At 38.5% G+C, this 273,170-nt stretch overlaps 4 protein-coding genes, 1 long non-coding RNA gene and 3 pseudogenes across 14 annotated transcripts in view; 5 read left to right on the forward strand and 3 right to left on the reverse strand.

Moving 5' to 3' along the window:
- The first annotated feature begins 4,590 nt into the window (after positions 1 to 4,590).
- SLC39A14 (solute carrier family 39 member 14) lies at positions 4,591 to 56,579 on the forward strand. 3 transcript variants are annotated; one of them, XM_074209139.1, is made up of 9 exons: positions 4,591 to 4,627; positions 40,603 to 40,875; positions 43,550 to 43,736; positions 44,684 to 44,853; positions 49,202 to 49,324; positions 50,381 to 50,569; positions 50,736 to 50,943; positions 52,217 to 52,401; positions 53,260 to 56,579. In XM_074209139.1, exons 2-9 carry the CDS (start codon positions 40,618 to 40,620, stop codon positions 53,404 to 53,406), a joined length of 1,467 nt encoding a protein of 488 aa, XP_074065240.1. In that variant the 5' UTR covers positions 4,591 to 4,627; positions 40,603 to 40,617; the 3' UTR covers positions 53,407 to 56,579. The 3 variants fall into 3 exon arrangements, with proteins under 3 accessions (XP_074065240.1, XP_074065242.1, XP_074065241.1); XM_074209141.1 differs by lacking the exon at positions 44,684 to 44,853 and adding an exon at positions 47,371 to 47,540; XM_074209140.1 differs by lacking the exon at positions 4,591 to 4,627 and adding an exon at positions 35,001 to 37,160.
- A 19,519-nt stretch (positions 56,580 to 76,098) lies between these two features.
- LOC141504248 (small ribosomal subunit protein eS1-like) lies at positions 76,099 to 76,585 on the reverse strand (annotated as a pseudogene).
- A 372-nt stretch (positions 76,586 to 76,957) lies between these two features.
- Positions 76,958 to 80,517, reverse strand: LOC141504249 (small ribosomal subunit protein eS1-like; annotated as a pseudogene).
- Positions 80,518 to 80,796: 279 nt separating this feature from the next.
- PPP3CC (protein phosphatase 3 catalytic subunit gamma) lies at positions 80,797 to 210,342 on the forward strand. Of its 2 annotated transcripts, XM_074209151.1 has the most exons (14): positions 80,797 to 81,086; positions 134,479 to 134,676; positions 135,021 to 135,145; positions 160,821 to 160,932; positions 175,983 to 176,128; positions 181,302 to 181,441; positions 190,409 to 190,486; positions 190,571 to 190,665; positions 198,305 to 198,430; positions 200,865 to 200,942; positions 203,004 to 203,085; positions 203,979 to 204,076; positions 207,065 to 207,094; positions 208,262 to 210,342. In XM_074209151.1, the coding sequence occupies exons 1-14, from the start codon at positions 81,035 to 81,037 to the stop codon at positions 208,444 to 208,446; spliced, it is 1,545 nt and encodes a 514-aa protein (XP_074065252.1). In that variant the 5' UTR covers positions 80,797 to 81,034; the 3' UTR covers positions 208,447 to 210,342. The 2 variants fall into 2 exon arrangements, with proteins under 2 accessions (XP_074065252.1, XP_074065253.1); XM_074209152.1 differs by lacking the exon at positions 207,065 to 207,094 and having other exon boundaries at positions 80,800 to 81,086.
- On the forward strand, positions 151,217 to 160,811 carry LOC141504258 (NEDD8-conjugating enzyme UBE2F pseudogene; annotated as a pseudogene).
- Positions 210,343 to 219,046: 8,704 nt separating the features above from the next.
- Positions 219,047 to 224,634, reverse strand: LOC141504259 (uncharacterized). Its single transcript, XR_012473252.1, has 4 exons — positions 224,020 to 224,634; positions 222,325 to 222,420; positions 220,455 to 220,579; positions 219,047 to 219,862 (listed from the first exon to the last, which is right to left on the reverse strand). It is a non-coding gene; the product is annotated as an uncharacterized LOC141504259 (long non-coding RNA).
- Positions 221,516 to 258,935, forward strand: SORBS3 (sorbin and SH3 domain containing 3). 6 transcript variants are annotated; one of them, XM_074209146.1, is made up of 22 exons: positions 221,516 to 221,881; positions 224,686 to 224,818; positions 224,922 to 225,065; positions 225,263 to 225,371; positions 226,822 to 227,015; positions 228,420 to 228,483; positions 231,841 to 231,879; positions 232,011 to 232,179; positions 234,999 to 235,086; positions 235,336 to 235,422; positions 235,586 to 235,639; positions 237,956 to 238,042; positions 238,682 to 238,728; positions 239,489 to 239,622; positions 239,803 to 239,855; positions 240,006 to 240,049; positions 241,470 to 241,584; positions 246,610 to 246,735; positions 247,781 to 248,143; positions 249,307 to 249,407; positions 250,274 to 250,380; positions 258,037 to 258,935. In XM_074209146.1, the coding sequence occupies exons 2-22, from the start codon at positions 224,768 to 224,770 to the stop codon at positions 258,195 to 258,197; spliced, it is 2,337 nt and encodes a 778-aa protein (XP_074065247.1). In that variant the 5' UTR covers positions 221,516 to 221,881; positions 224,686 to 224,767; the 3' UTR covers positions 258,198 to 258,935. The 6 variants fall into 6 exon arrangements, with proteins under 6 accessions (XP_074065247.1, XP_074065246.1, XP_074065248.1 ...); XM_074209145.1 differs by having other exon boundaries at positions 221,525 to 221,881; positions 240,003 to 240,049; XM_074209148.1 differs by having other exon boundaries at positions 221,533 to 221,881; positions 232,113 to 232,179; positions 240,003 to 240,049; positions 258,037 to 258,934.
- Positions 258,936 to 268,840: 9,905 nt separating this feature from the next.
- PDLIM2 (PDZ and LIM domain 2) overlaps positions 268,841 to 273,170 on the forward strand; it is a 32,772-nt gene continuing 28,442 nt past the window's right edge. Inside the window, exons 1-3 of one of the 2 annotated variants that reach the window (XM_074209154.1) lie at positions 268,841 to 268,920; positions 271,265 to 271,359; positions 272,135 to 272,286. In XM_074209154.1, the coding sequence (XP_074065255.1) occupies positions 271,267 to 271,359; positions 272,135 to 272,286 (245 nt within the window). In that variant the 5' untranslated portion in view covers positions 268,841 to 268,920; positions 271,265 to 271,266. Of the gene's footprint in view, positions 268,921 to 269,152; positions 269,234 to 271,264; positions 271,360 to 272,134; positions 272,287 to 273,170 lie in introns of those variants that run through there. The other variant, XM_074209153.1, reaches the window with a different exon arrangement.

Below are 273,170 nucleotides of genomic sequence, written 5' to 3' on the forward strand. Positions count from 1 at the left end.
CTTTGGAGAACTCAGATACTTGTTAATTAAACTAACTTATTTACTTATTGCCCTGCTTACCAGAACAGGACATAAGCACTACCTAGCTGCCAGATTTTCTCTAAGCATACTAATGGGTTTCCTGGGGAAGCAAAGAAGTATATTCCTCATCTCAGTCCTCATCACAAAATTGTTTTCACTGTTCTTTGGAAAAGAGAAATAGGAAAATATTTTCAAAATGTTCTGAATTCTAACGAGAAAACTCATTCCTTTAATGGCCACTCACCTTTCCTAAATAGATAATGTGTCAGCAGTTTCTGTTAATCTATCTAAGCCAATTGGGGAAATAAATAGTGCTCCCTGGATGCCACTGACAAAGGCATAGATGGGCATAAGGAAAAGAGGGGAAGGAAGAAAGAAGATTGAGAGATAAAAGGAGGAATGATAGTAGTATGTGGTTTCCATGGCTGAGGAATTCCTCCCCTGGCAGCCAATCTACTGTGGCTTCCTTTGCCTGAGCAGGTTGATCTTCAGAACAAGTCTGCCAAAGCCTTTCCAGCTTGGAACGGCTTGGAAGAGTTTTTGCACTGGTGCCACAGACTTTGAGAACCCGGGTGACTCAAGTGAGGCCCTAGAGGGGACTTTGTTAGCAGTTTTCAGTTGTAGAAGTACTGACAAAAAGAAGCCAGAAGGTGCCTGAGCCCCCTTCCAAGCTTGCTCTGCTTGTGATTGAAAACCAAAACATTCCGCTTTTATTTCCTCCAAATCTTCTCACACTGATTTACATGAGGTGACACCAGAACCAAACTGGGATGAAGAAGAAAGAGCTTCCTTTCCTAGAAGACCCCTGTCTATTCAATTGGTACCTGGGATGATGATGATTGCTGCTATACCCAGGTCAACTTTGAGGTAGAACCTTCACCAGAAAAGCTTTCTGCCTCATGCTGTTTATGAATGGCAAAGGGAACACTGCTCTTTTGCCATTGAAGACAAAGGCAAAGGAGAGGTCCTTGATATCCAAAGTCAGCCCCTCCCTGCTTGCATCTAGACCAACTTCTCCCTCCTCTCTCCCAAGGGACTCCTCAGCTTCCTTCCTCACTGGCCCTTGACCCTGTTGGGCTAACTTGATGAAAACCCTTATAGAAGCTGAGGGAAACAGCAGCAACTCACATTTCAAACTTGTCTAGATATTACATAAGCCTGAACTTTGGAGGCATGATGGTAGAACCAGAGGTGAGTGGACAGACATTGCTTAGTGGGAGTAAGAACATGCTCACAACAAAAGTTAACAGCCTCTAGAGATAGAGAAGTAGTTTAAACACTGGAGATCCTCGCCAAAGGGGGAACGGTGAGTTGTCTCTCCTTGGAAGTCTTCAGGCAGAGGCTAGACTAGTAGAAGTTGGGTTTTTATAATACAGGTCCTCTTCCCATTGGGGTTGAGTTCACCTTCCCTCTCTGCAGCTCTGTGGTTCTGCGTCTTGTTAATGAGTAACTGTATTCCCCTAATGGGTGACTGATAGGAGCTTATCTGCTTTTATTGGCTAGTGGTACACTGCCCATGTGGACTTTGGCAATTACAACCTGGGTCGGCTTGCAAACAACAAAGGAGCAAACATTGAACGGTGATAGGCCCATACAGAAATCATGGGGCCATGCCCTGCCTGTCCACCCTATCTTTTTACTGGTATACATTGAGTTGCCATGTTGGCTGAGAAGACCAGAAGGCCATTCTTGCATTTTGGTTTTAAAGAATAAAGATTAATACTGCCCTGGAATAGAGACATTTTCTGGTCTCATGGTAACTCATGAGAGTTATACAGGATCTGTACTGGATCCAGGTGTAAAGCATCCTCTTCTTCACCTTCCTAGCTCCTTGTTTCTAGTCTTGGCCTTGATGTAGATAGCTCCTAGTTAAAAAAAAAAAAAAAGAAACAACTACCTAAACCTATACAGTTCCCTATATGTCCTAGTTCTTTGGGACACTGAGAAGGTAAGTAACCTATTTGACTAGGGTCACATCAACCAGTATATGTCAGAGGGAGAGCTGACCCATCAGGTTGACACCCAGTCCAACTCTATCCACTTGACAAACCTGCCCTTTCCTGTACTGGGAGACTCTCTTGTCTTGCCTCTCTCCTGTCTCTCTCCCTTTCTGACTGACAAAGGGATATGATACTGTTGCCCTGCTTCAGTTTCCCTTCTGTAAGGAGAGACATGAATCTCTGTGCTTGTACTTTTTCTTAAGATACTCTGAGACTAAATAAAACATAAATTGTTCTGCATTCCAAAGACAAAAGGAGTCAGCTAGAAAGAGCTATTATAAAGATGAAAGGGGCCTCCCCAAGGGGAATTTGGGTGGGTGACCCTGTTACTTTGAAATTATCTGGAAAGCAGAAGGAATATAATCTTCCTCATCCCTGGCACACCTTAATTACAGGGTAGGAGGAAAGTTGGAACTCTGAAAAACAAAGTCTGCCCATCCCAAGAGCAAATAATAGTGAGAATGGTCCCTTTGCCCTTTTCCCTCTAGAATTAAACCATTCCAGTTGCTGAGCAGAACCAGAGCTACCTCATCTTGCCTGGGGGGTGGGCTAGGGTAGAAGACTGTGAAGGAGCAGAATCCAAGACTCCAGAAAGATCAGGCCAGTAGACTTGGTTAGAGGCAAGTTTGGTTTCTAATTGCATTTAAGAAAGGAGCTGTACCTTCTCTGATTGACCAGGAAGGCCCTCAATCCCATTCCAGTTGACCTCCCTTGATCCACCTTCTCCCATCAGTTAAGGTTAGATTTGAGCAGATTCCCCTAGTTTTTGTTTTTGTGTCTGATAACTTTGGACCCTCCTTTCATATTAGGGAGTGGGAGAGGGGAAAGAGTTCTTCTAGTTGGAAATTTAAAAGCCATTTTCATGGGTTTTAGAATTAAAAATCTGGGGGGGGTAAGCTGCCTTTTTATTATATAAGCATTTTATAAGTATTTTTTTATTCACAGAAATTGAGGGGAACACAGGGCCACTGTGTAGCAAGATGGGGGGGGTACAGTTTCTCTAAATGAATATAATCCTGGCAGATTTATATTTGGTGGATCCCTTAATTTTAAATATCCCGTGGCACAAAATTAGAAGGAAAACAAGGTACTCAAAAATTTTTTGCATTGTTTCACTGATAAAGACCTTATTTCTCAAAAAATAGGGAACTGAGCCAAACTGATAAAAATAAGCCATTTCCCAGTTGATGGCTGGTCAAAGGATATGAGCAAGCAGTTTAAAGAAGACAAAATCAAAACTATCAACAGTCACGTGAAGAATGCTCTAAATCGCTACTGATTAGAAAAATGTGAAACAACTCTTGAGATACTTCCTGGCATCTATCAGATTGGCCAACGTGGCAGAAAAGGAAAATGACGTGCTAGAAGGGATGTGGAAAAATTGGGACAGAACATTAATGCAACTGTTAGATGTGTGAGCTAATTCAGCCACTCTGGGAAAAAATGTGGGAAAACACCTAAAGCACCCATAAAACCTTGTTATGCCCCTTTGGTCCAGCAATACCACTAATTGGTCTGTATCCCAAAGAGATTAAAGGAAAAGGACTTGTTTATACACAGATCTTTATAGCAACTCTTTTTATGTTACCAAAGAAGTAGAAATTGAGGGGATGCTTCTCCAGTTGGAGAATAGGTGAACGAGTGGGATACAGTTACTTTGGTTGGTAAGAAATAGTGAGCAGGGTAGTTTCAGAAAAACCTGGAATGAACTCGTGCAAAGCGCAGTGAGCGGAGCCAGGAGATCGTTGCAGACAATAATGGCAACATTGTAAGAATGACGGACTAGGGAAGACTTGGCTAGTCCGGACCGTGATGGAAAATGCTGGCGGCTTCTGGAGGGAGAATGCATGAGCTCTGGGTGCAGACTGAAGCATCCTTTTTTAAACTTGATTTGCTTTATTTGTGTGTGTGTGTGGGGGGGGTTTGAACCTTGGCAGCTATGCGTGGCCCCACGCGGATAATGTTGATCAAACTGCTTTCTCAAGGAAAGGAGAGAAGCTGCAACTTAAAAGCTTTAAAAGATGATGGCGAATTTTTTTCCCATGTGATTGGGCGATGCTCAGTGAGCAAAGAGGTTCAAGACCCACTGGGGCCCGAGCCCGGGAGTCCACGGCTCCTGTGGCAGAAAGGAGCCTCAGGGGAAAGAGGGGCCCGAAACCTGACCGGGCTGCCCCAAACGGAGCGGGCTCGGGCGCATCATCTCCCGCCCGGCCGGCCGGGGCTGGAAGAAGGCGGGCGGAGCGCGGCGCCGGGCGCAGCTGGGCCCGGCCCGGCCCGGGACTGGGGCGGCTCCGTCCCCGGCCGCCCGGGAGGCCACACGCGCGCGGCCCCTCCCGCGCCGGGCGGCCGCGGCCCGGGGCTGACACGCAGCCCGGGGGGCGGGGCCGGGCGCTCCGCGGGGGGCGGCGCCTCGCCGCTGACGGGCGGCTTATATGGCCGGGCATGCGCGCGCCGGCGGGGGGCGGGCGAGGGGGCCGGGGGCGGGGAAGGGGCGCGTGCTGCCAGGCCGCCGGTCCGAGTGCGCAGAGCCGCCGCCGCCGCCGCCTGTCATCGCCCGCGCCCCAGGGCCCCGGGAGCCGGGCCGCCGCCGCCGCCGCGGAGCGCAGGTGAGCAGCATCCCGGGGCCGCCGCCGCCCCGGCGGGATGGGGGGATGGGGGTGCCGGAGCGGCGGCGGCCCGGGCAGCGGCGGGGGGCTCCTCCGGGCGGCTTCCCGGGCGCCCCGCGCCGCGGCCGCCGCCTTTGTGCCGGGCCGGCCCCCCGCCGGGTGCGGGCGCCGCTGCCCCTGCCCTGCCCCGGGGCCCGAACGCGGCTGGGGGGCGGGGGGCTTCCCTGCAGCGCCCCCGGGGGGCCCGACGCCCTTGGCAGGTTTGGGCTGTCGGGGCGGCGGCGCCCTCCAGAGCCCTTCGGCCCGGGCGCTGCCCCCGCCGCCCCCTCCCCCTGCTCCGCCAGCTTCTCGGGTGTTCTGCCACGGCGGCCCCCGGCCCCCCCCCCCCAGCCCGGGGGGCTTGGGATCTTCCGTGGAATCTAAGCTCATTCCGAGGTGCTTGGCAGGTGCCCGGCACACGATGCGGGCCTGGCGACTGAGCACCCGCACTGGCACGGCCCGGCCTTTATGGCCCCAGGACTTGGGCCTTAAAAATCTGTTGGTGAATTGAATGAAGGAAAGTCTCTCATCCTCCCCCAGAGCTGCAGGGGGGGAACTTGCCAAGGAGGCGAGAGGTCCCGGGCCAGCCGCTGCCAGCTGATAGAGTTGCCTAGGTGACTTCGGTAACTGGCTGCATGGTCTGGAGTGGGACTGGGGGCCTGGGAGACCTCTTCTCCGGCCTGGGGCGGGGGGCGGGATGGGGGCCGCAGGACCAACGCTGGTCTGTGGAATACGGATTATACGTGGCAAAACCCTCCTTAGGAGGACTAATTCTTTCCCCCCTCAAACAAGTACTCTTTGTTGCTTCCTGGGCTGTCAGGTTAGGGAAGGGAATGCATTCCTAGTCTGTGGAAAGCAAAAGCCCAGAGGCACCAGCAGTGTGACCTGCAGTGGAAAGAGCGCTAGAGCCCAAGAAAGGGAACCAGTCAGGTGATCTCCTGGGCCTCAGTTTCCTCCTCTGTACAAATCCTGGTTTGGACAAGGTGACCTCTGAAAAAATCTTTGTCAGTTCTAAATCTACAAATCTTTTTCAGCTCTAAATATGCAAATCTATGATCTATATGATACCTCTGTGAACCTCAGGTTCTCTTCATCTGAAAAAAAAAGGAAGGAGTTACAATGAGATGGTCTCAGGGCCTAGTATAAGGCAATGGCATTTTATCAACATATATTGAATGGACTGGTTGTTACATATCGAAGGTCCTTCAAAGGATAAATTTTATTATTTATGATCATTCGAACTCAGAACAATCCCTTGAAATAAGGCATGGGGGGTTAGACTTCGAGGAATAGGTTTCTTTTGAGTCAAGAAAGAAGAGATAGCCCAGAGTCATATGACAGTTAGTAACTAGAGCCAGGTATTCTGACTCCCCCCTGGATGACCAGTTTCTTTGTCTAATGATTTTGCCTTTGGAAATAAAACCTCTAAACTGTGCTGGATGGTTGGTTTTTGCTGTGAGAGATTTATGTCAAGGCTTCGCTTATGGGAAAGGGATAAGAAAAGAGATTGCCAGCCCTTTCCTTTAGTCAAAAGTAATGGGGACAGAAGGTGCAGGATTTCACTGGTGGAGGTTTTTTCCTTCTTCCTCAGCTCAGCATGTTTTGGTCCTCTTTCCCTGTTCCAGAGTGTGTCAAGGTAAACAGAGGGGAACATAGAGCTTCCTCAGGCAGGCAGCTGGAAGTGATAGGAGTGCACGTCTGTTTGGGAGAGGTCAGGAGAAGAGCTCCCTCAACTGAGGCCTTGAAGACAGAGAAGTGGTTTTGATTATTTGAAACCTAGAGGCACCAGATCCTAAGCCATTTGCCCATATTCACCCAGCTAGGGTTGGAGATAGGACTTGAACCCAGATCTTCCCTTCCTCAAGCCCACTGGTTTTTTTTGCTGCACCACAATGCCAGAAAAATCTATCACCCTGTAGCCAACCCAAGGATGATTGTCTCTGAATTGATCTGTGTTCTTAAGTTTTCCCAAATTATTTGTCTTTACAATATTTTTTATAATATCAGTTATTCTCCTAGTTCTGCTCACTTCATTCTTTATAAAAGTCTTCCCAAGCTTCTCTGAAACCCTCCCTTATGTCATTTCTTACAGCACAGTAATGTTCCATGACATTCAAATGCCATCATCTGTTCAGCCGATCTCCACTGGATGAGCATCCCTTTTGTTTCTAGTTCTTTTCCAACTTAAAGGGCTGCTTTCAGTAGTTTGTCTCCAGGTTCATTTCCTTTCTTTGATCTCTTGGAGATAACCTTTCCAACTCATTAGGGCCTGTTGGAGCTTGCTTTTTGCTGGCATGGTGGTCCCAGGTCACCCTCACAACAGGCTGAGGTGCACATACTTTTCATATAGAGTAAAAACTAAAAACCCAGATTGGGCAGAATGAGGGCAGTACCGTTCAGATGCCAATGAGAGCTCCAGGCAGTGGTTAAGTGTCTGAATGATTCAGAGGAGTTGGTGTGGGCTGGGCCTTCAGGGAAGACTTCCAGGGGAATTAGGGCTTGAATTTAGCCAGAAAGGTTAGGTAGGATGTGGATAGTCTGAGAGGGGTGGGTGAGGGCTGTCTCAGAAGTAGAATTTTCTCATTTATGTGGAAGGGTAGGCTGCCTCCCCCGATTGATGACTTGGCCTCTTCCTCTCTTATGTTCTCTTAAGGCCACTGGCTGACCTTCCTCCTTGAGGATGTTGGTCAACCTTTCTCACTTGGGCAGCTGAGTCAGTGGTGACCCAGGGTAAATCACCTCTGGTTTTAAAAACTGTCTCCCTGACCTCTACCATAGCCCAGTGTCTCAGAAGCATCTGCCACAGAGCTCTTGCCACCTGCTGATAAAGGAACTATCAAGAAATAGATTCTAGCACATCCCCATCTCCCATAGGAAGCTGGTTGGGTGTAGACTCTACTCTATTACCTGAAATTCTACCCACACCTTTCTTTATCTCATCCTCCTCACTTTGGAAGGATCAGTCAGCATAAGCAGTTTTATGGTGAAAGTAGAATTTAGGCCCAGGCCTTGACAAATGAACAGGATTTAAATAGGAAGAGGACAGAAAAGGGGAGGAGGGAGGATATTTCTGGTGGATCAAGGGACAAGCTGAGATATAGTCAAAAGAATTCCAGGAGAATGGACATTGGGGCATGGGTTTTTTGTCCTGGTATCCTCAACATCTCACCAAGGACCTTACACATAATAGATATTTAACAAAACACTTGATGAATTGAATTGAACATAATGTTCAGGGAATGGTGAATTAGTCCAGTTGGTCTAGAGCACAGAGGTTGTGTAGGGGATTTGTAAGTAGTACATCAAGAAAGGTAGGGTGGGTTGGGTTAGCCTTGGGTTAGGTAGGGTTAGAGAGAGTTAGCTTAGAGAGGGTTAGAGTTAGATGCATAGGGTTAAATATTGACTGCCTCAAAAGTTGATAGCCTAGAGTTCAGAAACAGCTTCCAGTTTGACTGTGTTTGATTTACAATCTTTGGTTGTCTGAATCCTCATGCAGCTTATCAGTGAGTGAATGTTACTGGAGAAAATGATGATTCTGGCTGTTCTGACTTTTCCTAAAAACAGGTTTACTTTTACCAAAACAAATACCAATCAGCCTTTCTTTTATGGAAGAAAAACATCTTTTTCCTTGGAAGGAATGACTGAGTGACCAGATTCTGCCTAGAAAGCTGCCTGATAAAAAGGCAAGAGAATTTGAGCTAAAAGCCGTGCCACTTACTTCCTGACCTCTGCTCTGAAGCCTGCTCTGGGAGAGATGGTAGTCTTTTTCTGTTAGCAGTAGGCTGCCTATGCAGTCTTTATGGAGGAGTTCGGGTTTTTTGGTTTTTGAGTTTATTTAAATATCTCCTAAAGATTCTGTGGAGCCTCAGGATTTTGGGACTGAAAGATTTGGAACTAAGGAACAATAAATGTCAATAAATTGTAAATAGAAGCACCCAAAGAATCTCAAAAATGGAGAGGGGAACCTCTAAAGATTGCTAGATCAGGGGCAGCTAGGTGGGGTAGTGGATAAAGCACAGGCCTTAGAATCAGGAGTACCTGGGTTCAAATTCACTTAATAATTACCTAGCAAGCCACTTAACCCCATTTGCCTTGCAAAAAAAAAGAAATAAAGACTACTAGATCTCCTTCCACCCCACCTCTGATAAATGAAGGTCTCAACCCTTGCCTGGAAGTCCTTCCAGGAGGGAGGAAATAACATTGTTCCCACTCCCCCTGAGGCAGTTCTATGGTCTTTCAGATTTTGAACTAATCTACTCTGGAAAGTTTCTTTTGAGCTGAGTGTGGTCTGCCTGTTGTTCCACCCTCCTGATCAAGTGAGACAAAAATATTTTATGGGCGTTCTCAGGTTCTTTGGGCTGTGTGGAGGCTGCCCATTGTGGTCCTCTTCTCTGCACCTCCTTTAGTATCCCACCTCAAAGCCTGGAAGATTGTGATTTCTTTGGTGGTACTGGAATGTGTCCACTAGTGGGACTGGGCTGCCTGCCCGTGGTGAGTTCCCCTTCTTGGAAGAACTTCAATGAAAGACTAGATGACTACTTGCTACAGAAGGAATTCTTAGTCTAGTTGAGGATGAACCAGATGAGGTCCCTTTCAAATCAGAGATCCTGGGATTCCCTGCAGTCTAAACCCTCTTCCACATAATCATTGCTAGAGTTTGTTAAATCACCAAGAACTTTACAAAGATTATCTCTTCTGTTTCTCACAACCACCTGGGTCCAGTGGCCAGATGTGAATCAAGAGGATTGGAGACAGCACTTTGAAACAATCAGGGTTAAATGATTTAGCCCAAGGTCACAAAGCTAATAAGTGTCTGGAACTGGATTTAAACTCAGGTCCTTCTTCCTTTAGAGCTTGTGCTCTATTGCAGAAGTCACACACACACACACTCTCACTCTCACTTGATTTAGAGAACTGTGCACTAAGGTAGATTTTGAACTCAGACCATACTGACTTCAAGTTCAGGACTCCTTAGCTAACTCCAAAGTGTCAGTTGAAAAGAATCAGTTGAAAAATAGCACAGTATGATGACATGGAAAGCTAGCTGGTGCAGTAGATAGAGCTCTAGGCCTGGAGTCTAGAAGACTTGAGTTCAGTGTGATCTCAGTCACTTACTAGCCTAAATTCTACCTTCACCATAAAACAGCTTATGCTGACTCTGATCCTTTCTCCAGTAACATTCACTCACTGATAAGCTGCTTGAGGATTCAGACAACCAAAGATTGTAAATCAAACCTTGGGGGACAGACACAGTCAAGCTGGAAGCTGTTTCTGAACTCTAGGCTATCAACTTTTGAGGCAAAGTTAACATTTAACCCTATGCATCTAACCCTAACCCTCTCTAAGCTAACTCTCTCTAACCCTACCTAACCCAAGGCTAACCCAACCCACCCTGGTCTCCTTATCTATAGAAGAATTTCCTCATCTATTAAAAAAAAATGTGCTGGAAAAGGAAATCATGCCTGACACAAAATAGACCCTCCCTTAGTGACTACACCTCTCTTTCCACATCATATACCAATTCTGTGCTTCCAAAACTTTACACCATCTGGACTAGCTCTGCAATCTCCCCCCCCCCCCCCCTCATTCTTTACAACTTCTTCGATTTGAAGGACTAGCCTCGTTGGTCCTTTCCACCCAACTGCCTCCCTTTCCAACTCCTTCATTTCTTCAAGGAAGTCTCCTTATATTAACTCCAGAGATGTAATCACCTGATAATCTGTTGTCTGATTACATAAATGCTTTTTTCTTGGCACCCCCCCCCCACCCAGACTGAGATCTTTGAGGGTACAGTTGAAGACTGATTCCAGCATCAGTGCACTATAATATAGCTCTCATCAATAGTGTTTGATGACTGGGCACCATGATGTTTGTATATTCCTTCTCTCTTCTCTTCCTTTTCCCCACCAACTATATATATTTTTTTCATTGCTGAACTCTTTTTTTTAATTATAAAGATTTTATTTATTTTGAGTATTACAACTTCTCCACTAATCTTACTTCACTACCCCCACCACCTACAGAAGGCAATTTGCCAGTCTTTACCTTGTTTCCATGGTATATATTGATCCAAATTAAATGTGATGAGAGAGAAATCATATCCTTAAGGAAGAAACATAAAGTATAAGAGATAGCAAGATCAGACAATAATATATCAGGGTTTTTTTTTTCTAAATTAAAGGTAATAGTCCTTGGTCTTTGTTCAAACTCCACAGTTCTTTCTCTGGATAGAGATGGTATTCTTCATTGCAGAGAGCTCCAAATTGTCCCTGATTGGTCAACTATATATATTAAGGTTTTTTGCAAGGCAAATGGGGTTAAGTGACTTGCCCAAGGCCACACAGCTAGTGTCTGGGGCCGGATTTGAATTCAGGTACTCCTAACTCCAGGGTCAGTGCTCTATCCACTGTGCCACCTAGCCGCCCCCCAACTATATTTTTTTAAAACAACATTCCAACCCCTACTTGGCTTCAGAATTCTTGAGTTCAGAGGGTAGGTAAAAGTAATCTTGAAATTAATTATATAGATATCAAGAACAGCTAATCTGCCTCTCAGCCTACCCTTTGATAGACTTCTAAGGTCATAATTATGCTGTTGTGAAAAGTGGCCCTGAACTTGGGAACTTAGACACTTTGTCGTTCCCTCTTCCTAACTTCCCTATTGCTGTGGAGATTATTACCCCGTTTGCCCACTCACCAAAACCAAGGTGTCATCCTTGATCCCTCAATCTCACCTCCCATATCTAATCATTTACCAAGTTCAGTCAATTATATCTTTGTATCATCTCTCCAACAAGCCCCTTTTCTTCTCTTGCACTGTCTGCCGCCACTATGGTATAGGCTCTAATCACCTCATTGCTGCATTATTACCCTGTATGCTTGGAGGGTCTCCATACCCCAAATCTCTCCCACTCTGGTCTGTCCTTCACTAGCAAAGTGGTCTACCCAAAGCACAGCTCCCACCACATTTCTCTCTACTCAGTAAACTTCAATGACTCCCTATTACCCTCAGGATCAGATATAAAACATTCTGTGTATCTTTTAGAGCTCCTCATCACCTGACCTATGCATTCTTACCCCCTCCTCATACTTGATGGTCCAGCTCCACCATCCTCTTTGCTGTCCCTTGCCCAAGACCCTTCCTCAATCTTCTGACCAACCATTTCCCATCACTGGATCCTTGTCTCCATCTTCTGGCTTCAATCAGGTCGCAATTAATACCCCACTTTCTACAGGAAGACTTCCTAAGCCTCCTTCTGTGATTATCTCCAATCTATTTATCCTGTTTGAATTTGTTCCTTGAGGGCAGAGATCACCAGCACTCAGTACAGTTCCTGGTTTTGTGTTTAATAATCACAATAACAATGAACTGTGAATATATGACAATAAATATGAATTATAACTAATACAAAGGCACCCTCAAGGACATTATAGAATAAATATATTTAAATTATGTTAAGTAGCATTAAATTATTGATCAATTATTAAATACCACGCTAATGAATCTTACTCTGTATTTATAAGTTTATTTTTTATTTATTATTTTAATTTAATCATTTAAAATAATAGAATATAATTTAAGATTCATTAGCGTGATATTTAATAATTGATCAATAATATGTCAGTTAATGATGATATGATAATAATTTATTGTTATTATTGTAGTAACTAAGATGTGTATGCCGTTTACTCTTTGCTAGACACTATACTAAACACTATACTAAACACTTGACAATTATTTCTCTTTTGGATTTTTTGTTTTGTGGGTTTTTTTGGAGAAGCAATGGGGGTTAAGTGATTTGTTCTCAGTCACACAGCTAATGAGTGTAATGTGTCTCAGACTGGGTTCAAACTCAGGTCTTCTGGTCTTCAATACCAGTGCTCTATCACAAGCTGCCCTGACAATTATTATCTCATTGGCACCTCAAAACTGCCCTCGGAGATAGTGATTTGGCTGCAGTGATTTGGTTTCTCACCATTGATAGGACTCTACCTTCCTTGGGGCCATTTTGAATACTATGTGAAATAGTGCCTCATTTAAAATTTAAACCCAGAAAGGAAATTATATCTCAATTTACAGATGAAGAGACTGATCCCCAGGGTCCTCGAGATAATAAGGAGGAGCACTTTCTTAGGTCTCCTCAAACTCCAAATCTCTTTACTTTTTTCCCAGCCCCTGCTGGAAGCCTGGGAAGGAGAGGGCTCACTTCCCTGCCTCTCTCAGACCAATGTTTAAAAGTGCTTTGACAGAGAAGGTCCCTGCTATCCCAGTAAAACTTGTGGTTGTTGTTACTTCATAAAGAGCTCACATCTGCTTACTTCAGTTGGGGTTTCCCCAACTGTCTCCTCTTCAGAGAAGTTCTTGAAGGTGGGACTATTTTCACTTTTGTCTTCCTATGGCTTCTTATCTTTATTCTCTTCCACCTCTGTGCAGTCCACCCATGTTTTGTCTTGCTAGCCATGCCTAGTAACTGGTTTTGGTTTATGCTCTAAGAAGGAGCAAAGGCAGCAGAGATTCATTGAACACCTATCATGTGCAGAGCATGCCTTAAGTATGAGATCTTGTTGGTCAAACCTAGTGTTTTGGCTTCTTGGCTGCAGCTGTTAGGATACTTTTTGGTCCACTGTTCACACACACACACACACACGCACACACACACACACACACACACACACACACACACACACACACAGAATTTTATTGATAGCTTTTGTTGTTATATCACCTTCCTTTTCCAAATTTATCTTTCCCCTCCCTAAAGATTCATCTGTAAAAAAGAGGATAAAAAATTATTCAACAGCATATGAGCTGAATATGACAGGGTTGATACTCCTTCCTCACCCTCTCCCTAAAAAATAAAGGGAGGTACATTTTCTCCTTTCTTCAAGGTCAGATTTGATCATTATAATTAGGTATCTTGTCATTCATTTATTTATTTTTCTAGCTATTTAGTTTTTTCTATTTATATTTCTATTTATAATTTTCTATTTCTACTTTATATATATTTCTCTATATATTTCCATTTATATTTTTCTATATTGTATTTATTCCTATTTATATTTATATGATTATTTACTTAAATTTGCATAAAGTTTATTTCCCTAAGTCTTCCCATGTTTTTCCACCTTCTTAGACTTGTTTTTTCCTACCCATTACCTCTCTGAACCACAATTTGGTTAGTCAGTTGATGACATATTTGCTTGGCTACTACACTGATATAAACATTTTGGCATCTTTGTTCTCTTTTAGTAGTGGGCTCTGTAGGCCAAAGGACATGGATGTTTTAGTTACTTTCTTTGCATTTGTTTAGTCATTTCTGTTAGTCCAATTCTTCATGACCCCATTTAGGGTTCTCTTGGCAGAGATATAGGAGGGTTTTGCCTTTTCCTTCTCTAGCTCATTTTATACATGAGGAAACCAGGGCCAACAAGGTCAAGTGACGTGCCCAGTGTCAATGCCCAGCGAGTTAATGTCTGAGTCCACACTTGAACTCAGTTCTTCCTGACTCCAGACCCTTGGGCTTCTAGTCACTGTTACCAACTCACCACTCCTCTTTGTTTGCCTCCTTCCAGATTTTGCATACCTTGCCTTTCCATAATGACAACCAATTTTCATCCCCATTAACAATGTATTAGGGTATCTTTTGTTATCTATAGTTTACTGAATGTGAGGTGAAATCTCAAAGCTGTTTTGATTATTATTTAATCTGAATGTTATTTCTCAGTATTTTTCATGGCCTTTTAACAGCCTACTTAGTTAATGAATTATTCTTCTGCTATGCCTTGCCTTTTTGTGATTCTGTTCATCCTTTCTTGCTTTGCCCTGTGATTTCTGGGTTCCCTGTGACTACTACTCATTGCCAGTCTTCAAATTCAGCCCTGCCCTCTGCCCTGTAACTGCTTCCCTGGTGGTCCAGGGGTGACACATAGAATCATAGACCATTGAATATTGGGGGTTTTTTTGCAAAGCAATTGGGTTAAGTGACTTGCCTAAGGTCACACAGTTAGATAATTATTGTGTCTGAGTTCATATTTGAACTCAGGTCCTGTTGAGTCCAAGGCTAGTGCTTTATCCACTGTGCCACCTAGCTGCCCCATTTGAATATTGAAGCTAAAAAGGACTTGAAAAGTCAACTAATTTCACCTTTGCATTTATAAAGGGGGAAATTGAGGCCCAGAGATCATCTAGTTCAAACCTTTTATGTTTTTTTTTTATGTTTTTTTTTTTGCAAGGCAATGGGGTTAAGTGGCTTGCCCAAGGTCACACAGCTAGGTGTGTAGCTAGCCGCCACCCCAAACCTTTTATTTTACAGATGTGGGATCTGAGGTCTCAAGTTAAGTGACTTGCCCAGAATCATGGAAGAAGTAAGTGACTTGGGCGGCTAGGTGGGACAGTGAATAGAGCACCTGCCCTGGAGTCAGGAGTACCTAAGTTTAAATCCTGCCTCAGACACTTAATAATTACCTAGCTGTGTGGCCTTGGGCAAGCCACTTAACCCCATTGCCTTACAAAAAAAAAAAACCTAAAAAAAAATGACGCAACTGAGATTCAGATTCATGTGCTCTGCCTCCATAAACAGTATTCTTCTCACTGCATCAAGTGAGATAATATTCATAGAGTGCTTAGCTGACAGCAGGTGCCTAATAAAAACTGTTCTCTTCCCCTCTATCCTAGTACTCTACTAGTACTAGTACACCTTGTCATTATCTTGTCATTCTGGCATCAGGGATCAGTCACATGGTTGACTATTCTGTTCCTTCTAATTTGACCAAAACTCAGGTGTGCCCTCCATTATTCAGGGCTCTGGTTGCCAAGGTCACCCTGCTCTTGACATTATCCTTCCCATATAGCAAGTTGCTGCTATTTGGGAAGGTGAAAAGAGTTGGAGAAAAACCATGGAATTTTGTAAGCAGACCTAGAAAAAAAGATTGTCAGAAAAGAGATAAAAACGATTCCTTGGCTCCAGCTGCAGGGATCACTGTCAGAATCTAGTGTTTCCCCCTCCCCACTATCACACAGTGGCTAGTACATTGAAGGTGTTGGAGATTAATATTGCTTTAGTTCTTCCACAATTAGAAAACTGACTTCCATGCATATTCCCTCAGACTATTCCTTTTCTCCTAGTCAAATATATAGCCAATATTACCCCACCCTACACAGTGCTGATAATTCCTTGGTCCCTTATGGGAAGGGAGAGCCTTATTGACTACTGTGAAGGTTTTATTGATCCTTTTTGTTTGAACAAAGCAGTCATTTCCAGATATATCCCTCCCCCTTGGCTTTTCTTCTCCAACCCAGTGAACTTTCTTTTGGATCAAAGACCAAGGAAAACATAAAACCAGTTAAACAAAACCAACCATATTTTGATGTTATATATGACATTACACACCCATTGTTCCCCACCTCTCCAACAAAAGAGGCTAGTACATTTCCTTTATCCTTTCCTAATCCAGGACTGGCCATAGATAGCATTCAACTTTGGGATTTTTTGGGGGGGGGGTTGCAAAGCAATGGGGTTAAGTGACTTGCCCCAAGGCCACACAGCTAGGTAATTATTAAGTGTTTGAGGCTGCATTTGAACTCAGGTACTCCTGACTCCAGGGTTGGTGCTCTATCCACTGCGCCACCTAGCTGCCCTGGGATTTTTTTTAGTCCTTCCTATCTACATTGTTGCTGTCATTGTGAAGCATATTAAAAATCTTTTTTCCTTTCTTTTGAAATATTAAGAAATATTTTCCTTTAAAGTCCTTTCTCAAGTTCTGGGAAAATTACTTGAAAAGGTAGGTGATAAGTTATTGTTTTGTTGTTTCTGACTTCATTTTGTCATTTGTGACTTCATTTGGGATTTTCTTGGCAAAGATACTGGAGGTTCTCCAACTCATTTTACAGATAAGTAAACTGAGACTTGCCCAGGATCACTTTTTTTAAAAGTGTCTTATGTACTACATAATTTTGCTATCTCTAATATTTTATTTTCTCCTCAAGGTTATGATTTCTTTCCCAACACATTCTGATTAATGTATAGGATGAAGACAATGGAAAGGTTATCAGACTGCCTTCTGTGGGGGGATGGGGGAGAGAAGGGAGAGTAGAGGAAAATTTGTAAAATTCAAAACCTTACAGAAAATTATAGGTAGAAACTACTACTGTGTATATAATTGGAAAACAAATGAAATATTAATAAAAAATGAAAGAGGTAAGTGTTCAAGTCCTTCAGGACAGTCAAAGAATGGAGTCGCTTATTTGTAGAATAGCCAGGAGGCCAGTGCACTGAATGGGTCATTTTGAAAAGTATAGGAAAACTGGAAAGATAGGAGGGGGTTAGGTTGTGAATTTGAATGCCAAACAGTATTTTGTATTTGCTCTTGGAAGCAATAGGGAGCCACTGGAGTTTATTGAGTAAGGGAGTGACATGGTTGGATCTGAGCTTTAGGAAAATCACTTCACTGCCTGAATAGAGGATGGTTTGAAGTGGGGAGAGACTTGAAGCTGATTCACCAGCAGTGTATTGAAATAGTCCTAATGTGAGATGATGAGGACCTGTATCAAAGTGATGGCAATATCAGAGGAGAGAAGTGGGCATATTTGAGAGATGTTGCAAAACTGAAATCTAGGGGTGGCTAGGTGGCGCAGTGGAAAGAGCACTGGCCTTGGAGTCAGGAGTACCTGAGTTCAAATCCGGCCTCAGACACTTAATAATTACCTAGCTTTGTGGCCTTGGGCAAGCCACTTAACCCCATTGCCTTGCAAAAACCTAAAAAAACCAAAAACAAAACTGAAATCTATAGGCCTTAGAAATAGCTTCAATATAGAGAATGAGAGTTAGTAAGGAATACAGGATGACTCCTAAGTTGTGAACCTGAGGTACTGGAATGATGGAGTTACCCTTTACAGCAATAGGGAAAGTAGGAATGGGGAAAGGTTAGGGAGAGAGAGAGAGAGAGAGAGAGAGAGAGAGAGAGTTAGTTCTGTTTTAGTTTCCTACTAGAATTTCACTTCAAAATGTCTGAAAGGTAGTTGGAGATAGGAGATTGGAGATCAGTAGAAAGACTGGGGCAGATAGGTAGATTAGAGAACCATCTGCATAAAGATAGTAATTAAATCTGTGAGAGCTGATGAAAGATAAGTAGTAGACTGGGAGAAGAGAAAAGAGCCCAGGGCAGACTCCAAAGGAATGATCTAGAGGAGGATCCAGCATAGGAGACAGAAAAGAAACAGATAAGAGAAGAAACAAAAGAGAGTGGTGTCCCAAAAACCTACTGAGAAGAGAGAGTCAAGGAGAATAAAATGATCAACAGTGTCAAGCTGCAGAGAGGTTAAGAAAGATAAGGATAGGATCAAAAAGGCCTGGAGAAAAGGACTTTGGATTTGGCAAGTAGGGGATCATTAATAACTTTGGACAGAGCAGTTTCAGTGTAATGATAAGTATCAGTTGGTTTATTCCTTGATCAGTTGTTGAGAGTTGAACTGAAAGATGACAATGAAATCACAAAATGAAATAATAGAGGAAAAGGCACAGAACAGAGCCTTTGGAGAACACCTACAAATAGTGACCTGGTTGAAGGTCCAGTAAAAGAGACTGAGAAGAAGCAGTCAGATAGGTAGGAGAACCACCAAGAGAGAGAGCAGAAGTTGATCTGACAATGTCAAAGGCTGCAGAGAGTTGAAAAAAGATGAGAATTTTTGTTAATAGATCATTATTTGTAATAAGAATTCTAGCTACCTCCCTCCCCATCCCTGCTATGGGGTAGGAAAGATAAAAACAAGAAAAAAAGTGGTTGATAATTGGATGAAAAAAAAGATCATTTGTAGAGAACAATTTCAGTTGAATAATGAGGTTAGAAGCCAGATTGCAGAAAGTTATAAGAAAGTGAGCAGTTAGGAAGTAGTGGCATTAAGTGTTAATCTCTTTCTCAAGGAGTATAATTAAGAAAGGTAAGAGAGAGATAGGACAATAATAATGAAAGGAAGTTGAGCTCAGGAATCAAGTGATTGGTTGTAAAAGACATAGAAATGTTTCTGGCACCAAGAAAAAAGCTATTTGATAGAATTAGGGCTACGGCCCTGACCCCATCTAATATTTAAGAGAATAATATGTGCAGGTCACATTGAATTTGCTGGTTAGTCTCTCTGCTTCAAGTGTTTCATCACTCTAGTTCATCCTTCACTCAGTTTTCAAATTATCTTCATAAATCGCATGTTTCCCTCCTCTTCATAGCCTGACCTCTACCTGCCTTTCCAGCCGTCCTATAGCTTATTCTCATTCACATATTTTATAGACTTCGTGATCCTGGCCTCCTTGTTAAGTCCTATCACTATCAGTCCATTCAGACTGGCTAACCAAGCCTGGAATTCTCTCCCTCTTCATCTCCTCACCTCTCCCCAGCTTCCTTGGAGTCTCACTATCAATAGAAAACTTTCCCCAGACCTAGTGTCTCTGTGATTATCTCCATTCCATTCTGCTATTATCTTGTTGGTACGTAGTTATTTGGATGCTTACTTTCCCCATTAGAATCTGAGCTCTTGAAAGAAATGGACTGGTTTTGCCTTTCTTTGTATCTCAAGTACTCAGTCCAGTCACTGACACATTTTATTGTTATTCAGTCGTGTCTGAATCTTCATGACCCCATTTAGAGTTTTTCTTGGCAGAGATACTGGAGCAGTTTGCAGTTCCTTCAACTCATTTTATAGATGAGGAAATTGAGACAGTCAGGGTTAAGTCACTTGCCCAGAGTCACACAACTAGGAATGGTCTGAAGCCAGTTTGATCTCAGGGAGATGAGTCTTCTTGACTACAGGCCTAGCACTGTGCCACCTAGCTGACCTCCCTGACACATAGTAGGCCCATAATAAGAGTTCGTTGATTGATTGATTGATACATAGACCAAATAAATAAAAGTTTCTACCTTCAAAGAGGGACAGAAAGGTTTGGTCAGCTAGTGGCTATTTTTCAATTTGAAATCTGAAAATGATCATTTAGTTTCTTGAGTACAGGGACTGTTTTTCCTCCCATCTGTGTATACCCATCTATCCATGCATAGTAGGTTCCTAGTAGATACTTGTTGGCTTTTACTGAGGGGAGCCAACAAAGCTGCTCACTGGTGAATAACCTGATGCTTTACTGAGATCATGATCAGTTGGGTGGGAATGGGCTGCCTAGCCCACCATGCTTGATCTTCCTGGAGGGGATATTTCAGCTCTGAATCTTGGGTTGTTGGGAATCTTATATTGCTCTTCTTGGCCCTGGCTTGGTCTTGAAACAACAAAGGAAAAGATGAGTATCTCTTCTTTCACTGCTTCCCCTCTCCTGGCTTCTTTTAGTGCTTAGCGTCTTTTGATGACTTTTTATGTTGCTAAGATGCTTGGCAGAATTTCCTGGAGCAATGGTTCTTTCTTTCCACCCTTAGGGCCCATCTCTCTTTTCTCCTTTTCCCTGTCCCTCTATTTAAATTGTTTGTATACCTACAAGGATAGTTCTTCCCAACTCCTCATCTTCCTAACCTTGAAAAGCCCTTGAGCTGGTTAACAGCCCTGCCTGGCCAAAACCTAACTTCAGGTTGGGTCTCTGCACTGCTATATCTTCACCCTTTCTCTCCCTGCCCCTCCCCCCCTCCCCACCAGCACTACTTGTGTGTACTTAGCAGGTAAAGGGCTGTTAACTTTTGAGTAGCAGGGAGGGAAACTCATAGTTTTTGTGAACAGTGAAGATTTCCAGAAACTGCTTGTATGTCTGGAGTTTTTCACTTTTATCTTCAGCAACCAGGACAGTGAAAGCACCATTTTAAGCAAGAATATGAACAACTAAAAATACCCTATACTCCAAGGTCAGAAAATGGGCCATCAACTCTAGCATCCCCCTCCCTTTGAGCTTTCTCCCTTTGGATCATTTCCTTCTCCCATCTCTCACCCACTGACTTGTTCTACATTCTAATCTAGGGCCTTCAGAAGCAATTGCATTTTCCCCCACCTCCACTGAATTTCATAACTTGGGTTCTGAGAGGCAGGCTCAGTATATTTTCCTATTACTAGACAAGGAACACCCAGGAGTCAGAGAATGAATGGGCTAGAATCCAGATTTTTTTTAACTCCTTCTTTCCCAAGCATCTCCCCAGAGGTCTCCTCTATATCATTTAACCAAATAACTAAATACCAAATACAACTAAATACCATCTTATTAGACAAATGAAAATAAACTCCACTTCCCAGAAAATTATTCAAGGGAACATAAACTGGTATGTGATGACTTACTGTGTAATGTAATACTGGGGGGAAAATTAAAGGAAGGATACTCTTATTCATGTAAGCTTAAAAATCTTCTAGTCTCCTTAAAGAATAATAATAGCCATAACTGGTTAGAATGCTTACTATTATGTATTGCATCTGCCCCTTTTCACTACTCTGGTTTGCATCCTGATTATCCCTTGCCTCGACTAAATGGTTTCTCTGCATCCCATCTCTCCCCATCTTCCACTATAAGTCAGTTCTGTGTACATCCTTCCCCTGCTTAAAAGCAGGTAAAAATAAGGGAAAAAAATAGTTGATAATTGGGTGAAAAAAGATCATTGTATTAGCTCCCCTCAGCCTGTAGGATCCCAGCTTTCTGTCCACTGCAGATCTGATAAACACTCCATTTATGCCTTTATACAAATAATTTTTTAAAATAGTCAACCACACAAGAATTATGGAGCATTCCACTTTCTTCCAAGCTGATATTAAATCTTTAATTGATTTCTAACATTTAAACAATTCTGAATTCTTCTAATTGTTCTTTTGTCTGGCCCCCATTTCTCCATTCTTTCCACAAGAATAGTATGAGATACTTTATCAGGTACATTCCTAAAACCTAGATTAACTATATCTGTGGCAATCCCTGGGATCGTTTTGTTTAGTAATCTTATATGCACAAAAGAAAATGGTTAGTCCAGAATAACCAATGAAAAAGCCATGCTAGATATTTGCTATTACTTTTTTATGTTCATTAGTTATCTTTTTAATGATGTGCTCTATAATTTTGCCAGGATTTGAAGTCCATGTCTTTCCTCTAGTACTCACTGCATTTATAAAATAATTTTTGACACTTAAAAAACCCTCTTGATTTCTTCCAGGGATTCTAGTTTAATTGAGTTTTTCTCAGAAGCTTTGCTCGCACATGATTTAGGGTCACTCTCTTCTTTAGGGTTTCTGACCTAAGCCTCTAAGTCCTCATAAGATTCTCTTTTTTTCCTCCTTATTCTTCTAGCCTTAGTTCCTAACTTAAGACTTCTATAAGGGCAGGATCTGCACACTTTTGAAGGCTATATCTGTCCTTAGGCCCATTCTCCTGCTGCTTTCTCAGGCATTAAGTTATTTAGGGCTCTTGGGATAGCTCAGGGTGGGCACCTGCAAGCTTCCAGCATGCCTGCAGTGGTATGATGCCAGACTACCACCACAGATTTCATGATCCAGGTTTGGATCTGGGAACAAGACACATCCTTTGATTGGAGGTCCTGTGGACTGGAGCTGCTGGACTCCATCCCAGAAGGCAGGTTGTCTTTTGTACTTGTTCCTTGTTCCATAGATAATCTAGATAGATAACTCCTCCATTTCTCCTTGTGGTGGATTGCCACTCACAGTTATAAGTCCCACAATAGTTGTTTGCCCTAGTCCCCCACTCCTATATACAAGTCCCCTTCTCTGTCTGCATTGGATTTCTGGACTATGAGTGATAGGATTGCTAGTTGGCATCTGATCCCCCTCTCAGTACCCAAGCAGGCCTTTCTCCCCAAACTGGGATTTCTTCTTCCCCTGGTGCATATCAACAGGCAGTCCTCCTTTGTGTTCTTGCATTGATATGTTTCCTGGGGTCTGCTCCTGTCTAGGTCCTTAAGTCCCCAAAACTCTGTCTCCCTATAATGACTTGGGATAGAAAAATGACTCATGGGGTTTTTTTCCTCTTGAATTTCTCAGTCAGAAGTTGGTATGGTACCTTTTCTAGATCTTAGTGAGTAGTTGTTGGGGGGGAAAGCTGGACTGTATTGCTTCCTCCTCTTCTGCCATCTTATTCTGTCTCCTCATTGGCCCTATAATTTACAGAATCCCTTTTTTTCTTCCTTCCCTCCTTCCTTTCCTCTGTTTTCCTCCTTTTATTTTATTTATTTATATATTTAGGTTTTTGCAAGGCAAATGGGGTTAAGTGGCTTGCCCAAGGCCACACAGCTAGGTAATTATTAAGTGTCTGAGACTGGATTTGAACCCAGGTACTCCTGACTCCAAGGTCGGTGCTTTATCCACTACGCCACCTAGCTGCCCCCCCCCTTTCTCCTTTTAACAGAGAGTTTTGCTCTTCTCTCTTCCTAAGGGTGCCTCATTTATACTCAACCGTCTTTCCAAAATGGAGACTGATACAGCACCTCCCAGTACTTTCAGAAATAACATTTACTGTTGTCTGCAGCACATTTTCTATGTGAGTGTGGAAATCTAGGTTAGGAGTTAATTGATGTTAACTCACCATCCAGAACCCAAGCATTCCAGCATCCTCTCCACCCCCAGAAATAAAATAACTAGAGTAATGCTAAGCCTTTAAGACTGTCTAGAATGTTGATCTTTTTTTAAGGGCAAACATTTGATACCAAAGGTGTTTTCCTACTTAGGAAAAAAAAAAGAACAAATGGAAATGAATTCTATTATTTCTAGTATATTCAGTTCTACAAACATATATATTTGCTTTCTGTATATGATTTTGTATATGATTCCTGAAAATACCTGAAAGAATACAGTCTGTATTCTATTGCTCATAATCCCTCATTTCAGGCATGTGCTGAAGCCAGCTATTTAGCTCACTAGTGGATCAGGATAGTTCTCCAGTTGATAAGTTTTCAGTGTGAACATTTGTACTTGAAAAATCAACAAATGCTATAAATCAGGGCTTGATTAATTGGTTTATTGATTATCTACACTTAAGAAAGTAATGGAGAAAATGTTAGTATTACAAATTAATCTTAAATGTGTCCTGCATACATTTTGTTTTTTGGAAAGTCAATCGTTAAACTTTTACCTGCACATCCATACCCCATTTCCCATCTGAATCTTGATCAACCAGATTATTTGTCTATCTATTTATGCTTCATAGTAATAAAAAAGAATATCTAATAGAAATAAAATGCAAGATAAAAATGAAATTATAATAGAAATTAAAGATAAAATAAAAAAATTATAACAAACAGCATCTCATTCATTATCTATTCTCTAATTGTTGTCACCCCCATTCCCAACCCACTTAAGAACCCCCCCAATACTCTTCTCATTCTCCAGAGTGAACTCAAATTAGGGCAGTTGTGACTTGCCAATTGTATAATTACTGAAGTTACTGGGTCTCATTAACTGATATGTAATCTCTTTAATAGATTGGTTTCAGGAGTCTGTAGCTAATATTTCTTGTAATAGAAGGACCCTTTTGAAGTTACAACCCCTCTATTCAAGTCAATAAGCATTTGTTAAGCACTTACTATGACTTGAAACTAGGGGCTGTCCTCCACTTGTAGCATGAGGGTGTTGTGCAGGCTCAAAGTGAATTAGAATAGACATTGCTAGCCTCTTCTCCTTTCTACCTTTCTCTAAGGGAGATTTTAATTCCTGCCAAGAGGGAAAGTGGGAGGTGAATGACAAGTACTTGACCATTTTGCTCCCCTTAGAGAGAATAGCAGACTAGAATTATACCTGTCTTCTCCCTTAAATATTCTTAGTCTAGAGGATGTGGTTTTCAGTTTTAAAATAACTTCTGATCACTGCTTCATTATTAAGGAAAACAGAAGGACCCCAAACTTTATATCCAAGATTTCACTCCCAACCAATGCCAGTTCCAAAATGAATATATCCACACACATTGCAATTATCAAAGAAACCTATTTATCCATTTCTATAGCAGAATAGAAATCAGAGGAAATATACCTAGAATGCATATTGGACAATACCTAATGAAGGTGACCTTTCATTGTGAATGAAGAAAGTCAATTCACCAGAAAGTGTCTCAGATCTCACCCAAGGTTCCCTGAAGTCTCAACTGTAAGCAAACTGGGGACAGGGGCATGATAGAGACCATCATTCTTCCCTGGGTATGTTTCTTCAGCAACCTGAAGTAAAGTTGTCAACTTCCATCATCTCTTGGAGCTGGAAGCCAAAAGCCCCCAAAGTTCTAAGAGACTCAGTGAGTCTGAGAAAAATTGCAGAGGCATTGAACTTGAAGAAAACTCAAGGTTCCCAAAGAGACTTGTTAAGGCAAAGAGAATTGATAAGACTGAAAAGATTGAAGCTCTTCCCACTCTTCCCACAGCCCCCAGATTTGGTCATTGATCTCTACCAATAAGAAAAGAATCTCATATCTTTGGGCTTTGAAGACTGCAGCTATATCTTGTTTTCCAGAATGGTGGTATAAAATTCAAATAAAATGGGGTTGCTAATTGTATATAAAGCTTTCAGGGGGCCATATATTCACTTAGAACAATAACTAACACTTATATATGCATACTTTGTGCCAAGCATTGGACTGTGCTCTTCATTATGATTATCTCATGGTAGGAAGGTAGGAGCTGTTATCCCCATTTAACAGATGAGAAAACTAAGGTAGACAGAGGTTAAGTGACTTTCCCAGGGTTACACAGCTTGTAAATGTCAGAGACTCAAGTTGAACTCAGGTCTTCCTGATTCCAGGCCTGGCACTCTACTGCACTATATTGCTACCCATTTAAAAATGTAATATTATCTATGTTTTGTCATATTTTTATGTATTTGATTTAATATTTCTCTTTTGCATTTTAATCTGGTTCTGACTGCACTCAGGAATATTTGTTATTAATGTAGGGCTGCATGTTTGACACCCCTCTTCTAGAACTTAGAGTTCTAGAGTAATAGAAGAGTAATGGATGACTATGAATTGAAGGAAAATAAATTTGGTTGGTGTCAGATTTCATACAGCTTCAAACATCAGGCTGAGGAGGAGCCTTTTGAGCAGGAGATTGACAGAGTCAGATAGGTGTATCTGGAGAGAGATTGGAGAGAGGAGATTACAGGCAATTTGGAGATTGTTAAAATAGTCCAGGGGAGAGTCACTGAGTGTCTGATCTGTTGGGAGCTGAGTGAGTAGAGATGTCAAGACATGCTCCTGAGCTAGAATCCATGAGATGCAGAAACAGAATGGAGGAAAGAAGCAAAAATGACTCTAAGGTTCTGAAGTCCTGGGACAAAAAGATATTGACAAAAATGGGAAAATGGGGGAGAAGTGTCAGGATAGGGGAAGTGTCTTGGATGTGTTGAGTTTGAGATGCTGATAGGACCTCTGGGTGAAGTCCAAAGACTGGAGTTTGGGGGAATGATGATGGAGAATGATAACCAAACTTGTGGGAGGTAATATCACTAATAAAGAATATAGAAGGAAAAGAGATGAGGGCCCAAGGGAGACTCATGTTGAAGGGGCCAGAGATAGATGATGAACCTGAAAAGGAAATTAAAGAGGAGTAGTCAGACAGGTAGGAGGAAAACCAATTGAAAGTGGAGCCATGAAACTGAGACAGAAGAAAGTCTCCAGTAGAAATGGTCAACCCCGGCAGGGAGAGGATGAAGACTGAGGAAACAGATTCCTGGATTTAGCTCCTTTTGGAACATAACTAGAGTTTATGATTGATATTTAGAATGTAACTAGAGTTTATTTTTGACTAAATAGTTGTAAAGAAGATCACACAAGATAGGATGGACAATTTTAATTGCTAATTTGAATTTCTATATAAGTAAACCTAATATGGTAAAAACTTAGAAGTGAACTTACAAATAACCTTACAGATAACTTTGCAACAAGTTTTGTCAATTTCTAAGATATAAAAGGAATTGATTCAAATTTATAAGGCTAAGAACCATTCTCCAGATAGATAAATGATGAAAGGACAGGAATAGCAAAGAGATTCAAACTGTCAACCATACTATGACAAAATGTAGCTAATAATCAGCAAAAATGTATATTAAAGAATCTTTGAGATTCCTCCTAACATCTGTAAGATTGACAAAAGAAGAAAATAGTGAATGTTGGATGAGCTGTAAAAAAATAACATGTAGTACTCACTGGTATACCACTGGTGAAACTGAATTAGTCTAATCATTCTGGAAAGAAATTTGGAACCAAAACTCAAAGGTCTATAAAACTTTGACCCAGCTATATCACTACTAGGTCTATTTGCCAAAGAGATCAAAGAAAGAGGAAAAGGACCTATGTATATAAAAATATTTGTGGCAGTTCTTTCCATGCCAAAAATTTGGGGGGGGGACTAAAAATAGGATATATAAATTCAGAGGAATATTACTGTGCAAAACAATGCTGAAATGGACAATTTCAGAGAAAAGTGGGAAGAATTTTGAACTGATGCATAGTGAAGTGAGTAGAACTAATTGAACAGTGTATACATGATAATATTATAGAGGCAGGACACTACTTGTTACTTTAAAAGTCAATACAATTTAGGAAAATCAAAGGCCAAAAATGACCTTTAGTTAAACTTAAAAATCTAGTAAAGAAAGCAACAAAAAGTTAAGTCTTTCAGTCATCTTTATTCATTAGTAATACCATCTACAATTTTCCCCCCTAATACTTCCTTTCTTTCAGATCTCTTGAAACTCCATCCCTCTATATCCTCAAAATTATATTATTTGAACCTGTACTTTTTATTTGGTTTCATCCATCTCTTCTTTCCTACCTTTGCCCTCTTTTTTCCCCCAGTGCTTCTTCCTCATAGCACACTGGGAGGTGTTATTAGAGACCAAATCTGGCTCTGTTTTTCTTGACAAAGAAAATCAGGGTTTATACATCTATTCCATTGATTGTCTGACATCCTTCCACTTTAGTGTTCTTGAATGATTTAGTTTAATTACATTTCATGCCAAGCTTTCTAAAAATGTTTTCCTCTCTACCACACTTGTTATGTTTATGAGATGGTACTGCTCATGGCCTTCCATCATCCTCCTCTGAAAGATTCCATAAGTGAATTTGTGCTCTAATCCAACATTACCCTTGGCCACCATTCCTCTCTAGGTGGAAAGAAGACGAAGTGTTTACAAGTGCTGTCTGAGATGGTTTCTAGTTCTCTATTATTTATATTGGTTAAAGTTGTATAGGAATTTCTGTTAGTCTGAGTCAATGTATTTTCCTTCATCTATATTTTTCACATCAGTGGCTTACTTAAATATTAGTCTAAGCTTAAATTGTTTTTAACAGCAATGTCTGTTCTCTTTAATCTTTTTTTTCCTATTCAATGTTGATTTAGATCCTTGTTCTAATAAGTTGACATTCCACTTGTACATTGACAGCTGATTTGGGAAATGACTCCCACATGGATAGTCATTTCCTGTCAAGATACAGTCACTTTCTTTTTTCCTGATATTAGGTACTTGTCATGATCACATATTTTCCAACTTTATTCTTTTTTTTCTAATTTATTTATTTTTCCAACAACATGCAAAGATAGTTTTCAACATTCATTTATTCTGGTAAGATTTTAAGTTTCACATTTTTCTCTTCCCTCCCTCCTCCCTTTCACAGAAATTAATCTGATATGGGTTATACGTGTATAACTATATTAAACATGTTTCCATATTAGTCATGTTGTGAAAGAATAATTGAAACAAAAGGGGAAAAAAATGAGAGGGAAAAAAAGTGAAAATAGTATGCTTTGGTCTGCATTCAGACTCCAAAGATCTTTCTCTGGATGTGGATAGCATTTTTCATCACAAGTGCTTTATAATTGTCTTTGTTCGTTGTACTGCTAAGAAGAGCTAAGTCTATTAAGGTTGATCATTGTTACAATGTTGCTGTTAGTGTGTACAATGTTCTGGTTCTACTTACTTCACTCAGCATCCTTTCATTCAAATCTTTTCAGGTTTCTCTGAAGTTGGCCAGCTCTTGATTTCTTAGAGAACAATAGTACTCCATCACATTCATATACCATAATTTGTTCAGCCATTCCCCAAATGATCCAACTTTATTATTAAAGGATTGAGGCATCCAGATCTATCCTTTTTTGTTTCTAAATCCTCAGCCATTTTCCTTCAGCATATTTTTCACTACTCCCTGCAGCATGCTCACCATTGCATTGAAATCATCCAGTTATTAAAATATATGTTGATCTAATTTGGAGGGGCTTCTCATGAAGGGGGAAAATGATCAGGTGGCCCATGAAGTTATATTTATTTTATTGCATTTGGATGCATGATAAAACCTATTCCAACACATTCATTTGCTTTTCCATGGGAAAATCTGTGAGTTACAGCATCTTTATTAGAGATTTTTAAGCTTTTATTGTGTATCATACACCCCTCCAGCAGTGTAATGCTTCTTAGAATAATGTTTTAAATTCATAAGATAAAATTTATAAAAAGGAAATTTGATTACATCAAAGGAAATCAATTACATCAAAATCCAATTACCAAAATATTTTTTATTTATTTAAAGCAATGGGATTAAGTGACTTGTCCAAGGTCACACAGCTAGGCAATTATTAAGTGTCTGAGGTTGGATTTGAACTCAGATCTTCCTGACTCCAGGGCCGGTGCTCTATCCACTATGCCACCTAGCTGCCCCCCAAATATTTTTAAAATAGGTTCTTGTACCCCCAATTAAGAGTCCCTAATTTAACTACAACCTTCTTATATCAGTCCATCAACATTTATTGAGCATTTATTAGGTGCCAGATATTGGGCTGGTGATAGAGGGAAAGGCCACAATGGTTCAAGGTGCTTAAGTTGTAAAGATGCAGATAACCATATATATATGACAGATCCAGATGAGATAGAAGGCAGTCTAAGAAGACAGGCATGTGGGTGAGGGTAAGAGGGGGAAAAGGCTTTCTTCTTTATGGCAAGGGTGTCAATTTGTTATTCTTTAGTTCTGAGGTGTGGCCACTCATCACACTCCAGTTCTAGGCCAACTTCTCTGAAATTTCCAAAGTAGCTACATTGTTTTATCTGGACAGAGGGGAGGAAAAGGATTTCAAGGCTGTGGCCAAGATCAGGGACTAGGTTGCTCTTGTCTTCTGTCTCAAAGAGACAGTGTATGAATGGAAGTTTCAGGAAGGCCATGGGAAGAACTTCCTAATAATTAGGATACCACTCCAGTATCTCTACTGTGATATCCCCAAATTGGGACACAAAAAGGCAAGTCAGGACTGAAGCAAATGAACAATTATTGTTCTGATGACATTTCCTCACCTTCATATCTTTTCCTTCTAGATGCATTCACTTTCTGCCTGAAGCCTTCCTAATGCCCTTACTCCCTCCCATTTGCCTTCATGGAAGCCCTTTTAGAATGCATTTTGCATCATCTTTTGTGTTTGTACCCCCAGCTGATTGGCTGATAACAGATTGTACTAAATGACCTCTTAAGATCCTTTCCAGTTCTAGAGTTTTGATCTTATTTCTTACTGATGAGTTCAGGAAGATGAGTCTTCTTGACTCCAGGCCTAGCCCTCTCTCTACTATGTGCACCCAGCTGCCTACAAGGAGGAAATCCATTCCAGCTCACAGTCTATCTTAGAAGAAAATAGGGAATCATTGAAGTTCATTGAGTTTCCTCCTTGATTTACAGAAGAAACTGGGGCCTCCAGAAGTCATAGAGTCAGTGACTGATAGATCTGGAGCTTGACTTTGGGTCCCATGACTCCAGGATCTGTCTCATTGCACTTCATCAATTGTGGAGAAGAGCAGATTTAAGGTGCAAGGGAAAATGTTGGATACTCAAGCTAGCAGAGGGAGAGCCAGTTTAGTGGTTAGGCTTGGAGAATGGTTACCTAAAGAACCTGTGACCCACCGCCCTCTAGATAAGAGTTCTGACCTGGAGTCAAGAGGACCTGAATTCAAATCTGAACTCAGGCACTTGCTAGCTATATGACCCTGGGCAAGTAACTTAACTTTTGTCTGCTTCAATTTCCTCTGCTGTAAATTGAGGAGAATAATCGCCCATCTCAGGGTTGCTGTGAGGATTAAATGAGATGATAAAGTACTTATCATAGTGTCTAGCACATAATAGGAGACTATAAGTGCTTTCTATTACTATCATTATCATCTCTTCCTTTTAAAGACTTGAACTAGACCCTGAGAGATGGAGAGTGATAAGAAGATAAGAGAGAGCAAATATGAAAAACAATAACCTAGACTTACATAGTGCAGTGCTTTATAACCAGAGCCATAATTAGGGCAATTAACCTCTGGAAGCAGAGAGATGGTTCATTGGATGAGCACTGGGCTTGTAATCCAGAAGACCTGAGTTCAAATACAGCCTCAGATAATACCTGTGAGATCCTGGGCAAATGATTTAATCTCTAATTGCCTTAATCTACTAGAGAAGAAAATGGCAAAATCACTCCAGTGTCTTTACCAAGAAAATTCCCAAGGACAACATTAGAGTGCTATGGTCCACAGGGTCATGAAGAGTCAGATGTGATTGAACAACAACCACCTGACCATTGCCCTAAGGGAACAAAAATTTAATACATGTAACTCTTTCAATAGAAATAACTGAATTTAGTATCTACTTAGTATTTCCTTCCCTTAACTTAATTTTTCTTAAAAGCTTCTTGTCTTGTTTTCATTTCATGAATTCTAAAACTGAATTGAAGGATCTTGCTTCTTGTTCCTTACAGCTATTTGCAATTTATGAGATTATTTGTTCACTGTTTCCTAAAAGGATAGGATAGCGATTGAGACTGATAAAAGAATTATTTCTTTTTTGTTTTTTAAAGAGTTTGAAGCCAGTATGTTCCATTTCAGCATCCCAACAGCTGGGGAAGAAGGCAGAAATTAAACTGACATGTAACAATGGCCAGGGTCTGCCAACTGATGGCCACTTTAGGGGCTATAGGACAAGAGAGGGAAGGCCGGTTAGCATACAGCCCACTCAGTTGCTGAAGATGCAAAGGTCTGGCTGGTCCCTGAACAAGTGCAGCACAAGAAGAAATACAAGAGGAAAGAAATTTAAGACAATCCCTTTCTTCAATGAGACACAGATTTCTTGTTAAATAGAAAAAAAGAGTTTCATCTCTTGAGGCAGATATTGTGCTTTTAAATTACAGTTTCCATCTGATGTCTTAAAGCTCCAAAGAGCTCCAAGTATCCATGACATGTTGCTATTACTTAGGCTGGGGAAATGGTTTCCCACATAAAAAAGGAATCATTTATGGTTTTATGCTAAGTGTTCTTAATCTGGTGTTCATAAACTTAAAATTTTTTTATTCAATGTAATTGGTTTCCTTTGTAAAATTATATATCTTATGCATTCAAAAACATAGATGTAGGGAACTTCTTGGTGAAGGGGATTCCTTTACATTAGAGGTCAGCACCTTCTCTACAACTTAAGGTCTTAAAGGTGCCTAGAATACTTAGAGGGTAAGTGATTTGTGCAGGTCACATTGTTTCATCATCATTTCTCTGAAATTGATTATTTCTTTTTTTCTTTTTTTATGGTTTATTAAGGAAAGGAAAAGGGAAATAATAACACCATTATTAGATAGTATTAACAGCTATGTAATTTCATTAAGAAAATAGTTTCATAGAAACTCAAACTTTTTTTTTACAACAAATGGCACAGCATCCAAATTCATTTATTTATTTATTTTATTTTGTCCAAATAATGTTTTTTATACATTACTAAAATATTCTTGTTTAAGAGTAAACATAATACTCCCTTCTTCCCAAAAAATATAGATGCTCATGAACGATAAAGTAAAGGTGAGAGAAAAAATTAAAATTAAAATAAAAAAAATAATAATAGTAGGTATGGCCAGGTGGCACAGTGGACAGAGCACCAGCCCTGGAGCCAGGAGCACCCGAGTCCAAATCCAGCCCCAGACACCCAACCATCACCCAGCTGTATGACCCCATGCAAGCCACCCAGCCCCATTTGCCCTGCAACCCCCCACCAAAAAAACAATAATAATAGTAAAAAAGGTGCTTTAGTCTGTGTTCCAACACCATCAGCTCTGTGGATCACATTCTTTTGTTTTTGTTTTTGTTTTTTTGTTTTTTGTTTGTTTGTTTTTTAGGTTTTTGCCAGGCAAATGGGGTTAAGTGGCTTGCACATTCTTTGTAAGTCCATCACAAAAGTTACTTCCACATTTTTCCACCATTGCCATTGCTGATCACAACTCCCTCCATTTGTACTTCTCCACTACCATGTACTATATTTTCTCTCTCCTTTCACTCTGACTCTGCTGTAGGGTAGCTGAGTGGCACAGCAGACAGATCCCTGGCCCTGGGGCCAAGTGGCCCTGAGCCCACATACCACCCCTTAGGCCCAGCATCCACTCGGCCCTATGGTCCCGGACAGGCCATCTAATCCCAGCCCCTTGCAAGAAGTAAAAAAGAAAATATGTTATATCTGACCACTCCCCACCATGGTCCATCCTCTCCTCCGTCACTTACATCCCCCCCCTTCCCCCTGTCCCCCTTCACTCCTTCTTACTCCAGATGTCTATACCCCATTGAGTATATATGCTGTTTCCTCTCTTAGCCACCTCTGATGAGAGCAAAGATTCCCTCATTCCCCCTTGCCTTCCCCCCTTCCATATCACTGCAATAGCTCATTGTAATAAAGAAAAATCTTATATGAAATATCTTAGCCTATTCCACCTCTCCTTTTTCTTTCTCCCATTACATTTCCCTTTTATCTGACTCCATTTTTACACCACATTATATCTTCACATTCAGCTTTCTCCTGTGCTTCATCTATAAAAGCTCCTTCTACCTGCTCTATTAAATGAAAAGGTTCATATGAGTATTATCAGTATCATTTTTCTATACAGGAATACATGTAGTTCATCATCATTAAGTCCCTCATATTTTCCCCTTTTCCTCCATTCTCTATGCTTCATCTGAGTCCTGTATTTGAAGATCAAACCTTCTGATCAGCTCTGGCCCTTCGAACAGGAACATTTGAAATTCCCCTGGTTCATTGAAAGTCCATTTTTTTCCCTGGAAGAGGACATTCAGTTTTTCTGGGTAGTTGATTCTTGGTTGCATTCCAAGCTCTTTTACCTTCTGGAATATTATATTCCAAGCCTTATGGGCTTTTAATGTAGTTGCTGCTAAGTCCTGTTTGATTCTGACTGCAGCTCCATGATATTTGAATTGTGTCCTTTTGGCTGCTTGTAATATTTTCTCTTTGACTTGGGGGTTCTGGAACTTGGCTATAATATTCCTGGGTTTTTTTTTTTTTTCTGGATCTCTTTCTCAGGGAGATTGGTGGATTCTCTCCATTTCTTTTTTTGCCCTCTGCTTCTGGGATATCAGGGCAATTTTCCTAGAGTAATTCTTTGAAATTGATGTCCAAGCTCTTTTCCTGATCATGACTTTCAGATATTCCAATAATTTTTAAATTATCCTTCCTAAATCTGTTTTCCATTATCAGTTGTTTTTTCAATGAGATGTTTCACATTTTTTTTTAGGTTTTTGCAAGGCAAATGGGGTTAAGTGGCTTGCCCAAGGCCACACAGCTAGGTAATTATTAAGTGTCTGAGATCAGATTTGAACCCAGGTACTCCTGACTCCAAGGCCAGTGCTTTATCCAGTACACCACCTAGCCGCCCCTGGTGTTTCACATTTTCTTCTAATTTTTCATTCTTTTGGTTTTGAAGTATTGTGTCCTAATTTCTCATAAAATCAGCAGCCTCCCTCAGTTATTTTCTTTGTCTGAAGGATTTGTTTTCCTCAGAGTGCTTTCTTCTCTCTTTTTCTATCTGTCTAGTTCTGCTTTTTAAAGAATTCTTTTCCTCAATAACTTTTTGAACTGTTTTATCCATTTGACCTATGCTGTCTTTTATAACATATTATTTTCTTCAGCATTTTTTTGGATCTCCTTGACTAAGCTGCTGACTTCATTTTCATGTTTTTCCTGCATTTCTCTCATTTCTTTTCCCAATTTTTCTTCTATCTCCCTCACTTGATTTTCAAAGTCTTTTTTGAGCTCTGTCATAGCCTGAGCCCAATTTCTGTTTTTTTCTTGGAGTCTTTAGATGCAGGAGCTTGTACTTCCACATCTTCAGATTGAGTGTTTTGATCCTTCTTGTGATCAAAGTATTTCTTAATGGTGTTCCTCTTTTATCTCTGCTTACTTATTTCTCCAGCCTGTGCCTGGTTTGGGGGTACTTCCTGAGCTTTTGAGTATTATTGGGGCACCCCGCACAAGGATCTCCGTGTGTGAGGCTCTGTCTTCCCTCTTGGTCTTTGAATGACCATAAGCGCACCCCTCTGCCACAGGGCCGAGGTAGGGGGGGTGCTGTTCTATGGGGGTCCAGACTATGATCAGGATCTGAATGTGGTCAGAACCCCAGAGTCCTGTTCCAAGGACAGAAGACAGAGCTTGGCAGTCTCTCTCTCAGTCTCAGAGTTCTTAAATCTTTTTAAATTGTTTTTCTTTATAATGTTGTTACTGAGTGAATTACTCTCCTGGTCAGCTTGCTTTCCTCTGTATCAGTTCATACAACTCTTCACAGGTTTCTCTGAATTTGTCCCTTTCATATTTCCTAGGTGGCTTCAGTGTTTTTCTGCCAAACCATGCTGCCTCTCTCTATCATCTTATCTAAGAAGCTGAGTCAGGGGTTGCATCAGTTCTAAATATCCTAGAATTAGCTCTGGGGATCATGTATAGTTTCAAGAAATGCTGCAAAGCCTTCTTCATTCTAAGGAATAGCACTCCTTTGTCCCATATGGCCCATGCATAATTTGGGTTCATTTGTAGTCCATCTCACCCTAAAATGAATCCTAAGAATGTTGCCTGGCACTGATGAAAATCCCTTTTTTCTAAATTACTATTTAAATTGCGACATCACAGTTTGTGACTTTTGTGGCGGAGCTTGAGGCACCACAAAATGAAATGCTGAGACTATTGCAATAACCTTCTAATTGTTCTCTCTACAATTTTTCAAAGTCACCTTCCTGAAGTATAATTTTGATTATGTCACCTTCTCCTAACTCAATAAACTCGAATAGGTCCATATTACACATTCCAGGGTCAAATATATAAAGTCCTTTGTTTGGTATTTAAAGCTCTTCACCTTCCTACCTTTGTAGACTTCTCCTATTTCTCTCCCCTCCAAATGCAAACGCATGGAGATAGGAAATGGCATTGGACCTGTAGAGTTTGTAGTGGAATAATTTTTAATAAGACTGGAAAGGTAAGTTTGGGCCTAGAGAAATTTATATATTTGAACCTAGAAGTGGTAATGAGGTTGTTGTTCAGTCACGTCTAAATTTTTGTCACCCTATGGACCATAGGACATCAAGACTCTCCATGGGACTTTCTTGGCAAAGATACTAGAGTAATTTCTCCAGTGGTTTAAGGAAAATAGAGGCTAACTGACTTGCCTAGGATCATACAGTTAGTAAGTATCTGAGGCTGGGTTTGAACTCAATTCTTCCTGACTCCAGTTCCAATGATCTATCCACTGAGACATCTTAGCTGCCCCAGCAGGGTGTACTAGAGTTCACTGAGTAGGGGATTGATGTGATAAGATCTGTACTTTAGTACTGATGCAAATAATGAATTAGAATGAGAGAAATTTTGAGGCCAGGAAACTACTACAGTCATCCACAGGAGATATGATGGTGGCTTTGTGAGAGAAGACTTATGTAAGAGGTACTCTGAGGATCAAAATAGCAAGATTTGGCCACTTAATTGGATAAGTGGGTGAAGGAGATTCCTATGTAAATGGATGAGCTGGATGAGGTGTGTGGTGGTTTGGACCCAGAAGGAAAAGTGGTCCTCTTCCATTTGTACCCCAATGGAAACACATCATGAAGTGTTACTTCTTTTCTTTCTTGCCACATTTTTCTTCCTTTGAATCAGAAATCTTTCTCCTTCCTGGTGTTGAGTTTGCTTTGGAAGCCCCAGTCAGAGAAGGCATGAGCTGGACCATTGGCTGCTTTACTCCTTTACACTTGACTGGAATCAGACTGGAATTGAGAACCCCCACACACAAGACCCCACCCTCTCCTCTGTGCTGGCTCCAGCCGTCTCTGCACTTAGTCTCCCTCTTAAGGGGCCCAGTGTGTTCCTAAAGAAGAAGTTGCTTGTTTGTCTTTCCCTCCTCCTGAGGGCAGTGACCCCTGTCTCTTACTCTGCAAACCTTCCTTTGTATAGATAGGCACACAGTGGGCGTTGGTAAATATTGGTTGATGATGAGGAGCCCGACTGCTGGTTTAATCTTGTCTCCCTTCTGGATTATTTTGTTTTTACTTTCCTCACTGTATTTCCACCCCTTCTCCCCCAGAAATGTCAAGCTTCATAAGCAGAGGAAGTGAGACCCGGACCTCTAGCTCCTCTCCCTGGCTGCTCCAGGTGGATGGGGGAGTGACAGACAGAGTTAAGATCCTGATTCCTGTATCTGAGGCTTTGGAAATCTCTTTACTGTGGAAGGGCCCCATACTCTGCCAAGGGCCTGAGGCAGAGGGATCCAGGGAAGGAGAAATGATGGAATCCCTTTAGGTTAATGTGAGTTCATAAATTAAGTTAGATCAGAGCAGAGATTCTAAACACTTTTTTGTGTATGTCTTAGACCCTTTTGACTCTCTGTTGTGGATTACAGACCTTTTCTCAAAATAATATTTTAAAATGCATAAGATAAAATACAAAGGATTACAATGGGAAAGTATATTCAAAATTCATATACCCCACTTTAAAATTCCTCAGACAAAGAGGTAATGTTCAGTTGTGCCCAACTCTTCATGGTCCCATTTGGGGTTTTCTTAGCAAAGATACTGTAGTGGTTCACCATTACCTTCTTCAGTTCATTTTATAGAGGAGGAAACTGAAGCAAGCTGGATTAAGTGACTTGGGTTAAGTGTTCCAGGCTAGACTTAAACTCAGATCTTCCTGACTCCAGGCCAGGTGTTCTATCCACTGTTCCACCCACCTGCTCTTAAAAAAGGAACAGTCAGTTAGTATTGAAACCTGGGCTTGAGCCATAGTTAGTAATAGTTATAATAGCTAGTAAAATCTGTGTGGTAGTTCCTATTATTACCTGAGATGTAAATGTTATCGTTATCCCCATTTTACAGTTGAGGAAACTGAGGCTGACAAAGTTTAATCTTCTTAGTCAGATCACATACAGCTAGGAAGTGTCCAAAGAGGGGATTTGAAAATTAGTTCTTTTTGACTCCAAATCTAGCACAAAGTCTATTTCATCACTAAATCCCTTAATTGGATTTGCTTCTGTTGGAAGCACTGACTGGGTTAGGGCAGGGATGGGAAAGAGCCTCATCTCTACTCTTGGAAATTCTAGAGAGGAGAACTAGATCACATAGTTTTTCTTAAAATTGCTTCCAAAACCCAAAGAACCTTGCAGTTCTATTTGCAGCTGGCATGACCATGAAAAGTAAAGACTGATTTTGTATGTGTGAATGTTTACTAAACAGACCAGAATTTATCCATCCCTAGGATTATTGTATTCCAAAGTAGTCACTTTGGGAGCTGGCAGTCCTGCTGCTTTAAACTCAGAGTATGTCTGGCACTAACTCTTCTCTGAGAATCTTTTTTTGGTGCCAGTTTATGAGTCACTTGGGGAAAAAATTTTCCCCTTTTCTTGGCTTTATAATGACAGCTCTGTTTGGACCCACAGTGGTGTTACCCAACTTGGTCACTCATTTTCATTACTGACTTTAGTAAATACCAAGTGTAGATGCCGGCTGAATCAGTGGAAAGATTTCTGACTTTGGAGCTAGAAGGTCTAAAATTTAAATCTCAACAACGAAATTTCCTAATTCTGTGATTCAGGAAGTCATATTTCCTCCTTGAGTTTCAGTTTTCTCACCTGTAAAATGGGAATAAAAATTACATTATCTACCTTGCAGGGGTGTTGCATAGAAGTGTTTTATTAGAACTTAAATTGCTTTATAAAGAGGAGCTACAGTCAGTAACGCTGGATGGTGCTTGACTCAGCACCTAATCTTACTCCTTATTCAGCAGAATGGACTTATCCAAGGTCAGAAATCGGAAATCAGAGCCATCCTCTAAGAATGAACATTTCTCAGGACTTAGTAAATTCTAAAGAAGGTATCAGTTCTGAAGAGAAATTAAAGAGTTAATTAAAGGAATAAAAGGTCCATCTATCCCTTTGACCATCTGCAGTTTTTTGTCCAAGATGTGTATACAAATATATTAGTTACATGGATTCTCTAGCCACCTGAATATTAGAGTCTATACAATAGTTACTCTTCATCCATTAGGTTTTATCTGTATCAATTGTTAGGCCCAAATCTTTTATTTTCTTTTTAAAATTAAAGTTTATTTTATTTTCAGAAGGCCCAACTGTTTAGTGCTTATGGTCCTCCTGACTCCAGGGCCAGTGCTTTATCCATTGCACCACCTAGCTGCCCCAAGTGTTTATGGATCTTATTTAGTATGCTCTAGAGTATTGGGGCAGCTGGGTGGTGCAGTGGATGGAGTGCTGGGCCTGAAGTCAAGAGGACTTGAAATCAAATTCAGCCTAAGACATTTACTATGTGACCCTGGGCAAGCCACTTAACCCTGATTGCCTCAGTATCTTTGCCAAGAAAACCAAGTAGGGTCATGGAGAGTTGGGCTCAACTTGAAACACAGTAACAAACAACAAGAATATTCCAGGATTTGATGCAATAAGCAGTGTCATTTGCAAACAAAAGCATCTGTAGAAACCCATTTGCCCTTCACATTCTCTATAATTGTGCACAAAAGCCTTTTGCAAGCATGTGCCTCCCTGTTTTAGAATCTGCTTCATATCAATAATCACATTATCTCTAATTTTTTATACCCAGGAATCATTTGTGACAATAAGGCTGGAACCTGTAAGGTGTCTTTTTTACAATTATTTTTCATAAACAACAAACATTATGTAAAAGGTTTTTTATATTCTTCATATCTTTCAGTCATGTGATGGTGAAGTTGTGAACTGATAGTTTTGTTAAAAAAATTTTACCTGCCTTTTTCTTCCTTTTATCATTATTTCAGCAGCATTGCCTAGTTTCGTCTCTACCTTTTTGTCTTATCCTCATTTCCTGATAATAAGAATAAGAATAATAAATAAAATTTCTTTCATATTTCTTCCTTATTAGCTTCCCTCCACTAGTAGGCTAAAAATTATGTAATGAAGTATTAGAAAATACTAAGTAAGGTGCAGTCTATTATAAAGGTCTTTATTTTATTTTGGAGGCAATCAAGTTAAGTGACTTGTCCAAGGTCACACAGTCAGTAAGTGTCTAAGATCATATTTGAACTCAGGTCTAAATGATTCCAGGGCTAGTGCTCTCTCCACTGCACCACTTAGTTGCACCTATAAAGCATTTTAACAATTAGGCAGAGAAGTTTGGAACTGATAGAGTAATAAGCAATCATTAAGGAGAATTGATGGGACTTGGCTGATTCTATATTAGGGATGAAAGAGTAGGAAAAGTCAAAGGTTATGAATGGGATGTTACACTGTTGTAGCTTAAGAAATGATGAAAAGAATAATTTCAGAAACACCTGGGAAAGCTTGTTCGAACTTATACAGAGCAAAGTAAACAAAACCAGGAAAATAACTTACACAATAATAACATTATAAAGACAAACAGTGATGAGCCCAAGAATGATCTTTGCAACAGTCTACCATAATCCAGAGGTAATGAAGTGGGAGATCTCCATTTTTGGACATGGCTAATGAGAATTTGTTGTACTTGGCTATGTTTATCTGTTAGATAGCTTTTCTTTTTTAATAACAATAAGGGGATGGGGTAGAGAAGAGAGAAAATAAATGCTTGTTCATTGAAAACAATCACTTAAAAAAAAAGTCAGAGGTAATATCCAGATTTTGAACCTGAGTGAGGAGAATGGCATAGAAGGAATGAAGAAATTGGGCAAACTGATTTGTTGGCTTGTGAAAGACAGAGACTCATTAGTACTTAATTCTTCTTTTTTGTAGCCTCATCTGGTCACCATGAAGCTACACCAAACCCCCCAGAGACTCCTGTTAATGCTGCTATACTTCCTGGGCATTGCTTCCAGATCAAGTGCCTCGTCTCTTGGACCATCAGCCATCACTGCTGCCTCTTTCCTTCAAGACCTCATGAATCGCTATGGTGAAGCAGACACCCTCACCCTGCAGCAACTGAAGGCCCTACTCAATCACCTTGATGTAGGGGTTGGAAGGGACAATATCACCCAGCCAGAGTTGGAACAGAGGAATCTTTCTAGGGTAAACATGCTTTCTATCTTATCCAGCACAAGAAGGAGTAGCTGACAAAAAGCTGATTTCTTCATCCATTTGTCAATGGACTCAGTACTGAGTCTTCAGTATTGGCTTAATAATAGTAGTAATAGTAATTTATCTTTCTCTAGTCCTTTAAGGTTTGCAAAGGCTTCTCCTCATGAGAGTCTTATTTTATACAGTCTTAATGCAGTTTTAAGCTATCAAACCAATATCTGAATTTTATAAATAAGGAAGCTAAAATTTAGAGAATTTTAGAGCATCAAAGCTAGAAGAGATCTCAGAGATCATCTAGTGCTGGGATTCCTAACTGTTTCTGGGTCATGGATCCCTGTTGTGGTTAGTCTGGTAAAGTCTATGGACTCCTCAGAATCATATTTATAATTGCATAAAACAAAAAAATACATTGATCGAAAGGAAACCAATTATATTGAAATATAGTTATTAGACTTCCAGAAAAAAAAAGTTTTTGCTTCCCAGTCCATTTTACAGCTGAGGCCATTGAGATCCTAAGCCACAAAGCAGCTCACTTGAGGTCATACAGCTAATGAATGTCAGCCCTGGACCTAGGGCAAAAGATGCAGAAGAGAGAGAGCATTTGGAAAGCATTAACTATGGGCTTAGAGGTCTGAACTCCCTCAAAAAGTTTGTGCAGCACTTTCACTTGTATGATGTCATTTGATCCTCATTGGTTGATTCTTGTTCTTCATTATGAAAGAAAACCAAAATGACACTGCTGTGTTAAAGAGATAGAAACCCCTTCAGAGAGGTTTTACAGATGAGGAAACTAAAGCTCAGAGAGGGTCACTGAACTAGAAAGTATGTAAAATGGTATTCATACTCCTGCCTACTACTTATAAGTTTTTCACGATGCACAACACATGATGTATTCCTTTGGGAAGGGAGGTGGAGGAGTCTGAAAACATGACAGTGGTCTGGTCAGTTCAACCCCTTGTGGAGGAGGGTGATGAAGGTGGAGATGAGACTGGAGGGCATGCTGTAGTGAGGATTCATTCTGCAGCCAGAGTCTAGGGGAACATGTAAGGTAGAAGAGGGGTTAGACTCATCTTTTTATTCACACTGGGGGCTGGGCAGGGGTTGGGTGCCTCCACCCTGGATACTTGTCCCAGTACAGTAGAGAATCCTCTTGGGTGTGGGTTTGTCTAGATCAGTGACTCTTCATTTCTGTGACTTAAGGCTTCATTCTGGTGTTGCCTTTGCTCTGAAGCTTTCCCTGATCTCCCTTCTCAAAGTGACTTGAGATCCCTCTTTGTTTAGTTCTTTCCTTTGACCCTATTATGCCTTGCCTTATCTCAGTTGTGCTATATCCCTCTAAAACCATTGAATGAGCTTCAGGAAACTAGGGAACAGAAAGGATAAGGAGGGCTTAGAGTCAGGAGAATCTAACTGTGATTCTTGCTTCAAACACTTACTAGCTGTGTGACCCAGCCTCAGTTTCCCTATCTATGAACTGAAGGTAATAATATCACCTACCTCACAGAGGTAAGCAGATAACACATGAAGTGCTTTGTAAAACTTAAAATATTATATAAATGCTAGTTATTATTGTTATTATTATTATTATTATTATTATTGGCAGGGACTGTAGTTTTTCATTTTTATATTCCCAGTGCTTTATGAATAGTCGGCACTTATGTTTATTGAATTATATCATAATAGTGGATTCATATTCCTGAGTAGAAGTGAACAAAAAGGTCACAAAGTCACTTTGCTATAATTCAGTATAATACTGCATTCCCCAAAAGGACTATGATATGCAAAATCTCAAAATAAAAACCAAGGGGCTTATGGGGAAAATGGTGTTAAAATTACAACACTCAAAAACTTCATCAGAGATACATGAAAAAGCATTGGAACTGGATAGTACATTTTTTATACAGCTTAGATGGTGGAGAAATATATAAATGCTGCAACGTAGCCTGCTTCCCAGTTTCCAAGGGTTGGACTAGGTACTTTAACCATGGTGGAAGGTTGGAGTTGGAGGTGGAGAAGAATCAGACCAATTCTCTTCTCTCAGCTCCTGCTGTATCAGAAGATAGACAATAAATGAGGCACTTCCCCTTGATAAAGCTCTGAAGTTTGCTTGTGGAAGTGGGTGTTAGAAGGGTTGCAACTTGTGAGTTATTGTGAAGCATGCTGCAATTTTCTCTATTCTCAGTTGTTTCTCAAAATCAAGTATAAGCAAACGTGACATTTGAATAATATCCAAAATGCTGCCTAATGTTGCAATTGTGTTGGAACAAATTCAGGTTTTAGAAGTAAGCACTATAGCAGAAATGATTGTATGTAGGTGGAGCCAGGTCATAGTGAGCCTTTAACCTGTCTTGTTTTGTTGTTGTTGATTTTTTTTTTTATGAAGAAGCCAGGGGAGGTTTGGAGAAAATGGGAAATAGAGTGGATGTCTAATTCATAGCTGCAATTCCTGGATATAATTGGCCTCTAAAGGTCAAGGGAAGAGTTCTGGACTTTCAAAGCAACTTCATCACCAGAAAAATTGGAAATTTCTAAATTTCCATGAATGTGGAAAACTGTCTTCTCTTTTTGAAAGACCTCTGAGTGAGGTTTCTGTGTAAAGAAAAAGCAAAGTTTTTGGATTCATGGGGAACTTTGTTTTTTCTGTTCTCCCCACTTTTCTCACCAGTGTTTTAGCTCTGCAGACCTCTTTGTTGCCCATAATTTCAATAACCAGTCGAGGATCAGCAAGCTTGAGTTCCAGGAATTCTGTCCCACAATCCTGCAGCAGCTGGACTCCCGAGCCTGTACATTGGAGAACCAGGAGAATGAGGAGGATGAGCAGACAGAGGAAGGGAAACCGAGTGCACTTGAAGGTAAGCAATCCGTGAGAGACAGGGTGTCTGACGACAAGGTCGCTCCTCCCTCTGGGCTTCCTCAGCATTCCTTGTGCACCACCACAGGTGGCTTGGTGATGTTGCCCTGGTCTCCCCTTCCTAGTACCTGCCTGGCCCAGGGTACAATGATGCAGAGAGGAACAACTATACTATCAGTTATTCTCTCTATTGCTGATTCTGACCAAACATGTTGTCATACTCACATTATAGGCCTGTCTTTAGGCCTGAGAATTGAATACTCCTATTTGGCCAGATTTTAAAAATGGAGAACAAAATAAGAGGTGATCTAAACTTTCCTTCGAGGCCCTCCACAGACTGGATCCATTCTACCTTTCTAGACTCATCTCTAATAACTTTCCTACACAAATGCTTCCTTCCCACCAAACTGCACTTTGTCTCTTAGTAACTTCTGTTGCCCCCCCCCCCCCCTTCTGTGATCATGTCCATTGTGTCTTCTTGGACCGTCCTCTCTGTAAACTAAATCCTGTCCAATTTAAGTCCTCCTTTCCCTGTTCCACCCAGCCTTGTCCTTCACTAACCACTCTGGCTCACATTAGTTTTTCCCTCTTCCAAAATCATTGAGTCATTATCAAGCTTACTCACATACTGCCTTGTGATATCTCTCACATTGTCTATTATTATTTTTTAACTCACTACTCAGTTTCAAACTTTTTGCACATTTGTGTCTTTAGTTCTTTAGACTGTAAGTTCCCCATGAGTAGAGACCACCATGCCTTTGACTTCTTTGCCTCTTCCACAGGGCTCAACGCAGAGCAGGTATTGCCCAAGTATTGGTTGGTTGGTTCCAAGAACATGTGGGTGTTGGCCTGGGCTCTCCTTCCCAGCAGAAGCCCTGAGAGCCGTCTGCCATCCTCTCCCCCTGCCCTTGGTAACCAGGGCTGCCATCTGTTTTTGTTCCTTCACAGTGTGGGGCTTTGGTTTCCTCAGTGTGTCCTTGATTAACCTGGCTTCTCTCCTGGGAGTTCTCGTCCTGCCCTGCACCAAGAAGACCTTTTTCAGCCGTGTCCTCACTTATTTCATCGCCTTGTCCATTGGAACGCTGCTCTCTAATGCACTCTTCCAGCTGATCCCAGAGGTGTAGTAGACTAGAAAAAAACAAAAACATAGTTTTCTTTTTGCGTCGACAGCTGGGATTTCCATCAGCTGACTTTCCCCTCTCACTTCATCCCATTCACTCATCCAATTGCCATCCAGAAAATAAAATTTCTCTTGTGGGCTGAGCCTCAACACCAAAAATGATTCTTCTTCCTGTTGCATCTCTAGGACCTTCTCTTATTCTTCCATAATCCCAGAAACCTCTCAAATTTGTCTCTGGTCTCTTCAGGCAATGTCAGGTGCAAGTTTCTTCCCTATTCCTTCCTTCCTCTATTTAGAGTTCCAATGTACCTTGACTTATCTTTTTTTTTTTCATTCAAACCTATGATTTCATCAGCATGGAGAACTCCAGTTGTGGAAATTCCCTCCACTAATACAGATCAGCAATTCCTCTGCAAATTATAGCCTTCAAAATTGCCTTTAAGGCACTTAAAATCTATCAAGAGGCAGGATGCAAACTGAGGTCTTCCTGACCTTGAGACTATCCCACTGTCCTGTATCAGAAGCAGTATATTCCTTAGGTTCTCATTCCCATAATGAGAGGACAGCCTGTACTTCTGGCAACTTCCTGCCTTCATGCTAAGGGAGATCAGCCCTTAACTCATGATCCTGAGGAGCACAACTACAAGGAAAACTCCTAAAAGATGAAATGTGGATCTGGGAAAGGAAGGAAGATCATTCACAATCTGGCTGATAGAACTGACATAAGGGGTGCAAGATGGTTCTAGTTACGGACTTCAGAAAACTGTACATAAAACAAAGAAGAGAATAAACCCAGAAAAAGTTGGTAGGGAGAATTATTTTGACAGCAACTGACCAACTCACTACCTTGACCTTGCATCTTGACACTTTGCTGATAGAGCTGGCTTCCTGATGGCTTAGTGGGCTTTTGTGAATTATTAAGCATTCATTACTTTGGGTTTTTAATTATGTAATTCAAGAGCTGTAAAAATGACCCCCAATTTGATGATATTCTTAATGGAATTCCTGCCTGGCAGGAAGTAAGTTCTTAATCAATGCCTTACTGTTGACTGAAGGTCCAGGGCCCTACCTGCCCTTTGTAACCCCTAAGTAAAGAACTAACAGAGCTTCATGCTTTGGCCAAATAAAATTTGGAAATCTCTGAACTTCTGCACTATTCCTTTTAGGAATGAAGTCCATAATCAGATGAATTTTTTCTTCCCTCAGAAGCACTTCTGGGAAACTCAACTAGTTTTGAGTCAAGGGCAGGTGAACCTTTGTTCCTTTTCTCAGAAAAATTAGTTTGCCTGGCCTCTAAAGTCCCTTTCATTTCATTGCCTTAGCAAAGTCTACGGTTTTTGTACATTACCTACCTTCCAGTTTCCCATACAAAGGTTTCATAACATAATGTAACATTATAGATTGTTAGATGAGAAGGTTCCATTCCTATAGTGGAGGCTGAAAGCCCACATGTGCCCACCCAAAATATTCACAAAGCCAAATGAGGCTTCTCTGTTTGACCTCAGATTTGGCAGTGAGCTCATCAAATATGCCCTGACTAAGGCAAATCCTCATCTTCTTGGGTTATTGTTTTTACAGCTCTAAAAGTTTGATTTTATTTTCTAATTTGACATGAAATGCCTCTTTTGCCTAATTGAGTAGAAATGAAATGATTGTCCATATGCTCCACTCCTATCACAGTTCACAGGTACTATTTTCTGGGATCCTGCTAGCAACCAGTATTTGACATAGCCTAATTCAAGATGGTGGCTGTGGCTCAGGATCTGTGAAGGAACTGGGACTTGGAGTGTGTGACACTGGGAAGTGCTGAAGGAGAAATTGTACAATGATCTGGGCAGTCCTAGAGCTCTGTCTTCTAAGTTAAAGTCTCCCAAAAAAAGAGAATTAGACAAATCTAGAATATAAGACCCTCCTTCTAATTGCTCCATCTTAATCTGCCCATAAATTTGGTTTGTATTTAACTTCCCTTACTAATCCAAATAATAGAAATGTGTGTGGATACATACATGAGACTGGATTTACCGGGCAAAAGTACCAGATGGAGTTCTGCCTGCTCCACCTACTGATGCTTCAAAGAAGCAAGAGCCTTTGGCTTCAAAATCTTCCATGGTCATAGAAAGAGCTCATGACATGTGTAACCACACTATTCTTCATTCAGAAGTTGGCAAATTTGACTGCAACAGCTTTTGGGAGAATCACTTGGAAGAAAATATGAATTTAAGGGCTCGAAGGCCTTCTTAAAACTCCTCATTGCAATCTGAATCAATTCATTAAAATTTTTTCCAACTCAAATCACTAACAAATGTTCTGTTTTCTCTCTCCCCCCCTATTTCTCCCTATCTCTGATTCTTCATTTTCCCCCCTGTTACTTTTTCTGCCTCTCTCTGGACACCAAACAAACCCTTTCCCCTTCTCTCCTCATTTCTAATCCTCCAAAACCTATGGGATGTTCTTCTTTTGGGTCCTTTTCCCTTTCCCTTTCTCCTTTTGGGTGGGGTTGGCCTCCCGACTGCAGTGTGGGGATACGGTCTCCTCTGTGTGACCGTCATTTCCCTCTGCTCCCTCGTCGGGGCCAGCGTGGTGCCCTTCATGAAGAAGACTTTTTACAAGAGGCTGCTGCTCTACTTCATAGCTCTGGCGATTGGAACCCTCTACTCCAATGCCCTCTTCCAGCTCATCCCTGAGGTATGCCGAGGACCTTCCCACATGGGAGGAGATCTGGTCTCGGGTGGATGGGTGGGCTCTAGTGGGGAACCTTCCACTTTCATGGAAGGTGTGGAGAGAACTCTTGAGTCCTGCCTTTAGTTTGAATTAGGACTCAATCTGATAGAGATTACTAGATGCTCTCCTGTTATCCCCTGCTTGAGCTCTTGGCTCTCTCTCAACCACAAATAATCTGTGTAGGTTCAACTCAAAGGTCTAGTTGGTTTCTGGAGTAAAGAAATAAGAGAAGCCACCAGAATACAAGTCTTCCTTAACAACTTCATTCTTCTCTTTTTAGAAGGGTGGGTGTAGAGCAAAGGTAACTAAGATGAGGTCATTCATGGTCAGGATTTACATGTGTTGGTGGCACCTTTGCCCCCTTGCACAGCTGAACTGGCATGCTCTCCACAGGGGGGGAACAGTGTGCAAATATTTAGAAAGTTTGGTAATCAGTTTCTGAGAGCCTCAATTTGATTGTGGTGTAACCAGTTACTTCCTCCCTCTCCAATTCATGAGATTTCCTCAGTCAATTGTTTCTGGCATATTTGAGCCTAACTATAATTGAGACAGATCCCAAAGAATACAAGTCCATGTTTGTATTTGTTCTACAGAGTGTGTTCATGTCTGTTTTCTCAACATGAAATTTATAACAACCTTGTGAGAGATAAGGCAGGTAATCCTCTCTTAGATAAGAAAGGTAAGTGATTTACCCAAGTTAGGAGCATAGAAGAGAGTAGGAGCTAGATATTTCAATTTCTTCCTGGTGCAATGACTGCAGTTCACAGTTGATGTTGAAGGAGAGAGATTAGTTACCTATATCTTACTCAGCATGTCTTTGAAGTGATTTGGCTCTCTTAAGTGGCACAACAATTTATCCTGACCTCAATTATTCTGTACATTCAGATTGTCTACTGATTGTTCAAGCTTATTGGTATATAATGACGTTCTTGGAAAATGACTGAGTTGCTCAAATCTTTTTTGGAAAACTCAGATCTCCCGAGATCATCCAGTAAGTTAACGGATGAAACTAAGGTTCATATCTCCTGACTTCTAGTCTTGTCTTCCATTGGATCCTGTTTGCTCCCATAGTGTAAAAGGAGAAGTACAGGAAGAACCTAAAACAAAAACTGGCATGTGTGGAAGTTAGTAGTCAGATTTCTCAGCTGGCTGACATGAAGGGGCTACAAGTCTTCTGGCATAATGAGGAAATGGATTTCTTCTCATAGATAGTCTATATTATTTCCCTTTGGGCTCCCAGAGACTTCAGACAGGGACCCTCTAAGTAAAAGGAAAAGATGCACATTGACATTGTAGTCAAATGGAGTTGACTACTTACTTGGAGAAGTTGAATGATGAATGATGTACTTTGAAGGAGAAAAAAATTAAGAGATTCAGAAAGAACATGATTTGTCAAACTATTATGCCCAAGGTCAGAAATCTGTAGTTTCTCAGTTCTTAAAGAAATAAGCTTAGGATTAGAACTTTTCTCTTAAATCCTCTCTAAACAGGCCTAAAAATCCTGTATCAGTGAAACTTCTTGGCTTGTTAAATCCCTACAATAGCCTAGGCTATTCCCAGAGCCAGAAGGCCCCAGTGATAGTTTTACTTTGCTGTAAACTCATTCTTTTGTTCTGGATCCACAGGCTTTTGGATTCAACCCCCTAGAAGATTATTATGTCTCAAAATCAGCAGTGGTATTTGGAGGCTTCTACCTCTTCTTCTTCACAGAGAAGATTTTGAAAATGCTTCTCAAACAGAAAGATGAGGTAAGGCTGAAGGGGCTGGCAAAGGAATTTCTCCTCACAAGGTTCTCTTCTCAAATAATTTTTATATATTTTATGTTACTACCATCCATAATTTCACCTCTTTGAACTTTCACATTGCTCTCTGGTGTTATAAACATCTCACCTCCAAGTAGAAAGAAGGAGAGAATGGTAAGGAGGTCCAAATTAAGGAATGATTGACCCAAGATAGCAGCTTGAGTACATTAACATCTCTATGATCTTATTCTATTTCCAAAAAAATGGTAGCTCTGTTCTCAGGGTTTTATCCACATGGGCTAAGATCAGCATAATAAGTGTGTTGAAATATGATGATAAAATGATGAAACTGGTTTTCTGGGGTGGCTTTTAATTAAATATAATTATCTAAATTATGCATATAAATATATATATGCCTATATCTATATAATTGACTAAAAACCTATTCTTGAAGAAGGGTTCTAAGAATGTTTTGAGGGGCAGCTAGGTGGTGTAGTGGATAGAGCACTTACCCTGTAGTCAGGAGGACCTGAGTTCAAATCCAGCCTCAGATACTTAGTAATTACCTAGCTGTGTGACCCTTGGGCGAGTCATTTAACCCCATTGCCTTGCCCCCCAAAAAAGAATGTTTTGAGTAATGTCAGTCTTTTTAAAATTAGGTATACATATTATAGCTTCCAAAAGTGATACTTTGAAGTGTTCTAGGCTCTTTTGGATGTTTTAAGTTTGCATATGTTTGTTTAAAAAAAATACAAGTTCATTTTATGGTCATATTTCATACCACCTCATGACCTTTTTATTGTTATCTAGTACAGTAAATCATATTTTTACCTTTTAAAATTATTTAATTTTGAAAATATATATCTTTATCTCTCCCAATATATATCTTTATCTCTCCCATCTAAATTCTAAGTACCTAAGGATGAGCTTCATATCTTATATTTGTGATATCTCCCCATGGTACCAAGGAAAAGTAACTCTTGAATAGTTGATATTTAATAGATGCATTCCTCATTTTTAGTTGACCACGTGTCCTTCATCTTCCTCTTCCTGTCCCTCTAGCATCACCATGGGCATAGCCATTACGTTTCTGAGACTCTCCCTTCTAAGAAGGACCAGGAAGAGGGAGTGACTGAGAAATTGCAGAATGGAGACCTGGATCACATGATACCACAGCATCTGAATAGGGATCTGGAAGGCAAGGCCCCAGGGATGGATGAGAAGGTCATTGTGGGCTCTCTCTCAGTCCAGGTATGTGGGTCTTCATTTCTTAAATGTCAGGGAACTATATAGATAAAGTGGTGGAGTTCTGGGGGTGGGGGTCTTCCATCTTTTTAGAAAAAGCTATCTTCCCTCTCAAATATTCTAATTGATTGGGGGCTGGGGTTGGGGCGGGGGGGGATTGGCTCTTTTATAGGACCTGCAGGCATCCCAGAGTGCATGTTATTGGATAAAAGGTGTCCACTACTCCGATATTGGCACACTGGCCTGGATGATCACCCTGAGTGATGGCCTCCACAACTTCATTGATGGCTTGGCCATTGGGGCCTCATTCACTGTGTCTGTTTTCCAAGGCATCAGCACCTCAGTGGCCATTCTCTGTGAGGAGTTTCCACATGAACTGGGTAAGTTAGGGGCCTCCTTGTTTGATTGAAGTAGGGTTATACAAGTCCCATAAAGGAGGAACCTTTATGGGACTTGTATATCCCTACTTCCAATTCCACAAAAATACTTTTTATGATTATTTGTAGAATGTAAGCTCCTTGAGAACAAAGATTGTTTGGGTTTTCTCTTTCCCCAGCAACCGTCATAGTATTTTGCACATAGTAGGTACCTAATAATTTTTAAAAATTGAATTAAAACCTAATCTGGTTTAAAATTTAGCCACTGCCTCTTACAAGAGGTAAAATTTCCTTTCTCTCCTTATTCTCCTTTATAACATGATAATAAAAGACATGCTTCTATTCCACTTCTCCATTGTGGCATAGAGGTGACCCTCCTTCTTGATGACTTGACCTAAAGAGTGCAAGCTTTGACAGGTCTTGCCAAACTGGAATAGACCCAGCCATGAGCTGCCTGTCAGTTTCTAAGGGGTCCATTAAAGGCAGAGAGTCTTCACCTAAAAACTGACTGGGTTTTTTTTTTCACCTTTATAGTTGCTCATAAAAACCAACTACCAAAGCAAGAAGCAATTATCTTTGTTAAACACATCTACTATATCTACACTGATGAAATTATGCATCTTTCTAATATTAATGTGGCATTTTAAAAGAGATGTTTTATGTTCTATGCCCTTTATCTTCCTGACTGAGAGCATTAAAAAGCTGTCAGAAGTCTAAGTTAGAGATTTTGTAAAGCCAGTTAGCTGCTAAAATGTGAGCCAGAAAAAGGAAATGAGGATTGCAATGAACTTACACATTTGCTTTTTCTTTTCTTTTCTTTTTTTTAGGGGTTTTTTTTTTTGCAAGGCAAATGGGGTTAAGTGGCTTGCACAAGGCCACACAGCTAGGTAATTTTTAAGTGTCTGAGACCAGATTTGAACCCAGGTACTCCTGACTCCAGGGCCAGTGCTTTATCCACTACGCCACCTAGCCGCCCCCACATTTGCTTTTTCATCAAACAAGATGGAAAGTGAAGCCAATTCTAGTCTGTATGCCTTTATTAATTCATGTGAGTTAGTTTCTACCACCGGGTTTTGAGCATTTGGCCAGTTTTTCCAGTTGTAGGCATCTCCAAAGCCTTTGGATATATATTTGCTTTTACTTTCATTGTTTTATGATAACTTTTGAGTAAGCCCTGTTTATCCATGAACTTTATATTTGAAATAATCCTTTCAGACTTTTCCCATCTTCCACATCTTAATCTAATTTTTTCTCTTTCCTTTGCTCATCTTTTTAGGAGATTTTGTTATTCTCTTAAATGCTGGAATGAGTATCCAACAGGCTCTCTTCTTCAACTTCCTCTCTGCTTGCTGCTGTTACTTGGGTCTGGCCTTTGGAATTTTGGCTGGCAGTCATTTTTCTGCCAATTGGATCTTTGCTCTGGCTGGGGGAATGTTCCTATATATTGCCCTGGCTGATATGGTAAGTCTCCAGAAGTTAATTGGGAAGAGCTAAAACTGGTTCATACATTCTTTGCATGAGAAAGAGTCTCAAGAAGATATTATGTACCACAGGGAAGGTTGTGATATGAAATAACATATGTACAGAACTTTACATACCTGAAATCAATATAAAAATTCTAGTTATTTATTATTATCATGTTTCATCAGGGCTCTGACTTAATGATACTTCAGGATTATAGGATAGTTTTCACAAGAGGTGATGACTGTGCTGACCATCCTGGTCCATTATCACTTTATGAAATGCCCCAGGCTCTCTTGGATCTTTAAAGGTGCATGGCAGCCTTAAATTGGCTACCTGGTTGGTAGCGTTGCTACATTTCCAGCATAAAGCATTCCTGAAGGCACTGGTTGACCTCCACCAATATTGTGAGGCTTAGGATAAGTACCTAGTAAAAACCCAGCTTCCTTTCTCTAAGCCATACTTGACGATGGGCACAAGTATATACTTGTTATATATGACTGGCCCAAATAGCTACTGTAGGCCACACATTTCTGACTGCATTCTGGAGGCAGATCAAGCCTGGGCTATACTGTGAGCACAATAGAAAGGGTTCTTCTGTTTGTAAAAGACATATTTTTAGCCTGAGTTCAAAAGCTAATATGGACAGGACCTTGTTTCCCATTACTCCAAAGTGATAATTGCCATGTAGAAAAGCTATTGTTGCTATTAAATTCTTCCTGCTACTGCTGCTGCCTTCTCTTCTTTCACATGGGAACCACAGAAGCCTTCAGAACTTGTTGAGACATGTGCTGGGTTAATAGGAAGATGTGTAAGGACAGAACTTGAACTCTCTCATTCTTGTTTTTTTTTCTTCAGTTCCCAGAGATGAATGAAGTTTGTCGAGAAGATGAAAGGAGTGGTAGCATCCTAATTCCCTTTGTCATCCAGAATCTGGGTCTGCTCACAGGCTTCACTATCATGTTGGTTCTCACTATGTACTCAGGTCAAATTCAAATAGGGTAGTGCCATGCCATAAATCATGGGGCTGGTAGTGGAACACACTAGGGTACCCTGTCAACAGGTAACACTGGTTTGAGGACTTAATTTCAACAAAGCACCACAGAAGAGGCATTTCTGTTAAAGACTATTCTAAGGACTATATTCCCTCATCTAAATGTCAGATCTCTTAAAAAAAAAAAAACACTGTATCCTAGAGTAAACTTCCCTAGTACCTGGGGAACCCCTCTTTCCGCTTCTCTTTTCTCAAAATGACTCTGGACACTGAAAACAACATGGAAGACAGACCCAGCTTCTCTCTTTGGCTACTTTCTGATATTTCTCCATGAACAAGCACTGCTGGCAGTGGTACCGACAAGCTCCAGAACCTATTTCCCTCTGATCCAGCACATATATCCCAGACTCTATAACACAAAACTAGAACTAGTTGTCATTACTTGATATTAGGAGATGCATCTGGACCTCACCATGTCCTATTTTGAGAAAGGTTGCCTCTCATTGTAGAGAGGATTCATCTCATCCCTTCAGAGTTTCTTTAGCTGCCTCATGCTTTTCAAAGGGGTTAAGGATGTTTTATGAGAAGATTCTATAAAGAAGGGAGAATGAAGACAAACATGAGAAGAAGAACAAAGCCACATTTCTTTTGCAGTGATGATGGCCTCTCCTTACTGAGGGACCATTGTGTGTTGAGCTTCCATAGGCATCCCCAGTATGTCATGATTTTTCCTCCCTTCCAAACTAGTTAAACAATAGGGGCGGCTAGGTGGCGAAGTGTATAAAGCATTGGCCCTGGAGTCAGGAGTACCTGGGTTCAAATCCAGTCTCAGACACTTAATAATTACCTAGCTGTGTGGCCTTGGGCAAGCCACTTAACCCCATTGCCTTGGGAAAAAAAAAAACCCAAAAAGCCCAAACTAGTTAAACAATAGACACAACTTTTACTGTTTCAGTCACCTTTTCCCTCCAGAGTAACACTGAGAATGGAGGAAAGGGATTCCTGTAGCTTCCAGGACTTTCTTCTTGCCTCTTTAGAAGCATCTCCCTGGAGTTTCTAGGGTACTCTTGTTAGAGAGGAGACCAAACACATCTTCTCCCCAAGTCAAGACTTCTACCATTGAGGCAAATTGAGGTGGGGATAGATGGAAGAAGAGTGGAGCTGGACAAGATTCAGAATGTGCTAAGGGGAAAATAGTGCTGTGATTGGACATGGTGAAGTATGAGGCCAGAAGACCTTGGTTTGAGCTGTGTAGAGGACTTAATGATTGCACTATGAATTAGCTCACAGTGCCACACCTATTTTAATGCTTTCTAAGAAAAACAAAATAGTGTGATTAGTCCTTGATAATACCAACTTTCTAAAGATGGATGTACCTGTTGGAGCTAAATCCCAGCCCTAGGGATTGTGATGGTATGGTCAGAACTTTGGCTTCAAGGGATAGCTGTTCCCCAAGTTCACTAGGTGAATTAATTTATTATTATCATATTGATAATGTCTAATTCTTCAGCCACTTGGGCAGTGAAGACCCCTGGAAGCCGTTTAGGCAGTGCCTCACTGTTGCAACCCAGGGGCTGTCTTGGCTAAAACTCATTTACTTAATTGGGAAAGTTGGTAGTTCACTGCTAGTATCTATGAGATTTTTTCCTTCTCATGTCTGCAAATGAGCATAGGGCTAATCTGTAAGAAAAGGTACTGCAAGACTCTCCATCTTATACTAATTAAAAACAGCTTTTTTTTAATCCCCTGGGGAACTTTCCTCATACCACTATCATGTAGAGAAAAAAGTGAGGGAATTGCTGACAATTCACTCACTGACAAGAGTTTTCTCTTTGTTTTGCTTGTTGCCTTGGGTAGGCTGAGGTTGGGCTAAATAGGGAGAACTCTTGGCATTAAGGGTTGTGGAATGTGCAACTTTAATCAGAATTAAGGTCTGTTTTGTACCAAAGAGCTGTTTCCTTGGATTTGGAACCTATCTTTCTCTTATTTTAAATAAACTCTTTTGCCTCCCCCCCCCAAAAAAATGGTTTCAGGAGCTGGACATCATTCTATACAGGTGAACCAGCAGAAAACCTGTATTTTTTAAACTTACATTTATATTAAAATGTGTAAAGTTTCTTCTAAAAGATTCTGCCTTTCCAAAATAATACTAAATTCTTGACCTTGTAGGAGAATATCAGTTTAGGGTCAGTGGCTTCCTTGAAGCCACTTAAAAATCTGAAATATTTTAAAATATGGTATTTTCTTTTTTCTTCCATACATATTAAGAACTTTCCCTTTTCTCATAATTGCCCCAAGGAAGTTTACATTACAATGTAAAATGGTGAAGAGGCCAGTTATAGCAAGGGGAAAGGACTTCCAGTATATTATTGCAACTGATTGAAAGCTGCCATTAGTAACAGACCTAACTCATGTGCTATTATATATTGGTGGAAAACTCAGTAGCATTTTAAAATGCATTTTCTACCAGATTTTTAACTGTTGAATGTTTAGTTTTAGAACAATTTGTTATATAGATGTCTAAGGATGATAGTATATCTCTACCATCTGCACCCCCATTTTTACTGCCTCTGTGGGCTGGCTCTATTTTACTCCCTGAAAGAGAGGAAGACTGAGATGGGGGAAGGAGGAGAGAAAATGGAAAGAACTTTAGTGTATCACCTCCTGGGAAGGAGAGAATACAAAAGTTAGACCATGGTACTATTCCCTATCACTTTGGGGGAAGACAGATTGCCTTCTGTTAACTAGGCCACAGGGTTCTTCTCAGCCTTTGCAGAGTTAGGAGCTGGGTTGAGCGAGAATGTTTGGAGAAGTTAGCACTTGAATGGCACATTCTTCAACCTTTATTTGCCCTTCATCCTGAGTTTGTAAGAAGCCCTTTCAGTCTACCTTCCCTATGGTCTATTATTAAATGAGCCATCTTCTAACACAACAGTCTCAAGATGGCAATCCGAAAAGGCACTCTGTTATTTCACTTAGCAGTACACATTGCATTTGAGGGTATGCAAAAGGAGAAATCAATTGAGTTTTTATTTCTCATTTTACAGTTCTGCAATTCCATCACAGTGTTCTTTTAAAAAACTCAGGTGTTATAAGAAAAAAAAACAAAACCCAAAAATATATTGTCGTGTGAACTGTAACAATTTTATTTGTAAGATTCTATAAATAAATTTATATTCTGTAATGACTGAGAATCTGAAGTGTGGTCTGTTACCAAACTACAAGATTTAGCTAGCCTATGTAAACACAAGGTGGCGCAAGGGTACACAGCTTTTTTCCCCCCAGAAGATAGGGTGGAATTAGTTCAAACTTGGTCCTATTCCTGGATGTTTTTCTCTTTGCCTATTCTGAAAATGGGCAGTATATTCATTTTAAAAGAGTAGTTTCATTGTTAGATAAAGTCAAATTTCTGGGGGGGGGGGCGTATAGAATTCTCCACTGTCCCAGAGAGCCATCCACTATAACCAAGAAACAACATCCAAACATACATACATAGAAAATAATTATAGAGTGAATTGGAGATAATCTCTGAGTCAGGGGAAGAGAAAATGGGGAATGGACCTGTGAAGGTCTCTTCCACAAGGGATGATTTGAGCTAAAATGCAGAAGGCAGAAACAAAGAATATACAATCCTGGTAGCCAATCAGTGAAAAGGCAAAAAATTGGGAAGTATCATATGCAAGAAACTGTGAGAAGGGTCTATGTCATTGGATTATCCCTTCACTCTTCTCCACACTGTATTCTTGACTATTCCAGGCTCTCTCTACAATACTCCAAAAACCTTTTCATCCTTGTAGCTGATCCCACACAATGAAAATTCCCTCTGCTCCTGCTCTTGGCTGAGTCTTCCCATTACTTCCATTTTAAGGGACTAGCCCAGGTCAGTCACCAAATTTATCTCTCTCTAGACTGCATTCCTAATTTTCAGAGTGTTTGTCTTACCCTTTAGAACATGATCTCCTTAAGGGTAAGGCCTATTGGGGCAGCTAGATGGCGCAGTGAATAAAGAATTGGCCCTAGAACCAGGAGGACCTGAGTTCAAATTCAGCCTCAGACACTTAATAATTACCTGGTTATGTGAACTTGGGCAAGTCACTTAACTCCATTGCCTTGCAAAAACAAACAAGCAAATAAACAGAAAAAAGAATTTGATAAAAGTCACTAGCAATTTAAAAAAAAGTAGGGATGGGGAGCTAGGTGGTGCAGTGGATATAGTAGTGGCCCTGGAGTCAGGAGGACCCAGGTTCAAATTTTGCCTCAGACACAATAATTGCCTAGCTGTGTGACTTTGGGCAAGTCACAACCCCATGGCCTTAAATAAGTAAAAAATAAATAAAAAGGGTAGGACCTATTTTTTGCCTTTCTTTGAATCTTCAATGCTCATAATAAGCCTTTAAATGTTCCTTGTATTGTCTAGGAAAAACTGGAAAGGCTTGAGGCTAATTAAGAGCTTTAAAGCTAATAGGATGATTGAGGTCAAGTCTATCTGTGTGATCCTGGCTGAGTCACTTGACCCTGACTGCCTCAAAAAAAAAGCTTTTAATTTAAGTAAAATGTTAATTGCCAGAAGCAATTGATTTTGTTCTATATGCTGAATAGATGTAATAACCAAGATTTGAGAATCAAATTTCTCTGTAATTTTAGATCTTTGTTCTTCTTATTTCTGGGTTCATTTGTCTTTATAGAGAAATAAGTCTAAATGCCACCAGAAATACAAAGAAATGCATAATATAGCCTCCCCTCAAGTTCACCAAAGGAAATCCCAAGTGTGAAGGTCTTATAGAGGAGAGATTTCAGCTGAGACTGCCAGGAAGCAGAGAGTTCCAGAGAGGGGAGAAAGCCAGTGGAAACACAGTCAGGAGATGGAGATTTTCTTCTGTGAATAATAACAGTAAAGTCAGTGTCATTGAAAGAACAAATAGTTGAAGGCCAGCACTTTATCCACTGTGTCACCTATGTGTGTTTGGGGGGGATTTGGGAAGGAAGGAAGAGGAAGATGTATCAAGGGCAGATTAATACTTTAGGAAAATCAGTTTTACAGCTGAAAGATAGAACAGGGTGATGAGGTAAGACCAACCAGAAGGCTACTGTAACAGAAGCTATTTCATATAGACACCACTTCAGAGACAAAGGCAAGATACCAATGTAGGGTGCTCTGGGTCAAGTGTATCCCAGAATTGACTCCTGAAATAATTAGATTTCTTGAAGGGTTGGGAGTATTGAATAAACTTTTTCTTTCTTTTTTTTGATGAAATATTTTAATAGAAAGAACATCCTATCATTGCATTAGTATAGTTCCATATTAATAGTAAAGTTTACATTATTATATTTACACACAAAGATATTAAGTGCTTAAGATCTCTTAAGCCTTCTTAAACCTTCTGGTAACTTCCCAGGTTGTGAACAATTTAAACTTTTCCTTAAAATAATTTTATATAGATGTAATAAGTATAACTGAAAACCAACTTCAAAATATTTTTAAATTGTACATAAAAATTCCAAATCACCTATAATTTAAGGTTAATATACATTTAATTTCTTTTCACAAAATAATCTTTTTTACTTGTATTCCTTTATAATCTCTTTTGTGAATTTCTTAGATTTTTTTGCTTTTGTGTATAGTATTCCAAACTTGCTTTCCTTATGCTACATTACTTTGATTTTTTTCCTATTTATAATCTTCATGTTTATTGCTTTTTAATGAAACTTTTTTTAAACATCTTGAAAGTTCTATTTTAGTTCATTTACAAGATAGAAATAATGGAACTAGCAGATGTTCTAAAGAAACCTTACAAAATAATATAATTATTTCAAGATGTTCAGTATGAACTGTATATGATATATTATATTTTAAAATAATTTGACAGCATAGAAGGTCATAGAGGCAGCTGGTGGTGCAAAAGATAGAGAACTGGGTGAGGCTTGGGAAGATCTGACCATGGACAAGTCATTTAACCAGCATTTGCCTTTGTTTCCTCAACTATAAAGGAGGAATAATTCCCTACCTTTCAGGGTTGTTGTGAAGACTTAAATAAGATAATATTTATAAAAGTGCTTACATGCATAGTACCTGGTATAGAGTAGGTGCAGTATAAAAGAGTCCCTTGCTAGGATTTGTTTATTCCTTTCAAAATATGTAGTTTTGATGGCATATATGAAGTTAAAATAGGGTTTCAGAGCAAGTAATGGTATAGAACAGGGTTTCTTATCCCCCTTCCCTTTTTGTCACTGACTCCTTTGGCAATGGCAGTATCTTAGAATAACATTTATTTTATTTTATTTTTGTACAAATGATGTTTTTTATATATTACTAAAATATTCTTGTTTAAGAATAAACATAATCCCCCCTCCCTCCAAAAAATTATCAACCCTCATGAGAAAGTAAAAGAGAAAAAAAAATGTGTTTCACTCTGTGTTCCCATACCATCAGCTCTGTCTTACATTCTTTATAAGTATCACAAAAAAATCCAACTCTTCTCCCTCCCACCAACTGCTTTTTAAAAAACTTTTACATTTTATTTTATTTTTTGAATTTTACAATCTTTCCCCTAATCTTGCTTCCCCTCCCAGCCCCCACAGAAAGCAGTCTGATAGTCTTTTTTTTTTGCAAGGCAAATGGGGTTAAGTGGCTTGCCCAAGGCCACACAGCTAGGTAATTATTAAGTGTCTGAGACCAGATTTGAACCCAGGTAGTCCTGACTCCAGGGCTGGTGCTCTATCCACTGCGCCACCTAGCCGCCCCAGTCTGATAGTCTTTACATTGTTTCCATACTATACATTGATCAAAATTGAATGTGTTGAGAGAAATCATATCCTTAAGGATAAAATTAAAATATGAGACAGCAAAATTACATAACATGATAACTTTTTTTTAATTAAGGGTAATAGTCTTTGGTCTTTGTTTAAGCTCCATAATTCTTTCTTTGGATAAAGATGATATTCTCTATCACAGATACCCTAAAATTGTCCCTGATTTGTTGCATTGATTAAATGAGCAAGTCTATTAAGACTGACCATCAGGGCAGCTAGGTGGCGCAGTGGATAGAGCACCAGCCCTGGAGTCAGGAGTACCTGAGTTCAAATCTGACCTCAGATACTTAATAATTACCTAGCTGTATGGCCTTGGGCAAGCCACTTAACCCCATTGCCTTGCCAAAAAAAAAAACCTTAAAAAAAGATTGACCATCCCCTCCCCCCCTTGCTGTTACAGTGTACAGTGTTCTTCTGGTTTTGCTCATCTCGCTCAGTTATCTGTTCATGCAAATCTTTCCAGGCTTCTCTGAATTCTCATCCCTCCTGATTTCTTTTTTTTTATAATTGAACTTTTTATGGGAAACATTGGATATAATGAAATTTCAGCAGGATAACAAAATGTGACTAGTTATTTGACGTTAGTGTTTTAAAACTCATTTTTTTAGGGGTTTTTTTTTTTTGCAAGCCAATGGGGTTAAGTGGCTTGCCCAAGGCCATATAGCTAGGTAATTATTATTAAGTGTCTGAGGCTGGATTTGAACTCAGGTACTCCTGACTCCAGGGCTGGTGCTCTATCCACTGAGCCACTTAGCTGCCCCCATTTTTTTAAGAAAGATTTTATTTATTTTAAGTTTTACAATGTTTCCCCCATTCTTGCTCCTCCCCCCCCCCCCCGAAGGCATTCTGTTAGTCTTTACATTGTTTCCATGGTATACATTGATCTCAGTTGAATGTGATAAGAAAGAAATCATATCCATAAGGAAGAAAAATAAAGTATAAGAGATAGCAAAATTACATAATAAGATAGCAGGGTTGTTTTTTTTAATTGAAGGTAATAGTCTTTGGTCTTTGTTCAAACTCCACTATTCTTTCTCTGGATATAGATGTTTTTCTCCATTGTAGACAGCCCAAAATTGACCCTGATTGTTGCACTGATGGAATGAGCAAGTCCATCAAGATTGATCATTGCCCCATGTTGCTGTTAGGGTGTACAATGTTTTTCTGGTTCTGCTCATCTCGCTCGGCATCAGTTCATGCAAATCCTTCCAGGCTTCCCTGAATTTCCATCCCTCCTGGTTTCTAATAGAACAATAGTGGTCAATAATGTACATATACCACAATTTGTTCAACCATTTCCTGATTGATGTACATTCACTCAGTTTCCAGTTCTTTGCCACCACTGCTGCTATGAATATTTTTGTACAAATAATGTTTTTACCCTTTTTTAATGATCTCTTCAGGGTATAGATCCAGTAGTGGTATTTCTGGATCAAAGGGCAGGCACATCCAGAAAGGTTGGATGAGTTCTACCAACTAGATTCATCTAAGTGATTTGCCTAAGGTCACACAGCTCTGCCAACAATGTATTATTAGTGTCCCAGACTTCTCACATCCCTTCCAACATTGACCATTGTCCTTTCTAGTCATATTGGCTAGTCTGAGAGGTACTGAGGTGATACCTCAGTTAATTTGCATTTCTCTAATCATTAAAGATTTAGAGCAATATTTCATATGACAGTGGATTGCTTTGATTTCCTCATCTGTAAATTGCCTCTGCATATCCTTTAACCATTTGTCAATTGGGGAAATGGCTTGTTTTGTTTTATAAATTTGACTCAGTTCTCTATATTTTTAGAAATGAGTCCTTTGTCAGAAACATTAATTGCAAAGATTGTTTCCCAGTTTACTACATTTCTTTTCATCTTGGTTACAGCAGTTTTGTTTGTGCAAAAGCTTTTTAATTTAATGTAATCAAAATTATCTAGTTTGTTTTTAATGATGTTTTCTATCTCTTCCTTGGTCATAAACTGTTTCCCTTTCCATATATCTGGCAGATAAACTATTCCTTGATTTCCTAGTTTGCTTATAATATTGTCTTTTTTTTTGTCTAAATCCTGTACCCATTTTGATCTTATCTTGGTCTAGGGTGTGAGATGTTAGGCTAATCCAAGTTTCTGCCATACTAACTTCCAGTTTTCATAACAGTTTTTAATCAGAGCTGGACTCTTGGGGTTTATCAAATAGCAGATAACTATAATCATTTCCTGCTACCTCTTTTTGCACCTAGTCTATTCCACTGGATCCACCCCTCTATTTCTTAGCCAATTTTTAATTTTTTAAATTTATTTATTTTGAATTTCACAATTTTCCCCCAATCTCACTTCCTTCCCCCCAGAGAAGGCAATCTTTACATTTTTTCCATTGTTTACATTGATCTAAGCTGAATGTGATGAGAAATTATATCCCTTAAGGAAAAAAAATAAAGTAAAAGAGATAGCAAAATTACATAATAAGATAATAATGTTGGGTTTGTTTTTTTTAAACTAAAGTTAACAGTCTTGGTCTTTGTTCAAACTCCATAGTTCTTTCTCTGGATACAGATGGTATTCTCCATTGCAGTTAGTCCAAAATTGTGCCTGACTGTTGTACTGATGGAATGAGCAGGTCAATTAAGGTTGATCATCACCATGTTGCTGTTAGAGTGTACAATGTTCTTCTGGTTCTGCTCATCTTGCTCAGCCTCAGTTCATGCAAATCATTCCAGGCTTCTCTGAATTCCTATCCCTCCTGAATACCATACAGTTTTTTTTTTTTAGGTTTTTGCAAGCCAAATGGGGTTAAGTGGCTTGCCCAAGGCCATTAAGTTTCTGAGGCTGGATTTGAACTCAGGTACTCCTGACTCCAGGGCCAGTGCTCTATCCACTGTACCACCTAATACCAGACAGTTTTGATGACTGATGCTCTATAATATAATTTTTGATCTGGTAGGTCTAAGCCACCTTCTTTTATACCTTTTTAAATTAAATCCCTGGAAATTCTTGACTTTTATTTCTCCACTACCAATTGCTTTAATTAAAAAAGAAAGAAAAACAAAACCCCTGTTGCAAACATGCATAATCAAATTAAAACAAATCTTCACACTGGCCATGTCCATAAAAAAAGTGTCTCAATCCACACTCTTAAGGCTTTTAGCTCTCTGTTTGGTGGTAAGTAGTATGTTTCATCACAAGTCCTCTGGAATCATGATTAGTCATCATACTCATCAGAATTCTTGACTCTTTCAAAGTTGTTTGTCTTTTCAATAGGGTTGTCATTATATAAATAATCCTCCTGGTTCTGTTCATTTTGTGCTACATCATGAAATACATGAGAGGAACCTTCCCAGGAATCTCTGAAACTATCCCCCTTCATCATTTTATTTTTTACAGCACGATACTATTCCATATTATATACTATATTTTTTCCCAACTTGTGGGTACCCTATTGGTTTTCAATTCTGTGCCACATTAAAAAAAAGCTACAAATATTTTTGTACATCTTTTGATTTTTTGTTTAAATGTAATTTCTTCTTTAATCTAATCTTTATAATTCCCCCTCTTCCTTTTTCCTTTTGTTTCCCTATTAAATGAAATATATTTCTGTACTCTTGTGTCTGTCTGTGTGTATATCTTCCTTCCTCTGACCAATTAAAATGAAATTGAGTTTCAAATATTTGCTGTTGCCTTTACTCTTCCTTATTTTTATAAATTTCTATTGAGCACTTCAATTTTATGAAATAATTTCCCCTAACTTCTCTCCCTTCTTCTCCAGTGTATTCTTCTTCCCCTCATTTTCCATTCTTCTTTAAAGATCACTGAGACATAACAGAACTACTCCCAAAACTTCTGTTAGACTGTCTCTATCACCTTTGATAATGAATGAGTTCAGAGAAGACACAAGCATCATTTCTCTCTATCAGAACAGAACCAGTTTATTCATTTTAATCTTTTTATATCTGTATAAAAAATCAATGAGCTAAGATTAGGATGAAAATAGTGAAATGAGAAAAAAAATCTTTACAGAAAGTTTCCCTGATAAAGGTCTAATTTCCAAGATATATAAAGAACTACTTCAATTTATAAGAATTAAGATCTATACCCCAAATGATAAATGGTCAAAGGATTATGAACAGGGACTTTTCTTTTTTTTTTTTGAGTGACATTTTGATTTGGTTTATTTATATTACTACTATAATCTTGTGAAAGGAAACATGCACCTCCCTCCTCCCAAAAAAGGCAGAAAAATTTCAAGAATAGTGAGAGAGGGAAAAAAAAGTATACTTCAGTCTCTGTTCAGATTCTAATGGCTCTGTTTCTGGGATGTGTTGCCTTCTTTATCATAAGTCCACCAGAGAAGTTGCTTCAATATCTTTTCCCATTTCCTATTATTAGCTATTATTTCCCTCCATTCTATTCCCTCCCCCCATTTATTCTATTCTCTCTCTCCTTTCACCCTGTCCCTGCTCAGAATTGTGTTGTATCTTAGCATCCTCTCCCATGATGAACAGGAACTTTTCAAAGGAAAAAATAAAAGTATCTCTTAGCCAGATATAAAAATATTCTAAATCACTAATAGGGGAAATGAAAATTCATAAGCATCAGATTGGTTCATCATTCATGCATTATTGGTAGAACTTTGACTTGATCATTCTAGAAAGCAATTTGGAACTATAGTAAAAAAGTAACTAAACTATGCATGTCTTTTGACCCAGTCATACCATTACTGGGCCTATATATCAAAGAAAAAGGAAAATGTCCTATATATACAAAAATATAACATCTCCTTTTGTAGTGTTGGAGAACTGTGCCCTTCAAATGGGGAATGGATGAAAGAATTGTGGTATATGATTGTATTATTATACTATAAAAACTTTTTTAAAAGATAGTTTAACTTGTATCCACTGAATATATCAAATGCAGACTGAAATTATCAGAACCAGAACAATTTATATTATAACATCAGTCCTACAAAAATGAACACTTTTGAAAGATTTTAGAATTCTGATCACTGCAATGATCAACCATGAGTCTTAAAGGATTAAAAATGCTGCCCACTGCATTTAAGAAAGGTGATTCTTCAATGTGCAGAATAAGATACACATTTTTTGGAAGTGGTCAGTGAAGAACTTATTTTGATTGCATGATTTTTAAATAGAATCTTCTTTTCTGCTAGGTAGAAGGAAATGCTCTTTTAAGTGTTTAAATTAAAAATCAAATTTAAATGAAAATTATTGATATAATTATTAGCTTCAGTAAACTTGAAAGATACAGAAAACTCCAAAAGTCATATTTACAAAATAAGTTTTAAAAAAAGCACTAACAAAATACAAATGGAAAAATAGAAAGGGATGTGTCATTCAAAAGAATCATAAAGCATAATATATCTACTAAGACACATTCAAGATGTATTTAGATGGGGTGGCTAGGTGGCACAGTGGATAGAGCACCAGACCTGGAGTCAGGAGTACCTGAGTTCAAATCTGGCCTCAGACACTTAATAATCACCTAGCTGTGTGGCCTTGGGCAAGCCACTTAACCCCATTGCCTTGCAAAAACTAAAAGAAAAAAAGATGTATATAGATGAAATTATAAAACATTCTAATGAAATAAAGAATGATTTAAATAGAGGAATATTCAATACTCATTATAGGACCACACCAATATAATAAAATGACAATACCAAATAATTTAGATTTAGTTCTATTACAAGCCACCAAGGGAAACTTTATAGAGCAAGACAAAACAATCTCAGAATTAATTAGGTGCAACAAAAGATCTAGAATCTGAAGAGAAATAATGAAAGAAGAAAAAATGAAGGAGGAATACAACTTCTAAGCCTAAGGCTATACTATAAAGCAATAACAATCAAAAAACTTTGGTACTAGTCAAAAAACAGAAAAATAGAACTCTGAAACAGACTAGTTACTCAGAAGCAATCAAACTCAATAACCTAGTGTTTAATAAATCCAAGAACATAAATTATTAGGAGAAAAACTTAGACAATAATTTTAGGAAAAATGGAAATCAGTGTAGCAGAAATTATGTTTAAATTATAATTGGTTAACCTTTCAAATTTCATAAACTTCTAAGAATTAAGATTTTAAATACTTAAAAAAGGAGACTAATCATATAAAAATATTTTTAAAAAGACCATAAACTTCAGGTTAAGAACCCCTGGTTTAGATCAACATCTTAACACATGTACTATATAAGTATGTTTAAAATGGGTATATGACTCTTAAGGAGTTATTCTAATGGAAAAACCAAGTTAAATACATGTAAATACAGAATAAATGTACACAAATACAAAGAAATTTGACTATCAGATAGTTTGGGAAAATATGGCACTAGCGAGTAGGGTATCAAGTAAAGCTTCATGTAGATGTGCTTGAGCTGCATCTTAAGGAAAGAGGGATTCTCTGAGGTGAATGGAGGAGCCAATGAAGAGGCACACAGAAGCAGAAGGCAGACAGATTATCATGTGTGATGATGATGTTTGTCTTTCACTCTCGAAGAAAATGACATCAGGGAAATGATGTCATGACAAGCACATGAACTGGATTTGAGTTGAAGGGGTGTTATGCTAAGTCACCTGCTTCACTTTTTCCTCCAGTGACATTTGGATCCAGTGGCCAGATATGAATCAAGATGACTGGAGATAACCTGGTTTGAGGCAATCAGGGTTAAGTGACTTGCCCAAGGTCACACAGCTAGTTAGAGTCAAGTATCTGAGACTGGATTTCAACTTCCATCTGTCCTCTTGACTCCAAGGTTAGTGCTCAATCCACTGTATCACCTAACTGCTTATCATGTCTAAGGAACATAGAGAAGAACCAATTTCGTAAATTGAAGAAATATGGGAGAGAAAGTAATGTCTAGGGAACCTGGAAATATAGATTAGGACTAGGAAGTGAAAGACTTTAAAAGCCAAACAGAAAAGGTAATGTTTAATTATTGAAAGACTAGGGTGGAGGTGGCTAGATGGTGCAGTGGATAGACTATGGGCCCTGGAGTCAGGAGTACCTGAGTTCAAATCCAGCCTACCCCATTTGCCTTCAAAAACCTTAAAAAAAAAAGACTAGGGTAAACTGTATAGGAAAGTGACATGATCTGATCTACATCTAAGGAAAATCACTTTGGCAGCAATATGCACAATGGACTAGATTCAGAGAGTAGAACAATTACAAGATAGTTGCAATAAGGGTATTGGTGATTGAGGGCCAAACCAAAACAATTATAGAAGATCAACAGCCTTTTCATATTAGGTAAATGTCTAAAAGATATTACAGATCTTAAAGAAATACAAACTCATAACAATCATAGGCAAAATTGATCCAAATCATTAATAATGAGATACAAATCAAAACAACTCAGAGGTTTCACAGTACACTGAGCAAGTTAGCAGATGACAAGAGATGGGTATATTGTTAATCCTATAAATTTTTCAAAAACTCACTAACACCTCCTCTTTTGCTTACAGTAGAAATCCTATTTTGAGACCATAATTTCCCTGCCTTCCCTACACCACAGTTTTATTTGTAGTTCTTTAAATTATTTATTCCTTTCAATTATTTTTGCCATATCATCTCCTTTCCATTTCTTTTACTTTCTTCTCAATTCCATCTATATCAATCAATAGTTAACTGTAATGATAATATTGCTATTTTTAATGCTTACATCCTGATTGCATTGAGATAGCAATGAATTATTAGAGCTGAAAAGTATCTATTGTTTTAAGCATTCAGTACTTCTTTTCCAGAAGCTCATTTTTTCTCTTTCAGGCCCTCTAGGTCCCTTAAGGATTGCTTGATTACTCCTGGTTTGTTTGATTTTTAAAGCTAAAAGTGTTTTTCTTTGGAAACTTCTTTAGAACATCTTTAAGTACCCATCATTTATTTTTTTAAAGACTACTTACCTCTGCCAGGAAGCTGAATGTTATAACAATCATATGTCAGCTTCTAACATTTTTCCTTACAGAAAAGTATTATGAAATTCTTATTGGTGGTTTGCTATATAATATTCTCCTTGTGTATGATAACTCATTGCCATTGTAAACCTGAAGTTTGATAATGTATCTAAAGGAGTTAAACTTTAGTCTTTTTCCTAATTGGCATCCACTTAATTCTTTGTGATCTGTTCCTCATTTTCAATACTTCTCAGAAATTTTCTTAAGTAATTTTCTGAAATATGATCATCAAATTATTTTCCTTCAGTTTCTAGGATTACTAATAATTCTTAGATTTTTGCCTCTTTGATGTATCAGTACTATAGCTAAAGATTTGTCACTTTTCTGTGTATAACTTCCAAACCTTTTTCCAGTTGGATTATTTTTTCTGAGCATGTATATTTGATTCTACTTTTCTCTTTTCCATTCTGTCTTCTAAGATAAGAATTCTAATTTCCATTACTTTTACTGACACTTTTTTTCCCTCAATACTATTTTATTTTTTCCAATTACATGTAAAGATAGTTTTCAGGGTCGGCTAGGTGGCGTAGTGGATAAAGCACTGGCCTTGGAGTCAGGAGTACCTGGGTTCAAATCCAGTCTCAGACACTTAATAATTACCTAGCTGTATGGCCTTGGGCAAGCCACTTAACCCTTTTACCTTACAAAAACCTAAAAAAAAAATAGTTTTCAACATACATTTCTGTTAAATTTTGAGTTCCAAATTTTTCTCCCACTTTTCCTTCATCCCCTTCTCCCACATTAAGACAACAAGTAATTTCATATGGGTTAGTCATGTACAGTCATATTAAACAACTTCCACATTATCATGTTGTAAAAGAAGAATCAGAATTAAAGTAGAAAAGCCTGAGAGACTTAGTAGTTACAAGTCAATGTTATGTAACACTAAGTTCTTGTGGTTGTTATAATACTGTATATTATGGAAATTCCTGTTTGAATACATAAATTTAAAAAATTATATAATTTTTTTAAAAATGAACTAGTCAAACTTCAAAAAATAGAAAGTAAAATGATGTTCCTGATAATAAACTTTCTACTGTTCAAAAAAGAAAAAAAAGAAAAGCATGACAGAGGAAAACAACAAAAAACAAATGAAAATACTATACTTAAATCTGCAGTCAGTTTTCATAGTTCTTTCTCCGACTGTAAATGACATTTTATATCATGAGTCTTTTGGAATTGTATTTAATCACTGAGTTTTTTGTTGAGAAGAGCTAAGTCTATCATAGTTGATCATCTATCTAAGTCTATCATAGTTGATAATACTGCTGTTACTATGTGTAATGTTCTCTTGGTTCTGTTCACTTCACTCAGAATCAGTTCCTGTAAGTCTTTCCAGGTTTTTCTGAAATCTGCCTGCTCATTATTTTTTATAGCATAATGGTTATTCCATTTTATTCATATATAACAACTTGGGGATTAATGGTGATCCCCTCAATTTCCAATTCTTTGCCACCTCAAAAAGAGCTGATATAAATATTTTATATGTTCTTTTCCCATTTTTTTTATGCTCTCTTTGGGATTCAGATCTAGTAGTAGTATTTTGGGGTCAAAATTTTATAGCTCTTTGGGCATAGTTCCAAATTACTCTCCAGAATAGTTGGATCAGTTCACAACTCCACCCACAATGCACTAGTGTTCCAGTTTTCCCATATCCTGTCCAACATTTATCATTCTCCTTTTCTGATAAAAAAGACAATCTGATAGCTGTTTTGATTTGCATTTTTTATTCAGTAAGTGATTTAGATTTTTTTTTAATATGACTAGAGCTGGCTTTAATATCTTTATTTAAAACCTAAATTTATCATTTAGGGATTCTTATAAATTCCACTCAATTCTCTATTTTGAGAAATGAGGCCTTTATCAGAAACACTGGCTACAAAAATTGTTTCCCAGCTTTCCACCTCCTTTCTAATCTTGGTGGCATTGGTTTTATTTGTGCAAAACCTATTTAATTTAATGTAATCAAAATTATCCATTTTGCATTTCATAATGTTCTCCCCATCTCTTGGTTTGGTCATAAATTCTTCCCTTCTCCATAAATCTGACAGGTAAAGTATTCCTTGCTATCCCTAATTTGCTTTTGGCATCACCCTTTTATGTCTAAATCTAAATCACTTTGTCCTGTATATAGGGTATGAGATGTTGGTTTCTGCCATACTATTTTCTAGTTTTCCCAGAAGTTTTTCTCAAATGGTGAGTTCTTATTCCAGAATTTGGCATCTTTGGTTTTTATCAAAAAGTAGGTTACTATAGTCATTTACTACTCTATTCTACCAATCTATTTCTTAGCCAGTAACAAATAATTTTGATGATGGCTGCTTTATAATAAAGTTTAGATTCTATTTTTTAAACACACATTTCTAAACTGTTAATTTCCCCCTCCCTGAATTCCTTAGCTCTGTCCATACCTTTAGTCTTTTCCTAATTTTGGGGGAATCATTCCACTTGTTCCCCCCCTTGCCATATCCCTATACAAAATTCTGGTTTTCTGCATGCTTGTGTTATATAGGCAATCTTGGGGACAATATATGTTAATAAAATGCTACCCTGAAAGTTGAAAGTTTGCCCACCTACATAAAAATCACACACACAATTGTGACTTTCAAGAAAATTTAAGTGGAAAGGCACTGACCTGAAAGGTTTAGAGGCAGTTACTCTACATGAAATACTTTAAAATGTAGTTATATTAAGATATTAAATAGTTTTAAAACTTTAAAAATTAGATGTAGTTATAGCTACTGCTTGTGATTGGAAAAAATGATGTGGAAGTTATATGAAATGAATATTTTCTTTATAAGTGATTCCTTCCAATGCTATAAGGCATATGAAAATGAAAGTAAATCTAATTCAATTAAACACTTTTTTATTATGAACAATAATAGGATTGGCTTTGTAGTTATGGATGTTGGCAAAGATTTAATCTAATTTAACCTACCTTCCAGAATAAGAGATGCTATCATGTAAAATTTTCCCTTCAGTTCCTTGTGGATAATAAAACAGAAATACTTTTCGAAGAGTTGTTTAGCTGGGCTTTATGAAAAGGGCCCCTGGATTCCCATAGTCCCATGATTTTTAATACTTTAGGATCTTAATTCTTTGATTTTTTCTTATTCTCCTTACCTCTATAGTGTAGGGTCAGAGAGAGAGTTATTTGATAGATTTCCATTTTTTTTTTTAGTGAAAACAGATTTTTATGGGGTTAAATTTGCATTCACTACAGGCCTCTATGAGTTTATGCATACTAATTGAAGGGAGCAGAAGAGTGGATTTTAAAATTCACTATACTTGGCTTTAAGTATATTATATGAATTCTCCCAGTTCCCAAGAAAATTTATTTTTATAAATAGGTTTTGCTTATACTAATATTATGACTTTGGCATACTTTTAATTCATTTAATATCCACTATTATCTGATGGGATAACACAAATCCAACTTTATACCTAATAGCTTATCCTATAAAATTTTTAGCTTCTCAGTTAGCTATCTGTGATCAACCAGATACTCCACTATACACTTACTGTAAGATATTGAGAAACAATTTGTATTTTAAAAACTTTCTGAAAAAAGAAAGGAGGGATCTGTTTTTAATCTATTTTAGAAATACCTTACTTTGGCATTAAAAACTTTTCTTTGCAGATAGTTTAAAGTAAAGAAGCCTATGAAGCACTGTGCTTGCCTTATTTTGTACCAAATACAAATAAGTAGAGCATCTGGAATTAGACTTATGGTAACTTCCCCCTATTGTGGAGAATAAGCCACTATTTCTTTCCCCACCATGGAATGATAATAGGATTTAGAACATAAGAAATGATAGAGATTATCTATTTTAAACAACTTATTTTATAAACTGATTTTTCAAAGGAAAAATAATTTGCAGTGGTCACATAATAATGCATAATAGCCCACAGTTTTATATTACTTTTTGCTTTCAATTAACTTCTCTATTACAGGGTATGCCCATAGTCTGGGGCACAAAGGATTCTTGGACTGGTTTAATTCTTCATCAAAATGCTCACCTTTGATGAGTATCTGTCAGAGCAAGACAGATAAAATAAGTGCAGTGAACAAAATGGGACAAAAATTATTAATCAGCTTACAAAAATTTCATCAGTATTATCTATAGGACATATATATCTAAGAGCACCATTGTTGGACAATATATGTTTTATTTTAATCTAATTACTCTCAGACTAATATATTTTAGGCAATAAAGCTGATTGCCTATCCCCAGAAATTTTAAAGAAAACAATTAAAATATGGTATTAAAGGAAGTATATATATTTCATTCAACAACATATTAAATTTCTATTATATAAAGACATTGGAATATAGGGTATAGTATATTAAAATATATAAATAAATAGTATATTAACTATTACTGTACCTTGAATATGTGTATGTATTGATTTTTAAATCATTTTGTGTATAGCTTTCTTAATAAATCCTTATTCTAATTTAGTTTTAGTTTTTAAATGCAATACCACATTCTTTTGCCTATATGTAATGTATAATGACTTATACAGATCTGAAATAAAGGTAGATTACTTTTAAGCTAGAAGCTGATTTCCTGAAAATTTGGGGAAATGAAAAGCTGCCTTAATTAGCACTTCTCTCAGAGGGACTGATTATTAATCAACATTTACAAAGTGTTCAGAAACTATTATGAGTTAATATACCAGGTTATTAGCTTTTTTTGACTTTAGCCTGAATTTGAACACTTAATACAAATATTACCTGCATGAGAAAATTTAAATGTCGCAACACATATCAGTTCACTATAATACAGAAAGTAAAAGGACTTAAAATTCACCTACCCATAAAAAAAAAAATCTGACCTTGTGGAGATGATATGGCCAAAATGGTTAACACAGATGTGTAGCTAGTCAGAGCTGTTAAATATTCACATTGTTAAATGTTTTTTTCTTTTTAAATTAAAAGTATAAGATATTTGTTTGGGACAAATACCCCTCAAAGGGTCCATTACAATTATAAATGATATTTTATCAGAGAATTTTTTTTTAGGGTTTTGCAAGGCAAATGGGGTTAAGTGGCTTGCCCAAGGCCACACAGCTAGGTAATTATTAAGTGTCTGAGACTGGATTTGAACCCACGTACTTCTGACTCCAGGACCAGTGCTTTATCCACTATGCCACCTAACCGCCCCCTTATCAGAGAATTTCAACAAGAAATGCCTGTATGAATATGTTATTGTTCAGTCACGTCTGATTCTTTGTGATCCCATTTGAGGTTTTTCTCAGCAAAGATACTGGAGGGGTTGCCATAACAGATGAAGAATAGGGCATAGAGTTAAGTGACTTGGATCCAGAATCGCATAGCTACTAAGTGTCTGAGGCAGTTTCGAATTCAGAAAGATGAATCTTCCTGACTCCAAGCCTACTGGCACTCTACCCACTGAGTCACCTAGCTGCCCATTCGACATAAAAGTGATTAATGTTTGTTAATTTGTACTCGTCATTAATCAGTTGGCCCAGTGCCTATCTCTCAAGGAGAGACAACTGATTGTACTCACCTCTTCAAGAACTGAGGCAAGTTTTTGTTGTTTTTTTAAAAGTGGTCTATCCTTTCTCCAACTTCTGTCCAATAAGAGTGTGATGTTTCTAGTATAGTGCTGTTGTTTTAAATGTGAGTTGGAAATATAAAAAAAAATTAATTAGGATAGAGTCAAAGTTCTCTTTGAATGTTAGGAATTTTCTTGAGAGTTTTCAGCTATTGTAATTGTACTCATACCTTTCCATTTGATACACTCCATAAAACAGCAGAAAAGGGGACTAAATACACCTGAGAGCCATTACGTTGTCTTTAAGTTTTAAAAAACAAAGAAAAAAACAAAAGAGGAAAGAAAATAGGAAGTGAGGTGTAACTTTTCAAGTCTCCAGAAAGAAGAGGGTGGAAAATTAGTCTTTACCACTCCCCTGGGAGATGGGCCTGGGAAGAATCACTGGGCAACTCTACCCTCCACATTAACCACATTAGTTTCCTCAACACTCAGCTCTGGTTCCAACTTCTACATTAAGCCTTTCCAATTCTTCCCCCAGGGCTACTAATACTCTCCTTTTCAAAACTCCTTTTATTCTGTAAAAATAGATGTTGTATCCCCCAATAGAATGTAACATCATTAAGGGTAGAAGTTATTCCATTCTTGTCTTTGTATTCCTATCACAATTCCTAGCATTAAAGAGACACGTAATAAATGCTTACTAATTGGTTTCTACAATCCAGAAAGGTTCCTGTACCTCTGGTATAGACTCATTCCTGAAGTCTGAGAACACAACCCTATATGAGAGTCACGTAGTAGCAAGATAGTTTTGCTGAACCCAAAGAGCAAGACGGAGACCAAAATTTGATAAGTTTGGAGATCTTTAATTTCCCAGGGACTGCCTGGGGATGAAGAGAACCCAAATCAGACAGCCCCTGAGTATTCAGGGGATAGGATTTTTATGGGTTTTTTTTGGGGGGGGGCACTGAGAGCAAGCAGGATACAGAAGCAAAGACAGCAGTTAGATAGTTTTCTTGTCATACTACTACAAATATATGTAAATATATGGTTCAGTATAGATAGGGGACTAGACAAGAGTGGGAAAGGGTCTGGGTCTTTGTGTTATGTCTGAGCATGTTTCCCTGAAACGGAGGGAGTCACATATTCCTGGGCTTCCCCACAGATTTGAGGAAGTGGAATTTACTATCTTATGGTTCTAGCTGCATCTGAGGAAGGGGCGGCAGTCCTGGGAGGAAGCAGGAATTTTACAGATACAGCAAGATAATTAGGTTAACAAGGGTGCTTTGTGAATCTTAGGCAAATTTATAGTACATCTGTGACCCCCTAGAATCAAGCATTTAGGTCCTGTCAGATTATTTTCAGACCCAAAGGCTCCTAGTCAAAGTTATATTTCTGAGGAGTTTCTCAGGGCCCAGAAAGGTGTCAAGGATGCCTTCTATACAGGGACTGTTACACAAATATTGATATTGTACTTCAGTTTCTTGCCTACAATCTATAACAATGTTGTAAAGCCCTTCAGAAAAGCTGAGAAAATACAGCTCCATTGGAGAGATGCTGGTTTGAGGGATAGGACATATACACAACAGGCATATGATATATGGTTATCTACTGTTTGGCATAGTTGTATTGGTTTTGCTAAACTGCTTTTTTTCCTCCCTTTTAAAATATTATAAGAAATATCTTATTGATTTCAGAAAAGAGAAATTCAAAAATTAATGTAATAACATAAGGTATCAATTTAAAATATTTTATAGAATGAAACAGCTAGGTGGTACAGTGGATAGAGTACCAGTCCTGAAATGAGGAGGACCTGAGTTCAAAAATGGTCTAACATTTGCTAGCTGTATGATCTTGGGCATGTATGATTTTAACCCCCATTACCTCCAAAAAAGGGGGGGGGGACGTTAAGAATTGGAGTGGAATTTCTAAATCATCTGGTTTCGGCCAGAAATCCTGAGGGTTTTGCCCTCCCAGATGAATTATTTTCTTTTTACTAGGTAATAGAGGACATTCTTTGCCTCATTTCTTACCTAGCCTTAATCCCTGAAAGGTCATTGCTTCAATCAAATTGAGAGCTGCTAGAGACCTTAGCTTAAAAAGGCTAAGGTCTCTCTCCATATCCAAGACCATCAATCTATATTTTGCCACTGGACCCTGATAAGAGAGTGAGGCCTGTGATTTTGCACAACCATCCCTCACTTAAATCCACTTCATTTGTAAATCATGACATCACTTTCCTGATACCATGGTCCTCTTTGAGAACAAAGGACAAACAACAATAGTAGCAACATAACTTAAATAGGATTTAAAAGAATCAAAAATTTGCCATTTGCCCTCCCTGCCATCATACCACTCAGAAAACTGTAGACTAAATACTTCTCAATGATAAATTTTTATTTTTCACCTCATTTAAGAGTTCTTATTTTAGAAAGATTCTTGAACTGGTGGTTCATAGCCATTAGCCCTTTCTACTTTTGTTCCTGTTTCATCTCCTGAAGATTTTCCAGAGCCATCACCTTCACCATGCAGCTCCATTAGCTTTCCCAATTCAAATTTGGGCTTCTTGAGCATCTTGACTTTTCAAACAAATACATCATGGAGAGGGTAAATGGACTGGCAAGCCTTTTCTATGTCTTTTCCAATGCTGTCTGGAATTAGTTTGGTGACGACTTTTTCAAGTCATTTGTCTGCACTTCTTGCATCATGATTTCCATCATTTTCTTACGAATTTGACAGACCTGTTGGTGTGGGCATAAAAGATCTTATGGATCTGGTTGTTGCACTTTTTAGTAAAACCAATACAAAAGAGGCGGAGCAAGTAGCCATCGGTAGCTTTGACATCAACATGGGCTTCAATCATGGTCTGTCACTTTTTGACCATAGAGCACATCTTGTCTTGGATAAGATCCATCCCATGGAAATTTGTCAAACAATTTTTACCCTGAACATCTTCAGTAATTTACTTGAACTTGAGAAAAGCAACCTCATTCTGTAAATCAGCAAGGCTCACTTCAAAAATTCGACCCTTAGGGTGGCTAGGTAGTGCAGTGGATAGAGCACCAGCCCTGGAGTCAGGAGTACCTGAGTTCAAATCTGGCTTCAGACACTTAATAATTACCTAGCTGTGTGGTCTTGGGCAAGCCACTTAACCCCATTGCCTTGAAAAAACCTTAAAAAAAATGAAGGACAAACTTTCTTTTTTAAGACAGTCCCTACCCTCAAGGATGAGAGTATGCCAGACTGGGCAGTCCTATGCCAATGTCACTGATGCTGTACAATCAATTCTAAAGTTCTTAAAACAAAAACAAAAACATAAAAACTTGACCCTTAAGACCATCAGAGGCAATTTTTGTTCCTTGAGTTTTTGTAACCAGTGTCTTGCCAATACTGCTAGCTGGTGCTTTTACATCATACCAATCCTTCTTGAAAATGGATCAACCACTTTCTTCTTGGCTCCTTTTTTACCGCCTTTGGTCAGATGCTTATTTTTGCCCACCGCCATGATCTCACTCTGAAAGCCAAAAGTGACTAAATACTTCTAAAGACAAAGGATTGAGTTGGAGTATGGTGAGAATAACCTTCAGGATTATAACTATCTTATTGAAGTAACAGTCTATTTATCATCAAACAAGAGGAGTCTTATAAGCTTTGTTGGAATGCAAGGTTTTTCCTCATGGGAACTGTCTTACTGTTCTCCTTAGTTAAGATAGTTTTATCATCAAACAGGTGACTAAAAATGCAAGGTCTCTCTGGAAATAGTCCATTATCCGCCCCCCCCCCCCCCAACAGAATTGGGAGAGTGCCTGGCTTGGAATGCAAGGTCTCTCTCTCCCTCTTTCTTCTAAGAATAGTCTAAGAGTAATAGTCTGTCATTGTTTTAATGATTTTTAACCCTGAGAGGACTTCACTAGGAATAAAAAAAAACTCTTAAGAGGGAATATCCCACTCATCTTAACCCTATTTCAGACCAATAAAATATCTGAATTCTCTGAAAACTTTTTGTGCTCTGAGAATTAGTAGTTGAGATGGAAGCAGCAAGATGCTGGAAACAGAGAAGGACTGAATAGACTGTGCTAAGGATTAGTAAAAATCTGCCCCAAAATATTGATGGGAAACATTTACCCAATCCATTTCCCTCACTCAGGATGAATTAAGTGGAGGTTGAACCTACCCTTTAAGGAGAACCGTCAGGATATTCACATCCTCACTTCTTACTCAGATGGCTTCCTGGATTTCATGGATCTCTAAAAACTAATCATTGTAAAAGATGAATTTATTTCTGTAACTCACATCTCCACAGATCACTTCCCACAAGCTTTAGGTCAGACTTCTTTATTCTTGCCCTAAGCCAGGTCCAGCCTCTCTGCACCCCATCTCCCTCCCCCCAGCCCACTCTAGCTTCTATGTGTTTTTCTCCATTAGATAATGAGCTCCTTGTGGGTTAGTGAGTTCTTGTCTTTTGTTATTGAAGAACACCAAAATGGCATTGCTATTTTAGAGATAAATTGCATGCCTCTGCCTGAGGCTAACCAGACCAATAAACTCAGAATACTCTATCACAGGTTGGGCACAAATAGTCCATGTGGGTGTTTACTCTAAAAGTACAGTATCTCACATTTCCTTTCAGCTGCTTCAATTCTGCCTTACTCATAAAAGAGCACCCCCCCTGTATGAAACCTGACAGTGTACTAGTACCATGCCAGGAAAATGAATCATTTCCATTTAAATTGTCTTAGAAAATTCTGAAGATCCCCAGTAGGAGAAGATACCAGAGATTAAGGTCCTTCCTCAAGTTAAATGGCCAAACATTCAAACTTTACTGCAGAGAGCACAACTACCATGGGCTGCTCACCTTTTTAGAATGGCAAACGTACTTGCTAAAAACGCTATTTTATGGAGGACTCACACAGGGGTTCAGAAGAAACAATAAGGAGTACCCTGAAGGTCTCTCTTAAGAAATTTAGAATTGATTGTACAGCATTGGTGACATTGGCATAGGACTGCCCAGTGTGGCATACTCTCATCCTTGAGAGTAGGAGCTGTCTTAAAAAAAAAAAAAGTGTGTCTTTCATTTTTTTTTTTTAAGGTTTTTGCAAGGCAATGGGGTTCGGCTAGGTCATTATTAAGTGTCTGAGGCTGGATTTGAGCTCAGGCAGTCCTGACTCCAGGGCCAGTGCTTTATCCACTGAGCCACCTAGCCGGCCCTGTCCTCCATTTCCAAAGAAGACCATACGTCAGGGAGGTGAAACCACGACGAGCACATGAACTGGATCTGAGTGAGGGATGGCTGTGCTAAGTCACCAGTCTCATTCTCTCCTCCAGAGCCACCCGGATCCAGAGGCCAGACCACGACGAGCACATGAACTGGATCTGAGTGAGGGATGGCTGTGCTAAGTCACCAGTCTCATTCTCTCCTCCAGAGCCACCCGGATCCAGAGGCCAGACCACGACGAGCACATGAACTGGATGAGTGAGGGATGGCTGTGCTAAGTCACCAGTCTCATTCTCTCCTCCAGAGCCACCCGGATCCAGAGGCCAGACCACGACGAGCACATGAACTGGATCTGAGTGAGGGATGGCTGTGCTAAGTCACCAGTCTCATTCTCTCCTCCAGAGCCACCCGGATCCAGAGGCCAGACCACGACGAGCACATGAACTGGATCTGAGTGAGGGATGGCTGTGCTAAGTCACCAGTCTCATTCTCTCCTCCAGAGCCACCCGGATCCAGAGGCCAGACCACAACGAGCACATGAACTGGATGAGTGAGGGATGGCTGTGCTAAGTCACCAGTCTCATTCTCTCCTCCAGAGCCACCCGGATCCAGAGGCCAGACCACGACGAGCACATGAACTGGATCTGAGTGAGGGATGGCTGTGCTAAGTCACCAGTCTCATTCTCTCCTCCAGAGCCACCCGGATCCAGAGGCCAGACCACGACGAGCACATGAACTGGATCTGAGTGAGGGATGGCTGTGCTAAGTCACCAGTCTCATTCTCTCCTCCAGAGCCACCCGGATCCAGAGGCCAGACCACAACGAGCACATGAACTGGATCTGAGTGAGGGATGGCTGTGCTAAGTCACCAGTCTCATTCTCTCCTCCAGAGCCACCCGGATCCAGAGGCCAGATGTGCATCAGGAGGGCTGGATGTGAGGCAAGTGACTTGCCCACAGTCGCACAGCTACGAAAGGTCAAGATTGGAACTCCTGCCCGACAGACTCCCAGGTCAGTGCTCCAGCCACAGCTTCACCCGGCTGCGGGGGTCGGGTCTTTCTTTGCATTCCAGTTCCCGAGGAGTTTAATGGTCGTTGGCCTGATCCGTCCGCGGTCCCCATCCAGGTGTTGTGTCCGCTTCACTGTCCAGGTGCGCAGCCGCGCCTCAATCGCCCCCAGACCAATAGACAAAAAACCCACTGGAAAGTTGAAATGGTTATAACCTCGGGGGCAAAAGCCCCAAGTTAGGGCGGCTGCTTGCTGTCTCCAGGGCGAGTGAGCAGCCGCCCGGGCTGGCCCCCGGCTCAGGCTTCTTTCACAAGCCCGTCCTCCCGGGAAACGGAAGTGCCGCCTCTTTCTCCGTCCGACAGGCCCCGAGACCCCCGGCCGGTCCGTCCCGGCGGGGACGCGGACCCCGCGGCGCCAAGGCCAGAAGCTGCCGTTGCGGTGCTGCCCCGGCGGGGAGGCTGCCGGGCGGCTCCCCCGGGGGCGCTGCGTGAGGCCTCGCGGGCGGGCACCCTGGAAAGGAGCCCGTGCGGGAGGCGGAGGCCGCGGCGGCCAGGCGCGTCTGCCCGCTCTCGGCCCCTCGAGGGGAGGAGGCCCCCGAGCCGAGAGGCGCCGGCACGCGGAGGGAGAGAGGAAACAGCGGCGGAGGAGCGCCCGGCCAATGGGAGAGGCGGGACACGCGCCTGCGCACCGAGGCGGGCGTGCGGGCGCCTGCGCGAAGCCGCGGGAAGGGCCGCTGGGGGGGGGGGGGCGCGTCGGAGCGGCCGCGGGGCGGCGGGGGCGCGCGGGGCGGAGGGGAAGTGGCGGCTGGGGGGGGGGGGGGGCTGGCGGGAACGGCGCGCGGCGCGGCGCGCGTGCGCGCTGAGCGGGGACGGGGCCCGAGAAGCTCCGGCCGGCTCTGCTCCCGCGGCCGCTGCAGCTCGGACGCCCGCGGGGGTCGCGCGGGGCGGGGTCCGGTCACCGAGCGCGCGCCGGGAGCCGGGGGGCTCGCCCTGCCTCCTCGGGCCTAAGCCGCCCTGAAGAGCCCGAGCCGGGGAGGAGCGGGCCGGCCGGCCCTGGGGGAAGCGGAGAGCACCGGGGACGGAGGCGGCGGCCCAGGGCCCGGCCGCCGCCCGGAGAGAGGAGGAGGCGGCCGAGGGGACCATGTCCCTCAGGGCCCGCGGCAGACTCTCCACAGTGGACCGCGTCATCAAAGGTACCGGCCCAGCGCCCGGGGAACGGCCTCCGGGCTCTGCGGCTGGAGAGGGCCGGCCGGGGCGGGGGCCTTGCGGGCCCGGGGCGGGGCGCCCCCCGACTTCGGGGGCCGCTCGTCGTCCTCCCGACCCCACCGCCCTCCCGCTGCTCCCCAGCCTCAGCAGCTGCCCTTGTCGCCCCCTGCTCCCAGCCCTGCCGTAGCGCCCCGGAGCTTCCCCTGCCCGGTGCACCCAGCCCGCCCCGCAGTCAGAGCCCGGGACCTGGGCTGCCCGGCCCCGGGCCCCGGGCCCGGCCGCGATTCCCGGAGTGAGGAAAGCGGGTTGTGCCAGCCACGGGCGCGGGGCTTGTGAGACTGGCGGGATCTGCCCCGCGGGCCGGGCATCCTCTGGTACGGCCTTCCTGTAGTCTTCCTTCTGCCCTTGCCGGCCCTCCTGGCTAGCACAACTTGGTTTCAAATGTGTGCCAGAGCTTCACTTGGGTCTGGAAGGAGCAGTGGGAGTCTGAGGAGATGATTCAGACGATTTTCTTTTCCGATTTGGTGTTAGAAAAAAAGGAATAAATAGTGTTGATTGATGGCAACCCAATGGAATATTTGTTGTTTTGTTGTTGTTGTTGATAAGAGCAGCTTCGGATGTTTAGTTGAATATGTATTTAATAAATACTCTAGTTTATGAGGAAATAAAATGTTAGTACTCGCTGGGAGTCAGAGGTTTTAATCCCATATCTGACAATACTATGTGATACTGTGCAAATTACTTAACCTTTTTTTGGAACTCGGTATCTTCCTTGTAAAATGAGAAGGTGGACTAGCTGACTTCTTGAGGTCCCTTTTAGCCCTGAGTCTATGATGTGATGATAGTTTTCTGGCTTCATAAATTTTTACAAAGAATTTGAACTTACCCCTTTTATTTTGTTTTGTTTTTTAGGTTTTTTTTTTTTTGGCAAGGCAGTGGCCTTAAGTGACTTGCCCGAGGTCACTCAGCTAGCTAATTATTAATTTTCTTCAGTCTGAATTTGAACTCAGGTCTTCCTGATTCTAGGACCAGTGCTCTATTCACTGCCACCTAGCTGCCCCTACCCTTTTTAATTATAAACATTTCTTTCGGGGCGGCTAGGTGGCTCAGTGGAGGATAAAGCACCAGCCCTGGAGTCAGGAGTACCTGAGGTCAAATCTGGCCTCAGATGCTTAATAATTACCTAGCTGTGTGGCCTTGGGCAAGCCATTTAATCCCATTTGCCTTGCAAAAAAAAAACCTAAAAAAAATTATAAATATTTCTAAAATGCATCACATTTTCCCCTGTCTTGATTAAGATTAGACTGGCATAGCATATTATTTCTTTTTTTTGCTTTTTTTAAAAAGTTTTTTACTTTTTAGGTTTTTGCAAGGCAAACAGGGTTTTTGTGAATCCTAAATTTTTCTGTTGACTGTGTTGCCATGACTATAATAAATGTACTAAATAGAATGTTTATCATACAATAAGTTGATTGAATTTTTATAATTGCAGTGTACTCAGTTCCTTCATATTTATTAAATGCATATTTTTGTATAATCTTAGGTTTCTAGTTTGACATTTTGGTTCCTGGTGCAAACTTTCTCTCAATATGTGAAAGTGACTTTGTAACTTATTAAAAAAAATCAGTAGATGTTGGAGCAATGAGTGTCTGGTAGAAAGAGTACAGATTCTTGAATCATGGGATCTGTGTTCAAATTCTGCTTTGATAATTATGTAGACAAGTCATTTTTTTCTTCCTGGGTCAAAGTTTCCACATCCATAACATAGAAAGATTGGTTAGATGGCTTCTGAGGTCCCATCTAGTTTTTAGATCCTATAATATAAAGGTGATCTGTTTAAAACAAATATTTTCTGTGATTTGTTGTAATGATTTAGATTCATTATGGCATCACTTCTAATATCTAGGTCAGTGAACAAGAGATCCAAATGCTTGAATTCACATGAATGATTCATTTTCAACTTGATTGATGAAATTCTGAACTGTGTATTCTTTTACTTGGTTCAGGAATGTTACTTTTCTATGGCAAAATTTTTTCAAAAGTATAATTTCAGATTGAATCATTCCTAGAAAGAAGGAAGTTTGCTTATATATAGATATATATGTATATATGTATGTGTATAATCTATATTATATAGAGAGGCATATCTATAACTCTATACACATATGGCATATGCAGAGGTCTCAAATTCAAGGCCAGGGAACTAATCAGCAAAACTTCCTATGAGGCTGGAATTAGATTAGAATGTCATGGAGAAGTGTTTAACAAAATAAATAAAAGTACAGTATGACAGATAATGGTAATTTGTGGTTTTCTAAGTCACTATACAACCTGCTGGGTTTCATGTAGAAAGCTGCCCAGGAAGCCAGGAAGACTTGAATTTTAGTCCTCCTTCTGATGGATACTATCCATTTGACCCTTAGTACTTCACTTACAACTCACAATGACTATAAATTTCGGAGAAGGTGGAAACCTGCATCAGAAGAGTTTACTTCCTCAGGAGTTCCCATATACAGGTGAAATTGCAGGTCTGCAAAATATTTTACATATATTTTGATATTTGATCCTAATAACAACCCTGTGAGGTAGGTACTATTATTATCATCCCCATTTTCCTGTAGGTGATCCTACAGAGGCTGTCATGATTTGAGTGACTTGCTCTGTAAAAATCACTAGGTAAGTGTTCAAAGCAGAATTTGAACTTGGACCTTTTGGACCCCGAGACCATTGCTTTCATCTACTCTGCTGCCTAAATTTATTGTGTAGATTTTCACATGAGCTAAAGACTGGTGTACCACTGAACCAGTGGGGATTACTAGTTTTCCTCCCTCTTTCCCAGCATACATGTTAGGAGTACCCTCCAGTTACTCCTGTTAGAAGCCTCTGACATGCTTAGTCTCCCCCTAGTTTCAATCATTTGCCAAGTATTGTTGATTCTACCTGTCTATCATACAGCCATCTTTAGCTTATCTTTCCCATTTCTCACCTCAATGGTTGCAGTAGCCTCTCAATTGGTCCCCTTACCTCTGATCTTTCCTTTCTAGTCCATCCTTTACACAGCTACCAAGTGATTTTCCCAAAGTACAGGTCCTGATGTCTCTAGAGTTTTATACGAACTTTTCTGTTTGGCATCAACACCTCATATTCTGCTTCCAGTTTACATTTCAGATGTATTTCACATTGTTCCTCTTTACTTACTCTATAATCCTAGGCAAATTGATCTACTTATTATTTTTTCACTTCATCCATCACCTGTCTCTGGGTATTTACACAGGCAGTCCCCCTCGTCTGCTCTTCTTCCTCACTTTTACCTCTTAGAATGCCTAGCTTCCTTAAGAGCTGTGCTCAAGCATCACCATTTGTGAGGTCTTTGTTGAGCTCATAGGTGTTATAATACCTGAATTACCTTGTGCTTATTTTGTTTGTTTTGAATCTATTTATATGTATAATATTATTTTCCTGGATAGAAAGTAAATTTCATGAGGGTAAGGACTGTTAGGTTTTCATCTTTGTTATCCTCATGTTTTGTTTGGTGTCTTGCAGATATTAAGCAATTAATAAATTATTTTACTTGTTTATATTCATAGTTTTTATATTTTGGTTTTTTTTAACATTACTGTTACTTCCCTCCAGCTTTCCAAAGAGAATTCTCTTGTAACAAAGATAGTTTTTAATATTTTTAATCTTATTTTTATTGTCATTTTTTGCAATATCTTCATTTCCAAATATTTCATTCCTTCCTCCCCATCTACCAAGCTATCCTTTATAACAAAGATTTAAAAATAAAGAAAGAAAAAGCAAGTCAGTAAAATGACCCCATCCTGTCAACTGTGCAATAGTCCACATTCATAGTACAGCACCTCTGCTGGAAAGAGAAAGAATTGCTTTGTTAATTCTTCCCTAAGGTAGACTCTTGCCTCCTCTGAGAAAGATCACAAAGTGTCTCTCATGTTACAACATTTATCTACTATAAGGTTAGTTCTCAGGGGAGAATCTTGAACAGGATATTCCCTTCTCAAGAATCTTTAAATCTACCTCTGATGTGCCTGTCTGGACTTTTTCCTTCTGGTAATCTTACTCCCATCCCAATGATTCTGAAACACTGGATGCTATTGTCATTCTGTTCTCCATCCCCATCACTGACTGTCTTCTATAGTCTAGGCTTCTTCAGTCCAAGCCCCTCAAGCTTCCCTTCCTGATCTCCCCATTCTTTCCACTGTGCACCCTGGAATTCATACTAAAATTATTTATTTCTCACATTTCTGGCATTTATTGACACCTGACTTCTAGATGACACTGTTAACTATAAATTTTGTACTCCTTAACTAGTAGTAGTAAACTAATGGTAAACTAATAGTAAGCTAATGCTAATGCTCCCCATTGCTACTCTGAACTTTCCCTTTAACATCATCATTCAACATCTCCTTTTTTAGGGCTGTACCATTTGAAAAATCATTATTCAATCCAGATTTAGATGACCATTATTTATTTTTTCTCTCCCCCACCCTCATTCCATTTTCCTTTTTTTTCAGAGGACAGCACCTTGACCACAGTTTTCTCATTTTAATTTCTTCTTATATTAGGAAACTTATTGACATTACCTCAATTACTCTTAAGTTCCTAGCTCTTTGTTCTACTCAATTCATATACCTTAGCCATATATAGAGATAATCAAACCCTTGATCTTAGCATCACCCTCAAGTATCCCGCTTTCATATTCCTAAACTTTGAAATTCCTTTATCTGATTATGATCTATCATTCCATTTCCCTTTGTCTTATGACTTCTAAAACTTGTTCTTTTTTATGCTTTTACTTTATTTTTTTGTTTTTTGCAAGGCAGTGTTCAAGGTCACACATCTAAGTAAGTATTAAGTGTTTGAGATCAAATTTGAACTCACATCTTCCTGATTCCAGGGCCAGTGCTCTATTCACTGTGCCACCTAGCTGTCCCTTTTTATTTTACTTTTTTTAAAAAATTAGCAAGCAGTTATTTTCTCTTTCTCTCACTATCTTCTTCACTATGATCTCCATACACTCTACCTCCAGGTCTTTCTGTAGCCATCATACTGAACTGGATACATTTTTGTCTTGTCTCCTTTTATCCTCTACTCTTGAATCCCTTTTCCTCTTGTGGCAGCTTGCCAAACTCCAATTTTTGATTACTTTTACTATCTGTGAACTTCTTTCTTACTTATGTGCTATTTAATGGTATTGGAGAAAATTACAAAATCTTCCTTGATTAAGTCTGCTAGGAATTTATCTGATTCTAATTGTGTCTTCACTGCTGCAGTCCCTCTCAAAGTGCCAGCCCTTATTGATCATAATTTTTTTTAAAGAGGAAGAAGAGAGGAAAAGATTAGCCAAACAGATCAACACTTCCAAAAAAATCTAGTGTTAAATACAGTATTCCAAATTCCTAGATTCTCCCACTTCTTGTAGAACAGAGGAGAAAAATGTTATATCTTTTCTTAGAGGCCACAGTTGTCCTTACACTCTAGCAATACCTAAAGAAGTTTTAAAAACCTCTTAGATATCATCTGGAGTATTGTGTTCATTTCTGGACATCATGAAAACATAAGCTCAGTAGAGTTCATTGGAGGACATCCATGATGATGAAAGATCTTGAGTTCATGTCATATGTGGACCTTTTGAAGGAATCAAATGTTTAATCTAGAGGAGAGAGGGGAATACGTGTTAGCAGACTTCAGAAAGCCGAAGATCTGTCTTGAGGAGGAGGAATTAGACTTACTGTCTTTGGCCCCTGAGGGCAGAACCAGGAGCAATGAGTGGAAGTTTCATTAAAACAAATTTACCCTTGGTATCAGGAAATGTTTCCTAATGAAGAGAGCTTTAAAAAAAAAAAAAGAATGGACTGCCTCCTTGGAGAACTTCAAGCAAGAGATTGTATGACCATTTGATGAGCATTTTTAGTAGAGATTATTTTTATGTATAGGTTGGACTACGTGGCCACTAAGATTCTTCAAAGTCTTAATTTTGTAATTCTCTGAAAGACTCTCATGGAAAGAGAAAAGGGGAAGTGGGAAGGAGAAGGAAGGTGAAAGAGAAAGTTTTTTAATGTCTTTGTATTTCCAGTGCTTGACACAGTACATAGACAGTACAATATTTAATTAATGATTGTTTTATTGGACTGTATTGGGAAATAGCATGTAAATATATTCAATCACATATATACAAATAAATTCAAAATTATTTAAAATGGAGAGAGCTAATAATTGGGGTATTTAAAAAAAGGGCTTCATAGTAGAAGATAGTGAGGCAGCTTGATGGATCAGTGCCTGATCTGGAGGCAGGAAGACTCATCTTCCTGAGTTTAATTCTGACTCAGACACTTGCTAGCTGCATGACCTTGGACAAGTTACTTAACCCTGTTTTACTTAGTCCTCATCTGTCAAATGAGCTGGAGAAGGAAATGGCAAATTACTCTAGTATCTGACAAGAAAATTCCAGATGGGATTGTGAAGAGCTGGACAAACCAAACATCAACAACAAAGAAGGTGGCACCTGAGCTATCCTTTAAAAGAACCTAGGGGTTCTTCTGTGAGGCAGTTGAGAAATTGCTGTATTCCACGCCTGGGCACTTGGACGGTATGAGCTAGGATTTGGATGTGGGTTGATGTGTATAGTGTTGTGTATAGAAAACATCTAGCAGGCCAGTTTGACTGGAATAGAGAGAACATGAAGTGAGGGAAATGAAATAAGATTGGGAACAAGACTGTAATGGCCACTAATTAAGTTATCAGAATGAGGAGTTTGTATTTTATCTTAGAGACAGTAAGAGCCTTTTAAGGTATTTGTGAGGGAAAGCGGAAGTGTATGAGAAATTGGTCTGTTTTGGGAGTATTTGACATTTGATGGGAAAGATATATTAAAGATGTCAGATGGTAGAAGTAGGTAGGCCAATCAGAACTTTATTGCTATGGAGTCTGGAATAGCAACCAGTTGTAAGAGATATACAGAGTGTTGACAAGGATTGGCATTTTGATTGGATATTGGGGTTAAGGAAAAGGGAGAATAGCTCAAAGTTTGCAAATGATAACTGAAACAGAGAAGTTTGGGAAGAAAATGAGCTGGTTTGGATATGTTGAGTTTCAGATGTCTTTGGGACATCCAGGTAGAGATTTCTGACTACTCAATAGATATAGAGAACATTCAGGAAAGACAGGACAGTCAATCAATGAGCATTTTTTAAGCTCTTAACTCAGTTACTAAGCTAAGTATTGAGGATATGAAGAAAAGCAAAAATTATTTCTGCCATCAAGAGGCCAACATTATAATTAGGGAACAACATGCAAACGTTGTATAAATACGTGATAAATTGGAGGAAATCTGAAAGATGATAAATTCTTACTTCAGAATGTGGGATTCTAGCTGAGACTTGAAGGGAGCTAGGAAGCAAAATGAGGAATGAAAGAATTCCAGACATGAGTAGCATTCAGTGAAGGTGCTGAAGCTGAGAGTTGGAATGTTTTACAAGTCTGCCAGTGTCACTAGATTGCATATTACAAAGAAAAGAAATAAAGTGTAAGATTGGAAAGGTAGGAAGGGGCCAGATTATGAAGGGCTTTAAAAGCCAAACAGAAGATTTTATATCAGGATGCTGAAGTTCCACTGTATCACTGAATGGACAGTAATTTGGTCAGACCTGGGCTTTAGGAAGATCATGTTGGGAGATTTGAGGTGAGAAGACCAATCTATTGAAGTGATCCAGGTATGAGGTGAAGAAGGTTTGGGTTTGACAGTGTTAGAGGAGAGGTTGGAACATATATGAAGGATTTTATAAAGATAGAATCAATAAATCTAGGTAACATGTTGGGTGTGAGGAGTGAGAATGGGAGGAGTTGAAGATGACACTTATGTACTTATCCTGTGTAACTGGAAGAGACATGATCCCTTTAAAAGTAATAGGAAAATTAGGAAAAGGAGAGAATTTTGGGGAGAGATACTATGTTCAGTTTTGGATTTGCTGAGTTTAAAATGTCTTTGAGATATCCAATTTATTGATATTTTTGTCTTTGCATCACCCAGGTTTCCCTCATATCTCTCCTTCAGAGAGCCATCCCTTCCATTATGAGAGGATTTTTTTTTAAAAAAAGAAAAAAGTGGAAGAAGAGGAAAAAAAATGAGCAAAACCAACAACATAACACTGTTCCTCGTCTGTGACTGTCTCCCACTCTACCTCTGCAAAGGAGTGGGGAAGTTGTCTTCTCATACCTCTTCTTCAGGGATAAATCTATTCTTTTTAATTTTGCACTATTCATTTTTGATTGGCTTGTAGTTATTCCTCCATTTACATTGCTGTAGTCAGTCCCATTCCTGGCTCTACTCACTTCATCAGGTCAAGTAAGTTTGATCATACTTCTCTGTATTCTCATATTCATTCTTTCTAATAGTATAGCAATATTTGATTAAATTTATGCATCACAGTTTGCCTAAGCATTCCCCAATTGATGCATATTTATTTTCTTTACAGTTCTTTACTACCACATAATGTTCTGCTGCAAGTATTTTGGAGTATTTTGAATTCTTTTTTTTAATCAATGACTTCTTTGGGGCATTGGTCAGTGTATTTAGACATTGTAGTTGCTTTATTTTCAAAATTCCAAATTGTGTTGTTAGAATTTGCAGTTCTACCAACAATGTATTCTTTTTCCTGTCTTTTTAAAATCCTTATTATTATAATTGCTTATCATCTTCATGACTATTACTATCCAGGGTAACAGTTTGCTACTACTCAGCTTATAGCTAGATATCGTCCTCAATTTCTCAGTCTTTCACCCCACCTACCCTCGTATCCAATCTGTTTTCTAGTCCTGTTGATTTTCCTTTTGTAACACCTTTTGTATATTCCCTATTTTCTCTTTTGACATTGCCACCACCTTAGTGCAGACTGCCATTACCTCCCCTCCTATTACAATAGTCTGTCAGTTGACCTCCTTGCCTCAAATTTCTCCCCATTCTGCTCCATCCTTTTCTCAATCTTCCTAAAGCACAGGTCTGACCATGCCACCTACTATTCAATGAGTGCCAATAGCTCTATCACCTCTGGGATCAAATATAAAATGCAAGGGCATTTTAAGCCCTTTCCAACTTGACCTCCTCCTTCCTTCCCAATTTTCTTACTCCGTACATGTCAGTTCAGGGACAAGGTAATCCATTTCCCAAATCCAGGTGTTTTCATTAACTCTTTGCCAAGTCTGAAATGCTTTCTTTCCTCATCTCCACCTGGCTTGCTGCCTTCTACAAGAATCCTTTCCTGATACCTCTTCATGTAAAATGCCTCCCTCTGTTTATTATCTCCAGTTTGTACATAGTTATTTTATGTTGTCTTCCCCATTAGAATGTGAGTTCCTTGAGAGCAGGGACTGTCTTTTACCTTTCTTTGTATCCTTATACTTGATACAGTGTCTGCAAAAAGTAGGAACTTAATAAATGCTTATTGACTCACTGGTGGCTTTGATTTACATTTCTTTTATTGTTAGTGATTTGGAAATTCTTTTTTTATGGTTGTTAATAGTTTGTAATTATTTTTGAGAATAATTTGTTTATATCCTTTAATCATATCAATTGAAGAATGATTTTTGGACCTACGTATTTCTGTTAGTTGACTATATGTCTTGGATTTCAAACCCTCATCTGAGAAATTTAATAAAAATTTTTTACATTTGACTGCCTCCCTTCTCATTCCAGATGGATTAACCTTATCTGCACAAAAGTCTTTCAATTGCATGTAATCAAAATTATCCACTTTTAATTGACTCTGTTATTTGCTTGGTTAAGAACTCATCTCCTAACACATTTTAAGAGGCTTTATAAATGCCTATTGACTGATTAACATGACACCTGAGCAAGTCACTTAACTTTTCATGCCACTAGACAACTCTCTAAGACTATCACCTGTTGATTTGCATTGATAGTTTCCTCACTATATATTAAATCACTTGGTTTAGATCAATAAACTTTTGAGCATAAATATAGCCAAATATACATATTGGTATTTATATAGTGCTGGCAGTTTTTAGATGAAAAATTATGCATTTTTCCTTCCTTGTAAGAGTTGTATTGGTTTACATTTTGAACTGTATATACTTAATAATTTATTAATGTAATGAGCTTTTAGAGTGGATCATCTTTCTCCTGGGTATATGTAAGAGAGTATTTTCAAAGAAATAGCTACTTTTCCAGGGATTTTGCACTATTGGTAATCTGCTGACAAGCTAAATAATTTTTTTTTAAATATAAAAATTATCCCAAGAAGTAATTGATTTGGGCAGTTATGTGGCCCAGTGGATAGAACACCGGCCCTGGAGTCAGGGGAATCTGAGTTCAAATTCACCCTCAGACACTTAATACTTTAACTATGTGACTTTGGGCATGTCACTTAAGCCCATTGCCTTGCAAAAAAAAACTTTTTTAAAAAAGTAATTGATCAGATTTTTTTCGAATATCATTCAGACATTTGATATCAAAGTTGTTTCTTTTTTGCCATAAAATATATAACTACAGTTAAGAAAAACCTCCTATGAAAAATATTATGGACTTCTTTCTATTTGGTAGGAATAGAAATAGGTACTTAGTTTTAGGCTTATGAATTTGTGACTGGAATGAATTTAAGAAATAAAAGAACATTTAATATGAAAAATTCAATTAGATGGCTGATTGTTTTAAACTTGGCTACTTCAAAGAATTGGATGCTTTGCTAGTGACTTTAAGGTAAAGAATAATTTCAGTGCATTTGCATTTTGACACTATATGTAGAACTTGTTCAGATAGTGTTATTTGAGCTCATTTTTGAGAAATCTTTTGCTGAAACATGTAGGAATAGATAAATAAACGTGTGTCTGTGTAACAGATGACAACATGAACAAAAATTGTGGAACTTTGTTTTTTCTTCTGCTATTATTCTTACGGGACTTTGACACTATTTCTCTATTTTAAGTTTTAATATCTTAATTTTTAGTAATTTTGTACTTTTACCATAGAAAATTACTTAAAAATTTGATTTGAAAGTTTCAATCCTGACTGGTTTCTAACCATTATCTAGTTAAAGCTCACAATTTGTTCAGTTGTTTATGGGTAAATGTCTTTGTTCAGATGTATATGTATATATTAGAAAGACATGCTAGTGAATTTAGCTTTTGTTGTGAAATCTTTGTTATTCTGGTTGTTGAAGGACTTAAGCTTGATAACTAGACTTTATGAAAAGATAAGAAAATATATGCAAAGTATGTGTACAACCTGACCAAGAAGATATTTATCATTATGGTCATTTTTAAAAACATTAAGGCTTGTACTTTAGTATTTCCCCCCAATTAACAGGTAAAAATAATTTTTGGCATTTGTTTATTAAAATTTTTGATTTTTCAAATTCTTTCCATCCTTCCCTTCTTCATTGAGAAGGCAGCCTATTTGATATAGGTTATATATCATTATCATTATTATTATTATATTATTATCATAACATTTATTTAATATCTGCAGTGTATGGTGTCTTGGAGAATTTAAACTATAATTTAGAGAAATATTAGAAGATTTAAATGCACTTGAGGAAAAGTAGCCATGTACAGAAGCTTGGTCTTTGAATGTCTACATTGAGCAGTCATGGGATCTTAAGTTTGGAGATATAAAGGACCTTTGAGATCATCCACTTCAGTCCCTTTATTTTACACTTTAGGTGTCTGAAACCTAGAGAAGCTAAATGACTCATCTAAAGTTACACAATCAAATAGCAAGTGATAGAGACAGAATTTGAATTTAAGTCTTCTGTCCACGACTGTTTTGCTCTTTCTAATATACCACACTGAATCAGTGAAGTCTTAGAAAAAGTGTCCAGAGAGAAAATTAATCGAAATAGTAGTTTTTAACATATTAGAAAAACACTTTGGTCAAATTGTTTCAGACCTTAATTGAAGGAATATTTAAAAATTAAGGGGAGATATCAATAAAATCCTAAATGATGAGTCAAAGAATCAATCTTAGAAACAGTAACTATAAAAGAAAATTACAGTGATGAAACAACATATCAGAATTTCTGAGATGTAGCTAAATGTGTCCTTAGAGACATATTAACAAAATATTTTTAAAAACTGAAAACCAACAGATAAATCCAAAGTAAGTACAAAAGAGAAGATTTTAAACATTATAGGAGAAATAGATAAATTGAAATAGAATCATAGAAATGATAAATAAAAATAAAAGCAGGTACTTTGGAAAGATTAATAATGTTGATAAACCACTTAGCTACTCTTATTAAAAAGGAGAGCAGAAAAATCAATAAAATGGCAAATAATCAGTGAAATTATAGCAAAACCAGAAGAAATTAGAATAATTGGAACATAATATTCAGCAATGCTAACAAAAGAAATAGAGGAAAGTATAATGTACCCAAACTATTAGAAGACCAAATTGAAATCTTAAGTAAGAAAAGGAAATAGATGTCATAAAGGAACTACCAAAGGGAAAAAGCCTCCTGGCTGGTCCTCATAGATTCAAAGGAGAATTCAGTCAAACTTATTTAGTGTCTATACTTCTCAAATTATTGTCAAAAATTAAGAAAGGAAACACCTACCAGAATCTTGAGATAAATATAGTCATAGTATCTAAACTAGAGAAAAATAAGGGAGACAGCAGTAGACCATTATAATAATTAATGAATATTGATTAAAATTTTTTACACAAAATCCTGTCAGATTACAACAGTTCACCCAAGAAATCATTCATTATGACTGTGGGTTTTATTCTATGAATGTAAGGATGGTTCGACATTAGTAAAAATCAGTACAATAATTTTATATATAAAAAACCAGGGATCCAAAGTTACATGATTATCTTGGTACATGTATTGGAAAACTTTTAACAAAGTACTAAACTCTTGTACTGTCCTTTTAAAAATATTATAAAAAAGCATCTATAAAACCAAAAAAACAAAACCTCAAAACCTGCCATGGGAATCCACTAGCATGTTTTCTAGTAAATGCCAAGAGTGGATACCCCCTGTCCTTACTATTATTTGCTCTCCTTCTGGAAATACTATCAACAGCAATAAGATAAGAAAAATTAAAGGCAAAATATAGGAAAAGAAAATAAAAGAGAATCAGCAAAGATACTACTAGTTGAAGCAACTAATAGTTTCAGCAAAAATTGTAGTCTACCTCATTGGCTAATATATGACAAAAAAGGAAAATGATAAACGTTGGAGACGATGTGGGAAAATTGGGACATTAATGCACTGCTCAGATTTCAGAAAAACCTGGAAACATTTGTGTGAAGTGAGCAGAACCAGAAAGGCAATGTACACAGTATCAGCAGCATTGTGATGGTCACCTATGAATGACCCAGCTCTTCTTAGCAACAAAATGATCCAAGATAAGTTCAAAGGACTCAAGAAGGAAAATGCTCATCCAGATGTAGAACTCATGGACTCTGAATGCAAATCCTAGCACATTTTTTCACTTATTTTTTTCTTTTTATCTGTTTCTTCTTTCACAATTGTGACTAATACGGAAATACATAATACATGATAGTACATGTATAATCTATGTCAAATTACCTACCATTTTAGGAAGAGGGGAACAGAGTGGGAGAAAAATTGGGATATCAAAATCTTGTAAAAAATGAATGCTAAAAGTTATCTTGACATATAATTGGGGAAAATACTATTTAAAAAGAAAGAAAAATTGCAGATTATATAATAAATTCTCAAAGCTCAACAGCATTTTTATATAATAAAAACAAAACATAGAAAATATAACAGAAAGGAAAATCCCATAAATGCATAAAATACCTGGGGAAGCAATCTACCAAAGCAGATAAAAGATTTGTATAGATTAAATTACAAAGACAACCTAAATTGTAGGAGGAATGTTCAATGCTCCTGGCTAAGCTAGATGAACATATAACCATAAAAAAGACTGCTATCAAAATTAGTTTACACTTTTAATGCTATATCAAATTACCAAGAGTATATAGAATGGTGTAGAATTTGATGAAATAGCAATTTATTGGGGACAAAAGGAGCTATATCAGGGGAAATGATAAAAAGAAGTAGTAATGAAAAGGGGAAATACAGTAAAGGATCAGTCACCAAATCCAACTGGTCTTGATTTTTTAAATAAGAATGATTTAGGAGAACAGATAATGCATGGAAGAATCATAAATATAACCAAATTGAAAAATTCCTTATTGGTTTTTTTAAAAGAACTGTTGGGAAAACTGGAAAGCATTCTGGCAAAAATTAGGCTTAGATCAATACTTGACACTACATTCTAAATGGATAGGATATTAATATTAAAGATCCTATTATAAAATTAGAAGAGAAATGCTCATGAACCTTTCACAGTGATGAGAAGGGAAGATGTATTCTTAGCCAAATAAAAGAAAGAATTATAAAAGATAAAATAGATAATTTGAAATACTTGCAATTGAAAAACTTCTGCACAGACAAAAGTATATATTAGTAAAAAAGGTAAATGTTCAAATGGGAAAAAACTTGGTATAAAATTTCTCTGATAAGAATTTGACATTCAAGGTAAGTAATAAATGTATAAGACTAATGGCTACTTTTCAATAGATAGTCAAATGATAGGAACAGTTCAAGAGAATTGAAAAGTATTCTCAACCACATGAAAGAATGTGTCAAATAATAACAAGTGAAAATCATCTTACAATCTGCAAATTGGCAGATGGTCATTGTTGGAACTGTGTGGCACAATAATTAAACATTGTTGGTGGAGCTGTGACATGGTGCCATCCTTTTGGAAAACAGTTTGTAATTTTGTGAATATAGTGACTTAAAATATCCAATACCATCTGAACCAGACATTCTTTTACTAGACTTATACAACTTCAAAGAAGCTATCGACAAGAAAATCCCCGTATATTCCAAAATATTTATAGCAGTACTTTTTGTGATAGCTAAGAATTGGAAATAAAGTAGCTACCCATCAATTAGAAAATGGCTAAACAAATTGTGGCATATGGATGTAACAGAATATTACTGTCCTGTAAGAAATATGTGTGATGTGATTGACTACAGAGAAGCATGGAAAGAGCTACATAAACTAAAGCAGAGTGAAGTAAGCAGAGTCATGGAAATTATAAACACATCTACAGCAATGTAGAGAATGACACACCAGAAAATCAAAAGTAAATATGACAAAATTATAATGATTAAGGAGGACTGAAATGAAATTAAGGAGGACTGAAATGAAAAGAACTGAGGAAGATATCCTCAATCTTAGACCCCAAGTGGAGAAAGAAGGTCCACAGGTGTCATGTATATTGTTCAGACATTTTCACTGTATTAATCAGTTGTGTTGATTTTTCTTCCTCTAAAAAGAAATACTTTGTCATATGAGATGACAATCCACTAGGAGGATTGGAAGAGGATATTTGAAATTACAACGATGACATTTAAAAAATGTCAATAAAGATGTATTTAAAAAGAGAAAAATAAGGAGAAAGATATGCTAGAACTAAATGGCAGAAAAAGATTTGGAGAGCTATTGGAAGGCTCTAGGGAAGTTCTTTGGTTATGAGAGCAATATTATTTTAATTATTGTAGAATATGTTTCTTGAAGACAAACATTTTCATTTTGTATCTCTGTGCTTAACATAGTGGTCTGTTGTTTGTCCTTCATTCTCAAAGAACTTTACATTCGGGAGATGATGCTATGACATGTGCATGAATTGGATTTGAGTTGAGGGGCTGCTGTACAATGTCACCAACCTTGCTTTCTCCCCCAGAGCCATATGGGTCCAGTGACCAGTTATGAATCTGGATTGATGAAGATAGCCCTGGATTGGAGGCAATCAGGGTTAAGTGATTTGCTTAGAATCTTGTTTGTTTTTGATTTTTTGGGTCTTTCATTCTCAAAGACCAAAATGACACCAGGGAGTGATGCCATGACAAGTACATGAATTGGATTTGAATGAGAGGGTGCCGTGCTAAGTTTCCAGCCTCACTTTCTCCTCTAGAACCATCTGGGTCCAGTGGCCAGATATCAATCAGGATGACTAGAGATGGCCCTGGATGCGAGGCATTTGGGGTTGTGACTTGCCCAAGGTCACACAGCTAGTAAGTGGTAAGTGTCTGAGACTGGATTCAAACTCCAATCTTCCTGATTCTAAGGCCAATGCTTTGTCCACCATATCATCTGACTGCCCTTGCCCAGAGTCACACAGCTAATAAGTGTCAGTTGTCTCATTCTGGATTTGAACTCAGGTCCTCTTGACTCTAGGGATGGTGGCATTGGAGAGAAACTGGAAAAGCTGAGATTAACGATTTGATATTATTTTCCATTGTATATTTTAAGTTGAGGTATATTTAAATTGAAAAGTAAAATAGTCCATAAAATGAACTTCTTTTGAATAGGTGCTATTTCATAATTGTCTTAACATTAGTCAATTCACTTAAGTTCCTGCTTTAGACATAGCCTAGTCTCAATGTTGTATAAAAAGAACTATAAGATAGGATTTTTAATCTCAAGGAGTTTATATTATCTGTGATATATGCTTAATTTTCACATTGAATTATTATTTATATGTTAAAATTTCTTTTTAAGTATTTAGATGGTGCTTTTTATAAAACAAATCATGCATTTTGGATTGGAAATATTATGTTTATAGTTGGATAGAATAGCTGTCCTTGTTAGGTTATGCTTATATATTTTTATTGTGTTTTTAATAGAATTTACATTGTATATTTTATAATCTCCAGAAGAATACCTATGACTAATACCATTTGGAAGAACAGAAAACTATACTATAGCTATCTCTTAGGAAATGTCTGCCTTGCCTTTTAAATTAGCATCAGCTATGTAAATAATCTTTAATGCATCAACTCACAAAGTGATCTGAGAAGAAAGACTTGACTTCTGCACATTTATTGCAACTCCATATGTATTTTTTATATCCCTAATTGCTAGTTGATATGGAGTATCTTTTCATGTGACTATTGATAGCTTGGATTTCTGACATAAAACCATCATTTCATATCTTTTGATACTTTATTGTTTGGAGAATTGGTAGAATTGCTCTTATTCTTATAAATTTGAATCAGTTTCTTAAAAGTTTTAGTGCAGTTTCAAGAACTATTAACATTTTAAGTAGCCCTACTATTTTTGGGATACCCTATATATCTTGGAAATGAGACCCTTATCTGAAAAAACTCACTGCAAATGATTTTTTTTTCTACTCTTATCTTTTTCCTTAATAATTTTTGCTGCAACATGGAGTTGATGATCAATCTTAATGGACTTTCTCATTCCATCAGTGAAACAATTTGGGGGTATCTGTGATGGAGAATACCATCAGTATTCAGAGAAAGAATTGTGGAGTTTGAACAAAGACCAAAGACTACTACCTTTAATTTAAAAAAAAAGTTGCCTCATGTAATTTTGCTATATCTTATATTTTATTTTTTTCCTTAAGGATATGATTTCTCTCTCAACAGATTCACAATATATATAGCATGGAAACAATGTATTCTATGGGGAGGTGGGGGGGGAAGGAAGTGAGATTGTAAAATTCAAAAATTAATTAATTATTTTTTTTAAAAGAAAAAATAATTTTTGCTACATTGCTTTTATTTATACAAAAAGTTTTCATTTTTTCATCAGAATTATTCATTTTTATTTATTTGATACTCTGATGGATTCTGAATGCAGATCAAAGCATACTATTTTTCAATTTTTGTATTTTTTTATTGTGCCCCCTTTTGAATCTTTCTTCTCTAATAATATAACTAATATGGTAATGTTTTTGCATAATTGAATATGTATAACCTATATCAAATTGCTTACTGGTTCAGGAAGGAGGGAAGGAGGTGAGAGAGTGAGAGAGACAATTTGGACCTAAATTTTTTAAATTAATGTTAAAAGAGTTTCTTTTCATCAAATTGGAGGAAAATAAAATATTAATTTTCTTTTTATAAACAAAAAGTTAAATATTTTAAACGACCATATAAAGTAACCTTTACAATGCTGAGGTGGTTTATGATTGTTTATAAATTTGTGTATAATCCAGGAGTATTTTAAAGTCATCACATTAAAACAGGAAATTTGTTGTCTTACAGAGGTCAAAAGCTAGGTTAAAATTAATAAAATCAATTTATTAAAAACTTTCTCTGATGGATGTGGATGCCTGGGATATGGGTATGTTCCCTTTGATTTTTCTGTACAAAAAGGTTACATATTTTCTGAGGACAGTTATAACTATACGGTCAGGGAAACACTGACTCAAAATATAGAATGCAAAGCTTAGGGAACAACAAGTAGACTATTTCGGTTGAGTTGTAGAGTGCATGAAATAAAGCAATGTGAAACAAACCTGGAAAAGTAAAGGAGCTAAAACTGAGATGGGTTTTTGGTTTCCAGAGTGAAGAGTTTGTATTTTATCCTAGAGATAGATGGCAGCATTTTGGCAGGGGTTTGCACTGAAGAAGGGAGAAATTAGAATCTATTTGGACGTTGTTAGAAAATTCAACCAGGAAATAAAAAGAGAAATATTGTTGGAGAAAAGAGCATAGATTTGAGAGATGGTGTAGAGTTAGAATAAACCATGCTTTAGATAATTGAGTAGAGGGAGTGAGAGGAGAGGAGGATTGGTGATGCTGCTCTCTACAGAACTATGGAATTTGAGAGAAGAGTCACCCTGGAGGGGAAGAATTCAGTTGGTACATTAGTAATTAGGAGAGCAATTTATGGAGCTAAAAGATTGTTTGGCCTTTTGCAGTTTCTTTTTTGTGTAAGTTCATGCTTTAAGTTCATGAAAAGCATATTTAAAAAGAGATATAGGAATCATGATACAGTGGAAAGAGACTGGACTTGGAATTAAGAGAAACCTGGGTTCCAGTATTAGCTTTGATACCAACTGGGTAATCGTGGGTAAATCTCTTAACCTCTCTGAGGTTCATTTGTAAAATGAGGATAATTCTTTATCTAGTTCCTTTCCAAGATATTTGTGAGAAATGTGCTTTGTAAACTTTGAAGTACTCTAAATGTGACTTCTCATTTCTACAAATAGTATTTTACTTCAGTTTTTTTTCCCAACTTGATGACTTTGATGTAAGGAGATTGTTCTAATTGTGGTTATCAAATGATTTCATACTGAACAGCTTTCTAAAAAGCAGTATATATAACTAAGCAAAATAGTTGGGATGGTAAAGAGTAAACTTTCTTTTGTTTATTGTGGAAAATAATGAATTGTCTTTCACATGAAATTATAGAGTTTTACATATTGAGAAATAGATATGAGATTTGGAGGGCTTTGTCTACACTTAAGTTTTTCTTATGGTATCTGTTTAAATTAGATTTCTTATGTTTTGAACTTGAAAACTTTAGTATCTTATAATTTATCATAGGATTATAGTAATTCTATACTTCATAATAATAGCTAACATTTATATAGTACTTACTGTGTAACTGGCACTATGCTAAGCACTTTGTGATTATTATCTCAGCTTTTTATATTCTTATTGATTTATTTTTATTGGTTATTGCTAAAAGCCCATTGATCAAAATGATGATTCCTGTTAGAGATTTCTGACCTGAGCAATGCACAATAGAATTGTACAGCTACTTATTCTTTTTAATAGTTTCTTAGAAGACAAGGGATTTTAGCATTAGAGATTTTATTCTATGAAATAACTTGTACTAGCTTAAAAGTCACAATTGGGCTGAAATCAAGTAAGAGTGAGTGAAGTCAAGTGAGAGTGGCAAAAAAAAAGTTGCTTTAAAGAATCTTATTTTTTTGCCTATACATTCTGTTGAGAAGATCCAAAAGAAGAAAGAAATATAGAACCATTTCTCTGGAAACTTGAAGGAAATGATTTTTTAGATAGGGGTAGGGCCTAGACTTGTGATTTCCAATGATAAAGGAAACTCCTGGGGAAAACCCTCTCTCTACCACCTAAATCAGCTCCTTTTCTGCAGTTTATTCTTTTAGAGGATTATGTAGAGAAAGCAGTGACAGAGGAGGGACTAGAACTTGAACCCAGGTCTTATGTGACACTCTCATGTTTCTTTCCTTTACTTTAGAACTGTGTGTAATTTGAAGTTAAGGAGGTCCATAAATAACTTGGATTTCCTATATAAAAGACCAGTCAACCAATATACATTATGCCTCAAAGAGTACCGTCTACAGGCAAGAAATGTCGTGCAAACAGATGACATACAAAACAAGCTATAGACCACTAAATTTATTTTATTTTTTTAAAGATTTTATTTATTTTGAGTTTTAAAATTTTCCCCCTTAATCTTACTTCCTTCCCCCCACCCCCCACAGAAGGGAATTTGTCAGTCTTTACATTGTTTCCATGGTATACATTGTTCCAAACTGAGTGTGATGAGTGAGAAATCATATCCTTAAGGAAGAAATATAAAGTATAAGAGCAGGATCAGACAATAAGATAACTTTTTTTCTGAATTTAAAGTAATAGTCCTTGGTCTTTGTTCAAACTCACCAGTTGTTTTTATGGATACAGATGGTATCCTCCATTGCAGACAGCCCCAAATTGTTCCTGCTTGTTGCACTGATGGAATGAGTGAGTCCATCAAGGTTGGTCATCACCCCCATGTTGCTGTTAGGGTGTACAGTGTTTTTCTGGTTCTGTTCATCTTGCTCAGCATCAGTTCATGGAAATCCCTCCAGGCTTCCCTGAATTCCCATCCCTCCTGGTTTCTAATAGAACACTAGTGTTCCATGACATACATATACCACAGTTTGCTAAGCCATTCCCCAATTGAAGGACATTTACTTGATTTCCAATTCTTTGCCACCACAAACAGGGCTGCTATGAATATTTTTGTACAAGTAATGTTTTTTATCCTTTTCCATCATCTCGTCAGACCCAGTAGTGGTATTGCTGGATCAAAGGGTATGCACATTTTTGTTGCTCTTTAGGCGTAGTTCCAAATTTCTCTCCAGAAAGGTTGGATGAGTTCACAGCTGCACCAACAGTGTAATAGTGTCCCAGATTTCCCATAACCCTTCCAACAATGATCATTATCCTTTCTGGTCATATTGGTCAATCTGAGAGGTGTGAGGTGGTACCTCAGAGAGGCTTTAATTTGTATTTCTCTAATAAGTAATGAGTTAGAGCAATTTTTCACATGCCTATGAATTGCTTTCATCTCCTCATCTGTAAATTTCCTTTGCATATTCTTTGACCATTTGTCAATTAGGAAATGGATTTTTTTTTAAAATATGACTCATTTTAGAAATGAGTCCTTTGTCAGAAACATTAGTTGCAAAGATTGTTTCCCAGTTTACTACATTTCTTTTGATCCTGGTTACAGTGGTTTTGTCTGTGCATGTAATGTAATCAAAATCAAATGTAATCAAAATCATCTAGTTTGTTTTTAGTGATGTTCTCTATCTCTTCCTTAGTCATAAACTGCTTCCCTTTCCATAGATCTGACAGGTAAATAGTCTTTGATCTTCTAATTTGCTTATAATATTGTTTTTTATGTCTAAATCCTGTATCCATTTGGATCTTATCTTGGTATAGGGTGTGAGGTGTTGGTCTAATTTAAGTTTCTTCCATACCAACTTACAATTTTCCCAGCAGTTTTTTATCTGAGAGTTTTTATCCCAATAGCTGGACTCTTTAGGTTTATCAAACAACAGATTACTATAATCGTTTCCTGCTATTGCGCCTAGTCTATTCCAATGGTCCACCACTCTATTTCTTAGCCAATACCAGACAGTTTTGATGACTGGGCTTTATAATATAATTTTAGATCGGTAGGGCTTAGCCCCCTTCTTTTGCACTTTTTTTCATTAAATCCCTGGAAATTCTTTTTTTTAAATTTTTTTATTAAAGATATTATTTTGGAAATTCTTGACTTTATTTTTCCATATACTTTTTCTAACTCATTAATTTTTTGGAATTTTGATTGGTAGGGCACTAAACAGGTAGTTTAGTTTTGTATAGACCACTAAATTTAAGCATCTGTTAAGAAGGTTTCCAGTAAAAGAAGGGATTTTAGTTGAGACTTAAAAGTAAGGTAGGGCTGCCAGTTACATTCTTTGGAAGAGGGATCACATTCTAAAGTGGGGAACAATGTCTGGAGCCAAGAGAGAGTTTTGTGTTGTCGAATAGTCAGGTCAGTGTCACTTGATCAGATAGTATTAGGGAGGGAGGTATAAGGCAACAGAAAAGGACTAGGTTATGAAAGGCTATGAATGCCAAACAGAGCAAGCATTTTCATTTTGTATTTGTCCTTCATGAAGGTGATATGAAAGCACTTTTATTGAAAAGGAGGTTGATAGGGTCAGACCTGTGCTTTAGAATCACTTTGATGTCTGAATGTCCTTTAACTACAGTCTGTTTAAAATTGTTTTATACATAAAGTGAATATTTAGTTTCATATGTATATTTTACATGTGTGTGTATACCTCTGTGTGTGTGAGAGGTACATCCAGATATCAACTCTCCTTACTTCTATGGATTCAGGTATTATTTATGGAGATTTTGTGATTGATGGAGATGGAGAATTTGTTATTGACACAGAGACTAAGATATATAATGATCTATTTTTAGTGGATTAACTTGATAACCTTGTAAAAACAGATGATGAATTTCCTTGCCTGCTGACTTCTAGGAAAACTGTTTGTCCCTGTCACCTCCCTCTCACTCCCACCCCTTTTCTTTCTGGTGAATTTTATTTTTGCAATAATATGTTACAGTCAGTAGAGGCATTTAGAACTAAAAAATGATAGATTTTAAATGAACACTATATTTCTCCTTTTAAAATGTGGAGATGAACTTGGGGTCTTAAAAGCTATGTCCATGGAGTTCACATTTTGAAGATTGTACCAAGTTGGAAAGGCATGGTTTTAGAGAAAGTCTGTGTCCTCTTTCCAAGAACCAACCTAATGTAATTACAATTAATTTATCACCAGAGATTGATCCCTGATGGATGAGCATTTTGGGACACAACTATCCATGAAATAAATTAACACAATATGTGCTTAATAGTGCATTTTGATTGCTTGATTTAAAAAATGGGATCTAAAAACATTATGAGAAGGTAAGAACTGAATCACTTTGATAATTTTGCACTTGCACTAAAAATAAAATCCAAAGTCATAAAGAAATTGTACCTAAAGGGAAGAATAAAAGCTCACAAATTTTCCTTAGACAAAGGAGTTACATCATGTGCCGAAAGGCAATAATAAATGTCATCTTGGTTATGTGACTGCTATGAAAATAATGACAATTTGTACATCACCATCTATTATAGAAAATGAATTCTATGAAGAATTTGACAAAAACTTCCAAATTAAATCACCAATTATCTTAATACTCTGACTTCAATACAAAGGTTGGATCAGAGTCCTGGGTAGGTTGGAAAATCTATTCAGGAAAAAAGAAACTAAAGATAGATATTTATATTTATTTGGGAAAAAATTTATGGTAAATATAAATTGGTAAATAAATTATATGGTAAATATAAAAACTTCTCAAATATAAAAGGAAATGATAAAAAGTCAGTGGTAACTTTCAATCTACTGTAGATAAAAAAGATTTCCTTTAAAAGAGGCACCAAAAATTTTCAAACATCATGTTTAAAAAACTTTTCTAATTTTAAAAACTTAATAAGTAATTTTGATATTTTGACAAAAGTTAACAAAAGAAATTATTAAAAACTCAATATTGCCAAGCTAATAGAGAATATTAATTGAACTGGAACTATGTAGATTTTTCTTTGAAGAACAGTCTCAAAGTGGGCAGTAAAAATTTTAGACTTTTAGACTTACTAATTCTATTACTAGGAACAGACCTTGTTACTGTTATCAAAAATAAAGAAGACCTATTAGTTCAAAGATTTTTTTTACTAGTATCAGATGTAATTGTAAGAAAGTTGGAAGTAACCTAAATACCCAGTAGCAAAGTATGATTAAACAAATTATGATTCACTGGAACACTCCAGTGTAAATTAAATAGACAATAATGAGAAATACAAAAAAAAATCTAAATAGATGTTTTCTAAACTAATGTAAAGAAAAAAAAATGGAGTAAATAACAAAATATAAATCTTAGGAGGAAGTTAATGGGCAAAAAGGGAAAGGAATGAATAGAGAAAGAATCCTAATTGAAGGACTAAGAGAAAAGCACAAGTCTCAACACTTTATGTGATAAAATTAATTAATTAAATTGAAATAATAATTAAACAAGGATACTTGTTGATGCTTAATTTCTAATTTTTGGTGTGGGGGAAGAGTTTACAAATTGTGGCAAATATCCCCAAAACAAACTTCCTCAATGAGGAAGTGTAGGATATAGTTCATTATCACTATTCAAAATCAGTTTTCAGAATTCTATTAGAGAATTTGCTAGATAGAACAAAGGTTAAAATCAGTGCCAAATTAACCAAAATTAAAAAATAAAGATGAGAAAATGACACTATGTCTTTAAGGTAGTTTCATGTCAGCTTTGATGGATATGCTCATTTCATCAGTGTTGTGATGAGGGACAATTTTAGGGGATCCATGATAGAGAATACCATCTGCATCCAAAGTAGGAATTAGTTTAAACAAAGATCAAACATTATTATCTTCAATTTTAAAAAGTTGTTTATGTATTACATAATTTTGCTATCTCCAATAGTTTTTTCCTTATGCATATTTTTTCTTTCAGCACATTCAATTTTGATTTATGCATATCATGGAAACAATTGTAAGCCTTTGTCTTTTGCTTTTTAGAATATTGTATTCTAATATATTGGGCAGTTATGTGATGCAGTAGATAGAGTACCAGGTCTTAGAGTTGGGAATACTGTCTTCCTGAGTTCAAATTTGACTGTGTGACCCTAGGCAAATCACTTAACCCTGTTGACCACAATTTCCTCATCTATTAAATTGAGCTGGAAAAGAAAATGTCAAAGCACTTTAGTATCTGTTCTAGGAAAACCTCAAATGTGATCATGAAGAGTTGGACTGATTCCAAGACACCCCCCCCTTTTTTTTTTTAACAAGGCAGTGGGATTAAGTGATTTGGTAAAGTCACACACCTAGGCCAGATTAGGACTCAGGTCCTCCTGACTTTAGGGCTGGTGCTCTTTCCACTGATCCACCTAGCTGCTCCTCAAGATCACATTTTAAATAAAAGCTGCCAGGACTTTTGTGATCCTAATTGTGTGAATTTGAACTACTTCTTTCTGAATGTCTGCAATATTTTATTTTACATGATATCCCTGGATTTTGTCTTTAACATTTCTAGGATTTTTTCCTCTTGGGATTCCTTTCAGGAGATGCCTTTGGATAAGTTGAGCTGAAGATATCCAGTAGTCAGTGAGAGATGTGAGGCAGGAGATTAGGGCTGGATAATAATGAAGAGAAATAGTAGACCGAGGAATTCAGGTGTTAGGGTATATTGAAGATCCCTAATATAAGGGAAGGAGTTGGGGAAAAGAGATCACAAAGAAGAAACTGAACTCATTGAAAATGGAAGAAGAATGCCCTGGGGGGGTTAGTGGGTTGGTTTTTTTTTTTTAGTTTTTGCAAGGCAATGGGGTTCAGCGGCTTGCCCAAGGCCACACAGCTAGGTAATTAAGTGTCTGAGGCTGGATTTGAACTCAGGTACTCCTGACTCCAGGGCCAGTGCTCTATCCATTGTGCCACCTAGTGGCCCCGAGAGTTAGTTCTTAATGCCCAAAGGATTTTAGTGATAGATTTGGTTAACATGAAACATAAAATATGAGTAGTTGCTAGTGACAGTGGAAGGAAGAGTTTGAAATGGGGAGCTAGTAGTCTTTTGACTTCCCCACCGTTTAGGTGAATGGGGGGGTATATTCAACAAATTGTAGCCAGTACTGGAATAGCCTCAGAAGGGAGCATGGCATCAGTGAATGCCACAATGTGGAAATATAAAGGTTAAGATTAAAGGAAGGTAGCTTTGTTGGATGCTACTGGTATGGCTTCTCTGTTGACTACCACAGAAGTAGGTGTTACTGAAATTCCTAAAGAGAAAGAACCTGATATGAGTAGAGGTATGATAGGCAACATGTTCTAATATCTCGAATAATACTTTTATAATTATTATCTTTTTTTGAATAAAGTGCATTCCAATACTGGGTACAAGATCCACATAGTGATGTTCTACTTTTCAACTTAAACTAGCTGAGACATTTTTATCATTATTCTGTTAGATCAGAATTTTAGTGTTTACCATCAGTAGAAGGAAAATTCAGAAGCAGTCTTTCTGTGCAGAAGGAGATTAATGAAAATTGTATACAAAATAAATATCCAATTATGTGATGACCTTTGTATAATAAAATTGTTTAAAGTATAAAAAAATATTAAAGGAAATAAGTTGATTCTGGAGCAGACTTTTTAAAAGGATTTATTGATGCCTTTTACTTTTGCATTATACCCATTTCTGGTTATGCCCCCTTGTTTCTCTTTTATTTAATACATTTTTCCCCTTTGTAAGCAAAGATTTTTAAAAATAAGCAAAACCAGGGTTGACCTTTTTTTCCTTTTCAAGGAATAAGATAATAAAAAATTTCTCTATCACCATTTCTTTGGGAAGTACATCCAATTTAATAGAGTTACTATAAATATGAAACCAGAAGAACCCAAAACCATAGCCAGGAAATATTTGATCTCCTTGGTTACATGGCAGCCAAAGGCAACACTAGTTTGGTGTTGAAGTTCATTTATAAAACATTGAAGAATGTAAGGGAGCAACTAGGTGGCACAGTGGATAGAGCATCAGCCCTGGAGTCAAGAGAACCTGAGTTCAAATCCAGCCTCAGGCATTTACCTAGCTGTGTGACCTTGGGCAAATCACTTAACCCAATTGCCTTAAATAAATAAAAATGTTTAAAAAAGAAGAATGTAAGATTTTGATTTGAATTGTCTTGAAAATATTTTAAAAAATACATCAGATGAGGGATACTGAACTTAGATAAGTCAGATTATCCAAAAAATATTAGTTAATGAAAACAAAAGTAAAACAAATACATCTTGAAATGGAACAGAATTGTTGCTGAGTTTATGATCATGTATTTTTTAAATAAAATGTTTTATTAAAAACTTAATAGGGATATCATTATCATGTAGTGAAAAGAGGGCAGGATTTTGAATTTGGTTGACCTGGGTTTAGTCTCAATTCTAAAAGTCACTTGAGCTTGTTAGGCCCATTTTGTCATCTGTAAAAGATTTTGCTTTAAATGCCCAATTGTTCTAAATCTATGAGTCAACCAAGTAACTATTTACACCTAAAGTTAATGTAAAAGAATAAAATACAACTTTTCTGTTTATGGTGATATATCTTCATCAGCAACAATAGTGGAATTACTACATTTTACTCTTAACTTCTCAGAATGGGATATATTGTATAATGAAATAGAAACAGTATTTGAAAAGATGAAGTTGGAAATAGTAACTGGACCTAACATTCACACTGACTGTCTCATTTTCAAGCAGGTGCTTATTTACAGTAAATTAGGAATAAGATAATAGTGAAAAGCTCTATCAGACACTGATCAGATTTCTCTGCTGAAACTTTGTTTGAACTTAATCACAGTCCTTGTGGGCCACATAATTTTTGAAACACTCATGATTTAACCTTGAAGATATCTGTAATTGGAAAAGATTCAAAAGTATGGAAAGGATAAAATATATTGCTATTACCAAAATAAGAATACTAATCATTTCTGACTCATTTGTCTATATTTTATCTTTATAAGGCCTTTATGAGAATGTTTCCATTGGGAGTGTACACTGACTGAAGTATAAGGAATGTATAGTTCTTCTGTGTATTTTGGGTATGAAAAAAAGTATTTGACTCAGTTCTTCAAATTCAGCTGTAAAGACTCTCTTTAAAAAAAAAAGTGAATTCCCGAGCATTTAGGATCTATAGAAGATTCCATAACAGATGTATCCAAGGAGATATAGTTGGTTTTCTGACTGCTAACATCAAGTGAAGCATATAAAAAAAGGTGTTCACCTCTGTCAGGGAAAGTGTCCTTTCAGGGTGATTTCTTGTTGGTTTTTGTTTTTATTTTTTTGAGGCAATGGGGTTAAATGACTTGCCCAAGGTCACACAACTAGATTATTATTAAGTATCTGAGGACGGATTTGAACTCAGGTCTTCCTGACTCCAAGGCTGTGCAACTTAGCTGCCCCTCATTGTTTTTAAATTGGACTATATGCTTGCTAAGGCCAAGTCATTAATTAAGTGTATACTATATGATAAGCATTGTGTTAAGTGCTACAAATAAAAATAAAAATAGTAAGAAAAACAACCCCTGCCTTCAAGGAGCTTTTTTTTCCCCTTTATTTGTTTAGAGGAAGATAACAACTATGGTAGAGGTGGAGGGTAGGTAAAGTTTGAGGGGTAGCATGGTGGAGAAATCTGTAGAGTAAAACCAAGAGAGAAATGAAAGAGTAAGCATAGCTTACCTGGACACCTCTTTAGAGATTTCCTGGAGGAACTCACTAATCCTAGGAAGAGCTGAATGAAGGTGGAGGTAAAGTGATAAGACAATTGGGGAAAAGTCCAGAGTCAAGAGCAAAGGAAAGGTTGCTACCGCAGCTTGAAACATCCATTCCATGAAGTTCTGATGTACAAGATACATAAGGATTAATATAAACCCACCTCTCATTACAGAGACTTTGAAGAAAAGGATTTTCCTATTAAGAGAAAAAATTTTTCCTGATTTTGAATAAGCTCACTATAATTGAATCAGGACTTCAACCACTTTGTACCTTCTTGGGGATATAGTCAATAGTTCAAAAGAGATTCAAGTAGCCATCCATCTACATGAAAGACAAAGTAGATAAAGAATTCACATTTGCCCACATTTTAAAATTTAGTTGACTGTAGGAAAATTCTGCCTTCGACTTCTTTTTTTGCTCTTGGAGTTTCTCAATGAGCCTTGTAGCCAGCCACATTCCCAGCTACTCCCTTGGGAATCCATTCTCTCCAAGAAACAGACTTTACACTAATAAATAGTGCCTCTGGGGGCAGCGAGGTGGCACAGTGGATCAAGCACTGGTCCCTGGAGTCAGGAGTACCTGAGTTCAAATCCTGGCTTCAGACACTTAATAATCATCTAGCTGTATGGCCTTGGGCAAGCCACTTAACCCCATTGCCTTGCAAAAAAACCCCAAAAAATAAATAAATGAAAGAATAAATGAATGAATGAATAAATAAAGTGCCTCTGATTGGATTCCCCATACCCATACTTTTACCTGTTCCTACCTATTAAAATGTGAATCTTTAGGACCTTAATGGACATAACATTACCAGCCAGAAGGTTCAACTTCTAGTAAGGACCATGAACAATTTAATCACCTTTGTTCATCAAGGGACCTCTCTCCAACCACTTGATACTCTGTTCTTATGCCTCAATGAGTCTAAACTCCTATCTCTTAAGACCCTTCCTTTCCCAGTATTTTTGAACCCTCAGTTGCTAATATATCTATATGTGTCTATCCCCTTTAACCTTGTCCTTCCCCCAGTGTCCAAATCTAGATCTACCTGATCTTTTTACTATGCTCATTAGGTGCCTGCTACATAATTAAGCATCTTTTCATCTTAAATTCTTCTTTTCTTACTCCCTCTATCTGTGGCTCTATCCTAATGACATTGCTTCCAACACTATCCTTGCCATTACTGGTTGTACTTTTCTGTCCTTCCCCAATTGGTTGTGGAGATGAATACCTCTTACTTTACTACTTCCCATCCATTGTTCAGCAAGCTCTCCTCCTCTGATATTCACTCTATTCAGATTTTTCACCTTATCTAACTCATAATGACTCCTGATGACTCTTCAACTCCCAAAATATTATGTTTCCTTATTTATCAAGTTTATATCTAGTCTTCCTTTCTGCCTCTCACCTCTTCCTCAGACCATCACCTCTACAATGGCTATATACTTCCCCCCTTCCCTCTCAAAATCAACTCTCAAGTCATTTCAACCCTACATTTAGCACCTGAATCACTTACAGATCTCTACCTTGGATGACTCCCACTTATATGTCTCCTTCACTCTTATTAATTTGTTTTGCTGAACAGAGCTGGAGAAATTCATAAAACCATGAATCTACTTCAAATTTTTTTGTGTAATCTCAACTGGGCTCTCTCTACTGGGGCTCTACACCTTTTACATCTCCCTAACTGATCCCTCTTCAGGCCCTTCATAGTACTCTCACCCCTGATCCTCTCAGCTAAGGACTGTGATTCATACTTCTTGCTGAGGTTGTTTGCTGAGAATTTCCTCTTATTCTTTCTTCCTCATGTTGTATTACACAGTTATCTCCCTCTTTCTGCTCCTTTAGACATTCCTTCCCTACATGAAGAGGTGGTCCTTCTCCTTGCCAAGGGAAATACTTGGTCTCATTTGTCTTTTCTTCTCTAGCAGATTTCCCCTATTCTCTTTTCTTCATTCCCCTTCTATGTACTCTGTCCTTGTCTCCTCCATCTATTAAAAAAACCCACTTGATCTGACCATTCCTGTTAACTATTATCTTACATCTTTTCCTCACCTTTTTAATAACTAGATTTATATAATAGCACTTTAAAGTTTATAAAGTGCTTTAAATATAGTAATTCATTTGATTTTCACAACCTGTTAAAGCTGTTATCCTCATTTTACAGGTTGAAACAGGAAGGTTAAGGAACTTGCCCAAAGTTACACAGATAGTATTTGATACAGGATTTGAACTCCCAAGTCCCATACTGTATTTAATGTGTCACATAGTGTGTCACATGTGTCACATAAACTTTTTGAGAAAGCCATTTGCACTAGATAATTTCACTTTCCTCTTTCACTTAGTTTTTTTTTTTTAGGTTTTTGCAAGGCAAATGGGGTTAAGTGGCTTGCCCAAAGCCACACAGCTAGGTAATTATTAAGTGTCTGAGACTGGATTTGAACCCAGGTACTCCTGACTCCAAGGCCAGTGCTTTATCCACTATGCCACTTAGCTGCCCCTTTCACTTAGTTTTAAAATTATTTTTGTAACTACATGTAAAGAAAATTTTCAACATTAATTTTTCTGTAAGGTTTTTGAGTTCCATATTTTTTCTCCCTCCCTTCCTTTCTTCCCCACTCCTCTTGACACCCAATAATCTGATATAAGCTATATAAGTACAAATATGTTAAACATATTTCCACATTAAACATATTGCAAAAGAAGAATCAAAACAAAGGGGGGGAACTTTGAGAGAAAAACCATAAAGCATAAGCATAATACAAATTTTTAAAAATTTTAAATGCTTTGGTCTGCATTCAGACTGCATAATTCCTTCCCTGAATGTGGATGACATAAGTCCTTTAGAATTGTTTTTGATCGTTGTACTGCCAAGAAGAGGTAAGTTCATCATGGTTGATTATCACATAGTGCTACTGTTAATGTTTACAATGTTATGTTTCTGCTCACTTCAGTCTCAGCAGATTACTCAATCTTTCCAGGCTTTTCTGAAGTTTACTATTCATGGTTTCTTACAGAACATTAGTATTCCAACACCATCATACAGCACAATTTGTTCAGCCATTCCCTAAATGATGGACATCTTCTCAACTCTAATTAATTTCTAAATCATTTATAATCTAACTTCCAACTTCCATCATTCTAATGAAGCCAAATTTTCACGGGTAACCATTGATTCTTAATTGTCAGCTCTTGATTACTCTCATTCTTCATTCTAATTGACTGTTCTGCAACTTTTGATAGTTGATTAATCTCTGTCTTCTAGGTGCTCTAGATTTTTGTGACACTTTTCTGATTCTCTTCCTACAAGACTGACCATTCTTTCCCATTCCCTTTGCTGGATCTTCAAGACACACCCATTAATCATTAGTATTCCCTAAGGTGGGGTGGAGCCAAGATGGCGACAGGAGAGGACCATATCTTAGTTGCTCTGGAGCAAAACTTATAAGCTAAGGACTCTAACTACATTTTCGAGAGACAGAACCCACAGCGGGATCCAGTGAGGCAATTCTCCAACCCAAGGTAACCTGGAAAAGAGTGGAAAGGCTTGGGTCCACAGGGCCGAGGGGTGGCCCACTAGAGCGAAGGAACTTTAGCCTCCAAGCCATGGCTCATAGCAGTGGGGGTGGTTTCCTGACCTACACCCTGGGGAGCACCAGGCACAACTTGGGAAAACAGTGGGGGGACCTCTGCCAGAGCGAGCTTGTGAAGCCCAGCCCTCAGGGCACACAGCGAGCAGCGTGGCAACAGCAGCCCAGATTTAGGAATAGGAAGCAGAAGCTTGTAAGCAGGAGCTCTCAGGGCGTAAATGCATAGCCTAGCATAGCCTAGTGAGGGAGCAGAGAGACACTGCTAAGCTCTGTCCTCTGTCCCTGTAACAGGACTCTGGGGCTCTGACCACATTCAGATCCTGATCGCAGTCTAGGCCCCCCATAGAACAGCAGAGCCCTCCCCCCACCTCAGCCCTGTGGCAGAGGGGGGCGCTTATGGTCATTCATAGACCAGGAGGGAGGACAGAGACTCACACACTCAGATCCTTGTGGGGGTGGCCCAAAAGTTTAGGAAACACCCCAAAACCAGGCTCAGGCTGGGAAAATGAGTAAGCAGAGAAAAAAAGAGTAACACCATTGAGAAATACTTTGCCTGTGACCCCCAAGAAGGCTCAAAACACTCAATCTGAAGATGTGGAAGTACAAGCTCCTGCATCTAAAGACCCCAAGAAAAACAGAAATTGAGCTCAGGCCATGACAGAGCTTAAAAAAGACTTTGAAAATCAAGTGAGGGAGATAAGGGAAAAATTGGGAAAAGAAATGAGAGATGCAGGAAAAACATGAAAATGAAGTCAGCAGTTTAGTCAAAGAGATCCAAAAAAAAATGCTGAAGAACATAGCATGCTAAAAACCACCTTAGGTCAAATGTATAAAACAGTTCAAAAAGTTATTAAGGAGAAGAATGCTTTAAAAAGCAGAATTGGCCAGATGGAAAAGGAGATAAGAAAGCTCTCTGAGGAAAACAAATCCTTCAGACAAAGAATAGAACTCAGGGAGATTGCTGATTTTACGAGAAATCAGGACTCAATACTTCGAAACCAAAAGAATGAAAAATTAGAAGAAAATGAGAAACATCTCATTGAAAAAAGCAACAGATATGGAAAACAGATTTAGGAAAGATAATTTAAAAATTACTGGAATACCTGAAAGCCATGACCAAGAAAAGAGCCTTGACATCATTTTCAAAGAATTATTACAGGAAAATTTTGCTGATATCCTAGAAGCAGAGGGCAAAATAGAAATGGAGAGAATCCACCAATCTCCCTGAGAAAGAGATCCAAAAAAAAACCCCAGGAATATTATAGCCAAGTTCCAGAACTCCCAAGTCAAAAAGAAAATATTACAAGCAGCCAGAAGGACACAATTCAAATATTGTGAAACTGTAGTCAGATCAAACAGGACTTAGCAGCAACTACATTAAAAGCTTGTAGGGCTTGGAATATAATATTCCAGAAGGCAAAAGAGCTTAGAATGCAACCACAAATCAACTACCCAGAAAAACTAAATGTCCTCTTCCAGGGGAAAAAGATGGACTTTGAATGAACTGGGGGAATTTCAAATGTTCCTGTTGGAATAGCCAGAGCTGAACAGAAGGTTTGATCTTCAAATACAGGACTCAGGTGAAGTATAGAGAATGGAGGAGAAGAGGAAAATATTAGGGACTTAATGATGATGAACTACATGTATTCCTGTATAGAAAAATGATACTGATAATACTCATATGAACCTTCTCATTTAATAGAGCAGGTAGAAGGAGCTTTTATAGATGAAGCACAGGAGAAAACCAAATTTGAAGATATAATGTGGTGTAAAAAATGGAGTCAATAGGAAAAAGGGGAAATGTAATGGGAGAAAGAAAAAGGAGAGGAGGAATAGGCTAAGATATTTCATGTAATAAGATTTTTCTTTATTACAATGAGCTATTGCAATTATATGGAAGCAGAGGAGGCAAGGGGGAATGAGGGAATCTTTGCTCTCATCAGAGGTGGCTAGGAGAGGAAACAGCATATATATTCAATGGGGTATAGACATCTGGATTAAGAAGGAGAGAAAGGGAACGGGGGAAGGGGGGAATGTGAGTGATGGAGGAGAGGTTGAACCATGAGGGGAGAGTGGTCAGATATAGCACATTTTCTTTTTTAATTCTTGCAGGGGGCTGGGATTGGATGGCCTGTCTGGGACCATAGGGCCGGGTAGATGCTGGGTAAGGGGTATGTATGTGGGCTCGGGGCCTCTTGACCCCAGGGCCTAGGATCTGTCTGCTGCACCACTCAACTACCCTACAGCAGAGACAGAATGAAAGGAGAGAGGAAATATAGTTCATGGTAGTAGAGAAGTATGAATGGAGGAAGTTGCGATCAGCAATGGTAACGGTGGAAAAATATGGAAGTAACTTTTGTGATGGACTTATCCTAAAGAATGTGATCCACCCGTGACAGAGCTGGTGGTGTTGGAATACAGACTAATGCACATTTTTTATTATTATTTTCTGGGGGGTGTTGCAGGGCAAATGAGACTGGGTGGCCTGCCTAGGGCAGCATGGCTGGGTGATTGCTAGGTGTCTGAGGCTGGATTTGGACATGGGTGCTCCTGGCTCAGGGCCCAGTGATCTGTGCCACCCAGCTGCCCCTACTATTATTATTACTATTTTATTTTATTTTGGGTCTTTTTTTTTTTTTGGTTTGTGTAGGGCAATAGGGTTGGGGTGGCTTGCATGGGATCACCCAGCTGGGTGATTGTTGGGTGTCTGGGGCCGGATTTGGGCTTGGGTGCTCCTGGCTCCAGGGCCAGTGCTCTGTCTACTGTGCCACCTGACCATACCTACTACTACTACCATTATTATTATTATTATTATTATTATTATTATTATTATTATTATTATCATCATTATCATTATTAATTTTATTTTTTTCTCTCCCCTTTATTGCTTATGAGGGTCTATATTTTCTTGGGGGAGGGGGTATTATGTTTACTCTTTGTTTTTTTTAGTTTTTGCAAGGCAATAGGGTTAAGTGGCTTTATGTTTACTCTTAAACAAGAATATTTTAGTAATGTATAAAAAACATTATTTGTACAAAATAAGAATAAATAAATTAAAAAAACAAAAACAAAAAAAATGTTCCCTAAGGCTCTCTGCTAGGCCCTCTTTTTCTTCTTTCCTCATACTATCTCACTTGGAAATCTCATTAGTTTCATTTTTGTATTAAGTTATTATCTATACAGATGATTCTGAAATCTTTATATCCAGTCCTAGACTTTCCCTTCAGCCCTATCACCAACTGCCTTTTGAACATTTCAAATTCAATAAGTATAAAACAACAGTCATTAGTGTTTTAGTTTTCCTACATCCTCTCCAATTTTGATCATTTTACTTTTTGTTATTTCAGCCAATCTGATGGGTATAAAGTGGTAATTCAAAGTTGCTTAATTTTCATTTCTTTAATCAATAATGATTTGAACAAAGAAATTAATGCTATATATATAATCATCTGAAAAAAAATGCTCCAAATCATTACTGATTAGAGAAATATAGACTAAAACAATTATGAGATACCACCTCACACCTATCAGATTGGCTAAGATGGTAAAAAGGGAAAATAATCAATGTGGGAGAATTGGGACATTAATGTACTGTTGGTGGAGCTGTGAACTAATCCAACCATTCTAGAGAGCAATATGGAACTGTGCCCAAAGAGTTATAAAACTGATCATATCCTTTGATCCAGCAATACCAATACTAGACCTATATCCAGAAGAAAACAAAAAAAAATAGGAAAAGCCCCACATGTTCTAAAGTATTCGTAGCAGCTCTTTTTGTTGTGGCAAAGAATTGGAAATTGAGGGAATGCCCATCAATTAGGGAATGACTAAATAAGTTATGTTATATGAATATTATAGACTACTACTGCTCTTTAAGAAACCATGAATAGTCAGACTCTAGAGAAGCATGAAAAGAATTACAGAAACTACCAGGAAAACATCGTACACATTAACAAAATGTGAGTTGATCAACTTTCATGACTATAGGTCCTCTCAACAGTTCAGAGAGTTAGAATAACCCTGAGAGATCTGTTATAAACAATGCCATCCACATCCAGTTGAAGGAAAACAAAAACATTCAGAATCTGAATGAACACCATGTTCACTTTTTTTTTTAAGGCTTTTGCAAGGCAATGGGGTTAAGTGGCTTGCCCAAGGCCACACAGATAGGTAATTATTAGATATCTGAGACTGGATTTGAACTCCAGGTACTCCTGATTCCAAGGCCGGTGCTCTATCCACTGTGCTACCCAGCCCCCCCCCCCCCCCATGATCACTTTTTAAAAATTTTCTCTTATATTCCTATCCCATGGTATCTTTCTTTTCCCTTATTCCCAATTCTTCATTCAAAAAATGACATATAAACATGTTAAAGACAAAAGTACATGTACAATATTCACTAGACTGTTCTTCACTAAAGAGAGGGGGGTGGAAGAAAATTGTGTATCTTATAAATATACTTGTGGATGATTGTTGAAAAGCTTTTATTGCATGTAATTAGAAAATAAAATATTAATTAGAAAAAATAATTTGGAGCATTTTTATATGAAAATAGATAACTTCAGTTTCTTCATCCAGATTTATTAACTGGGGAATGACTTGTGTTCTTTTAAATTCAACTCAGTTATATATTTTAGAAATAAGTCATTTATCAGAAACTAGCTATGAAATTGTTTACTATCTTTCTGCATTCCTTGCTTTTATTTGTGCAAAAACTTTTTAATTTAATTAGTTGAAATTATTCATTTTGCAATTAATGTTCTCTATCTCTTGTTTGGTCATCAACTCCTCCCCTCTTCATAGATCTTTTTTTTTATTTAATTTTTATTTTTGCAAGGCCATGGGGCTAAGCGACTTGCCCAAAGTCACACAGCTAAATAAGTATTAAGTGTCTGAGACTGGATTTGAATTCAGGTTCCCCTGACTTCAGGGTCTATGCTCTATTCACTGTGCCATCTAGCTGCCCCCCCCATAGAGTATTCCTTGTTCTCCTAATTGATTTATAATATCATCATTTATATCTAAATCTTGTACCCATTTCAATTTTATAGGGTGTGATATGTTGGTCTGTGCCCAATTTTTGCCACACTATTTTCCAGTTTTCCTAGCAGTTTTTGTCAAATAGTGAGTTCTTATCCCAGAAACTGATGCCTTTGGGTTTATCAAATAGCAGATTACTATTACTCATATACCATTGTTTCTTTTGTACCTAATCTATTCCATTGATCCACTTCTCTATTTCTTTGCCAGTACTGGCAATTTTGTTGACTAGTGCTTTGTAATATAGTTTTAGATCTGATACAGTTTCTTTCCATTTTTTTTCCATTGGTTCTCTTGATATTCTTGACCTTTTGTTCCTCTAGATGAATTTTGTTACTGTTTTTCTTGCTCTGTAAAGTAATTTTTTGGGCATGGCATAGAATGAGTAATATAATTTAGGTAAAATTGTCATTTTTGTATATTTAGTTTGCCCTATCTGTGAACAATAAGAAACCTCTTGATGAGAATGAAAGAGGAAAGTGTAAAAACTGGCTTGAAGTTTAAAAAAACCCCAAAGATTTTGGCAACTGTAGGGAGAAGAAATGGGAGCAATGTCAAATTTTATATTCTTGGACTCAATTCTCACTTTAGACAGTGTCAGCAGACATGAAATTAAAAGGTGCTTGCTCTTCGAAAGAAAAGCTATTGCAAATTTGGACCACATACTATTACAGAGACATCATCTTGACAATGGGTACCTGTAGTCAAAGCTATGGTTTTTGCAGTAGCAATGTATGACCACAGAATCAGTGCTTTTGAATTGTGGTGCTGGAGGACTATAGAGTCCCTTGGACAGCAAAGAGATCAAATCAGTCAATACTTAAAGAAATTAATAAAGGTTATTTACTGAAAGGTAAATACTGAAACTGAAGCTTAAATACTTTGGCCTCATAATGAGAAAATGGGACTCATTGGAAGAGACCTTAATGTTTGGAAAGTTTGAAGGCAAAAAGAAAAGGGAATAGTAGAGGATGAGATGAATAAACAATGTTTTCTATGGGAGTGGTATGATGAGACAGTCTCAAGGAACTCCCATTTTAATAGGGGGAACAACATAGAAAATTCAGCAAGGTGGATGAAAATCTATGGGAGTGGCATGATGAACACGAACATCAACTTGAATAGATTTCAAGAAATAGTGGAGGATAAAAGGGTCCAGCATGTTATGGTCCATGGAGTCATGAAGAGACAGACATGACTAAATAACAACATTGAGTTGAGAAGTACTGTTTTCTTAGTTGCTTAACATGGTAAAAGTACTTCAGTTATCCTTTTACTCTTATTAGTGTCCTTCATTTTGAATCATGTTTTCAAATTACTACTGTAATTTAAATTTATATTCAATGTTTGTGACAGAAATCTCAAAAATTAAAACATGAAATAATAGCTTTAACTGTGGATTCTTTTCTTTTGGGGCAAGGGAATATTCTAAAGTTAGAATGTCCACTTTTCTGCTACTCCCTAAGAACTACTGAGCCTCACCATCCATTTTGCAGCCAAACCCATTTTTATATGTCACCTTGAAAGCAAGGACTGATTGTCTTGCTTTTTTTCTATTTGTATTCCTAGTACTTAGCATAGTACTTCTCATTCATTTATGTAAGGAGAAAAATCCTAGTCAAACTATCCTATAATATATACATATATATATATATATATATATATATATATATATATATATATATTTTTTTTTTTTAAAATTAGATTTTCTTTAAATGATCAAGTATTTGTTCTGGGGAGTGAGAAGTATCTTATAACAAATAAGCATAGTCAAGCATAGCATATATAAAGATTATATTAAAAGTGTTACAAATTTTCTGTTGGAAACAGCCTAGGTTCTCTTTATTTTTATTTATTTATTTGTTTGTTTGTTTATTTATTTATTTTTAGGGTTTTTTGCAAGGCAAATGGGATTAAGTGGCTTGCCCAAGACCACACAGCTAGGTAATTATTAAGTGTCTGGTGTCGCATTTGAACTCAGGTACTCCTGATTCCAGGGCTGCTGCTCTGTCCACTGCCACCTAGCCACCCCTCCTAGGTTCTCTTTAAAAGAAGTCAGTCTGTCTAGGACTGCTCTGAAATGATGGTTATAGAATCAGATGTTTTTCACTGTTTAGATCAGGGGGAAAAAAATCAGGACTTTGATTTTTCTCAAATTCAATGGAAAATAACAAGGAAATCAAACTAAAACGGTCAAACTTTTGAAAAGACTTAACACAAAAGTGTGATTTTTTTTTATTAGAGAATGATCATATATACTACTCCCATAGAAAGTACTGTCTTGCTTTATCTTGAGACTGCAAATAAAAGATACAAGGAAATCTGGAGGGATGTGGGAGGGGTCTTCTAGTTGACCTCTTTTGTTCTGTGATTGCCTCCCTAGCAGCCCTAGTTCTTTTTTTTTTTTAATTTATTTAAGGCAAGAGGTTAAATGACTTGCCTAAGGCCACATAGCTAGGCAATTATTAAATGTCTGTGGTCAAATTTGAACTCAGGTCCTCCTGACTCCAGGGCTTGTGCTCTAACCACTGTGCAACCTAGCTGCCCCAGCTCTTGTTCTTAAAGATCCAGTAAATAAAGTTTTGCCTCCAGAATTCTTGGCAGTATTAAATAGTTGAACATCAGAAACTGGTGATTTTATGAATAGAAGTGACTCTAACAATATATTACCATTTATCCACTAAGGATTTAAGGGGCCCTGAGATTTTCGTCCACCTTGCTGAATTTTCTGTGTTGTTCCCCCTATTAAAATGGGAGTTCCTTGAGACTGTCTCATTTTTCAGTTTGTATCCCCAGTGCTTTATACATAGTAAGCATTTTAATAAGTCTTTTTGTATCCATTCATTCATGGAAAATGACAAGAGCACTACAGTACAAATCAAGCTATCCGTATTATCATTTTCTATCTCTTTTATGCTTCTCACCAATCTCTTCCCCACTTTTTGGCCTATATGCTCAATGTTAATTTTTAAAGTTTCCATTTGTAGGATTGTTAACAATCACTGATTAGATCAGCTGGAGGGAAAATTTTTTTGGTATATGAAATAATGAACTTAAGAAAGAAATTGCCTGGAGCACATATAATAAACATGGTATTTGGTTCTTGTGTACCATATAGTCCCTCACCTTTAAGTCCTAATAGTTATTAACAATCTTACTCATTTTAGGAACTTTAATTTTAAATTAGCAATTCTTTATTATATACTTGAAAACCAAAAATAATGAGCATCTTTATGTGTATGACAGAGCAGGGGAGAGAGTTATATTTGAAACTGAAATCTTAACTTCATTTACCACTTGTTTTTTATGAAGTATATAATAGGGACAACTAGGTGGCATGGTGGATAGAACATTGGCCCTGGAGTCAGTAGTTCAAATCTGGCCTCAGACACTTAATAATTACCTAGCTGTGTGAGACCTTGGGCAAGTCACTTAACCCCATTGCTTTGCAAAAAAAAAATCAAAGTATAAATAAAATAACTTGTAGCACCTTGGTGGTAACAGTGGAGTCAAAAATACTGGTGTTTTGTGAAGTATATAATAAATTGCACATGCTTTCAAAACTGTCCTAATTCTGTACATTGTTTTCAGTTTCCTTCTATTCTCATCTATATTTTTTAAAAAGTTTCAGTGGCCTCTTTTTTTGTCATGACTCTTAAGTGTCATTCCTCATAGCAAAAGAGAAAGTAATCCATGTAAAATAAGCTTGGTCAGACTGGCAAATTGCCTTCTGTGTGTGTGTGGGGGGGATGTAAGATTAGGGGGAAAACTGTAAAACTCAAAATAAATAAAATCTTTAAAAAATAAAATAAGCATGGTCAAGTAAACTAAATCAACAAGGTTGCCATGTCCAGTAATGCTTTCATTTTTTTCTAATATTTTAATGTTCTAATATTTCTTGCTGTCTCAAAGACTTACTGATTTCTACTTGGTCTATTCTGATTTCACTGAGTCGCTTACTTAGCAGGATTTAATACTTTCTATTCTTAACTGTTTGTTCTCCTTCCAATTCTTTCCTCAAGGGTTTTTCCATCCTTTTTTAATCTCTTCATTTCTTCAGTGTCTTCATGTAATATTTGTAGGACTCATTTTTTTTCCTTTAAGTGTTCTTTCAGTTGTTCCATTATTGTCTCTATACAGGCCAGAGCCTCTCGATATACAATAAATCTTCATAATGTTTGATGTCTTCAGTTTACTTATATTGTCCATTCTTAGTTCCTGAAGTGGGGTATTGTCCGGGCCTGACAGTCCTGATGAGTCTCCCTTTGAGTCAGCCAGATTCCTATGCTTATCTCTACCTTCTAGAGTTAGGCACCACCCCCCACCCCATTTTGGATCTTTGAGGTTGAGAGTATTGGATATTTAAGGCATCTCAGGAAAGAATACTCAGTTCTCAGAATCCTGGGGTTGTTCTGGTCCGAGCACTTTGAAAGACTGCCAAGTACCCTGTTGTAGGTTTCCAACCCCCATAGAGTTTCCTAATAATAATAATAATAATAATAATAATAATAATAATAATAATACTTGGCATTTCAATAGCACTCATTTTGCTAGATAGGTGCTTTTATTAGCCCCATTCCATAGATGAGAGAACTGAGACAAACAGGTTAAATTACCCAGACAACTAGTAAGTGTTTGAGGCTGCATTTGATCTCAGATCATACTGAGTCCAGGCCCTCTATCCACTCTATCTACTGCACTAACTGGTAACCCATCAGACCTTGATGCTGCCTTTGAATACTGAACCTTGTAGACTAAAGGATAATTAGATGGCACAGGGGATAGAACACTGGCCTTGGAATTAGGATTGTGGGAATTCAGCCTGGCTTCAGACACTTGATATTAGTTTGTGTGACCTTGGGCAAGTCACTTAACCCTGATCCATATCTGATCACTGGACCCAGATGACTCTGGAGGAAAAAGTGAGGCTGATAATTTACACAGACCCCCCCCCCCTTCACTCCAATTCATGTATCACCTCCCTGATATCATGGATTTCTTCGAGAATGAAGGACAAACATCTTTTACTTTGTAGAATAAATTTGCCTCAGACTCATTTCTGAATACCCTGCCTGCTCACCACTACCATTTTTGTTGTAGAGAAAGAAGTCAATTACTGAAGTTTCTCATTGGATTTATTATTCTTTATTATTTGTTTTGTTGTGATTTTTCAGCTTTATCTTTGAGTTAGGTATGTAGGAGCTTAGCTGTCTATCTCTATTCAGGCAGCCGTCTTGACCAGAAGCACTATCAAATCTTTTTTCTCTCCTGGTTTTGTTTATTTCACTTAGATTACTATAGAACCACACCATAGATCTCTGAATTCATCTATATGCCTTCATCAAAAATATGAAAGAAAAAGATTCCACTCAGTGACATGGGTATCTTGCCATCTAGAATCTCCTTTTCATTCTGCATTTTTTATTATTATAATTTAAGGTGTTCAGTATAGATCTAAATTTCTTTTTTTTAAACATCCATTTTCTCAATTCCATTCCTTCTGAGTACTAATTTCTTTACATGTTTGATTGTGATTGCTTTTGCATTATCTTCTATCGATTTTTCTAGTACTACACAGTTTTTATAATTACCTCTGTTTTAAGGGAAGAGCTGGGATGAAATTTTATAAAGTATAATGTCCCTTTTGGTGTTGATTAGTCAATAATTGTCACCTCAATGCTTTTATTGACTAATATGGATGGGACCTGTGAAAATGGCTTCTTATTCAGTCACTTAGTGCTTTCTGATTTGAATTATGTTCTCTTGGCATGAATTTCATTCTTTTTTTCTTTTTGTTCGAAGCTTTTTTTAATTGACATTTTATTTTTTGAGATAAATGTTTGAAAGTTTTTCAACATTCATCCATATGCATATTTTTAAGTTACTTAATTTCCTTCCACCCTTCCCATCCCCCCTTCTCTCAACAGCAATCGGTCAGGTAAATATTGTACATACACATTTGTGTTAACATGTTTACAGATTATTCATTTTTGGTATGAGGAATTAGAATTAAGGGGAAAGAAAGAAAAGCATGAGTTAGGAAAGAAATAGACAAGAGAATTTTTTAAAATGCACATGATGTACAGATTCTGAAGGGGTTTTTTGTTTTGTTTTGTTTTCCTTCCTCTGGATGGGGATAGTATTGTCCATAACTAGTCTAATAGGGTTGTCCTGCCTCTCTGAACTGCTGAGAGGAGCTACACCCATCAAAGTTGATCAAGTCACAATGTTATTGTTAATATGTAGAATGTTCTTGGTTGTGCTCCTTTCACTCAGCATCAGATCCTGTAAATCATTCCATTCTTCTCCAGGGTCTGACCATTTATGGTTTCTTATAAAACAATAATATTCCACAGCATTCATATACCATAACTTGTTCAACCATTCCCCATTAATGGGCATCCCCTCAATTTCCAATTCTTTGCCACTACAAAAAGAACTGCTTTGACTATTTTGGAATATGTGGGACTTTTCCATTTTTTATTTTTTTTTATTTTTATGATTTCTTCTGGATATAGGCCTAGTATTGGAATTGCTAAGTCAGAAGGTTGTCAGTTTTATTGGTCTTTGGGCACAGTTCCATATTGCTCTCCAGAATGGTTGTATCAGTTCACAATTCCACCAGCAATGCATTAATGTCCCAATCCTCCCACAACCTCTCCAACACTGATCATTTTCCATCTTAGCCAATCTGTTAGATGTGGGGTGATACCTCATAGTTGTTTTAATTTGCATTTCTGTAATCAATAATGATCTGGAGCATTTTTTCATATGATTATGTATAGTTTTAATTTCTTCATTTGGAAACTGCCTGTTCATATCCTTTATCACATGGAGAATGACTTGTAACCTAATAAACTTGTTGTAATTTTCCATATATTTTAGAAATGAGACCTTTATCAGAACCCTTAACTATGAAAATTGTTTCCTAGCTTTCTGTTTTCCTTTAATTTTGGCAGCATTTATTTTATTACTGCAAAAACTTTTTAATATAATCAAAATCATCCATTTTGTAATTTATAATTTTCTCATTTGGTTATAAATCTCTCCTCTTGTCATAGTCTGACAGTATATTTCTTGGTCTATTAATTATCTGTGTCACACTTTTTGTGTAAAATCCTATACTCATTTTGACCTTATTTTGGTTTAGGGTGTGAGATGTGGGTCAATCTAGGTTTTGCCATACTATTTTCCAGTTTTCTCAACAATTTTTGTCAAGCATTGAGTTCTTATCCCAGAAGCTAATGTCTTTGGGTTTGTCAAATAGTAGATAACTGTAGTTATTTACTACAGTTTCTTTTGAACCTATCCTAATCTGTAAGGAGTTGTTGTGTGTGGGAGTACTGTAAACTTTCATCACCTGGTGTCCTAGAGCACCAGAGCCTTATTTTACTGGTTGATTGAAGAGTGCCACATGAGTGGGATTGTACCAGGGACTGAGGAGGATATTTGAGCACTTGTATTTGGTCTAATTAACCAAGATCTTGGAGAACTTTCCCTCCTTGTCTCCTGCCCCTTCAACATTTGCCTGGGTAAAGATAGGCTAGCCAGCAGGAACCTAACACATCCTGAGCAGCTAGTCTAACAGGAACATAACACTAATCCACTGATTCATTACTTCATTCTTTTTTCTTGAATTAGGTATAGCTAAATTTTGTTCTGACTTTTTATCTTGTGTAAATCCCTACACTAAATTTATTTATTTGTTTGTTTGTTTTGCTATTTCTTGTTAATTATTGTATTTGTCCAAAGGGAATAAAATTTTCTTATTTGGCATCTGGTTGCTGTAAATTTAACAAAATGTCACTAAGCAAAATTCTTATACTTTTTGCTAATCACAGTTAAGATCACAATAAAAATCTTATCTTAAATTTTTTCATATTAATTCTTTTTTATGCCTCATTAGATAGTTTCCTTTACATAATTAAAGGAATCTTGTATGATTTTTGACAAAAATCATAAAAATACAGTGTTGAAAGAGAGCTGTTTGTATTGTTTGTCTATACCTAATCCAAATCTTTAATAATCAACAAACAAGTCAGGTGGACCCTGTGTTTACTATGCTTCTCAATCACTTGTATGACTAAAGATGTTTTATTCTGTAAGAGTTATGCCTGTTCCCTTTTCATACCTTTTTCAAGGATTCTTTTGATGTATCTGTAGATTATGCTTGTAAATTTTTTGTAGAAATGAAAAAAATTGTCATATGAATCACTGGTTACTTTGCTCCTATAGCCATCTTTTTATGTGTAAGGGAGGTAATAAAAGGTCTGAGTTTGGTTTTCTTGTTATTGTCAATGTTAGTTGCTGGTATCCAAAACTATCTTGTGAAAAAAGGTTTAGACTTTTTATTTACAGAGAGCAAAATTAGGAACAGTGAGCAAAGAAGCTTGATATGAGAATTAACAATTAGAATTTCTAAAAGTAGAATGTACTTTCTCAGGAAGTAATGAGTCCCTCCTCAGAGATTTTCAAGGAGAGGTTGGATAACCACTTTTGGGGTATGTTGAAATGAAGATTCTCTTGAAAATGAGTTCAAATGTTCCCGTAAGCCCCTTATATGAATATTTAGTTTAAATCAAAGGGTTGGGTTTTTTTTGCAAGGCAATGGGGTTAAGTAGCTTGCCCAAGGCCACACAGCTAGGTAATTATTAAGTGTCTGAGACCGGATTTGAACCCAGGTACTCCTAACTCCAAGGCCGGTGCTTTATCCTCTATGCCACCTAGCTGCCCCTAAATCAAATGTTTTTAGGTATCTCTGTTTCTTAATGTTTTCCCCCTCAGTTTCATCCTTAAATATCTTTGTTTAGTTAGAGCTTTCATCAGATTTTCTTTAAATTGTTTTTTCTAGTCACTACTTTTCTTTGCTTAATCACCGATTATAATCTTTTTTTTGTGAGATTTTCCTTTTGTTTTTTTTTCAAGGCAATGGGGTTAAAGTGACTTGCCTAAGGTCATAGAGCTAGGTAATTATTAAGTGTCAGGTCCTTCTGACTCTGGGGCCGTTGCTCTATCCACTGTACCACCTAGCTGCCCCTTTTATGAGATTTTTATAAACAAGTTTGTATTCTCTGGCACTATCACTGCAGAAGTAAAGTGAGAGTAGGGTGTATAAGACTGACCATTTTTAGTTTTCTTTGTTTATTGGTTACCATGACCAAAGAACTCATCATCAAGTGTCCAGCCTACTGGTAATAAGCATTTCCATACTTAACTAGGTTGGTACTGGGAAATTAGACTGTTTTTGGCTAATAAGTAAAGCCTTTCCAGTGTGGAAGAACTTACCAGTGTTTAGGTTGTTTTGATGTAACCTTTGAGAATGCAAGACCACCTCCTTGCCATAATAAAAGCATCAGAGTAGGACTTTGTGGAGGTCTTCATAAAACAATTAAAAATAGAAATAAAAAATGGGACTTACCAAACATACTTCCAGAGTAATTTAGGCTTGTTTGATGAGAGTGCTCAGAGATTCCATCTCAACAATCTGAAGTCCAGAGATCTTACTTGGCTCAGTCTAATAATATTCTATTTTGGACACATACATCTGCCATAGGAGACTTACACCATAGATCCTGTATTAACCAGTGTACCTCCAATCAGTCTAACTCCAGTCATTGTTTCTGATTTGTACTTGTCCCATTTCTCTCACCTCCCCTAACCCTCATCAATCTAATTTAGATTTAGTTTTAATTACTTTCTTTTGCCCTATTTAGGAAAGAAAGAAAGGAAAGAAATTATTGCTACTAGATAAATGGAGAAAGCATATACTTAAACAATATAAATTACCCATTGTGATTTGCTTTGTCTTCAGATCACTTCCACTTAGATCACTTTTCTTGTTGAGTGAGAAATCTGAATCTTGCTTATTTTCTCTCTGACAATATCTCATTCAGGGAAAGAAGAGCTTCTCTCCCCTGTTTTCTTACCTTATTGGTTAGCAAAAATATAGGGTTTATTCCAGCAGAGCAGTGAAAGAATGTTTTTGTTCATAATAACTCAACCCTCCCCCCTCAAAAAAAAGCACATAAGGTATAGCTGAGTTTTGATAGAACAGATATTTCATCAGTGAAATTTTAGTTTTTAAAAAGTTTTGCAATTAAAAATGACAAAAGTAAAGCTGTGTTAACACATTTATTACTTTTTACAATAAGAGGGCCACCTGTTCTTTGCCATAACTTCATTTCAAAACTTTAAATTCTATCTCAATTTTAGGCATCACTTTGAGTATTAACAGGTTTAAAGTAGAAAAGGCTGTAATTTAGGCTTTCCATAGGTAACCTGCCCCTTTAATAATAAAGGAAAAAAGGTTGGGGTGGTTAGATTTGGATTTGACTAAGTTAAGATAGGCAACAAGGAAGTTTCTGACAATGGATTTGAACTCAGGTTCTACTGACTCCAGAGCAGGTACTCTATCTGCACCACATACCTCCCTTTTCTTTGTTTTTTAATTTAATTGTTAATTGAAATGGCATTTTGCTTTTTCTGTCTGGATCTTTGGCATGTTTATTTCCTCTGCAAAAACAAATTGCTCCCTCTCTACAATAGTTGATAGATAAGTTGTTATAGTTTCTGTAGCTGAAAATTTTCTTCTCCTTGGAGTAGCCAGGTGGCGCAGTGGATAGAACACTGCCCCTGGAGTCAGGAAGACCTGAATTCAAATTTGTCCTCAGACACTTAATAATTACCTGGCTGTGTGACCTTGGGCCAGTCACTTAACCCCATTGCCTTGCAAAAAAAAATTCTTCACCTTGTCCTATACCTGGGTGTCAGAGTTTAGCAAGGTCATTCCTTGCTCAACAGGCATTCAATCTTTCACTGAGCCCTTATTTGAAGGCTTTCTAACTTGTTAAGCTGTGTTAGATCTTTTTTATCCTGTGATGAAACTTTTGAACACTTAGGATCATTTCTTTGTCATAATGAGACCTTGAAGGTGGGAGGAATATTAGTGGAATATTGTAAATCCAAAACTTAGAATTATATCAACTATAAAAGTGGTATTCTCTTATTTTACTGTTTTAATAACTACTGTAATTGCTACAATAGTTTCTTAGTAGGTAAGAAATGGGATACATGAGGAAGATTGTTTTAGGGAAAGTATTTTAAACTTCTAAAATCACACAAAATATGACTACAGTAAGCCATTTTATTCCTGCTATCTGTGTGCATCTCTCTTAACCCTTTCATAGTGCAGAAAGTGTCACTTTATTGTTTTTGTGGGGTTTTTTTGCAAGACAATGGGGTTAAGTGGCTTGCCCAAGGCCACACAGCTAGGTTATTATTAAGTGTCTGAAGTTGGATTTGAACTCAGGACCTCCAGACTCCAGGGCTTGTGCTGTATTCACTATGTCACCTAGCTGCCCCAAAAGTGTCACTTTAAAAAATATTTGTGTTATAGATTTAGTTGTACTCCTTTATTTTCCTTTTTTAATTTAATTTTTTCTCCATTATATGTAAACAATTTTTTTAATTTTTATTTTCACATTACTACAATAGTCATATTGTAAATATCAACATAACCCTCCCCCCCCACAGACAAAGAAATAGAAATTTCAAGAAAAATAGAGGGAAAAAAGTGTGTTCAGTCTGTATTCAGATATTTTTTATTGATAAGTCCATCAGAGAAATTGCTTCAATATTTTTTCCCCACAGCTGCTATTGTTAACTGTGTTTCTCTCCATCCTATTCCTCTCCACCCCCATTATTCTATCCCTCCTCAAAAGTGTGTTGTATCTGACTATCCTCATCCAGGATGTTCCCTTTCTTCCATCCCCTACATTTCCCTCTTATCTGCCCCACCCCACCCTGACCCCTTTCTCCCATCTCTTTCCTCTCCTACTTTTTTCCCTCTAGGGTAAAATAGATTTCTATACTTATTTAGTTGTATAGGTTATTTCCTCTCTGAGTTATGTTTGATGAGAGTGAAGGTTCACTCACTCCCCCCTCACCTCCCCCTTTACCTTCCCCCTTCTACTCTATTGTAAAAACTTTTTTTTGCCTCTTTTATGTGAAATAACTTAGCCTATTCTACCTCTCCTTTCCCTTTCTCCCAAGACATTCTTTTCTTGCCCATTAACTCCATCTTTATAATATATTATACTTTCATAATCAGCTCTTCCTGTATCTTGTCCATATATTCTCTTTCTAAATGCCCTACTAAATGAGAAAGTTTGTATGAGTTATCAGTATCATCTTTCCATGCAGAAATACACACAGTTCAAAATCATTAAGTCCCTCATCATTTGCCCTTCCCTTTCACCCTCTCTATGCTTCACCTGAGTCCTTTACTTGAAGAGCAAACTTTCTGTTCAGCTCTGGTCATTTCAACTTATTTCATTGAATGTCCATCTTTTCCCCTGAAAGAAGATGTTCAGTTTTGCTGGGTAGTTGATTCTTGGTTGTAAAACAAGCTCATTTGACTTCCAGAATATTGTATTATAAGTCCAGTGAGCCCTTAATGAGGAAACTGCTAAATCGTGTGTTATCTTGACATAACTCTACAATATTTGAATTGGGTTTTTTTCCTGACTGCTTATAATATTTTCTCCTTGATTTGGGAGTTTTGGGATTTGGCTATAATATTCCTGGTAATTTTCATTTTGGGATCTGTTTCAGGAGGTAATTATTGAATTCCCTCAATTTCTATTTTACACTCTGCTTCTAAGATATCACAGCAATTTTCCTAAATTGTTTCTTGAAAACTGAAGACTAGGCTCTTTTCCTGCTCATGACTTTCAGGTATCCCAATAATTTTTAAATTATCTCTCCTGGAACTGTTTTCCAGGTCAATTGTTTTTCCAATGAGATATTTCACATTTTCTTCTAATTTTTCATTCTTTGGGTTTTATTTTATTGTTTTTTGATTTCTCACAAAGTCCTCAACTTCCCTTAACTCCATTCTACATTTGAAGGAATTATTTTCTTCTTTAGAGAACTTTTGTATTTCTTTTTCTATCAGGCAAATTCCACTTTTTTAAAAGCATTTTCCTCATTGACCTTGTGGACCTAACTGGTCCATATTTGACCCTAACTGGTTTTTAAGGTAATATTTTCTTGAGTATTTTTTTTGTATGTCCTTCCCCAAGCTGCTGACTTGGTTTTCATGATTTTCCGTCATTCCTTTCATTTCTCTTTCCAATTTTTTCCTCTATCTCCCTTACTTGATTTTCAAACTCTTTTTTTGGAGCTCTTCCATAGTCTGTGACCAATTCATATTTTTCTTAGAAGCTTTGGATACAGAAGCTTTGACTTTGTCATTTTCTGAGTACATATTCTGATCCTCCATGGGATCATAGTAATTATCTATAGTTAGATTTTTTTTTCTTTGGTTGTTTGCTCATTTCCTTAGCCTATGATTGATTTTTAGTCTTTGTTAATGTGAGCTCTGCTTGAAGGGTGGAGGACCACACTTTCCCAAGCTTTTGAGAGTTTTTGCACTTGATTTTTGGGACACCCCCCCATGGACCTCAATTCCTTCAAGTTCTTAGGAGAGACTCTGCTCTTCTGACCTCTGCTCTGATTTGTGAATGACCACACGCACTCTTCTCTTCCCTGGAACTGTGAGAAGAGTCCTCATTCCTTTTCCTTTGACTGGAGCCCAAACTGCAACCTGGATCTGAGTATGGACAAAGCCACAGAATCCTGCCTCAGGGAGAGATAACAGAGAGACTTCTGCAATCTCCCCTTCTTACCATCCATGGGCTGAGCCCTTTAGAAGTTGCTATCGGATAGCTCCCTGCTAAGTGGCTCCCTAGATCTGCTCTTGATCCCCAAGGGTTGAATTTGCACTGAGGCCTGTGATGGACTGGGCTACCTTCTCACTCTGGTATGGCAGAGTTTTCTTGCTGAGCTTCTTAGTTGTCCCCGGGCTGAGAGATCTGGAAACCACTGCTGCTGCCATGGATGCAGGACACCCTGTGGGCTGTTCCTGAATGACTGGAACCTGTTCACTTTGGACTGTGCTGCAGCCCTTTCTAATCCCAATGTAACAGACTTTTCTTGTAGATCTTCCAAGTGGTCTTGTTTCTCTCAGTCTTTCTATGGGTTCTGCAGCTCTGCAATTTGACTACTCATTATTCAAAAGTATTTGGAGTGGGGCGGCTAGGTGGCACAGTGGATAGAGTACTGGCCTTGGAATCAGGAGTACCTGAGTTCAAATCTGGCTTCAGACACTTAATAATTACCTAGCCATGTGGCTTCGGGCAAGCCACTTAACCCCATTGCCTGGCAAAAACTAAAAAAAAAAAAAAAAAAAAAAAATTTGTAGTGGGGGCAGCTGGCTGGTGCAGCCCTAGAGTCAGGACTACCTGAGTTGAAATCCGGCCTCAGACACTTAAAAATCACCTAGCTGTGTGGCCTTGGGCAAGCCACTTAACCCCATTGCCTTGCAAAAAAAAAAAACTAAAAAAAATATTTGGAGTGGTCTGGGGGAGAACTGCTGGGATTTTCCTGCCTACACTCCACTATCTTGGCTCCACCCCAAGGTCCCTTCTTTTAAAGAACTAAAAAATTTATTATTTTCCAAAAAGTCATAGGAAATATGAAATAAAGCAAGCTGTAAGGGACAGCTAGGTGGCGTAGTGGATAGAGTACCAGCCCTGGAGTCAGGACAACCTGAGTTCAAATCCAGCCTCAGACACAATAATTGCCTAGCTGTGTAACCTTGGACAAGTCACTTAACCCCATTGCCTTAAATTAAAAAAAAAAAAATTTAAAGGCAAGCTGTATTTGTCACCATATTTGATATTATTAAATTAAACTATTTAATTTTAAAATGTTAGATGTTTTTCTTAACAAAATTGTTCATCAATTGTACTTTCATACATATTTTATACTACATATATAATTAAGACAAATTATCCCCTTTCTAGTTGTATGATTAGAGAGGGGTCGAGTTGACTTTCAGATTTGCTGGAGTCTAAGTGGGCAACAAGATTTAAAAAAGGGATGATTTAGATATGAAACCTCCTTCTTTGGCATGCTTGGTCATTAGGAAATGTAGGTATCCCTTTTATATCTACTCTTTTCATGCTTATATTGACTGGAACAACAATTTATACCACCAGATCATAATTTTCTTTTTCTTTTGTTTTGTTTTGTTTGCTTTTTGCAAGGCAATGGAGTTAAGAGACTAGTCCAAGGCCACACAGCTAGGTAATTATTAAGTGTCTGAGTCCAAATTTGAATTCAGGTCCTCCTGATTTCAGGGTCAGTGCTCTATCCACTGCACCACCTAGCTGCCCCCAGATCATAATATTCTTTTTTTTTTAGGGTTTTTGCAAGGCAAATGGGGTTAAGTGACTTGCCCAAGGCCACACAGCTAGGTAATTATTAAGTGTCCGAGACCAGATTTGAACCCAGGTACTCCTGACTCCAAGGCCAGTGCTTTATCCACTACGGCACCTAGCCGCCCCCAGATCATAATATTCTTGATAGCATTACTAATAAAATATACCACTCTTTCTAGTAACTTGAACGTGTGTTTAATAATACTTATTAAAATAAATAAAATGTACTTATGTAATTTTGTATTTTCTCTGCTTGATCTAGAATTTATAGCTTCATAGAATTTTCAAGCTGGAAAGGGCTTTAGTGTCTAATTGCCTTATTTTAGCTATACAAGGTGACACAGTAGTAAATGGCAATGTCCTTTGACTCAAGATCCATTTCTCTGACCAGTAAACCAATTCAAATTGATGAGAATTATGCAATTACTTCATTGAGATAACTCTATGACCATCATATTTTAACATTATAATTTTCCCTTTTTAATCTTCTTAAATGAATAATTTTGTTTGGGGTCGCTTTTTTAAATCCCGTAATAGGATGTAAATTCCTTGACTGTCTTTCTATCTCCAGAACTTAAAGCACAATTGGAGTCTTGAGCATAGTAGTCACATAGTAAATGTTTGTTGTTTTGAATCGTATTTTTCTTTTCAGATAAAGATGCTTTTGTGTAGAAAAGTCTTCTTTTATTTTACTTGTTTAAATCAGTTTCAAATTAAGGAAACATTATTTTACTTGCCTACTATATGCTAGGTAAACATCTTTAATATTTCTTTTGTAATAAGTTGTTTCAAAATTGACTTTGGATTTATCTGTAGCCTTTTGCAGAACGTGATGATTTAATATAAAGAATCTTGGATATTTTTCATTATGTAATATAAGTATTATGGATAGAGAATCATAGTACAGTGTTAAATAACTACAGAGAGCATACATTTGTATTTATGTAATATTTCCGTAATCTCTAAATATAAATATTTTTATTCTTTTGTCTGTTTCTAGCTGTTCCTTTTCCTCCAACTCAGCGACTCACACTAAAAGAAGTATTTGAAGATGGAAAACCCAGACTTGATCTCTTGAAAAATCACTTGGTGAAGGAAGGTAGACTAGAAGAGGAAGCAGCCTTAAAGATAATCAATGATGGAGCTGCCATTCTGAAAAATGAAAAAACTATGATAGAATTGGAGGCACCTATCACAGGTCTGAGAAATATTTCCATGGTGACATAAAAGGGTCAATTTTGAGGTACTAATATAAGTATAAGGTATTCTTTTAGAAGAAATATTCTGTTAATTTTCTTTGGTGTGGTGAAGCAGCATTACAGTAGACTTTTCTTTGTTCCTTAAAAAAAGTATGAAATGTCTATAGAAGAGCTATAGAATAGCAATTTGCTATGCAAAATTAGATATAATTTTGTAAAATACTGGTAATAATAATAATAATAATAATAATAATAATAATAATAATAATTCCTTTTGGTATAATGCCTTTTATCTTAAGAAATTGTAAATATTATTTCACACACACTCTCTTTTCCTATCTAGTGTGTGGTGACATTCATGGGCAATTCTTTGACCTGATGAAATTGTTTGAAGTTGGAGGATCACCTACTACCACACGCTACCTCTTCCTGGGAGACTATGTGGACAGAGGCTACTTCAGTATAGAGGTAAAAATAAAATTGGAAAATTAAATAAAATTTTTAAAAATTTGCTTTTTTTATCCACATGCACATGTATATATTTAAGTTACAAAATTTCCTTCCACCCTCCCTTCCTACCCCCCTCCCCTCCTAACTCCCTCCCCTCAGAGGTGAACAATCAGGTTAGCATTGTATATTCATATTTTTGATTGACATGTTTACAGATTAATCCAACATAATTGAATTTTTATAAAATATTCATCAGATTCTGAAGAGGGTTTTTGTTTTTGGTTTTGTTTTGCTTTTCTTCCCCTCTCTGCATGGGGATAACATTGTCCATAGCCGGTCTAATACAGGTGTACTAGCTCTCTGAACTGCTGAGAGGAGCTGCTTCCATCAAGGTTAGATCATCTCAAAATGTTGTTGTTAATATCTACATTATTTTCTTCTTTCTGCTCCCTTCACCCAGAATCAGATCCTGTAACTCATTCCATGCTTCTCTAAAGTCCAACCATTTATGATTTCTTCTAGAACAATATATTCCATAGCATTCATGTACCATAACTTGTTTAACCAACCCTCAATTTCCAATTCTTTGTCACTACAAAAAGAATTTCTTTGAATATTTTGGAACACGTGGAATTTTTCCTATTTTTTATGATTTCTTCTGAATATAGCCTAGAATTGAAATTGCTGGGTCAAAGAATATGAACAGTTTTATTGCTCTCCAGAATAGTTGGATCCATTCAAAACCACCATCAATGCATCATTGTTAGTTCACCATTTTCATTTTTGATACTGGTAATTTGGTTATCTTTCTTTTGCTTATCAGATTAATCAAAGGTTTGTCTATTTTATTGGCTTTTTCATAAAACCAATTTTTAGTTATATTTATGAGATCAATGGTTTTCTTGCTTCCAATTTTATTAATCTCCCTTTATTTTCAGAATTTCTAATTTAGTATTTAATTGAGGATCTTTAATTTGTTCTTTTTCTAGCTTTTTTTAGTCGCCTACCCAATTCATTGATCTCTTCTTTCACTATTTTATTTATATGGGCATTTAGAGATATAAAATTTTCCCTCAAAACTGCTTTGACTGCATCCCATAAATTTTGGAATAATATCTCATTAGAATCATTTTCTTGGATATAATTACTGATTGTTTCTGTTTGATCCACCCATTATTTAAGGTAAAGTTATTTGATTTCCAATTAGTTTTTTGTTTATCTTTCCATGACTCTTTAATTACATGTAATTATTATTGCATCATGGTCTAAAAAGTGTGTAATTATTATTTCTACCTTTCTGCATTTGATTATAAGGTTTTTGTTCCCTAGTACATGTTCAGTTTTGGTATAGATGCCATATACTGCAGAGGAAAAAAAGGTATATATTCTTTTCTATTCCCATTAAGCTTTCTCCACAGATCTATCATATCTAATATTTGTTTTCCAATTATATACAATAGTAATATGTACCCATCATTTTTTAATTAAAGATTTTATTTGAGTTTTACAATTTTTCTCCCACTTTTACTTCCCTCCCCCCACCCTGCCCCCACAGAAAGCAATCTGTCAGTATTTTGTTTCCATGTTGTACACTGATCCGAATTGAGTATGATGAGAGAGAAATTACATCCTTAAGGAAGAAACAAAAAGTATAAGAGATAACAAGATCAGACAATAAGATGTCTGGTTTTTTTTTCTAAATTAAAGGGAATAGTCTGAACTTTGTTCAAACTCCACAGCTCTTTGTCTGGATACAGATGATATTCTCCATTGCAGACAGCCCAAAATTGTCCCTGGTTGTTGCATTGATGGAATGAGCAAGTCCATCAAGGTTGAACATCACCCCTATGTTGCTGTTAGGGTGTACAGTGTTTTTCTGGTTCTGCTCATCTCACTCAGCATCAGTTCATGCAAATCCTTCCAGGCTTCCCTGAATTCCCATACCTCCTGGTTTCTAATAGAACAATAGTGTTCCATCACATACATATACCACAGTTTGCTAAGCCATTCCCCAGTTGAAGGACATTTACTTGATTTCCAATTCTTTGCCACCACAAACAGGGCTGCTATGAATATTTTTGTACAAGTGATGTTTTTACCCTTTTTTATCATCTCTTCAGAGTATAGACCCAGTAGTGGTATTGCTGGGTCAAAGGGTATGCTCATATTTGTTGCCCTTTGGGCATAGTTCCAAATTGCTCTCCAGAAAGGTTGGATAAGTTCACAGCTCCACCAACAGTGTAATAGTGTCCCAGATTTCCCACAACCCTTCCAACAATGATCATTATCCTTACTAGTCATATTGGCCAGTCTGAGAGGTATGAGGTGGTACCTCAGAGAAGCTTTAATTTGTATTTCTCTAATAAGTAATGATTTAGAATAATTTTTCATATGGCTATGGATTGCTTTGATCTCGTCTGTATATTGTCTTTGCATATCCTTTGACCATTTGTCAATTTGTCAATTGGGGAATGTCTTTTTTTTAAAAAAAAATATGACTCAGGGGGTGGCTAGGTGGTATAGTGGATAGAGCACCAGCTCTGGAGTCAGGAGTACCTGAGTTCAAATCTGGCCTCAGTCACTTAATAATTACCTAGCTGTGTGACCTTGGGCAAGCCACTTAACCCCATTGCCTTGCAAAAACCTAAAAAAAAAAACCGAAATAAAAATATGACTTAGTTCTCTGTATATTTTAGAAATGAGTCCTTTGTCAGAATCATTAGTTGTAAAGATTATTTCCCAATTTACTACATTTCTTTTGATCATAGTTACAGTGGTTTTATCTGTGCAAAAGCTTTTTAATTTAATGGAATCGAAATCATCTAGTTTGTTTTTAGTGGTGTTCTCCGTATCTTCCTTAGTCATAAACTGCTCCCCTTTCCATAGACCTGAAACGTAAACTAGTCCTTGATCTTCTAATTTGCTTATAGTATTGTTTTTTATGTCTGAATCCTGTAACCATTTGTATTTTATCTTGGTAAAGGGTGTGAGGTGTTGGTCTAATCTAAGTTTCTTCCATACTAACTTCCAATTTACCCAGCAGTTTTTATCAAAGAGAGTTTTTATCCCAGTAGCTGGGCTCATTGAGTTTATCAAACAGCAGATTACTATAATCCATATCTAAGATTTCATTCACCTTCTTAACTTCCTTCTTATTTATTTTGTTGTTAGATTTATCTAGTTCTTAGAGAGGGAGATAGGGGCCCTCCATTATTAAAAGTTTTGCTGTCCATTTCTTCTTGCTTTTCCTCTAGGAATTTGGAAAATTAAAATATCAGACTTTTAAAATTTTTTTTTCTTTTTAGATTTTTTTCAAGGAAATGGGGCTTAGTGGCTTGCCCAAGACCACACGGCTGGGTAATTAGTGTCTGAGGTCAGATTTGAATCCAGGTACTCCTGACTCCAAGGTCTGTGCTCTATTCACTGTGCCACCTAGCCGCCCCGACTTGTAAAAACTTTGGCCACGAAATTTTGACATAAAAGACAAGTCATTTTTCTCTTTTTGATTGAGTAAAGTAAAGCATTTTAAGATCTTGTTACTTTTTATAATTTAAAACATAGAAAAAGGACTAATGATATTAGGTAGAAATTATTTCTTGTATCACAATGGGACTCATATAAAGGATTAAATTAATCCAGCATTGCAAATAATAAATTTTTTAAACTAACCTGCCTTCCCTGTAGCTAGTATGCAACTAATAAATAAATGAAATAAGTCATTATTTATCATCAGCCCAAGCTCAATTAATTGGTCATGTGGTTTTTAATTAATCCTTCTCCTCTTTATATTTTATCAGTTACCAAATCAATTATTTTCTTTTTATTTTATAAATTTTATTTGTTCAAATTACATGTAAAATCATTTTCAGCATTCAGTTTTTAATAAGATTTTGAATTCCATATTTTTCTCCCTTCTCCCCAAAAGAGCAAGCAATCTGATATAGGTTAGACATATGCAATCATGTTAAACATATTTCCACATTAGTCTTGTTCTGAAAGAAGAATTAGAACAAAAGGGGAAAAACTATGAGAAACAGAAAACAAAAACATTTGGTAGAATAGTAAAGTGATGAAGGAGTAGAAGCAGCCAGAACTTTAAATGTAGAAGGGAATGCTGTTAGGTTAAGGATATTGCAGGGTTAAGGAATGAATTTTGTCTCTTCTTTTAAAGAAGAACTGAGCACATTTTAATCAAAGGATAAGGGGACCAGGGGGACAGGAGAAATTGAAAGTAAGGAAGAAACCTCATTTTTTTTCAGGCTAATATTTGGTTTTCCCAGCAGTTTTTGTCAAATACTGAGTCTTTATCTTAGTTACTGGATTTAAAGAATTTTATGGTATGCTCTACTTATTGTGTCGATTTACTTCTCTGTGTTATATAGCTAATCTCTTCTACCAGTTGACTTTAAAAAAAGTATAAAATCATTTTAATTATTAATACATTTCTAAATATAACTTCTGTAATTATTTTGAATGGAATTTCTCTTCCTAACTATTGCTATGGTTTGTTGGTTTTTTACTGTTCAGTTTTATAGTCATGTCCAACCTCATTTGGGCTTTTCTTAGCAAAGATACTGGAATAGTTTGCTATTTCCTTTTCCAGCTCACTTTACAAATGAAGAAACTGAGTCAAACAGTTAAGTGATCTACCCAGGATCACACATTTAGTAATTGTCTGAGCTCAGATTTGAACTCAGGAACATGAGTGTTCTGGACTCCAGGCCCAAGAGTCTTTCTACTGAGCCATCTAGCTTCCCTGTTTTGTTAGTTTATATATAAGAAAGCTGACAATTTATGAATTTGAATTATGTCCTACAACTTTGGTGAAATTTACTATTTCAATTAAACACACCATCATATCTCTGCAGAAAGCATTAATTTTGTTTAATCTTTTGCTAATTTCTTTAATTTCTTCTTCTTGTCTTATTGATACAGCTAATATTTCTTGCATTAAATAGCTAAATAGTAATGGTGATAATAGGCACACCTGTTTTATCCCTGGTTTTACTAGAAAAGACTCTAACTTTTTTCCATTGCATATAATGTTGCTCTTGGATTCAGATAATTACTGTTTTATATGTTAAGAAACAATCCATTTGTTCCTATAAATATTAGCATTTTTAATGGGAGTGAGTCTTCTGTCATTTAATAAGATATTTTTGAAAATCATAGTCATTTTGCTCTTCAAACAAAAACAGACATTATTTCCAAATTATGTCATAGTCCCAACTGGAGATGGAATAAAGACGTATGATAATTTCATGTTAGTAAATTGTTTCAGTTTCATTACTATAAAGTATCAATTCTTTCTTTTTATGTCATAGTCCATTCCAGTGGCTATAACCAAACTTATGTTGTCTGTATAATTTAATAGCATTTTAATAATATTACAAGTAAGATAGTATCAGATTCTCAGATCAGTATTAATATTAAGATCCAGTTCCATGATTTCTTTTTATCCAGTTTCAATAACACTATGATGAAAAAAATAATATAAAAATCTGAATGAGCAGAATTTTCTGTACCAGTATGTTTGAGTGAAGCAGTTTAGAGGAATTGCTGCAGACAACTGAAAAAAGCAAACCCACCAACACCCCTTGATTATTGCTACTGATTATAAAACAGAGGGGCTACTTAAGTCATCAATTCCCAAGATTATCTCCCTAAGAACTTTAGAATCATTTTTCCCATTAAATTCAGAATTTGTCACATGATAATTGGGGGGGGGGGGATAAAAACCTCCATCCTTTTGTTCTGGACCCTAGAGCTTTCCAGTTAGGACTTCAAGTAAGCTTTTTCCTTGACCTTTGCAACATCCAATGTATGAGAAAAAAGGCATGATTAGTGAAGCAAGATTTTGGAGAGAATGAGATCCACAGCACAAATAGAAGGGCTAGTGTTGATAAGGAATTGGACAGCTACTTCATACTCTTAAACTAGAGAGGATTGTAAAAGGATAGGTAAACACAGATCTTTTGATGTGTAGTGCTTTAGTCTCAAACTCAAACAAAAAAGAGATCCTCACAGTCGTTTATTGACCTAGAAAACTATGCATTAATATTATTTATGAGAATATTCTACATTTATTTTGACAAATATTTCCCAATTACATTTTAATCTCGTTCTGGTGTGCTCAAGAGTTTTTGTGAACTGGTTGCACCTGATACCTCTGGCATAGAGAACTGAAGATGATTATCCTGAAAAGAATGGTTTCTCTTTTTTCACAAGTTAGAAGCAAAAGAGGATGTTGGAAGTGGCATTGAGAAACTGAGGAAAGATTTGGAACAGATTAAATATATGGGGGAAAAAAAGGAGATTAGCAGCAGAATTGCGGTATATTGATAGAATATTGTATAGTTAAATATTTAATGAATATGTGACTATATTAAGATAGTGAAAACTAAAAATATATCTTCAAACTATTTCGAAATGTTTGAGAAATATAGTACCTGTTGATAATAAATGTTTTTAAAATATAAAAACTATAATAGACTGCAAAAATCCCCTGCATAACATTATTTTTCAGTAATATTGCTAACACATTGTAACCAAAACATGCCTGACTAGCTCTAGATCTTGATCCTTGATTTCTTTCTCATTGGCTGTTTGCATGGAAGTTCAACTATTGTGACATTGTAGTTTTTGTTTTGTCAAGTCAGGAAACCAATAAAGAAATTTTGTTAGTAAACCTTCTGAGATTGCTGCATCTATTCTTCTTTAAGAGCAACAAATCACTCTGCAAATATCCTAGAAACTATTTGGAGTTTATAAGGAATCATGGGAGAAATAGATTCAAGCTCTAACATAAAGATATTGTTAGTTAGATTAAATACCATTTAAACAACAAAGGAACAAAAGTAATTTATCTTGCCAGTACCTTTAGTTTTAAATAAATCTTAAGGACTGGCCATGTGTTCCTTCTTATTTGAATCCATGATCATTTCTCAAAATCAGAGCACGGGCTTATTGAAAACAAAATTATTTGATTCCATAACCTTCATACCCTATGTGAGCTCATCAGTTCCAGTTCCAGCTATTTGTGGTCCCATATAGTCAGTCAGTCTAATGGTTGAGTAGTCCATCTGGTGTCCCTTATGTTAACTCAAAGTATGTTTGAACAAAAAACTATCTTCAATACATATAGTTTAATATATCTGTTGGATAACTAAGTAGCACAGTGAATAGAGCACTGGGTATAGAGTCAAGACTTGAGTTCAGATTCTACCACAAACATTAGCTAGATGACTCTGTATACATTTAATCTGTTTGCCTTAGTTTATTTATATTAAATTTCCTACTTCCCTGATTATTGTAAATGGTGAGTCAATAAAACATTTTTTAAGTGTTAGAGGTTGGTATACAAAAAGAAGCAAAAGATAGTCTCTGCCATCAAGGAGCTTGTAATCTAATGGAGGTGACAACAAGACCACAAATATGTATGTACAAGCTACACACACACACACACACACACACACACAAAATGGGAAGTAATTAACAGAGAGAAGGCGCTAGAATTAAGAGGAATTAAGAAAGGCTTTCTGTAGAAAATGAGGTTTTAGTTAGTATTTAAAGGAAGCCTAGGTATCTGTTGCTGTTGTTTCTTCTTCATTTTGGAAAAGGGAGGCGATTCTATGAAAGCAAGTGAATTGATTTTAAATGAGGGGGTGCTATGTTAAGTCACCAACTTCACTTTTTCCTCCATAATCCTCTGGGTCTAGTGGCAAAATATGAATCAGGAAAACTGGAGGTGGACTAGGATATGGGGCAATCAGGGTTAAATTACTTGCCCAAAGTCACACATTGACTTTGTAAGTATTGAGTGTTTGAGGTTGGATTTGAACTCAGGTTCTCTAGACTTCAGGGCTGGTGCTCTATCTACCAGACATTTGATAAGAAGACTGAAAAAGTAGGAGGAGACTAGGTAATGAAGGACTTTGAATTTTCTATTTACTTCTGGAGGTTTCTTGAGTATGCGTGGTGGGGATGGGAGAATGGGATTTGACATAATTAGAATTTTACTTTAGGAATATCATTTTAGTGGCTGAATGTAAGATGGATTGGAATAGAATTGAGACAGGCAGTTGAGGATAAAATGTATAATTTTTGTAAAGGGTTTAGCATAGTATCCTATTCCCCCAAGCCTTGTGGAATTTCCCCATTTTTCATGTAGTTCCACAGAGATTTTTATATATCTTCTTTTTCTTTGTAAACTGAAAAAAAGACAACTTGACATAGTAAATAGAATGTGCTGGACTTGGGTTCAAATTCTGCATTTGTCACTTTTCAGCTATTAACCATAAATAGTTTATCTGGATTCAGTATCCTGATTTGTAAAATGATGATGATAATAATACCTGTACCTGCCTCACAATATTGGAAAACTTAAATGTTTTAATGTGGGTAAAAGTATTTTGGAAACTTTCCAGGGCGTCTAGGTGGTACAGTTGGGGCAGCTAGGTGGTGCAGTGGATAGAGCACCGGCCCTGGAGTCAGGAGTACCTGAGTTCAAATCTGACCTCAGCTATGTGGCCTTGGGCAAGGCACTTAACCCCATTTGCCTTGCAAAAACCTTTAAAAAAAAAGACATTCAAGCAATATAGAATTTCTGTTATTCTAGATGCTAACCTCAGGCTTCTCTACTAATTTGGTTGTGATATTATCCTAATCCAGAGATCTTTTATATGAAGTTTGTAAAGTTAAATATTTTATGCCTTCATCTTTTTTTTTTGGAAATCTCATTAGAACATATAAATATTCTCCAAAAGTATCCTAATTAGAATATATAATCACTTAAGATAGAAGTGAGCAGTCTTACTGAGATCAGAATTACACGTAGTGAAACATACTAACAGAAATCATTTCCTACTGCCATGTTATTTCTTGTGATTTTTTTCCCCCTAAAGCAGTGAGCCAAATATGTGAATAAGTAATTGCATGGGAGAAAGGATACTTAATGTTTACTTCTTTACACATTTAGATATGTGGGCATTTTGTAAACATCAGAGCAGTATTTTTTTGAGGATGAACCAAATTAGTTTGGAAACCAAAAAAAAAATGAAGCAACTTATATTATTTTTTCACAACTTTGCAGTCAAATGAATTAAAAATCCTATGGTGTGAGGGTGCTTCTCTATACTAGATTAGTCACTAAATTAAAAAATATTATGGAAGTAAGCTATAATTTGTAGCAATCTGTAGAAATTGCAATGATTTCATTGTTCCATATAGGACTTGGAATATTACCAAGTTCAAAGAAGCACTTGTATAATGTGAGGTGATCATGATTACTATGAATGTGATTTTTTGATCTGACTGTTTGAAAATAATGGAACCTAGTGGCAATTGGTGGCATAGCAGATAAGAGTGCTCGACCCAGAGTCAGGAAAACCTTAGTTGAAATCCAACCTTAGACATTTACTGGGTTATCCTGGACAGTTCACTGATAACTCCTGCTGACCTCAGTTTCCTCAAGATTATTGTGAGGATCATATAAAATATTTATACATAGTATTCAACACACAGGGTCAGGCATAAAAAAGGTTCCTTCCCTTCCAGCTCATCATGAAACCCTTTTATGACTTTAATGCTATTCCCTCTACCTAAAAACTTCCTTTTCTTGAATTTATAGGACTTGGTTATGCTATGATGGATTTTTAAACATAGCACAAACATTGACTTTTCATGAAAAAGCAGTAGCTTTGATCAGTCCAAATGTGACTGATAAATAGAATGGAAATGATTCCTTTTTCCTTAATAGTGTGCTTTATTTCCTTTGTAACTAATATAAAATGCTGTCTTGACTATTGAGAGGTATGTTTTCTTAATGAAGTGCAGCAGTGCTAATTTCATTCACAGAAGAAAGGTAGGTTTTGCTGACATTCATACTGTCTGGAAAAATTCCTGAGTGAAAAAAAAAAACACAAAAACAAAAAAAGAGCTGTGGGTGGCAAGCCACACAAGAGCATGGCAGTAAAGCTGCTATCTTTGAACATTGAGATGCCAGGTATAAGCATTAACTTGGCTCTAGGTTTCATTTTTTTTTTTAAGTAAAGAATATTAGTGTATGGAAGAACCTTTCCACTTGCCTTGGCATTGTTTCTGATATTCTTATATTTCATGACAAGCTTGGTCTATCACAGATTCAAAGAAATCTAAGCTATGATTTCTTTTTTTCTTTGTTTTTTTTAGGGTTTTTTTTTTTTGCAAGGCAAATGGGGTTAAGTGGCTTGCCCAAGGCCATACAGCTAGGTAATTATTAAGTGTCTGAGACCGGATTTGAACCCATGTACTCCTGACTCCAAGGCCAGTGCTTTATCCACTAGGCCTCCTAGCTGCCCCTAAGCTATGATTTCTAGCTATGATCATGTAGCTCAGTATAAGCATTTTAGGAACCTTGCCTTTATTCTTCTGGTCTTATCCTTTGTCCACAGATTGTTGATTTTGGGTTAAGATGACTCAATTGTCATTTCTTGTGTGATTCTAATCATTTCATGGATTAATACCTCTGAGTTGTTGGTGATAAACCCACTCTCCTTCCCAGTAAAATAAAGAAATATAATAGATTGTGAGATAGTCTGTCTACTTGATGCAATGGAACAAATGCTGGATGTGGAGCATTTAATTTTTGTGGACATCAATTTCCTCATTTGTAAAACAAGGTGGTTGGGCTAGATACCCATAAGGTCTCTTCTAGCTCCAAATTTGTGAAGTGGAAAATCCCAATTGCTGTACAATACTAAAGGAAAAGATTCACTGCTGATTTAGTGATCCCCCTCTAACCCAGTGTAGACTTTCAACTGAAAGGACCTCACCCTAACAATTTCTTTTTTTTCTGTATATATCACTTTTATTATTTCTTTTTTTAAACATTTTAACATTTTATTTGTTTTCCAATTATATACAATAGTAATGTGTACCTGTCATTTTTTCCAAGGCTCTGAATTCTACAATTTTCCCCCCTCCCTTCCCTCCCCCTCCCCCCACAGAAGGCTGACAGTCTCTACATTGTTTCCATTCCATTGATGTAAATTGAATGTTATAAGAATAAACATAACCCCCCCCCCCCAAGAAGATGAGAAACCTCAAGAATAGAGAGAGAAAAAAACATTGTACTTCAGTCTGTGTTCAGATTTCAATGGCTCTGTCTCTGGGGTGAGTTGCTTTCTTTATCATAAGTCCACCAAAAAAGTTGCTTCGATATTTTCCCCACAGGTGTTATAACTAGCTGTATCTCCACTCTATTTCTCCCCACTCTCATTTATTCTATTCTCTCTCTCTCTTTTCATCCTGGCCCTGTCCAAAAGTGTATTGAATCTGAGTACCCTGTACCTAAATCTTCCCTCTCTTTTATCACCTGTTGCCCCCTCCCCCCCATTCCCCCTCATCCCATCCCTTTCCTCCCATCCTTCTCCAGGGCATGACAGATTTCCTCACCCTATTAAGTGTGCATGTCATTTCCTCCCTGAGCCCTTTCCAATGAGAATGAAGGCTCACTCATTCCCCCTTGCCTTCCCCCCTCTCCATTCCATTGAAAAAGCTTTTTCTTGACTTTTATGTGAAATATCTCAGCTTCTTTATCTCCTTTTCTTTCCTCCCAGTACTTTCCCCCATCACCCATTGACTCCATCCCTTTACCACATCATACCATTATATTCCACTTCTTCCTATATCCTGTCTATATATGCTCCTTCTAACACCTTTTATAAGTGAGAAAGTTCATACAAATTATCGATATCTTCTTCCCGTACAGGAATACAAACAGTTCAACATCAAGTTCCTCATAGTTAGTCCTTCTCTCCCACTCCCTCTCTGGCTCACCAGAGTCCTGTACTTGGAGATCAAACTTTCTGTTCAGCTCTGGTCATCTCAATAGGAAAGTTTGAAAGTCCCCTGTTTCATTGAAAATCCATCTTTTCCCCCGAAAGAGGATGTTAAGGTTTGCTGGGTAGTTGATTCTCAGTTGTAAACCAAGATCTTTTGTCTTCTGGAATATCATTCCAATTCCTACAAGCCCTTAATGTAGATGCTGCCAGATCCTGTATAATCCTGACTATGGAGCTTCGGCAGTTGAATTGTCTGTTTGTGGCAGCTTTTAGAATTTTCTCCTTGATTTGGGAGTTTTGGAATTTGGCTATAATGGAAGTTTTTCTTTTGGGATCTTTTTCAGGAGATACCTGGTGAATTCCCTCAATTTCTATTTTACCCTCTGCTTCTAGGATCTCAGGGCAATTTTGCTGTATTATTTCTTGAAAAATGAAGTCTAAGCCCTTCTCCTGGTCATGGTTCAGATAGCCCAAGAATTTTTAAATTATTTCTTCTGGATCTGTTTTTGAGGTTGGTTGTTTTTCCAGTGAGATATTTCACATTTTCTTCTAATTTTTGGCTTTTTGGAAGAGTTTTATTTCTTCTTGATTTCTTGCAAAGTCATCAGCTTCCTTTAGTTCCATTTTGCATTTGAAGGAGTTATTTTCTTCAGAGAGCTTTTTTATCTCCTTTTCCAGCTGGCCAATTCTGCTTTTTAAGGCATTCTTCTCCTCATTTGCCTTTTGTTTTGCTTTTTCCATTAGGCCTAAACTGGTTTTTAACATATTATTTTCTTCAGTATTTTTTTTTTGTATATCTTTCACCAAGCTGTTGATTTGGTTTTCATGATTTTCCTGCATTGCTCTCATTTCTCCTCCCGATTTTTTCCTCTACCTCCCTTAATTGCTTTTCAAAGTCTTTTTTTTTTTGAGCTCATCCATAGTCTGAGCCCATTTTCTATTTCTCTTGGCGGTCTTGGATACGGAAGCTTTGATTTTGTCATCATCTGATTTTGTGTTTTGATCTTCCATGGGATTTCAGTGGTCTTCTATGGGACTTCTATGGTCAGATTCTTTTTCTGTTGTTTACTCATTTCCTCAGTCCAAGACTAATTGACAGGCTTTGGGGTTGTTTTTTGGGGGGGATACCCCACTGGGACCTTTATTCCTCCAAGGTCTTATGCTCCCTATCCTGTGCTTTGATATGTAGCTGACCATAGCACTACCCTTGACCCTGGGGCTATAAGGAAGGATCCAGCATGGTTATTTAGTATGGAAGCCCAAGCTGCAATATCTGAGTGTAGGCAAACAGCAGAGTCCCACCCCAGGGAGAGCAGAGAAATCTCTGCAGACTTCCCTTACCATCTCTGGGGGTGCAGGCTGCTTTCTCCCGACTCTTGCTGCAGATTCCGTGACTGTGCTCCTCACGCCACACTCACCAGGTGCAGCAGAATTCTCTTACCAGCCTTTTAAACTGTTGCCTGTGATCTCTGGGCGGAGCTGAGCTGCACTGTGGCTTTTTTTTTGAACCCCTGGTCCTGGTGAAACACACCTTTCCCGTGGAACTTCTACATTATCTTGAACTGGGAAAATGTATCACTCAATCTTTCTGTGGGTTTTTGCCCCTCTAAATTTTGGCTAGAGCCATCCTTTGTTTTTTGGGAGTTTGGGGAGGGTCAGAGTTCCCAGGAAGGGCAGGTTTGTAACATCTTATATAGGAATCTTCTTCCCTAAGTTGGTCTATTAGTTCCACCAGCAATACTCTCTCAATCCATTTTTCCCTCATCCAGAAAGACTTCCTTTAAATTTATTACATGCTTATGTTGTACAGAACATTTTGTAGTATATGTAACATGTGTGTCTCATGCCTGCAGATCATGAATAAAAGAAGTCTTGGCACAACATAGTTTTTAAGTAAATTAGTGAACTCTGAAGAATGCTTGTTCTTGATCTTCTGTTATCTCTGTTACTGATCTTGATTATAGATTACTCTTTTTAACCTCTTTACATTTCTAAGGACTCTGGGCTGTTTTTGTACTTAACCTTTAAAGTTCATCAGATAAGGCAAGATTTTCATGAATTGAGTGAAGGGAAGTTACAGAATGTCTTTACAGAGCCACTAATAATCACAACCTTTTAATTAACATAATAGAAAATAATTATATAATTATATCCTGATACAGAATCAAGAAATAGAACTTGAAATTGAGGACAAAGGAGGTGTAAAAACTAAATTACATTGTGGTTTGTGCATGTAAATTGTCCTTTGATTTGATTTTCTGTTTTCAAGTGATAGTAAAACATAAAAATGAGATCTGAGGGTTTTCAAATAGATCAGTCAATTCAATATAACAAAAATAAATACTTTAATCAGATACAAAAGATTAGAAAGTTGCTGAATCTTTCACCTACATAATTAAATCATGTGAAGCCAAAGACAAAAGTGTATTCTCAAAGAGCTTATTAGAGAGCTTCCAATAATTTGCAACATACCTTGACTATGGAACACAATAATAACAGCATGGAATTTAAGGAATTGACTGGATAAATCTAACAGAAAGATAAAAAGGAAAACAACTGTTGTAGTACAGTGGCAAGAGCCCTGAATCTTTTCTTTTTCATTATTTTACTTATTTTCAAATAACAAGCAAAAAAAGTGGGACTTGTTACTATTTGTTACAAGAGGTTTTTCTTCTCCCAAGTATACATTGTCATGCAGAATAGATTTTTACATTGACCTCATCGAAAATGTCTTCATTCTTCATTTTGAGTCCAATACTTCTTTGTTAGCTTCATCTCTGAAACTGTAGATTATTGCATTAGAGTTCTTAGATGTTTCAAAGCTATTCCGTCAACTTGACTCTGTATCTTATCGTGTAAATGTCTCCAGATTTTTTAAGATTCAGTAACACTCCATCACATTCATAAACCATAATTTGTTCAGCCATTCCCCAATTGATAAGCATCTCCTTAGATTCTATTTCTTTACCCCTATAGATAAAAAGGGATGCTTTAAAGAATTTTTTTGGTACATGTGAATCCTTTTCCTCTTTCTTCAAACATTTTGGATTTTGGCCTAGTAATGCTGTATCAAAGAAAATAATAAACAGTTTAATGTGTTTTTTTGGAATATTGTTCCAAATTGATGTTCAGAATGTTTGGACCAGCTCATTGAACCTTTACAATATGGATTAATGTTCCTATTTTCCTGTCTCCCCTAATCTGATGTCTGTGGTGTAGAACTTGAATTGTTTCCATTGCATTTCTCTTATTTCCTACTGATTTGGAGCATTTTTTAATAGCTATTGACAGCTTGGGTTTATTATTTTAAAAACTACTTGTACATATTCTTTGTTTTTGGATTTGGTTTTGGTTTTTCCAAGGCAGTGGTGTTAAGTGACTTGCCTAAGATCACACAGCTAGGTAATTATTAAGTGTCTGAGGCCGGATTTTATCTCAGGTCCTCCTGACTCCAGGCCCTTATCTACTGCGCCATCTAGCTGCCCCTCTATATATTCTGGGACTGCATATCAGTTGGAGAATGAGAGGCCTAGCCTTGAAATTCAAGAATTCGGGTGCAATTGCAGTCTTTGAAACTTATTACCTGAAAGACTTAGGACAAATCTCTTCACCTCTCTGGACCACAGTGTCCTCATGTTTAAAATGAAAGGAAATGTGTTTTATATGATTATACATGATATATAACCTATACATGTTATGTAATCTATCAAATTGCTTGCCTTCAAAGGGAGGGAGGATAGTAGAAAATTTGGAATTCAAAATTTTATTTTAAAAAAATGCCAAAAGGGCAGTTAGGTGCAGTGGATAGAGCGCTGGCCCAGAATCTAGAGGACCTGAGTTCAAATTAGGCCACAGGCACTTAATATTGTCTAGCTGTGTGACCTTGGGTAAGTCACTTAACCCCATTGCCTTAAATAAAGAAAATCTATAACAGCAACATGGGAGTGATGTTCAAACTTGAAGGATTTGCGCATTCCATCAGTGCAACAATTGGGAACAATTTTGGGCTGTCTACAAAGGAGAGTGTCATCTGTATCCAGATAAGGAGCTGTGGAGTTTGAACAAAGTGCAAGGACTATTCCCTTTAATTTAGAAAAAAAAAACAGATAGCTTATTGTCTGACCTTGTTACCTCTTAGACTTCTCTTCTCTTTAAGGATATGATTTCTCTCTCATCACACCCAATTTGGATCAAGGTACAACATGGAAACAAAGTAAAGACTGACAGAGTGCTTTCTGGGGGGGGGGGGAAGCAAGATTGGGGGAAAATTGTAAAACTCAAATAATATCTTTAATAAAAATAAATTAAAAAAATCTAATTTCAAAAAAAATTTTTTAACTGTCTATACATACAACTGTAAAAAACAAAAAGCTATTTGGGGGCGGGGATGAATCTGGTTTAGTTCAGCCTATATGCTAGCTCCAATTGGAGGTTTGTCCTGATCCTCAAAGTTATTTGTGCTCTCTCTCTCTCTTTCTCCTTTTGCCTCATCAAATTATTATGTATTTCTTTATATCTTTCTAGTGAATGTCAGCTCACTGACAGTTTTTAGTTTTGTCTTTGTAACCACAGGAACTCACATATAATAGGGACTTAAGTGTTTTCTGGAGAAGATTGGAGTTTATGCATTTTGAGATTATCTTACTGAAATGTAAAACATTCATATAGAATTTTGAAATGGTTTTATAAGTTTTTCAGTCCTCAACATGCTAAAAAAAAATTAAAAGATATATTGAAAAAAGGAAATAGGAAATAAGGAAAAATAGGGATTAAGAAATTTCATCACCTAAGCTGAGGTACTCTGGGTATTTATAATAAGCCACTAAATAAAAATGCTTCGGGCAGAAGAATAAACTTTCAGCCTTTGCCATTGCCACTGCCTGAGGGGTCGGGAGCCAGAGGCCAGTGAGCCAGAGTGCAGCTGCTACAGATCCAGTTCTGGCGGATGATGTGGGGGTCCCAAAGGTAAAGGTAGCAGTAATGCTCAAATTGGTGAGCAAGTTGAGGAGAGATGAGTGCATTAAAGAATCCCGTCTACCTGATGCAGCCTCAGACTCCACTCAGAGAGTATCTGTGAGGGACAAGCTGCTTGTGAAAGAGGTTGCAGAGCTTGAAGCCAATTTACCTTGTACATGTAAAGTGAATTTTCCTGATCCAAATAAGCTTCACTACTTTCAGCTAATAGTCACCCCAGCTAACAGTCAATCCAGCCTCCCAAAGTAAAATAATTGACTAGAATCTGGTACCCTAACATCACAGAGATGGAGGAAATCTGTTTGAGCCTACTGAGAGAACATTCAGTTGATGGTGCTGGATGGGCACCCACCAAAACATTAAAGGGTGTTGTGTGGGGATTAAACTCTATTTACTGACCTTCTGAATTTTGATGATCCTTTGAATTTTGAAACTGCAGGGCACCATCTTCTAGACAAGGAGGACTTCTGGAATAAAGTTGAAAATTGCATTAAACATTATGCCAGATGATGAAGGAGAGCAGGACCATGGTTTTGTATCTCTGGCTTATATCTATCACTTAAAGAAAGAAAGAAAAAAACAAATCAGTATCTTCCTTCCAACTCCCCATCCACCCCATTGGCTTGTGATTCCTGACAGTGTACTGAAGAAGAGAACCTTCCTAATTGTCCATTTACATGGAGAACTCCACATAAATATAGCAAGAACTTGTGTGTATTTGGTTTTAAAAAGTTGTTTGCTTAAAAATGTTTATTTTCTAAACCTGTACTGTATATAGCCTATTGATGATATTCTTTATTTGTAATTAAAGATTTTATTTGTTTTGAGTTTTATAATTTTTTCCTTAATCACTTCACTCCCACCCACCCCACACCCCACAGAAGGCAATTTGCCAGTCTTTATTTTGTTTCCATGGAATACATTGATCCAAATTGAATATGATGAGAGAAAAATCACATCCCCAAGGAAGAAACATAAAGTATAAGATATAGCAAGATCAGACAATTAAGATATCACTTTTTTTCCTAAATTAAAGATAACAGTCCTTGGTCTTTGTTCAAACTCCACAGTTCTTTCTCTGGATACAGATGGTATTCTCTGTTGCAGACAGCCCCAAATTGTCACTGATGCACTGATGGAATGAGCGAGTCCATCAAGGTTGATCATCGCCCCCATGTTGCTGTTAGGGTGTACAGTGTTTTTCTGGTTCTGCTCATTTCACTCAGCATCAGTTCATGCAAATCCCTCCAGGTTTCCCTGAATTCCCATCCCTCCTGGTTTCTAATAGAACAATAGCGTTCCATGGCATAGGTACACCACAGTTTTACTTGATTTCCAATTCTATGCCCCCACAAACAGGGCTGCTATGATTATTTTTGTACAAGTGATGTATTTACCCTTTTTCATCATCTCTTCAGGGTGTAGACCCAGTAGTGGTATTACTCGATCAAAGGGTACGCACATTTTGTTGCCCTTTGGACTTAGTTCCAAATTTCTCTCCAGAAAGGTTGGATGAGGTCACAGCTCCACCAATGGTGTGATAAGTGTCCCAGATTTCCCACAACCCTTCCAAAAATGATCATCATCCTTTCTGGTCATACTGACCAGTCTGAGAGGTGTGAGGTGGTAACTCAGCGATGCTTTAATTTGCATTTCACTAATAAGTAATGATTTAGAGCAATTTTTCATATGACTATGGATTGCTTTGATCTCCTCATCTGTAAATTGCCTTTGCATATCCTTTGACCATTTGTCAATTGGGGAATGGCTTTTTTTTTTTAATTTGACTCAGTTCTCTGTATATTTTAGAAATGAGTTCCGTTGTCAGAAACATTAGTTGTAAAGATTGTTTCCCAGTTTACTACATTTCTTTTGATCTTGGTTACAGTGGTTTTGTCTGTGCAAAAGCTTTTTAATTTAATGTAATCAAAATTATCTAGTTTGTTTTTGGTTATGTTCTCCATCTCTTCCTTAGTCATAAACTGCTTCCCTTTTCATAGATCTGGCAGGTAAATAGTCCTTGATCTTCTAGTTTGCTTTTAATATTATTTTTTATGTCTAAGTCCTGTATCCATTTGGGTCTTATCTTGGTATAGGGTGTGAGGTGTTGGTCTAATCTAAGTTTCTTCCATACTGACTTTCAATTTTCCCAGCAGTTTTTATCGAAGAGAGAGTTTTTATCTCAGTAGCTGAACTCTTTGGGTTTATCAAACAGCAGATTACTATAATTGTTTTCTGCTATTGCACTTAGTTTATTCCGCTGGTCCACCACTCTATTTCTTAGCCAATACCAGACAGTTTTGATGACCAATGCTTTATAATATAATTTTAGATCAGGTAGGGCTAAACCACCTTCTTTTGCACTTTTTTTTCATTGAATCCCTGGAAATTCTTGACTTTTTATTTCTCCATATGAATTAACTTACCACTTTTTCTAACTCATTAAAGTAATTTTTTGGAATAATTTTGATTGGTAGGGCACTAAACAGGTAGTTTAGTTTTGGTAGAATTGTCATTTTTATTATATTAGCTTGACCTATGCATGAGCAATTGATGTTTTCCCAGTTATTTAAATCTGATTTAATTTGTGTGATAAGTGTTTTGTAATTGTTTTCAAAAAGTTTCTGAGTCTGCCTTGGCAAATAGACTCCCAGGTATTTTTTATTATCTGAGGTTACTTTGAATGGGATTTCTCTTTCTAGCTCTTCCTGCTGTATCTTGCTAGTCATATATAAAAACATTGAGGATTTTGAGTTTATTTTATATCCTGCACCTTTACTAAAATGCTAATTGTTTCCAGTAGTTGTTTGGATGATTTCTTGGGATTCTCTAGGTAGACCATCATGTCATCTGCAAAGAATGAGAAAATTTTCTCTTCCTTCCCAATTCTAATTTCTCTAATTGCTGAAGCTAACATTTATAATATAATATTGAATAGTAGTGGTGATAATGGGTATCCTTGTTTCATCCCTGATCTTATTGAGATTGCCTCTAGCCTCTCCCCATTGAATATAATGTTTGTTGATGGTTTCAGATAGATACTGCTTAATATTCTAAGGAACAGTCTATTTATTCCTACATACTCTAGTGTTTTTAGTAGGAATGGGTGCTGCATTTTGTCAAAAGCTTTTTCAACATCTATTGCTATAATTATATAATTTCTTATAGGTTTGTTTTTGATATAATTAATTATACTAACAGTTTTTTTTTAATATTGAAGCAGCCCTGCATTCCTGGGATAAATCATACTTGGTCAAAATGTATTATCCTGATGATAACTTGTTGTAATCATTTTGCTAAGATTTTATTTAAGGTTTTTGCATCTATATTCATCAGGCAGATAGGTCTATATTTTCTTTCTCTGTTTTAACTCTTCCTGGTTTAGGTATCAACACCATATTGATGTCATACAAAGAGTTAGGCAGAATTCTGTCTTACCCTATTTTCCCAAAGAGTTTATATAGAATTGGGGGGGGGGGGTGGCTAGGTGGTATAATGGATAAAGCACCGGCCTTGGAGTCAGGAGTACCTGGGTTCAGATCTGGGCTCAGACACTTAATAATTACCTAGCTGTGTGGCCTTGGGCAAGCCACTTAACCCCATTTGCCTTGCAAAAACCTAAAAAAAAAAAAGAGTTTATATAGAATTGGAACAAATTGTTCCTTAAATGTTTGGTAGAATTCATTTGTGAATCTATCAGACCCTGGAGATTTTTTCTTAGGGAGTTCACTGAGGTTTGTTGAATGTCTTTCTCTTAGATAGGGTTGTTTAGGTATTTAGTCTCTTTATTTCACCTGGGCAACTTATATTTTTGTAAATATTCATTCATTTCCCTTAGATTGTCAAATTTATTGGCATAGAGTTGGGCAAAATAATTCCAAATTATTACTTTAATTTCCTCCTCATTGGTGATGAGTTCACCTTTTTTTTCATTCATGATACTAGCAATTTGGTTTTCTTCTTTATCAAATTGACCAGGGGTTTATCAATTTTATTGTTTTTTTTAAGGGGAGGCTAGGGGCACAGTGCATAAAGCACTGGCCCTGGAGTCAGGAGTACCTGGGTTCAAATCCGGTCTCAAACACTTAATAATTATCTAGCTGTGTGGCCTTGGGGAAGCCTCTTAACCCCATTTGCCTTGCAAAAGCCTAAAAACAAATTATTGTTTTTTTTTTTTTCATAAAACCACCTCTTGGTTTTATTTATTAATTCAGTAGTTTTTTTGCTTTCGGTTTTATTAATTTCTCCTTTAATTTTTAGAATTTCTAATTTGGTATTTAATTGGGGGTTTTTAATTTGTTCTTTCTCTAATTTTTTTAGTTGCATATTTAGTTCATTGATTTCCTTTTTCTTTAATTTATTCATGTAAGCATTTAAGCTATAATATATCCCCTGACAGTTGCTTTGAGTGAATCCCATAGGTTTTGGTATGTTGTTTCATTATTGTCATTATCTAGGATATAATAATTCTTTCTATAATTTGTTGTTTGAGCCACTCATTCTTTAAAATGAGGTTATTCAGTTTCCAATTGGTTCTGGGTCTATATCTCCTTAGCCCGATATTGCATATGATTTTTATTGTGTTGTTATCTGAGAAAGATGTATTCACTATTTCTGCCTTTCTGCAATTTATTATTAGGTTTCTATGCCCTAGTATATGGTAAATTTTTGTATAAGTGCCATGTACTGTGGAGAAAAAGGTATATTCCTTTCTGTCCCCGTTCAGTTTCCTTCATAAGTCTATCATATCTAGATTTTCTAATAATCTATTTACCTCCTTTACTTCTTTCTTGTTTATTTTATGATTAAATTTATCTAAATCTGAGAGTGGGAAGTTGAGGTCTCCCACTAGTAGAGTTTTGCTGTCTATGTCTTCCTGTAGTTCTTTCAGCTTCTTCTCTAAGAATTTGGATGCTATCCCATTGGGTACATACATATTCAGTATTGAAATCACTTTATTGTCCATGGTACCTTTTAGGAGATAGAGTTTCCTTCCTTATCTCTTTTAATGCTATCCATTTTTGCAGCTGCTTTGTCTGAGATAAGGATTGCTACCCCTGCTTTTTTTATTTCAGCTGAAGCAAAATATATTTTGCTCCAACCTTTTACCTTTACTCTATATGTATCTCTGCTTCAAATGAGTTTCTTGTAAGCAGCATATTATAGGATTCTGGTTTGTAATCCACTCTGCTATTCACTTACATTTTAAGGGAGAGTTCATCCCATTCACATTCAAAGTTATAATTACTAAGTCTTCATTGCCTTCCATGCTATCTTCCCATTGTTTGTATTTTCCCCTTTTTTCCCTTTATCCATATTCCCCAGTATTTTGTTTCTGAATACCACCCCCTCAGTCTGTTTGCCCTCCTATATCCCCCTCCCTTTTCTTTCCCTTTTTCCCTTTTCCCTTCCCTTCCCTTCCTTCTTTTAGTTCCCCTTTCCCCCCCTCCCTGTCTCCATCCCCCCTCCCCTTTTCCACTTTTAATATTTGAATGATAAGATGTTTTTTAAGTTAACTGAGTGTGTGTGTGTGTGTGTGTGTATGTAAGTTAACTTTAAACCAAGTCTAATGAAGGAAGATTCAGGTGTTTTCTGTCTTTTCTCCACCATCTTGGCCAGAAATCATTTTGATGATATTCTTGAGAAATTTAAAGAGATGAATCCTGAGCTATTGCTTGCCTAGACTTGATAGCTACCACAGTGGGGTCAGTTCTCTGCTCACTCAGAGTGAGGCTGGGCTCGCTTGTGGTCCTTCAAAGGCCAGTTAGGGCTGGACAGCCCATCTCTGGCACAGTGGACCAAATGCGCACATCTCCTCATGGAATATTGATACCATTTAGTGTAAGAATATTTTGGAACAAATTTGTAAATTAAAAAAGAAGAAACTTTCAAGGGCATTAAAAATGAGTGTATGCTGAAAGTTTCATATCCTTGCTTCCCAAGGCTTTCCAAAATTATTCTAATGTAGTCAATGATGTTATCTCATATTTTTGACAAGTTATTAGATAACAAAATAATTATGAAACATTATATGCTAAGATTATTTTCCACTAAAGCATTTTGATTTCTCATTGTTGAGTAGAGGTAACTCTGTTTTGTTTTTTAATACTGCCAAGAGATTGAAAGTTCTGAACCTCAAGGATACACAATGGGGGAAGAATGGTGCCTAACTGTAGAAGGTAGAGATAAGGACAGGAATCTATCTGACTGATTCAGATGGAAAACCAGCAGGACTGTCAGCCCTGGACAAAATCCCCACTTCAGGAATTAAGAATGGACAAATAAGTAAACTAAAGATACCAATCATAATGAAGAATTATTATAGATTCAGAAATTATAGTCTGCAAAGAGACACTACTGAAACATTTGAATATTGAATATTTGAAAGAATATTCAAAGGAAAAAAGGGTTTCCCACAAATACTACATAAAGACACTGAAGAAATTTCTGATTAGTTGTAAAAAGAATAAGTGCTAATAGGAAAGATGGAAATTTATTAGACACATTTCACTAAGAACCTTTGCATAATTGTTGGGTGGGATTGAAAAATTAAAATAATGATTTTTAAATACAACTAATGATGCAATTCACCCATCTGGATCTTATCTTTGGGACAAATATCAAAATACATTGAACTTAGAACCAGACTTTTGAACTGTTCTATCAAAGTGTTATTTCAAGTTTTCCAGAATAATGATACCTTCCTTAAAAATAGTATTAAAAAAAATGATCATTTTAGAATTTTGATGATTTTGTCTTTGGTTTCTATTTTTAAATGCTTTTCTCCTTATGTATATGAATATATTACAATAGTGTATGTATATCATTTATATGCATACCCCCAAATCTTTTTATGGTTGAATTATGCAGTCAGAAAGTTTAGAGGTCACTGCCCTAGTTGAGGGGGGGAAATAACTCTAAGAGAAGTATCTACTTTTTGATTATTAGGAGGATCACTAGGCATTTTATATGATACTATTTTCTTTTTTTACGTGCTTTTGTCTTGAAAAGAAAAGACTTCATTTTAACTTATATTAAAAATTATATTATTCACATTTTTCTTTAGCAAAACTGGTAAATCTGTGATTAAATATTAATACATCCTAGAAGTTTTAAATAAAAGTTTAAATGCTTTTTAAAACATGACAGCTTTCTCTAGAATAGAATGATAAATTTGTTTTCCTGACTACTATTTTACATAGATTTCACTCTTCTATTGTTGTTTTTTAGGGGATTTCATTGGAATATATTTATTCAATTGGAATTTATTGAAGTCAAACTTGAACTCATTCTCCTGTGCAGGACCTAGAGTCAGGAAGGCATAATTTCAGATCCAGCCTCAGACAGCTAGTGTCATATAATCAGTAAGATTATATGACACTAGCCAAGTCATTTGACCTCTCTAGGTTTCTGTTTTATCATCTGTAAGAGATAATATTAGCCCCTACCTAATGGGGTTGTGGTTGTAAGTATCAAAGTGATCTTACTATGTTAAGCACTTTTGAGCCTTAAAACACTTAATAAATTAGAGCTTTGATTGCTATTGTTATTTTTTTTGTTTTGTTTTGTTTTTTAGGTTTTTGCAAGGCAAATAGGGTTAAGTGGCTTGCCCAAGGCCACACAGCTAGGTAATTATTAAGTGTCTGAGGCCGGATTTGAACCCAGGTACTCCTGACTCCACGGCCAGTGCTTTATCCACTATGCTACCTAGCCGCCCTGCTATTGTTATTGTTAATCCCTGGTTGTGAAAAACAATCAGAAAGCATTTTATTAAGTACCTTTAATGGAAAAAATGAAATCTGCAACATCTAAGAATATTACAAATTGGCTCTTGATCATTTCAGCTTCTGTATTATAAAGTTTAGGATGTTTTTTGAAAATAAAAACCATTACAGACCTTTCATTATTTTTATTTTAATGTGTTTGCTGTGGTATGGTCTTTTAAAAATCAACCCCATTTAAAATGATATATACTAGTTTGTAGTCATGAGAAAAAAAATAGTGGTGATTTTGGATAAAACTTCAACAATAGTCTTAATATATAAATTTCCAAGGAATCTAACAACAAAAGTTTGTTTCTTCCTAAAGTTAAGACCCACTATTTTATTCATCTTCAGTATGTATACTTGACATAAAAATTTGAGACATATGGAGGTAGAATAAATGTTGGATGACAATAAATTTTAAAGAGCTTGGTTATTGATGTATGAAAAGTTGAATATCAAAGGTAGCCTAGTATTTGCTGAAAGGAGGTTCACCACAGCATTTGAGTTATCCTCCTTATTATACTAAAATAAGAAGCATATGTTTGTATTTAACATTAGTTTGTCACATAACTGAGTGGTAGCTTACACTTTTGAGAATACAAAATAAAACTTTTACAATTTAACCTACTATTCCAATTTTATTTGCTTTCTTCCCTTTAAATTTATTGAAGCTAGGAAGCTACCTTGGAAATTGTTTTTCTTTTTCTGCTATTGGAAGAAAGATATCTTACGGAACCATGTGCCATGAGACTAGTTTCAAGTGGAAGTAATACTATCTGCCAATTATTTGAAGTGTCTACTAAATACAGATTTTTTTTTAATATTATTCTCCTTTTGTTTCAAAAGAACTCAAAGAGGATAAAGTGTAGTACTGTGAATTCTAGAACCAGGGGTTTAACAAATTTACACTTTCATTCTAGCTTAGACTTTGAATTTTACTATTAAATTTTGAACTATTTACCTAGCTCTTTAATGCTTTAGAGTTTAGTTTGTAAATTAGACATAGTATTAAATACCCAATTTCTTAGGAATTTTTGGAACTCTCCTCGGCATTTCTAATCTATTTTCTGATTTTTTTCCCCTTATAAATAATTTATTGAGTGTAATTCTATCCTTGAATTTATCTTATAGTGTGTGTTATACTTATGGAGTTTAAAGATTCATCATCCCAAAACGTTCTTTCTGCTTCGAGGCAACCATGAATGCAGGCATCTCACAGAATACTTCACCTTCAGACAGGAATGTAAGTATAATTTGTTCTCTTTACAAGAACCTTTGTAAATGGTTAGTCTCAAATTAAAAGAATATATAAAAATAAAATTGTTGTAATGTTACTGGTTTATAGGTTGTGTGTGTGTGTGTGTGTGTGTGTGTGTGTGTGTGTGTGTGTGTGTATTTATTTCAAGGCTAAAATATGAGAAAGCAAGGGCGGCTAGGTGGCGCAGTGGATAGAACACCAGCTCTGGAGTCAGCACTGCCTGAGTTCAAATCCGGCCTCAGACACTTAATAATTACCTAGCTGTGTGGCCTTAGGCAAGCCACTTAACCCTATTGCCTAGCAAAAACTAAAAAAAAAAAAAAAAATGTGAGAAAGCAGCAAACAGGCCATGAATGCAGTATCTCAGAAGGTTTTCTGATTGTAATATCTTAGATTTGCCTTATTAACTTTCAAAACTATATTCACTTGTGGAATTGGTTTACTTTTTTTCCCTAACTTGAAAAAACTTAAAAAGTGATCAAATAAATTTTTAAAAAAGTCATTTTACTCTGAACAAAGGCCACAATTTTCCCCCCTTTAATAATAATCTAGTTTATATAATTTATATTTCTTTTATATTTTAAAGTTTACAAAGCCATTTCCTCACAATAGTTGTGTGACTTGGAAAGTGAAAACATTCCTACTCCTATTTGCATAAAAGGAAAATAAAGCCTAGAGAGGTTAAGAAACTTGCCCATAGTCGCACAAGAAACCCTGTTGCTACTGGATCCAAAACTCAAACCCAGTATTTCATGTTTACTTTCCATCACATTCATTATGAAGCATTAGTGTAACCTGTAATTTTGCTCTTGATATCATAGATTGCTTAAGCCTGGGTGGTCTCCCTAATAGCAGAAGCATTATCACATGACATTCTCACAGGCCAACACATGTGCTAGAGGAACCAATACCCCCAACTACTCATATTGCAAAGTAAGCCAGTCTTACTTGCAGTCTCTGAAGGATTGCCTGCTCTATCATCCTTGAAAATAGGCATTCATTGAAAAAACCTGCCTATACTTTCTCCCCTTCCCTTTTACCCCTGTCAGCTCCCCCCCTTTTTTTGGGGGGGGGGAAGAATCTCTAGAAATGATATATGAGATGGAATCCTGTAAAATCCCCTTTCTAAAGGTGGTACTTCCCACTTGTAGGTAGATAATCATAAATCAACTGCTGACAGCAGACATGAGTCTGTGAAGCTTATATAACAGCAGAGGAAAAACTGTCAGGAGTTATGAATGGATAGATCCCATAGAAATAGTGGAGTTTTCAAACTTTGTGATGGGCTACTCTCTGAACAGAATTAATAAGGGATTTAATAAAGTCAAACTGTTTCTTCTTATGATAGGATGATCAATGGCAGCTAGGTGGTGCAGTGAATAGCTCACTGGCCCTGGAATCAGGACCTGATTGACCTTGAACAAATCACTTAACTCTATTGCCTTAAATAAAAAAAAAAAATAGGGTAATCATAAGAAAAGAGGAAGCCTGGGGTAAGAGAAGCAAGTGAGAATGTTCTATCTAGCTAAATTTTAAATGACTAAGAAAGCGGCTAAAGTCTGTTTGCCATCCCCAATACCCACATTCCCCTGGGTTTTATTTAAGTTGCTATGAGACTCCATTTTGTAATTATTTATCAGCAGGGAAAAAAAAGTTCTATATTTTGTATGCAGTAATTTTATGTAATTTTTCATTGTGTTTCATTTTTTCTATTCATAGAGATCTTGTGATGGGGAGAGGGTTGGCCACATCAGTTTGGACCAATTTGATAATTAGTTCAGAAAATAAGATCATGTTATTTAAAGTTTTGATAAGTCTACTTAATATCATTATAGCAATAGTTCCCCTTACCTTCACCTCTTTTTGGTGGTGTCATTCAGCTTACCTTTAACCATGAGAGGAGGTGAAAATGGAACTGAAAAAATTTCAGGAACTCCTACCCCTGCCCCCATGAAGTTATTTCCTGGCATAAGGTGGTAAGCTCTTTTTCTTGAAACTATAAAATCAAATTTAACAGTCCTCTTGAACATCTTGAACAATCTACTTAATTTAAAATAGTCAACATATTGTAGCTAATTCTTAATATCTGTTTTTTGAGCATTATTAGATTGTAGGTCAAAACTGAAGACAGTGAGGTATATCAATCAAAATTAGAGTACATTTTTCTGTTTTCAATGAAAATTTACCCCAGTTCTCCCTTTTATTACTAAGTTCTTGCTGACCATTAGAATGAATCTTTTTTTTTTTAGAAGACATAGAAAGGTATACAAAGACATATTAAGTGTGTTGTGTAGGTTTTTCCATCTCTGGAGTTTTATTTGCTTTTTTACTTGAGTTTGCCATAATGATAAGTAGTTTATACAAAGCAAAATGATTTTAGGAGAAAATACCCAACAGTTTGCTTCTCTTTTTAACTGTCTTTTGTTTGCCTTTAGTTTCTGTACCAGCCCTGAGTCTGAAACATGAAAAAAAAATTCACCTTAATGCAATTATAGGGTTGTTGGGATTTTGATTTTGCTTCTTTCCTGCATAAGGGATATCTTTATTTTGTAGCTGTTTTTCACTGACAGGCTGATTTCTCTTAAAGGACCACCCAGAATTTAAAAATCAACACCCTGTAATTACTACTAAGTAATACTTAGTTCCAGATTGTGCAGCTGGATCTTTTTACAGTTTGAAAAAAATAATTGAATTTGTTCCTCTCTTATCTAAACTAGGGAAAATCTTTACATTTCAATGACTTATTATTTAAAAACAATTCCAAGCCTTTGTCTTTTCAAACAATAATTTGAGTTTTTTTTATTTTACAGAAAAGCAGAAGGTAAAATTTCAGTTTGCTTACTAGGTCTCCTCAGACTAAAATTATCTCTTTTGCCATTATGTATCATTTATAAAAATCAAAGGTCTTAGAATTTAGAACAGCTCATACAAACTGGATATTTCTAAATTTGATCACTTTTGGATTTACAGTTAAACAGCAGCTTAATAGATAAAAGAAATTCAATTTCTGGATTTTGTTATTAAAAACAGCATTATTATAAGAATAAATTGGAAAAAATGATAATTTGGGAAAGACAATGACTTTTTTCTTTGGTTATCTAGTTCCTATCCCTGATGTTTTCAAAAAATGCCACAGCTTTGAGATTGAAAATGTGAGTTGCTGGAGGGTATTCTGAGATGATGGTGGAATGAGACAGGAAATTACCTGGTTATCCCAAATTCCTCCACAAGTAATTTATTTTAGTTCCTCAGAGTGACTTTAGAAAGCCAGAAATAATTAAAAGTTGAGGAAAGCACTTGTCCAGTTTGAGACAACTTGGGAAGATCTTAAGAAAAACCTGATCTCCCAATATGATGATATGGCATGATTGAAATGCAGATATCTGGGATAGTTACCAACAAAACAACAAGCCCTGGGGGCAGTTGTATAGGCTGCAGCCTCTCCTGCTGGAACTTATGTCCCATGGACAGCATGGAAGTCAGACAGGCAGATCAGGGGAAAAGTGCAGGGTCCTCTACTCATTCTGGATGTATTTTCCAGGTGCACTGACCATATGAGATTCCCAGGTTGTGGCTGTGGTAGAGGAAGAGTGAGCACATGAGAGTAAATGTGATCACAAAAGAGTGGTTCCTGCTGACTGTGTGGTCACTCACAGGAGAGCAAAGTCTCTGGTTTTAGTTCTAGGACAGAGGGGTGAACTGAAGTTTGAGATACTATCTCCCACACCATGGCATCAAAACCCAACTCTGACACAAAGTCAGCAGCCAAGAAATAAGCTGTTTTTAAAAAATGAGTAAGCACAAGAGAAAAAAACTGGCTCATAGATAGCTACTAAAGTGATAGAGATCTGGGTTTGTACTTAGAAGAAGACAACCACTTCTACTTCAAAGAGAAATATAAGAGTAACAAGACCAAAAAGTGTTCTTAGAAGAGCTTGAATAGGATTTTAAAAATTAAATAAGAGAAGTGCAGGAAAAATTAGGAAAAAATAAGAATAATCCAAAAAAATCAAGAAAATGATAGTAAAAAAAAAGTCAATCAATTGAAAAAAAAATCCAAAAACTTAAATAAGAAAATACTCCTGGGGCATCTAGGTGGCACAGGGAATAGAGCAATGGCTGTGAAGTCAGGAGGACCTGAGTTCATATCCAACCTCAGACACTTAATAATTGCCTAGCTGTGTGATCTTGGGCAAGTCACTTAATCTCATTGCCTTAAATAAATAAAATTTTTGAAATAAGAAAATACTCCTTAAAATTAAAATTGGACAAGGAAGGCTAATAATTTCATAAGTTACCAAGAAATAATAAAGACAAAAGAAATGAAAAAAATAGAAGAGAATAAGAAGCATCCCATTAGAAAAACAACTGACCTGAAAAACAGATAAAGGAGCTACAAAATAAGAAAGTTATGATAAAAAAAAAACCCTAGACACAATACTTCAAGAAATTATTAAGAAAATTATGTTGAGGGGCAGAACCACAATGACAGAGTGGAGGCAGGAAACTCCCTTAAGCTCTCCCCAGGTCATTTCAAATACCTTTAAATAATGATTGTAACCAATTTCTAGAGTGGCAAAACCCACAGAAAAACTGAGTGAAACAATTTTCCATCCCAAGATAACTTGGAAGATCCGTGGGAAAGGTCTGTTGCACTAAGGTTAGAAAGGGTCACAGCGCAGCCTGGGTCATGCTGGAACAAACTGGCTCCAGCCATCCAGGAGCAGATTGAAGGGCTACCTCAGTCCTTGAAGGCACCTGGGTCCATGGCGGTGGTGGTTTCCACACCTCTCAGACCAGGGATTGCCAAGGACAATCAGGAAGCTCAGCAGGAAAACTGCTGGACCAGAGTGAGAGGGGAGCCACCTGTCAGTGTTAACAAAGGGCTCAGCCCAAGGACACTAAGGGGGTCAAGAGAGATTACAGAGATCTCTTTGCTATCCCTGAGGCAGGATTCTGTTGCTTTGCCCTTAGTCAAATCCAGGTTTGCAGTCTGGGGCTCCAGTCTCAGGAAAAGGAGCTTTACTGACTTAGTGGAGCACAGACCTTCTTCACAGTTCCAGGGCAGAGAGGAGTGTTTGTAGTCATCTACAGTCCAAAAGAGCAGTCAGAGCTTCTCATAAGACATTGAGGAATTGAGGATGTCCTTGAAAACAGATGCAGAAACCCTCAAAAACTTGAGAACGTTTAGTCCTCTAACCTGGAAGCACAGCCCCACCTTAATGGAGACTTAAAATCAAGTCATAGATTGGGGAAATGAACAAACAACAGAAGAAAAAAAAATATGACCATAGGCAATTACTTTGGTCCTATAGAGGATCAAGATACAGACTTAGAAATATTATAAAAATCAAAGCTTCTGTATCCAAATCCTCCAAGAAAAATGAATTGGTCTCAGACTTTGGAAAAGCTCAAAAAAGATTTTGAAAATCAAGGGGGAGGGAGGAAGGGGAGGAAAATTGGGAAGAGAAATAAAAGCAGTGCAAGAAAAACATGAAAACCAAGCCTAGCAGCTTGATGAAGGAATTACAAAAAAAAAAAAAATGAAGAAAATATTACCTTAAAAACAAGTTTGTTGGTCCAATGGCCAGTGAGGAAAAGAATGCCTTAAAAAACAGAATTGACCAGATGAAAAAGGAAATACAAAACCTCTCTGAAGAAAATAATTCCTTCAAATGTAGAATGGAATTAAGGGAAACTGATGGCTTTGTGAGAAATCAAGAAACAATAAAACAAAATCAAAAGAATGAAAAACTAGAAGAAAGTGTGAAATATTTCATTAGAAATACAACTGACCTGGAAAATAGATATGGGAGAGATAATTGAAAAATTATTGGGATAGCTGAAAGTCATGACCAAAAAAAACCCAAAAACTAGATTTCATTTTTCAAGAAACAATTCAGGAAAATTGCCATGATATCCTAGAAGCAGAGTGTAAAATAGAAATTGAAGAAATTCACTGATCAACTCCTGAAAGATCCCAAAATGAAAAACACCAGGATTATTATAACCAGATTTCAGAATGCCCAAGTCAAGGAGAAAATATTACAAGCAGTCAGAAAGAAGCAACTCAAATATTGTGGAGTTACAGACAGGATAACACAAGATTTAGCAGTTTCTACATTAAGGACTTGCAGTACTTGGAATGTGATGGAAGGCAAAAGAGCTTGGATTACAATTGAGAATCAACTATCCAGCAAAACTGAACATTATCTTTCAGGGGAAAAAATTAATATTCAGTGAAATATAGGACTTTAAAACTTTCCTGATGAAATGACCAGAGCCGAATAAAAAGTTTGCTCTCCAAGTGAAGCATAGAAAAAGGTGAAAGGAAAGGGTGAATTATGAGGAATTTAATGATATTGAACTGCTTGTATGCCTACATGGGAAGATGATACTGATAACTCATATGAATCTTCTCATTTATTAGAGCAGTGAGGAATATATATATGTATATGTATATATATATATATATATATATATATATATATATATATTCAATTTCCTCCTGTGTCTTGTCATATATATATATATATATATGACAAGACACAGGAGGAAATTGAATTTGAATGTATATTTAAAAGATGGAGTTGATGGAGGGGAAAGAATCCGTTGGGTGAAGGGGAAAGGAAAGGTTAAATGGGGTAAGTTATTTCATATATAAGGCAAGAAAAAGCTTTTGCAGTGGAGTAGAAGAAAACAAAGGTAGGGGGAATGAGTGAACCTTGCTCTCATCAGAAATGGCTCAGAGAGAAGTAACATACACTTGATTGGGTATAGAAATCTATCTTAACCTAGAGGAAGATAGGAGAGAAAAGGGATGGGAGAAAGGAGACTGGGGGTGTGGGTGGGGTGGGGTAGGGGGAAGATCATAGAGAGGGTACTCAGATTCAACATACTTTTGAGGAGGGACTGGGTGAAAGGAGAGAGAAAAGAATAAATGAGGGAGGGGGGAGGAATAGGATGGAGGGAAAATACAGTTAGCAATAGCAACTGTGGGGATGGGGAAATTGAAGCAGTTTCTCTGATGGATTTATTTAAATAATGCTATCTACCCCCAAAGAGCTGATGGAATGAATACAGACTGACATACACTTTTTTTTTCCCTCACTTTATTTTTCTTGAGGTTTCTCTTTCTTTGAGGAAAGGAGGGAATATGTTTACTTTTCCAGCATGACTATTGTGTAGCAATGTGTTTCATGGCTACACATTTTTAACCTACACCAAGCAACTGACTTTCTCAGTGGGGGAAGTGGAGTGGGAAGAAGGGAAAAACTTTGGAACTCAGGGTTTTGGAAGTAGATGTACTTCCCCCCCCCCCTTTATTTAAGGCAGTGATGTTAAGTGACTTGCCCAAGGTCACACAACTAGGCAATTATTAAGTGTTTGAGGTTGGATTTGAATTCAGGTCCTCCTGACTCCAAGGTCAGTTCTCTATCCACTGCGCCACCTAGCTGCCCCATAAATGTAGATGAGGTTAAAAAAATTAAAAAATAATTTTTTTTAAAAGCTGCCCTGAAGTTTTAGAACTAGAGAATAAAATAAAAATTGGAAAAAAAATTCATCAATTAGCACCTGTAAGAGTTTCCAAGATGAAAATTTACAAGAACATAGCTAAATTTCAAAAATCCCAGATCAAGGAGAAAAATACTACAAGGAACTAAAAAGAAAGATATAAATACTAGGGAACTACAGTGGAGGATAACACAAGATTTCGCAGCTTCTTAAAAGACGGAAGAGCAGGAACATAATATTACAAAGAGCAAAGGAGCTGGGTTTGCAATCAAGAATAACTTACCCAGGGGGCGGAGCCAAGATGTCAACAAGAGCAGATCGTATCTTAGGCGCTCTCTCATTAAACTTCTAAACTAAGGACTCTAATTAAATTTTCGAGAGACAGAACCCACAGAGGGACCCAGTGAGGCAGTTCTCCTACTCAAGGTAACCTGGAAAAGTACAGATATGCTCTGCTCCCCAGGGTTGGAGGGGTGGCCCGCCAGAGCGAAAGAACTTCAGTCTCCCGGAGGCAGTCGCAGGGCACTGGCGAAGCTGGCTCACAGCAGCAGGGGAGTTTCCTGACTTGCGCCCCAGGGAGCATCAGGCACAAATTGGGGGAACAGTGGGGGGGGCCCTCTGCCAGACTGAGCACATGAAACCCCAGCCTTCAGGGCACACAGCTAGCAGCATGGCCAAGGCAGTCCAGATCCAAGAAACAGAAGTAGGCAGAGCCGGTAAGCAGGCGCCCCCAGGACATGAGCCCATGGAACCTAGGGAGGGGAGTGAAGAGAGAGACTGCCAAACTTTGCCCCTGAACAGGACTCTGGGGCTCTGACCATCTTCAGATCCTGATAGCAGTCTAGGCCCCCTCATATAACAGCAGGAGCCCCGCCACCTCAGCTCCATAGCAGAAGGGGGTGCATATAGTCATTCACAGACCAGGAGGGAGGACAGAGCCTCACACACTGAGACCCTTGTGGGAGTGTCCCAAAAGCTCAAGAAGCACCCCCAAAACAGGCTAAGGCTGGGAAAAATGAGCAAGCAGAGAAACAAGAGGAACACCATTGAGAAATATTTTGCCTGTGAGCCCCAAAAGGATCAAAACACTCAGTCTGAATATGAGGAAGCACAAGCTCCTGCATCTAAAGACTCCAAGAAAAACAGAAAATGGGCTCAGGCTATGACAGAGCTCAAAAAAAAAACTTTGAAAATCAAATAAGGGAGTTAGAAGAAAAACTGGGAAAAGAAATGAGAGAGATGCAGGAAAAACATGAAAATGAAGTCAGCAGCTTAGTCAAGGAAATCCAAAAAAATGCTGAAGAAAATAGCATGCTAAAAACCAGCTTAGGTCAAATGGATAAAACAGTTCAAAAAGTTATTGACGAGGGGCGGCTAGATGTCACAGTGGATAAAGCACTGGCCCTGGAGTCAGGAGTACCTGGGTTCAAATCCGGTCTCAGACACTTAATAATTACCTAGCTGTGTGGCCTTGGGCAAACCACTTAGCCCCATTTGCCTTGCAAAAACCTAAAAAAAAGTTATTGAGGAGAAGAATGCTTTAAAAAGCAGAATTGGCCAGATGGAAAAAGAGATAAGAAAGCTCTCTGAGGAAAACCAATCCTTCAGACAAAGAATAGAACTCAGGGAGATGGATGAATTTACAAGAAATCAGGACTCAATACTTCAAAACCAAAAGAATGAAAAATTAGAAGAAAATGTGAAACATCTCATTGAAAAAACAACTGATCTGGAAAACAGATTTAGGAAAGATAACTTAAAAATTATTGGAATACCTGAAAGTCATGATCAGGAAAAAGAGCCTTGACATCATTTTCAAAGAATTACTAGAGGAGAATTGCCCTGATATCCTAGAAGCAGAGGGCAAAATAGAAATGGAGAGAATCCACTGATGCCCCCGAGAAAGAGATCCAAAAAAACCAACCCCCAGGAATATTATAGCCAAGTTCCAGAACTCCCAAGTCAAAGAGAAAATATTACAAGCAGCCAGAAGGACACAATTCAAATACCATGGAGCTGTAATCAGGATCTCACAGGACTTAGCAGCAACTACGTTAAAAGCTCATAGGACTTGGAATATACTGGAAGGCAAAAGACCTTGGAATGCAACTGAGAATCAACTACGCAGCAAAACTGAATGTCCTCTTCCAGGGAAAAAGATGGACTTTCAATGAACCAGGGGAATTTTAAATGTTCCTGTTGGAATGGCCAGAGCTGAACAGAAGGTTTGATCTTCAAATACAGGACTCAGGTGAAGTATAGAGATTGGAGGAGAAGGGGAAAATATGAGGGACTTAATGATGATGAACTGAATATATTCCTGTATAGAAAAATGACACTGATAATACTCATATGAACCTTCTCAATTAACAGAGCAGGTAGAAAGAGCTTTTATAGATGAAGCACAGGAGAAAGCTGAATTTGAAGATAAAATATGGTGTAAAAATGGAGTCAATAGAAAAAAAAGGAAATGTAATGGGAGAAAGAAAAAGGAGAGGGGGAATAGGCCAAGATATTTCATATAATAAGATTTTTCTTTATTACAATGAGCTATTGCAATGACATGGAAGGGGAGAAGGCAAGGGGGAATGAGGGACTCTTTGCTCTCATCAGAGGTGGCTAGGAGAAGAAACAGCATATATACTCAATGGGGTATAGACATCTGGAGTAAGAAGGAGGTGGGGGACAGGGGGAAGGAGGGTGATGTGAGTGATGGAGGAGAAGATGGACCATGGGGGGAGAGTGGTCAGATATAACACATTTTCTTTTTTACTTCTTGCAAGGGGCTGGGATTAGAAGGCCTCTCTGGGACCATAGGGCCAGGTGGATGCTGGGCCTAAAGGGTGGTATGGGGGCTCAGGGCCTCTTGGCCCCAGGGCCAGAGATCTGTCTGCTGTGCCACTCAGCTACCCTACAGCAGAGTCAGAGTGAAAGGAGAGGAGAGAGAAAATATAGTACATGGTAGTGGAGAAGTACAAATGGAGGGAGTTGCGATCAGCAATGGCAACGGTGGAAAAATATGGAAGTAACTTTTGTGATGGACTTATCATTAAAGAATGTGATCCACCCGTGACAGAGTTGGTGGTGTTGGAATGCAGACTGAAGCACATTTTTTATTATTATTATCTTGGGGGGGGGGAGCAGGGCAAATGGGGCTGGGTGGCCCACCTGGGGCCACATAGCAGGATGATCGTTGGGTGCCTGAGGTTGGATTTAGACCCGGGTGCTCCTGGCTCAAGGGCCAGTGCTCTGTCCGCTACCCAGCCGCCCCTACTGTTATTATTATTATTATTATTTTATTTTAGGTCTTTTTTTGGTTTATGCAGGGCAGTGGGGTTGGGGTGGTTTACATTTCACATAGCTGGGCGATTGTTGGGTGTACAGGGCCAGATATGGGTTCGTGTGCTCCTGGCTCCAGGACTGGTGCTCCATCCACTGCACCACCTGGCCATACCTACAATTATTACTATTATTTTTTTTATTTTAATTTTTTTCTCTCCCCTCTACTTTATTGCTCAAGTGAGTCTATATTTTTTTGGGGGAGGGGGTATTTTGTTTACTCTTAAACGAGAATATTTTATTAATGTATAAAAACAGTTTGTACAAAATTGGAATAAGTATTAAAAAAAATAACCCAGCAAAGCTGAGAGTTATCCTATATATAAAAAATGAATATTTAATTAATTAAAGGACTTTCAATTATTCATGAGGAAAAGATCAGAACTGAATGGAAATTCTGACCCGCACAAATCAGGAGAAACATAAGAAAGTAAACATGAAAGACCAATTATAAGGGATTTAAATAAGGCCAGATTGTTTACTTCTTATGTGAGAAAATCTTGTAATTCTTGAGAATTTTACCATTACTAGGGTAGTTTGAAAGAGCATACATAGATATGAGGCTTGGAGTTGAAGTTGATTATGATAGGATGATCCTAAAAAATAAAATTAGGTAGAAGAAGTAAAATAGAGTAATCATCTTATACAAATGAGTATGAATGGAAGAACTGTTAGTATAGGGTAGGAGGGAATGGAGGGATAGTAGTGCTAGAAACATTCTCATCAAAACTAGGTTTAAAGAGGGAATAACAAATAGAAGGATATCAAAACATTTATTTGCAAAGTAATAGAAGGGTGAGGAGATGGGATAAGGAAAGGACTCTTCGAAGGTGTGTGATTTAGGGAGGCAGTGGTCAGAAGTTAGATATCTGAAGAGGGATAAGGTAAAAAGTAAGGTAAGCAATGAGGAAAAATAGGGTGGAGGGAAATACACAACTTGCATTTATAACTTTGAATGAATAAATGAATAAATAGGATGTACTTGGCCATAACATAGAAATGGATAACAGAATGAATTTAAAAAAAAAAACAACAGACTTTGACTGTGTTGTTCACAAGAAATACATTTAAAATGAAAGATATATGTAGAGTAAAAATAGAAGACTAAAGTAACATTTTTATGCTAAAGCTGATTCAAAAAAAAGTAGGGATAGCAGTCATGATCTCAGTTAAAACTAAAATAGATTTGTTTAAGAGATAAACAAGGAAACTACATTATGATACTATAGATAGCATAGATAATGAAATAATGTCAATATTATACCTACATTAAATGCTATAGCACCCAGATTTTTAATAGAAAAAATAAATTAATTTTAGGTGGAAATAGATAGAAAAACCATAATAGTGGAGGACTTCAACATTTCCCTCTCGAAACTAGGTAAATCTAAAAAAAAGAAAGAGTCAAGAAGTTGAATAGAATATTAGATATGTTAGATATGATAGATATCTGGAGAGAACTGAATAGGAGTAGAAAAGAATATACCTTTTTCTCAGTGGTACTTGGTACCTTTCTAAAAATTGACCATGAATTAGGACATTAAAACTTTATAGTTAAATGCAGAAAACCCCCCAGAAATATTAAATCCATCTTTTTCAGGTCATAATGCAATAAAAATATATTTGATAAGAGAGCATGAAAATACAGGTTAAGAATTAATTGAAGACTAAATAACCCAGGCTTAAAGAATAAATGAGTTAAAGAAAAAATTATATTAACAAAAATAATTTTATTAAAGAGAATAATAATAATGATAATATACTAAAGTCTATGGAATACAACAAAAGGAGCAATCAGAGGAAAAGGCAAATAATGAATTTGCTATGCAGTTTAAAAAAAATTAGAAAAATATTTTAAATCCCCAAGTAAGCACCAAATTCAAAATCCTAAAAATTAAATGTGAGATTGATAAAATTGAATGTAAGAAATCCATTGGATCCACCCCAGAGACAGAGCTGATGGCATTGAACACAGACTGAAGCACATTTTTTTTTCCTCTTTCACTTTATTTCTTGTGAGGTTTGTTATTTTTATGGGGGAAGGGGGAATTATGCTTTCTCTTACAACAAGACTATTTTAGAAATGTGTAAATAAATAAAAATGTAAATTTAGAAAAAAAGAAATCCATTGAATTAATAAAACTAGGAGTTGGTTTTATGGGAAGAAAATAAACCATTGGTTAATTTGATTAACAAAAAGAGGGAAGAAAATCATATCACTAGTTTCAAAAATGAAAAGGATAAAAATACCACTAATAGGTGAAATCAAAAGCAATTATTAGGAGCTATCTTGTCCACAATAAATTGAATAATTTATGTGAAATAGAAATATCTTAAAAATGTGACCTGCCAAGATTAACAGAAGAGGAAATAAAATATCTAAATAAATCTATTTTAGAAAAATAAATTGAATATATAAATGAGTTTCCTAAGGAAAAACATCAGGACTAGATGGATTTACATTTAAATTCTACCAGACATTTAAAGATCAGCTGATTTCAGTATTAAATAAATTATTTGAGTTTATAAAACAAATATGGTGCTGATACCTAAATCAGGAAGAGCAAAAAAAATTATAGACCTTTTTCACATAAATATCGATGCAAAAATCCTAAATAAAATACTAGCTAGAAGACTATACAGCATTATATCACAAAGATTATACATTATATCCAAGTGGGATTTATACCAGAATGCAGAGATGGCTTAGCACAAAACAATTAACATAATCAATAACAAAAGTAGCACAAATCATATGATTATATCAATGGATGCAGAAAAAGCTTTTGACAAAATACAATACTCATTCTATTAAAAACCACTAGAAAGTATGGGTTTAAACGAATTTTTCCTTAAAATGATACTACCTAAAATCATCCGCAAACATTATCTGTAATGGGGATAAGCTAGAAACCTTTCCAGTGATATCAAGAGTGAAACAAGCCAGGCTATTTTAACAATTTTATTCAATATTGTATTAGAAACACTAGCAATAAGAGAAGAAAAAGGAATTAAACAAATCAGAATGAGTTATAATAAAATTATTCCCTTTTTGCAGATATTATGATGTATATTTAGAAAATCCTAGATATTTAAGTTAAAAAAAAAACTAGTTGAAACAATTTATAAATCATCAACTTTAGCATCACCACTGCAACCCTGCAGGAAGTGATAATAAGTAATACCCTATTTTAAATAGCCATAGACAGCATAAAGTGTCTGGGAGTATGCCTGCTAAAACCAACTCAGGAACTACATGAACATTTATAATACACTTTTTGTACAAATAAAGTCAAGATTTAAGTAACTGGAGAATATTAATTGTTCATAAGTGTGCTGAGCCAATATAATAAAAATGACTATTCTATGTAAACTAATCTACTTATTTAATACCATCCCACTTAGTTTTTAAAAAAAATTTATTGAGCTAGAAAAAATATTAATAAAATCTCTTTGGAATAACAAAAGTTCAAGATTATTGAAGGATTTAATGAAAAAATATATAAAGGAAAGGAAGTTTAGCAGTACCAAATCTTAAACTGTATTGTAGGACTGTATTTATCAAACTGGTACTAGTTAAAAAATAGAAAAGTGGGGGTGGCTAGGTGGTGCAGTAGATAAAACACCGGCCCTGGAGTCAGGAGTACCTGAGTTCAAATCCGGCCTCAGACAATAATTAGTTAGTTGTATGGCCTTGGGCAAGCCACTTAACCCCATTGCCTTGCAAAAAAAAAAAAAAACTAAAAAAAATGTAATCTCAAAATTAAAAAAAAAGAAAAGAAAATGTTGAATTGTGAATGTCATTTTGTTAGCCATTCTGATCAGGCCTGTTTTGAGACTATTTTCAGGGGCTTCCTGAGGAAACCCTTTCAAGAAAATGACAGATATCTTAAAACAAAAATCCAACTTCTGACCATGATTATTGGAGTGAGGTTGGGTTTTTGTTTTTGCTTTTAATAATACTGAATTTACCTAGAATATTAATCTTTTGTCTTCATTTGTTTCTAATTCTAGTTGGTCTATTCAGACAACTTTGTCAATATCCTCTCATTTTCTTTTAATGAATGCAAAACAAGTAGGTTTGAAACTGTTTTACATACTTTTGATTAACCCATTTAGCCTGTCTGGTAAACTCTTTTCTCTTTCCTTTTTCTTCTAACACTATATTCCTTTTCCATTAGGTCGAATCAAATATTCAGAACAGATATATGATGCGTGCATGGATACATTCGATTGTCTTCCTCTTGCTGCCCTCTTAAACCAGCAGTTTCTGTGTGTACATGGAGGACTGTCTCCAGAAATCAATTCTCTAGATGACATTAGGAGAGTAAGTAACCATTTCCCTGAATTATCCACTAATCTTATTTTCTATTAAATTTTGGATGGATGGCTGTTGTTTCAGTTTGTGCTGATGGAGGGAATGTCTGTGCTGAGAGTACCAGACAGTGAAAAATATCACAGATCATTTGTATATTAACATTAATAAGATGATTGTCATCATGTTAATACTATTTTATTATTGTTACTACATGACTTATGCTGTGGGGTATACAAGATGTTCAGAAAAGACTAGTTCCTCTGGTATGAGGGCTGCTGAGTACTTTTTTGGGCCTGCTTTCCTCCTTTGGTGTTTACCTGCCTCCCAGCTTTCACCTCTGGCTCTGTGAAGCTGAAGCAAACCTTCATGGCTGTTGGAACAAATTGTTCTCAGTTGTCTGTTCTACTGGACATACTTGGGGTAGACATCCCTCAGGTTCACTCATAGATATGAGCCTGTTGGTTTCCTTCAGCCTAGTTTATAGATGTTTTTAATAGGATATGCTATTGCTGCAGCCTCTTAGTGCCACAGTTGATGGCAGGTTGTTAGTGTCCTTAATACTCTCTTCTCTCTAAGTTTTTATCACACCTACTCCTTTAGTTTCCCTCCTAGCAATCTGACTACTCTTCAATCTCCTTTACTCTGTCTTCTTCAAGGATAACCTTGGGTATGCCATAATGTTCTACCTGGGTCTGTCCTGTCTTCCTCTTCTAAACTTTAATTTCTCTTGGTGATGTCATTAGCTTCTTTGACTTTAATTATCATTTTCTGTGCTGTTGATCAGATCTATTTATTTAAACTTAACTTCTCTATTGACTTCTTCATTGATTTCCTGTAATAGGTATTTCCTATTAGGTGTCTTGAACTAGATGTCCAATAACATTTTTAACTCAGCCTGTCCAAAACTTACCTCATTAACTTTCTTCTCAAGTCCTCTCATCTTCCTACCTCCCCAAATACTATTAGGGCATCGTCCTCCCCATCTCACAGGCTCAAAATCTAGAAGTCATCCTTTACACATTGTCTCTTACCTATTCAGTCCCATACTAGTCTTTTTCTAAGGCCCATTAGTTTTACCTTTTTTTAACATCTCATAATATACCTCCTTCTCTTCTCTTCTCTCACACTCCCCTCTCCCCTACCTCCCCACAGAGAAGATCCTAATCATCTCATGCCAGCACTATTGCAGTCATCTGCTGGTTGATACCCCTGCTTCCTCCTCCCTCCTTACTCCAGTCCATCCTCCAGTCACTGGACAAAATGGTTTTTATAAAGCACTGGTCTGGCCAGGTTACCAATTCAACAAATTCCAGTGGTTCCCTATCAAATATACAATCCTCTACTTGGTGTTAAAGTTGGTTTATAACCTCTATTACACACCCCTCTTTCCAGTCTTTTTGTACTTTGCACTCTACCCCCATATTCTCTGGATCAATCACACTGGCTTCCTTCCTCTTAAAAAAAACACACTTCCATCTCTAGACTCTGGACATAGTTCCATCTCTAGACTCTGGATAGTTCTGCCTTCCTGGAATTCTCACCTTCTTGTAGCTTCCCTGACTTCCTTTAAATCCTAGCTAAACTCTAACCTTCCACAGAAAGTCTTTCCCATTCCCCCTCAATTCTATGGCCTTCCTTCTATTTTATCCATTATATAACTTGTTTGTACATAGTTTTTTGCATGTTGTCTTCCCCCAGTAGAATGTGAGTTCTTCAGCCCTTTCTTAACACAAGGCTTAGCATATAATAGGGGATTAAATATTTAATGATTGATTGACTAATGAGCTCCCCTATAGTGCTTTGGACTCCATAAAAGGGGAGCAACTGGGATGTTAGAGGGATGGAATTAGACAATTTTAACTAAAACATCACCAAAAAACTCTAAGTTACTGTAACTTATATTAAAATATCTCATCCAAGTGAAGAGACAACTCCTTTCACCCAATATTTATCAATTGGAGAATCAGGAGGGGTAGCCATAAAAGAAAATAGGTATGGATTATTATGTGTCCCTATAAAATTGAAATTTCATCATCCTTAAAAAGAAAATAGAGTCTGCCTTCAATTTTTTATTTTATTTTGAATTTTTTACAATTTCCCCCCAATCTTGCTTCCCCCCCCAACAGAAGGAAGTCTTTTAGTCTTTACATTGTTTCCATGGTATACATTGATCTAAGTTGAATGTGATCAGAGAGAAATCATATCCTTAAGGAAGAAAAATAAAGTATTGTGCCTGATTATTGCACTAATGGAATGAGCAAGTCCAACAAGGTTGGTCATCACCCCCATGTTGCTGCTAGGGTACACAGTGTTCCTCTGGTTCTGCTCATTTTGCTCAGCATCTGTCCATGCAAATCTTTCTAGGCTTCCCTGAATTCCCATCCCTCCTGGCTTCTAATAGAATAATAGTGTTCCATCACATACATATACCACATTTTGATAAACCATTCCCCAATTGAAGGACATGTACATTAATTTCCAATTCTTTGCCACCACAAACAGAGCTGCTATGAATATTTTTGTACAAGTGATTTTTTTAATATATTACTAAAATATTCTTGTTTAAGAGTAAACATAATACCCCTTTCCCAAAAAAATATAGACCCTCATGAGAAATAAAAGAAAGAGAAAAAAATGTTTTTCTGTCTGTGTTCTGGTACCATCAGCTCTGTCTTGGGTGGATCACATTCTTTATGATAAGTCTTATCATAAAAGTTACTTCTCCATTTTTACACTGTTGCTTTTACTGATTGTAATTCCCTCCATCCATTCCTCCCCACTACCATAGATAATATTTTCTCTCTCTCCTTTCACTCTGTCCCTCTTCTAAAATGTGCTGTAGGGTAGCTGAGTAGTGTAGCAGATTGATCACTGGCCCTGGGGCCAAGAGGCCCTGAGCCCAAATACCACCCCTGAGACCCTGCAAGACAGGCCACCCAATTCCAGCCCCTTGCAAGAAGTAAAAAGGAAAATGTGTTTTATCTGACTATTCTCTCCCATGATCCACCCTCTCCTCTATCAACCACGTTCCCCCTTTCCCCTTTCCCCTTTCTCTCCCTTTTACTCTAGATGTCTATACCCTATTGAGTGTGTATGCTGTTTCCTCTCTGAGCCATTTCTGATGAGAGTGAAGGTTCACTCATTCCCCCTTGCCTTCCCCCCTTCCATACCATTGCAAAAGCTCATTGTAAAAACGATAGATAGATATAGATATATATCTTTTATATGAAATATCTTAGCCTATTCTACCTCTCCTTTCTCTTACTCCCATGCCTTTCCCTTTTTGCCATTCACTCCATTTTTACAATATATTACATCTTCAAATTCAGCTCTCTCCTGTGCTTCATCTATAAAAGCTCCTTCTACTTGCTCTATTAAATGAGGAGTTTCATATGAGTATTATCAGTATCATTTTTCTATGCAGAAATACATGCAGTTCATCATCATTAAGTCCCTTATATTTTACCCTTCTCCTCCACTCTCTATGTTTCATCTGAGTCCTGTATTTGAAGGTCAAACTTTCTGTTCAGCTTTGTTCATTTCAACAGGAACATTTGAAATTCCCCTGGTTCACTGAAAGTCCATCTTTTTCCCTGGAAGAGGATGTTCAGTTTTTCTGCATAGTTGATTCTCAGTTGCATTCCAAGCTCTTTTGCCTTCCAGAATATTATATTCCAAGCCCTATGAGCCCTTAATGTAGTTGCTGCTAAGTCCTGTGTGATCCTGACTTCAACTCCATAATATTTGAATTGTGTCCTTCTGGTTGCTTATAATAATTTCTCTTTGACAGGGGAGTTCTGGAACTTGACTATAATATTTCTGGGGGTTGTTATTTTGGTATCTCTTTCCAGGGCAGATCAGTGGATTCTCTGTTTCTATTTTGCCTTCTGATTCTAGGTTATCAGGGCAATTTTCCTATAGGAGTTCTTTAAAAATGAGATCAAGGCTCTTTTCCTGATCATGACTTTCAGATATCCCCCAGAATTTTAAATTATCTTTCCCTAATCTGTTTTCCAGTTGTTTTTTCAATGAAATGTTTCACATTTTCTTCTAATTTTTAATTCTTTTGTGGTTCGGCTAGGTGGCGCAGTGGAAAGAGCACTGGCCCTGGAGTCAGGAGTACCTGAGTTCAAATTCAAACTCAGACACTTAATAATTACCTAGCTGTGTGACCTTGGGCAAGTCGCTTAAACCCATTTGCCTTGCAAAATCCTAAAAAAAATTTTAAAAAATTTTTAATTCTTTTGATGTTGAAGTATTGTGTCTTGACTTCTTGTAAAGTCATCAGCTTCCTTTAGTTCCATTCTACATCTGAAGGATTTGTTTTCTTCAGAGAGCTTTTTTATCTCCTTTTCCATCTGGCCAATTCTGCTTTTTAAAGCATTTTTCTTCTCAATAACTTTTTGAACTGTTTTATCCATTTGACCTAAGCTGGTTTTTAACATGTTATTTTCTTTAGCAGTTTTTTGGATCTTCTTGACTAAGCTGCTGACTTCTTTTTCATGTTTTTCCTACATCTCTCTAATTTCTTTTCCCAGTTTTTCTTCTATCCCCCTTACTTGATTTTCAAAATCTTTTTTGAGCTCTTCCATTGCCTGAGCCCGACTTTTGTTTTTCATGGAATCTTTAGATATAGGAGCTTGTACTTCCTAATCTTCAGACTGAGTATTTTGATCCTTCTTGGGATCATAGACAAAGAATTTCTAAATGGTGTTCCTCTTTTTTCCTCTGTTTACTCATTTCTCCAGCCTGTGACTGGTTTTGGGGTGCTTCCTGAGCTTTTGAATATTTTTGGGACACCTGCTTTGGGGTTTTTTTTTGGTACACCCCACTGGGACCTTTATTCCTCCAAGGGCATATCCTTTCTTGCTTGTGCTTTGATATGTAGATGACCACAGGCACTCCCCTCTGCCCTGCAGCTGTGAGGAGGGTCCCTACTATCTTAGTATGGAAGGCCAAACTGCAACCTGGATCTGAGTGTGGGCAGAGTCCTGCCCCAGGAAGATCAGAAAGATTTCTCCTGCCTTCATTTTTTATGCTTTTTTTAACATGTGAACCTTGTTGGAAGTTGCTATTTATTTTTCTTATATTGAATAAATGTAGGTAGAGTAATTGTTTGACTTAAAAAATACTTAAAATCATTTTGTTTTCCTGTTTTCTTTGCCTTTTATGTCCCTTCTAGTTAGACAGGTTTAGAGAACCTCCAGCTTTTGGACCAATGTGTGACTTGCTTTGGTCTGATCCCTTGGAGGAGTATGGCAGTGAAAAGACCATGGAACACTTTAGCCACAACACTGTCCGAGGGTGCTCTTACTTTTACAGGTAAACATTTTTTATATTACAAAGTAGGGTTGGTAAACTAGAATGATTTTTTTATATTCAGGTTTTTTGTGAAAAGGTAAATTAAGTCCAGGAAAAAATACTCATTTTCATATTTAACATATAATATTTAAATATAGCACATTATTCAGAATTTAAATTATCAACCTTAGCCATAAGTCAATTTCTCTTTTTCCCTTTTTCTAGATTCTTCTAGTGTAGTAATCTGGTTAACTGAGCATTATCCAGATAACTCTTGTGTTTCAGCTTTTTATGTGAAACATTTCTAAAACATGTTAATCATGTTCTTGTCTATATATGATAGATTGAATCTAATTGAGGATCTTTCAGTGAGAATCTCATAACAATCCAAATCTATGATCATTTTCTAGTACTGCAGATGAAAGTATGGAGAATTAGATATTTATTAAACCCAGAACATCTGGAGTTGTTTGTTATTATTGATAGTTTTTGTTAAATCCATAAATTAATCATAATTATTTGTTAATGTTTTGGTAAAAATAGGGGGTAGGTAGCATGAAATTAAAAAAAAACAAACCTAGAATTATATTCAACTTATATCCTAATAAGTATTCTTTTATCTTTATATAATTAGGCCAGAATAAAACTTAATAAAAATTGGCAGATAAGCTCAATTTTAAGCAACACATGGAAGATTATTCTCCCACCAACCAATTTTTTTTACTTGTTGTTAATAAGTGCCAAAATGGAATGGTTCCTTTTCCTTTGGATGATTTCCACTTTATTCACTCTATGCTCTTTTCTAGTGGAAATTGCTAACATTGCTCAGAGGCTAAGCAACATGAAGAAAAATTTTTAAAAAATTACTCATTAAATAATTAGAACCCAGGTAATTTCAGATTAATTGTATTTTTTCTCTAGAAAAAATATTCACCCAAAGATAACCATTTGAAAATTACTACCTTTTACTAGGATCATAAAGGGTTTTTATGTTTCTTCCAAAAGTACACAGCTTTATGACTATGTTTTAATGTTGGTACTTGCCACTTGTTTTAAGTGTTTCTTTCATTTTTTAGTCCTTTAATCTTTACTCTTTTTACAGAATGGAAATAAACTTCACAACGTTATTGTGAGAAAAATCATCTGTAAACTTTAGGGTGCTAAATAAATATGAAGACTTATTATTCAATTTAAGCATTTATCCATTGATGTGCTCCTAATCAATCATTGTTGATTGAATTGATCTTGAATAAATTCAATATCCATTGTACCCACTCTATTCAAGACATTGGAAATAGAAAAATAAAGTGACACAGTATCTGCCATAAAGTGTTTACAGTCTAATAAATGACTGAATATATATATATATATATGTATATATATATATATTTATATATATTTATATAAGGCAGATTCTTGTTAAGTGCAGAGGAAAGGTCAGTTAGAGAGACATAATTTAGGGTGAGAGGTAGTGGATGCAAGGATTTGAGAAAAATGAAGGAAGAAAATAGTATATAAATCAGGTTTTAAGGCATTTGGGTATTCTTGAAAATCATACGTCTCTGGGGGTTTGGGAAAGTCATTTATTCATTATACATATATGCACATGTATGTCAGAATGTATGTAAACATACACATTAGGGGCGGCTAGGTGGCGTAGTGGATAAAGCACCAGCCTTGGAGTCAGGAGTACCTGGGTTCAAATCTGGTCTCAGACATTTAATAATTACCTAGCTGTGTGGCCTTGGGTAAGCCACTTAACCCCATTTGCCTTGCAAAAACCTAAAAAAAAAATACACATTAATGACTAGTCTTCTGGTATCAGATGTTTGTACATTTGTAAAAAAAAATAGTATTAAGAATTATCTCACATCACATTTCCCCAAGTAACTTAATTGATTTGTCTCTGGGTAGCACCTGAATTAGACTTAGGAGGGAAGGAAGAACTTCAATCCATGTCATTATGGAGGGAACCTTTTCACCAATGCAAATTATTGGGAGAAGACTAAACAAACAACAAACATTAGTGCCTTTGAGATAGCAAGTGCTGTTTTAAACAACAGAGAGAGAGAGAGAGAGAGAAGAAAATATGAAATTATCTCTGCTTTCAGGTAGATTACATTTAAACAAGACAAAGCATCAAAAATAGATGCAGATAAAAAAAATACAATTTTCTTATACTTTATTCAGTGACATGGACCTCCAGATTGTTCCTTGAACAACACATCCCATCTCCCAGCTCCAGCCAACTTCTCTAGCTCCCTCCATGTCTGACAGTCTCTCCTTCTTCATCTGTTTCCTCACTCTCCAGACTTCATGTCCCAGCTAAAATACTATCTTCTGAATCCCCCTTAATGCTGGATCCTTCCCACTATTGATTATATGCAATTTATCCTTTATATATCTTGTTTTCATACTGTTTCCCCAATAGAGCTCAAGCACTATTTGGAGATCTAGTTTTTTTGTTTGTTTTTTTCCCCTTTCTTTGTATCCATGCCCCTCAGGAAGTTGCTTAGCATATATTAGACTTATTAATGAACTACAGACTTCTGATTAATATAGATATATGAAATGCCCTAGTGGAACCCAAATTTCCCATTTCTACTTAAGCAGTGATCTTAAAAATAACACAAAATTGAACAGTGACCAAGAGTCCAGTAAGCTCCTTCATCTGGCTCAAGTTTAAAGAGAGAAGACAGTCAGAAGCTATGAATACTAGATGAGAGATCCTGCCAGAGAAACCAGCATGAACACAGGTAAACAAGGGAGTACCCAGGAGGAATTGAAGAGAATTGTAACATCCTGAGAAGGAAAACCCCAGCAGAAAAACTATAGAAGCATCTTGATCAAAAATAACCAAACAATAACCAAAATGAGCACATATACCTGGAGAAATGAAAGCTGATGACATTAATACAAGAAAACAAGTCCATAATCAAAAAGGGCCTGTCTACCCCTCATACATTCAATAATGTATGAATGAGTGGAGCTTAATACTGATGTATAGTCCCAAGTCAGGAACTGAATTTGAAACATAAATAAATAAAAGATGACACAGAACACTATCAAATATTACATGTCAGACAATAACCCAGAGAAAAGCTAAAAAGAACAATTCCATAGCAATGCAAGTAAAACTTCAGGGGAAAAAATAGTTTCAGCACAAGGACTCTGGAAGTACCTGAAAGAAATAAATCAAGAGTTGTTGCTTTTTTAAGGAATTATAGGTAAAAATAAGATTAGGACAAAAAAAAAGAATAAATAGTTTAGAACAAAAAGTAGAAAACCTTAACCAAGAAGTATCAGAGACTCCCTGAAATTTTTAATGGATCAAACAGAGATAAATGACTTCAGGAAAAAAAGATATATTAAAACAAAATCAAACTATTGGAAAAAATCAGAAAAAAATACAATGTTATCTACTGTCAGAAAGTATTAACCTGTAAAACAATTTAAGAATTGTCAGACTCTATGAAAACCACAACTTAAGCTTTCTCTTTGCCACTCTGATCCCAAATCCCTCCCCTTTCCCCCAAAATAAGTCTGGATCTTACATTTTCAGACATCATAAATACTGCACAGATTCTATTAAACCTGAGGGCAAAAGTAAAACAGAAAGAATCCACTGCTTCCTTCAAAATTTCCTAACAAAAATCCGGAGCTTATAGGGCAAAGAAAAAGTTTGTAAGTAGCTAGAAAGAAGGCTTAAGTACTAAGGAACTATAGTCAAGATCACATAAAACCTAGCAAATTGCTAAAGGAGTAAAAAATCTTAGTATGTGTGTTACTTGAAATGACAAAAAATAAAGACTAACAACCAAAAATAACTTTTCTTGCAAGACTGAATAAATCCTTGAGGAAGGGGAAAAAACTTATCATTAATGAAGTAGATGACTCTTAAGCACACCTTATAAAAAGAGCAAAGTTAAGTAGAAGTTTCAAGTGCAAATATAAAAGTCAAGAGAAACAGCAAAATAAATATATTTGAGATATTTGAAGGAGTTAAATAATAATGAAGTCCTTCAAATAGAGTATGAAAGATATGTGTCCCTTCAGAATCCTTATGACTTCAAGGGTTATAAAGGGAATTAAATAAGTTGAACAGAGAAATGAGTGATTTTGTTCTGTTTTCTTGGTCTAAAGAGAGGAGAGAGATGGAGTTATGCAGAAAGGAAATGAAAGAGAAATGAACAGGGCTTATTTTCTACAATTGGAGCATGAGATGGAAAGTATATAAAATTTGAGGGAAGATGGGGGATTGATTAGGTATCAGATGAACTTAACTCATCTTAACCAAATAATGGACCACTGAATAATCAATAAAAAGTCTTTGAAGAAAGGATTCAAACTTGAGTGGTGACTAAATAACTTAATTTTAAAGAATTGGTGGGTCAGGGCAGCTAGGTGGCACAGTGGATAGAGCACCAGCCCTGGAGTCAGGAGTACCTGAGTTCAAATCCGATCTCAGACACTTAATAATAATGACCTAGCTGTGTGGCCTTGGGCAAGCCACTTAACCCCATTGCCTAGCAAAAAACTTAAAAAAAAAAGATCGGTGAGTCAAAGAACAAATTATGAAAACAGGATCACTTCAAAGAAATTGACGAAAAGAAACAACATATCAGAACTTGTAGAATGATGCCAAAGCATTTTTAGGAGAAATTTTATATATTTAAATATTTCTTTAATCTACAAAAGAATAGATCAGTAAATCCCAAGAAGAGACTAGCCAAAATGAAAGTGAAAACAATTCATGGATAAATACAACAAACATTTATTAAATGCCTACTTTGTGGTGGGCACTATGCTAAGTGCTAAAAGAATAGATGAATCAGTCACTCTGATTGGAAGGGGGGGGAAGAGAAAAAAACAAATTTCCAGTATCAGAAATGAAGAGAATTAATAACAAAGGAATTAAATGGAATTATTACAAAGTATTTTGTCCAATTTTGACAAAATTGATAAATTAAATCTTGTAGACATTTATAAAATAAAATGCTCAAATTGACAGAATGAAAAATAGATACTTTTAAGAATCTAATCTCAGAAAAAGAAATTGAGTCATAAATGAACTTGAAGGGAAAAAAAGCCCAGGTCTAGATACAAGTGTATTATGTCAAACGTTAACAAAATTCCAGGACTTTGTAAATTGATTGCAAAAAATAGAAAAAGGCAGAATTTTATCAACCTTTTTATGTTACAGGTATATAATCTTGATAGCAAACTAGGAGAAAACAAACTAGAAAGAGAAAAATTATAGATCAATATCCCAAATGAATATTGACACAAAATAATGATTAACCTAGCAGTCACCAAAAAGTACTAAAACAGTTTTATCCTCTTACCAGATTTTTATACCAAGAGGATTTCTTTTACTATTTAATTATACTATGTGAATAATGAAAACAATATGAAAAATGATTATATCAGTGGATAGAAAAAAGACTTTTCCCAAAATATAATGCCTATTTCCATTAAAAATCATAGGAGTGGGAGGCAGCTAGGTGGTGCAGTATATAGAGCACTGACCCTAGAGTCAGGAGTACCTGAGTTCAAATCCAGCCTCAGAAACTTAATAATTGCCTAACTGTGTGACCTTGGGCAAGTCACTTTACCCCATTGCTTTAAATAATTTAAAAAAATTTTTTAAATAAAAAAATCATAGGGATGAATGGGCCCTTTCCTTACTACTAGAAGTTGTTACGTTTTTTCAGTCATTTCCAATTCTACACGATCCCATTTAGGGTTTTCTTGGCAAAGATACTAGAGGGGTTTACCATTTCCTTCTCCAGCTCATTTTACAGTTGAAAAAACTAAGGCAGACAGAGATTAATTGACTTTCCCAGTGATACATAAGCTAATAAGTATCTGCAGCTGGATTTGACCTTAGGTCTAGCCAAGCCTGGCCTTCTAATTGCTGTACCACTTAGCTGCCTATGATACTGTAAGTAGCATCTATCTAAATAAAAAGTAGATTCAGCATTATATGTAATTGTGAAATTGCTAGAGACCTTTCCAAGAAATAAGAAAGTAAAGCAAGAATGCCCATTATCATAAAAATTATTTGATATGGTACTCAAAGTAATAGCTAGAAAAATTAGTCAAGAAGAAATGAAGGGAATAAGCAAAAAACAAACCTAACATTTTTGCAGGTGATACAATGGCCTCACCTCATTAGAGAACTCTAGAGATTCAAATAAAAAACTAACAAGGTTGGGGTGCGGCTAGGTGGCACAGTGGACAGAACACCGGCCCTGGAGTCAGGAGTACCTGAAATCAAATCGGGCCTCAGACATTTAATAATAAATTGGCTGTGTGACCTTGGGCAAGCCATTTAACCCCACTGCCTTGCAAAAACCTAAAAAAAAAAAATTAACAAGGGATGCCTAAGTGATGTATTGGTCCTAGAGTCAGGAGAAACTGAGTTCAAATTTGGACAATAGCTATGTGACCCTGGACATTTAAGCCCAATTGTCTTGTCAAAAAAAAGGAAATGAAAAATTAATAAAATAGCAATATGTAAGTAAACTCACACATACTATTAAAAAATTAGAAGCAGATTATATACTTCCAACAACTATGTCAGGTGTATTTTGTTGTTGTTGTTTTTTAGGTTTTCACAAGGCAAATGGGGTTAAGTGGCTTGCCCAAGGCCACACAGCTAGCTAATTATTAAGTGTCTGAGGCCGGATTTGAACCCAGGTACTCCTGACTCCAGAGCCGGTGCTTTATCCACTGTGCCACCTAGCTGCCCCCAGGGTGTATTCTTAAATAAGAGATAGAACCAATTATAATTGATAATTATAGATAATTTTTATTCTACTAAGCCAAAAAGCTTCTGCATGGGGAAAATGTACCTAGGCTAAGAAAAGAGGGACTACCAAATGGGGAAAAAAAATAAATCTTTATCATATTTTTCTGCTAAGGGTTTGAAATCTAAGACACATAAAAAAATCTATGAATAACAGCCATTCCCCAATAAATATATAGTCAAAAGATTTGAACAAATCTTAGAAGAAATGCAAAGTATTTACACCACATGAAAGAATGCTTCAAAATACTAATAATAAGAGAAATACAATCTTGAGGCTTCACCTTACACTCTGGGAAAGATGAGGAAAAAAATAATGTTAGAAGGGTTGTGGAATAAAAGGTGCTTTAACAATATCTTGTTGAGAGAACTGTGAAGTGGTACCACCATTTTGGAAAGCAACTTGGAATTATGCATATATAGTGAATAAAAAGTTTATAAGCTAGGGCAGCTAGATGGTGCAGTAGATAGAACACAGACCTTGGTGTCAGGAGGACCTAAGTTCAAATTCGGCCTTAAATACTTGATACCTATTAGCTTTCTGATTTTGGTCAAGTCATTTAACTGTCACCTCTCACACACACACACACACACACACACACACACACACACACACACACACAAAACTAAAAGTAGTTCATATGCTTTGAACCAGAGACTTCCATTATTGGGCTTAATACCTCTAAGAAAATTCCCATATACTTCAGGATATTTATAGCAGCACTTCTTATGATAGCAAAAAATCGGGAATAAAGCATATGGAAAATGATTAAACAAATTGGGGTATATTAATGTAAGGGAATGTTAACTGTGCTATAAGAAATTTGATGTGTGATAAATATAGCAAAACATGGAAAGATCAACATGAATTAATGCAGAGTGAAGTAAGCAGAGCCAAGAAAACAATATGCACAATAACCATGATGGTGTGACTAGAACAATGAATAACAAAGATTAGAAGTGATTACTGAGGCAGCTAAATGGGGTGCAATGGAGTCAGGAAGTCCTCAGCTCAATTCTGGCTTCAAATACTTGATATTTACCAGTTGTGTGACCTTGAACAAGTCACTTAACCCTATTGCCTTGCAAAACCAACAGAAAAAGAAATGATGATTATTAACAAAATTATTTGAGAAGATATATATCCCTTTTACCTTTTCATGGAGATGATAGGTTCAAAGGTGATTCACATTGAACATATTTTTGGATTTTTTCAGTGTATTGATTAGGTGCTTTTTCTTTGTAAAAATAAAATAAACTCATAGAAATCTAAAGCCTTTCTAATACCAACAAAACTCAAGTAGAAAGAATTTAGCAGAAAGAGATAGGAATAGAAATTGTATTCAGAATTTCTATAGAATATATTATGAAGAATAAACAAAATTAGATTTGGCATTTAAGAAATCAGTAATCTTGGAAAGGACAGTTTGAGTTGGCTGATATGGTCTGAAATCAGATTGCAAAGGATTAAGGAGTTAGAGAAGAGAAAAGGGTGCTGAAGATGAATATTGTAAAGTGTTTCTTTTCCTTTTAAAAATGAATAACGGGGCAGCTAGGTGGCATAGTGGATAAAGCACTGGCCTTGGAGTCAGGAGTACCTGGGTTCAAATCCGGTCTCAGACACTTAATAATTACCTAACTGTGTGGCCTTGGGCAAGCCACTTAACCCCATTGCCTTGCAAAAACCTAAAAAAAAAAAATGAATAACATACGAAACCTTCCTAATTTGTATATTTTATTTTGTATTCTCTTATTAAATAACCAGAATATAAATTGATCAATACAAAAATCTTGTTGAAGTTATATAACTCTTACTTGATTAAATGTTTAAAATCAAAGCAGATTGACTTAATCTCTGTGGACCTCTGTTTGTAAAATAAAAGGGTTGTACCTCTTGACAGAGATAATGTACTCAGTATAGAATGAAACAAAATTTTTTCCCTAGTTTGAGATTTGTCATGCTTAATTATAAAGGGTTTTCTCCCTTGTTAGGGGCAGGTGGAAGAAAATTGATTTTTATTCACTTAAAAAATATTTAAAAAATAAAATTAAGAGAATAGATAGTTTTTAAGATCCCTTCTGCTTCTAAATCTATGCTATGATTTCCATTTCATCCTACCCTAAAAAGAACTGTTTTAGCTCATAATTAACATATTTTCTAAAAACTTTTTTTTCAGTTATGCTGCAGTTTGTGAATTTTTGCAAAGCAATAGTTTGTTATCAGTAATCAGAGCCCATGAAGCTCAGGATTCTGGGTAAGTGATACTAGAACAGCATCAAGTGTCACTGGGGTTTTTCCTTTTAACAACAGGACAGACAAGCTGTCATTTCTTTTCCAGGTATCGAATGTATAGGAAGAGCCAGACAACAGGCTTTCCATCACTCATTACAATTTTCTCTGCCCCAAATTACCTAGATGTCTATAACAACAAAGGTAAAGGAATATGACAGAGTTTGATGGGTAAATGTGAATACTAACTTAATGTTACATGGGAATAATCTACTCCAGGGACCTTGGATGTTGTAACTACTCTGTTGTGTTTCAGTACACTCAAAATTGCTGATCTGGAACCTCAGGACAGAATATTTGTAATATTGGTAGATCTCATTTGTGTTCCAGAGGCAAAATGCAAGAAAAGTAGGAAACTTGAATCTAGAAAGTTTAGTATTGCATGTCTTTATACTTATTGGCTCTCTGATTGTTCAGTATAATTTATTCTCTTTAATCTAATATCATCTATTTTTAAAGCATTACCTCACTCAAAATAAGCAATCTCTTAGTATTTAAATTTATAGTATTTCTGAATTGCCATGCTCTTCTTGCCCTTCTGGAATTTCAGAAGTGGCTTCACAAAGATGCTGTTGTGCTGATCTCAGTTCCAGCCTTTGCTCCATCACTAACTGACTGCATGACCTGGAATTGATCTTTGTTTTCTTCATCTCTAAAAATGTAGGGTGATCTGTGAACATCCATCCTCCTCAGAAAATCCAATGATTCTGAATTTCACATGTGTTTTATCAGGATAAGGCAGCTAGGAGATGAGCACCAGGAACCTGGAGTCGGGAAGAATCCAGTCTCAGACACTTGATACTTACTAGCAGTGTGACTTTGGGCAAGTCACTTCACCCTATTTGCCTCAGTTTCCTCATCCGAACAACTAAATTTATCCATACAAAAGACAAAAAGTGGATAGAAGTTGGTCTTGAAGAACCCTAAAGATCTAGGTTCAAGTTGAGTCTGACACTTATTGGCAAGCTTTTCAACCTCTCAAAACCTTGGACAACTCTCCTTAAACGTAGAAACTGTAGAGGAAGTACTAAACTGCTTTAGTAAAAGAAATTCCCTCATCTAGGCATTCTGACATCAGTGAAATTTCAAGTCCTGACCTTCCTTCTTTTTCTCTCTATCAGGACAGGGGCTTCTCTGAGTTCTAGATCTTTCTGAGTACTTCAGTTGTATACAAAGTCATCTATTTCTTAAAAATAACAAATAGACCAGAACTTATAAATCCATTTAAGTGTTGTTTTCTTCAAAGTTATCAAATTAGGAAGTTAGACTTTAGCAGTGCTATCATTGCTCAAAACATTTCTGGAATGGCCCTTAGGACCTTGAACACATTCTTTTGAATATCTTCAATCCTGGGAAATTTTCATTCCTTGAGGGTGGATTTGAATTTTGGAAATAACCAAAAGTTATTCATAGGCAAGCCTGGTGAATAAGCTAAGCAGTATAATTTCAAAATACAGATCAAAAATGAAGTCTAACTTTAAAGCAGTGAAATTGATTTTCTTGTGTGATTTTTTTTAAACTGATTTTTGGAGAGTTTCCAGAAATTATTTGAGCAGTGCAACATTGTGGGAATAAATGTAAAGAAAGTAGAATGGTATCCTGGACTAAACATTGGTCTAGAAATTAAAAGACTGGTATACAAATTTAGGCTAGATTTTCCCAATAAAGCACACATTTTTGTTCTCTTTGAACCTTAGTTCTTCCATCTTCACTTAAACCTTGCTGAAAACACTTTTTTTCCTGACTGTCCTCTCTGGTGCTGAGGCATCCTCCTTTACCCAGTCACCATTATCTACTATTCTTCTTTTTCATTTGTCACCACTCTCTTCCTTCATTTATCTGTAGCATTCATTTCAGATCTTTGTCAGTCTTCTTCTGTTTCCCTATCCATTATCAAAGAAGTCAGTGTTTGGCTCAGCCAGTTGAAATTTGTGGTAGCAAAGATGAAGGTGATATGGAGAAGGAAAGGGGCAAGTAAAACTAGGTTGTATTTGACAAGGTGGAAGCAGGGGTGGAAAAAGAGGGCAGAGTATAAAAGAATAAATGATGACATATACTTGAACTAGTTGACCATACAAGTTCAGACTGGAAGGGAAAAGATTGAGGTCAGAATAGGGTGGTAGACTGGTAAAACAGAGAGTGACGGGAGATAGTACCCATGAGGATGAAGAATACATTTAAGAGGAATAAAGCAGAGGGGCAAATGGAAGCTAGAGAGTTAAGAACAGAGAGAGGAATTTTAGAGTTCTGGTTCATAAAGGTTCACAGAGTTAGGGTTGAGATCCAAGATAAAGCATCCCAATGGATAACTGAAAGTGAAGTTCTTGGTAATGAGAGTTAAGGAGGTTGATGAATTGAGAGGCCAGTTATTTAAAGCTTCTCCACCTTGGCCTCATGTTCAGAATCTTCAGTTCTCCCATACATGGGCTAAATCTAATATCTATTTCTCAGGCTTCATCTTACTTGATTTATCTACATATTTTGTCAAAGTTCACTTCCTTTTTTCTCTACCTATAGATGTCTGCAGACATCTCACATTCACCATGTCTCAATAACTTTTTTTATTCTCTCTAAAACTATCCTTCTTGATTACACCACTGTCCTTTGAGCCATCCTTTGTTCTTCACTGCCCCGATCAACTTTCCCTTTCTCCCCAATCCAGTCAGTTTGTCAAATCTATTCCATCCCCTTTTTCCTATTTACATAGCTTCTACTCTAATATTACCCCTGTCATTGGTTATCAAAATAGCCTCCTAATTGGTCTCTCTCTCTTCATTGTCTTCCACCCAACTGTCAAATTGATATGCTTGGAGCACAAATCTGACTCTATCTTGAAATCTTCTATGTCTCTAGGTAACACCTCAGCCTAACATTTAAAGTCTTCCATAAACTAGCTCCCATCTATTCCTTCTCTCCTGTTCCTCAGTAATGTACTAAGTGAGCCAATCAAACTGACCTACTAAATATTCCTCATCTGTGACAACTTGTCTCTACTCATTGGTCCAGCAGACCTGGAATGTGATTCTTTCTCACTTCCACTTCTTTGAATCCCTGGTTTTCTTTAAAGCACAGCTCATTACTGTCCTCTTCTATAATCCTATAATTACTATACTCTCCTTCCTGAAATCATGTCTCTTTGTGGCTCTCTAAAGGGAGGGATTGTTTTGTTTTTGCCTTATAACCCCAGTACCTGGCATGGTGTTCACACATAGTAAGTGCTCAATAAATTTATTTAGAATTGAACTCCAAGACACTGTTCTCTACTAATTCTACTTTTCTGACTATTCCTTCTCATTTTCTTTAGCTGGATCACCTTTCATACTCAGTCACTAAGTTATATGTCAAAATCCTATCTCTAGCATGGTTTTCTGCCCTGGAAGTGGGGAAGTGTGAGACTCTCTAGGCCACAACATGAAGGAGCAGTCAAAATTACTGAGTACAGGCCATACCTTTAAAAATAGAAACAAAGTTCAAATCAAAAATAGCAAAAGCAAAGATTAAGACAGCTAGTTTACTCCAGCTGGTGGTAAATGCAGCAAAATGATTATTTGATACAGTTACATACAAATAGGCTCTAACTTGCATATGCCCAGGATGAATGCCTACTTGAGTGTATCTTCCACAGTCACTGTCAATCTTTGTAAATTATTTTATGAAAAGTAGAGGACTGGGCTATTAAAATTATTTCTGTAAAATAGAGGGAGTATTACTATGAAATTTAGAAATCTGTGCCTTATAGTCTGTCTTGGTGATCACATCAGGCCCTAGCAGTTCACTCATTATTTCTCCTAATTTTATATAAACTCCCAAATTTATATGATCCTAATCTCACCCCTGAATCTTTAATCATCTATTTTCTCCTGCATGTCCTATTGCCATCTCAGACTCCACACATCCAAATCATTCACTTCTCTCCTATAAACTTCTGTTGAAAGCACTATCCTCACACTCAAGGCCACAGTCTTGGAGTTCTTTGTCAGCTTCAATCAGTTCTACCTTCACAAAAATTCCGGATTAGCCACTTCCTCCATTTACCCACCAATAACCTCACATTTACAGTACTGTAATAGCCTATCCTTTGGTCTCTCTCAGCTCATTTTTTTTATTATATTTGTTTTATTTTTGTACAAATGGTTTTTTTGTACATTACTAAAATATTCTTATTTAAGAGTAAACATAATACCTCTCCCCCCAAAAAAATGTAGACCCTCATGTAAAGGAAAGAGGAAAAAATTAAAATTAAAAAATAAAAATAATAGGGACAGCTAGGTAGCACAGTGGATGGGGCACCAGCCCTGGAGTCAAGAACACCCGAGGTCTCTCTCTATTTCTATCCCATCTTCCACATAGCTATCAAATTCATATTTCTAAAATATAAATCATAACTGTTTCCCTACTTCTTTAGTATAAAAATGCAAACTCATCAGTCAGACAAACTGACCTACTAACTTTTTGATCACTCAGCCAATTTTTATTAAGGACCTACTTGTTACATAATTTATTAAGCATTTTCCATATGTAAAGCACTGTGTTAAGGTCTAAATATGCCAGTAGAAAAGTGCAATAATCCCTGTTCTCAAGAAACTTAAATGCTAATCAAGAAAAACCATCCATATCCAAAGATTCAGTTACAGGGTAGATAGAAAGAAAGGTCTAAAGCTCATTACAAGTGCCATTTTTAAGTTGAGGCTTTAAGGTCTTTCCTCACCTCTTTTTTCTGTGTGTGTGTGTGTTTTTCTCTGTGTGTGTCTTATGCATGCATGTGCGTTTCTTTATATCTCTCTTTGATATACAAAGGTATGCATAGTTTCTCTTCAAATTAGTTTCTTTTTCCTTAAGGATAACAGCTAACACTTATGTGACTGTTTATATAGTCTTACTTAAACCTCCAAATCATCAAGGGTAAGTACTATGGATAATATTTCTATTTCATATATATAAATATATATATATACATATATACATATATGTATATATATATATATGTATGTATGTATGTATATGCCAAGTCCTGTCATTTCCCATCCCTCCAGTAGAATGAAAGTTTCTTGAGGACATGAAAACTTTTTTTTTCCTTTTTTATTCTTGTGACTAGCCTTGAATATGCTAGGTGTTTTATAAACGTTTGTGTTGAATAAGATAGTAGGGCAATACTCATTTAGATATGTGTGGGGTTTTTTTCAGTTTGGTCTCATTTTTAATAGTTTCTATTTGTTTGTGGGAGAAGTTTATTCTTTTCTTGGAAATAAATTTATTGAATATAGTTATTTTTCAAAATTAAAATCCCTGATATTGAGCTATTTATGCAACTTATTTAATTAAGTACTGGAACACTTTTTTAGAAGGAGCTCCTTTGCTTTCAGTGACTCACTATCTCAGTCTCTACAGGACTTTTAAAAATGTCAATCATTGCAAGAATTATGATCACTTTATAAAGATCGGAAAGAGGCAACATGGAGGAGTGTCCAGAAAGTTAACTTTAGAATTACAAATACCTGAGTTCAACTATCACCTTAGATATACTGGCTTTGAGACTTTGGACAAGTGGCTTGACTACTCAGTGTCCTCAGGTCTCTCTAAGATTGTAAAATGCAAATAGGAGAGTTTTTCACCAGGAGTTCCCTTTGCAAATGAAATCCCAGGTCTTTAACCAAAATAAATAAATATGATTTGGAGCCAGAGTGTGAGGGTCTTTAAGTGACAAATAAAGGAATTTTATTTTATCCTGGACATAGCTAGGGGCCCTTGAAGCTTCTTGAGTAGGGAAGTGACAGTCAGATTTGTACTTTAATTATAATAGATTTGGGGCAGCTAGGTGGCACAATGGATAGAGCACCAGCCCTGGAGTCAGGAGAAGCTGAGTTCAAATCTGGCCTCAGACAAAATCTGGTCTCAGACACTTAATAATTTACCTACCTGTGTGACCTTGGGCAAGTCACTTAACCCTATTGCCTTACCAAAAAAAAAAATTACAATAGATTTATAGCTATATGGAAGATGATTTGTCTTCTACTCATAGAATCATAGACAGCATCAGAAGGGATCTTAGTCTACCCCCCTCATTTTGTAGATGAAGAAAGTGAGCCACAGAGAAGTTAAGTGACTCTCCTGTGGTCACAGGGCATCAGAGATAGAATTTGAACCCAGTTCTTTGTGATTCTCAAGTTCAGCACTCTATTCAGTAATTCATATTTTCCTCTTGAACTCATCTTCCATTCTTAGACTTCTTCCCTTCCATATATAAGTATTATTATTAAGTATTCTTATGTTGTCCATCCTCACATTTTGGAGTGGTATATCTGTTGTCAAACTGTAATATTTCCCTCTAATTTTTTCATTATTTATGACAGTTAACATTTATTCACTGTTCACTTGATTGAGCAATAGATAACATATTGCCTTTGCCTACTTTTGTTGCTTACTGTTTAACCTCTCAAGTCTAGTATATAGCTCTATATATTTGGTATTCCTATCATCAAACAATCTGTATGAAGGTTGCTGATAAATTCCTTAAGACAATTTTCCACTTGACCTTTCTTGTCATTATCCTTATTTAGTGCTTTCTATTTTTCTTCACTGCTTCCCAAGCATCCCTCAGGATGCTTGTTAACATGCTACCAGTTCCCTCTAGGCATTTCTTTCTGTCCCTTACAATCTTTCTTCTCCCTGTTTTCCTCTTTCCCAAACTATTCCTTAGGCTGGCACATTTATTTTTACTCCCACTGGTTGCCCTTTGGAAGCTAAAAGATTGTTGTTAATCCCTGTTTTAATGGTTACTTTTCAATATCCGTCCATAATTTGTTTCACCAAGTATAGACCAAGGTTTTCTTGCTGCTTCTGTTAGCATTTTCCCATTATATTCTCTGTTCCCTTGGCCCAGTTCCCAGATTTGCCTCCTATATGACTTAAGGGTACATGTCCTATGTAAAATACTTTTAAAAAATAATCATACATAAAAATAATGAGAAATAAATATTCTCCACAATTGCATACTATTACTTATTAACTTTTAAATATTATAGTTACCATGCCACTGGGAGTAATTTCATATTAACAAAACCAAGTGCTTGATAAATCCTTTTTTGCATACTTTCTAAGAAATCATTTTACCTTTTTAGTATTCAGTAGTTATAATAACTATTACTTGTAATGAGGACAAATTGGCATTTTAATATTTTAATTTATTACTAAAATGTGTGCAACTAAATGAACCTGTTACATCTCTTGTATAGTAGCAATATACTGGCTATAGGAGAGAGAGAGAGAGAGAGAGAGAGAGAGAGAGAGAGAGAGAGAGAGATTTTTTTCTCTGTTGTACAGTGATTCTCAATTACTCCACATAGTATAACTCTTTGTAGCTACTAATGTGAATTAATAGTTGTTCAGTTATAACCTTCCAAAGAACTAAATCTTTTCCCATGGAGACTGTATAGTAAAACAGGTTTACTTATGTAATGTAAGGCCTTCTAAGGATTGTTGTAACTTCAAACAGTTGACCTAAAAAGTTACTGTAATATTCTTTTGAAGGATTAGAGCTCTACCAGCCATGCTTTATAGTTTTATATTAATGAACTCTGTAGGTAACATAATTCCCAGAATAGTTAACCAAGAAGATGAACAATTGTAAATTGCCATGAACTCCTTTCCAGGCACAGATCCTGGACTTTACAAACAAAATAGCTTGAATTATAAGTAGTCTAAGTGTTTACAGATACATAAAGAGAAACCGTTTCTGTAACATATTTTTAATCTGCCCAAATTCTCTTGATTTATTCTCTTTTAGCTGCTGTGCTGAAATATGAAAACAATATCATGAACATCAGACAGTTTAATTGTTCACCACACCCCTACTGGCTTCCAAACTTTATGGATGTCTTCACATGGTCTCTGCCTTTTGTTGGGGAGAAAGGTAGGAAAAATTAGTCATCCAAAGAAAAACAGTAAATTGAGAAACAATTTTTACAGCTAGTATTTCTGACAAAGGACTCATTTCTAAAATATACAGAGAACTGAATCAAATTTTCAAAAAAAAAGCCATTCCCCAATTGACAAATGGTCACAGGATATGCAAAAGGAATTTACAGATGAGGAAATCAAATCCATAGTCATATGAAAAATTGCTCTAAATCATTACTTATTAGAGAAATACAAATTAAAGCATCTCTGAGATATCACCTCACACCTCTCAGACTGGCCAGTATGACCAGAAAGGACAATGATCAATGATGGAAGGGATGTGGGAAATCTGGGACACTTAATAATATGTTTTTGGTAGAGCTGTGAACTCATCCAACCTTTCTGGAGAGAAATTTGAAATTATACCCAAAGGTCAACAGAAGTGTGCATACCCTTGGATCCAACAATACCACTGCTAGTTGTATACCCTGAGGAGATTATGAAAAAGGGTAAAAACATCACTTGTATAAAAATAGTCATAGCAGCTCTGTTTCTGGCAGCAAAGAATTAGAAATTGAGTGAATGTTCATCAATTGGGGAATGGCTTAATAAACTGTGGGATATGTATGTCATAGAATTACTACTGTTCTATTAGAAACCAAAAAGGATGGGAATTCAGGGAAACCTGGAAGGATTTGCAAACTGATGCTGAGCAAGATGAGCAGAACCAGAAAAACATTGTACACCCTAACAATCAACATGGGGGTGATGACCAACTTTGATGGACTTGCTCATTCCATCAGTGCAACAATCAGGGATAATTTGGGTGTATCTACAATGGAGAATATCAATCTGTATCCAGATAAAGAACCATGGAGTTTGAACAAAGACCAAAGACTATTACCTTTAATTTAGGGGGGAAAAACCGTTATCTTATTATATAATTCTACTATCTCTTATACTTTATTTTTTCTTCCTTAAGGAAATGGTATCTCTCTCATCACATTCAACTTAGATCAGTGTATGCCATGGAAACAATGTAAAGACTAACAGCCTGCCTTCTGTGGCGGGGGGGGGAGAGGGAAGGAAGATGGGGGGGGTTGTAAAATTCAAAATAAATAAAATCTTAAAGAAAAAAAATATTCAAATTAAAAAAATAAAAATTAGTCATCCAGATCTCTTTATGCCTAAATCAGTGATTAATCATAAAATGATGTCTATTTATAGCCCCTGGTTCATGTAGAAATGTGCGTATAATTCAGGATTGTAGGTTTGGTTTTTTTGTTTGCTTACTGTGTATTCTGACTATATAGAGTATGTTTTAGTTGATTCTTAGTCTTAATTATTCTGAATTATATTTGATTTATTTGAAACAACTATTTGAACAAGGAACACAGTCTACATGCACTGAACTTGCAAGTTATTATACCTAGGTTCATATTTTCTCTGCCAGCCCCACAAGCTACATGGCCTTGCAAATCATTTCCCTTTAACTTCAGTTTCCTTGTCTGTAAAATGGGGCCTCTAATAGTACAAAGTACTAAAATTTAAAGAGCACTTTAAGTTTTGCAAAGTATATAATTCCTTAACAAATATATCTATCAATTATAAGGTACCATAGAAATGCAACAATATAATTATTGCTGTATTTTTAGAATTGTGTTATTGCATTTGATGCAATAACAAAAGGACACACAGTCCTTTTGGCAAGTTGATTGTGAAAAGACATTTTTTCTCTAGGTGTAGATCAGTATAAGGTGTTCTGAAGAGTTAACTAACAAATTATTGAATAATTGGTAGATTCTGTAATGGATCAAATGTGATATTTGGTTTTCATAATCTGGAACATCTACATGAAAAATTTAATTTTAGGGTTTCCTTCACATCAGGTTAAAGTAACTAGAAATAACTTTACTGAAATTACAAACATTAAGCTTTTTTCCACAAAAAAGACATATGAGAAGACAACACTCCCCATTCCTTTACAAAAGTGAAGGGTTGGGGTGGCTAGGTGGCGTAGTGGATAAAGCACTGGCCTTGGGGTCAAGAGTACCTGGGTTCAAATCGGGTCTCAGACACTTAATAATTACCTAGCTGTGTGGCCTTGGGCAAGCCATTTAACCCCATTTGCCTTACAAAAACCTAAAAAGAAAAATAAAATAAAAAACAAAAGTGAAGGGTCTGCAGGTTTGGAAAATTGCATTCAATGTGAAATTTTTTCCAATTTATTAATGAATTTTGCTAATTTTTTTATTCTTTATTTTCATATGTGATGGAACTTTGGTAAGGGTGAAGAAAGATATACAGGACAGGAATCTAGGTGATACAAAACCAAAATTTGTTAATTAAATCTATTAAATAGAAAGATAATTCTGTTCCATGTGCTTTTAGATAAAAAAAAAAATGTTTGTTTCAAGTTTTCCTTTCTTTTTTATCCCATTACATAGTCACTGAGATGCTGGTCAACATTCTCAACATATGCTCTGATGATGAGTTGATTTCAGATGGTGATGACACATTGGAAGGTAAATTTGGATTGTCTTTAACAAGGTCCTAGGCAGGATAAATTTGATTTTAAAGCTAGGTTATGTTTCATGTCCACTGCTCATGATCTGATTCTGACAAGTTAGCCCTTGAAGATTTAAATACTTAATTTATAGTTGATCTTATTTATTGAGCTGCTATTCTCTTTAGATTCTTTTGAAATCATAGGGTGGTTCAATAATGACATCTATGTAAAGATAAAGGGAATGAGAAATTGCTTCATGTTATTAGGAAGTGTGTTCCCCTTCATACAAAGAGAACAAAGAGAACCTGCTGTTTGTTATAGACGTGCTTTGAATTGTTTTTCAGTAGTGGAGATAGACTGCATGGAGCTCTCCATACCCCTTCCAGAAGCATACATTTGTGCATTTGGGCAGAATTTAGGAGGGCTCATAGAACTGGGTTTTACATTGTACAAAGTTAACTGGTTCAACATGGTAGCAGGATTTTACTTTGGCCTATTTAATAGTTTGATGTTTCAACTAATTTAAGCAAACTGGTTGATGTAAAAGCACCCAGGGTGCATATGTTTAGTTGAGCCCTCTTCTTTCCCCAGTTCTAAAAGCATGTGACTTCCTGAATGGGTTCAGATTATAGTTTTTGTTGCTGCTTCTCATTACTGCATATATTTTAAATTTATGAATGTTAAGCTTATCTGCTCTTCTCCCCCCCCCTGTCATTGCCAACATTATTCTAGAAATAATACCCTTCTGGGACTTCCTTTAGTAATATTATTTTAATTTTGTGAGAAGGTAGAAAACATATTGGAGGGTCTCAGAAAAATTTACATAAAACTAGAAAATCTTAAAAGGAAAGACTCATGACAAAGTATATGTAATTAGGAAGTCTGAAATTTACTATCTTACCACATTACAAGAAAATGTCTCTTGTGAGCTGCTTGTCCCATTTCCTCTTGACTTTTTTTTCTCCCTCCCATGAAAACTTAAATTTCTCTTCTCATATTTCTATCTTCATTCCTTGTTTCTTGGTGTCTCTTCTCCCTGAAGATCACTACATTTCAAGCTATCAGAAAGGTACCCAACTAGAATGTGCTAATAGCTTTATACATGCTGCCTGTACCACTGGAACTCATGGAATAGATTTTTTTTAATAGTTGATAACTGAATAATTGAAGCAGACTCTCCATTCTTTCTCATCTCTTTTTTATTTTAACATAAATGCTTTGTATATGTGAATCCTGCTGTGGTTCTTTAGGATATTGAAAGCTGCAGGGGTGGTATCACATTTCTGTTTCTGATTTCTGAATGCGGTAACCTCTGATGCATGCCTGGATCTTCAGTGCATGCTAGATCTGAAGTTTGGCTTGTAATGCGTGAATTATTTCATGAACCTCAGATGACAGAAGAATATAAGGCCTTGCATTCTTTTTTCTTTTGCTTCAAAAGATATCTTCCACACATTCTACTATTCTCCCACATTCTATCCATACAATTATCTGTAGTGTAAAAGATCTCACCAATTTATGTATAAGTGGGAATTAAAGAAATAAAGGCACTCCCACCAAGTTCAGAATAGCTATACATTGTGTTAGAAGAACCTGCTTGAATGATCACTTGCCATTTAGCAAGCACAGTCTTGCATCTCAGGATGTCCACTGGCAATCATACAGGAGAACTTTGTTTTACCAACTGTCTTTGTAATTTTTGAAGTGTTTGCATATGTGTGTAGATGAGTGTTACATTGTTTTATTATGTGGTATCCTTTGCCTGTTGAGTTCCACCAAGAGGATCTTACCTGACTCAAAATCATCCAGTCTTTCTTTCTTTTTTTGTTCCTTCCTTTTTTTAAAAAAAGTTCATTCTTCCTTGTTATTTTGTTCTTGCTCTTTCAGATTTTGATTTCTTTAACACTACCCAGGATTTTGTTTATTCAAATAACTTAAGATTTAATTTCTCTTTATTTTTAAATCTGTTTTCTGTTAAGGCAGGATTCTTCACACTGACCTGTTTTTTTTGAAGCAACCTGTTGGTCCTTAAAAAAAAGGGGAGATCTTTTAACTCAGTTGATCTTTCTGTTTTCAGGAGGCACAACACTTCGTAAGGAGATCATTAGAAATAAAATCAGGGCTATTGGAAAGATGGCACGAGTGTTTTCAGTTCTTCGGTAAGACCTCAACTATAGCATATAGCAGAAAAAGGAGTTTAAATTTGATTAGTAAATCCAAACTAATTGAGTTGGGCCATTTTTATTTCTTTTTTAACATTTTGAAAAATAATTTTTTCAATTTCATTTATGGTTACAGTGAAAAGATTTAAGTTTTTACACCATTAAGTATAATTACTTTGAACTAATAAAATATACTTGCCACATTTATTATCATAGTTCCTGTCTTCTACTTTTTACAGATATATTGTGAATCTTGTTTTCCAAAATAACAAATAAATATTTCAATATATTTCTTAGCTCTAATGAGGCAATTTTGATTTTCTTCCAAGAGCCTTAAAAATAGAATTCTGTATATAATAACCTCAAAATAACACCACAGTAGACTATGAATTCATATTTCATATTTTGTGGGACTGTTTTTTACACATGTGAAAATGTGGAAATTTTTTGTGATTTCCTGACTTTTGCAAACACAAAAGTTGGAGATAGGGGTGGTACAATCTATTATAAGAATTTTAGAAATTGATTTTAAAATTAATTTGAACAAGAGGTCAGAGACAAAAATGAGATCCTTCATTTGTCCTAATCCCTTAGTTTGAATTAGACCCATATGACAAATTAAGTAAAAGTATACTAACATACATACATATACATATAATACAAACATACATATATTTTAGATATATTCATATAGCCATCATCATATGTCTTTATTTGTATTGTTTGGACTTGCTGTTGTTTAATTAACCCTAAGACTAGAAGATAATGTTTTTAGGAAATGAAGGAGGGGAAGAAACTGATTCCTCTCTTAAGTACTACTCTCCAGTTTTCTCCAATGAGCTGAACCAGGATATTCGAAGATTTAACTGAATGTTTTTATATTTTTCTAGAGAAGAGAGGGAAAGTGTGCTGACTCTCAAAGGGCTGACTCCTACAGGTACATTACCTCTTGGTGTCCTCTCAGGAGGAAAGCAGACCCTCCAATCAGGTGAGTGTAGAAGAAGTAAGTGTCCCTTCCAGGAAGAATTCGACTTCCTACCACTGCCATGTAAAAGAAAAAACATCTGGATTTCTCAAACTCAAAGTTATAAACCTTTTCCATAATCTCTTTCCTGATGTCCTGCTGAAGAGTTTATTCATCTTTGTGACAGATTATTTGTGACCAAGAATGTTTCTTTTTGCCATAATGCCAATTTAAAAATCTTGGGGAGGTATCCTCTAAGGAGAGTTGTTATGTGAAGTCTTGGAATAAAAAGATTTAGACTTGGTAGAAGTAAACATATTTAGAGAGAGAGGAAGATGTCAGTTAATATTATTGGATGCCTAAGACTTGAAAACTGACATTGAATAGCATCTAGCTTTGAATATATGTTACTGCTTATTTTTACCTACCTTTAGGTTTATTCAGACTATTAACTGCCTCCTATATTCAAACCTTACCTTAGACTAATAAGAATTGGTTCCTTCATAACCTGAAATTTTCTTTTAATGTAAAATTGAATTCTTCATCCTTAAGTCTGATAACAATAAACTGCAGCTTGGATGTGAGGGGCTTTTTTTTAGCATCTATAGTATGTTTAATTTGAAAGTTGGCTTGAAATGCCCAAAAAACTGCTCCCCCCCCCAAATAACTATATACTTTTTACACTGAATACATTTAAAGGTTTTTAAAGATCCTTTTCTCTATCCCCCACTCTTCAAATAAGTAAACTTAGGTCTTGAGAGTTGAAGTAATTTATCCAAGTTATTTAACACAATTGATTAAGGAGTTAGGATTTAAACCAGGCCCTTTAACTAGAAATCCAGTAAGGGTTTCGTTTTATTTTGTTTCATTTTGTTTATATTTGGAATAAAAAGGAGTTAACTTAGTGAAGAAAAAGATAACCACAAAAAAATTCCATTTGTTATTAGAAGCATCCTTGCAGAAAAAAAACAATTAAGAATTTAATAACACATGGTGTTTTGCTACAATATTTTTGGTTTTGGTTTCAAACAAATTGAGACTTCTTTAGACAATATACTCAAAATAAAATTGTCTTTTCTACTATGTGAAGAAGTCTAGATCTTAATGAAAAATACCTTTTCATGGCCTTAATATTTTTGCTATTTTTTTTTATCTGCTATGTGTTGTGACACAGATGTGCCTCCTTCCTGGAGATAGCTTTTTATTTTATTTTTTTATTTTTTGCAAGGCATTGGCATTAAGTAACTTGCTGAAGGTCACACAGCTAGATAATTATTAAGTGTCTGAGGCAAACTTTGAACTCAGGTTCTTCTGATTCCAGGGCCAGTACTTTAGCCACTGTGTCACCTAGCTGTCCCCCCAAACCTTGAGGATATTGTAAAAAGAATCTACGGTAAAGGAGAATGGTACTGTAGTAAAAGCTAGGGAATTTGAAAACCTTAGTACTCTCTCTATATATTTTGCTAATCTTTTTTTCTCTTCCAGCTCAAATTTTGCCAGCCATTTGCAAACTTTGGCATCACCAACTAGTGCTTGTCATTTTTATCATACCCTTATCTGAGCAGTTTTGAACAAAGAGCACCCTACTTTAACATAAAGCTTTATTTGCCCACCTCTTTAAACATACTTTAATCAGGTCAACCCATGTAGATTCAGACCGTGAGGGAAGAGATGACAGCAGAGAACTACTTCCTATAATGCTACTTCTACTTCAAAACAGAAATAGAAAGTTGTAATTGTATTGCTCTATATGTAAATAGTTTTAAATTTTATGAGACTAGAGAAGCTGACATTCCTATAACTAAGAGCTAAGATTTAAAAGTTGTTCCTGCATGTTTTTGATAATTGGTATATGTTTTGTACGTACCATGCATTTTGATACATTTCAGTGTATATTTTCACTTGCTTTAAAAAGGAGGATTAATTTTCTCAATTTCTCTTGTTTTATTGATTCTGAGATCATTTGGATGCAATGGAATGTTAATCACCTTATTTTCCCCTTTTTACATATGTCATAAATAAAAAGCACAATTTTCCTTATATGCTCTATCTCCTAGCACATCTCAACAACCTTTTAATGGTTCACATTTGTTCCATCGTCCTCTAGACAGAAAAATTTGTTAATGTTGAATTTTAACTTATCCCCCTTTTCCATCACAATGGGGAAGCAAAAGACTTTCTTGACAATTAGTCAGCCTTCTTACACAAGGATTAAAAACTATGTGAGTTTGAATTGTCAGCATTTTCTGTGTTTCAAATCCAGAGCATACCATGAATTTATATCACCACTTGAATAGCCAGAAAGAATAACTCCTGTTGGTAACTCCCTTCTTTTCTTCCAAATGCTGGTCTTTATTTGATGGCAAGCCTGTGTGAGTGGGAAAGGACAATAAGCATTTCTGCTTGGTGCCAGCTTTTCCAGGCCTTGGGTTCAACAGTAGTACTCCATTTAGAGAGCAATAATGAGTCACTTTTCCTTTATTTATTTGTTGAATTGTTAACAGGGAATAATTTAAGTTCAGATGAACTATATACATTGAGTCATTTGTGCCACTTCTAGGTTATTTCAACATAATTTAAAACATTTACTTGATATCAGAACATAAATGTACAGTTTTCATTTCATTTGCTTAGAATTTTAAAAGTAGGATGCTGAACCCTGTTGTTTATTTCTTGTAATCAGTGTTTCAGACCCAGTCGCTTAATTATAAGAAATGTTGGTGATAAAGGTTTCCAAATTTAAAGTATTAAGAAAATGATAGCTATGCAAATTTTACCTCACCCACTCAATATTCCTTTCACTTTCTTTTCCAGTGGATCTTTATTAACATTAAGGGGATGGGTGAATGAATGGATGGGTGGGAGGATGGATGAATGAATGAATGAATGGACTGGTGGAGTGAAAAATGGAAGATGGGAACCTGGGGTTTCAATACTGGCAGCAAAACTGGCAGCTTACTCACTCTTTTTCTGTCTTCATTTTCACATGCCCCTGCCCCTGCTGTCTTACAGCCACAATAGAAGCGGTAGAGGCACAGGAAGGTATGGCTAGAATCATCCAAGAGCTGTGATCATTTGTTTGTCTTCTAATTTTGAAAAGCTTTATTTGGCATTTAAGATACTGTCCTATTACCTCACCAGAACTAGAACAATGAGGAAAGGAACAGAGGCTTCTCTGGAAAAGCTCATAAAGAGAAACCCCTTTGATGGGCTGCATCTATAGAAATTGAATATAATCTTCACAAAAGATGAAACTTTACTGAATCTTTATCAATATTAATGTATCACAGAAGTTCAAGTGTCTGGGCAGCAGTTTATTCCTGTGAAATCTCAAATAGTTTAATATCCTATTTATTATCCTCCAAATGGCTTCTAGGAAAATCTTTTGCATCACCTCCTTAACTATATATTTCCAAGACTTTTAAAAAGACAAAATAAATAAATAGTTTGATTCATAAGATTTCCCCAGCATTCAAGCTAATCTATCTCACTGTCAAAGAAGGTAAAGTAAATTGAATTGAAAGTATTAATTTTAGATAGATATTTTTTAATCCTTTAATTTGGAAATTTTTGTTGGAAATTTGTGGAACTCAGATGATAATTTGTCTTGGATGGTTAAGGAACTAATATTTTGATTTAGAAATGGAGTTCCTATATACATTTTCACATGCAATTCTTTTTGCCTAATTTTTATAACAAGTTAATAGAAATATAAAGAAGCCATGGTTATCTCATTTAAATTGTCAAAATTGTATTTGGCTCCTAGTAGTGCAAGGTAAAATATCATCTTTCTGATCCAAAATTAGCTTTTTTTTTTTTACCTTTGTATTGTCATGTATAGTGTTTGTGTTTTAAAGTAACCACCCTGTGTTTAATTTGTCCCATTTTTTAAGAACATGAGCACGTTTCTGGTCTATAAGCAACTCTTTCCCAATGTATTAGAGAAAAAAATTTGTCAACCTTTCACCAAATTTGTGACTACTGTGAACTAATTCATTATTAATTTAAAATTGTTTTCACCAACCAAACACCTTTGGGCCTTTAAGGATACTTGATGAGGCAAATAAAACTGGCCCCCTTCCTGGTCTCTCCACCAGACATGTGCTCAATAGTGCCTTGTGTGTTGTGCTTTAGGAGAGTTTGGTGTGTGGCTGTTTTTAAATTCCTGATGTTATTGCACACTAAAATTATTGTTCCTGTTCTCTCTAGCCATTCGAGGGTTTTCACCCCCGCACAAGATCAGAAGCTTTGAGGAGGCTCGGGGTCTGGACCGCATTAATGAGCGCATGCCCCCCCGCAGAGATAAATCATACCCTGAAGGGCCAGTGGCAGTACCAGTGAATTTGGTGACCCATGGAGTGAGCAAGGGTGACACAGCCAACAAAAGCCACTAATGGCTCAAAGCAGCAGTTGCAGTACCACTAATGGATCCAAAACTTAACATTTTATTTATTTATTATTGGAAAACAAAAACAAACTGAAACCTGGAGGCACATTCACGATGCAGTCTGCATTTATTCTGTAAGAAAGGTGACCATTTTGTAAATTTTTTTTAATTTATGTTCAATATAAAAAGTCCCATCTTTTTTTTCTTTTTTTTTCTTTTTCTTTGTAAAAATTTTTAGAAATTGGTCTCATTGATAGTATACACATGAAGTATTGTGCTGTAAAGGTGATATCTGTCTACCAGTCCCATACCCTTTGTATAAGAGGGCCTTTGGAAACCACCACCCTGAGTTTGTTATTTAAACCAGTCAGCTAGTCCTCTCATTTTTGAAAGGATATCTTTCATTTAAGCTCAACTACTTTTTACCTAGGTGCATCTACATCTTTAGACATCAGTTCTTGGGAAGGTCTGATAAATGACGGTAAGCTAAGCCTGTTTGTCTGATTGTGGAAAACTTGATTGGGGTTTAATTTTTAAAATGGATGACTCCAATCCTAGGATTAGCTTAAGGTCCACATGATGTGTTAACCAGAATGGCCTACTTTCTTCTGGACTCCAGTTCCTTTTAATGTAATCCTGTGGAGCAGAAACAATAATCATCATCATAATAAAGGATATTCTTAGGATTACTTAAACTTGTCAATTGAAATATAGGTGTGATTGGTTTAAGACTTCCCTTTGAGATTTTGTGAGGGAAAAGTTTCTAGAAAATCTCATGATACCGTCACTGAATACTTTCAGATATGTGCTTCCATTTTAATGCTCCACATGAACTGCTGTACTCCTTCAGCAGAGGAATAGTATTTCTAAATATTTTCTAAATGCCCTCTTCAAAGCATTTTTAAACAAAAATCCTTTTTTCTCTTCCATCACTGTCATTGTCTTCTTTCTCCCCTTTCCAGACATCCTCCTTTATTTGTTTCTAACATTTTCTATATTTCTGATGAAAACTGGGACAATGGAAATTGAATCTAGGGTTATGGGATTCCCCCAATGAAATGAAAACTTGGACAAACAACTTTGGTTTGGTAAAGTTCAACGAAAGAGGTTTTACCATACTCTGAATTGATCATTTGACCATTTTGCTATCTTTTCTCACCCTTGATGTATTGAATTCTAAGTGATCATCTTTAATTTTTCTTGGAGCCCAAGAGCAAGTTGATGTTATAGACAGACAACCTTTCTTGTCTGTCTGTACTACAAAACTTTTGAGTTCACTATCAACTGGTAAAATATATTTTATGGGATCCTTCAGTTTCTGTTTTTGGGTAAGAGAATTTATCTTCAGTGTCTTGCTTTAATAGCTATTACTTAGCCTTGCTGATGGATAAATTCTCAATAATTCTTTAAAGGTGAAAATTTCAGAAATTCCTTAGTTTCATATGTTGAGTCAGTTTCATCTCAACATTAATGTAAGTATCTTATGTAATAATAACATGATATATTGGCAGTTCTGAGGATTTCAAGGGCAAGTGGGAGAATGCAAGGAAACTCCTTACTTCATTAGAAAATGCCTGTTTTCCTCTTAACATTTGTACTGATTATGCCCAATTTTCTCCTTTATGACAATCAAGATCATCAGGGTGTATTTGACAACTTAAATGCTGTGGCATGGATTTTCTCTGCTGGTACGATGATAGACGTAGTTTAAAAAGGAAGATAAAGGGTCTCTCAACTCTGATTTAGAATTGTGTAAAGGAATTTGGGGAAGACACTTGAAAGCAATATCTTTTTTATATCCTTTGAGGAAGTTGATCAACTAAACAATCCTCATACCTTTTTTCACAATATTGCAAATAATCACTGTCTTTGGGAGAGCTTGGCTAATAAAGTTTTAAAAGTATATTAAGAGATTATATGTATTTGAAAATGAAAATCCTTCACCCTTACTCTCTAGTCCATTAGGGTCATAATACCTTTAGTCTTTGAGTAATAGTTACTGTCAATACTGTACCTTCCCTTTCTGAAGAGGGTATCATGATTTGGGAGTTATTTTGTTGGCACTTTTCATTGATAGAGCATAGTGTTACTGAGCTCTACTCAATTCTCTGATTCATTAACTGGTTAACAGCAACATGAACATATGAGAAAAAGATCTGAGTGAGTTTTTAGTGGTAAATTTAGTGACTCCTGAATAAAGAAATTTGAGAAATTGATAGAATATTGAAAATAATGTCTTTTGGGATATACTTTGAAGACTGTAGGACAGAGCCAGGGCAAGATTAGGAGTAAAGTTTTAAAAGTAGTACAAAAAATTTTCTATAAAGTAGGAAGCTCAGATAATTCATGTGCTGATAGATGCAATTTCACTATTAACCATAGCAGATTTGTAGACCAACAATTTGGGGAAATTTCTACGGAATAAGATTTTCTCTTCACTCCATATTTCACTCAGGACAATCCATTTCAATCATTAAAAAATTCCATCTAAATAGTTATTCCCAAATAGTTTTCTGCTTTGATTTTCTTATACTGTCAGATTATTTCTTGAGCTAGTCTTCAAACAATCTAGAAAATGTGGCCATATCACTCTCAGGGTGGTAGCATTGCTCTCCTGTATTGGGACTATGACAAGAATGTTTCCTCAGCAGATTCCAGAAGAGGTGAGCCTACTAATCTGTGATTTCTCTCACTTTAGAAGAAATGATATTAGCTTTACCTCTCCAGCCAGGCAAAGTCTCCTTTCTTTTTCTGAATTATGTGGTTTTTAAAAGTGAAATATTATATGAATCAAATTTTCCTTTGGTTTCATTCAGAGTCTGTGAAAGACCAAGTTTGAAACAGCTACTTTTAAACAGAAAAAAAAAAAACCTGTCACCTTTTAAAAACACCCAATTTTTGATGCTTGGAAATAGGGGCAGAGGGATGAATCACTTTTTTAAAAAATTGTCCAAGATAAGAACAGCCTAATTTTTTTTTCTGAAAAATGTGAAAAAATGACAGCTATTCTTCTAGGTAGAAAGGTGGCTCCTGAGACAATCAACAATAACTTTGTGGTGACCAGAATGTTTCTTTTAAAAGAAGATGAAAAGGTGTCAGAATCTGACACCTTTCCATCCTCTTTTATATATACATCACACATATTCAGTCTGTCTCTTTATTTTAAATAGTCCTTTTTTTTTTAGTTTAGTTTAGTTTTGTTTTTGTTTTTGCAAGGCAATGGGGTTAAGTGGCTTGCCCAAGGCCACACAGCTAGGTAATTATTAAGTATTTGAGGCTGGATTTGAACTCAGGTACTCCTGACTCCAGGTCTGGTGCTCTATCCACTGCGCCACCTAGCCACCCCTTAAATAGTCTTTCTTAATTCCAAAAGTTGATGTCCTGGCATTTTTCAAAACAGGAAAAGCATTTGTTTTGGCAAATGTTGCATTATTTATTCCTAAAAAGACTTTTTAAGTAACAGGATAACCTTGGGACCTCTCGGCTTTGGAAGTGCCCTTCCCATCTCCCTCCTCTCTAAGTGAGTTTGGAAACCTTAAGATTGAAGCCATTGAAGCTCAGAAGACTTATGAATCTCAAAAAGTTGCAACAAAATAATATAAACTTCACTTAGTTTAGAGGTGAGTATATATGCATCTAGTGATTATTGCTTGTCAGCCTCTACTACCTTTCAAGGTATAGTATATTTGTAATCTATCCCTTTTGATCCATCTTTATTTTACATAAAATTACAATTTATAACCAAGATTTCTGACTGGTTACTATTTAGACTTTTAAGTTTTAACCATCCCTATGAACAGTGAAAATCAGATTAGGTGGAACTTAAATGAGCACTAATTATCAAACTTGTTCAGGAAAGAAGTATGTCACTAAAAAGACAGCATTTAAATGTTGCCTTGAGCCAGAAGGCTGAGTGATTCATAGATTTCCTGTGCGAGAATTACCAGGCATTTCCCTCTTCTTATCTGTGATGGAAATTCACTATTCCATATAGGCTTATTGAGACAATATCCTGGTATTCCCAACACTGCTTCTAGTTGCCACGGGAACACTAAAACCTAAGTTCTTTCTCTTTCAAAACAGTCTTTACCCACCCAAATCAGTCAGGGTTTCAGAAGGAGGAATGAGCTATGGACCTGGAATAGTAGTGTGAGGATAATTTTACCAATATCATATGTATGCCCATGAAGTTCTGCCGTGTCTGAAAGTCAAGTATTGTTCAGACCTTGAGAATCCCAGTTGCAAAAGGGAAACACACCTTTAGAACAGAGAGTAGCCCATGAAAGACAACTATTTCATTCTCTTTGTACTTAGCAGCTGTTTCTTTTTCTCTTTTTTTTAGAAAAATATTTTTAAAAAGGAAAAAGTGTCTGTGTATGTGTGTGTATCTGTACACATACTCCAAAAATAAGGAGAGAAATTTTCCATAGTAACATCAAATATTATTAAAGCATTCTGTTATTAGTCCCTTCATTGTTACTCTCTCTATAAACTCCCCCAGAGGAAGCCAAGAAAAGAAGGGATGGGCTGTGCAGAGAATTGCTGATTATAAGTAATAATAGAGAATTTTACTGACTGTAGGTCATTATGCCATTGACAATATATGTACAAAGAAGCTTGCCTATATCATTTCTTGAGTTATAACCAGCTTGTATCTAGCCAGCAAAAAAGAATAAGGGGATAGTCTGATTTGTTGTTTTTGTTTATTTTTTTTTTTAGGTTTTTGCAAAGCAATGGGGTTAAGTGACTTGCCCAAGGCCACACAGCTAGGTAATTACTAAGTCTGAGGCTAGATTTGTACTCAGGTATTCCTGACTCCAGGGCTGGTGCTCTATCCACTGCACCACCTTGCCGCCCCTGATAGTCTTTTTTTTTTTAAGGAAAATGAACACTGTCTTTTCATACCCAAATACAAAACTACCTGGCTAATGCTTGCCTCCACCATGTAGAAGATTCCTTGCAGGACAAGCTCAAGACTTTATGTCTCTCCACAGCCTGGAGATAGAAGACTTTTTGTCAAACTCTATTGAGAAAGTTTCTGGGGTTCCTTCTTCAAATCCTCAGGATAATCTTTTTTGACTTAAGTAATTTATACCTACAAATGATTTTGCCATTGCCCACAAATGGTACTTTGAAATCTTGTCTCCATCCCTCTCAGAGTTCCTTAAATCTTGTCTTTTTTGCATGTTATAGCAAAGTGCATGTAATAAGGAGAGAGCTTGCAATGAGGCTTGGAGAACAATGGCACATTTTTATCTTCCACCAGAGAACCTTCACAGTGATGCCATCCTGAACACTGTTTTCATCCTTTCTTCTTGCACTATGATCAGCAGGGATTTTTTCTAACAAGACTTTTCAGCCAGCTCCAAACCATGAAATCCTGACTTTATCTACCTGAATGACTTGGTTAGAACACATGAGACTAGGCAGTGGTATAAGTATTTTTTAGGTTCTCCTGAATGATGAATTATATGACTGTTCCTGGAGATTGCCTCCTTTTTCCTGCTTTTTCTTATGTTAATGACAATAGTGGAAAAATGTTATTTATTGGGAGAAATATTTAGTAAATTTTTTGTGGCAAGGAGTGAATTTGTTAGATTTGTCTTATTGTCGATTGGAAGTCATCTTAAAGGGGGGGAAAAGACAAAAAAAAATTCCCCATCCTTAAGATTAAACAACTTTATTGGCTTCCGTTGTCTTTATTTTTTTTTTTTATCCCATGGTACAGGCACTGAAGTTTGGCTTCTTACCCAATTTATCATTCAGGAAGTTGAAAGAAAATCCATCCTTTGAAGTCTGAAAAACTGATCTGGCATCCCAACCAAGGATCTCCCTTGCCCAGGGGAGAGAGTCCAGCGGTGCTCCTGAAACAGCCATGCCAAAGGCTTCCTTGCATGGCTTCCCCAGCTGTCCCACGGCCCCTGGCTCTTGATGGGTAACCCGCCCTGGCTCTTAACAGTGCCCTTTTCTCCACCTCTGACCTGAAATAGTTCCACCATCTCCCCTTCCACGGTGGATCCCTCTTACGTGCCTTCACCAGCAGAGGCCACTATTAGAAAGGAAGCTGAGGGCCAAGGGGAAAAGCCAAATGTGTGCTTGGGTTGTGCTCCTGCAGAACAAGATCTGTACTTTATCCTGGAAAGGACCCAAAGAGGTGACCAGGACCAGCTTTGGAACTTCCTCTAGAAAGTACAAATACAGTGGTCATTGAAGCAAGGAGCACTATCCCCAAATACAAAAAAGGAGGAGGTTTTGAGCAAGGGACTTTGGTGGCAGGTGTGGGTTATTGGAGGGCCCAGTGGCAGTGGTGATGGCAGTACCAGGCTCCAGCAATTTTGTCCGATTTAGCCTTGTTCCTGCCTGTAGGGTTTGAAGCATCCTGACTGATGATATTGTGCCTCAGTCCTTTGGTAGTAATCATGATAGTGCTGCTTGTGCTATCATAACAGCCCTAGGAGTTAGAGGCTAAACTGAGGTGGACAGAGTTTGTGCCCAAGGGCACATCCCTAGCAGTCTGAGGCTGGATTTGCTTCCTTTCTCCACCAACTAACTGCCTCTAATATAAATAAAAATATTATTTGCCTAGACCTCACCCTTTCCCATTGTTATAGTAGACAGTTATAAAGGCAGAAACCACAAATGTAAATTCCCCTTTGTCCTTTAATATTGAATCAAGCCCCTCTTAGCTGCTACTGTGGAGTCATGTGCTTGTTCCTTATAGCTTCCTGTGTTGAGAAAGGCAGGAGTTCTGGTAGTTCAGGGCTTTAAGAGTTATGGATTAGATCCATCCATCCTAATGTGGTTGAAGAGGAGTTTCATTGGTATCTAAGGAAGTAAGAAGGCAGGATTGATTACTTTCAGAAGATGAAGGCATTACATCATGTAAGTGAGCAACATAGGTGCCCTTTGTTTTCATCCCTGCTCAAATTGCCAGGAGAATAAACCTCAGTAGAGACCAATAAATATTAAGCCACTGATGTGGAGGAGAGTCTGTGGAATGGATAGAGTGCAGAGCAGAAAGGACCTGGACTTACATCCTGTCAAGAATCACAAACTATCTGTGCAACCTCAGACAAGTCAATCATTTGATTCCACAGTTTTCTCATCTGTAAAATGATATTTTATGTAATCTCTAATGTCCCCCCCTAGCTCTGGATTCCTCTTAGGAATAATTAATATTCCCTACCCTCAAGTAGTTTATGTTCTGCTTGGGGGGGGGGGAAGTTGCATACAGATAACCATGAGAAAAAAATAGAATAAAGTGAACAGCAATATGTGAAAGATCTACCCCAGCATTTATTAAACATCTGTAGTAGACTCTGGTTCTTGGAGGGAGGAATCCTATGCATTGAATAGAGCAAGTTTGACCTCCTCTTTGAAGTGGCATTGAAACTGAGCCTCAAAGGCCAAGTAGAATTTCAACGCAGATAATAGGGGAAAGAACTGAGCAAATGTATGGAATCAAGAAAGCAAAATGATGACTGAAAACGAGTACAGCTTGGCAGGATTGTGGAGCTGTGAAGGGGGAGTAATATGAGAAATGGCTGAAAAGGAAGGTTGGTGCCAGATTTAACTTTTTAATTTGCCAAACCACCAGTCTTCACTATGGCAGAGATGATTTGGATGGGTTTTTTTTCCTTTCTGGTTTACTGATGTCCTGTCCTTTAATATTCTGATATGAACATCCATTATTTTTATTGATGAAAATATTTCTAACAAAATATGGATTGAAATCTATCACTACCTGCCCAAGATGAGGAGGGTTGATGCTGCAACCTCTCTCCATGAGATGGGAACCACTTTCTCCTGGTTCTTCCTTTCCAGCCACTCCTTTTCTGTCATTACCCTCTTTTTTGTAACCAAGTTGGAGTAGTCTTTAGGACTACTTTTGACACTTTGCTGATGTCATTTGCTGCCATGGGTTCATTTATCACCTCTACACAAATGATGCTCTACTTTCTGTGCCCAGCCCTAGCCTCTCCATTAAGGTTCAATCCCACAGATCTTGCTGGTCATATCACCAGAATTCCCTGTCATCTTGAACTCAACATATCCCCTTCTCTCAATTTCTCTCTTTTCTGTTGATGGCTATCATCCAGTCCCCCAAATCCAAAGTATGTCATTTTTCTTATTTAAGAATTAAGATTTTGTCAGCTTCCAAGTCTTGTTTTTACTGCCACAATTTTTCATTTATTTATTGTTCCTTTCTCTTTGCTCATTTTACCACTATTCTAGTATTGGTCATCTTCAGTACACCTACAAAGGCTACCTCATCAAGAACCCCTGGGGACTGTAATCTATTAGATAAAAAAGTTACCATTTAAAGTTAGCATAAATTTGGCCCTAACCTACCTTTCCAGATTTATTTCATATTATTCCCTTAAGCTACACTGCCTCTTTAGCAGCAATTCAGCCAAACGATTGCCATGGAAATGCATTTGTGGCCACTGTTCTCTCTGTTCCAAGTTGAATACAAGTTGTTTTCTGATCTCATCCTGTTGCCCTCCACTTCTGGGGAGGCAATCCTCCTTTGTTGTCTCCCCCTCAAAGATGAGTCCAATTAGCCACTTATTCCACAAAACCTTCCCTAACTCTATCCCCACCCCCACTATTGAAAGTGTTCTATTTTCCAGATTTTCCTGGCACACTTTGTATCTCCTACTTCTTTCATAATCTATTTTCTTTTATATTTATATGTGCATTTTGTATTTCTTCTCTTCCTCCAAGCAGATTGTAAGTTTGAAGGCAGCAGGGAGTTTGTCATTTTTCATCTTTGCTCCCTACTTCCCAACAGAGTGCATATAAAAGCACTTAATAAATTTTCAATGGAATCAGTACCTAGTGGTTGACAGGTTCATCATGGTGGGGGGTTTAAACCTGATTGAGGTACTGTGATTTAAGAGTTCCAACTAGCATGCCCCAAGGAGGGGCTTTTTGTTCCCACAGTAGCTTGTATAAAAGCAAGCCATCAGTATTTCCCTGGGATGAGAAAAGCCACAAGGAGAAGGGATGAGAATCCTAAAAGAAGCAATGAACCATTCAGTGAGTGACCATTGTGTCATTATGGCCTTGCCCTCTGGAGCAAAAAAGAGCATTTCATCCCGGAAAAGTGGCAGGTAGGATGGATAGGGATAGGGAGCAAGACAGTAATTTTTTCTAACCATAAAAGAAGCAAGTTTCTTTGTAGGTTCAATGGATTCTGGCAGATTGGTTTCAGCTTGAAATGGGAAAAGATGCTTCTCCTTAGAAATGAATAACATCTGAGTTCCTGACTTTTGGGCTTCCCTCATTCTTTTCCATTCCAAGAAAAATGTAACTTTCATCCCTCTCTCACTTGTCTCAAAATTTACATTATAATGAAAGTGCTGTATTCTATTGTCTTACTTCCCTTGGTGACCAAGATTGGTTTTCAGAATGACCTGTTCTTCCTATATGTTCAGCCACACACTTCTGCTCTCCACTCCCTCCCTTGGTCAAGATGAACAGCCTTCCCTGCTGGTGGATTGCCATGGCAATCCTTAGCTGAGCTGTCTTCTGCCACTGCAGAGGCAATGTGGTCTAGTGGTCAGCTTTCTGGATTTGGAGTCAGAAATACTTGGGTCTAGATCCTACCTCTGATGCTCACTAGCTGTGAAAGCAGACTCAGAGTCCTCATCTGTAAGAATGTCTGTAGCTCCTGTCACTCAATAGTCCTCAAGGCTGCCTAGACAGATACTGGGTAACCCATGTGTCACAGTGGGCTCCTCAAGCATCTCTGACTTGGAAATTACAGACCAGCTGCTGATATTTATCATGGAAGGGAGCACCCCACACACACACACACACACTGCTCCCTTCCCCTCTCCATCTCTCTTCCTCTGTGTCTGTCTGTCTGTCTCTCTCTCTCTCTCTCTCTCTCTCTCTCCCTCTCCCTCTCCCTCTTCCTCTCTCTTTCCCTGAGGCTTCAATGAAATAATGTAAGTAAAATGATTTGCTAATCTTCAAATGCTATTATGTAAATGTCAGCTGTTGTTAAAGATGTGGAGGATGGATAGAGTTCTGTTTACACATGTTATATAACATGCAAAATAACAGAAACGACCACAAAGGGGGTGGCAGGGTGGGATAGATTTCCAGGGCTCAAAGCAAAGAACACCTGTGACTGTGGCATCAGGTAGCCAGGAAATGAAGAACAAACTGTTACGATATCTCTCAGAGAGGGCTGGGGAGATGGAACAGCAGAAACAAATGGGCTTCCCAACCCCCCAGAGGGGAAGGGGGGGAAGAGAATGCCTGATGCATTGAGCCAGAACAAGCCCAGTCTGAGGGAGGAGCTGGGAAACCTGAGGCTGGGGTTTCCAGATGGAAGAGTTTATCCCTTCCACTCCAAAGACAAATCTGTGGGTTTCTTGTGCTCCATCCTCTGGGAAGCTTTGAATATTTCCCTCGTGCCTTTGACCTCTCTCTGAGGTAGGATGGGTGTTAGAGGGCATTACTGTCACAAGCCCCCTTCCAGAGACTGCAGGCCTGCAGCCAGCCTTCCTTATAGTTAGGAAGAAAGCGGGGCGGGGGGGGGGGGGGGGGAGAAAGTAAGGGTGCTGATGACACAAATTTCACATGATCACCTTTACTTTTGCCTGCTCCAGGACATTTAACAAGCCCAGTGCTTGGGACCCTGGAGAAGTTGGCCAAATTTCATTGACCTCAGAATCTTGGAGGTAAAGAGGGGCTGGTCTTAGTCTGGGCTCATTCAACCCCTCTCCCCCATCACCAGCAATCTGTTTATTCAAGTGCCCATTCCCATAGTGATGAATGCTACTGGTAAGCCGTCATGTCCCTTGACCCCCTTACACCCCCCCCCATGACAAACAGGAAATCAGGACATTAGTCAGTTCAACCACAACCTCTGTGTTAAATATTTATTTTGGAGTCAAAGCTAAAACTGGAGAATAAGGCGAGGCGATCTGGCCAGGATCACAGACAATCGAGGTTCTCCAGTCCCTCCAACAGACAACAAAGAAGAAGTAACAAGGTCCTGTGTAAGCCTGGGAACCTTTTTGACAGCCCCCAGGTGGGGATAATATTTAAGGCGAATGATATAGATTGTGTCATTAAATGGAGGACATCAGTGTGGATCAAACTCAAAGAAGGATTAAGTCTCAGTTCTCTCTAGAAGAAAATCATTACTTGTGACCCTAATTAGTTCCTCTTTTCAACAAACATACAATGCCCACATGCTCTCTTCCCTAACTTTTCAAGCAAGAAAAGGAGTTGAGCAAACCCCCAAATTTTTGAATAACTTGCAAAAGGGAAAGCAAATTAAGAGTTATCAGTCACCGAGTTCTTCGAGGCTTATCGCTCCATCCTCATTCCTGCTTATTCTCTTCATCAAATATCCCATGTTGGAGCACCAAGGGTCTCTGAGAAGTTTTATGTGCTATGACCTAAAAAGGAAAAAAGAACAGACCTTGGATTGGGCTCCTCTGCTAACCCTGTAGCTGCCGCCTCAGGGTTGAGTGAGTTGCCCAGTGTTCTTTCTTCTGGGATGCCCTCTTCCAGGGTTCTGAAGCCTACCTCCTGGGGGTGCTTGGTGTGAATTTAGCAGGGCTGCATTTGGTGCCATGAGTTGGTCGGGTGTTATTCCTATTTGGTAGATAAAGAAGTGGCCTCCCCATTCCCAGGTCAGAACTCTCTGCACTGTACTATGTGTGTCATCCCATGAAGCTTGGCAACACTATATCTTTCAGAAACTGGACTGGTGCCTGTGTCCTTTGGAACAGAAGGGATACGGAGGAGGTTATGGGGTTTAGGAGTGGCCTCTTTTCTGGGTCCCTTGGGATTGGAGCCGTTTCTAAGGTGCAAAGGACAGAATGAGGTGTTCCAACTGGAACTTGGTGTCTCTGGAGCATGTTCCCCTGGGATGGTCAAGGTCAACTTTGGTGCCTGAGCTCAGCTTACAAACCAGATCTCTTTTCTCCCTTTCCCCAAAAGCACTTTTAAGTCCTCCCTGCCAAGGTCCAGAGGATGAAGCATCACCTTGCTTTGTCCTGCTGCTCATCCGTACAGCATCCCTGTATCCTCCCAACTGCTGTGGTTGGGGGGGAGGGGAGAAGAGAGGCTCCTTTTCCATTCCTTTCTGGCCCCAAGCTTCATCTGCGACTCTTGAGGACCAAACAGAACCCATGTCATGAGGGAAGCTACAGCAGCGCAGGTTAAGAGGGAGTGGAGAGGCTGGGGAGTGAATGGGTGGAGGTTTTGGGATAAGAGCCAGAAGCAACGGGAACATCGGAAAGACAACAAGCTGGAAACATGCTGTCCACTGCCTGGGAACATGGGGACCACCCCACTGCCGTCAGGGGTGGCCTCCACCCTCATCCGCCTGCCTGGGCTGGCTCACTCCAGCCCCTCCCCAGGACCATTTCCTTGGGAGAGGATCCTTCAGGGCTACCTTCCTCCATGTGTCCCTCACCCCCTCTATTGGCATTGCATGTGTGTGTGTGTACTTGTCATTGTTTCCCCACATCTATGTGTATGTATTTAAATTTCACCCTTCATGCCTCTTTTTATCCCTCCAGCTCTTTAGCAACTGTGTCCAGGCTCATTCTTCCCTCTTTGTGTCAGGCTCTTTGGGTCTGTTTCTCTCTGTCCCTCTCAGTGTGTTTGTCTGTCTATAGGCAGGCTTCCCCTCCCACATGCTGGAAATGTTGCTGGAAACTCTGAGTGGTCCTTGTCTGGTGCCAGAGACTCCATAGGGTACAGAAGGAAAGCTGCTGGGAAAGCTCTTGTGGTCCCCTGGGACCCCAGGACTCCTCCTCCTCCTCCTCTAAACACGCTCCACCCTGAGCACTGGGACTATCCTTTCTGCTGCTCCTCTGCCTGGTCCCACCCTTGAAATGAGATGGGCACTTGCTTACCCATAGCCTCGACCAAATTACCCCCCGAGTCTTTCCCCACCCCACCCCCACAATTCATATAAACATACAATGTGAGGAGGGAGGGAGGGGAAAGAGCTACAGACAAAAAGTATGACTTTTCCCTACACTCCACCCTACTGCAAACAGTCCAGAGATTGGAAACTCTGCTTGGTTCCCTCCCTTCTTCCTTCTTCCTCTCTTCCCTCCCTCCCTCCCTCTCTCCAACTTCAGATTCCCTTCCTGCTGATTTGAGTTTTTCTCTTTTTTATCTCCGGCCTATCTCACACCCACACTCCAGTTCCCCATTTTCTCTGTTTCTCTGAGTCTGTGCCTCACTGCCTCTCCTTCCCCATCCACCCACCCACCCTGTAAGAGCCTTATTCTGCCCCAGTCACGAGGGAGTGAGAACACACCCCAGGCTTCTCCCCTTCCTTTCCCTTCCTGGCAGCCTCCCCAGAGGCCCACAGCTGTGGGCTCAAGGTGGAGGATTGGAGGGAATGCTCTCTTCCTCACGGACTCTCTCCATCCTTTCCACCAGCTCTCCTACAGGTAGGTGCCAAGGAAGAAGAGGGGGCAAGGGAGGAGAGGCTGAGGTCAGGAGAGGAGGGATCAAGGAGGAAAGACCAACCAATCCTTCAAACCAGATGAAGGGAAGGCGGACTGGCTCCTCCCCCTGTAGTCCACAGAAAATCAGCAGAAGGTGGTGGTGGGGGGGTCCTATGCACATGGAAACTGAGGTATGAAGAAATTAAGAAGAGGACTGGGGTCGTCCTGCTCCCAGCTCCTTACTGTTCAAAGAAAATAATAAGCTTTCCAAAGAAGTCTTTTCTTGTCCTCTTGGAGAGGTGGGGAGGGGAGAATGGGGAAGAGGGAAGGAGTTGAGGTTAACTACCATCACCCTATTTATTTTCCCATATATGTGACAAGAAAAACCTTCAGGTGGTACTGTATGGATGTTAGATTCTGAGAGTCCAGGAAAGTAAGGAACTTACCAAAAGGGATGGAGAGTTCTCAAACTCAAAGGAAGTGGACAGAGCACTGATTTGGGAATCGGACCAGGTCTACTTCTGATCCTACCCCTACATCACCTGGTGGGATAGAGATCAAGACCTTTTACTTCCATTTTCCCCTAAATGAAGTACCTGGCCCTTCTGCATTCCCACGTTATCCCTACCTCAAACTCTAGAAATACTGGTACCAAGAATGTAGAGGCCTGGTTGGGCAAAGTACATGCAAAGATCTGCTTACAATAAGAGGCTAGAGTATCTGGACCCATTCTTATCCCCCCACCCCATTAGGGGAATTGAGATAGGAAGGGAGAGGAAGTATTGAGAACACTGTTGGAGGAAAGGGGATAGTTGGAAAATGGGCATAATCCTACCCACTGAAAACAGCCAGGGCAGGGATAGGGACTGGACCTAAAACTCCCAGATAAGAAAATTACTTCTGTCAATGCATGTTATCACCACCTCTGCAGCAAAGAGTCATAGAAAGACTCATGGGGGGTGGGGGGTAAGTAACTGGTGTTAGATCACACAGATAGTCCTGGAACCTTCTTGACTCCAAGACTAGCTCTGCCACACCAGAAAAGTGAATTGGCCAGCCAGCTTGGAGGGAAGTAATCTACTGTGAATCTCTCCTAGTGCTCACAGAAGTCAAGGGAGGTCAGGAGAAAGAAGAATCCAGGGTCAGTTAATGATATGATGATGGTGGCAGCTAGGTGGTACAGTAGGTGGAGCACTGACCCTGGAGCCAGGAGGACCTGAGTTCAAATCCAGTGTCAGACACTCGATACTTACTAGCTATGTGATCTTGGGCATTAACCCATTGCCTCAAAAAAAAAAAAATCATGAAGATGATATATAACCCAAAAGCACTGAGATGTTAGGACCTGGTACCTCTGGGCTGTCAGCTCTCAGGCTTTCCTGATTCATGCCTCAGTTTCCCCCTCCATAATGTTTAGGAGAAAGAATTGCAGAGAGCTTTGGTGTGTCTGTGCTGCTGATGTGGCCTTCCCTTTAGTTCTAATTGAATACAGCTTGTGAGTGCCTTCCCTTCCCACTCCTCCCCACCCCCAGCAGTCAAATGGGCACAGACAAGCAACAGCCACTCTCCATTCAGAGCCCCAAGTTGCATTAGTGGCTCACAAGGAGGGTCTGCCCCCAACCTCCTTCCCTCCTGGTATTTCATTACAAGTGAACCCCATTTCCACCCCATTGCAGAGCACTACCCAGGTGGAATACAACCCCCCCAACCATGGGTATGCACATTCCCTCTTCTCAGAAAGCAATTGCCCCCCCCCCATTTCTCCCAACACTGCCCTTTGTGAATGTGGAAGCCACCCACCAACAGTTTGGATTCAATTCAGGAGGTAGCAATGTGACACAGGCAAGTCCTGTGACTCTAGTTGGGGGTAGGGTAGAGGGAAGTCCCATGTCAGCCCATAATCTCAGCCCACACTGAGAGTCCCGGTCTAACATTACCCTCACCCAGCACAGGGACCACCTGCTGCTCCTCCCATCCACCGCCTGCTTCTTCCCCTGCCCTCAGCCTCATTTGTCACCCTATTCCTCCTCCCCATCTCCAGGTCATGTCCCCTCTCCTGTCACCCCCATAGGGGCTTTGGGCTTTTTCCTCCCAGTGCTGGCCACCTCCCCTCCACCCACTGCTGATTTCCAGGGACAAACCTTTCTTTGCTACAGCCTCGTTGTCTGGAGCAACAAGTGCAAGTCTGGGAGAGAGGCATCTACTAACAGACAGAGCAAAGGGAGAGAAGGGAAGAAGGAAAAGCAGGAGAGAGGTGTAGAAAGGAGTGGAGAGAAAAACAGAAAGGGGAAGAAGCAGAGAAAAGAAAGAGTTGAGACAGAGAGAGATCAAGGGGGAGAGAGAGAGAGAGAGAGAGAGAGAAAGAAATGTTTAAGATCAGAGCATCCTGAGCCCAGGACTTGAGGGCAGGCCAGGCCCCATTGGCACTCTGGACTCCCCAGAGTCCCTGGGAACTAAAACAGAAACAAAAAAGGCTATGACCATTTCATGCTGAAGTCCTGACTCAGGAAAGATTTTCTACCCCTCACCAAGAGCACGGCCTGGTCTTGGGACTAAGGGGAGGGACCCTGGCCGTCTCCTTTGAGGCACATCGCCAGGCCGGGCCAGTTTCTCTCCTTCCTTCCTCTGTGGCTGTGCCCAACAGCTGTTTCCATTTCTCTTTTTTGGGAAGGAAGTCATAAAGTGCTTTGAGATCCCCCTAGGGGATGCCTGAGGCCTCTCCCATCAGCACCCCCATTCTCGACATCCCTCTCTTATCCTCTCCCTCCCCCTGGTCCTCCACTTCTCCCTCCCCCCCACCCCTGCAGTTCCTGGGTCACTCAGACAAGCGGCTCATTGTGCCCGATCCAGCAGCTGAGGCGGCGCCAGGAGCAGGAGCAGGACAAGCTGATGGCTGGTGCCCAGGGGAGGAGTCTGCCTCTTGGGGCATCGGGAGCCCAGGTGATCCTCCAGACTCCCTTCCCCAGCCCTCCACCCCCATCCAGACCCAGCAGGGGCTGGGCCTTCCAGAGCCAGTTCTAGTTCTCCCTGTTCTTTCCCCAAGGGAGAACTGGTCCCCTCTGGGTTCGTGGGTCCTGGCCGGACCATGCAGTCCCCACATTACAGCCTCCCCCCGGGGCTCAGCCTCCACGACTTCATCCCAAGACACTTCCAAGCACAGACGTTACCGCACCGTCAAGGGACCCGGGTGAGTGAGGGCACCTGCCCTGACCTTGGAGAGGCCAGTCTGGTGGACGGGATTGGGGAGGCAGAAAGGATTTGACTTTGTTCCTGCTGTCTTCACCTAGACTGGACTTCTGCTAGGCCCCATGCATTCTGTAAACGGAGCCCTTCTCCCTTCTGCATCTTGAGCTTCCCTCCTTGCCTCCTCCCCAACCCCAACAGGTTCCTGTGCTCCGGAATGGCAGCTCCAACACACTCAACTTCCAGTTCCATGACCCAGCCCCCAGGACCGTGTGCAATGGGCACGCCACAGCCAGGAGAGTCGTTCCAGGTTTGCTGGGCCCATGCTAGCCATCCTCATCAGAGACCTCTTCTGTTTCCATCTGCCTTGGCTTCAACGCTTTGCTAGTTTCCTTGCTTCCTGAAAGTCTGGTTAGACAGTATGGTAGAAAGTAGAAGATATGGTATCGGCCCTTCTTCCTCCCAGCGGTGGTGGTGGGGGGGATGTTAGAAGGGGTGGTCCTGACTCTATTACAGGGTTCAGGGTTCAGACATTTTCCCAGGTTCCCTTTTCCTTAGAATCAGCTAATACAATTGGTGCTGGCTTCATTTTGCTTTTGATACAAACACCACACATTCAAAATCTCATATACATATAGGGTATAATCAAGGCATTGCCCATCATGCCCTATGTATATGTTTCTAGATTTATAGCTATGGATGTTAATATAGATATATAGATCCCTGGGAGATCATGCTGAGGGCAGAGTTTGAGAGAGAATGATGCAGCTCTGACCTCAGGCAGCAGGTATTTTGAAGTCAAAGAGGTGGAGAGGACAAAAGAAGCAGAAATTATTTTAATCTTTTTGCTGCTGGAAGGTACCTTTGATTCCTGATATTTTCCCTACTATATATTTTCCTGGACTGAATTAACCTTCTTGATATTGCATTTTGTGAACTTCTCTCCTTGTATATACTACATACATACCGAGGGCAAAACAGAGGAAAAATTACGGGGTCAACACAACTCTGTGGATCCCATCACCACCACCACCACATACTCCTAATTGTACATGGAGCATCTCAAGGCAGGCAGGTCGATGCTAGATCTTGGTTTCTGGGGGATGAAGGTCAAAGACCCCAAGGTCAGTCTCTATAATGACTGGCACCTCCCAACCCAGGATAGAACTCTCAGGGCTATCCTGGTTGATAATCTTAGAAAATAGACTTCAGGATAGAATAGGGACTAAGGGGAAAGTGAGAAAGGCTTCTCTAGCCCAGAAGATGAGTGAGAATGGGAACCACACTGCTTGCTTTCATTCTTTGAGTTAAGGAGGATGAGGTAGTATCTTGGGGTAGTGAATGGTGGCAGGGGAGAGGGATAAGGGCACAAAATATGTTTATAAAATCCCATTTCCATAAATGATATTGGTCTGATCCTTTACTCTAAAACAGTGATTCTCCCCTGGGGTAGGAAAGCTATACTGAGAACACAGGGCATCGCCTATATTCTTAAAGTTTGGGTCTAAACATTCTCAAAAGGTAATCAGTTTGGATTTTCTTTAAAAAAAAATAAACATGTACCATATGCTCCTTTTATCTGAAGGGATCAGGGTACACTTTTGTGTGTGTGTGTTTAAGCCACAAAATCAAATAGAATGTCATAACTCTGAAAAGTTCAGGGGTCACTGTCCTGAAAATGTAATGGATAAATGGAATGAGTGTATGCGGTGGGCTCCTTACTGTTCTTTTCTTTTCTACCTTTTAAATGCTACCTACAGATCCTTCTTGGTATCAGACCTGGCCTGCTTCTGAGAGCCAGGTCCCTGGAGGCAGTAAACCACCCACATCCCAGTATAACCCAAACTGGTCAGCTACGTGGACCAAAGGCAGCAAACAGCGGGAGAAGTGCTGGGTCAAATATGAGGGCATTGGGCCAGTGGATGAGAGTGGCATGCCTATCGCTCCTCGTTCTGTGAGTGCTGGGGGTACCACGAAGAGGGTGGGAAAACAAGACAGAGACGGACCCTGAGCTCAGGATATTCACTTGTTTCAGTTATGTTCAACTCTTTGTGACACCATTTCAGTTTTCTTGGCAGGGATGCTGGAGTGGTTTGCTGTTTCCCTCTCCTGTTCATGTTACAGATGAGGAAACTGAGGCAAATAGGGTTAATTGATTTGCCCAGGGTCACTAGGAAGTATCTGAGGTTAGATTTGAACTAGGGTCTTCCTGATTCTAAGTCTGATACTCTATTCAATGTGCACCTAGATGCCCCTGAATTCAGAAATGTCCCTTGTATTAAAAAAACCTTCCATTATCTCACACTGATAAGGAGGGGAAAGAGTTTTGAATTTGCAGTAAGGAGAGACCTGATCTTTACCATAGGATTTAACTTCATCTCTAAAAGCCTCTGTTTCTTCACCCATAAAATGAGAATAATAATACTGGTATATGTTCTCTGAGATACAGTGAGGAAGAAGCTTTGTAAAATTTAAAATTACATAGAAAGAAGATCATATGAAAAAACTAGGATTTGCATAGTGCTTTTAGCTTTTCAAATATGGACTCATTGTTGACCCTCAAAGGTAGGAGAGATATTGGCCTGTTGAGGTAGGTACTATTATTAGACTCATTTTGCAGATTAGTTAGAGAAGAGAGAGAGAATGAATGACTTGAGGAGGGTCAAACACACGCTGTTAAGTGTCTGAGGCAATATTCAAACTCAGTTTTTTAAATCCAAAACTCCCAAGCATTGCACTCTTTCCACTATACCACCTAACTGCCTTGTTTAGAAAGCTGACTTCAGATCCAGAAAGATTTGGGTTTAAATTTTACTTCTGAGGGGCGTCTGGGTGGTGCAGTGGATAGAGCACCATCCCTGGAGTCAGGAGTAGCTGAGTTCAAATCTGGCCTCAGACACTTAATAATCACCTAGCTGTGTGGCCTTGGGCAAATCACTTAACCCCATTGCCTTGCAAAAACTAAAAAAAAAAAAAAATTACCTCTGACACTTAGTGACTCTGTGACCTTGAAGGAGTCACTCAATCTCAGTACCTCAGGTATGTCTAAAATTATGCTTTGAAGACCAGGTATTAAGTGCTTCCAAAGTGAGGTGCTATTTTCCCCATAATATCAGCTCAGCAGAGACCTCTGTATGTCCTTTCCTTTTCTTTTTTGTTTTGCTTTTTTTGGGGGGAGTGGAGTGGCACAGTTGGGGTTAAGTAACTTGCTCAGGGTCACACAGCTATTTGAGGTCAGATTTGAACTCAGGTCCTCCTAACCACAGGGTGGGTGTTGCTCCTGGGGCTGGATTTCATTGAAGAAGTTCTGGAGGTAGGAAAAGGAGGATAGCCTAATTTTTGCCTTCTCTATTTCCAGAGTGTAGGCAGCCCTCGGGATTGGTACCGGAAAATGTTCCAGCAGATCCACCGAAAACTTCCAGGTGAGACCCAGTCTTATCATGGCTGGTGCATGAGCAGAGTTGAAGGTGGCTGGGAAATGGAAAGGGATAGGAGGAGAAGGAGGAAGAGATGGAAAGCCTTCCTCTAAAAGAAAGCACATGAATCTGAGTCTTTAAGGAAGCATCTTAGAGGTAGAAAAAAGAAAGCAGAGCCCTGTACAAGGGTCAGCAAAATGGCTGGAATATATCACATATATCAGGAGTAACGTGTAAGAAGAATTAGAGAAAACTTGAAAAGGTAAGCCAGAGCTACATTGGGAAAGGGTTTAAGTACCTGTAACATGAAAGGCATAGGGAGCCATAGATGGCTCTTGTTTGGGGGGATAAAATGATTGGACTTGTGCTTTAGGAAGGTTATTTTGGTAGCTGGGTGGAAGATGGCTTGGAGAGGAAAGAGACTGGAAGCCAACTGAAAAACTGTGGCAATAATAATAATAGACTGAATTAGAACAGAAGTGTTATGAATGAAGAGAAGGTGGAGATAAGCAGCTAAAATCAGCAAGATTTGGCCAGTGAATGGAAGTGACCTGGGGAATGCTCTAGAATTTCTCTAAATTTTAGCAAAGCACTTCATAGAACCTCTCATGAGGAAAAGATAAAGAGATGTAGGCCAGATCAGAGGTGTTTAAATGATGCATAAGTATCTCTTATGACTTACAAAGTCACATAGTTACATGGTCTGGGGTTTTTTGCATTTATATTTATTTTGTTAAATATTTCTCAATTGTATTTTAATGTGGACTGAGGAGGCCAGACTTGCACTAAGGAGTGTTATGGACTACCTATGAAAGATAGTATAGTTAGATGAATCTAGAGTTGATTGGATGACCAGATCCAGAGAATAGAAATGAGTGCTTCTGCATAGTGTGGATACTAGAAAGATCCCTGAATTTAGACTTAGATGATCTGATTTCAAATCTTGCCTCAGATACTTACTTGCCATATGACCCTGGACTTCCTGCCTCAGCTTCCCCTTCTGTATAATTATTGGTTGTTTGTCTTTGGTTGTTGAAGAAGATCATGATATCAGGGAGGTGATGCCATATGTGAATTGGGTTTGAGTGAGTTGGGCTGTGCTAAGTCACCAGCCTCACTTTCTCCTCCAGAGCCATCTGGGTCCAGTGGCCACATACGGATCAGGATGACTGGACTTGGATCAGGATTGTGAGGGTTAAGTGACTTATCCAAAATCACATAGCTAGTAAGTGCTAAGTGTCTGAGGTCAGATTTGAACTTGGGTCCTCCTGACTCTAGGGCTGGGTGCTGCTACACCCCTAGCTATGAAATGGAGATAATAACAGTTTCAACTTTCCTGTATCATTGTGAGGATAAAATGACATAGTATATGAAATGCATCTGTTGTTCAGTTGTTTCAGTCATGCTTGACCTTTTATCACCCCATTTGAGATTTTCTTGGCAAAGACACTGGAATAATTTGCCATTTCCTTCTCCAGTTCATTTTACAGATGAGAAACCGAGACCAACAGAGTTAAGTGATTTGCCCGGGGTCACACAGCTATTAAGTGTCTGAAGTCAAATTTGAACTCAGGTTATCCTGAATCCAGGCTCCAGTGCTCTATTCACTGTGCCACCTAGCTGCCATGAAATGAATTGCAAATCTTCAGGTGCCATGTAAATGATATCTATTATTATTATTATAAGTTCCCCAGTGATTCCAGATTGGCCATGTGCTATTTATTTAACCTTTTTCTTTTTGATTTAGATAAAGGGAAAGATAATTCAAAATTATCTGGAATATAGTGAAATGAAATATAATAGAAGTCAATGTAAAAGCTTAGCCTTTTCTTCTAAAAAGTCAGTCTTCTAAATATAAGATTTCAATGCATCAAAAGGGTGATATTGCAACTAAGAAAACCAAGCTAATCTTAGATGACTTTAAGAGAAACTCAGCCACAGAGCTGGAAGGATGACAGCCACTCCCCACTTTGCCCTGGAAGAGATCATATTTACTGCAGCCCACCCACTTCCAGATGTCAAATTTTAGGAAGGAAATTGATAAAAAAAAAAAATCCGTAAAAAGACAACCAGGATGGCTGGGGCCAAATAAAGATTAATTGAAGGTACCTGGAAAAGAAAAGACATAAGAGGACATGGCTGCTGCCTTCAAGTATTCAAAGGACTATTCATGAGCCCCAAAAAGCATTTATTAAGTGCCTGCTGTTGGCCAGCACATACTAAGCCCTGGAGGATACAAAAGAAGACCAGAAAGACAGATGATGCTCTTAAGGTGCTCACAGTCTAATGAGTTATATAATATGTTGGAGAAGGAATATCCACTTAGTCTGCTTGGCCCTGGAGAATAAAACTAGGAGTGAGGCAAAATGTCAATGAGGCAATTGAGACAATGAGGTGTCTAGGTGGTACACTGGAAAACTTGTAGGGTCTGGAGTCATGAATACCTGAGTTCAAATCCAGCCTCAGATACTTCTTTGCTGTGTTATACCTAGCAAGACATTTAACCTCTTTCTGCCTTAACTTTAAAATGGGGATTATAATAATAATAATAATAATAACTACTTCCCTGGTTGTTGTGAGGATCTAGTGCGTTGTTTGTAAAGCATTCATTGTGAGCCTAGCATAGCCAGGTGAATAGAGCACAGATTCTAGACTAAGAAGGACCCGAGTTCAAATTCGGTCTCAGAAACTTTACACTTGCTGGCTGGGTGACCTTCGGCAAGTCACTTAATCCTGATGGTCTCTCATCCAAGACTGTCTCTAGTTGTCCTGACTCATATCTGGGCTCTGGATCTAGATGGTTGTGGAGGAGAAAGTTGTACAACACCTTCTCACTCAAATCCAATTCACTTGCTTGTCATGGCATCACCTCCCCCAGTAACATGTCTTCTTTGAGAATGAAAGACAAACATCAGCAGCTCAGAATCTACCATTCTCATATAAAATTAAAGCTTCAGAGAGGCCTTGGAAGTCACTAACAAGAGACTGGTTGAGCCTGAATTTTCTTGGATGCTTTTCTTCCAGGCAGGAGGGGCCTAAAGGGTCATAAACAAGAAAGATGGATTTCCATGACTTGGCCATTTTGCTGACCACGGCCCAGTTAACTTTAAGTGGATGGGTGGGTGGGTCTGGGAGAGGTGGGAAATCTCCGGTTGCCTGGAGGAGTTCCAGAGTCATTGAATACCCAAAGTATTTCCAGACCTCCTAGGAGCTGCCCTGTTGATTCCTTTCCTCCCTGTAGACATTCTTGTGGACCTGACTCATTCCTCCACCTCCTAAAGGGGAGGGGAGGGCCTTTGGCACTGGAGTAGGGTTGAGGCAGAGGTTAGAGAGCAGTGACCTGTTTCCTCTCTCTTCTTCCAGAGCTGCAATTGGACTGGCCTTTTGAGGAGCAAGGCAAAGGTGAGAGATCTCACACTAAGAACTGATCCTGGAGACTGGCCCCTGCTCTCAGTAAAGAGAATTCTCTGTCATCTAGCTTTTAAGACCCCAGATCTCTTCCCCTTCACATAAACTACTGTTTGTCTTTTCAGAACGGGTTTTCCCAATTTCCTGGTTTCTTCCTTGCTTATTCCATTCCCCACAGCCTCTCCTATCCCAACCTCCCATTTCCCTCCACTCCCCATTCTTTATAGAATCCAGGCATCTCGGACCACGATTGAGAACTGCCTCTGGGGGAAGTCCTCCATCTGCCCACAGCAGGTGAGTGAATGCTGGGATTGGGGATGGAGCTCTGGAGTTTCACAAGCTTGGCTTTGGTGGGGGGGGGGGGGGGGGGTGTAGCCATGATAGCTCTTCATTCTCCACCCCCTCCGCCCCCAATCCATTTCCGAGTCAGAGGAGATCCGAGCATTGATGATGGGGTCAATCCCAGAATGGGTGGTCCATCCCTGTGGTGAACTGGCTCCCTCTGGTGGCCACATGGGGAGCCAGGCATTCCATGGCCAAGCCCAAAATGTTTTCAAATTCAATGAAAACATGCCCAACTCTAGGCTAGAAGAATTATTAAATTAGATAAGGCATAAGATCAAAACCAAAAAGGACCCTAGAGGCCATCAGATCCACCCCCTTTCATTTTACATATGCGGAAACAAGAGAGGTTAAGTGATTTGCCCAGGGCTACATAGCTAAAAAGTATCTGAAGCACTCCCTCATGGAGCTCAGTCTAACCAAAGGGTGAGACATATACATGGATAACTATAATACAAAGTGAAACATGGTAATTCTTCAGATCTCATATCCCGTCTGCCAGCTACAGCCAAGTGTTTGCCATTCTGGGCTCTCCAGCTAGTAATCTCAAAGCAGAATCATAGGCTAGAAGCCTTCCCTCATTGCCTAGAATGACAGAATATAGTTGGGCTTCTTTTCGGTGACAGAACTCACTTCACTGGTCCCTGGAATCTTGGCACACCTGCCTTGTCATCATAGGTCACCCCTAAGCAAGAAATAAGTTCCTTGTTTTCTTTGAACAGGACTCTGGAGGTTCTCACTTCAACCTCATCTCCCTCTCAAAATGGAAATCTTATTTCTAAATGAATCCTTCAAATAAGATTGAAAACACGCCATGAATCATGGGAAGGTGGGAGGTGACAGTGTAAGGGGAGAAATTAAAAATTAAATTCCTGGTTTTACCTTTGGACAAATTTGGCTGACAAATTATCAGTCTGCAAGCCAGAGGGAGTCTCAGTCTGACTGTTCACCTGAGCATCGACGCCTCAACCCAACCCAACTCACCCTAAGCAAATAAAATCAATGCATTTATTATTCACTGGTCAGGATTATTTTTAATCTCTTTTATTATAAGTATCCTCATCTATGACACATCATAGAGTTTCCTTAGGTGTGGCTTCTTGTTATGACTTTCAGTTGCTATTGGACTGCTAATTCATATTGATGTGTATCTAGAGATCTAATAATAAGTCAGAAAATTCTGGTAGACTGACCACCTGCTTTGCTATCTGATCAAACTTCTGATTCAGTGGAACCTACCTGATGTTGATGGACCATTTGGAAAGAGTATCCCAGAAACTAGTTGGAGTAATGGCTTAGTGTTACCTTGGGTCAATCATTTCCCCTTTTGGGAAAATGATGGACCTTGGCTTAATCAGTTCTGACATTCTATGGTCCTAAAAAAACTGGTAAATATAGAATTCTGTCCAAGATGCAAAAGGAAATGTCAGAGCTGAGGTTCACCCAAGTTAAGCCCTTTCAACAGAAGAGGGGACTTCTAGAATCCTAAAATGTCAGAGCTAGGAGGAACTTTTGAAAGTATCTAGTTCAACCCTCATTTTACATATGGAAAATCAAATTAGAGGGGAAGTAGCAGATACAGGATTTTGAATTAGAAGGGTCTTTGGAGGCCTCTACTAAACAGTATGCTAGACACTATACAAAGCATCGGGGATTCAAATAGACAAGAAACCCATCAGCCATAGCATGTTCTCAATCTTATTTTGGAGGATCCATTTAGAAATCAGATTAAATGATTTACCCAAGATCACCTGCATATTAACCAACAAAGTTAGGATCTGAACCCAGGTCCCTTGACCAGCCCTTTTTCTACTTAACTGTCTAACTTTCTAAATTCAAATTCCAAAGAGCTTTATATTTCATCTTATTCACCTTCTAGCATAACTGGTTGGATTTGGGATTTTTTGACCATTGTGTCAGACATTTGTCATATCAGGACATTTACATCCTAACAACAGATAAAAACAAAATTCAGTTGATTTATTTTTTAAAAATAAAGAGCAATGATGAGAGCAAATGTATAAGGTCCCCTGTCTAGTACAGACAACCACAGCAAATATTGAACTGACAGTCTCCAAGCAATATTCTATTAAGTCCCTCTAGAAATTGCTCCTACTTCTAATGTCCTTTCCTTCTAGAAGCCAATTGCAGACCTTTAACTGGAAAAGTTAATGTTTTAGTCCTGTTAGAACCAGATCACACTGTCTCTTCTGCCTACCAGTCAGAAATTTCTAGGCAATAGAGGAAGTGACCCAGGGCCCTATGGTTAGTATGAGCTAGGCAGGCAGGAAGGAAATAAGTATTATCTAGTCCCTGCTATGGACCAGGGCCTGTGTTAAATACTTTTCAAACATTAGTCATGTGCTCCTCACAACAACTTAGATATTATTATTATTATTATTATTATTATTATTCCCATTTTTACAATTGAAACAACTGAGGCAGAGAGAAGTTAAGGGACTTTGCTCTGAACCTGAAGTCAGAAAGACTTGAGTTCAATGGCAACCTCAGACATTTCCTAGCAGAGTGACCTTTGCAAGTGTGGGAAGCCAAAGAATAGTTTCTGAAACAAAGTAGATGAAAATAAAATGAAAAATTAATAAAAATCTTCCCCTCACTTCATCCACGTGATCTTCTGAGCCCTGAAAGAGATCTATGGAGGCTGGAGTGAAAGTAGAGAAAGGACTACAAACCATACTGAGGCTTTGGAGAAGAGAAGGCAACTGTCTGTATACCCCATTCCTAATTGTCCACCCCCCCCCCTTGTCTAGGAGGAACCACCAAGACCCAAAAGAAGGGCCTGGAAACATCTTCAGCTATAAGCCCAGAACCTCACCTTTCCTGCAGACAAGACCTCAGGTATACACACCTCAGGCTTCCACCCATCCTCCTTTGCTCACCTGAATCCTTGAAACCTACTTGTATCTCATCTGGCTCAGGATAACATCAGTGATATCCAGCACTGGTCCCCTGTAGTGACCACTGATAGGCTTTTAGGTCTCATACCCAGATAAGGCACTTGGATAAACCATGCCATTGGATGACAAAATTCTATGCTTAGTTATAGGTTACTCCATTTAAGTTCAGATCCCCTGTTTCCTCCCCTAGGTGGTCAGGTACCAAAAGAAAGCTGAAGATATCTGGACCGAGGACTCCTGGAACCAATTTCTGCAAGAACTAGAGACAGGGCAGAAGGTAAGGAGAGTTTCACTGGAGTGAAGAGGTAAAGATGGGGGCTGTTCTTAACCAGGGTTACTCAACCAAAGACCAGACAATCAGCAGAAGGAACCCCAAAGGGAAAGAGTCTGGGTACTGTCCCAGTCTCAGTTCCCTTGATCTGATCAGAACTATTTCTCAGCCCAAGAAGCCACTGGTGGATGAAGCTGCTGAGAAGCCCTCTTTACCAATTGAGGTGAGTGTGGTCTGCACATCAGCATGAGTGGGGCGAGGGGCAGAAGGACATGGTTTGGATGCGGGGGTTAGGTGTAATAAGAAAGGACAAAAGATACATAAGACTTGGGCAAGACTTTCCACCTCAGACTCAAAGGTATGAATTCTGAGTGCAGTTTTATAAGCAGGGTCTCCCTCCAGCTCACAGATCAATCAACAAGAATTTACTGAACACCTAGGGATCCAAATGAGAAGACAGGACTTTTACCTCAAAGAGTTCAAAGTCTGTTTAGGAGAATAATGAGAAAACCTAAAACATGTTGCTCAGTCAAGAAATTTGTACTTGGGAGCCAGAGGACTGGATTTCCATCTCTATTGGTTACTACCAATGTGGCCTTGGGCAAATCTTTTATCCTCTCTGGACCTCAGCTTCTTCATCCGTAAAAGAGAAGCTTCATCCATAAAAGAAGTCTCTTCTACTTCTGTTTCTATAAACCTGTGATTTAGAGCCAAGTTGTTTTTCAAAAAAAAGTGTTGCAGAAAATCAGTAAAGGGAAAGATCAATGTTAGCAAATTTTAAAGCCCTAGAGAAATGTCTTATTATTTTACTACATCAACTAGGTAGCAGAGTGGATGAAGTGCTGATGGAATCAGGAAGACCTGAGTTCAAATGTGACCTCACACACTAACTAGGTGTGAAACTCTAGGCAAGTCACCGAACTTTGTTTGCCTCAGTTTCCTCATCTGTAAAATGAATTTGAGAAGGAAGTGACAGACAGCTCAGTATCTTTGCCAAGAAAACTCCAAATGGGGTCATGAAGAGTTGGACATGATTGAACAACATTATCATATTGTTTTAAAATTATTTACTTCTAATGAGTCTATATTAAATCATATGTTTACAATAAAAATACTATTTATTCCATTATTATTGTGGGGAAAATGGTATTCCAGGTAAGAAGAAGATCATAAGCAAAGAGATTAGTAGTATGAACTTGGGTAAGTCACTTGTGTTAGATTAGAAACTCTCAACATTCTTGTGTCGTGGACCTCTTTGGCAGTCTGATGAATACTATATGTTCCTTCTCAAGGAAAAAATTGAAGGTTTTAAATGTATAAAATAAAATATATAGGATTACAAAGGAAACAGATTATATTAAAATGCCAGTTATTAAAATATTTTAAAAACGAGTTTCCAGGCCACAGGTTGACAACCCTCTAAATGAGATGATTCTAGGATACCTTCCAGTTCTAAGAATGATCATGGGTCAGTGAAATTTCCCTGAGTAGATCAGAGGGTACATACTGAGGAGTCTGTGGTGTATTAAAAGAGAAGCACCACCCCTGTCATTCTTTGAAACTATCCCTGTTGCCTAATGAGCAAATTGGCTTTTCTTGGATGAATCTCAGTTTCCACATTTGCTTTCAACTCTGGACCAGAAGCAAATTCTTGTTTCTGGATGGATGGATGGATGGATTCTAGTACAATGGGAGGAAGTAAGACAGAGGACAAGTTGTAGCTACTTCAAAAGGCTGACTCAAGACTTTAGATGTGATGAGGTTGAAAATTAGGAGTGCTGGAGAATGACTTGGTAAAAGTAAGGGTTTAGGGAAGACAATAGCAATAATCTGTAGGGATATGTTGTTCAGTCGTGTCTTCAGATGACCCATTGTGACCCATTTAGGATTTCCTTTGGAGAGATTCTGGAGTAATTTGCCATTTCCTTTTTCCATTCATTTTACAGATGAGGAAACTGAGGCAACCAGCATTAAATGACTTGCCCAGGGTCACACAACTAGTGCCTGAGGCTAGATTTAAACTAAGGAAGATGAGTATTTCTGATTCCAGGCCTGATGCTCTATCCACTGTACCACCTAGATTGGGATAAAGGAGGAGTTGGGGGGTAGCTAGGTGGCACAGTGGATAGAGCAGTGACCCTGGAGTCAGGAGAACCCGAGTTCAAATCCAGCCTCAGATACTTAATTGCCTAGCTATGTGACCTTGGGCAAGTCACTTAACCCCATTGCCTTAAATATTTTTTTTTTAAAAGGAGGCGTTGGGGATGTCAAAAGATTGTAGAGATCCAGAAGTAAGACTCCTTCACTAGGTGCTTAAAGTCTTCTCTTTCTAGGGCTTCACTGCTTGAGTAGTAGTCACAGAATGCTCTGATACCTTGTCCCTAAAGGAAACCCGATTGCCTGGACATAGTGTGTTCATTCCTCTAGCAAGGATGCTTTTTCATCATTCTTGCTAATCGAGTTGGGAAAGAGATATTGCTGATATTGGGGGTGGGGGCTATGGTGTCTTCTGGGGACCCCAGCCCCTTTGTCCCATCAGATCTTACTGGAGAGGGAACTGGCCAGACTGAACGAAGAACTGGACAAGGACATGCGAGCCATTGAGATGAAGCTGCCCCCAGACAAGGTACCCCTCCCTTCTGGGACCCTCCCTCGTCACACATGCAGAGAGAATGACAGTCCACGTGAGAGTAGGGTTTCTGAAGTGGGAAGGGGCTGCCTAGAGAATGGCCTTCCAGTCCAGACCTGTAGGTAGAGAGTGGGCTAAGGAAAGCAGGCTAGTATAAGTGGAAAGCCAGCTGGCTTTTAGGAAAAGAGCTGGCCCTAGGCCCAGGTTCCCGGCACTGGGGATGTTGGGAAAGGCACAGCTCTCCTCTCTGGGCCTCAGAACCTCGGTTTGGAAACTAAAGAGACTGGATGCGACCCTCCGTCCCGTCTGCCAGTCAGTGTGGATAAGGTGCCCCCCTTCAGGGGGTAGACGGGCCGGCCTGCCCCTCTCGCTGCTTCTCCTTCCCCTCTCCCCGCCCTCCCTTCTTTCCGTCCCATCCTGCGCTGGGCGGCCCGGCTCGGCCCGGCTTTCCCCCTGCCGTCGGGTCTCGGGCCGGACAGACTCTAGGACCCTGCGTTCACCCGGCCCCTCCTCTTCTGACCCTCCCCCCCCCCCAGTCCCAACTTTCCAGATGGAGGGGAGGGGGGCGGTGGAGCTCGAACTCGCCGTCGCCCCGGCTGAGACCCGCCCCCCGCCCGCCCTCCTCTCCCCACCCAGGGCCCCGCGCAGGCTCGCCGCCCCCAGGCCAGAGGCCCCTTGGCTCGGTGAGTGCCCCGGGGTGCCCGGGACCAGGAGGCGGGAGGAGAAGGGGGCTCGGGCGGGGGTGCGGCTGGGGCAGGGGCCGGGGCGGGCCGGACGCCCCGAGGAGGGAAGAGGCCAGCCATCTGGGAGGAGGAGGAGGAGGAGGAGGAGGAGGAGGAGGAGGAGGAGGAGGAGGAGGGGAAGAGAGGAGAGTCGCTGATGTGGAAAGGACAGATCAGTCCGGGAGCCCGGGCCAGAGCAGGGAGGGACTTGGAGAGAGGAAAACAAGGTGGAGGTGGAGAAGGCAGTGCCATCCTGAAGGGCAGGGCAAGGAGAGGCGAAGGGACGGAGACGGGGCGCCCAGGGGAGGGAGGCGGCCCAGGCGAGGCGTTTGCCCTTTCCGTGGGCGCTGGGAAACTTTGGGGCTTTGGAGTCCCGTCGTCTCCCTGGAGACCGGCCGGCCGGGGAGGGGAGCGGAGCATTCCCAGGGAAGGGGAGGGGAACGGCGGGGGTCCCTTTCCCTTGCACACCACCCCGTCATGGCCCAGGCCTCCTTCTCCTTCTCAGGGTCTCCCCCTTCCCATGGCCTCACCCCTTCCTGGCTTGGGGGCGGGAGGGAAAGGAAATCGGATATCCTGCTGAGATCCAAGGATCAGGGAGTGGAGGTGGTCGCTCGAATGATATTTCTGGCAGGATAGGGGAAAAGCCTGGAGGGGATGGGGGCATAAGACCCCAAAGGAATAAGCTGTATCTGCACCTCCTCCCCTAACCCCATTCTTCCAGCCTGTCTCCAGCCAGGGCTTCGAGCCCATCTCAAGCCCTTTACCCTTCACGGACCCTGAGCCCCCACAGGATGGAAGATGGAGGGAGTCCCTTTCTGGGTCGGAGAGATTTTCTCTACCCACCCCCCACCCAAGGTAAGACTCAGATCCTTCTCCCAGCCTCCTCTAGATTCTCATCCTTTACTCTGGCTCCTCTTTTGCATATTTGCCCTTGCCTAATGGAGTGGGCTGGTGGGCATTGACCACCGGGAGCTGCACTCCCCACCCTTCCACTTGGTCCTGGCTTTGGTCTGCTGACTTTTTGGTTCTCTGTAGTTCCAGATGGGGCAGAGCCTGGTGATGGTCTGGCCAAGAAAGAAGAGAAGAAGGTAAGATGTAGCTTAGGGGCAAGATGTGTCCCAATTGTCTCAGGATATGGGGCTGGATTTACCAGGGGGTGACACAGAGGTGTCATTTATAACTCTTGGGACATGTGTGACTAGGGATAAATTCTGTTCTTTCTTCCTTTTGCTCAGAAGAAGGCTGCACGTGTCAAATTTGACTTCCAGGCTCAGTCACCAAAGTAAGTATCCCTTTTTCCCTCTCTCTCCACTGTCTTTGGTGAAGGAGTATCCTTGCAGGCCCATTCACATCCCTTGCTATTTTCTGTGTACTACATTGGGATGGGAGTTCAGAAGCTTGCATCAGGAATCTCCTATTGCCCCATGGAGAAAAGCCATAACCAAGATCCAGCAAACAAAGCTTTGTCCCAGGTGCCCTATCAGATTTAGAGCTCAAAAGCTAATATCCACTCTACCTCTTGTAGATATAGATATTTCCAAAAATGGAAAGGTGGCACCAACATTTTCCATTCCTGTAGCAAGCAGTCTGATTGCCATGGAACTGACCAAATTTGAGCAATCCCCACCTCTGCCCAAGGTCTGAGGAAGTCAGATTCAGATATCCTCTTTTCACAGGTCCACCATGGCTCTGACAGCCTGAGGACCTATCTGAAGCTGAGGGAAAGGGAGATATGGTGGGGAGAGAGATGAGGAGAGTGGGTGGCCTTCATCTTTAAAATCAAGGGAATATGATGGATTCATGTGGGTTATTTGCCTGATTTTGAGAAGAGCTTCACCTATCCATCAACCTGTCCTGGGCTTGATTCATCTTATTTCAGTTCAAAGGGTGAAAGAAGGCTCAGACTAGAGCATCATGGAAGGGAACATCCCAAAAGCATTGGAGGAAACAATGTCATAAACTTCTACCCAGCATTGTGAAACTTCTTTGCCTTCCCAATCCCATCTAGCCAGGCTTCTTTGAAAATCTGAAGGAAGAGTCTGGAAGTATCTAAGTCCATTCCACTCCTTTCAGGGACCATGTAAATTCAATATATAATGAGATCTATGCCCCTCTTTCCAATCTCCCATCCCATATGTACATAGTTGGGGTAAACCCACATATATCTGCATCTGTAGGTATGGATGGGTAAGTTATGTTGGAGGAAGGCATCTGGTGGCTACAGGCACAATCCAGGAATGGTGGTGCTTGAAGAGAGAAGTGGATGGAAGGATATCATAGCTCCTTGAATTTTTCCCCCACCATGCACTGTAATAATCTAAAGGTCCCTAGACATTCCATAAATTGACTAATTAGCCCCTATCAAGAATAATTAGTTAAAATGGGAAGTTACTAGATGATCTACAAGAGGTAAACTCTTTTCCTTATCTCACACCAGGTTTCTGGGTTGATCTATCCTTTCCTTTCAACCAAGTTTACCTTTCCTGCCTCTTGAGATGGAAGCAAAAGTTCCTTGTAATGGCTCAGTCCACAAAGGAGTAATGACTCTGAGGTCATTTGGGACCTAGGTTTAAAAAAAAGAAATAAAAAGGACTCGTGATTTTGGGATTGCTCCAAGGACCCAATCCCCTTTTCCATGACCTTCCCTTACTACCTTTTGATTTTGAGGGACCTTTGAGTGACTTTTTCTGCATGGCCACCAGGGAGTTGACCTTGCAGAAGGGGGACATTGTGTACATCCACAAAGAGGTGGACAGAAACTGGCTGGAGGGAGAACATCATGGGCGGCTTGGCATCTTCCCAGCTAACTATATAGAGGTGAGTGAGGGGCTTCCTTGGTAGGGTGGGGAGTTGGGTTCCTCTCTCCTGGACTCAGAATCCTATCACGCTGTCTGTCATCAAGCTCTACTGTTTCTTCTTGATAGTACCTCTCTCGGATTCATGTCTTCATTTGCATATCAGATGGTGAATTCATAACAACGACAACAGTAATAATAATGGCTAACTTTATGTAGTGCTTTGAGCTCCTTTTCATTCATTCTCATTTAGTCCTCAATAACCCTGTGAAGTAAAAAGTATTTTTCTGAAATTAAAAAAGAGAGATAGTTTATTATAAAAGAGAACTCATACACGTACCACAAAATAATTCAAAAACTATCAGTCCAGAATGTCAAGAGGACCCCTAGCACATAACTAAATGACATGATTTCATTAAAACTTGGAATGTCCTGTCAGGGAGGATTCCAATGGTGCTGAGTCCTATGTTAGATAGTATAGATAAGAGTTGGGGATCAGTAGGTTTAACTGGTGTGGTCCTGGATCCTGGGACATCTGCAGGGATTCAGCCAGGTGTGACCAAGGGCCTGGCATATCATAGCACTGCTCCTTTGGCCTCCATGGTCAGCATAATCAGGTTGCGTGCACCTTTCCCTTGCTTTTCTTCTCTTGTTTTTGAACCTACAAATTGATTTCTTCCTCCACTTGGTTTTCATGGTAAAATGGAAATCAGCAAGATAGCACTGAGTTCAAGAGGGGAGTATACTTATTGTGCCCATTTAACAGATCGGGAAATTGAGGCTCAGGTGCTCATTGCTATGCAGCTAGTAGGATTCTTCTTACTTTGAATATGTGTCTTTTCCCACTACATCTCAATTGCCAATCAAAATATCTAGTTCATTTATTAGAGTGCTTCTTCTATAAGTCTTAAATTGTTCTATAAATATGAGTCATGTACATAATATAATTATACTGGCTCCCAGCAAAATTGACCTGATGCTGATTTGAGGGACTATCTCCCCTTCCCCTACTCCTATCTGTGACTCTCTAAAACATCCCAAAGGAATCATTTTTGATCCCTGAAATTTTACAATTAGCACTCATTTCTTTGGATTATAATTTTTGTCTAGTAGAATATAAACTTTTTGTTTTTACTAGGCAGTGGGGTTAAGTGACTTGCCCAAGGTCACACAGCTAGGTAATTTTTATGTATCTGAGACTGGATTTGAACTCGGGTCCTCCTGATTCCAAGCCCTTGCTCTATCCACTGCACCACCTGGCTGCCCCCAATATAAACTTTTTGAAGGTAGGAAATATTCATTTTTTTTGGATTTTTTTATTTTCTGCATCCCTGATTATAGTAATGCTTTATCAATTATCCTTTTATATTTATTAATTCTTCTAACCCTAATTCCTGAATTAATGTATTTGCTTGTTGTCTCCCCCATTAGATTGTAAGCTTCTTGAGGGCAGGGAATGTCTTTGCTTTTCTATGTATGTTCAATGCTTAGCAAAGTGCTTAATAAACACATTTTGACTGACTAATTGAACTGGGATTTTATCTTAAGGTCACAATTTTATCTCTGTGCAATTTGGGATACAAATTGGATTGGGTTCTTGAATTGTCCTGATCTGTATTATTGGGGGTCCTGCCTCTGCATTCTCCAGGTTTTGAGTGCTTTGTTCTTCAAGGAACTCAGGAGCAGCTCAGATAAGGGGGCTGCAAACTTTTAGTGGTTTCACTTAAGAGTGTTCTGATATTTGACTTTGTCTGATTGCCATTCTCCTGGTCTGAGTTTTACAAGCTCCAGATCCCAGTTTGGTTTTGAGCAGCACAACTACAAGTCTGTCTCTGGATGGAGCTCCAGCAAACAGTTGCTAGTCTCAGCTTCTGTCAGCTAACTGAAAGGATCTGCATTCAGAGCAACACTCCCCCCTTGCCTGTACTGTCCCTATACCGGTCACTCACTTGTGGCCTGAATCTTTGATCTTGTTCTGAGGAGACCCACATGTCTATGACCTGAATTCTTGATCTTGGAATGGACAAAATGGCCCTCTTGGGTTTCTCCTTAGATTTCTGGGTCACTGGGTCACTCATGCCCTTCCTAAATTTTTGATGGAGTAGTGGTAAGAGAGAATTGGGAAATACTGTTTTCTCTACTCTGATATCTTTGAGTCCCTAATTTTTGTCTTTGCTTACTCTCCAGCCTGATATTATTGATACCTACTTTATCATCTATTAGAGTGGAATTTTAATCCTACACTTTAATTAATTTTTATTCCTAATTTTAATCCCTATTCCTTTGTTTAGGAATTCAGTTCAATTGAGCAAGCATTTATTTATTAATAAATAAATAAATAAATTTGTTTGTGGCAGGGGAGATGAAAATGAAAGCCCTGCCCTCAAGGAGCTTTCATTGTCCTTCAGGGAAGGAGTTCCTAGGTGTACACTATATAAATAAACACAGTGTAATTGGGGGGGGGGGGGTGGGGGGGAGAGACAGTAACAATTACAGAGATCAGGAAAAATCTTAGGTTGGAGGTATATCATCCTAGCTGAGCCTTGAAGGAAGCTAAGGATTCCAAGGAGAGTGCACAGGCACAAGGAACAGAAATGTACTATCATGTATAGGAAATGACCTACAGGCTCTAACAAAGCATTCACTATAGATAATAAACACATAAATCCCTATCAGTCACACCTACTTATGGATTTATGCCTCTCTTTCCTGGGGAGGAATGAGTTTTACCAGTATCCAGCCCTGGAAAATTGGGGCACCTGAGGGAGTGAAAGGGAAAAGACTGGGGGTGGTGATAAACTACTTAATCAAAGATTTTGCCTAAGGCTAGAAGCTTCTAGTTGAATGAAAACTCTTAATTCTGGATTTGAAGGCCTTCTACCAATCTGATCTCCTATTCCTTATTCCCACCCAGACAAATAACCTATTCACTTTCACCCTCCCATCCCACTCCTTCCCCTCAAGGCTCCCCTAGGCCCTTCTACATAGTAATTCAAGTCTTATTGCTGGGAAACAGCCTGTCCTACCCACACCCAACATGTTCCCACTTCCAGATCTTTTGCACATACCTTTCTCTTGGAATGCACAAATAACCTCTTAGGACTTAGTATTTGCTTATTGTGTCTCTTATCCATTTGTCACTGATGTCTATGAAATTTAGACTTTTTAAATGAGCATTTTTTTCTATGTTTGTTCTTTTTTTTTTAAATGCCTTTTGCCTGAGAAATTCAACATATTTTGTTTACAACTAAGTAGGTTGGTATCACATCTTGAGACAAGATTGCAGTGTAAAGAATTCTGGAATTGGAGTCAGATAATCTGGGTTCTAAACCCCATGTGACCATGGGTTTAATTAACCTCTGGCCTCAATTTCCACATCTGTGAAATGAAGGGATTTCAGTAGAAGACTTCTGTTCTGTCCATTATCTGTAAACTTTTATCTTAAGGGTTGGCTCAGGGGTCAGTTGGTAAATGCTTAACCAGCAGTTGGAGATGGAGTGGAGAAAGTTTGTAGTATACACTTAAGTTTAATTTGCATTATAAGCATTTTCTCCATCACTTTATTAAAGTTCAACAAAGCAATAAATTAAGTTTTAATTTGTATTGGCAGCTAGATGGTTCAGTGGGTGGAGTGCCAGTCCTGAAGTTAGAACTTGAGTCAAATTCAGCCTCAGACCCTTACTAGCTGTGTGACTTTGGGCAAGTCACTTCACCTGATTGCCCTGCATCCAGAGCCATCTCCAGTTATCCAGATCCAGATCTGATCACTGGACCCAGACGGCTCCAGAGGAGAAAGTGAGACTGACTTAGCACAGCCTCCCCTCACTCAAATCCAATTCACGTTCTTGTCATGGCATCACCTCCCCGATGTCGTGGTCTTCTTCGAGAATGAAGGACAAACATCATCAAATCAAGCACTGATTTGTATTGATTTCTGTGGTGTAAATAAAAGCTCACACTGAAAATTTAACAGTCAGCTTCCTGAGAGCTTCTAGGAACTGACCCACCTCTGGCCAGGTCCGGAGTTGTTTTCTTCCAAGGGTTGGGATGGAATAATGAATAGAGTATTAGATTTGATGCCTGCAAGGGCTAGGTTTCAATTAAATGCTGGCTATCTGATCCTGGCTAAATAATAGCTATGTTCAGCCTCAGTTTCTTCATGTGTAAAAAGAGGATAATACCTATATCACAGGATTTTGTGACAATCAAATGAGATAATGCATGTAAAATGCTTTGTATACTTTATGGTACAAAGTAAATACTTTGTACTATATGGTATAATATGATACAAAGTAAACTTTCAAGTGGAATTTTTTCCTTTTGAGTCCCCAAGAGCATGTTTAATAAATGTTTGTCTTTGATGATGCCCTTCTCATTGTGACCCTTTTGGGGGGTTTTCTTGATCCTGGAGTAGTTTTGATGAGACCCCAACACTCTATTCAGAGATTATTGAACTCTAATACTTATGTTTTGTCAAAACATTTTGAACAACTTGTTTACAAACTCTGTATATCCTGTAGCAAGCATGTTTTCATCCCTATTGATGCCCCCCTGGAGTCCAGAGACCAAGTGCCCCAACCACAACCCTGTATCCTGCCAGAAGCGCCCCCAAGCATCCTAAGTCCAAAACACCCCCCTCCCAACCACATCCTTATGTCTGTCAGAACATTTTGGTTACCTCTCCCTATTTTAAGAACCCTACCCCAAACCCTCTGAGGAGCTTTTCTACCTAGTCTGCTTCATCTCAGTAAAATAAAGCTTTCCTTGACTGAAAGTCTGAGTTTGAAAATTTTTCTCAAGATGTTTCTGTGATGAGCCCCATCAGTTTGCCAGTTCTTTCTCCAGTTTATTTTACAGATGAGGAAATTGAGGCAAACATGGTTAGTGAGTTGGCCAGTGTCACGCAGCAGTAAGTCTCTGAGGCTAGATTTGAACACAGGTCTTCCTGATTCCAGCCACTATCCCTTGGGCCACTGACCTGACTCATACAATGGATGGCTGATCCAGGTGCCTTTGACACTTCCTTCTTTCCTTTTATCTCTTCCAGGTGTTGCCCCCAAATGAGATCCCAAAGCCCATCAAACCCCCAACCTACCAGGTACTAGAATATGGAGAGGCTGTGGCCCAATACAACTTCAAGGGGGACTTGGAGGTAGAGCTATCCTTTCGAAAGGTGAGTTCAGAGGGAGAAGGGGTGAGGGGCTGAGGAAGTTTTAGCTGAATATCAAAATGGTGGGGGGGGAGAAATTAATAGTCAAACCCTCAAATATTCAGAACTTTCCTTTTCCTTACATTAGAATAAAATATTTTCCTTCCCTGTTGTGGCTGGCTTTAGAACCACATTTCCTAAGTGCCTGAAAGGCAAGAATTATATAGCTCCTTCTGGATCAATTTCCTATGATGTAAGATGTGACAAGAAACAACAATATCATTGGCTATTTGGGAAAAGGGAAGATGAGAGAAGGCAGGAGGATTGAAGGAGACCAGAAAAGGAGATAGAAGAATAGCAAGAAAGGGTCTTGAAATATGAGTGGGGAAGGAGAGAAGAGAAATAGGAAGGAGAAAGACAAGAAGTGTCCCTTTCCTTTGCCTCTCCACTTTAAACTTAACAACATATGTTGAAAACTTGCTATGAAGTGGATATTAGGGAGAAGACAAAAGGCTGTAAGTTTTCTTTTTTCTTTTTTTTTTTGTGGGGGAATGGGGTTGAGTGACAAGGTCACATAGCTAGAGTATCAAGTGTCTGAGACCAAAGTTGACTTCGGGTCTACCCCACTCCAGGGCAGGTGCTCTATCCACTCACCTCCAAGCTGCTCCCCTAGGACTGTATGGTTTTTTTTTATGATTTTTTGAAATCAATTTGTTTTCATTTTCTTATGGAGGCATTGAGGGTTAAATGACTTGCCCAGGGTCACACAATTAACTTGGCTCCTTCTGACTGCAGGGCCTACCTTCTATCCACTGTGCCACCTAATCCATTTCTTTTCAAGTGAAAAAGTTATTGGAAACTCACATAATCTGGTTGAGTAGATAAGACTTAGAGGTAAAAAAGATAACAATTTAGACCAGGACTGGGGAAGGAATTCCAGAAGGGGGAATGAGTTGGAGAAGGGATGGAATGTTTTGGGGTTGAATAATATGTCTGCCTTACTGGAAGAATAGGGGTCATAGAGAAGACCTGATGGAGAGCTCTATTTTTTTCCCTCTCTTCCTGTCAGGGTGAGCGCATCTGCCTGATAAGGAAGGTGAATGAAAATTGGTACGAGGGGCGCATTTCAGGGACTGGACGCCAGGGCATCTTCCCTGCCAACTACGTCCAAGTCTCCAAAGAACCCAGGCTCAAGGTCTGTGAAGATGGCCCAACCCCCACCCACCTGACTCTGGCTGGCTCTCAAGTCCCTGGGTCCCCACGCCTGGGCACCTCTCGCCTAGCAAGACCGTCTGGTTTCTCCTCTACACCCCAAAGCACAGATGACAACGATTGGGGGGGGCAAACCTCTCCCTATCGCCCTGGTTTTGCCTTTCGTTCCAGCACACAGGAACCTTCCCCACGGACTTCTCCATCCAGATCTCAAACCCAGGTGATTCCCAACTTTCCATCAAGGGGCATTCTAAGTCAGTGAGAAATCCCCTCTTTAAACAGAATTTAGCTTCTCCCATTTTCTGTAGCTGGTAGGGTGAAATGGGACATTTATTCTAGACCACTGAATGCAAAATAACCAAGCTGACTGGCAGACATTTGCCTTTGGGAAGAGCCATAAAAACTAATCTGTGTCTTTTGGCATTTCAAATTAGAATATGGTCCTAAAAGTATGTAAGGCACTTTGGCAAATTGAAATCATTTTGTGGGGCATTCAGGGCCCTGCCCTCCACAAATACCATAGTATCTTAATCTTGTGCACTATATTTTTATTGAGCCATGTTTCAATTAAGATTTTTCTGGTCCATTTATATCATATCATATTTACATATGAATAAACAGACATTTTAATTACTATAAATATAACAAAACTAACAAACAGGATTGGGATAACTTCTGACCTTGCATGCTGCCCCACCTTCCTTTGTTTGCCATTAGTCTATGGGAGAGCCTGAACCAGAAAGAGAAATCTGTGGAGGCTGTAGTCAGGAAGTGCCAACTTGTAATGGGACCTTGGTCCTAGGCCTTGGGTCCCATTTGTAGACCTTGGGTAGTGCAGTGATTAGAGAGCTGGTCCTGGAGTCAGAAAGATTCATGAATGAGCTCAAATCCAGTCTCAAATCCATTTAATAGCTGTGTGATCTTGGACAAGTCACTTAACTGCCTCATTTTCTTCATCTGTAAAATGAACTGGAGAAGGAAATAGCAAAACACTGCAGTATTTTGCCAAGAAAATCCCAAATGGGGTCACAAATAATTGGACAATTGAATAACAACACAACAACTAAACCTGTTCCATTCCACATCCTGGGGACAATGGATAGAGTAGGGTGCCAGTTACTTCATGATTTTCTAAAAATACAAGTATTTTAGATGTTCATGCCTCAGTTATCCTTAAGTAAAACAGAGCTAATAAAACCCTATAATAATTTTGAGGTTATGATTTGAATATGGTGATCCAATGTATGAAAATATGTTGGCAAGGATTCAAAATGCAATTATTATGCTCTTTAGCCCATAATAACTTTGAAAGTTTGAGTCTCGAATATCTGTATCACACATGCACTTCAAAATAACACATGCTTTTCTCATTATTCACCTTAGGGTCTCGGTGCCTCCAGGACATTACCACCCAACCACTGGGGTCCCAGCCCTCACCAAGACCCTTCTTCCTCTTCTGGAGCCTCTAATATTCACTGGATTCCGTGAGTATGAATTGAAGAATAGTCTGAAGGGGGTGGGAGATGTTATATAGCAAATGGCCCAATGACTAAAGATTTTCATTCTCAGGGCCATTAAGGAAACTAAATACAATTCCATTCAACAAGTAAGCCCAACCCTCTGGGTTGGGAGACATAGAAGACAATAGAAGTATATGAGGTAATCTCTGTTCCTTTGGGACTATTTTAATCTAGATTTGGGGTCAACAAACTATGGCCTCTGGGCCAAATTCAGCAGCCAAAACATGTAAAAACCATTCTTAGCTCTTAAGCAAGACAAAAACAGATGACAGCCCTGCATTTGACCCATGGACCATAGTTTGCCAACCTTTGATCTAGATGGAAAAGTAAAAGGACTGATGAACAGATGTGGCTATATACAGATGAATTTATTATCAAAATTATTGTTATTGGTTGTTCATGTTAACATAAGAGATTCCTGACTCTTCACAAAATCACATTTATCTATAAAATTAGAAGTTGGATTGAACAATCTCCCTTCCACGTTTGAATGTCTGTGATTCTGTTCTTTTCTTGAAATGATTGACACAGACTCCTGAGCAAGGAAAGAAGAGGGGGTCATTGTGGCTCAGGGGCATAGAAAAAAGACTTCCTGGAAGAGATAGGGGATTGGGAGGGATAGAAAACAAGGGGAAGTGCTGTGGGAGAGCAGATTCTCTGTTTTCTCAAGAGCAAGCATGAAGGAGAGAGTGCATAGAGATGAAAAAAAGGTATGGTAAGTGATGGTGTGGCAAAGGATGATTTGGGCAGAAGACCTACTTGATTTGGAATGGGCTGGGGTGGGGAGAGGTGAAAATACTTGGGGTTTCCACAACAGTATCCTCCCTCAGGTACCAGGCAGTATATCGATATTGGCCCCAGAATGATGATGAATTGGAGCTTCAGGAAGGAGACCAGGTGGATGTTATGCAGCAGTGTGACGATGGCTGGTTTGTGGGTATGATGAGCCTTGGGGGAGGGAAGACTCTTGAAGGTGTCAGCACCTAGGGGTGGGCCTGGTGAGACTGAGACAAGCCTTCATTTGCATGATCATACAGGTGGCAGGAAAGGCCTAGTGTTTCTGTAGCATCTTTCTTTTTTTTCTTTCATTTCTTTATAATTTTCTCTACCTCCCTGTTATATATTACAGCTTTTAAAGTATTTTTCTCATGCCATTTAATCCTCACAATAATCTTTAACTAGTAGAGAAAAATTTTGATGCATTCTTACTGACTGTGTGGCCCAGGGCAAATCATTTATCCTCTCCCAGCAACTCTCTTTAAAACTAGAGTACAATTCAGTCTGGATTAGTAGAGGTAGCATTGCAAGTTAACCTTTTATGATAAAAGCAGTCTTTTACTTCCCCATCCCTGCAATGGATTTTATATTAGGAGCACTTAGCTCCCAAGGTTGTTAGGTATTTCAAGTGCTGTGTGATCCACAGAATTGTAATTGTTATTTGTTAAGTAAAATTAAATGAATAGTGATTTAATTAATATTGATTTAACTTATAATGGTGGCTTCCCATCCTCTCTGAAATTGTTTTCTTACCTGTAAAATGGGAATAATGCCACTTACCTTAACAAGATTCAAAGAATTAAACAAGAACATGCACATACATATATGTATATCATATGTGTGTATGTGTGGGGGGATGTGTGTGTGTGTGCTTTCCAAATCCTAATATTGTTTTTTGTTATAATTACTAATAGTTATTGTTCTATGACATGCTGTGACTTTTCATAGAAAATATTTAGAATTGAGTACCTCCTGTGCTCAGAGCACAGAGAAGATTTTGGAAAAGAATATAATACAGTTACCAACTCTTAAGGATCTCACAGTCTGGCTGAGAAAATAGGACTTTATTGGCTGGTACTTTGATTCTTACCTCCCAAGGGAGACAACATATGAACAATATAAGTATTTACAAGATAATATGATGAAGAAGAAAATGCTAACAATTTAAGGGAAGAGAGAAGACTTCCTATGGGAATAAGAAATGATCTTAAACTTGGAAGAAATCAGGAATTTTAGGAGGTAGAAGTAAGAGAGATAGAGTATATTTCAGGTATGGGAGATGGCCTTTTCAAAGTGAGATCAAAGAGTAGCAAGTCAACCACTTCAGCTGAAATATAAAATGTGGAGGGGAGTGCTATGTCATAATACTGGAAGGATATGCTAGATTGCTAAAGGCTTTAAGTGCTAAAGTGAAGAGTTTATATTTAATTCTAGAGGACATAGGGAATCACTGAGGATTCTTGAGTAGGAGAATGACATAATCTGACATGTGCTTTAGGAAGAGTTTGTTGGCAGATATGTGGAGGTTGACTTGAAAAGAAGAGCCTGGAAACTGAGGGTCTTATCAGGAAGCTGTTGAAGTGAGAAGCTATCTAGGTGAGAGGAGATGAAAGTTCCACATATTAGGGGGAAAGAATTCATGAAATATGTTGTGGAGGTGGAATTGGACAGTCTTGGAAATGGATTGAACATTGGGGAGAGAGAAGAGTCAAAGATAACCCTTGAGGTCACAGAGTCAGGAGGGTGTTCATTAGAGTATAACTTCTTAACTTATGCTTACCTGACTGGGATAGTGATATATCCTCAAAAGATAAACAGAAGTTCTGATGCTGAGTGGAGTTTAAAGGTAAAGGTAATGAGTTCCTTTGTGGACAATGCTGAATTGAGATAACTTGAATTCACTTGGAGATGTCCAACAAGCAGTTAGTGATGGGGAACTGGAGTTCAGGTGAGAACTTAGAACTGAAAAAAAGATTGGGATTCATAGCATAGAAATGGTCATTGAATCCATTGGAATGACTAAGGTCGCCAAGAGAGAAGATGCTAAGAAAGAAGAAAAGAGGGTCCAGCACAGAGCTATTTTGGAGAAAGTTGTTTCATTGAATTATGAGGCCAGAAACCACATTCATAAGGACTTGAGAAGTAATAATGTTTGTCCTTTATTTTTTGAAGAAGACCTAGACATCAGGGAGGTGATGCCATGACAAGTACATGAACTGGATTTGAGTGAGGGGGTACTGTGCTAAGTCACCAGCCTCACTTTCTCCTCCAGCACCATCTGAGTCCACTGGCCAGATATGAATCAGGATGACTAGAGATGGCCCTGGATGCAAAGCAATCAAGGTTAAGTGACCTGCCTAAAGTCACCCAGCTAGTTAGAGTCAGGTGTCTGAGGCCAGATTTGAACTCCCATCCTCCTGACTCAAAGACCAGTGCTCTATGTCCTGTGCTACCTGACTTGAGAAGTGAGTAGGAAGTGAATAAGCAGAGGTAACCAATGAAAAAGCATTTTTAGAATTTAATTTTGAAAGGAAGGAGCACTATAGGGTGATAGCTCAAGGGAATGGTGAGGTACCATGAATGTTTTTTTGGTAAAGACTTGGATGCATTTGTAGGTGGTAGCAAAGGATCCATTTAATCTGGAGAGAGATTGAAAAACAAAAGATGGTGAAGAAATGGTTGAAGGGTCATGGTAATAGAGTTGATGAGAGGTGATAATGTCAAAGGCATAAGTAGAGGACTTGACTTGTCAAGAAGAAAAGCTACTGGGGCAGCTAGTGGATAGAGCACCAGCCCTGGAATCAGGAGGACCTGAGTTCAGATTTGGATCTTAGACATTTACTAGCTGGGTAACCCTGGACAAATCACTTAACCCTATTGCCAAAAAGAAGAAAAAAGACCATCCCTGTGTCAGATACAGTAGTCAAGGAGGTGAGAATAGCAATGACTAAGAGGTTTTTAACATTTAGAATTGGGGAGAAAAGGGCTTTCACTTTAGATAGCCTGAATTTTCTTAGTAAGATAAAAACTTTTGCTGAAAAGGGACATTGGCTAGTGTAGAGCAGTGATAACAAAATCAAATAGAAACAGATCCCTATGCCCTCAGAGTTGATTTAGAAAACCACAAATTAATGTCATCTATGTTGTATTATATGTGAATTTATTTTGTTAAATATTTTCCAATAACTTTTAATCTGGTTCTGGGAAGCTTTGGCTTGTTGTGTGTTTGACACCCTCTGGAGAAAGCTTAAAAATGTTTGAAGAAGCTGCTGATGGTAGTTTGACAGTAAATTAATAAAAGATCACCATAGAATAGAGAGGATCTAGTTCAGATAAGTTTACATTTATTTGCAGCAGTTTGCAAAGCACAGTTGTTTGATTTCTTTCATCAGTGTTCAGCAATAGATGGGTAAAAATGGTGAAGATAACTTATGGTGTTAACCCAAGGTTAGAGTTTGTCAAAGTATGTGTAGTGATTGGACCAGGGATCAAGGGAGTTGAGGGAAGACATTGAACTATAGCTATTAGGTCAAGGTTATGAATGGGGGGATATGAGGCCAGAGAAAGAGTCTCAGATGATGGCAAAGAAGAGATTAAAAAAAACTAGAGGGCCTAGTGAAGACAAATGAGTAAGAATGAGGCAAAGGGAAAGATGAGAAGGTAGAGCTTGTAATCAGAAGCATCTTAATTTTGGATTATGGAATTACAACACAGGGTATGACAAGTCCTGTCTCTGGCTGGGGAGGATGAAGGAGAATCTTGGGAGTGAAGGAGACTGATTTTGAGGGAACATCCATATGCATATTGAAATCCTCAAGAATAAACAGGGATGGGGTGCCTAGGTGGCTCAGTGGATAGAGCACCAGCCCTGGAGTCAGTAGTACCTAAATTCAAATCCAGCCTCAGACACTTAATAATTACCTAGCTGTGTGGCCTTGGGCAAGCCACTTAACTCTATTTGCTTTGCAAAAACCTAAAAAAAAAAAAAAAAAGTCGAAGAATAAACAGGGATTATGTTGAAGAGGAGGACTCCAGTCAGGTGCTGAGCTCCTGGACCCACCCCTGGAAATCGTGATCTTGGTGGAAGTAGTGAACTTCAAAAGGAGGATTGTACTGTTTTAATGTTTAATAGTCAGTTGTATGGCACACTTTAAAGTTTAATGTGCATCAATAATATTTTCCCCATCATTTTCTGAAGTTTAGACAATGAACAGAACAGTAAATCAAACCTGATTTGTAGGTTTTGAAAATAGCTGACATAGAAATGCTCCAAATAATTGGCTAGTTCCTGAGAGGTAATAGTAGAAGGACAGTGGGGTAGAGGTGCTAAGGAGCAAGGAGGTATGTTTTGAATGCCTTTGTTTTTTCCTGACCGGTGTGTAGAGGGCAGGACAGAAGGGACCCCTCTGCTGAAGAGAGTAGCCAAACTTGGGGTGGGAAAAGGTGGGGAAGGGGAGAGAGCCAGGTTTTCACGAGTGTGAGAAGATGGGAAATGTGAGAGAAAGGAGGCTCAAAGTTAAAAAAAAAATGACTAGGGGGTGGCTAGGTGGTGCAGTGGATAAAGTACCGGCCCTGGAGTCAGGAGGACCTGGGTTCAAATCTGGCCTCAGACGCTTAATAATTACCTAGCTGTGAGGCCTTGGGCAAGCCACTTAACCCCACTGCCTTGCAAAAACCTAAAAAAAAAAAAAAGGATGACTAGATTAGGTTCATGTGAGGGTAAGGTTGAGCTGGATGGTATTGAGAGAGGAATAGTACTGGAGAAAAAAAGTTTTCACTTTGGCAATTCTAAATCCCTTAATAAAGATAGATAAATCTAACATTTATATAGTCCTTTACAGTTTGGAAGGCCTTTACATAAACCAATAAATTGCCTTTAACATTTAATATTATTTTAAAATATTAAATATCTTTAATATTTACACATCTGCATTATTGTTGATTAGTCATTTTCAGTTGTGTGTGACTCTTTGTAACCTCTTTTTTTTTTTTTTTTGGTTTTTGCAAGGCAAATGGGGTTAAGTGGCTTGCCCAAGGCCACACAGCTAGGTAATTATTAAGCGTCTGAGGTCAGATTTGAACCCAGGTCCTCCTGACTCCAGGGCCGGTACTTTATCCACCACGCCATCTAGCCGTCCCCCTTTTGGAATTTCTTGATAAAGATACTAGAATAGTTTGCCATTTTTTCCCCTACAGCTCATTTTACAGATGGGGAAACTGAGACAAATGGATTAAGTGACCTGTCTAGGGTCATACAGTTTGTAAAGTGTTTGTGGTCAGATCTGAACTCAGGATTTGAATTCAGGTCTTTTTGACTCTAGGCCCCATACTCTCTTCACTGAGCTATTTAAAACTGCACCTATATAGACAGCAACATGTGTATGTATGTGTGTGTATGCCTTTACACACACACACACATATATACCAACATGTTATGTGTGTATAGATTCTAGAACTTTCTTTTTTAAACATTGACTAAAGTTTTTCTTTTTACATCAGAATCTTTACTGTATATATGGACAGATTGCTCTGTTTCCTTTTGTCATGTAAGGCTATTATTGTAACGGGGGGGGGGGGAGGTTAAAAAAACCGAATTGATTTAGACAATTTTGTTTTACAACATTCTGGACCCATGTACTCTTCCTCTAGTGGGATCATAGATTAGAGCTGAAAGAGACCCTTCCCCCCCCCCCCCCAAGGCTCTTAAGGCCTCTTATCACAGATGTGTAAACTGAAGCCCAGAGAGTTTACGTCCCCAAGGGTCACAAAGCTGCTAATTAGCCAAGGCAGACTTTGAATCTGGCTCTTCTTGACTCTAGGACCAATGCTCTCTATCCGTTACTCTACTGTCTCTTATTATTCCATGTTGCCAGTAATGAAAGGAGGGAAGTGACTAAATATCCTTCCTAAAATTGAGTGCTGAGTGTCCAGTAGTGTGGACATTACTTTAGGTAGTGATCTGACCAGGGCAGAGTACAGGGGTAGCTCCCACTTCCTTATTGCTAGAAGCTGGAAGCTTAAGATCACCCTAACTTTCTTGGCTTTTATGGTGCTTGTGGTACACTAAAACCTGCAGATCTTTTTAAAAAAATCTTTTTATATATTTTGTATATAAATGTATATGGAGAAGGGGGGGGAGTGAGAGGGAGAGAGAGGAGAGGAGGGGAGAGGAGGGGAGAGGAGGGGAGGGGAGGGGAGGGGAGAGGAGAGAGAAGAAACAAGAGACGAGGGTAAAGGAGCTGTCTCGAGGTCAGCCATCAGGATGTCCAGTCCTTGAGAGGATAAGTTAAAGGAACCAGGGGATTTTTAGCTGGAGAATAGAGAACTCTAAATGAGACTGTGACAGCTGTCTTCAAGATTTTGAAGTTCAAGTACATGAAAGAGATTAAGATTGTTCTGTTTGACTGTAGAAGTGCACAATGGATGAAAAATGGAAAAATAAGTAAATTTGGGTTTGATGTCAAGAAAAAAAAATTTCCTACAGAGTTTTCCAAATAGGGAATAGTCCACTTGGTAAGGTAGTGGGTTCCTCCTCTTTGGAAGTCTTTAAGTTGAGCATTCATTAGGAATGTTTCATTTTCAGATGGCTGCTGAATTTCTGTGATGCTGGTCTTGTTCTTTAAGTTTCCATTTCTCCCTTGAAAGGAAGATGTTTATATTATATTTAAGTCAACCTGCTTTGTTATCTGCAAAATGATTTGATTTGACAGTGTGAGACTCAAACCTTAGAAGGATGGTGTGAGACTGAAGACTTTGAACTGGACTTTACTACCTTAAACCATAGAATGCGAAAGCTATAATCTTTGAGGTCATTTAACACACATTTTATAGACCCGGAAGTTGAGGAATAGAGAAAGAATGAGACCTGCCCAAAGTCAGACAGAAAATAAATGGTAAAGTCAGAACCAGAACAGTTGCACTAATCCACCTTCAAAGCTACTTCCTCTAAACGGCCCTCCCTCACCAAGAGATGCTTAAGGACCTTTCTGGAGGGAGGGATGGGTGGGGTGATTCCTTAAGGACCACTTCTCTTTATCAGTTTTGTTTTGCCCATACAATCTATTCTGAATCAACACTTGTTTATTCAGAAGTGTATTGAGGGGAGCCTGAGGACCTGGGTTCAGATTTTTTTTCTCAGATACTTATTGCCTGACCTTGGGGAAGATACTGGACCTCAGTGACTCATTGATAAAATGAGGCAATTGAAGGAGAGGGTCTCTAAGTCTTCTGGGGGTTTGTGATTGCTTCTTGCCTTTCTAGGCTTCTGCCACCAGGGGGTAGGAGTTAGTGAGGCTAGAAAATACCCTCAGCCTTCTGGCTGCCTTAGAGATAAGTGGCCTAGAGGAAGGTTTTCAGTCACTGGCAGCAGGATTTGTGAGAAGATCTGTTTGTTTGTTTTAGCCTTAGCATCTTCTCCACCCCCAAACATTTTTTAAGATAAAATGTAATTGATAATTTGGTTTCACATCACTCCTATTTCCCAATGTATCTCTCTTCACCTGTGAAAGCCACTGTCCTGTAACAGTATTTTTTAGAAATAAATTTATTTTTCTAACTGCATGCAGAGATAGTTTTCTACAGTCACTCTTTTGTAAGGTTTCCAGTTCCACATTTTACTCCTTCGCTCCCTTCCTCCTCCCCCTCCTTTTGAAGAGTAATCTAATATAGATCATACAGGCATAAGAAAGAATTTTAAACTAAAACAAAAACAGTTCAGCAAAACCAACACATCAAAATGCCTGCCTCATAGTCCCCATCACTATTAAGACACCTTCCTCCTGCCTTATGTTTCAGCTTTCCTTTCCTTCCCTTGCAGGTGTCTCCCGGAGGACCCAGAAATTTGGAACATTCCCAGGGAACTATGTGACCCTCATGAGCGGACGCTATAGCCTGGAGCAAGCCCAGAGCTCTGCTGCAGGGAAGCCCAGCCCAGTGGGTTGGGGAGAAAGAGTGGAGGGGGGAGGTGCTGATAGCTGAGGACTCTCTGAAAACCGCCCCTCCTCCTCCACTCACCCCCCTGCCCGTCTCCAGCTGCTTTGATGTGGGCTTTCTCTAAGACCCGAGGGAGGATGGGGCTGGAGGTGGGGGAGGGAGGGCCAGCTGCAGGATGCCGCAGCTTCTGTGAGGCTCCATCCTGTGTCAGACACAACTCTCTGCCTCCTCTCCCTATCCTCCCTGCCTTAGGGGACCTGGAACAACTCTCCTCTGAGCCTCCCGGACATTCCTCTGACAGCCCCCTCCTTCACTGAATAGCTTCCTCTACTAGGGACTAGCTCTGGCTCTTATTGGGACCAGACATGCCTTCTCTTCCCTCCCCCTCTCCGCCCCCACTTCCACCTCCCCATCTCTATGAAGCAGTGTCTTCTAACAAGGACCAACTTCTTAACTTCATGGGGACCAAATGCTGCCACCTAGCAGGGCTTTCCTCCCCAGAGTCCAAATAGCTTTCCACTTCACCTGCCTTCCCTGGAGCCCTCTCCTCCCTTTCTCTGCTGAGTTGGGAGAGGGGGGAGGGGAGGAGGAAGTCATGAGGGACCATTTTCCTGGTCTTCTCGGAGCTCCTAGTAAGGGTTGTACCTCCAAAGTTAGGAGGTTCAATCTCACAGTCCCGGGAGACTCTGGCTGCACATTCCCCCTCCTATGACACCCTTGTTCTCCCCTAGGAGAGATTGTATAATAAACCTGGACACACCTCTCTTGACTCTGAGACTCTTTTGATGGGGCTTTGCCATTGGTTCTTTTCTCTAAGAGAAGAGGTAATTCTCTGCCATGAACTTTAGCCCTGTCATGAGACTGATCTCCATCTCTACAGCCTGGCCCCTCCCCCACCCCCCAATCTTCAGGGGGTGAATCACAATTTGACAAGGATAGTGCAAAGATAACTTCCATGTATGCCTAAAGAATGTGGAGAAAGGAGTGCATCACTGGGGAGGAGCCAGAGATTATGGGAGGAGGAGGTAAGGCTGCCCTTCTGGATTCTGGGGCTCACCTAGATGGGTTGGCATCGATAATTACTCTGCTGGTAATGTTTTCTGTGTGTGTGTGTGTGTGTGTGTGTGTGTGTGTGTGTGACAGTGAGTATGAGTATGAGTGAGAGTGTAGATGAGCCTGAAAACTGAATATGAGAGTGAAAGATTGAGTGAGAGTGAAAGAATGAGTACAAAGGTAAGAGAGTATGAGAGTGAAAGAATGAAGTATGAATGAGACTGAGGAAGAGGATGAGTGAGTGACAATGTGTCTGGAGTATGGGAGAATGGAGTAATATGAGTAAGAGAAAGTCTGTGTGTGCACAGTAGCTGGAGAGAATTGGCCACTAGTCATGGCAGCCCATGCCCGATGTAGCATTTCTACATTTCAACCTCTGCCCCCAGGTATCTAAGCAGGGGGCCTTCTTGTGCCCCCATCATAGCAGAGAAGAGCTGTTCAGTATAGGGTTCCTCTCTCAAAGTTCTCAGGTGCCCTCACACCTTTTATCCCCTCTATAGCAGGCTGGGCCTAACCCAGGTAAATCTGGTATGTCGGTTCAAGAGTAGAACAAAGTGAGATGATAGGTAATTTGGATTTAAAGAAAATGAAACACTCGTAGAACATCTGGCTCTAACAAAAAGATTTAATTAATCATAGGAGGGAAAGATACTTAGGTCAGGGAAAGTGTTTTTTTTTTTTATTTAAAGTTTTGCCAGATTCTGTCCCTCCCTGAGACAGTAAAGCAATCACATATAGGTTCATAGGTGTGCAATAAAATATTTCAGGGAAAAGGTTTTAATTGAGGATGTGACATTGATTCTGGAGCCCAGGTGCCAGGTTTGGTTATGATGATCCATGGGTCAGAAGCCAAAGGGAGGAGCCAAGTGTCTAGACCTAGGCTGGTTTTTGTACTTATGGCACCAGGAAACCATTTCAGCTGCCCGAGTCTTTAAAGGCCCAAGCTTATTAAGTCTCCGGGACAGTTTCAATACCTTTTTAGCACAAAACTAGCCTAACCTGCTTGGGACTGGACCTTAGGATACTGGTCCCATCACACCCTCCCTGAAGCTAAATCTCAAAAGGGTTTTATAGGGCTACTCTTTGGGATTTCCAGGCATTAGCTGGGTTGGGAGGAACAGTATTTAATATGGAAGGTAAATGAGTCAGTTGGGCCTGGACAGATCTGGGAGGGCTTTAAAACCTAGGTATGAGTACTGGGACTCTAACAGCTTGGTAGGAATCTGGGGGGGGGGTCATATCCTTGTAACTTGAGGGGGGATTGAAGGATGAAATCAATCAGCCTCTCAGTAGCTTCTGTCTAGCCCACCAGGACCCCAGTGATGATCCAATTAGAATCATATGCTTAGGATGGATATCAGCATGTGGTCACACTTAACTGTGTAAAGAGATATTTTCAAAGATTAAATATCTAAACTCACATTATAGATGAACATTTAACTGATTTTGATGGTAGAGAACTTTGATCCAGTTAAATGAAATATTATTCCCCTCAAAAGAATTCTATTCTTATTAGTAGTTACCCCCCAAAAAAAACCATACTCAATTATTATCTTTAACTGCTCACTATCTCCCAACTCAAGTGTAATCCAATGTACATAGAAAAGAAGAAATATGGATGATTTTGCTTTGCCTGGAGAAGTCAAATTCATATTCTTCTTATTGGGGCTTAAATTGTAATAAAACAGTAATGTCCCTTGGGCAGGCCTTATACCAGAGATAGGCAGCCTCAAGGGGCATGGCACTGAGGATCAAGTGAGGAGCCCTCTTTAGTATTTTTTTTTTAATAAGAGCTCATTTCTAGTGCTGGAAAATAGTGGCAATCCTTGGCCTGTAGGTATATATTTTGAGACTGAGTGGGTCTTGCAATAGGGAAGCCTCCAATGGATATATACCTTGTATACACACATCCCAGTGAAGGAAACCAGGAACCTTGAATTGTTTCCATATAATTATATCAATCATATAGTACTATAAGGTTTGCAAAGTTATCTATTCTCATTTTAACCTTACAAATGTGAAATAGGTTCTATTATTGTTTTCATTTTACAGATGAGAAAACTGAAGCAGAAAGAGGTTAAGTGACTTTCCCAGGATCAGGCAACTAATAAGTGTCAGAGGCAAGATTTGAACTTGGGTCTAGAACTTTATCCACTGGACCACATTGCTGCCTTATATTAATTCCATTCAGCCTATCACAATTAAGGTGACCCAAATGCTCCTGTGAATTCTACCTGTGAGATATTTTGAAAGCAAAAAGAAGACCAGAGTTTAGGGGTTGTAGAGTGAGTGATCATGGAGCACAATTCTTGAGTCACCTTTGGACACCCTTTTTATGTTGTAATAACTGGCCTCATGTCCTAGCAGGGAAATGTTGATTTTTTGACAGCTGTCCTATTGGAGAAGGTAGCAGGATTGCTCTTTTTTAAAAAACTTTCATTTATTTAAGGCAATGGAGTTAAGTGACTTCTCCAAGGTCACATAGCTAGGTAATTACCAAGTACCTGAGGCCAGATTTGAGCTCGGATCCTCCTGACTCCAGGGCTGGTTCTTTATCCACTGCACCACATAGCTGCCCCTTCTAAGAGGCAGATCAAGACAGGACTTTGAATAACAATCATAACAGTAAGAGCAAAACAGCTTGACAAAATAAATGATTAAAAGGCTGATCTTCAGGGTATTAGACCTAAGTCCAAGTCCTAAAATAACTGATTGTGGCCAAGTCATTTAACCTCTTGGTGCCCCAGTCTGACACTCCAAGAATATAAATACAGATCAGGACCATATCTGAATTTGTCTATAATAGGATTCAGCAAACTTTTTCTGTTAAGATATAAATACTTTAGGTTTTTTGAACTGAGAGGCAAAATAAAGAATATTATATAGATGCTTATTATATAGTAAGAGAGGAGACAAATATACAAAATATTTTGATGAAATTCAAAATTGACAATAATAATTTAGCACATTTTTTGGTAAATAAGATCTACTAATCTAAAAAAGATCTACTAATAAGAAGAATAGAACTCTTTTGGGGGAAATAATATTTTATTTCATTTAATTGGATCAAAGTTCTCTAAAACCAGGTAAATGCTCATCTGTAATATGATTTTGATATTTAATCTTTGACAACGTCTTTTCACACGGTTAGATATGGCCAAATATTGATATCCATCCCAATCATATGATTTTAATTTCACATGTTCATCCACTGGAAGACCTTTACAGTTTTTATTAAATGCTCTTGATATTTCCCTTTAGCATGTCATTATATCACATATTAATCACTTAGAATTAAAGATTAGTGGAAGCTCCTTGACTGCACTTCAAATAGCCTTCGAAATATGAAAAGTTCTTTCACACTTGCATTGAAGTCTTTAAAGGTGCTGAAACTGTAGGCTGAATTAAGAAAATATCTGTTGCATATTTGTATAGGAATGAAGATCTCATGATAGCATATGAAGTGTATAGAGCAACTTTATATTACTTGTGATTCAAACATTTTGTTATTATTTACTTGTTTGAGGTGTGTTCAACTTTTTGTGATCCCTTTTGTGGTTTCCTTGGCAAAGATACTGGAATGGTTTGCCATTTCCTTCTCTAGCTCAGTTTTATAGATAAGGAGCTAAGGCAGACAGGGTTAAATGACTTGACTAGGGTCATAAAACTAGATTTGAATTCAGCTCTCTATACATTGCTACACCTAGCTGCTTCCAAATAACATTAGTTATCATCAAATTTATTTCACTAAAGTATAAGTTTCATATCATCTTTTGTCTTGTAATGTTAGGTTAAATGCATTAACATTATCAACTCTGCAGCAAAATCTAATATCTAAACTATTCTGAGTTCTTCCATAGTCGTTGAGGGAGGTTCCTCTTCAGAAAAATTTCAAACTTGGCCCTGATCAACAAAAAAAGTTATAAAAACAACTTTTTTCTTTTTCTTCTTTACTTGTTTTGACATGATAGGCATGCATGGGTAATTTTAGAAAATTTTGCGGTATGAAAACATGTGTGGCACTGGAAACACTGTTGTATTATAACTCTGTCATTGCTATCTAAAGTATGTGGAAGAATGTGCCACATACAGTCAATCCCTGATCTACACTGATGAATTCAGTTTCTTACCCAACCCAAACAACTACCATTGAATTAGCACTTTCAAGTTTACATGTATCATCCCATCCAGTTTTCCCAATGACCCAGAGAGGTAGCTACATTGTCTTCATTTTAAAGATGAGGAAACTGGGGTTCTTGGAAATAAAATAAATTGCCTATGATCCCACAGTTTATGAATGTTAGGCAAAATTGGAACCCAGGTCTTCCTCACTCCAAGATCAATAGTCTCTCTATCCTGTGGAGTAGGAGAGAATTCTCAAATCTTGACCCTGTTCTGCCTAGAAGCTACCCCTGCCTGTGTCTTCTGTGTATATAGATTCTAGTATTGGTTGGGAAGGTCATTTGGTTTTACAGATACAGCCAGGTGGTGCAGTGGATAGAACACTGGCCTTGGATTCAGGAGGATGGGAGTTCGAATGTGACCTCAGACACTTGGTATTTACTAGCTATGTGACCTTGGGCAGGGTCACTTAACCCTGATTGCCTCATATCCAGGGTCATCTCCAAGTCATTCTGATTCATATCTGGCCCCTGGACCCACATGGCTCTGGAGGAGAAAGTGAGGCTGGTGACTTAGCACAGACCCCCCCTCACTCAGATCCAGTTTACATGCTTGTCATGGCATCACCTCCCTGATGTCATGGTCTTCTTTGAAAATGAAGGACAGGGGTGGCTAGGTGGCGCAATGGATAAAGCACCAGCCCTGGAGTCAGGAGTACCTGGGTTCAAATTCAGTCTCAGACACTTAATAATTACCTAGCTGTGTGGCCTTGGGCAAGCCACTTAACCCCATTTGCCTTGCAAAAACCTAAAATAAAAAAGGACAGAAATATTAGTTACAGCAACGATTCAAGAGAGCTTAAATGATTTACCCAAGATCACACAGGGGACAGATGCCTGTCTCTTTCCCACAACATACTTCCATTTGCTCTGGGGCTGTTGGTCTCCATCTTGATTGTTGGAGGTGTTGTTTTGTTTTATTTGAGGATGTAGTGGAAGTGAGGGGGAAATAGCAGAACAGATCAGCTTAGATTTCATAACAATAGATAGTATTTAAATAGTATTTTAAGATTTGCAAAATGATTTACAAATATCATTTAACATTTAACTTGATCCTAACAACAAATAATAACTGTGATGACTATTATTATCCCCATTTTGTAGTTGGGGAAACTGAGGCACAGAAAAGTTTAATGACTTGCCTGTCACATAATTAGTGTCAGAGACCAGATGTAAACTCTGGTATTCCTGATTCTAAGTCCAATGTTTTGTTTACCATAACATTTAGCTATTTGTAATGTAGTGGTAGAAAGAACACTGAAATGGAAGTCAGGAAGATTGGGTCATTTTATTTTTATTTTTCATTTTTCAATTTTTGATGTACCAGATAAATTAATACTTCCATATTTGCAGTAGAGCAGAAAATGCATGTAATATAAAACTGTCAATCTCTATTATACAGTTTGTTTTTCTTTTAAAATAAGTAATAAATTTAACATGCAAGTCTCAAGTTATCTTGCTTGTCTGAGATTGTCTTTCCTTCTGTTCTGTGTGCATTTAAAAATGTTTCTGCAAACTTTTTTTTCTTTTTTCTCTTTTTCAGAGGCATGTTGCCTATCCCTAGGCTCCCTCTCTTTACTTCCCATTCTCTGTAATTAGAAAAAAAACCAGTTATATATAATCAAGCAAAACAAATTCTTATCTCATTCCACACCCTGAGTTTGTCATCCTTTTCAGGAAGAAGGTAATAAGTTTCATCATCAGTCTTCTGGTGTTGAGATTGAACATTGTATAGATCAGAGCTCTTAAATCTTTCAAATTATTTTTCTTTATAATGCTATTGCTGTTGTATAAATTGGAGGCTTGGGTTCAAGTTCTATTTCTGCCCAAAATTAGTTGTATGATCTTGGATAAGTCAATCTCCCCCAAGACATTAGTTTCCTTGACTGTATAAGCAGGTTGGATTAGATCTCTGAAGTCTCTTCCAGCTTTGATATTCAATTATTCTCTGACATCAATCAAATTTTTTTTAATATCCACAGTGTTCAAGGTTCTAATCCAGGTCATTGTGAGAAAGGAAGCCTAAAATTGGGTCTCTGCCCATCAGGAGATTTCAGTCTAGTTGTTGAGATAAGCCATATTCTCTAGTGAGGCAATGAGCCTTGATCTAGGCCTTGGAGGCTCAGCAGGACTCAGATACACTAAGAGAAAGGAAACTTGGCTGGGAAGATAAAGAGGCCAGGACAAGCAAAGTGAACAGGGAGGACAAGCAAAGTGAATAGGGAGGAAGACTAGTCTAACTGCAGAAAGGTTCCCGTATGGATTTACTGGAGAATAAGGTTGGAAAGACAGACTGGCAATTTGTCCTTGCCTACATGTTAGCCAAGTTACTTCCTTGGAATCCAAACTCTTCACAGCTTTGTTCAGAATACAAAAATTGTAGAATTTGAGAGACAGATGAGACTTCACCATCTGGTGCAACTTATACCAGAAGAGAATCCCAGCACAAAAGAAATGGTTGTCCACACTTTTCTTCTTTTCTTGAAGACCTTTGAAGACTCACTGCCTTTCTCTCTCTCTCTCTCTCTCTCTCTCTCTCTCTCTCTCTCTCTCTCTCTCTCTTGCAAGGTAATGGGGTTAAGTGATTTGCCCAAGGTAAGTCTGAGGTCATGTTTGAACTCAGGTCCTCCTGACTCCAGCACTAGTACTATGTCCAATGTACCACCTAGCTGCCTGGGATTCACTATCTCTTGAAGCAGGCTTTTCTGCTTTGGGGTAGCTCTAATTTTCTAACAAACGTAAATTTATGTCTTTACATTTTCTATCCCATTGTTCCAGGTTGAACTGTCTTAGTCAATCAGTATTTAGTGCCCACTATGTATTGGCACTGTGCCAAGTGCTGGGGTTTGCAAAGGCAAAGGACAGTGCCTGCTGCCAAAGAGCTTAGTATCTAATTCATCCTCCCTTGGGGTCAAATTGTTCCTCTATTTTAATCCCTCTTCCATATGAACACTTTTTTTTGTAGTTAGTCAGTATTAAGTGACCTGACCAAGATCATACAACTAAGTGTCTGAGGCCATATTTGAACTCAGGTCCTCCTGACCCCAGAACTCCTACTCTATCCACTGCACCACCTAGCCACTCCATGACAGCCTTTCAAATCCTTGAATATAACTGTCATGTGTCCCCTTCTCTTCCCCTTTCCTTGAATATGCCTCAGTTCCTTCAGCCAATTCTCAGGTGCCATGGACTCAACCTGGTTGCCTCCAAGGGCACTCTCCAGATTATTAATGTCCTTCTTAAAACTGTGGCTCCCAGAACTGAAGACAACACCCCAGATGAGATTTTGATGAAGGCAAAATACAGTGGAGTATCACATCCTTATTGTGGACAATTATACTTCTCTTTTTTTGTTTTGTTTTTGTTTTTTTGCAAGGCAATGGGGCTAGGGGACTTGCTCAAAGTCACACACTCAGGTCCTCCTGACTTCAGGGCCTGTGCTCTATCCACTGCGCCACCTAGCTGTCCCTAATTACACTTCTCTCAGAGCAATTTTAGATCTCATCAACATTTTTGGCTGCAGCATTCTTCTGACTTAATATAAACTTGTAGTCCACTAAAACCCCCAGGTCTTTGTCAGAACGGCTGCCATGAATCACTGGTTTTCAACAATTGCTCCATGTCTCTCTCATCTTGTACTTGATAGCTTATTTTTTGTACCCAAATGCAAGACTTCATATTTATCCTAATACATTTCAATTATTACACTCAGCCCAGGGCTCTGGCTTGTCAAAAATCCCTCTTAGATCCTGATCTGTCATGCTTGTTGTCACTTGCATAATAAGCATACATCCTATGCCTTTATCCAAGTCTCTGTTAAAAATGTAAAACATCTGAGGGCCAAGCACAGATCCCTGAGGCACTCAGCTGCAGACCTCTTGCCAGTTGACATTAACAACTATTCTTTGAGTCAGACCATCCAACCATCTTGGAATCCATCTGATTGTGTTAACCTCTACTGCATAATATCTTTATCTTCTCTACAAGAACACTATGACAGGAGAAGGCTGCATCAGGGCAGTAAACCCTAAGATGGGCTCAATATTCCTTTTTTTCTGAGAGCTTGAGATTTCCTTAACTGCTTCCTTTCACTGACAGCCTTGTCTATAGCTTTACACCTATATCTCCAGAAGTACCCACTACCCTGTAGACACCAGAGTTCACAGAACAGTTGCCTACGCAGTTCCCCTATCTCCTTTACTCTCTGACTGTAGGACATCACTGTCCTCCTTGAAACCACTGAAGGGAGAATGGTGTGAATGAGAAACATTATCTCCAGAGTCAAGGGGTAGAATGGTGAGTGACTGTCTCCTGTGGTAGCATAGGGGCTTGGTCAGGTGTTAGCAGTAAAGGAGTGGGGATGTATTAACTGGGCACCTTGGCAGGAGGAGAGTCAGATGTCAGAAGGTCTCAACTGATTGGGGTGGGGTTATAAGTAGCTCTCTTAGGTGGAGAGATGGGCTATGAGTGAATGTCCCAGGTAGAAAGGTAAGGCTGTATTTCGGGGTTAAAGGGTGGAGATATGAATAGTTGTCACGAGTGACAGGGTGGAGTGTGAATGGGTGTCTCCAGTAGAGAGGTGGATGACTCCAGTGGAAAGGTGTGGGTTTTCACCCCAGTTGAGGGGTGAAAATATGAGGGGCAGTCACTAGCAGAGGGATGGTGTATGAGTGAATAAAATATCTCCCATGGAGACCTTTGTGAATGGGTGTCTTTGGGAAAAGGATAAGAGCAGGAGTATGGAGGCAGCCCAACCTGGATTGACTGTTGAATGTAGGATCTTGTGAGAGAAACTCATGTTCCTTATAATTCACATAGATTCACATATTTTAGGACTGTACAACAATTCTGTGAGGTATGAAGGGCCAAGTATTTCCATTTTTGCAGTTGAGGGAACTAAGGCTCAGTTTAAGTGACTTGTCTAAAGGCACATAAGTTTTTGAAGGTAAGGATGAGTTCTGTGTGTGTGTGTGTGTGTGTGTGCATGGCTGGAATGAATTCAGGTCTGTTCTCGCCAGACTTCAAGCCCCTCTCTCTTTCCCATCTCATCAGCCTTTCCCCTCCCCAGCCGGCATCCAGGTATTGGTATCAGAGGGCTCACTGACACTTAAGACAGGGAGGGGGAAGTCTAGAGTGGTTTAGGCTTTGCAAAAAAAACAACCTCATTTCATCTGAGTTAGCGTTTGATCCTCCCAATACCAACAATACCGACCTGTAGGGTGAGTTATTAGTGTTCCTTTTATAATTCAGGAAACTGAGGTTCGGAGGCGGAAAGTCACTCGGCCACGGTCACCCGGTGGTTACATGTCAGAGGTGGAACCGGAATGCAGCAGGTCCCTGCAGCTTCCAAGCCCGAGCCTCTTGCACCACGTCAAACCCTTCATTTGGAGATCTGACCGGCGCCTGGACTGGGCATGGTCTGGAGCCGGTAACCGAGGCGCGCGGGGCCCCGGGCACAGCCACTCCCGCAGCCCGTTTCGGGGGGCCCAAGGGGCAGCAGCTTAGACCGCGACCCGGAGTGAAAGGAAACGGAGGTGAGCCAGGGAGGTGGGCGCGGGGCTGAGGAGGGGGAGGCCTTCGTAACCTCGGGGCTTAGAAGACTGGGGGGCTGCAGCCTTGGGGGCGTCCTGGGGAGGGCGTGGCCGCCCGGCCCGGGGGCAGCGCCCCGCGCCGGGCAGCTCTGGGAGGAGGCTCCGGGGCGCAGCCCCGCATCACATGGGCGGAGGGGAGGCACCTCCCGGAGCCCCGGGCGGGCTCTCCCCAGAGCCGAGGAGCGGCGGCGCAGAGAGCAGCAGCTGCCCACTCTTCCCCGTCCTGTTCCCGGGGAGGACGGGCTGACCCGTGCAGGTTAGGGTGCCGGCACCTGCCCCTTCTCCGCCCCTCCTCCCAGCTTCCCTGGGGGCCCCCTCCTGCACCCCTTCTCTCCTTCCTGGCTGCGCTCTCCCGCACCCTGACTTCCCCCGCTACCAAACCCTCTATCTCTTCTCTTCTGCCTCTTTCCCCTCATTCCGCCCTCCTGCTCCTTCCCATCTCTCCTCCTACGGCCTCTCATTCCGTCCCCCGACTCCCGCTCCTGCCCCCCGTCTTCCCTCTCCTGTTCGTCTCCCCACTTTCTCCTAACTTCTCACTCCGCTCTCTTCAGTTCCGCTCCCATCTTTCATCCTCCCTGCAGTCCGTCTCTCTTCCACAACCCCCTGACCACTGCAGAGCTCTCCCCATCTCCATCCCCTTTACTGGTCTCTCTCCTGATTCTTCCCCCCCAAACACCTCTGCCCTCCATCCTACGAAAACAGCCCCGTTCCAACTTGCTGGGTACTTTGGCCCCGGGACTGGGGAAGTCATCTTAACGGGGAAAGCTGGGAGGGTGGACCGGCACCTTGGCTCCTCTGATCAAAGCCAAGGAGCCAGAGTCCACTCAGCTCAAAGGTCTGAAGACCAGCTGAGTGTCTTCTCAGTATCTCACAGCTGCCTTAAGGGTGCTGTCATAATGAAGCTGGCTGGCTTGGGTGCCTTGGCAAGATGTGGAGCCTAGATGAAGTGAGGTGGAAAGATCTGCTGGCTTTTTGGGGGTCCTGAGAGGTCAAGGGCTGAGGAGTAAAGAGTCTTGAAAAAATGTGCTTGATTTTGGAGGGGGGGGTAGGAGAGGAAGAAAAGCGTTAGGTTTGATTCTTTTCTTTTTAGATATCTTGTATCTCTGTTCTCAAAAAGAAGTTGGGCATTCCAGGGTTCATGGGGTAAATTATAGGGACCAGAAATTACACTGGTTAAGTCTGCTCCTAGCAAGTTTAGTGCTCCAGCCTGGATGGACAGGATGTGAGGAAGGGTGCCTGGCACCTATCTGAGTGGGTATCTGGCAGGGTGGTATTCCCAGAATGGCATAGACATTTCCTGCCCAATCTCAGCTTGGGGACTGAAAGCTCAGGAAAGTCTCTGAAGGGCAGAACTGCTTGGAAAAGTTTCCTTGCCCAGTGAAAAGGAATAGGAAGGAAAGGATGCCCATCCCTCGTCCTGCCAGCCACCACCCCAGAGCACCCAGAGCTGAACCCCACCATCAGTTCTGTCCGATGATTCCTAGAGCGGCTTGTTTCTCATGGTTTAAGTGGCCTCAGATATTGAGTATTCTTGGGCATGTCAAAGGACCAAGAAGGGCTTTTAAAAATTATTTTTATTAAACCATAGCATAACTCTGTAAGGATAACCAACTTCCCACCATCCACCAAGATATGGATCGGTAGGTGCTGGGAGCATGTCCTTGTTCATCCAAGGAAATGCTGACCCTTCTGATCTTACTCAAACACCATTAACATCTTTAAACCTTGTGCATGATCCCCTCTCTGCTGTGTGTGGGGGGCCACAGAATGCATGCAGGGACACATTCATGAGCCTGCACATGAAAGCCTGTATTGACATAGCCTTTTTGGCCTTTTAGGGCTTCTGTTCCCCATTTCTGGGCTCTCTCACCACCTCTTCCTCTTCCTCTACCTCCTGAAGTATAGGAGTGGCAAGAGGAAATAGGTTATATTGTGGGTTTTAGAGACCAGAAGCCAAATACTTGTAGGGTATGACAGCACTGAATGATGGGGTGCTGAAAGAGACAGGAAACTATGGTGGTTTGTGCCACTTACAACATACTCTCCAAGACCTGTCAGCCCTCTTAACCTTGGCAGCTGATTTCCTAGGGGTCTCTAGGATACAAGGAGGGGGAAATTCAATCACCTCCTCCCAGAGTAAAGGGGGGAAGTGAAACTGTTCCTATACAGTGGTTTTAGTCACTTCCTCTCCCCTTACCCCACAACCTCTGTGTGATTGTTCCCTGTGGCTGGGCCATTACTGTCACCTCCCCCGGTTCCTATCTTGTTTGTTTCTTTCCTGTCTCAGATATGGCACTGACTGTGGACGTAATAGGGCCTGCACCCTGGGGCTTCCGAATCACTGGGGGCAGAGACTTCCACATGCCCATCGTGGTGTCCAAGGTAAGGAAGGGGTAGTTCTCAGGGGGGTGTCGATCAAATGAGATATATTTTGAGCAAAGAGCTTGGCTAGTCTTAAAGCCCTTTATAAATATTAGTTATTATCAGGAACAAATACCTGGTTATCCATTTCCCCTCTCACTCCGAACTACTCACCTATTTTTAAAATTTGTATCTGGGAATGATTGGGGGAGAGGGATGCTATTGCTATGGGAATAAAGGGTGTGTGTATGTTTTGGTCCAGGCTACCTGAGAATTACAAGTGTCGTAACTACAGGACTTGCTCTCCCTTTCCCCCTAATCATTGGTAACCATCTGGGGTGATTATTACAGTGAGAGTCCTAGAGATCAGGACTATTGCTATAAAAGCTCCCATCCTTCTCTCACCCCCTCTCCAATCTGGGTGCAAGGGTGAATAATCCTATTTGCAAGACATTCCAGGGGAATTGCAAGATAATAGCCAGGGGCTATTGGCTCAAACTATCACTATGCCTGAAATTTCAACAATAGAAATTGGTCCTTTGAGGCCTTGAAGGATTTTCTAATATTGGGAACTCCATATGGAACTGAAACGAACCTTTATCAGCTGAAGTTTATATGTGGGATTGGGGGTGAGGGGAATTTCTTGAAGGTCGACTGAGAACAGGGCCTTAAGAAGTAGCACATAGAATGGATACCTAGAAAGGATAAGAAATTCAGAATATAGTGGTGGAAGATGTTTGGGAAGGGTAGGGAAGACCTCCACATACTGAACAGAGCCACTTCTGACACTCTGAAGGTGGCTGAGCGAGGAAAAGCTGAAGCTGCTGACCTTCGACCAGGGGATGTCATTGTGGCCATCAACGGAGAAAATGCAGGAAGCATGCTTCATGCTGAGGCCCAGAGTAAGATCAAGCTGAGCCCATCCCCTCTGCGGTTGCAGCTGGACAGGTAGTTTATGGGCCCCTCTTTACCCTAATGACTAGTGTCTTTCTCTTACCCAAGTACCATTGGCATGGTCCCCACAGCTCCCACGAGACTTGGATAATTCACTAGGAGTGAGATTCAAGGCAGAGGCAATACTGGGGTGAAGGAAGTAGGGAAGCTGGGTGGGCACCCCTGTTTCCGCAAGCTCACTGGAGGGTGGGTGCTCCTGATCTAGGTGTGCAGCCTTGGGCAGGGCGGGTTGGCATCAGGTACCTGGTTGCCCAGGTTTGACTGGTTCCTAGGAGTGTGCAGGGCGTGAGCATGGGCGGGATATGTGGGCTCCTCAAGGGTGAAGGGGAAGCAGCTGTGGTTTGCTGTCTCTCCTGAGCTCGAATTCCCATGGCATCTTTAAGATGGAGCCATATCAGCTTAGACAGGGGTGTAGGGTGGGCCATCTGAATTGCAAAGGTTTTATTCCCTATCCTAGTTTTCTTTTAACCTTTGCTCCTTTGCCCTTTCTAGTCTCTTCTCTCTCTTACCCTGATTTTGCTATTGCCATCTTCCAAGCCCAACAGGTATGGTGGTGTTGAGCCTGAAGGCAAAGGTTATGGGGGAAACAGGTGGCTCTCCAAGGTTGGGTGTCCTAGTGACTCAGAGACTAGGAATGTAGAGACATCCCCAAGCCAGGAGATACCTGTGGGAGGAGCTCCCTCTGGCCTGAGTCATGGTCTCCATTGTGTTGTCTCCTTGGGTTTTTCTCATTTGGAGAGGGCATGGGTCTATCCCTCTACACCTTTTTCTCATACTGCTCAAAGCCACCAAGACTTCCAGGGGGCATTGATGCCAAGGAGCAAGACTGGCATTGGGTGGCCAAATTTGGTAGAGTCAATACCCTTCTGCTGCCGCCA

Source organism: Macrotis lagotis, chromosome 1 (genome assembly GCF_037893015.1).
Source record: "Macrotis lagotis isolate mMagLag1 chromosome 1, bilby.v1.9.chrom.fasta, whole genome shotgun sequence".
NCBI classification, from domain to species: Eukaryota; Metazoa; Chordata; class Mammalia; order Peramelemorphia; family Peramelidae; genus Macrotis; species Macrotis lagotis.

Coding starts and splice junctions, on each gene's coding strand:
- SLC39A14 (XM_074209139.1), top strand. CDS start 40,618: ATGAAGCTACACCAAACCCCCCAGAGACTCCTGTTAATGCTGCTATAC. Junction 40,876..43,549: donor AACAGAGGAATCTTTCTAGG/GTAAACATGCTT, acceptor TTTTCTCACCAG/TGTTTTAGCTCTGCAGACCT. Junction 52,402..53,259: donor ATATTGCCCTGGCTGATATG/GTAAGTCTCCAG, acceptor TTTTTTCTTCAG/TTCCCAGAGATGAATGAAGT.
- SORBS3 (XM_074209145.1), top strand. CDS start 224,768: ATGGCTGGTGCCCAGGGGAGGAGTCTGCCTCTTGGGGCATCGGGAGCC. Junction 228,484..231,840: donor GATCCACCGAAAACTTCCAG/GTGAGACCCAGT, acceptor CTCTTCTTCCAG/AGCTGCAATTGGACTGGCCT. Junction 235,423..235,585: donor AACTAGAGACAGGGCAGAAG/GTAAGGAGAGTT, acceptor ACTATTTCTCAG/CCCAAGAAGCCACTGGTGGA.
- PPP3CC (XM_074209151.1), top strand. CDS start 81,035: ATGTCCCTCAGGGCCCGCGGCAGACTCTCCACAGTGGACCGCGTCATC. Junction 176,129..181,301: donor CTCTAGATGACATTAGGAGA/GTAAGTAACCAT, acceptor TGTCCCTTCTAG/TTAGACAGGTTTAGAGAACC. Junction 204,077..207,064: donor AAAGCAGACCCTCCAATCAG/GTGAGTGTAGAA, acceptor GCTGTCTTACAG/CCACAATAGAAGCGGTAGAG.